At 35.3% G+C, this 232,127-nt stretch overlaps 1 protein-coding gene and 1 pseudogene across 7 annotated transcripts; one reads left to right on the top strand and one right to left on the bottom strand.

Moving 5' to 3' along the window:
- Positions 1 to 65,321: 65,321 nt before the first annotated feature.
- LOC111721128 lies at positions 65,322 to 65,422 on the bottom strand (annotated as a pseudogene).
- Positions 65,423 to 76,886: 11,464 nt separating this feature from the next.
- Positions 76,887 to 223,939, top strand: BRAF (B-Raf proto-oncogene, serine/threonine kinase). 7 transcript variants are annotated; one of them, XM_031939205.1, is made up of 20 exons: positions 76,887 to 77,033; positions 122,557 to 122,658; positions 131,336 to 131,599; positions 152,295 to 152,398; positions 153,518 to 153,620; positions 155,433 to 155,581; positions 156,625 to 156,744; positions 168,038 to 168,194; positions 170,886 to 170,922; positions 172,312 to 172,431; positions 175,270 to 175,406; positions 176,204 to 176,321; positions 177,367 to 177,451; positions 180,501 to 180,677; positions 188,233 to 188,279; positions 189,071 to 189,189; positions 198,438 to 198,569; positions 205,060 to 205,194; positions 208,603 to 208,756; positions 216,082 to 223,939. In XM_031939205.1, the coding sequence occupies exons 1-20, from the start codon at positions 76,896 to 76,898 to the stop codon at positions 216,102 to 216,104; spliced, it is 2,421 nt and encodes an 806-aa protein (XP_031795065.1). In that variant the 5' UTR covers positions 76,887 to 76,895; the 3' UTR covers positions 216,105 to 223,939. The 7 variants fall into 7 exon arrangements, 6 of the variants coding, with proteins under 6 accessions (XP_031795065.1, XP_031795068.1, XP_031795067.1 ...); XR_004229708.1 differs by lacking the exons at positions 205,060 to 205,194; positions 208,603 to 208,756; positions 216,082 to 223,939 and adding exons at positions 200,561 to 201,760; positions 203,155 to 203,597; XM_031939208.1 differs by lacking the exon at positions 156,625 to 156,744.
- The last annotated feature ends 8,188 nt before the right edge of the window (positions 223,940 to 232,127 follow it).

Raw genomic sequence — 232,127 nt, 5'->3', positions numbered from 1 at the left:
ACATACATACATTAGATATATAAATGTGTCTCAATCCACTCGGAGTCCATCACTTACTTAACTCTTTAAAATTGAGAAGCATGTTTCTTCATAAATCCTCTGTCACCGTGGTTGGCTAGTGTTTTGATCAGACTTCTTAAGTCTTTCACTGTTGTTGCCTTTGTAATATTGTAGTTAATGTATAAATTGTTCTCCAGGTTTGGTCCACTTCATTTTGCCTTGGTTCTTGGAAGTCTTCCTAGTTTTCTTTAAAACCATCCTTTGTGGGTATGAACAGACAGTTTTCAGATGAAGAAATTGAAACTATTTGTAGTCACATGAAAAGGTGCTCCAACTATGCTCAAAAAGTCATCAAGCGGTACATACCCTTTGGTCCAGCAGTGTTTCTACTGGGCTTATATCCCAAAGATCTTAAAGGAGGGAAAGGGACCTACGTGTGCAAAAATGTTTGTGGCAAAATAAAAAAATAAAAAAAATGTTTGTGGCAGCCCTCTTTGTAGTGGCAAGAAACTGGAAATTGAGTGGATGCCCATCAATTGGGGTATGGCTGAATAAGTTGTGGTCTATGATGAATGTTATGGAATATTATTGTTCCACAAAAAAGGATCAGCAAAATGATTTCAGAGAGGCCTAAAGAGACTTACATGAACTGACGCTGAGTGAAGTGAGTAGTACCAATAGAACAGTGTATACAGCAACAAGAAGATTATATGATGACCAATTCTTTCAAAAGTGACTCTTTTCAACAATGAGATGATTTAGGCCAGTTCCAATGATCTTGTGAGGAAAAGAGTCATCTGCACTAAGAGAGAAGACTGGGGGAACTGAGTGTGGATCACAACATAGCATCTTCACTCTTTTTGTTGTTGTTTGCTTGCATTTTCTTTTCTTAGTTTTTCTTTTTCTTCCTTTTTGATCTGATTTTTCTTATGCAGCTGTATAAATATGTATAAATATAACTGTATAAATATGTATACATATGTTGGATCTAATGTGTATTTCAACATGTTTAACATGTTTTGGACTACCTACCCAATAGGAGAGGAGGTGGGGGGAAGGTGGAGAAAATATGGAACAAAAATTGCAAGGTCAATATTGGAAAAATTATCCATGCATATATTTTGTAAATAAAAAGCCTTAATAAAAAAAATAAATAAAACCATCCCCTTTGTTTCTTACAGCACAATAGTATCCCCCATTTATATCCCATAAATTTTTCACATTCCCCTGGCAATGGAAATTTTCTTAATTTCTAATTCTTTGCCACCATGGAAAGCTCTGTTAGAAATATTTTTTACATAAGAAAAAAAATTCTAGTAGCTATCAACATACGTATAATCTCTAAACTATACGGAGAAAAACATTCAAAAAACAGAGTTAAAAAAATCAGAACCATGTGGGAATAGGATAACATGCACATCATTCTATCCTCTTCTGGAGATCTCTCAATGATACTTTCAGTGAACCTTCAGAAGATAAGCTTACATTCTAGTACTTCTCAGTTATAAAAAGCAATCATTTCATTCAATTGTTCAGTATCATCTTCATTGAAAAGAATGAAAAATAAGAGGAAAAAGAAGAAGGAAAGGAAGAGGAGGAAGAGGAGGAATGAAAATAAAGGAAAGAAGAGAACAATTATTATGGGATTTGTAGTGTTTTTTACTTCTTAAATCTGGTGTCTCCCACCATGTGATACTTTTGGTGAGTATACAAGTATTTGTTTTATACATAGCCTAATGTTTATATGAAAAGATCATTGAAGAGAGTTCCTGTTGTTAGATCTTCCAAAGATTCTTAAATAGTTTTTATATGGGAATGGCAGATTCACATTTGTTAAAAAAAAAAAAAAAAAAGCCCCAAAGCCCCAAAGAAAGCATTTTGTTCTATTAAATCAAAAGGTTTTTCATAATCAATAAACAATAAATCCAATGGGATCATGTAATCTCCATATCTTTTACATAATTGTGATATGATTATTAAATATTATTTTAAAGTCTGCTTGTTCCCTATTGAGGAGTAATTTTTTCATTGGTATACATAAAAATTATAATAATAATGTATAATAATAAAGAAAAATAATAATTAAAAATAATAATTAACATAATAAATAATTATTATTAAAATATAAATATATTATAATAATTAATATAAAAATAATAATAATTAATAATGATAAACAAAATAATAATGATTTTGTATAGATAGGAAAATAATTTTCTCTTTTTTCTGTATTAATAAGGCCTGAGATGTTGAATGTGAAGATGAGGACATCCTCCAGATGATCCTGTGTGTGAATGACACTGTGTCACTTGTAAAATGAATATTGCATAATATCCTGAAAAGAAGTTTAGTTCATACAATCACACAAGAAAGAACAAGTCAATAAAGAATGGCTATTGCCCAGATTTCAATATGCATTTGGTTGGACAGTCTTTAGAATTTATCTATAAATATGTATATTCAATACATTCTACTCCTTTTCTTCAACTGTGAACAAATTCATTGTATATCTGAATTGTCTGTGTTAATGTATTGAATTGCCTTCAAGAAACTGGAAAACTTACTAAACTAAGCTTTCTCACAAAAGCAAAAATCCATCTTTTTGATACTAATATTCTACTGGTGTTACTAGATGGCAAAAAGACATGGGATGCAACTGGGATGCTTCTGAAGAATTAAAATTTGAGAATCATGGAAGGCAAAGAAGAGACATGTAGTGGGATGCAACCCTAAAGAACTCCAAAAAATAGAAATAAAAAGCATCATCAAATAATTGTCCATTAAGAAGAGAAGATAGGCTGGTCATGCAGCAAGAATGAGGACTGACAGTCCTATCCACAGATGTTCTACTACCACCCTAGCAATGTCAACATATTGGGTAGAGGTCCTGTGACAAATTTAGGTGAGAACATAGACAAGAATCACTCAGGTTGGATAGGCATGGATGTGTTACAATCCAAATTATTGAGAGGAATTTCTGAATTGATGAAATCACAGATCCATTTCATTAAATGCTTTTCAATAGCTTATATCCCAATACTATTATTCAATTACAAAAAGCAGATTTTTATCTACTTGTGCAACGGTCTAAAGAATATTAAACATAAAATAATAGCAAAATAGACTTGTAATAGAGCACTTTCTATATGAATTCCATCAAAAGATGAAAATGAGCTAAGTTGATTTAGTATGTTTTTATAAGAAATTATTTCAGACAAATCTATCCTTGTATATTTAAACATCTAAAAGAAATAATTTTTTTAAAAATGCACAATATTGAAATTAACAAAACAAAATATTGATAACCTATGTAGATTAACCATAGAAGGAGAAGTCAAACAGGCCATTAAAGAGGAATCTTGCAAAATATACTATGCATAGACAAATTCAAAAGTGAATTCTATTAAATGTTTAAAGAACAAATAGTGCTGATATTATATATAGTTATCCCTTCCATAATGCAAAGGAAAATCTATATAAAAGTTTTGGCCCTCCCTTTGACCCAAAGAAGTCAGAATTTTTTTCTTTTTTCTTTTATGGATGTTTAAAGTACTGTATTATGAAATTTGGGTTAAGTATTTGGTCATAGTGCCATGTCATCTGCTGGCCTTTGTGTTTCATCTATGGCTTCCTCAAAACTCCCCAAAATTCCCATTTAATTTCTTATGTCAACTCACGATATAATATAACCTTGATAGGGAAAACCACTATATGGAAACCACAACTGTAATCTGCTTAAAAGAAAAGGCTACCCAATTCCAATAATGAAACAAATGTAATATTGATCCCTAAATCTGACAAAGGTAAAATTAAGAGAAAATTACAGTTAACTCTCATTGATGAGTATCCCTGTGAATATATTTAATAAAAAGCTTTCCAACAAAATGCAGCAAATAGTAGATGAAAAAAATCTTTCCATAGTAACCAAATAGGACAGGTAGTTTAACCAGGAATTTAATCAATATAATAAATCACAACAATAAGAAAAAATGAAGATCCTATTATATCAGCTGAATAGAAAAAGCTTTTAACAAAAAATAGTATTTCTAGATATTTAGAAGCATTTTATTATATAGGAATAGATTGATCCTTCTTAAAAGATATATAATCAAAAGAAAACTTCATGGTTCTCACAGGCCTTATTTTGAGGCTTAAATTAGATCACTTATATAAACTACTCTGCACATTTTCAAGTACTGTCCATTTGAATGTTGTTATTGTCCAAAATAGGTATAAAATAGGATTGTCTATTTTTGCCACTCCTATTTGACATAGCCTTAGATATTCTAACTAGAATAATAAAATGGGCATGAAAAAGCAATAAGAGTTAGGAATACTGGAAAAGTTGGGGGGGAAAAGAATACTGGAAAAGTAGTCAAAATATCTGTATATATAAATGTTTCAGCTGTATATCTAGAAAATCCAACTCAAGTCAACAACAAAAATATTTTGAGGTAATAAATACCTAGTGAAGTAGCAGGATATAGAATAAACTCACTAAAATAATTTGCATTTCTACATAGGAAAAATCAAGGGAAATATATAGAAAAATATTCTTTAACATAATGGTAAAATATATCAAATATTTGAGCACTGAATTTCAAGACATACAAGAAATACATATAAAGACAATTTCAAAATAATAACAAAAATTAAGAACCAAACAGATAATCCCCTGCTCATACTTAAATTGAGAAAATATAATAAAAATATATTCCCCAAACTTATTTACATATTTAATGTATACCATACCAGCCAAGATACTAATTGGCTAATCCATAGAAATGGATATAACAAAATTTATTTTAAAAATTCGATTGCCAAGAATATCAAGAAAAATAATGAAAAAAGAAAAGAAAGAAAACTGAAGAAGTAATACTTGCCCTGCCATAAGGCAATAAAAATTATCACCAGATGGAAAAATAAAGAATTGTATCAATGAAACAAAATAGAGAAGTCAGAAATTAAACTATATCTATTACACATACAGACATAGAGCTAATTTTTGGTGAACTTAAGTCTAAATAACACTAGATATTTGAATAATCTAATAAAAATTTTAAGGAAATTGAATAAATTGTTTTGGATTCATTCTTTACAATATATACTATAATAATCACTAATTTAACTTTATTAGTGATCTAACTTGTAAAGATAATTAAAGATGTAAAAAATAAGGATAGCATATTTGTCTCACCATAAACATTTTATGAATCAAACAAATGAAAAAATGATTAGAGTAGAAACCAAAGGATACTACGGGGGCAGAGGGGAGGAGAAGAAGCAGCATTTCTTTATTATTCTGAACCTCAAAAACATTTTTTTATTTTTTTAATTATAGCTTTTTATATACAAAACAATGCGTGGTAATTTTTCAGCATTGATCCTTGCAGAAACTTCCATTTCAACTTTTTCCCTCCTTCCCTCCACTCCCTCCCCTGGATGGCAGGTAGTCCCATACATGTTAAATATGTTAAGTATATATTAAATACAATATATGTATATATATTTGTATAGTTATCTTGTTGCACAAGAAAAATCAGATTTAGAAAGAAGATAAAAATAACCTGAGAAGAAAAATCAAAAATGCAAGCAACTTCAAAAATATTTTTAAAAAAAACAAACATTTCCATATAAATTGTAGAATAAGAGAGATTTGTACATGAAATAGCAAATTTCTTGTGTAGAAAAAAGTATTTGTAAAATGAAGTAAGAGGATTATGAAGGAATTTCACTAGTGAGGGAACATTAAGTGTGGGAACTCTTTCCATGAATGAAGATCTCAACTTATCTCTAATTATTCACTAAATATATCAAGCAGTTACTTGAAGCAGAGAGTTTAATTGGTGTGTCTGGGGTAACAGCAAATTTCAGAAATAGGATTCAGGTATTCCTAACTCCAGGCCCAGATTATACTATGTTATGTATCTCTTGGAAACAAATATTCACAGTAAATAGAAAAAAGTCTGAAATATGACACAGATTTATAAAACTAATACATACTTCCCAATGGAGAAATAGTCAAAATATATGGACAATTTTTGAAGGAAGCAAAAATATTGATACTTAATAACCATGTTAAAAAGATGTTGAAATTTCCTATTCCATAAATGCAAGTTGGACTTTTAAGTTTCCATTTCCAACAAATTATCATTTTAATTTGTTTGTTTGGTTGTTTGCCCAGACCTATGATCTTCTACATGGAAAGGATACTTGATGAGGAATCCAATCATTGCAGATCAGCTACTGCTCTGTAACTCGTTGATTGGAAAGGTGACTTACCTAGAGTTACATAGACATCATGAGAATCACAAGGAAGCACTCCATTCAGTATTCATTCATTATCTTCCATCCTTGACTTGTGACTAGACCATGTCTTTCAATCATATATGTTTGGTAACATCTTTGTAATATGTTACAGCCTGCTTATGGTCAATAAGCAGCTTTCCATTAATTAAACTTTAGATCTTCCTTGGCTTCAGTTCTTTTGAAAGGATGGTGTTCCATAATGTTTCACAATACTACATCATCATCAGAATATTAATATTAAAGGAAGGGGAATTTTGTTTCAGGGGAAAACTTGAATCATTAAAATAACTTTGCAGTTTTCCAAAATAATAAAACTCAGTTTTTCCTTCTTATTCAATTTTAGACTCCACTAATTTTCTATTTGCAGTCTTGGTACAGGATATTAATGTATAGGAATATTATGGTGCCATAAACAATGATAAATATGAAAGGTGCTGGGAAATATGCAAAGACCGGTACAAGGTAATGTAGAACAAAATTAGCAGACCTAGAATGGAAGGAAGGAAGAGAAGAAGGGAGGGAAGGAGGCAAGGAGGAAGGAAAGAAGGAAAAGAAGAAAGGAAGGAGGAAGGGAGGGGAAGAGGAGGGGAGGGAGGGAGGAAAGGAGGAAGGAGAAGAAGGAAGGGAGGGAAGAAAGAAAGAAGGAGAAGAAGGGAGGGAGAGAGGAAGGAAGAAAGGAAAGAAGGAAGGAAGGAGGGAGAGAAGAAGAGGGGAGGGAGGGAGGGAGAGAGGGAGGGAAGAAGAGAGAGAGGAAAGAAGGAAAGAAGAAGGAATATTGATTATTTTATATGTTTATATGATTATTTTTATTGGATATTATCAGATATAATAATTTTTAAAATAACATTAGAAATGGAATAGTAGCTTATAAGAGATAAAGTGTTATATAATTTAGAGACACATTTCCAGCACTGGCTGAAAGGGAGGCAGAAAGGAAGGAAAGGAGGAAGGTAATAAAAAAGGGAGGAAGACAATAAGAAAGAAAAAATGGGATCTCCTTTATAGAACACATGCTTGATGATCACTTGTTGTGCTGTAAGTTCTTTTTTTTCAAATATATAAAATGAGGAGGTAGAAGGTAGAATTTCAGCTACATGGCCTTTGAGTTTCCATCCAGCTCTGTGATATTTTATTAAATGTTAAGGGGTTCGTAAAAGATTTCACAGCTTATTTTATATGGTTATTCAATTTTTTGTGGGACATTATCAGATATAACAATTTTAAAATAACATATTAGAGATAGGATAGTAGGTTATAAGAGATAAAGTTATGTAATTTAGAAACAAATTTCCAGCCCTGGTTATCCCCAGTACTGAAAGTTTTCAAGGCACCAAAAGTTTTATATTGTACAGCTCTGTTTCCAAATTCAAAGACAAGAGAATCCACTACTGACCTCTTGGAGTTTTGCAGCAAAGGAAATCATTTGCAAAGAAATAAGAGTATTAATTCCTGTGATCTATGTAACTCCAGATTTCTAAGATATTCTTTCAGCTCAATAGCCTAAGATCATTAGGTAAAAGTCTTTGAGAAAGTAGTCCAAACAGTGGAGTAGGTAAGTACATAATATAGCTAGTAAATGGCCAAAGTAATCTAATGTTTGATAAACCCAAAGATCCACTTTTGAGACAAGAACTCACTATTCAACAAAAATTACTGAGAAAACTGGAAAAAAAAATTGGCAGAAACTAGGTACAAACCAATATCTCATACAATATGCTAAAAATAACCCAATTTAGTTATAAAAGGTGATACCATAAACAAATTAGGGTAGCATAGAATAGTTTGCCCATCAGATCTATGGAAGTATCTATGACCAAACAAAATGTAAGGGAATATTACAAAATATAAAGTGAATAATTTTGAATAAAATAATTGAATAAAATTTGAATAAAATAAAAGTGAATAAATTTGATTATATTAAATTAAATTTAAAAGTTATATACAAAGATTTTAAGGAAAGCAGAAAGGTGGGGAAAATTTTTTTGATCAAATGTTTCTGATAAAAACTCCATTTCTCAAATATATAGAAAACCGAGTCAAATTTATAAGAATACAAGTCATTCCCCAATTAATATGAAGGATGTCAAAGGAATTTGAATTAATACCAAAGAATATGAACAGGTAATTTTCAGATGAAGAAGTCAAAGCTATCTAGAATCATATAAAAATGCTCTAAGTCAATGATGTTTTCTTTTGATTTTGAAGAGGATCAGTGACATTATAGAGTTGTACAAAGTTGTTGACCTCAGTCTCTCTTACAGAGTCATTGAAATCCAGTAGCAAGACAAAATTCAAGATGACTAACAATAGCCTGGGATGCAGAAGATGACCTTGGTATCCTCACACCTCGTTCAGCCACCTTCCTATCTGATGATTCTGCTGTGGAAGATCTTCACTTGCTTGAGGTAGACACCCCCCCCCCCCATCTCATTGATGGTTTTATGGCTGGTTGTTTACCCTCAATCTGGTTTAGCCTACCTACTTAAGACAGCGTATTGGGATGTGGCTGCTATAGCTTCTTTGAAGCCACAGGTGAGAGACATCACAGGTGATAAATAGCCCTGAAAAGGGCTCAGCAAGTCCTCAGAGCAGAGGTGCTAGTCCTCCTTAAACACCTTATAATCCCTTCTAAATCACTGTTCATTAGAGAAATGCAAATTAAATTGGCTAATATGACAGAAAAGGAAAATGATAAATGTTGAAAGGGAGGGGGAAAATTGGGATACTAAATACACTGTTGGAGTTATGAACTGATCTAACCATTCTGGAGATCAATTTTGAATTATATCCAAAAGGCTATAAATGTGTACCCTTTGACCAAGCAATACACTTCTAGGGCTGTATCCCAAAGAGATAAAAGAGAAAAGGAATGATACAAAGATATTTATAGCAGCAATTTTTGTAATGGCAAAGAATTGGAAATTGAAGGGATGCCCATCAGTGGAGGAATTGTAGAACAAGTTGTGGTAGATGATTGTAATGGAAGACTACTATGCTATAAGCAGGATAATTTCAGATAAACCTAGAAAGAGTTACATGAACTGATGCAAAGTGAAATGAGCAGAACCAGAATAGCAATATTGTAGAATGATCAACAATGAATGATTTAATCATTCTTGGAAGTACAGTGATCTAAGACAGTCTCAGAGGACTTAAGATGAAAAATATTATCTACGTCCATAGAAAGAACTGATAAAGTTTGAATGTAGATTGAAGTATCTTATTATTCACTTTATTTTTTAAGGGTTTTTTTGGTCTGTTTTCTTTCATAACAGGACTAAGAGGGAAATATTTTGCATCACTGTACATGTATAGTCTGTATCTATATCAATTGTTTACCATTTTAGGAGAGAGGTTGGGGAGAGAGAGAAAGGGAGAATTTGGAACTCAAAAAAAAATTTTTAAATGAATGTTAAAGTATTTTTAAACTACCTATACCCTATGGGCTTAGATATGCCAATACTAAGTATATTTCCAAAAGTAATTTGGGGGAAAAAAAAGAATGTAAATGTTCTAAAATGTTCATAGCAACTTTTTGTGGTTAGTAAAGAACTGAAAATTTCAGGGATGCTCATCAATTGGGGAATGGCTGAACAAGTTGTTTATATGATGATGAAATACTATTTTACTATAAAAAATGATCAGCTCTATGATTTTGGACAAAATAATGAGGAATGAAATTATTAAAACCAAGAAAACAATGTATACAGTAACAGAAATATTGTTTTAAGAACAACTTTGAATGAATACATATTTTGACTATTAGAAATACTCAAATTAGTTATTAAGGACTTATGAACAAAGAGAAAGATTGTATCAAGTGGATATCAAACTTATGCACCCAGTGAAAGAATTGATAAATAGAAGTATATATAGAATAATGTTATATCTATATACCTAGTTGTGTTTAATGGTAGCCATCACTAGGGTGGGGAGTAAGAAGAAAAAAAGGGGGAAATTACATGATAATTTTGTACTAAATTTAAAAGAAATAGCAAGTTGTACATGATAGATTTGAAGTTTCATGTGCAATCAACTTTTTTTATTATACTATGTTATGGAAATGCTTGTTTTATTCCATAAATTAAAAATAAAACATTTTAAAGAGAATGTTAAATATTATTTTTACATATAAATGAGGGAAAACAAAATATTATTTTTAAAAAGTAATCCAAGAGATACTTCAAGTTAATGGCTATACATATAACACATATAGACATAAAAACTTGAAAATAATGATAGGAAACTTTGCTAAATCAATGCAGTACTCCAAACTCAGAACAAACATTGAGATGATCATACTAGTGCTCATTTTATGTTGTTATTGTTAAGTCATTTTTTAAAGTCATATCTGACTCTTTGTACTCCTTTTGGGGTTTTCTTGGCAAAGATACTGGAATGGTTTGCCATTTCCATAGCTCATTTGCAAATGAGGAAACTGAGGTAAATAGTGCAAAGGAACTTGCCCAGGGTTAGTAAGTGTTTGAACTCAGGAAGGTGTTTTCCTGTCTCTTTCCAATATATAACAATCTAACTTTCCCTACAAGGGCCAATTAATTTTTTTTTTAATATCTAATGTTGTGGAGGGGTTATATGAGTAATTTTCAAATATACTCCTCCCACGACCAATCAAAACCTTCATTGTAACAGAACAAAAAATTATCAAAACCAACCCATGTGTATGTAACCAGTAGGTGGTGGTGTTGGGCAAAGTGGGCATGACTGTCTTAAAAGATAATGTCTATCTCTGTCTCTGTCTCTGTCTCTGTCTCTCCCTCTCCCTTTCCCTCTCTGTGTGTGTCTGTGTCACTGTCTCTGTCTCTTTCTCTCTCTCTCTCTGTCTCTTTCTCTCCCTTTCTCTTCCTCTCCTTTTCTGTCTGTTTCTGTCTTTGTCTCTCTGTGTGTCTGTGGGTCTGTGTCTGTGTCTGTGTCTATCCCTCTTCCTTTCTCTTTTTCTCCTTCTCTCTCTGTCTATCTGTCTGTCTGTCTCGCTCTCTGTGTCTCTCTGTGTATCTGTGTCCCTGTCTTTATCTCTGTATCTCTCCCTTTCTCTTTCTCTTCTTCTCTCTCTGTCTCTTTCTCTGTCTCTGCCTTTGTCTCTCTCTGTCTCTCTCTTTCTCGCCTTCCCTTTACCGTCTCTCAACTAATCCACCACTGTGTCACTACTATTATACTTGCTGTCTTTCTGACATAAAAAATATAATTTTTACCCAAACTTTCCCACACTTAGACGCTCCTTCCCAAGAATTTACAATCCATTCCCTCTAGGTAAGAGGAACTTAGATCATCTATTGGAAATAAAATTTCTATCAGTCACAAAGCCAGATACCATATCCTTTCCCTGTCAACAAGGAAATTGGTCTAAATACCTGGTTACACATGAAAACATATACAACATTCTGTAACCATGGTCCTCTACAATGTTAATTTGTTTCATTCTCTGTTCTCTGGAGCCAAGACTTTTCATTACAGTTACTCTGAGTTCAACTGCCTTTTATTGTTGTTTGTATTTTTTATATTATTATAATAACTGCATGCTGTTTTCTTGGTTCTGCTTCTTTTACAGGCATTAGTTCATACTACTCTTCCCACGTTTCACTGAGTTCATGTATGTTGTTCCTACAGTACAATAATATTCCAGTACATTCAGCTACCATAATTTCTTTAGCCATGCTCCAATTGATGAGCCTCCACCTGGTGTCTAGTTTTTTTGTTCCCATGGATTCTAATCCAATATTTTCCTTGGCAACAGAATGATGTAAGCCGTCGCTAAACTCTGCTACCTGGGTACTACATTATCTAGTGATGCACAGAGAAACAGAAAACCAAATTATTAAGGTCATCATGTTCTCTGGAAGATAGTCAGAATTTCATACCAATGTGATATCAAGTTTCGAGATAAATTGATTCAACAGAATACTGGTCACTTGAAGCAAGGAAATGTGGAGCATATATTATAAACTAAGACGTGTTTATTTGTGATACTTGGCTTATAAAAGGCAGAGATCTTATTTCCTTTAGGTTCTGTACCTTACCTGAAACTAATATAAGCAGCAAACCCTATTTGTCTCAGTTTCCCTATGTGTAAAATGAGCTGGAGAAGGAAATGAAAACCACACCAGTATCTTTGCCTAGGAAACCCCAAACAGAGTCACAGAGTCAGAAACAAGTAAAAAAAAATTACTGAACAACTCACTGATCCTAAAGCTAACACATCTATTGGCTTATTCTCAAAGCCTAGACTGATTGATGGGTTAATATGAAAAAAGCACTGGCTCTGGACTCAGAAAATATGGGTTCAGACCCTAATTTTCTGATCCTTGATATATGTGGGGTCTTTTAGATCTGTTTTCTTTTCTGTATAAGAAAGATAGATGTTGAACTGGATGGGCTCAGATTCTTTCTAGCTCTTGATCTTATATTAGGGAATTAATTGAAGCAGTATCAAATGGGAATGAAAGGATAAAACAGCTGGGACCCAAAGAGAGGCAGCAGCAAGCAACAATTAATATGTACAGGGACCTTCTGATGGAAGCTGGAAGGCACTTTAAAAATCTAGCCCAGACACTTTCCAAAGCTTGAAAACTTTCTATAATATCCCCAAGAAGGGGTCATCCAGCCTCCATCCAAAGAATTCCAATGACTGAGAACTCACTTCTGCTAAAAAGCAACTCATTCTTTTTTGGAATAGCTCTATTGATTTAGGAAGTTTTGCCAAATGTTCAACTTAAGTCTTACTCCTTAAAGTTTTCACCCATTGGTCCTAGTTCTACCATTTGGGGCCAAGAACAACAACAAATCTAAACCTCTCTAACATAACAACTCTTCAAATACATGAAGACCAATATGTGTTTTATTTCACTTCTCTCTCTCTCTTACACACACATATACACTGAATGTACACGATTTCTTCAAATTTTTTTATATGATAGGAATACAATCAAGCTTGTAAATTCTCTTTCAAAATTGTGGTACCTAGAATTGCATGGAATAGTCCAGATAGGGATTTCTCCATAGACAATAGGAATATTGCTTCTGTCAATCTGGACATTTTGCCATGAATCCTAAAAATGCATTCCTCTGCTGAAGTCCTATTTGACATTGGACTTTCAAAGTCTATCTTAGCTGAGTGTAGACACTAGCAACTCTTATTAAGTTGGAAAGGATTTGAGTCTAAAAATAAGTTTAGCTAAGTAAAATCATAGATTTTAAGAAGATCTTATAGCTCATCCAGCCTACCACTCTCATTTTACAGTTTAGAAAACTGAGGTACACAGAGGTAAAACGATTTGTCCAAAGTCACACAGGAATTAGGTGACAATGACCCACTGGCTCCAAATACAACATTCTTTCTATTGTATCACACTACCTCTCATCATGTCTGGTCAGGAACTGGGCTGTGATTTCTTTTGGTTTTGGTTTTGGTTTTTTGGTAGGAAGGGTACAACTAAAGAAATTGTCTAGTAAGGGGCCATGATTTTCATTAGCCAAAGGAGTGCTCACACAAATGAAATCACAGGTATTTTTGAGGTTTTTAAATAAGATCACATTAGTTTTCTTGCTTAACACAATATTGCTAACTCATATTAAACTTGTACTCCACTAGAACCCCAGATGATTTTCACACAACTAATTTCTAGCTATGTCTCCCCTAAGCTATATTTGTATAGCAAATTGTTTTTAACCCAAGTGAAGGACTTTAGTTTTATTCATATTCATCTTTTGAAATTTATGAAATTTCATCTTGTTCCATTCAAGTATTACTCTGATGCGTAGTAGTATCATGAACATGACCATGGGCTTCCAAGGGCTAAAGCCAGTGGCGTAAAAGCTCTGTCATTTTCCATTAAAAAGCTTTAACTACCGTTCTGGGAACAGACTGTTTTTTTGTCCAAGGAACAGCCTAGCTAAATATGGAGAGGCTTGTCACCAGGAGATTAACTGTTAGGTGATGAGTTCTTTGGCCATAATGACCCATGAAACACATAGAAACATAAAATGTCTCTCAGTGCTGTACAGACCCCTTCCACTTTTGTAGTGTCAGTGGAGTAGCAGAAAAGGGAGCAGAATACTAAGGATTACACAGGTTTTAGACTATCTACAAATTGATTTGCTGACTCCAAATTTGAAATCATTGTCCAATGACCCAGCTGATATATTACTAAAGGAAATAAACTACATTTATATTGACATTTTAGGTATAAAGAAGATTTAAAGACATTTCAGATACATGGAAATGCGTTTCGCAGGATGTCTTCAGAGAGGCAAATATCTAGAGAGTAGATTTTAGTATTTGTCTCCAAGACTATAAGATGCATATCTTAATGGGTTTTTTAGTCATCTCATATTGTATTGTTTAATCAAGCAGATAATCATGAAAATAATTGCAATTTATATGCCAATATTTGCTGTAAACAATGAAAGAGTGGTAAAAGTCTATGAAGAAATTGACAAAAATCCTACACTCCATCATATATTTTTATACTTAGAGACTCTGATGCAAAACTGGGCAAGGAAAATGATAGAAAAAATGTTGAAAATTATGGTTTTGGATCAAGAAATGAAAGAACCCAAAGATTTATAGAAGCCTTTTGTCAGTATAGCAAGAATTTTCTTCAAAAAGAAAATGAGAAGGAAGTGGACATGGCAAGAATCAAATAGCATTAACAAATGAAATTTAATCTTTTTAAGAAACTTGCTTATCATTATAGCAGTTATTTCTGTGTCTGTATATAGTCAAATCATCTTCTGTTTAGAACAAAGGTCAAAATCCATCCCAAATGAGAAGGGTAAAGATAAGAAGGTCATATACATAATGACAAAAGGCCCATATCTATTCAGATAAGCTATTGACTCTGAAAAGTGAGTTGTAGATAAAAGTAAATTCCTTTGGCTAACGCAGATCATGACCTCTTACTAGACAATTTTATTAGTTCTGCCCTCTCTTCCAAAGAAAACATAGCCAAGTGCCAGACCAGATATGAAAAAGAATGCTACATTTGGAACCAGAAGATCTAGGGTCACTGCCACCTAATTCCTCTGTTGGATAAATCATTTCACCTCTGTGCATCTCAGTTTCCTAAACTGCAATGACTGCCATTTCTTAAAAAAAATTTAAACAACATAAAGCAGGTGCTAAAACTAGGAGGTCAAAAGATTCCAGAAATTACCACAAGTAGCAAAGACTTGACCTCTTTGGCAAGTGAAGAGAAAGGGCAATCAAAGGCGGCAAAGGTGTAGAATTCTGGCTCACTTTATAAAACAATAATAAGCTTTGTCAGTGATTGTCTAATTATCAACATGAATAAGGTATAGATTAGGAAGATATGCTCCCCAAAAGTTTCCCCCATTATCATAAGTAATATCCTACACAAAGTCCAAATAGAAGGGGAAATTCCTATATATAGTTCCTTCCTCCAGGTGCTGCTTTTACAGACAGCACTGTGCTGAAGAATTGTGTCAACTGTAGATTTCAGAGCCCAGGGAGATCTTGACCCTTACAACTTATGAGACCTTGGGAAAGTGGCTTAAACTCCTGGTACTTTTGCTTCTTTATCTGTAAACTAAGATAGATAGATTAGATGACCTCTAATGTCTCTTATAGCCCTAGAAATAGGATCATCACTTAATTTAATTTAAAAGAGATCCATGATCCCTCAAAAAGAAACTTGTAAATTCACATAGAAAAAATCTAATGGATGAAGAATGACAATTGCCCAGATGATGACATGTAATATATAGGAAAACTTAACTTCTATCTGCCTCAGTTTCCTAAATTGTAAAATGGGGATTGTGATAATAGCTGCTTTGTACGGTTGCTGTGAAGACAAAATAAGATATTTTTTAGCACACTGCCTGGAACTAGGTGGGCAATTATTAAATCCTCATTTCCTTCTTTCCTTCCTTCAAAGATGATGGTGTAATGACAAAGGTCACTTTTAATGGGGTAACCAGTTCCTCCATTTGTCCTATTTCGTATTCTGCCTTAGGGTTATGACCGTCCCCTCTTAATGGTTGAGATAAAGGTGTTATAGACATTCTTTAATGTCATTAGAATATCAGTAACCTCCATCTATGAGGCTATCCCCACCTAGGTCTCTGCATTATGTCATTGTTCTTGTTATATCATAAAAGGCTTGCTGTCCCAATACTCAGGGCTAGACTCTTTGAGATGATACTCTTGTCTAGCCCTGGGATCCATTGGTCCCAGTATTTCTCTCCATTTAATAAACTATTGAATTGGCCTCTAATCTCTGTCCTGCTCAGTTTCTTTTGACATTACAATGGTTCCCTTAACAATAATAGGGAACTTTGAGAGTGTTATATTTTGTGGATAAAAACATGAGTTCTGTTTCAGATATATCAAGTTTGAGATGTCTATAGAACATGCAATTTGGAATGTCCATTAGACAGTTGGTGATTGAGATTGGAACTCAAAAATAGACTAAAGAAATAGATAGAGATAGATAATGGATAGTTAGATATAGCTTTGGGAATCATATGTATGAAAATGATGCTTCTACCCACAGGAGTTGATGAGATCACTGAAAGAACACAGACAGAAAAGAGAAAAAGAGAAGAGGATCTAAGATAGACCCTTGAATACAGGGATGGATGAAGATTCTACAGAGGAGAGATTATTGATTCTATATGTTGGAGGAAAACTAAGGAGAGAGAATGTCATCAAAAACCAGAGGGATACTTCTGGACTTATACCCCAAAGAGATACTAAAGAAGAGAAAGGGACCTGTATGTGCCAAAATGTTTGTGGCAGCCCTTTTTGCAGTAGCTAGAAACTAGAAAATGAATGAATGTCCATCAATTGGAGAATGGTTGGGTAAATTGTGGTATATGAATGTTATGGAATATTATTGTTTTATAAGAAATGACCAGCAGGATGAATACAGAGAGGATTGCAAAGACTTACATAAACTGATGTTGAGTGAAATGAGCAGAACCAGGAGATCATTATACACTTCAACGAACAATATTGTATGAGGATGTATTCTGATGGAAGTGGATATCTTCGACAAAGAGAAGATCTAATTAAGTTCCAATTGATCAATAACGGACAGAATCAGCTACACCCAGAGAAAGAACACTGGGAAATGAATGTAAACTGTTTGCATTTTTGTTTTTCTTCCCGGGTTAAAAATAACCCTGAATTTTAACCCAGGTTAAAAATAACCCTAATAATAATTCTGAATCCAATTCTCCCTGTGCAACAAAAGAACTGTGCGGTTCTGCACACATATGATATACTTTAACATGTCTAATATGTATAAGACTGCCTTCCATCTAGGGGACGGGGTGGAGGGAGGGAAGGAAAAAGTCGGAACAGAAGTGAGTGCAAGGGATAATGTTGTAAAAAAATCACCCGTGCATATGTACTGTTAATAAAAAGTTATAATAAAAAAAAAAAAGAAGGGAAAAAAGGGCCCAAAATAAGAATTTGGTCAACATTTCAATTACTTAAGATAAAAAAGGCTTCTGGCCCTGGCAAAATTAAGATATATTTGAAAACTTTGGAATAGACAGTTTGAGTTGAGTGATGATGTCAAAAGCCAAACTGCAGCGGTTTTAAGAGAGAGTGAGTGGAAAAGAAATGGGAGCACCATGTTTTGCAAGGAATTTAGCTAAGGGATAATAGAGTGTAGTGAAGCAGGAAAAAACTGATAGGGAAAGAATCAAGATTAAAGATTAAGAATGATAGTGGAAGCAAAATGGTATAGAAAAAAAAAGTGTGGGGGGAATAGGATCAAGAATAGATATAGAAGAATTGGCATTGACAAAGAGAAGGACCACTTCATCAGAAATCATAATAAAAGGGAAGATAGTTAGAGGTGTGAGATGTGCGATGAAGAAAAGAGGAGAATAAGATCCTCAGCTGAGAGGGTGGAATATGGAGATATTGTGGGAAGCTTGAGAAGGAAAAAAAAAGGAACAGCCACTGTGGTGAATAGAATATAAAACCAATTAGAAAGGACCAGGAAAAAATGATCTTGATAACTCAAGATAACTCCCATAGGTTCAATGATCATCTCTATGCAAATAATTCTTAGATCCATACATCCATCCAGACCTAGTCTCTCTTCTGAACTCCAGACCTGCATCACCAGCTATCTCTCTCAATCCAATTAGATAGTCTATAGTTATCTCAAACTTAACATGTCTAAAATAGAACTAATTGTTTTCTGTGACATCTATATTCAGAGAGAGAACTATGGAGATTGAATGTGCATTGAAGCATAGTATTTTCACTTTTTACTTATTTCTCATTGTTTTCTCCTATTTGGTCTGATTTTTTCTAGAAAAACATGACAAATATGGAAATATATTTGAAAAGATTGCACATATTCAATTTATATCAGATTGCTTGCTGTATTGGAAAGGAGGGAGGTAAGGGAGGTGTGGAGAAAAATTTGGAATGTAAAGTTTTATAAAAATGAATGTTGAAAACAATCTTTCCATGTATTAGGAAAAATAAGATAATTTTGAGGGGAAAAAAGGAAGGAGCAAAAGGATTGTCATGTTACAGTAAGAGCCTAATTAAAGTTAGATAATGTAAGTTTATAGTGATCCAGTCAGCACAATTTTGTAACATCTGCTAATTCCATGAGCAGCACAAGTGTAAGGGCAAAAGAGGTGGATAATAGGGTGATTCAGGGTTGGAGTTTGGTAAAGCATGAGAGAACAAGGGAACAAGTGATTGAAGAGCAGAAGATTGTGTGGAGTTCATATGATTTATAAGGGGGTTGAGATTGAGAAAAGAAAAAAGTATAGCTAGAACAAGGATGGTTGCTTGGAAAAATGCTGAAGGCTTAAAAGACTGGAGGTCAGAGTGAGAATGATGAATGTGTTTGAACATGACTAATATGGAAATTTGTTTTAAAATGATTGTACATAAAAGTGACTGTTGAAAACTATCTTTACATGAAATTGGATAAAATAAAATGCTATTAAGTGAAAAAAAAAAAGAATGGGCTTTTAAAGATTATAATTAGATTATTAGACATTGGTTCAGGACTTCCCAATATGGCATGCCATGCCCTCATCAAAGATAATGCTTTGCTCTATGAGCAAAGCAGAATTGAAGTAGCACAAAAGAAATGCGAGATGCAGAATTTAGAGAATCCACCCCAAGTTTTCAAATGGACTGTTCGTGTCCAATCTGTGGTAGACCATTTCCAAGTTCATGTTGGTCTGATCGACCATACTGTAGTCTGACTCCAACAAGAACAAAGGACAACCACCAATGAAGGATCATAACTGTTAGACTAAGTTTTGGGAGTTCCTAAACTTGGGAGAAGAATGTCTGTAAGTGATGGCAAGATCAAATAGAAGACTATTACTATGGTCAGAGATGTAGATGAAGTAAAGTAGAAGAGTAGTTCCTGATAATTGTGGGGCTAGGAAGTTATCTGAGGAAACATCAGCACATATGATGAGCATAGTAGTCGGAGTGGAGAGGAACATGAAAAATCTGCACTGAACTCATTGGGAATGAGGAAAAAATATATTGCATGTAAATAAGGGAAATGTAAATTTTATTTATTTTTTTTAATCATATTATTTATTTATTTATTTTAAATAACTTTTTATTGACAGAACCCATGCCAGGGTAATTTTTTACAACATCATCCCTTGCACTCACTTCTGTTCCGATTTTTCCCCTCCTTCCCTCCACCCTTTCCCCCAGATGGCAAGCAGTCCTATACATGTTAAATAGATTACAGTAGATCTTGGATACAATATATGTGTGCAGAACTGAACAGTTTTCTTGTTGCTCAAGGAGAATTGGATTTAAAAGGTATAAATAACCTGGGAAGAAGAACAAAAATGCAAGCAGTTTACATTCATTTCCTAGTGTACTTTCTTTGGGTGTAGCTGCTTCTGTCCATCCTTGATCAATTGAAACTAAGTTAGATCTTGTCTTTGTTGAAGAAATCCACTTTCATCAGAATACATCCTCATACAGTATCGCTGTTGGGGTATATAATGATTTCCTGGTTCTGCTCATTTCGCTCAGCATCAGTTCATGTAAGTCTCGCCAATCCTCTCTGTATTCGTCCTGCTGGTCATTTCTTACAGAACAATAATATTCTATAACATTCATATACCACAATTTATTCAACCATTCTCCAATTGATGGGCATCCATTCAGTTTCCAGCTTCTGGCCCCTACAAACAGGGCTGCCACAAACATTTTGGCACATACAGGTCCCTTTCCCTTCTTTAGTATCTCTTTGGGGTATAAGCCCAGTAGAGACACTGCTGGATCAAAGGGTATGCACAGTTTGATAACTTTTTGAGCATAGTTCCAAATTGCCCTCCAGAATGGCTGGATGTGTTCACAATTCCACCAACAATGTATCAGTGTCCCTGTTTTCCCACATCGCCTCCAACATTCTGCATTATCTTCCCTGTCATTCTGGCCAATCTGACAGGTGTATAGTGGTATCTCAGAGTTGTCTTAATTTGCAGGAAATGTAAATTTTTAAAAATTGGATAAAACCCACTAGGATCAAGATTGTGTAATAAATTTGGATGGAATGAAACTCCAATAAGAAGAAGTTGATGATTAATGGTGGAGAAAAAGAATGTGAAAGTGATAATAAAGAGCAAGGATATTCTCATTCCACTGAGAATAGTAAGGGGGTAAGTTTTGAGAAAAAGTAAAAGCAATACTAGAAAGGCAATGTCTTCCAGGGAGAATGATGTTTTACTGAATTTCAAAAGATACAAGAACTATGAGAGGAAAAGTCTAAAATGAGAGTGAGTTTCTTAATTGTTGTGTAGGAATTCCAGAGAACACAGTAGAACAGAAGGGCAGATTTGTGGCAGAACATTGGTGACACAGGGTTAATGTGGATGGGAGAGAGGAGCAGATACGAATTGAGAAAGAGAGCTTGTTCTTTGGCAGTCAGAGGTTCAATATCATGTGTTTGGGGAAAGTAAGAAAAAATGGAAATAGGCCAACCCCTGGGCAATAAGTCCAGGGTTCATATCAGGTAGATGGTAGAAACTCTGCTCATGAAAGTAGATGGTCTGAACAGGATGATTTCAGAAAGGCCTGGAGAGACTTACATGAACTGATGCTGAATGAAGTGAGCAGGACCAAGAGATCATTGCACACGGCAACCGCAAGACTATGTGAGGATCAGTTCTGATGGACATGGCTCTCTTCAACAATGACATGATTCAAACCAGTTCCAATTATTCAGTAAAGAAGAGAGCTTTCTATACCCAGAGAGAGAACTGTGGGAACTGAGTGTGGATCACAACATAGCATTTTCACTCTGTTATTGTTTGCTTGTGTTTTTGTTTTCTTTCTAAGGTTTTTTTTTTCTTTCTTTCTAGATCCAATTTTTCTTCTGCAGCAAGATAACCATATAAATATGTATACATATATTGAATTTAACACATATGTTAACAAATTTAACATATATTGGATTACCTGCCATCTAGGAGAGGGAGTGGGGGGGAGGAGGGGAAAAGCTGGAATAGAAAGTTTTGCAAGGGTCAATGTTGAAAAATTACCCATGCATATGTTTTGTAAATAAAAAACTATAATAATAATAATAATAAAAAGAAAGAAAGTAGATGATCTGAAAGTCCAAGATCTTTTTATGGCCTTAGCCCTCAATATTTCATCAAAGATCTCTCAGAGATAGAAGCAGAAAGAGACAGAGACAGAGATAGAGATAGAGACAGAAAAAGAGAGAGAGAGAGAGAGTCAGAAACAGAGGGAAGGGAAGGACATAGATAGACAAAGACAGAGACAGAAACAAAGACAAATAAAGAGAGAAGAAAGCAGAGAGAAAGAAGAGACGAAAAAGAGGGAAAGAGAAGCCTAAAGAAGAGTCCAGAGAGAAACAAAAGATAAGACATAAACAGGGTAGAACAGTGGGAAAAGCACAAGTTTTGGAGTCAGAGGCCCCAAGTTTTAATTTGGCATCTGTCATTTTTTAGCTGTGATTCTGTGAAAAATGTTTTACCTTTTTATACTATAAAATCTATAAAATGAGAGGCTCAGAATAAATGATTTCTAAAATCCCTTTCAATTCTGTATCGATGAGCCTGTGATTTCAGTAGGTGGAGCTTTCTCCCATGATTGAAGGAGATGGTCCATTGCATACACTGACAAAAACATGAGCACTGCTGTGAAGGGAGTAACAATGTTTACTGAATTCTATTAGGTCACTAGAATGGGCCTTTTATGGAGGAATGGGGAGAATCATGGTTCACAAAGCACTGTAAGTACACAATTGCCCCAGAAACCTCTTCTGGATTCTATCTTGTTCCTCTATCATTTATTTGCTGTCTGGAAAACTCCTTTCCGTAAATTCTTTTATTACAATAGAATAATCCGTTGTTCCTGAAATACTAAGATTTTTGAGGCGGACACCTTCAACCAGTTCTATTCAATGAACATTTATTAAGCATTAACAATACATGACACTGTATAGGATCCTGGAGATATAAAGATAATTATCACCCAGACTTGCTCTTCATCTAATAGGGAGAATGTTATGTATATCAATAGCTAGGAAACGGACAACCCAAGGAAGTTGCATCATTATTGGTAGAAGGAACATTGGATTTTTAAGTCAGAAAATTTAAGTTTGATTCCTGGCTGGATCACTTGCTACTTGCAGGGCCTTAAGCAAATCTCTTGGGGACTCTTTTTTCTCGTTTGCAAAATGAGGGAGAGGGGGGCGAATTAAATTTTTTCCACTTGTGACTCCTTTTACTCCAAGAAATTTTTATGTGAATCCAGGTACCTAAAATAGGCATACAAATCAAACATTTACTGATAATAAATCATAAATTTATTTTAAAGCATATTTCTTCAGTATACATATAATTTTACCATTTATTAAAGACAAAAGCATTTGCATATTAATGAAATGGATGTGCTTGTTTATTTTTACAAAAAAAAAATTAAATCTTGGCAGAATATTTGATACAGCAGCACTCAGAGCATTCAGAAACCTTTTATTGTTTCAAAATTTTTTGTGACCCACAGTTTGAGAAATTTTGAAGTACATGATTTTTCACATCTCTTCAAGCTTTAAATCCTATGGTTAAGTGCAATGAAGAGACAAGGGAGTATACTACCACATATCTGAGGAGAGGATCATTTCAGGATAGTTTCAGGATCCTTGGGCTGCAATGATAGGAAAAGATTCATAGAAGAAATAATCTCAGAGTTGAGCCCTTACAGTTCTCCTACAGCTTTGCAATTCACAAAATATTTTCTTTGTTTATGGTTAGGTTGGATTCTCAATCCTTTGGAAAACTTCATCTTCAATTTTAAGGGAAGTTGGCTGCAGAAAAGACAATATGTAGGTATCCTAGTTACTAGAGGGGGAATATAAAATCAAAATCTTGTGAATTTTCAGGTTAAAAACATAATTCAACAAGTATTTATTAAACACTTACTATGTCCAGGCACAATGTTAGTTGCTAGGGACACAAAAGTGAAAGAGAGAGCTCCTGCTCAGAAGGAGCTTATATTTTACTGAAAAGGAGCAACACATTCACAGATAAGTAAATTAAAATGCACATATTTAATTTTATTTTATCTGGACTTTTGATTTCATCAATTCAGGGAAATCCTGGCAAAGAACTTTTACCTTCATTAAGAAGGTAAATTGGAAATTTCTATGCAATTTTCGGTCATAGAGTTCCCGGGTCACTAAGAGATATTCAACTTGCCCACTGCCATAATGAACATTTATCCAAATTTTTCCTGGCTCTAAGGCCAACTCAGTATCTACTTCACTAGCTAACCTTTCACACACTCAATGAAAAGTAATTGTATTTAAGGGGAAAACATTAAAACCTGGGTGGATCAAGAAAGGGCTACTATAGTAGATTACTACTAGAGGTAGAAAAACTTGAAAGTCTTCAGGCTGAGTTAAAGAAAAAGTGTCAACAATCAAGGGAAAAGATACAAATTAACCAAATAATTGTAATTTTCATCTATCCCTACCCCCACTTTCAAATCACATTCTTCACAGACAGTCTCTTAAAACTTCCTCCTACCTATGTTTGTACTGATGTGTTGGCTGACTTCAACATTCATGTGGGACAATGAAAACTCTCCTGTTGTGGCTAGGAGACTTCATAGAGTTCTCTGCAATAACATGTGTGATGATCTTTAGCAATCACTGCAATTAGGGGGTTGCCAAACTGGAAGTATCACCTTGCAAAAGAAAAAAAAAAAAAAAAATACCAGAAATTCAGAACCAACTACCCTCTGGAAGGAAAACAGTTGTAATTAGCTCTACTTTAGATGGCAAGATATTTCTTCAAGGAATTTTAAACAGGTTCTGTTTTGTTTTCATGCCAATCTTCAGTTTCCATCACAAGCTTTAAGAGAGTCAGGTGACACACCATGGCATCTTCTAGTGGAATCTTAAGTCTTTGTTGCTAACTTTTAGGACAAATAGCCAAGCTGGCAGTATATTAGGACATGGACCCCTTAATGGTGGAACAATTGACTTTTCAAGTAGGTAACTTCTCAAGTTTCACTGTGAGAACCAATTTTCTCAAGTGGAACTTAATTGCTACCCTTAAATTAGCAAAACATGCATGGTGAGGACTTAATATCTCCAATCACTTGTGAGGGCCACTGGGCTTTTTGAATGAGCCAAATTTTATTGACTGAGATTACCACCCAATGACCTAAATAAGGTGTATGGGACTATTGCCTCTCAGCTTCTGTGGCCAAAATGGAATTCATCTTCTGGTTCATAAGGTCAAATATTGTTCCAGTGCTTAGATAGGGCTCTCTGAGGTTTCTTTCACAAGAAAAAAGCCTGATGCATCAAGGTCAAATTGTGAGTACATTCATAAGGAGAAACAGAAAAATTGAAACATTTATCCAGATAGTTATTTTAAAACAACTCTACCACAGCCTCATTTTGATATTACCTCTAAAAATCTATAATGTTTTAATATGTCCACTTTTAACAAAGGGAAAATTAGCACAGGTGGGTAATAGCTGAACAACTTATATAATCTGAATGTAATAAAATATTATCATACAGTAAGAGATAAAGAGAAACCTGGGAAGACTTATACGAATCAAGAGAATGAAATGAGCAGAACCAGAAGAACCATTTGAATAATTATAACACGGTAAAGGAAAAAAATAGCTAACATTTATGTAGCACTTTAAGGTTTTCAAAGTTATGTTAGTCAATTTGATCCTCACAACAATTTTGGGAAGTAAAAAGTAGATGCTATTATTATTTCCATTTTTCAGATGAGGAAACTAAGTCACAAAGACTTGTGCCTAGGATCATGTAGCCAGTTAGTGTCTGAGGTATAATTAGAACTCAAATCTTCTTGACTTGGGAGTTCTATACTCTATCCATGGTGCCACCTAGCTGCCTTAAAAATAATCAAGAAAGAATTAAGAATGCTGATCAATACAATGACCAACCATAACTCCAGAAGAGGGATGATGAAGTAAACTATCCACCTCCTGATAGATGATGGAATAAATATGCAAATTGAGACACACATTATTAGACACTACCAATGTGTGGATTTATTTTACTTGATTGTGTTTATTTATTATAAAAATTTTGTTTGTTTTGTTTTGTTTTTCCAAAGTGTTTCACCATATTGTTTTACCCAAAATAAAAGTTAAAGAAAAAAAGATGGTCACTGAAGCACTAAAAAAGAACTGAGGGAACTTTAGAATGGGATATAAACAAGAAGGATGTGTTTGAAATAGCATGTTAAATTTATTATATTATTATTTCTATCCCTTTCATATAATTATACATAATTATTTATATTCTTTTAAAAATCAAACTGTAAATAATACATGTTTTTGGTTTCATATACAATCTACTTTTTCTGCTCTGTTTTGTATGTGGAAATACTCGAGTTTTTTTGATGTTTGTCAAGCATAGAATTTAAAAGAAAGGAAATTTTTAAAAAGGGAAAATAAATGATGAAAGGGACAAATTCAAAGAAACTTAGGAAGACTTGTATGAACTATTGCTGAGTAAAGTGAAAACAAGCAGGAGAATAATTTATACAATGACTATAACATTGTAAAGAAAAACAACTTTAAAAGACTTAAGAACTATGACTAATTGTGACTAATCATGACTCCAGATGATGAAGCACGCTAACACACCTCTTGACAGAGTGGTGTTGGTCTAGAGACGTAGAATGAAAAATACATTTTCTGACATGGCCAATTTGTGGAAGGAAGGAATTGTGGAAGGAAGGAAGGAAAGAAGGAAGGAAGGAAGGAAGGAAGGAAGGAAGGAAGGAAGGAAGGAAGGAAGGAAGAGAGGGAGGGAGGGAGGGAGGGAGGGAAGGAGGGAAGGAGGGAGGGAAGAAGGAAGGGACAAAGAGAAAAATAACTTATAGCACCCTATCTAAACTTTCCATCTCAAAATCTACTTATACTGGCAATAAGGTCCCAATAGGGCAGATAACTATTTCTCCCCTTAGAGCCCTTGAAAACATATGGATTCTAATACTTTCATTCCTAAACCCCAATCTAATATGATCCCCCAATATCAATTAATCAGTTATAGAATTACCTTTTTAAATTAAATTTTTTAAATTATCAAGCATTTTTTCTTCTTACTTACCTTAATGAGTATAGAAAAAGAAAACATGATAAATATGCATAATCAAGAGGCAAAAATATCTATATTGGCCATATCCAAAAATGTGTGTTAGAACAGTGTTTAGCACACAGATTCTTGACTTGACTTACTCATTCTACATACATAATACATCACCTCTCTATCAGCAAATTGGTAGTATTCATCAGCAGTCCTATGGAACCATAATTTGCTACTGCATTGATCAGTATTCTTATAACTTTCAAAATTGTCCATTTTTATAATGTTGCTATAGTATAATTTTTCTTGGTTTCTGCTCACTTTACTTTGCCTGAGTTCATACAAGTCTTTTTAATCATTTCTAATAAAAATTGTTCATTTTATCTTCTGTGATTTTCTTTATCACTTTATTTGATTATGGACTATTTTCCTATCTATAAATTCAAAAAGTAATTTCTTCATTACTCTTCTCATTTGTGTATGCAGTGACCTTTTATGTCTAGTTTGTATGCATTGGGAGTTTGTCTTGGCAAGCTATGGATCCAAACTTAATTTCTGCCAGCCTGCTTTCGAGATTTCAGGAGTGTTTCCTCAAATAATTAATTTTTATCATGTTATCCAGGTATTTGGGTTTGTTGAATCTAAGCTATTAAGATCATTTGCATTTGTATATTGTATACCTAATCTGTTCCATGGATTGATTCTATTTTTTAACTAATACCAAATTGTTTTGATGATTACTGCTTTGTAGTATAATTTGAGGTCTAGTTCTGCTAGGTTTCCTTCTTTCTCACTTTTTTCATTATTGCTCTTGAGATTCTTGACTTTTTGTTCCTTCGTATAAATCTAAATTTTCCTAGCTCTTTAGAGTAATCCTTTGGTAATTTGATTGGTGTGGAACTGATTAAATAAGAAATTTAGGTAGTGTTGTCATTTTTATTATATTGGTTCAGTTTACTTCTAAGAGATTAAAAGTCCTCCACTTATTTAAACCTGTTTTTATTTGCATAGTGTTTTGTAACTGTATTTATATAACTCCTAAGTGTACCTAAACTCCCAAGTATTTTATACATTCTCTAGTTTTTTTCAAATAGAATTTCTCTATCTCTTCTTCCTGAGTTCTGTTGGTAATATACATATAATTCATGTGGATTTATTTTATATCCTGTAATTTTGCCAAAGTTTTTGCTTCAATTAATTTCTAAGTATACCATCATACTATCTAGAAAAGATATTTTGTTTTTTGTTTGCCTATGCTTACTCCCTCAGTTTTTTGTTTTCCTTGCCTTATTTCTATGGCTAACATTTCTAGCATTGTATTAATTAGTAGTAATAATAATTGACATCTTTACTTTACCCTTCATCATATTTGAAAGATCACTAGTTTATTCTTTCTATAGATAATCTTGGCTTTTCATTTACAGTACATATTTTTTACCACGATAAGAGTGGTTTATATGTTTTTTAAAATAAAAATCAGTATTATATCTTATCAAAAGCTTATTCTGTCTACTTATGTAATCATATGATTTTTGTTGTTCTTGCAAGCAATATGGTCAATTATATTTATACTTTTTCTAATATTGAACCCAAACTTGTATTCCTTTTTTTTTTTTAATTTTGCTGTACAAAAAGAATCAGACTCTGTAATATTGTACAATTAGCTGTGAAGGAAATCAAAAATGCAGGTGGGCAAAAATATAGGGATTGGGAATTCAATGTAATGGTTCTTAGTCATCTCCCAGAGTTCTTTCACTGGGTGTAGTGGTTCAGTTCATTACTGCTCCATTGGAACTGATTTGGTTCATCTTGTTGCTGAACATGGCCAGGTCCATCAGAATTGGTCATCATACAGTATTGTTGTTGAAGTATATAATGATGGCCTGGCCCTGCTTGTTTCACTCAGCATCAGTTCATGTAAGTCTCTTCAGGCCTCTCTGAAATCATCCTGTTGGTCATTTCTTACAGAACAATAATATTCCATAATATTCATATACCACAATTTACCCAACCATTCTCCAACTGATGGGCATCCACTCAGTTTCCAGTTTCTAGCCACTACAAACAGGGCTCCCATAAACATTCTTGCACATACAGGTCCCTTTCCCTTCTTTGATCTCTTTGGGATATAAGCCCAGTAGTAACACTGCTGGATCAAAGGGTATGCACAGTTTGATAACTTTTTGAGCATACTTCCAAATTGCTCTCCAGAATGGCTGGATGTATTCACAATTCCACCAACAATGTATCAGTGTCCCTGTTTTCCCACATCCCCTCCAACATTCTGCATTATCTTTCCCTGTCATTCTAGCCAAGCTGACAGGTGTGTAGTGGTATCTCAAGAGTTGTCTTAATTTGCATTTCTCTGATTAATAATGACTTGGAGTATCTTTTCATATGGCTAGAAATAGTTTCAATTTCTTCATCTGAGAATTGTCTGTTCATATCCTTTGACCATTTATTAATTGGAGAATGGCTTGATTTCTTATAAATTAGAGTCAATTCTCTATATATTTTGGAAATGAATCCTTTATCAGAACCTTTGACTGTAAAAATATTTTCCCAGTTTATTGCTTTTCTTCTAATCTTGTCTGCATTAGTTTTGTTTGTATAAAAACTTTTCAGTTTGGAACCAAACTTGTCTTCCTGGCATAAATCCAGCTAGTCGTAGTGTATAATCTTTATGATATGTTGCTCTAGCCTTTCTACTAATATTTTGTTTAAAATTAGGCACACTATACCATAATTTTCTTTCTCTGTTTCATCTCTCCCTGGTTTAATTATATCATAGAAGGAATTTGCAAAAAGTTTATCTAATGTTGGAACTGATTCTCCTTTGAATGCCTGATAGTGTTTGCTTGTAATCAATCTGTTGTCAAGATTTATTTCCCCACCCCACTCCCATCCCCTCTGAGAATTTATGATGTGTTTCATTTCTTTTTCTAAGATGAAGATGTCTAAATTCTCTATGCCTTGTTCTGTTACTCTGAATATTTTATATTTTTCTAAAAGCTTATCAATTTCATTTAAGTTGTTAGTACAATAATGATGGCACATAATTGAGCAAAATGGTTTCTAACAATATCTTTCACTTTTCATTTTTAATAAATTCTTTTTCATTTTTGATATTAGTGATTTTGTCTTTTTTATTAAAAAATCAAATTAGCTAATGGTTTATGTATTTTATCATTTGTTTCATAAAAGTCAGTACCCAATTTTTATTAGTTCTATGCTTTTTGCTTTCAATTTTGTTAATCTTCATTTAACTTTCTTTTCACTCTCTTCTTAATTCCTTATACTCTGTCTTCTGACCTTATCATTTGAGCAAAACATTCTCTCTAAATGATCTCTCTACTAATGATCTCTTAGTTGACAAATCCAATGGCTTTTTTTCAATTTTCATTCTGTTTGATCCCTCTGCAGATTTTTAACAATATTGATCATCCTCCCCTCCTTTATACTCTCTTTTCTCTGTTTTCAGGACACCTCCATTTCCTGTTTCTCTTCCTTCTCAGTCTCCTTTGCTAGGTACTTTTCCAAATTGGAAGCTTTAATTTTAAGTGTCCCTCACAGTTCTGTCCTTAGCCCTCTTTCTCCACCTTTCTTCACTGGGTGATTTCATTAGCTCCCATGGATTTAATGATCATCTCTAGGCTGATGATCCTCAAATCTACTTATCCTGCCCTGACCTACAATCTTGAATCTATAATTGCCTTTCAGACATCTCAAAGTGGATGTATAATAGACATCTTAACCTAAATATGCCCTGAAACAGAACTTATAATCCCCCCCTCCACCTGCCCTTTACTGTAAAGGGCAACACCGTTTTCCCAGTCCCTCAGAGTTACAGTCATCCCCAACTCCTCACCATCTCTAGTCTCCCATGTCCAAGGCCTGTCAATATTTCCCAGATGCCTCTTTCTCTGACAGGCCCTCATCACTTTACACCTTGACTGGTGGTCTTTCTGCCTCTTCATTTCAATCCATCCTCCATTCAGTCCCCCAAAGTGACTTTCCCACAGTACAGGTCTGACCAACCATGTCCAGTAGCTCCCTAAAACTTCCAGGATCAAATATAAAATCTCTGGTCTTCAGTCCATCAACTGGCCTCCTGGTCACTTCAGAAGGAGATACTCTATCTTTCAGCTGCAAGCATTTTCTTTCCCCCATCAATGACACTTAATCACCTTCCTTCAAGTCCAAACTGAAATACTATCTTTTACAGAGAGACTTTTTAATCCCTCTTAATCCTAGTGACTTTTTCTCTATTAATCATTTCTTATGTGTCCTCTTTGTAGTTTGCTCTGTCTATATTTGTTTGCATGCTATCTTTCCCATTAGGATTGTACATTCCTTGAGAAAAGAGACCATCTTTTCCCTTGCTTTGTTTCTCCAGTACGTAACACAGTACCTGGCACACAGTAGGCACTTAAATGTTTACTAATTGACTGACCTTTGGTTTTCAGCCTGCCTCTTCTCTACATGGCATTTCACAGTATCCCCTTCACTGGAAAGCTGCCAGGGGAGAGAGCAAAAGATATAGAGGCTCTGGGAGCTTGCTTCTGGCCATGTTTAATGAAGAAATTTTCCCCCTTTTTGGAGCATGCATTAAGTATGTTCCAGCTGTTGCTCATTGGCAATGATGATGAATAACCCTTAAATTGAATGTTGACCTTCATTGGAACAAATTCTACTTGACCTTGGTTTCACCAGATGGCCAAAGGAGTCCGCAACAGAAAAAGAGTTAAGAGCTTCTAATGTTCCCTTTTGCCTAGGTCTGAGTGGGAAGACACAGGCATCATCACGATAAGGAGGCACCTTCTCAACTATTTTCAAATTAAGTGTTTTTGGAAGCTGCATTAAAACACTTTCAGGCCTGCAAGAAGTCATTTTAGATGACTGACACAGTTACTGGAGTATTTCCCCAGAGGCAAAATGATTTTTTCAGCTTCTAAAGCTACATCATTTATAATTGCTTAATAACTTGGGTACTGACAAAATCTGGTTCAATATCACAAATTTGTAGACATTTTAAAAACTTGACTTTTTTCCCCTTTTTCTCATATTAATTAATCACAACAATAACAATGTGGCAGCAGTTTTAATATAGTGTGGTCCAGAGGAACACATGCTGGCTCTGGAATTGAAGATCTGGTTTCAAATTCCAGCTCTGCTATTGACATCCTGTTTGATCCTGAGCAAGTCTTCCCGTCTCTTGAATATCATGGAAATCACAAGGATCTTGTTTTTTTCTCCTAAAACTGTTGCTTACCTAGCAAAACTTGCCTCAAGTTTACCTTTTACCTGAGAAGCAAAGATGCTTATTTTTATTTCTGTTATTTCCTGAATGAGATATGGTTTTAGAAAGAATTTGAGAAAAGAATTCTGGTATTTTGTATGTGTGTTAAAAGGAAATAATGGAAATAATGGTGACTAATGCTTAATCTTTATAAAATGCAGAAAAAATGTTCCTACATATAGTCAGAAGGACTGCTGTAATATAAATCCTAGGATGATAAAGACTAATATCTGTAAAATGCTTTGCAAACCTCAAAGTGCTACTAAATGTTAGTTATTATTTTTATTACTACTGCTCCTTTAGTTAAAGCTCCTAGATTTGAAAATGATTCATTTGGAATTTGTAATTGTTTGGTCAGAGCAGACTTGAAGTTCACCTTTTCATTGTATATAAAGAAAGAATTGCTAAGTAAATTAATAGTTTATTTAAGAATATTAAGAGTCAGCATGCCATAATGGATAAAAAGTTGGCCTTGAAGATAGATAAACATGGATGTAAGCCTTCCTCTGACAAAAACGCCAGGCAAATCATTTTGCCTCTTGATGTACCAACCAACTTTCTAAGATTATAAATTGAAAAACAATTGCTGAAATGCACGGAGGACTTTTCTACTTATAGTAATGAAATCAAAGCTCTATGTATACAAATTCCTTCCTGGAGGCATCAAAGTGCACACACAAACACATATATGTTAATTACAAACACTATTATTATTAGTTAAACCTGTTCTTATAGGAGTCCTTATCATGGAGCTTTTCATTAATCTAGTTCTAGTTGTTTTATATATTGGGAAGTAATAAAATTTTATTTTTAAACTGTCATTCAAAATTTTCACAAATGCAAACTGACAGTTGGGAGAAAATTATTAGATATTTGCTATGCTTTTTTTTTTTTACTTACCAAATTGTTCCTCCTAGTGCATGTATTATTGTGATCATGAAATGTTCTTGCTGTAATTGAACATTTTACAAAATGTGCTGTCTAATAATTTGTCAAGAAAAACAAGTCAACAATATAATATAGAAAAGAAGATCTCAAAAAGATGGCTATGTTTTTGAAAGTTATTCTGAAAGGAGAATAATGTTAATAATTATCTCGCAAAAAGACTTATTTTCCACTCTTAATAACCTCCATCAACTTGAATCTTGGAAAGTCATAATTGACACAAAAATGTGTTTGAGAAATCTAGGGACAATTAGCATACTGTTCAACAATCTGACAATGACCTTGACCTTAAGTGTATCTTGGCTTACTTTGTGAATGTTTTCTGAGGCTAGTGTTGACCCCATTCTCATATTATCCCTTTATTCACTTTGCTCCCACAAATTGTAACAAGATTAAGCTTTTGCTTATTTACCCAAGTGGCTATTGAAATACAGGTTTTGTCTTAGAGAAATAGAATCTTCAAGTAATCTTTGTTTTTTTTTTTCCCTACATTCAAATCCTTAGTTAGACTGTATTTGTTAATAAGAAGTTGCATAATAAATTCTTGCTGCTTATCAAACTTATCAAAATTATAGAGCAGAATTTTATAATCTGCAATACTTATGTAGGTCAGCAAAATCTTCAGTAAAGATACTATGCAACTGATTTTCATATATACCCTAGATAAACACTCCTGAAGGTTAGAAGAAGAAGGGAATAAAAACTTTGAAAGTTCCTTGACTATTTAATAGTGTAATAAAAAGTGCAGGTTTATTGCTCCTCCTGTAGAGAAGTTTGAAGTCATCTTTGATTAGGATGGCTACATCATGAGAGTTTCCTGGAGTTGTGAGTTCAAATTTAGCACCAGACACTTACTAGCTATATGATCCTACATAAGTCATTTATCCTCTGTCTCAGTTTCCTCAAATGTAAAATGGAGATGATAATACCAATTACTTTATAGTGTTGTGAGAACTGAATGAAATATTTGTAAAGCCTAGTACAAATGCTTATTCTCTTCTCTTGTTTCCTCTTCTATTTCTTCCCAGCATCGCTGGCAATATGCAATTCAAGCCAACATCCAGTATCTACTCTAATGAAAAAATAAGGCAGGAATCATAAATTAAATATCCAAGTATTTCATTGCCATCCTGGTGCACAGCACAGTACCTGGCACTCAGCAAAGGCTTAATAAATGCTTGGTGACTGTAGCTGCAAAATCTCTTAAAAGTGACATACTAGAGGGAAAGCTGGAAAAGGTTTAGAGCCTCTTCACTCAGCATTTTCGGAAATATCACCCTCAAAGGTGAGAGATGGTTTGGCTTCTGGGCCCTTGTCTTATGTTGTAATTTGAGTATTTCTGCCGGAGGCCTCATGTTTCCATCTTCTGTCAGCCAACTGTATCATGTTATTTCTTGGCTCTGCCTTCCAAAGCTCTTTGGTAGAGTCCAGAAATTCCCAAGCCCCCTGGCCATGCTATTCCATCTCTGCTCCTAATCCAGCTTGCCACCACAAGTTAAATCCCACTCACTGCTGCCATTCTTCACCTACAAAATTGCTCTTTGTGGAGGCTCTTGTCTCCCCCTTCTATTTTTTGACACTGCTCTTGGTATTTCATAGAAATGACATTGCATTTTGCCTTTGTTTGTTTGTTTTGCAAGGCAAAGGAGTTACTTGCCCAGGATCCTACAGCTAATAAGTATCTGAGGTCAAATTTGAATTCAGGTCTCCTGGCCAGCATTCTATCCACTGTACTACCCAGTTGCCTCCAAGGTTGGGGTTTTTGAAGAGTGAAAATACCTAAATTAACATATCTTAGGGCTAGTCAGTATTTGAGCTCTTAGCAGAATGATCTTTCCAGGAAGGCGTACAACGGGACTGCTCAGGAAACCAAGTCTTTTCCTGCCCTTACTTCCAGCTGGTTTCAGCTTCATCTCCAGCTGAAGGGAGCTTGCCTCCCACATGTTTAGCTCTTCTCAATGGACCTTCTGATGGCTAAAATAAACACTGACACCATATTCCATTTGCTATGCCAAATCCCACCATTCTAGTGCCAGGCCATGTTAATGACCTAGGAGCTCCAGTAAACCTCAGGAAAGCATGAGATGCAATCTTGGTGGGGTTGTGAAATCATCCATCATTCTGGAGAGCAATTGGAGCTATGCTCGAAAAGTTATCAAACTGTGACTACCCATTGACTCAGCAGCGTTACTACTGGGCTTATATCCCAAAGAGGTCTTTTTTTTCCCCCTAAAGCAATTGGGGTTAAGTGACTTGCCCAGGGTCACACAGCTAGGAAGTGTTAAGTGTCTGAAGTCACATTTGAACTCAGGTGTTCCTGACTTCAGGGCTGGTGCTCTATCCACTATGCCACTTAGCTGCCCCTCCCAAAGAGATCTTAAAGAAGGGAAAGGGACCAACATGTGCAAAAATGTTTATGACAGCCATTTTTGTAGTGGCAAAGAATTGGAAAATAAGTATATGCCCAACTGGGGAATGGCTGAATAAGTCATGGTATGTGAAAGTAATGGAATATTATTGTTCTTTAAAAAATGATGAAGAAGCTGATTTTAGAAAGGCCTGGACAAATTTACACGAATTGATGCTGAGTGAAGCAAACAGAACCAGGAAAACAATAGCAAGATTGTGAGATGATCAACTACGAAAGACTTGGTTTTTCTCAGCAGTTCAGTGATCCAAGGCAATCCCAATAAACTTTGGATGGAAAATGCCATTGGCATCCAGAGAAAGAACTATGGAGACTAAATGTAAATCAACACATGCTATGTTCACTTTTTTTTCCTTCTGTTTTTTTTCTTGAGGTTTCTTTCTTTTGTTCTGATTTTTCTCTCCCAACATAATTCATATGGAAATGTGTAAAAAAGGAATGTATGTATATAACTTGAAAAAATGTTTTACATGTAACTGGAGAAAATTTAAAAAGATCAAAAAATAAAAATATATTTAAAAGAAGTCATTAGAAACATTCATTGAAAGGGAAGAAATAAAAGTTGACAGTTTCTTTTGGCATTCTTACCATCAGGCTAACTTATTATCAAGTAGATTGATGGAGTACTATCACAACCATACGCAATATTAAAAATCATGTTGTTATTGTTCATCCTTCATTCTCAAAGAGGATTGGTGACAATGATGACCTTTCTTATTGACACACTAGAATGTTAGCAGTATAAAATAAAGCAAACTGGAATTACTGCAGTAGAAGTTTGTGTCTGCCTTTTCCTATCCTCTTCATTCTTTAAGGACTAGTTTCAAATTTTTAATTCTCCAAATACTCATTCATATTTTTATTCACTATTCTCTGAGCTTTTTCAGTACTTGCCTTTTGTACTCATGTTTAAAAATACAATTTTTAATTTTTGTTTAAAATCCTTGTTGAAAAAGACAAGTTCCCTCTCTAACATAAAGCATTTTATTTCTAAACCAAATCTATCAGCCAAAACTAATAAGAAGAGACTTCTAGGTTACATGACTAACAAGATGGAAGACTACATTTTCTCTAATCTTTATGACCTCTCCAAACTCTCCCAGAAAAGAATTATGCACAAGATGTAAAATAAATTTTAGCTGCTGTCCCAAGTTAAGATACCAATAATCTCATTGAAGTAACAACCTAAAGAATTAACAGCAGAGAAGGCCAATCCCTAAAATACTCAGTATCCCCTGTTCCTCTATACCCCATTTTCTGGTAGGGTAGCTTAATAGAACTCCCTGGCTTCTGCTCTGAGATCCACTCAGCAATTCTCATGCTGCTCTTGCAGTCTCAGCAAGAACTGTCCTCTGGTCCTGTCCTCACTCCATCATTCTGTGGCAACAAACAATAGAATTCAAGGTGTTCACTCTCCCCCAAACATACTTTTGTGGAGAACATGGAGGTATAAGAAGTCAGGAAGCTTCCTTTCCCTTGGATGACAGTTTCTGTATTGCTATAGTATTCATCCAGAAAACTAAAAAAGAAAAAATGAAGCAAGATGCTAATGAATACTTATCCAGTGGATCCATTAGGATGTCCAGCTAGTATTCAGCTGGGACTGGTTCTATCCCTTAAGAAATCACTTGAAATTGCATATATTTAACCTATATCAGATTACTTGCTGTCTTGGGGAGAGGGGAGATAAGACAAGGAGAGAGAAAAATTTGGAACACAAATTCTTACAAAAATGAATATTGAAAATTATCTTTACGTGTATTTAAAAAATAAAATGCTATTGAAAAAAATTTTTAAAGAAATCACTTGAGGCAAAGACCGAGAAACCCAGACATCTTTAAGGTTCAGTTCTCAAGGAACAACTATGAAAAAGGAAGAAATCAGAAAATAAACAAAATATTATAAAGAGAAAAAATAGAAATTATCAAAAATTTCAGGAGAAAAAAAGTTCATCTTAAAATTTTAAGCATAAGCAAATAGGTAACAAGGAAGATTTTAATACCAGAAGAGATATGGTCTCTAGGACTTCTAGATAAGTTCAAATGTATCTGAATAAATGTTGCCCAATAAAAGAGGAAATGATTCCATACAAGATGAAGTAGAAGATCCCGTGGCATCCCAAGAGATCAGGGAACTATAGCAAGATTTTCCTGAATAGTTTAAGAGGGAAATGAAAATTGTAAGACAAAATTTATGTAGAAATAATTGACAGAATAGGAAAACTTGACTCTATAGCAATGTCTCCTCAAAGAGAGGGTAACTGACTAGGAATGCAAATACATAGAAGTGAAATGCAATAAAAGTACAAGAGAAACAAGAAGTTATCATGTTAAAACGGTGTATAATCTCTATACAAACCAAACAGGCTGAGCTGAAAAGCAGAATGTACAGAGATACTTTAATGATCAAATTTCTCCCTGAAGAGCAAAACAAACAATAAATTCTGACCACCATAAAGCAATAAATAATATATCTGTCTAGATCTTGTAAACCCAGAAAACAAAGTACCAAGGGAAAGAATCCACAGATTGATGTTTTAGAATGCACAGGAAGGGAAGAGAATTAATTAAAGGGCTGAGAGAAAAAAAATCTTTTTTTACAAAAAGCACAAAAAAACTGAAAATAAAACAAGGCAATAAAGGGGAATTTTACTTAATGAGTTAATGAGAGAAAAGAAGAAGGGATGAATTAGATAAATAGATAAAAGAAATAAAGAGTTAAAAAGCAGGACTCTAAAATTAAGGGAAGGAGTGACCAAAAAAGGATAGGAATAAGATTTGGGGGTAAGGGGAAAAGAGAGAGTACATTTCACATATTTTCAGAATTTTTTTTTAAATTGATGTTTTCATTAATTTTTCCTTCTCTTCCTCTTATTTTTTATTTTAAAAAAATTATTTGTTTCATGCATATTCTTTGACCTAACAATGCCATTATTAGGCATAAATCCCAAAAGAGATTTTTTTTTTAAAGTTAAAGGACCTTTATAATCAAAAATATTTATAACAGCTCTCTTCTCAGGGCAAAAATTGGAAATTGAGGAGATGTCCATCAATCAGGGATTGACTAAATTGTGGCATGTGATTATGTCAGAATATTATTGCTCTGTGGGAAATGAGGAGCAGGACGCTCTCAGAAAAAAATCTGGAAAGTCCTCTATGAACTCAGAGTGAAATGTATTGTATACAAAGTAATAGAAATGTTCTGGGATGATCAACTGTAAATGACTTTGCTCTTCTCTGCAGTACAATGATCTATGATTACTCTGACGGACTTATAATAAAAAATCCTATCCGTACTCAGAGAAGGAACTAATTGTATCTGAATTCAGATTAAAGCCTTCTCTCTCTCTCTCTCCATATTATTTTTCTTGAAGGGTTTTTATTTTTTAGGGTGGGAGACCTATGTTTCCTTTTATAACATGACTTTTATGGAAATATTTTGCATAATTTCATATGTGGTTTTTTAATGGGGTTGGAGGTGGGGATAAAGGAGAGAATCTGGAACTCAAAAATTTTAAAAACAAATTTTAAAAAATATTATTTGTTATTTGACTAGTCTTCTAGGAAAGGAAAGTGGAGAAATTTTGTTGATACAAAAAAGTTATCAATAAAAATTTATATTAGAAGAGTAAAATTAATAAAGCAACTTTTGATAATTAAAACCTTCTCAAGGGAAGGAACCATTATTTATCTTAGTAATCCCCAGATAACTATCTTGCATATAGTGACATGCAAATTTTTTCTGAATTAATTAATGAAATGTAAAGCAAAATATCCAAGTACAAATGAGTTATCAAAAAGAAGAAACAGGCTAATATGTAAATAAGAACCTTCTGATTATGAAAAAGGCAGCCCCAGGGTCCTATACAAACTGTCAAAATTCTATTATATAATTCATTCAGCCATCCATAAAATATTTACCAATTGCTTAATTTTTAAGCATTAAAAAAAAAAAAGAAGACAGCAATAAGAAACCTTAGGAAAAAACTCCTTTTACTAATCCTCTTCCAATCGATCAATTAATAATTAGCAATTATTTACAGAATTACAAGTGTTGTAGTAGAGACCTGACTTGGGCCACTCTGATGTGATGATTTAAATTTGTGAATGGAATGAAATTAAACATTCCAAGACCATTTAAAATTTAACAAAAGATCGGATAGCATGGAAAAGACATTCAGCAAAAATACAGTATTGATTCTATTTAGCTGAGCTGCTCTGCCTCTATGTTGATATAACTGACTCCTCACTCCTCCTGTTCTGGCCTTTTATCGGAGGGCCTCCAAGAAGCAATGTCAACAATATTATCCTTAACCTCTTGGCCAGTTAAGGCTTCTGTGGCTATTTTAATACCTTTTAAAGAAAAATTACCCTGAGCCCCAGTAGAATAGGACTTTTATATATTGTTCCTAACACAGAGGACACAAAGAAAAAAGAGAAAATCCTTGCCTTTGAGGAGCTTACAATATGGTCAAAGAAATCAATATGTGTGTGTGAGGTAAAAAGATATTTATATATGTTAATATATTTACATATGTATATATTCATGTGTGTATATTTTGCATATAGATGTGTATGTATGTGTACACATTTTATATTTATGTATATATATGTATAATTCTATATTAATTACTATATGCATGCATATACATGCATGTATGCATATATATATGTGTGTATGTGTATATATATATATATATATATATATATACCCAAAATAGGTAAGATAATTTTGAGAAGAAAACATTTAGCAATTGGGAATGGGTAAGTCAGAAAAGCTTCATACTAAGGGTGGTACTCATATTGAGTCTAAGGGAAAAAAACAAGAGGTCTACTAGGTGGAGATGAGAGCTAGTGGATTTCTAGTACTGTGGAAAGTCAACACAAAGGCAAGAAGACTGGAGATAGAAGGCCCTGGATGATGGATAATAACAAGTAATGTTTGGCTGAGATAATAGAATTCTTGAAAGGAAGCAATATGTAATAAGGCTGGAAAGGTAGACTTAAGCCAAGTTGTAATGAGCTCTAAATTCTAGAGAAGTTTATATTTAATGCCAAAGGAAATAGAAAGCCAAAAGGGTTAATCTATTAGGGTTAGATTAGGGTTAGGGTATTTTAGGAAAATCACTTTGTCACCTAAGATGGCAAATGAATTGGGATTGGGGTTTGGGGGAACTAGGAACTAGGAAACCAAGCTACTAAAATAGTCTACTTGAGAGGGTAGGAAGACAGGAATTACAGCAGTAGCTGTGTGATAGAAAAGAAAACAGATGCGGAAGATGTTATGAAAGCATAAACAATAAAAACTGCCAAATGGCTTGATATACGGAATGAGTAAGGAGTCAGGAAAGAGTCGACAGTTGAATATACAGATCTGAAAATCATGAACACAGAGATGGTAATTAAATTTATGTGAGCTGATGAGGTTAGTAAGAGAGAGTGTATGAAGATGGCCTAGGACAGAACCTTAGAACACATCCTCAGTTAGAGAGCAAACATGAATGAAGATTCAGCAAGGGAGATAATAAAGTGGTCAGATGGAGAGCAACAACAGAGGAGAGAGTGGTTAACAGTGTCAAATGTTGCAGAGATCAAGAAGGATGAAGATTGAGAAAAGGCCAGTGGATTTAGCAATTAAAAGATTACTGCTAAATTAAGAAAGAGCAGTTTCAGCTGAGTGCTTAAAAAGGAAGCTAGATTACAAAGGGCTGAGAGGTGAGTGAAAGGAGACAAGGAGGAGATAAAGCACATAGACAACTTTTTCCAGTTCAGCAAAGAAAGAAAAAATAAAAGATGAGAATTTGTGTAAAGCATGTTATAAACCTCAAAGTTGTTGTTGTTGTTGTTAGAGAGAATAGTTGAGTCTGGGAAGAATTTTTTTTTTTTTGTTTTTGTTTTTTTAAGTGTGATGAGAGAGATGAAGATTAGGGAGAAAAAGAAATTATCATGGGGGTAATCTGCAGAGAAGGTGGTGGGGAATGAGATCAAGAGTATATAAAATTTCACCAAGGGTTAGCTTTGTTGAAGAAAGCAGATACCTCCTTATCACAGTCTTGAATAAAGAAGGAGAAAATAGAGAATCATGCCAAAAGATTGTGAGATAAGAAGGGAAGAAATCAAATACACAACAACAACATAAATAAGACACATTCTTTCCTATTCAGCATACTTTCCCACAGATGCCCATGCCACTGGTGGGAGAAGGAACACTTTGTGGGAAAGGTAATTAACAGATCAAACAATTTTTAGTAGTATTTTATTTTTTAACACTATGTATATAAAAAGTTTTCAATATTCATTTTTTTAAGATTTTGAGTTCAAATTTTTTCCCCTCCATTTCTCCAATTTCCTCTTCCCAAGAGGTGAACAATCTAAGTTATACATGCGCAATCATATAAACATATTTCTACATTAGTCATGTTGTGAAAGGAGAAACAAAACAAAGGGGAAGATAATTTAAAAAAACAAACAAAAAAAATAGTATCCTTGATCTGCATTTAGAATCCATAGTTCTTTCTCTGGATGTGGATAACATTTTCCAACATAAGTCTTTTGGAGTTCTCTTGGATCCTTATATTCCTGAGAAAAACCAAGTCAATCACAGTTGATTATTGCACAATGTTGTTACTGTGTACAGTGTTCAACTGGCTGTACTCACTTCACTCAGTATCACTTCATCTAATTTTTTCCAGGTTTTTTTGAAAGCTGTGGGCTGGTCATTTTTATAGCACAACAGTATTCTATTACATTTATACATCATAACTTATTCAGCCATTCTCCAACTGATTGGCATCCACTCGGTTTCCAGTTCTTTGCCACTACAAAAAGGGCTGCCACAAACATTTTGGCACATGTGGGTCTTTTCCCTTTTTTATGATCTCTTTGGGAAATAAGCCCAGTAGAAACACTGTTAGGTCAAAGGGTATGCACAGTGTGATAGCCCTTTGGGCATCATTCCAAATTGCTCTCCAGAATGGTTGAATCAATTCACAACTCTACCAACTGTTAAGGGACAGGTCAATTTTCTGAGAGCCTCCACAGCTGTGGATCATAGCATCTGAAGGATGCTGCAGGGCAGCCTTTGCTGTCACAGGTGTTACAGACTGGAAATGAGATAAATTGGAGGCAGAGGGAAGAGGAGGGAGGTCAGCCAACACAATGGCCTCTCAGTCGGAGAGATCAGAGAACAGCAACAGCCTCTCAGTCTCCTTGTATCATCCTCTCACAAGAGGAGATCCATTCTGAGTTGGATCTCCAGCAGCCACTATCAGGTAGCTCCTGTGTATTCCAATAACCAGCAAAGCATTGGTGTCCCAGATTTCCTACATCATCTCCAAAATTTATCATTTTCCCTTTAATGTCACTTTAGCCAATCTGGTAAGTGTAAGGTGGTGCCCCAGAGTTGTTTTAACTTGCATTTCTCTAACAGTGATTTAAGAGAATTTTTTCATATGATTATAAATAGCTTTAATTTCTTCATCTGAAAACTTCCTGTTTATATCCTGACCATTTATCAACTGGGGAATGACCTTTATTCTTATAAATTTGACTTAGATATCTCTACATTTGAGAAATGAAGACTTTATCAGAAATTCTGACTGTAAAAATGGTTTCCAATATTTCTACTTTCCTTTTAATCTTAGTTATATTGGTTTTAATAACCCAAACAATTTGTAATCCTAGGGTTATATCCCAAGTAGAATACCTCTCCACTACTTGTTGCTTTCCTGAAGAATTGTAGATTCTGAGTTGCTGTTGTCTGAGCTGCTAATGCTTGCTCCAACCTCTTGGCTGCTTTCTCCACTGTGCTACATTTATCTACAAGTTCTCCAGAAGAGAGTGCCCAGTTATAAAATAGCCTTGGGGCTTTTAATTTCTTTTGTGAGTATCCCCAGTAGCCTCTGGGATATTTTAGCTCTTTTGTGAATTAAATCTACAACTACACTGAACTAGAGTCTCTTAGTTAAAATCTACTTTTTGATTGCTTTTAACATTCCCTTTCAAAACCTCCCCCAGGCCTCCTGCTATTAAGGTTGAAGTGAATTAAAGTTATTTTACTTTGTATTATGCCGCAGGCAATCAACACTAGAGTCATGAAGATTAATCTGAAAGTTCACTTAGCAAGACCAAAAGTGACAATAGACAGAAATGGCAACTTTTGTATTAAGTTGTTTAAATTATGCTTGCATCACTGCTCTTCCTATACAAAAATCAAATATAATGAGAGCAAGGAAAGCTGTGTCATTTGAAGGATGGAGGAAGAGGCAATCATCCAGACTGATGAACATGTGGGGAAAGATTAGCAGATTTGGAGTGGAGATGACTTGATTTAGTAAAAAGACCTGCTCTAGAGATCAGGATAAGTAACGTTTGAAGTTATTCTGAGGTAACAAAGGTGCAAATAACTTATATTGCTGAACATGGTCTGCATCTGAAAGCCACCAATTCATGACAGGCTCATGCAGGTCAAAATCAGGAAGCATGAGGCACTGACAACCTGACAATTTTATAGAAATTCTTAAAAAGTCATGATATCAATAAAGGATGGCCTACCTTTCAGATCTGTGGAGAAGGAAGGAATTTGTGGCCAAAGAAGAACTAGAGCTTATTATGAAATACAAAGTGGATAATGTTGATTATGTTAAGTTTAAAAGTTTTTGTACAAACAAAACCAATGTGGGCATCCATAAAATTTCTAGAAGCCTAATTTCTAAATATATGGAGAATTGAATCAAATTTATAAAAAACACAAGCCATTCTTCAATTAATAAGTGATCAAAGGATATGAACAAACAATTTTCAGATGAAGAAATTAAAACCATTTCTAGTCATATAAAAAAATGCTTGAAATCACTATTGATCAGAGAAATGTAAATTAAGACAACTCTGAGATACCACTACACACTTCTCAGATTGGCTAAGATGACAGGAAAAGATAATAATAAATGTTGGAAGGAATGTGGGAAAACTGGGATACCAATACATTGTTGGTGGAATTGTGAATGCATCCAGCCATTCTGGGGAGCAATATGGAACTATGATCAAAGGGCTATCAAACTGTGCATACCCTTTAATCCAGTGTCTCTACTGGGTCTGTATCCCCAAAAAAATCAAAAGGGTAAAGGACCTATGTCTGCAAAAATGTTTGTAACAGCCCTTTTTGTAGTGGCAAGAAACTGGAAAGTAAATGAATGCTCATCAGTTAGAGAATGCCTGAATAAGTTATGGTATATGTATATTATGGAATATTATTATTCTATAGAAAATGATCAGCAAGATGATTTCACAGAGACCTGGAGAGAATGGCATGAACAGATGCTAAGTGAAATGAGCAGAAAACACTACTCATTATCATTATACATGGAGATCATTATACACAACAACAAGATTATGTGATAACCAATTCTGATGGACGTGGCTCTTTTTTAACAATGAGGTGATTCAGGCCAATTCCAATGGTCTTGTGATGGAGAGAGCCATTTGCATCCAGAGAGAAAACTGTGGGAACTGAGTGTGGATCACAACATAGTATTTCCACCTTTTTTGTTGTTCTTTGTTTGCTTTTTTTCCATTCTCATTTTTCTTTCTGATCTTATTTTTCTTGTGCAACATGATAATTGTGGAAATATGTATAGAAGAATTGCATGTTTAACATATTTTGGATTACTTACTGTATAAGGATGGGGATAGAGGAAGGGAGGGAGATAAAAATTGGAACAGGATTTTGTAAGGGTGATTGTTGAAAATTATCTTTACAAGGACAAAATAGTCAATAACTTTAATAATCTAGTGTTTGACAAACCCAAAGACCCCAGCTTTTGGAATAAGAACTTACTGTTTGACAAAAATTGCTGAAAAAATTGGAAATTAGTATGGCAGAAATTAGACATTGACCCACACACTGTACACCAAGATAAGGTCAAAATAGGTTCATGGCCTAGGCATAATGAGATTATAAATAAATGAGAATATTTTTCTAGGATAGTTTACCTCTCAGATCTGTGGAAGAGGAAGGAATTTATGACCAAAGAAGAACTAGAGATTGTGAAGACCACGTATTTTAAAATCAGCCAGAGTCAGGAATTCAGGTTAGGTGAAAATCGTCAGTCTTTATTCTCAGTGAAGAAAGATCGGAGGTGGAAGAGAATGGGCAATAGCAATGTGTGCAGTTGAGTCAAGAAGCTAGCTAGACCAGCAGCCACGTGACCAGCAGTTACAAGCATAGAACCCAGGCCAATCTCTCCCAGCCTCTCTTCCTGTCTCTCTGCTTCCACCCACCAAAATCATCATTTCCTATACAACACATCAGGACTTGCAGAGAGAATGGGCAGGGGCCATTCTTTATCCAAGCATATATATTAATAGAGCATAGTCCAATTACTATTTAGCCTCACGTACTTGGGACCTCAGTGCATCAACTCAAGCCTCAGCCCATTACAAGAGATCATTATTGATCACAAAATAGAAAATTTTGATTACACCAAATTGAAAAGTTTTTGTGCAAACAACTAATGCAGACAAGATTAGAAGGGAAGCAATAAACTGGGAAAACATTTTTACAATCAAAGGTTCTGATAAAGGCCTCATTTCCAAAATATATAGAAAACTGACTCTATAAGAAATCAAGCCATTCTTTAATTGATAAATGGTCAAAGAATATGAACAAACAATTCTCAGATGAAGAAACTGAAACTATTTCTAGCCATATGAAAAGATGCTCCAAGTCATTATTAATCAGAGAAATGCAAATTAAGACATTTCTGAGATACCACTACACACCTGTCAAATTGGCTAGAATGAGAGGGAAAGATAATGCGGAATGTTGGAGGGGATGTGGGAAAACTGGGACACTGATACATTGTTGGTGGAATTGTGAACACATCCAGCCATTCTGGAGAGCAATTTGGAACTATGCTCAAAAAGCTATCAAACTGTACATACCCTTTGACCCAGCAGTGTTACTACTGGGCTTATATCCCAAAAAGATCATAAAGAAGGGAAGGGGACCTGTATGTGCAAGAATGTTTGTGGCAGCCCTTCTTGTAGTGGCTAAAAACTGGAAACTGAGTGGATGTCCATCAATTGGAGAATGGCTGAATAAATTGTGGTATATAAATATTATGGAATATTACTGTTCTGTAAGAAATGACCAACAGGATGATTTCAGAAAGGCCTGAAGAGACTTACATGAACTGATGCTGAGTGAAATGAGCAGGACCAGGAGATCATTATATACTTCAACAACAATACTATATGATCATCTGATGGACCTGGCCATCCTCAGCAATGAGATGAACCAAATCAACTCCAATAGAGCAGTAATGAATTGAATCAGCTACACCCAACTCTGGGAAATGAGTATGAACCACTTCATAGAATTCCCAATCCCTCTATTTTTGTCCGCCTGCATTTTTGATTTTCTTCACAGATTAATTGTACACTATTTCAAAATCCGATTCTTTTTGTACAGCAAAATAACTGCATGGACATGTGTACATATATTGTATTTAACTTATACTTTAACATATTTAACATGTATTGGTCAATCTACCATCTGGGGGAGGGGATGGGGGGAAGGAGGAGAAAAGTTGGAACAAAAGGCTTTGCAATTGTCAATGCTGAAAAATTACCCATGCATATATCTTGTAAATAAAAAGCAAAAATTAAAAAATTAAATTAAAAATATAAAAAAAAGAAAAGAAAATTATCTTTGCATATACTTTGAAAATAAAAAAGTTATTTTAAAAAAAGAAAAGATAGATATGCATTAGACAATACATCAGATGGATTCAGGACTGGTTAAAAAAAAGTCATAGTATCAATGAGTATAACTGGCTGGCTGGTATAGGTACTTTTGGGAGCAGTTTAGTGATAGTTTTGAGGCCAGTGTGGGGTTAACTTCTTCCCTTAACTACACTGACTCTAATTTTATACTTCCTGTGGTGAGAAGGGAGCCCTGGTTTGGGCCATAGATGAATGGAAGTATATTTGTAATTATATCTACTATATCTAGGCAAAGCTTCTGGCAGTTCAGGAAGTGAGAAGTAATTTTTCTCTCCTCTTCTCTTTTCCTTTGCTTTCCCCTTTTCCTTTCTCATTCCCTTTTCTCCCTCTTTCCTTTTCTTCACTTTCCCTTTCTTTCCTCTTTTCTTTCCTTCTGTTCTCCTTCCTTTTTATGCTGATTCCTTTTCCCTTCCCTTCCATTTCCTCTTTCCTTTCCTTTCTTTCTACTTTTTAATCTTCTTTTCTTTCTCTTTCTTTCCCCTCAACTTTACAAAGCCAGCAAGGAAAAATGAGTGATATCCAGGACTGAAAAATTCACAATTACCTCTTCTGGCTTCCAGGGATTTAGTCTCATGTATCTGAGAAAAATGGACCCTGCCAGTTACTTTATCTAACATCTAGCATGCACAGGATTACAAGGTACCTATTCCCATTGAACAGGTCTATAAAATTCCCAAACTCACCAGAATAATTTTGGGACCTGAAATATTTGGGAGCTGGGAAGTTTAAACTTGAACATCAGGAACAAGTTAGGTTGATCATTGGGAAGTATTGAAAGATTTGGTAAGAACTAAAACTGAGGGTGGAAAGGGACTATATTTGTCCATGAAACCAGATGGGTGGTCTTCTACTTTAAGTAAATAAAAAGAATGAAAAGGAAGAGAGGGAAAAAGAAATCTCTTTGAGCTCCTAGAGAACTCTTCTATATCATTTAGTAGGGAACTGCATCCCCTTGTTGAGATAAGGAGTTCCCAAGGCCAGAGATATTCCTTCCCTTCCTCAACAACAAATTATAGTAGAAAGAGGGCTGGATTTGAGGCCAAAAGAACTGGGTTCAAATCCCATCCTATTACATGCCACATGTATGATTTTGGACAAGTCACAACCTATTTGAACCTCAGTTTCTTGCCTATAAAATTTGAAGATTGGACTATTCAAAGGTAGTATTTTGTTCTATCTCTGAATGAATGAATAAATGAATAAACATTTATTGGTTGTTGTCCTTTGTTCTAGAAGAAGACCAAAATGACATCGCTACAGTGAGTCAAATTACAGTGTGTCCCCCTATACCAAAATAAGGTTGAAGTGGTTCATGATTTATACATAAAAGGTAATACTATAAACAAATTAGTAGAGCAAGGGATAAATCTACCCGTCAAATCTGTGGAGAAGGGAGAAATATATGGCCAACGAAGAACTAGAGATCATTACAAAATGCAAAATGGACAACTTTGATTACATTCAATTAAAAAGGTTTTGCTTAAATAAAACCAATGCAGCCAAAATTAGAAGAGAAGCAAAAATCTGTGAAACAATTTTTACAACCAGTATTTCTGATAAAGGCCTCATTTTAAAAATATATATGCTTTGTAAATAAAAAGTTTTAATAAAAAAATAGGGAGAACTTAGTCAAGTTTACAAAAATACAAGTCATTCCCCAACTGGTAAATGGTCAAAGGATATGAATAGACAATTTTCAGATAAAATTAAAGCCATTCTAGTCATATGAAAAAATGCTTTAAATTACTATTGATTAAAGAAATGCAAATTAAGACAACTCTGAGGGACCACTTCATGCCTCTATAATTGGCTAAGATGACAGGAAAAGATAATGATAAATGCTGGAGAGGATATGGGGAACAGGGACACCAGGGCATTGTTGGTGGAATTATGAAATCATACAACTATTCTGGAGAGCAATTTGGAACTACACCCAAAGGATTATAAAACTGTGCATACTCTTTGATCCAGCAGTGGATCAAAGTGAATACTGGATCTGTATCCCAAACAAATCATAAAAGAGGGAAAAGGACTCACATGTACAAAAATGTTTGTGGTAACTTTTTTTGTAGTGGCAAAGAATTGAGTACTTGCCCCTCAGGTGGGGAATGGCTTAATAAATTATGGTATATGAATGGAATGGAATATTATTATTCTATAAGAAATGATGATCAGGCTGATTTCAGAAAAGTCTGGAAAGACTTACATGAACTAACACTAAGTAAAGTGAGCAGAATCAGGAGAACATTGTACACAATTAACAAGTTTATGTGATGATCAACTATGATGGACTTAATTCTTTTCATCAATGTGTGATACAAAACAATTCCAGGAGAGTTAAGATGGAAAATGCCATCTGCATCCAGAGAGAGATCTGAATGTGAGTTGAAGTTTAGTATTTTCACTTTTTTTGTTTATTTGTTTGCTTTTTCTTTCCCATGTTTTTTTCTCTTTTGATATGATTTCTTTTGTACAACATGACAAATCTGGAAATATATTTAAAAGGATTGCACATGCTTAACCTATATCAGGTTGCTGTTTGCTATCTTCGGAAGGGGGGAAGCAAAGAAGGGAAGGAGAAAAATTTGAAACACAAAGTCTTACAAAAATGAATGTTAATATATTGGATCACTTGCCAACTGGGGGAAGAGATAGGAGAAGGGAAGAAAAAAAAATAGAACACAAGGTTTTGTAGGGGTGAATGTCAAAAATTATCCACGTATATATTTTGAAAATAAAAAGATTTTATTAAAAAAGAAAGAAAAAGAAAAATGAAAAAAATGAATGTTGAAAACTATCTTTACATGTATTTGGAAAAATAAAATATTGAGGGGGAAAAAAACTCTACAAACCACAAAAAAAGCTACAGTATATCTGATTCTGACTGCTCAGATCAATGTGAGCTTGGAATCCTCTGTCACAGGTGAAGGACAAATAGTCCATATGAACATTTGGATGAATTCTCTAACTGCACATCCCACATTTCTTCTGAATTACTTCAATCTACTTTGCTCATAGAGCAAAACACTTTCTCTGATGAGGGCAAGCCATGCTGGGTGGTCCTGTGCCAGTATCTCCCATACCATGCAATCAGTTCTAAAGTTCTTAAGGGAGACCTTAAGAGTGTCCTTGTATTGTTTTTTAAGTGAGTATCTTGCCCTGTGTAAGTTCTCCATAAAATAGTCTTTTTGGCAAGCATACATTTGGGATTTGAACAATGTGGCTAACTCAACAGAGTAGCGTTCTCTGTAATGGAGTTTAAAGCTTGGTAGTTTAGTTTGAGAAAGGACCTCATGTCTTGTATCTTATCCTAGTGGGTGACCTTCAGAATCTTCCTAAGACAATTCTAATAGAAGTGGTTCAGTTCCTGGCATGGCGCTGGTACACTGTCCAGGATTCACAAGCACACAACAATTAGGTCAGCACAACAGCTCTCTGGACTTTAGTTTGGTCATCAGTCTAATACCTCTGCTCTCCTACACTTTCCTTTGGAGTCTCCTAAACTCTGAGATAGCTCTGACAATGTATGTGTCAATCTCCTTATCAATATGGACATCCCTGGACAGACTCCTACCAAAGAAAATGAACTTATCCACAAAACTTTTCCATTTGCTGTGACCAATGGCTCCACGGATGGATGATGTGGTGCTGGCTGATGGAGGATTTGTGTTTTTTCAGAGTTGTTAAACCAAAATCAACACAAGCAGCAGAGACTAGATCCACACTTTGTTGTATCTTGTCTTCAGAGGCTGCACTGAGTGCACAATCTGCAGACAGAAAATCATGCACCAAAGCTCCCTCCACTTTAGTTCTGGCTTACAGCCTTTTCAAGTCAAAGAGTTTATCATCAGTGCCATAGCCAAGTTCATCCTCATTGAAAGCGTCTTGCCAGCGATGAGAGAGACTGCTCTGTGATTATTGCAGGACATCAGTTCCCTTTACCTTTATAGAGATGGACAATGCGGGACAAAGGAGGCATCCTTGAACTCTTGGGGGTAACCTTCTCTTGCCACATAACCTGGAAAATCTTAGTCAATTTTTGTATGAACAATAAATACCCCCCCACCTTGCACCTTATAAATCTTAGCTGGAATAGAATCAGCACCAGGTACTCTATTACACAAAAGAATCTTATTAACATTCAAAACTTCTTCAGTTGGACTTTTAGCTACAGAGAGAGTGATTGAAGTAAATGGTCAATGGCTTCAGCATTGATTGAGAATGGTCTGTTGAGAACTCTATGGAGTTGTTCAGCCCATCACTCTAGGATCATATCCTTATCTCTAATCAATGTGGCTCCATATGAAAGGGCAGAGAAGCTTATCTTACTCTAGACAAAATCTGACTTTTCATTTTGGTGAATATAATTGAAATGAAGCATTAGAATAAGCAGAAACTACCGACAATGATAGTTGAGAAACTAAAATGGATTATATGGAGTTACACTGAGAATAGTTGTATTTACTGAACTATGTGGATTTGGAAGATTTTTGTGAAGAGAGAAGCAACTAAGTGGAACAGTAGATGGAAAGCTGGGTCTGGAATCAAGAAGACTTAAGTTAAAATCCAACCTCAGATATTTATTAGCTTTGTGATCCTACTGGATAGGTCATTTAATGTCTGTTTGCCTCAGTTTCCCCAACCATAAAATGGGGATGAAAAAATCAGCACAGTGTCTGGTACATAGTAGGTGCTATCAAAATGCTAATTATTATTATCATTTATTAGGATTATCTCCTATTTATTTCCCTCTCCTTTTTTGAGAAGTGTTTTCTCTATCTCCTATATCAAAACAAACTGTAACAATGTTGATGATGATTTTTAATGAAATAGTGAGTTTTCAAGCATTCCTGATGAAAAGACGAGTGTTATGTAGAAACTGTGAGGTTCAAACACAAAAATTAAGAGAAATATAAAAAGGTAACTACAAATAATCATAAGGGACTAAACAAGGATTTAACTTTGCTTGTCCCCTTTGAACCCTGCTAGAGATCACAAAAGTAGTTTATTGGGAGTGTTTCTATCATTTGTGATTTTAAAAGAAGAATGGAAAGAGAAGGGAGGAGGAATATACTAGTAGAGGAATAGAAAGGAAGGTAAATTAGTTCACATATCTATATATCTAAGGGCATGACTGAAGGATAATGGCAGAGGGGATCATCTGAACTAGTCAAAGGAGGAAAGAGAATATAGTCACATATAGCTGGGTACAGAAATAGATTTCACTTTGAGGGAAAGAGGAGAAGGGAGGAGTCCTTAAAGGTAGATGAAAGGAGGGATTAGTGCTAAGCAAAGCAAACTGAGGATGCAGAAAAATATTCATATTTCCTTTTGAGGTGGGAAAGAAGGAAATCTGAGAAGGGTGGCTATTAATTGAAAAATGGCTACACAAGTTATCATATAAGGGTGATATTAAACTACTGTGATGAATGAAAGAAATGATTTCACAGAATCCTGGGAAAACTTATGTAATAAGCTGATGCAGAATAAAGTGAAAAACAGGGAGAGGGAGAGGAGGGAAAAAGAAAGGGAGAGAAAGAGGGAGAGGAAGAGAGAAAAGAAAGCAATTTATGCAATAAAAACAATATTGTTAAAATAAACAACTTTGAAAGATTTAGGAACTCTGATCAATAAACACAATTCAAAAGGTTTTTTTTTTCTTTTGGATATGGCCAATGTAGAAATTTTTGCTTGACTATACATGTTTGTAAAGAAGTTTTGTCCTCTTTTCATTCTCAATGGAGACAGAAGATTTTTTTATTGATTTAAATTTTTTTAAATCAAAAAATAACAATATTGATAGTTTCATTTGTTCTCTTTTCATAAATTGTAAAAAATTAAGAAATGCTAAATTTTAGGGTTCAACAGCTTAAAATTCTATTGTTTTCCTTTTTCAAGAGTACTTTATTTTTCTAAATAAAGATAATTTTCAACATTCATTTTTGCAAGACTTTCCAAATTTTTTCTCTCTCTCCCTTACCTTCCCCAAGACAGTAAGCAATCTGATATAGGTTATACATGTACAATACTTTCAAACATTTCCATATTTGTCATGTTGTACAAGAAAAATCAGACCAAAAGGGAAAAAAACACAGGAAAGAAAAAGCAAACAACAACAACAAAACCACAAAAAAGTGAAAATACTATGCTTCAATTTACTCAGTCTCCATGGTTCTCTCTTTGGATGCAGATGGTATTTTCCATCCCAAATCTATTGGAACTGTCTTGGATCACCACATTGCTGAGAAGAATTTAGTCTATCATAGTTAATCATTGCATAATCTTGTTGTGAACTGTGTAAAGTTCTTCTGGTTCTGCTTCCTCCACTCAGTATCAGTTCATGTAAGTCTTTACAGGCTCTTTTGAAATCAGCCTGTTCATCATTTCTTATAGAACAATAATATTCCATTATATTCATATACCACAATTTATTCAGCCACTCCCTACATGATGGGCATTCACTCAATTTTCAATTCTTTGCAACTACAAAAAGAGATGCTACAAACATTTTTTTGTACACGTTGATCCTTTCTCCTCTTTTATACTCTGTTTGGGATACAGAATCTGTAGTAATACTACTGTATCAAAGGGTATGCACAGTTTAAAATTCCATTGTTAATAAAATCAGAAAAATATTTAATAAAGTTTTAATTATGGATTGAATAAACTAATTTTTTTTATTTTTATAAGGCAATTGGAGTTAAGTGACTTATCCAGGATCACACAGTTAGGAATAAACTATTCTTTAAAATAATACTCATAATATGATAATTTGAATATTAAGTTATATGTAGCATATTTCATGTTCCTAAATTAACAATATAAATGCACTCTCCCCAATTAAGTATTGCTTGTATATTGGTTCTCCCTTAAATTTCTGTTTTTCACCTTCATTCCACAGCTTTTTGAAAAACTCATTGCTTCAAAATTAACAACAAATTTACAATTCTGTCATTATGTTGAAAATAGTTGTGTTAATGAAAGGACAAACTGGAAATTTTATTATCATCAATATATTTTAGTCTGGATATACAAAGAATAGAAAACTACAAAATAATGACTTATTTTTCTTATGTAAAATGAATCTATTTATTTTAAGCAATTTTTCAGCAGGATATGTCCATTCCCAAATGATTATTCTAGAAGAGTTGATGGAGTTTGCCAGTGATGTGATATAGAAGCAGAGTTCTGAGAAATTGTAACCCTAATCCTTCACTTTCAACTTTAGCTGTAAGCTTTCATTATCTAAGGTAACAGTTTCAAAAATTATGCTGTGAGGCTTTGGAAGATTAAAAGTACATCAACTGTGATGTTTCTCCTTGAGAAATTATGAGAGACTAGGGAAATAATTTATGCAGTAACAACTTTGTCAAGGTGAAAGACAAAGCTGGTCAATGCAGAGGACAGATAATGAGTCATGCTATCCACCCTGTGACAGCAGGAAGATGGACCCATTGTGCAGAATATGACTAGTAGGAATGATGATTACCTAGTACAAAGCAAGTGTGAATCAAATGTTTGTTGATGTAAAATAAGCACTTTAAAAATTGACACATATATGGATTTGTTCTGCATATCTAAATATGTGTTCATATTTGTTATCAAAAATGAATAAATTTAATAAAAGAGCCTCTAAGGTGTTGCTGTTGTTTTAGAAGAGGAAGAAAAAGGTGAAAGAAAGTCTCCAGAGCTATTGAGTCATTTTTGTAGCCAATCCATTGTCCCTTTGATGCAAGTATACCACAACATCCAACTGCCAAAGTTTTGCAATATCTCTGGCTCGAGCATGAGAAAGAAAAAGCAGAAAAAATAGGGAAGGACTCGGAAGAAGAGAGTGTCAATACTGCCCACATCCTTTGGGGGTCCATTGCATGAGCTTCTCCCTAGGGTCACAAACCACACAGGGACAATCACTCAGAAATTCAGGTCTCATTTGGGTCTTTGGTGCTTTCTGACAACACAGCCAGTTCTGTCAACGTGAGGCCTTGGCCAGAAACATGAGCCCAGAATCCTCCATTGGGTTTGACTTACACAGGCTAGCTACATGAAGCCTGAGAGGGGAAGAGAAACTGGTACCCTTTTCAGAATTATTGGCAATGACTGCTACCCTTCCTGCCACAGAGATCAATTGTTCTGCCTTCCTGATTATTGTAACACCTATAAGAGGAACCATTTCCCTTTGACTTCTTTCCTCCCATTGTAATGGCCATCATTTATTTGGGCATTTTCAAATTGACCTTCCTAACTTTTAATACCTAGATGTTCTTCATAGTCCAACAATTGTTATTGATTTTTCTATCTGTACTAGCTGAAGATCCTATGATACTGATAGCCATTATCCTAAGTGAGTCCTGAATCAAATGAAAACATAATTGGCAAATATTTAACAAGCTAAATAAAAATACATACCACAGATTATATTAACATGCATTTTTTTAATCCAATATACAGTCTCCAGGCATCCTTTATGTACAGTTTGGTGGCATTCATTGCTATTTGAGTTTAACTCCACTGAAACTCAGCCAAGAGCACCAGCCTCCCTATACCTGTGAGGCTGAATGTAGCTAGCCTAAATAAGAATAAATTAGATGATTGTGAATACTTTACTGTTCTAAATTCTAGGATCCTGTACTTTTGCAATCTTCTTTAGTGATTAATGACAAGATATAATAACATATACACCTTTCATATTTTATTGAGAAAAATCCTAAATATTCATAAATAATATTAAGCAAAAAAGATCTAAGTTCTGAATCTTAGTTCAATAATAGAAAGCAAATGGGGATACTCTGTTTAATATATTTTGCCTATATTTTCCCTCTATGATTTGGTAACATTCTGCTATCTGTTTTCACTGCCTTGATATTTGTTCTGGGGAAATTCACATGACCTTCAACATTTAAAAAAAAAAAAAAAGAAACTTAAGGTTATCTTTCTACTTAAAGTACTTATTCATCTCAAACTGATCTAACCCCTTTAGCTTTCCTCTACTTTAGTTAGATACATATTCTTGAACTAAAAGAGGACAGATCTCTAAAGCCTAGTTATTATCCAAGCAGCACTAAAATATATGGGCCAGAGCATTGGGGGAATTCGACAAAAACAGAGTGTGAGGTCCTTTTCTATTAGAAGATTATATTTTGCAGTTAGCAAAAAAAGTAAAGTAGTCTTATTATAAATTTTTTGGAGTGTCCACAATTTAAACTTCGAAGATGACTCTAAATACTTGTTCTACTGTTCTAAATCCTAGGATCCCATAAATTATATCCCTATTATTGCAATCATTTCTAGTGATCAAAGACAAGATATGATTACACATATACCTTTCACATTTACTTATTTGTTGAGAAAAATTCTAAATATTCATAAACAATATTCATCAAAAAAAGGATCTGAGATCTGAATCTTAGTCCTTGGGCTTTGTGACTGCTGTATCATAGAAGATGGCTGCCTCTACAGGGAAAGGACCATGAGAAACACTTCTGAAGAGATTGTCTGCTTCTCTGTGAACACCAGACTGTATTTTATCACTGATTTCTAATAAACAAGCATCCAACTGAAAATAAAGGCTCTAGTTTCACCTACAACTTGGTTAATACAGCAATTCTAACAACTCTCCCTTATTTATAAATGATGCCAGTCTAGTCAGAGTGCCTTGATATTTTATGTCCTTTTGTTATTTAAGGTCTTCTTACCAATGGTAATTTATCTCAAGCACTAAATTCACTATTAGAGGTTTGCCTCTCAAAAGGTTTTTCTGGGAAATGCATTTTTCCTGGTAATAGGAAAGAATCCACTCATATTTGAAAGCAACAGAGTGAATGGAACAATGTAATATTTATCATATGACCTGGGTTTTATTTCTAATTCTGCCACAGATGTAGTGTGTGACCCTGGGTGATTATTTTGCTTTTCTAAATCTCATTTCACTCATTTATAAAATGAACATATATACTAGGTATCAAGTAATACACAATAAAAATAGTTTAAAATGACAAAAAGCTTCAAAATGGGAAGAGATGCAAGCATTACAATACTCAGGGTTCTAATTATAGTTATTGAGTTCCTTTCTTCTCAATTTACTAATATCAACCATAAAGAACTATATAATGTCAGTTGTTTTTGATACTATTGTTGTTGTTGTTACTTGGACTGGTGATTACCTAGTGCAAAGCAAGCATAAATGGGGTAGATACTGGTGTAAAATAAGTACTTTGTATGGCTTGTTGGAAAGCAACATTTAAAAAACCTCACAAATTCTGAATAATGTGAATAATGAAAGGCCAGTAAGTTTATTGATTGAACATTTGAAAAGAAATGCACATTTATCACTTTCTAATACAGAGCATATTCCAAATCAAAATATAAATGGATATCAATAATCTGAGATAAGCTAGTGAAAAAAATATTCAAAATAGTTCTCTATTACATAATTGTCACATATGCATCAAAAGTTCTCTCATGATATAAAGGAAAAGTTTAGGAGGGGGTGCAACTATGATGGTCCAGGAGATAGAGTATCTGCCTTGGAATCAAGAAGACCTGAATTTAAATCCAGCCTTAGACACATTTCTTAGCTGTGTGACCCTAGGCAAGTCACTTAACCCCAACTGCCTGACCAAAAAAAAAAAAAGGAAAACTTTAGGAAATGATACCACTATCTTCCTACATACCCTCCATCTAAGCAAATCAGGAAAATAGTAACATTCTATGATTCCCCTCTAGATTTTTATACATTAAAGCCAATTTCCCACTTGCAGACATACATTTATAAAATATATGAAAAAAATATTTATTGGAAAGAATGAAATAAAATATCCGTTACTGAATTATCATTAATCCCAAAGAGATTTTGAAAATCCCCAGACACACTTGCAATCTCAAATTCTTCCATGGTTCATCTGATTAAAGAGTTGGTATCTGAAGAGTAGTTAACTGGCACTATTTTCTGGAAGAGAACTAATTAGTGAGGAGTGATGAAACAAAGCTTAAGAGAGATACAGCTACACAGTAGAAACCATAATATCTGAATGGAACAAAGAATAACAAAAATAAAGCAATGGAGTTCTAATAAGAAGAGAGGTGCCTAAAAAACAGAAATGGAGCAAAGGACATTTAATATAGAAGACTGATCTCTGACCTTCCATCTTGCTGGATTTTCTACCAGGGCAGTCATGGAGAACATACAAGTCCTGGAGCAGGGGACTAGAGTCTCCCTGAACATATGGAGAAGACTGTTCTGACTCCATATTGGTTTGAAGACAGGTCTTTTACTTGAGGAATAAAAATGCTATTTGCGTTAAAGTTTTGTGAAGTTGAGTGATTGTAAGGGGAATGCTTGGAGAGTTTTCTGAAGTTTTTAGATTTTGTCTATGTGGGGGTCAATCAGATGGCTGGAAAGTCCTTCAGGAATTTCTGTATCCTTCATGTCAAATAATTCTATTTTTTTTTTTTATACATGACCAAAACATTATTTTGCTGTACAAAAAGAATCAGACTCTGAATTATTGTACAATTAGCTTGTGAAGGAAATCAAAAATGCATGTGTGCATAAATATAGGGGTTGGGAATTTAATGTAATGGTTTTTAGTCATCTCCCAGAGTTATTTTTCTGGGCATAGCTAGCTCAGTTCATTACTGCTCCATTAGAAATGATTTGGTTGATCTCGTTGCTGAGGATGGCCTGATCCATCAGAACTGGTCATCATCTAGTATTGTTGTTGAAGTATATAATGATCTCCTGGTCCTGCTCATTTCACTCAGCATCAGTTCGTGTAAGTCTCTCCAGGCCTTTCTGAAATCATCCTGTTGGTCATTTCTTACAGAACAGTTAATATTCCATAATTTTCATATACCACAATTTATTCAGCCATTCTCCAACTGATGGACATCCATTCAGTTTCCAGTTTCTAGCCACTACAAAAAGGGCTGCCACAAACATTCGTGCACATACAGGTCCCTTTCCCTTCTTTATAATCTCTTTGGGATATAATCCCAGTAGTAACACTGCTGGATCAAAGGGTATGCACAGTTTGATAACTTTTTGAGCATAGTTCCAAACTACTCTCCAAAATGGTTGGATTCGTTCACAACTCCACCAACAATGCATCAATGTCCCAGTTTTCCCGCATCCCCTCCAACAATCATCATTATTTTTTCCTGTCATCTTAGCCGATCTGACAGGTGTGTAGTGGTATCTTAGAGTTGTCTTAATTTGCATTTCTCTGATTAATAATGACTTGGAGCATCTTTTCATATGACTAGAAATAGTTTCAATTTCTTCATCTGAGAATTGTCTGTTCATATCCTTTGACCATTTTTCAATTGGAGAATGGCTTGATTTTTTATAAATTAGAGTTAATTCTCTATATATTTTGGAAATGAGGCCTTTATCAGAACCTTTGCATGTCAAATAATTCTAAATGGAAAAATCCATGAAAGGGAAAAAAAAAAAAAAAAACAGTGAGAAGGAGCTTTTGCAGGATATTAGAGAGAAAAAGCATTTCTAAATTAGTTACAAGGACAACTGAATTTTTCTTCAGCAGAAAGCAGTGATCCCAACAACTTGACTTCAGAAGTTGTAATAGTAGAAATACAGAAGCTAGACGATGCAGTAGATAGAAATGTCCTGCCCAGAATCATGAAAATTCTTCCTGAGTTCAAATCTGGCCTCACTAGCTGTGTGATCTTGGGCAAGATAGTTGACCTTGTTTGCCTCAGTTCCCTCATCTGTAAAATTGAGCTGGAAAAGGAAATGGCAAATCATTCCATTATTCTTACCAAGAAAACCACAAGAGGGGTCAAGAAGAGTCAGACATGACTAAACAACAACAAAATAACAATGGAAAGATGAACAAAATTAATTAACCAATACATACTTATTAAGCACTTATTGTGTGGTAGGCACATGCTAAGTAAAGTTGATATTCAATTGAAAAATTTCAGTAACCCAATTACTAAATGATCAATAGAAATTAGCTCAAAGCACTGTTCTATTTCTACCCTGTGCTACATGAAATTACTGGGTTAAGACTCCTTGAAAGAAAAAACTGAATAAAGAACGGAGAAGACTTGGCCACAAAAGGTAAAGATAATGATAATAAAAAATTTCCCATGTTTTCTTGGATTCAAAGAACAACAAAAAAAAAAGCAATAGTAAAGCTTCTAAATGGAAGAAAGATAAGTCCTATTGATAATATATGCATCTAGAATATATTTAGGGTTAGACATAAGACTCAGAGGCAAAAACAAGACACAGAACATCCTTGCAAAAGCTGAAGAAAAAACCCCAGGACTTCAAAATAAAGTCCCAGAGGCATAGAGATCTTAAGGAAAAGGCCAAAGATGATCCCAGATTTAAATCTGGATCATACCTTAGAGATTACTGAATCTGACCCCTCATTTTGCAGATGAGATAACCAAAAACAAGAGGATAATAATAACAATAATCAATTAATATAACAATAACTAATAAGAATAACAATTTAAAATAACTAATAACAAATAATAACTTTCACAGAAAATCCATGCAAGAACAGTATAGTATAGCATTACTACTCTCAATTGAAGAAGAATCAATGTAAATGTTAAGGTTTGCACAGAATTTTCCTATTGTCTCATTTGTTCCTCCTAACAACCCTGTTACAAAAAGTTTGGTTATGATTCTCATTTTACAGATGAGAAAACAGATTAGAAGGAGGTAGTAACTTGCCCAAGATGACAGATCTGATTCAAACCTTGGTATTAACTCCAGGTCCGATAATGTAACCACTATATTTACTGTTTCTCTGAAAGAAGTAACAGTATCTCTGTGGACAAAAAAATTAAGTATCCTTATAGCTCTTATTTCCCTCCATGCCACCATACAAAAGAAAAATTTTTATTGATAATGATGGCCCCCAGGTGCATACATCTAAAAAAAACTAAGGTTTTTAGCTTCATGGCATTTTGTTAGAATAGCTAGTTAGAGAACAATCCTGGCATAGTAATATTACATTAAATATACAGAAATTTGTCTAATTAGTTAATAATACTAGTGAATTATAAATGGGTTAGCAAGAAGTATTGCAAAACTAATGATTAAGAAAATTTCATTTAAAAAAAATTTCATTTGACATGTAAAAGCTAGAAATCAATTTGAAAAACTAGATCAAAGCAATTTGCATTAACAAATTGTTAGCAGTAATCTTAGTTTATGCCCTCAATACTCAAAAAAACCCATTTATATCTCAAGCATTTGAAATATTACAAAACCTTTGGGATGTTCACCTGAAAACTGGAAGAGACTTATTGTAATAAAGGTGGCTGAATTTACTACCAGTGGCTGTAAACCATAGAGATACATATTTGTAAATACTTGTGTTTGTTACAATCCTCCAGTGAGTAGCAAAGTTTGCCCTAGACCTCTATTTTTTACTCTTTTATATATAGCTTACTCAAGATTGAATTCTAATCTGATGTCATCAATTTAGGCTCAATTATGTTGAGATAGAAAAATCATTATTCTCAGACCATGCCAATGTTTTCTGCAAGCTTTTAAAAATTACAAGGATGATAAAGGAGTAGATTAGAGGTTTAACAGTTAAGTTTTGTTATAGGACATAATCTATATAATACAATTATAATTATAGGAGCAGCAATGTTTTCTGTCCAGCTCCTACCAGCTCCAAAAGACTCAGTGTTAAATGTTCACTATGAGTGTTTACACTTCAGAAATCAGCAAATCCTACAAACCAAGGCTTAATTTATTGCTTGAGCGTTAATAATGTAGATTAAATTTAAAATTGTGTGCATTCTCCCTTCATCTCCCAGACCAATTTTTAATCATTTACCAGTATATTGCTTATGAGACACAAGTTTGTCAAAAGACCCAATAAAAGCTGGAGTCAGGAGGACTTGAGTTCAGATCTGACTTTGTTCACTTACTAGCTGTGTGATCCTAAGCAAATCATTTAACCCTCTTTGCCTCAGTTTCCTCATCTTTAAAATGAACTAGAGAAGTATCTTTGCCAAGTATCTTTGCCAAGAAAATCCTAAAATGGGATACCAGAATCTTGACTAAACAACAATAAAGATCAAGAAAATGATAAGCCTGATGTCTCCAAAAAAACTTTGTTTCTGCTTAAATTGAACTTCTATTGTTCTCATGAAAAAAATAATACCCCTGCAAAGGAAAAGATATCCCAGAAGAGCTTACAAAACATATTACTCTACAGCCTCAGAGATAAGTTATCTAAAGTTCAAAATTCCCAAAATTTCAATTATAAAACTATCAGACTTTCCAAAACTTCTTGATCACAGAAAAAGCAAGCACTGACAGTCTTAAGAACAACAACAAAATAGAGTAAGGCAGATTAACTGTAAAATGTCCCTATTTCTGTTTTAGAAAGGCAACTATCACATGAAACACTATTTTGGTAGATAAGCAGTATGATGGAATGAACTAGAGCCTTGAAACTTGGTTTTATATCCTGGTTCTGATATCTGTGTGAATCTTGAATTCACTTCAGTTCTTGGTATTTCAGTTTCTTCATATGTGAAAGGGGGATAACAGTACCTACTTTTAAAAGTTGTTATGAGAAAAGTGCTTTGTAAACTTTATAGGTATGATGTGAGCTATTATTGGTTAAAGATAGGGCACTATAAATTTTCATTTTTTGTTGGATCATCAAGCCTAACATGCATGCATAACAATAACAAACCTATGAGTTTTGAGAAGCACACTAAGATCATGAAGTCTATCCAGAAGACAGTGACCAGGAAGGTGAGGAAGTCTCAAAAATCACATCATAAAATGATCAGCTGAAGGTACTAGGTATGTTTAGCATGAGGAAGGGAAGACCTACGAGGACATGATAACTATCTTCAAGTATTTGGAAAATTGTCTCATAAAAGAGGACTTAACCTACTTGTTTTACTTGACCCTAGAAGGCTAAGAAAATGACGGAAGTTAAAGAAAAATATTTTGGCTCCTCACAAGGAAAAATTCCCTAATAATTACAGCAGTCTAATAATTACAATTTCTTCAGAAAAGCTTAGATTCCTATGTCTTGAAGCCCAAGTTAAATGGCCACCTATCAGAATATTTTGTAGGTAAATCTTTTTTGAGGTAGAGTGTGGAGTGGAAGTGATGGGAATTCAACGTGGTAGTTAATAGAAAATCTAATGGGATATTCTGGCAGGGGAAGAGAATTTTAAAAGATCATTCAAATTCATTCCCAAATGTACTTGGGTCCTGTGGGGTCTTATTTGCTTTGTTTTTTAGCAGGTAGTTCCACCATGTCTACTCTGATTTCTTCTCAGATTTATCTAGTTATCTACTTCTTATATCATTAATTTTGCTATATTATATATTTATAAATAATCATCCATCTCATTTAGACTCTCTATTTACCATCATATCCATTCGTGAAGCACTCTGTTACTTGCAGCTATATAACCTCACTGTAAGTTTAATGATGTTAGAAAGATGGGCCTTTGCTTCAGGAAGAAGTTTGGGGTCATTAAAAAAATTGTGCGCTACGCCCAGAGAAAAAACTCTGGGAGATGACTAAAAATCATTACATTGAATTCCCAATCCCTATATTCATGCCCACCTGCATTTTTTATTTCCTTCACAAGCTAATTGTACAATATTTCAGAGTCTTGATTCTTTTTGTACAGCAAAACACCAGTTTGGTCATGTATACTTATTGTGTATCTGATTTATATATTAATATATTTAACATCTACTGGTCATCCTACCATCTGGGGGAGGGCGTGGGGGGTAAGAGGTGAAAAATTGGAACAAGAGGTTTGGCAATTGTTAATGCTGTAAAGTTACCCATACATATAACCTGTAAATAAAAAGTTATTAAATAAAAAAAAAATTGTACAATTTTTGTGAAGGTAATCCAGCCATTTTCCTCTTCCTTTTTGATCTGGGACCAAAATCACTGCCCATCTACTACGTCTATTGAAGATGTACAAAATGAAAGACCAGCTTATTGTCTACCCGAATGCATGTCACAATCTGGACAATAGCCAGTCATCATCTGCTTGATTTTTTCTATGTGTATACTTAGGCTTGAATCTTTTCAGAGATTACAAATGACATTTTAGAATCTGCAATGGGGCTTGATATATGATGTCATTCACAAGGGAGTATTTGAAGAGTTTTATAATCTCTAAGGAATTCCTCTTCTGTATTAGACATCCCCTATGACAGGAATAAACATTTTTGATGAACTAGTGTATGCTTTAAAATGTTTTTTACCTTAACTTAAATGAATAATCACAGGGTCATAAAACAAAGTTACCTCTCTTAGTATATCTTTCAAGGAATCTTACATAACTTCAACAAATACATGGAATGTATACATATACACACATGTTAAGAAACTTTAAGGAAGTATTTTGAGCTATGTTACAGTTTTAGGGATATTTTTATTTGTATATTGTTGGTTATGTGTGTGTGTGTGTGTGTGTGTGTGTGTGTGTGTATGCAGTGATAAGTCTAGAAAATTTCTACAAATGTTTTCCTGGAATGTAAAGTCTACATATTTCTATTTCTCTAAACTTTCTAAAATGTCAATAATACTCAAGTCACTCTAACTTGTCTGTCTTCTAGGTCTATTGCTTATATTCTTGTGTATTTTTTGAGTGTGGAAGAACAGATAGGCATCTCCTTTATCTCTTAAAATTTGTAATTTCTGTCAATAATCAGCTCAAATACTACTCCAAAATGAATCCTTTCCTGACCTATATTGCTATACTACTCCCTTCCATAATTTTGTATTTTGTATTTTTTGGTATCTGCCTCATACTTTCACATCACCACTCTTGCCCTCAATATTAATATTAACTTTCCCTCAAGAATCCAAGACTCTCAGTTCTTCAGCCTACTATAAACTCCCTTGACTAATTTCTCTGTCAATCTTCTCATTACACACCAATGTACCACTTTCACATCCAAAAATTTTGCTTCACAAATTTGCCTGTCATCCTTGTGCAGGGGCCATGCTAATCTTCTCTGTATCGTTCTAATTTAGTCTATACGCTGCTGAAGCAAGCACTACATCCAAGAATTTTGAATTCCCCTTCTCTGCCCATATTCCACTGGCTTTTCCCTCTCCCTCTGTCATTCCTTACCAAACCCTGCTCTTTATCCACAATTTGGATAAATCCCTTGAACTCTCACTTCTCAGATCATATCCCTTCTTTTTTCTATCTTGATCCCTCAGAAAGCTAATTGAATTCTATACTTCCATCCTGAGTTTCTAGATTCATTATTTCATGAATTGTACCTACCAAGCCTTAGACTTGAATCACTTCCATCTTCTGTTTGCCTTTATTCCTATATATATGCTACTTGAATGAAGGAGGAGAAAATCCCTCAAATGATTTGAGTCATTGCAAATGGCTTCAACTGGGCTCTCACTGCCATTAGGCAATCTTTCTGTACTTCTCTTATCAACTTACTTTTCCATTCTCCACAAAATTTTTCCAAATCTTTACTTTCTTCCCCAAACTTCCCATAATTTTTCTTTCCCTCAGTCTCTCAGCTAAGATTCTTGCTTCATATTTTACAGGAAAAAATTGAATCCAAATTGAGAAAGAGGGATCTTTCTCATCTCCTATCATTCTCTCCTCCTTCATCTCTGTTACATGATGAAGAAGCCTTATCAAATACTTACCAAGTACTCCTTACAAAAGCTAACCCCTTTATTTGTTTAAAAAATCCTATTCAAATCTGTTTCCTCCAACAGATTTTCCCCTCTGCACTCCCACTTTACTGGAGAAATAACTGTTGATATACCACTGGAGGGGCTGAACTATATCCAAACTGGTACTCAGTATAAATGAAACAGGAAGATCTGAAAAACTGCAATTAAAGGAAGTTAGACCCAGAATTTCTCCTTGAATAGGTAAATAAAACAGTTGAAAAATTAGTTATATCATACAAAAAGCAACAAGACATCCCACTTCATAGGACACTTAGTCACCTCTACTTGCCCTGTTATAATGAACATAAACAAATAATCACTCAGAAAGGCCTGGAGAGACTTACACGAACTGATGCTGAGTGAAATGAGCAGGAGCAGGAGATCATTATATAACTTCAACAGCAATACTATATGATGATCAATTATGATGGACCTGGCCATCTTCAGCAATAAGATGAACCAAATCAGTTCTAACGGAACAATAATGAACTGAACCAGCTACACCCAGTGAAAGAATTCTGGGAGATGACTAAGAGCCATTACATTGAATTCCCAATCCCTATATTTTTGCCCACCTGCATTTCTGATTTCCTTCATAGGATAACTGTACAATATTTCGGAGTCCAATTCTTTTTGTACAGCAAAATAATGGTTTGGACATGTATACTTATTTTGTATTTAATTTATACTCTAATATATTTAACATGTATTGGTCATCCTGCCATCTAGGGGAGGGGGTGGGGGAAAAGGGGAAAAAGTATAACAAAAGGTTTGGCAGTTTTCAATGCTGTAAAATTACCCATGCATATAACTTGAAAATAAAGAGCTATTTAAAAAAATAATCACAAAGATAAAAGTAGCTAATGTGTCAATTTCTGTTAAAAATCTTCCAGACTAAATTAAGATATACCTTATTTTTCATTAACTTCATTACACAAAGTTCTCCACAAAGAGAAAACTAGACTGGGAAATATGGCTTGAAATCAAGAATTAGGAAGCCAAATGTTTGTATATTAACCAGGAATCTGGGAGGGAAAGAGGGAGGGAGAAAAAGAAAGAAAAGAAATGACGGATGATTTCAGAGAGGCCTAGAGAGACTTACATGAACTGATGCTAAGTGAAGTGAGTAGAACCAGGAGAACATTGTACATGACAAGACGATTATACAATGATCAATTCTGATGGACATGACTCTTTTCAACAAAACGAGATGATTTAGGCCAGTTCCAATGGTCTTGTGATGGAGAGAGCCATCTATACCCAAAGAGAGGAATGTGGGGACTGAGTATGGGATCACAATATAGTATTTTTATCTTTTTTATTTGTTTTCTTTCTCATTTTTTCCTTTTTGATTTGATTTTTCTCATATGCCATGATAATTGTGGAAATATGTATTAAAGAATTGCAATGTTTAACTTGGCAATTAGTAATTGAATTACTTGCTGTCAAGGGGTGGGGGTAGGAAAAGGGAAGGGAAAAAATTGGAACACATGTTTTGCAAAGGTGAATGATGAAAATTTTCTATGGATATGTTTTGAAAATAAATAGTTCTAATTAAAAAAAGAATTGTAAGGTTTGGACTGAGACAATAAATATCACAAAAAATTAAATTAGGCTATCTTAACAGAATTGGATCTGGTGTAGCAGTCATTTCACAATCAAATATCTATGTAGCAAGATCATCAGTTAATAGATTAAAAGTCAGATTCTGCATCTAATTAGAAGGAAAGATAAAGATAAGATTATGATAGCCCCCACCTAACATATCTGATAAGGCTGTTGACTCTGCAAAAATAGAAAATACCAAAGGTTAGATACTTCTTCTGTCACCATTTCTTAAAAAGTATGTGATATAAAAATCACCCAATGGACAAGGGAAAAAAGCCCAGAAACCAAATTATCAGGAAGCATTTGCTCACTTTAGTATCCAATGCATTACTCAAATATTAAGGAGCCACAGTCAGGGTCATACAAGATTTAGCAGCCATTACTATGAAGAAAAAAAGAACGTGGAATATGATATTCCAGGAGGCAAAAAATCTAGGCTTACACTCAAGAATAATTTAGCCAGCAAAGCTGAATATAATCCTACAGAGGGAAAAATGGATCTTTTGAGAAATGGAGGTCTATCAAGCATTCCTGATTAAGACTAGAATTGAGAAGAAAATCTGAAATACAAATGTTAAGAGTCAAGAGAACAATAAAAAGCTAAACATGAGCCAACAATCATATTGGTCCAAATAAAGATAAACTATTTATATTCTAGTTGGTAGGTTGTTCTCAAAAAAAGCCTAAAAGTGACATCATCATTTTAGAACAAGTTAATGAGTCCAACCAATATGAGCTCAGAATGCTCTGCCACAGGTTAGACACAAATAGTTGTGGGGTAGATTGTCTAATTTTGTGCATCTCACAATTTTTTCTGAGCTAATTATTTATATTCTAACATGAGAAAAGAATACATGTATTCTCTTCAGAGCTCTATCATCAGAGATAATAGAGAAGATCCAATTAGACAGAGAACCAGGAAATAGCTTTATTATGTTTTTTTTATCTTAGAGAAAAATAAAAAGGGAAGGGAGGAGAAGGGGAATACATTAGGAAAAAGGGTAAGGCAAAGGAAGGACATGGAAGATTATATCACATAATTGAGGTGTACAAGTAAGAGTCTATACAAACAAGGAAGAAGGAGTAGAGGAGGAAGAACAATCAACAGTCTCATACAAACAGGTCAAAAGAGGAAAGAATACACACAGAGCTGGTTAAAGAAATACATTTCATTCACAGGAAACAGGAGGGAATCGGGAAAGGGAAAGTAATGAATAAGAGGGATGGTAGGTTATAGAAGGATTTATTTTTAAGCAAAACAAATTCTTAAAAAGGGTGATGGGAAACAAAGAGAAGGAAAAATATAAAAGAATAGGATGGAGAGAAATACAATTGTGAAAGTGAATGGGATAGAGTCACTCATAAAATGGAAGAGGATAACAGAATGAATTAGAAAACAAAATTCAACAATATGTTGTTTGCAAGAAACACACTTGAAACAGAAAGATACACATAAAGATAAAATAAAGAGTTGTAGAAAAGTCTATTATGCTTCAATTAAAATACAAAGGTAGGGGTAACAATTATGATCTCAGACAACACAAAAGTGAAAACAGACCCAATTAGAGGAGATAAATAGGGAAGCTGCATTTTGTTGAAAGGCACTGTATAAAATGAATTAATATCAATACTAATATACATGTACCAAATAGCACAACAGCTAAATTCTTAAAGGAAAAATTAAAAGAGCTATAGAGGAAAAAAACACAGTAAAATTATAATAGTGGAAAACTTCAATTTACTCCTCTCAGACCTAGATAAATCTAAAAAACAAAATAAAAATAATAAAAAAAAAAAAGGTCCTGACTAGAATTTTAAAACTTGAATTTGATTGATGTTTTGGAGATTGTTGAATGGGAATTAAAAAGGAATATACACACAAATCAACTAGGTACTGGGGTACAAAAATCTTACAGATAAAAAAGAAAAGCAGAAATATTAAACATACCTTTTACAAACCACAATGCAATAAAAATTATATGCCATAAAGGGACTCTGAAACAAAGATTAAAAGGTAATTGGAGACTAAATCACTTTTTTAAAAAAAAGAACAAATCACATAAACAATAATTTTATTAAAGCTGATAACAATGAGACACAAAAACTTTGGAGGTGGTCAGAGCAGTATTTAGGGTAAAAATTTATTATCTCAATTAATTATGTGAGAAAATGGCAGTAGTACTTAGAAAAATGAAGTTCAGAAAAGAAGCTTAACAAACAGACAGAGGAGAAAGCCATGTTGGAGATGATACAATTTTAAAAGCAATTGAAAATCAATTTGTAAAATAATTCAAATTAGAAAAGATTCTCCCCAAAAGGAAAACATTATACACAGTACCTTTACTCCAAAAAAGAGGACTGAGAAGATGTTATAAAATATCTATCTGTATGTCTTCCTAATCCTTTTGCAATTTTTATAGGAATTATCAACAAATAGCAAAGACATCCTTGATTATAATGTGAGAAAGAAAAAGAAATACTTTTGCATATGATTTTCTACACAGTTAGATAAATACCTCACTTTGAGGTTTAAAGAACATAAAATCATATTATCTATTGTTGACTTTAATGACATATTTGTAGAATAAAATGTTGTTTTAAAAACTGTTTTCAAAGATACCTCTCATATATATATATATATATCTAAATCACAAGAGATCTTATGTAAACTTGGAAAAAACTGTTCTGCCTTATATGAGGAATTTTACATAAAAATATAGTTTTAAGGTGTTCAATAATGTGATGAGGAATGTCTTATGCAAATTATGAACAAAAGAGGGAATCCTTGTTGATGACAAGATTATCTGAATAGTCGAATCTACAGATAATATTGTGTTAAGTACACTGAGCCCTATAAGGAACACTATAAGAATAAGACATACATAATCTTTTTCAAAAGATCAACCTATCATCTCTGGAAAAATCATTGGATTCCAATTAAGTAATTGGAAAAAAATGAATCAATAATTTAAATGACCCAAAAGATAACAGAAAAGATACAGAGCAGATATAATCAAAGCATATTATCAATGGTGGCTTACATTCAAGAAATGGTACAAAAGATATCTCATGGGAAACAATGACATCAAGAACAAGAAAAGAATGGATTGCTGATGTAGTGAGAGCAAGGAAAACAGATGGCCTTTTCAATTATTAAAATGGTGTGATGAGAGGTGAGGGGAGTGGAGGGGAGAAGGAGAGAAAGAGAGAAAATATGAGCATTTATAGTGCTATGTGTCAGGTACTGTGTACCAGGTGCTAGAGAGATACAAATACAAATAAGTAAAACAATTCTTGCCCTCTAGGAGGAGTTTACATTATAACACACACACACACACACACACACACACACACACACACACTATAAAAGTGGGATGAAGAGAAGTGTCAAAGCCTGGTTATGGCAATATAAGTCAAAAATTTATCTGTTAAAGACCATGGTCACCAACTATTTAAAAAAAAGCCTCTGCAATACCAGGTAGATTCTTTAAGGAGGGTTTAACAGAAAAAAAAAAAATGTTCTTTAATAATTGGTAAGGCTTCAACTATAAATTAATATGGTCCCAATGCCTTTTTATGGGACAGTTCATTCATTTTCTGCACAATTCCTTCTTCTGAGATTAGTAGGCTATTTCTTGTCTTTTCAATTTGAATGTTAAATACTTTGTAGGTTTTCATTCATTTCTTTAAAAAATTTCATTGGTCTGGAGAGCAATTTGGAACTATGCTCAAAAAGCTATCAAATTGTACATACCCTTTGACCCAGCAGTGTTACTACTGGGCTTATATCCCAAAGAGATTTTAAAGAAGGAAAAGGGACCTGTATGTCCAAGAATGTTTGTGGCTGTCTCTTTGTAGTGGTCAGAAACTGGAAACTGAGTGGATGCCCATCAATTGGAGAATGGCTGAATAAACTGTGGTATATGAATGTTATGGAATATTATTGTTCTGTAAGAAATGACCTTTCTAAGAAATGATGATTTTCAGAAAGGCCTGGAAAGACTTACATGAACTAATGCTGAGTGAAATGAGCAGGAACAGAAGATCATTATATACTTCAACAATACTATATGAGGATCAATTCTGATGGACGTGGCCCTCTGCAACAATGAGATGAACCAAATCAATTCCAATAGAGCAGTAATGAACTAAATCAGCTACATCCAGCAAAAGAACTCTGGGAGATGACTATGAACCACTACATAGAATTCCTAATCCCTATATTTTTGTCCACCTGCATTTTTGATTTCCTTCACAGGCTAATTCTATACTATTTCAAAGTCTGCTTCTTTTTGTACAGCAAAATAACTGTCTGGACATGTATACATATATTGTATTTAACTTAAACTTTAACATATTTAACATGTACTGGTCAACCTGCCATCTGGGGAAAGGGGAGGGGGGAAGGAGGGAAAAAGTTGGAACAAAAGGATTTGCAACTCTCAATGCTGAAAAATTACCTGTGTATATATCTTGTAAATAAAAAGCTATAATAATTTTAAAAAATTCATTGGCATGAAACTATAAAAAATAATTTTTAAGTTTTCTTAAATTATTTTTATAAATTATGATTTTCCTTTTCTTATTTCTAACATTAATAATTTGTTTTTGCCATCTTATTTTATGGATTAATTTCTCATTAACTAGAAATGTTATGATTGTTGGCTTTCAGCTGCTGTTGGTTCTATTCATAAACATAATAACTTTTTGACCTTGTATTTTAATAATTTCTGCTCTTATTCTAAAAATCATTTCCACTTTTTCTTTAAGTTATTATTCTATTCATACAAACACACTTCTTTAATTGATCTTTTTCTCTCATTATTATAGCAAGTCAGGGCTATATATATAATTTCCCTATAGCTACATAATTATGTTTTAAGTAGATATTGTTTCTATACTTGTTTAGTCATTTTTCAGTCCTGTCTGACTCTTCAAAACCCAATTTGTTGTTTTCTTGGCAAAAATACTGGAATGGTTTACCATTTCCTTTTCTAGTTCATTTTACAAATGAAGAAACTAAGGCAAATAAGTTTAAGTGATTTGTCCAGTGTCACACAGCTAGTGAATATCTGAGGCCATGTTTGAATTTTGGTCTTCTTGACTTCAGGCCCAGCACTCTAACTACTGCCCCAGCTAGCTCCCCCAGGTATTGAATAGCTAAACTTAACTAAAAACAATTAACAAAATTCGAATACTCTGTACTATTATACCTATAAGAACAACAGAGGTGAAGTAAAGGAAAGGACATACAAGTCCATCTTACTAGGAAATATACATTTTTATGTATCTAATGTATCTAAAATCTATAGAGTAATTACCTCTAACCCAGAGTTAGAAGGGACTACAGGAATATGAAACCTCTCTACAAAATCTTTGAACAGGAAAGATCACAGACTTGAAGACCTCCACTGACAGGGAACCCTTACCTCCAGGGCCAACCTACTCATTTCTGAATAGCTATAACTTTTAAGGACTTCTTCCTTATATTAAGCCAAAATTTGTCTCTTTGCTACTTTCAGGCATTGCTTCTAATTTTGGCCTCTTCACCAAGTAAAACAAATTTAATCTCTCTTACGCAAAATGGCCTTTCAAATGCCTGAAGTCAGTTCTCCTGTTTCTCAGGAATTTTCTTTTCTCTGTTAGAAGTAGCCCTAGCTTCTCAAATTGAGTCTCATATGACATGGACTCAAGACCCTTTACCGTTACAGCTGCCAGAGGTGCTTTTTCTCGAAATTATCAGTGTATTTCTTAAAGTGCTTAGAATGGAATATAATATTCTAAATGTGGATTAAATAGGGCAGAGTATAGCAGGGTCCTCAAACTTTTTAAATAAGGGGCCAGTTCACTGTCCCTCAGACTGTTGGAGGATGGGACCATAGTAAAAACAAAAACTTTTGTTTTGTGGGCCTTTAAATAAACTCCATAGCCCTAGCTGAGGGGGATAATCATCCTCAGCTCCTGCATCTGGCCCACAGGCGGTAGTTTGAGGACCCCTGATATAGTGAGACTATCACTTGTTTTCTATGATTGCTATGCTGGACCTGAAATCAGGAAGACCTGAGTTCAAATATGACCTCAGACACTTACTAGCTATGTGATCTTGAACAACTCACTTGTTTGCCTTAGTTTCCTCACATGTAAAATAGGGACAATAGCAACCACCTCCTAGGGTTTTGTAAGGATCAAATGGAACTGTAAAGCACTCAGCATAGTATAGGTCATATAGTAGGCAATATATAAATGTTAGCTATTAGTTAAATTATCTATTTATGCTATTATATCACACTTTATATTGAGCTTGCAATCTACTGAAACCCTCAGATCTTTTTCAGATTGCTCTCTATAGCTTTTCCAATTTGTAAATGTGAAGTTGATTTTCTGATCTCAAATATAAAACTTGGCATTTATCCTGATTAAATGTTATCTTATTTCATTTGATAAAGAATTCTGTAATTTTTTGGTTTGCCGTATAATGTGTTATCTTGTCAAGCTTTTTGATATCTGCAAATTTGATAAGCATATCTTTAATCAAGTTATTAATAAAAATGTTAATACAGCCAACCACAAATTCCTGTGGTGCTTCACTGCAGCCTATTCTTTGGGTCTGACCATTCCACTACTCTTGAGTTCACCTACCTGTACTATAATTTAGCCCACATGCTAACAGCTTGACCCTGGGCCTCCTTGTCCTTATGTGTAAAATGAATGAACTGGACTAGATGGACTTGGAAATATTTTGCTGCTCTATAATTCTGAGAGGTACCTACATCAGTATTATTGAGGGCTAAGCTTTGAAAGCTAAGTCAAGATATTTGTATCAAAAGTGTGGGAAGATGATTGCATTTTTCAATCATATTGTGACTACCTACACCTTCTAGTTGTGTGACCCTCGACAAGTCACTTAGTCTGTTTTTGGAAATGGAGATAATCTTTCTCCTATTTATCTTACAAGGGAAAGTGTTTTATAAATATTTTATTATTGTTATATAAATGACCAAGTTACTAATATTCAATAAATATTTATTGAGTATCTCTGAAGCATAAGGAGTTAGATGCCTAGGGACATTCAAATATCACATGATCCTTGCACTTAAAAACCTACCATTCTCCTTTCCTCTCCTTTCTTTCAAATTCCTGGATTTTAAGCACTGAAAAAGTTTTATTTCCTTAACTCAAACAAAGTCAAGTAATAAAATTCCATGTTAAATTACTTTTCAAATGGATTTTACCTTTTTTTTTCTGTATCTACATTTGGAGCACTCCCTCTCCCTCCTCTCCCTCCCCCCTCTCCCCCTCCGTCTGTCTCTCTCTTTCTCTATCTCAAGTCTTACATTGCCAATTGCTGAATATCCTGCCTTTGATACGCTGTGACCTTCATCAAGTAATTAAACTGCCTGGCCCTGAGTTTCTTCATCTGTAAAATAAACAAATTGGACTAGATGGCCTAAGCTTCCTTCCACTTCTACACCTGATCTCCCCCTGGATGTCATAAAGTTCTTTCAAAATTACCATGTCCAGAACATAATTCATTACCTTTTGTCCTCCTTCAAGCTGACCCCTCTTCATTGATCATATGACATTGGGCAAGTTGCTTAATTTCCCTCTACATCAGTTTCCTCAACTGTCAAATGGAGACAATAATAGCACCTACTTCTCACCAAAGAAATACTTAGGCAATATAAATGCTTATTACTGTCTGTAAATTCCTATATTTGGTGATTAAAACTCTTCACAATCTGATTCCAGCTTACCTTTTTAGACTTTCTTCACGTGACTTCCCCTTCACCTACTAGTATTCAGCCAAACTGGCGCATTTGCTGTTAATCAAATTCAGCATTCTATCTCCCAACCTGTCTGGGTAAATAGCCTATCTACATCTGGAATGCATTCCATCACCATGACTTCTAATAATCTCTAGCTAATTTCTTAGATTTTATTCATTTAGTCCAAAATTTTAACTTGTCCAGTTAGGGATCCGAACATCCTATTTCTAAGCACTACCTACCTCCTTAAACTATCTTATATTTATTTATTTGTTTAAGTAAGTTCTCTTCCAGAGAATTTATCTAAGCTCTTTAAAGACCAGGGACTACTACATTTTTGTCTCTACTTCGAGGGCCTAGCACAGTAAGTTGTACATAGTTATCAATAAATGCTTTCTAAATGGACTTTTTTGAATGTATTCTGACTCTAACAGTAGTTTTAAACTATAATGGCTTCTTCATATCTATACTCAATGAAGGAAAAGAAATGCCTAAGAAATTTCCATCAGAAATATTCTCAGTTTTTTGTAGCGTCAATTACAGTAAAACTCTCCAGTTTGGAACACGTCCTCCCTTCTAGCTGCTGGATAGGTGACCCTGGACTATGTAACAAAATCTCTGTGCGATAAAAGTCTTCTCAAACCAGGCTTGTGACCTACTTAACAGGTCAAATCTCTTTACGAAGAGCTACAAAATAACGCTCCACTTCTTTGGTGGGTCGAGGATTTGTTTGTATGCGATACTGCTTGATATAAACATACTTGTAACCTGGGGATGGGGCAAGTTTTTGATTTTTTTGGCAAACGTTTCGCATAGCCTCACTATGCCGGCTTCTAAATTCCAAGCGGATTATTAGCCCAGTGACCCCAGTAGACGTCCCTCCTCTTGCCCCTCTCTTCACCCCCCGAAACCCCATCCGCGCATCAGAACCGCATTCTCACACTCCCCAGGACGGGAGGCCACAGAAAAAGGGGAGCCGCCGAAAGGGGATGCGGAGCGGCAGGGATGCCGCAGCCTCCCACGGCAGGTCGACCCTTCGCTTGGGGGGGGGGAGGAGGGGGGGCAGCGCACGGGCAGAAGTGGGCGTGACCGAGGCCTCCCGTGACGACATTGGGAGGGGTTCCCGAGTGACGCCACGCAGCTCCCCGCCGGTGACGTCACGCCGGTGACGCCACGGCCGGCGCTCTCACCTCCTCCCCCGCCCCACTCCGGGCTCCCTTCCTTTTCACATTCCCTTCCCTTTGCCATCTCGGCTTCCCTCTCCCGCCTTTGAGGACGCGCGCGCGCCGGCGCGCGCTCCAACACACACTCACACACAGACACACACGAGTCACACGCATTCGCTCCCCCTCAGGCCACGCCCCCGCCCTCCTCCCCCTCCTCCTCCGTTACCCCTCCTCCTCCCCGCCCAGCCGCGGTCGCTCGGGCTCCAGCTCTTGGTTACAAGATGGCGGCGCTGAGCGGCGGCGGCGGCGGCGGCGGCGGCGGCGGCGCGGAGCAGGGCCCCGCTCTGTTCAACGGGGACATGGATCCCGAGACTGGCGCCGGCTCGGCATCCTCCGCCGAGCCGGCCATCCCCGAGGAGGTGAGTAAAAGAGACCTGCCGGGCTGCCGGGCGGGCGGGCGCCGGCCTCCCCCCGTTTCGACCGCAGATTTTTGGGGGAAGGGGCGCTAATGAAGGTGGCCCCTCATCTGCTCCCCCCCACCGGGGATGATGGGAGACCCCCCCCCTTAGACGCGCACGCGCAGCCCTCCAACACGTAAACACCCGGGGGCCCCCCCCCGGGGACAGCGCTCCTCTTGGCCCCGGCTCGGGAAAGGGGTATGTGGGGGGCAGCTGAAGTTGAGAAGGAAGAATAGAGCCCAGATTTGGCCCTAGAAGGTCACGACCCGTCGCGATCCCCAGACCTACGTTTTCCTTACCCTCCACCCGGGATGTGTTGGGTCGGGGATGTTGCAAAGGGGGAGACCCCCCCTCCCCGCCCGCTCGAGTGGCCTGTGTCTGCGAGGGCATGTGGACGTGGGTGGGGGTGGTGAGGAGGAGGATGGGGGCCTTCTCCAGCCCAGGCTGCCCTCTTCTCTCTTCCCCCTGCCTCCTAGAGTGTTTGGAGATTGTTTCCCAGCCAACGAAGACCGGGTTTTCTGTTTTCCCCTTTTGCTGACAGTCCCTGAAGCCCAAGGATCCTTCTGTCCTCCCATGTCGGACCCCCGCCTCTTATTTTTGTAAACACCCTGTCACTGACATCCTTACTCCACTCTCCCCCTCCTCCCCCAGGGTCATGACCTCTCCCCCCAGCCCCCTTCCACCTCTCTTCGGTTGTGCTCCGATGGCCACTCTGGGCTTTTTCTTCTGCCAAATCCCCACTGAGGCTTCATACTTCGTTCTTTGCCTCTCTCACATTCTAGGCTACCTCCTTATTTTCTCAAATTTCTTTGGACAGCTCTGACTATTGTCTCTAAAGTTATTGAGATCCCACAAAGTTTCCGTAGTACTAACCCTCTACGTCCCCATGTTAAACGATTTTCCACAATTGAATCCTGTCTATTATTTCACATCTCCCCATCCCATCCTTAATATTTCTTTCTTTTCTTTCTAAAGTTTTCATTTCAGTCTTCTCTCTCTCCTGAATTTCCCACTCTTGGCTTTTTTAATTAGAATTAATCTTGTCATATTCTCAAATTGTAATTATTATTTTGTTGTAATTTATTATATGTTATAAATAAGGTAATCCCTGATAGATAACTTGTTTTACAATGCTTAATTGGCAGTAAGTTTAGGCTATTGATTTTGTTCCTCTCCTTACTTTAATAACTTCTTGCTTTTCCTTCCTCAAAACTTCTTTTCAAGGCTGTTTTTAATGCTCTATTGCTTTACCTTGAAATTCATATGATCTATTTTCATCCATTATCTGATTGGTGACCGACCATTCTGTTTTCGAACTTTCCTATCTTGAAGTTGAAGTTGATATTGTTGTTGCCCAAAATATTACCATTCCTATCCTATCATCCAGTCTAAATCTCTCCTGGCAATATTACACCTATTTTCAGTAACCACTTCTATTGAGGTCCCCGTTTCTGTTCAACTTAATTTCTTATGATATTCCTTTTAATTTCTTCTACTTTCTTTTCATCTATAAAACTCTTACCCATTCCTCATTTCAGCTTCTACTTTCATGTTTCACTTGTCCCAGTTTTCATTCATTCTGTTTGGTTTCCTGCTTTTGCTCCTTGGTGAAGCTTCCTCTTATCTTCCTCACACCTCCACATTCCTTCTTATTTATAAACAGCTTTGTTCTGTTGACATGGAAATGTATTTTTAGGAGACATTGTTTTTAGTGGTTTAATACTAGGGGCTAGCAGTCTATTTTTTCCCTTAAGTTGGATGTCTTTGTCTGTTGGCACAGGTGCTTCCAGGTTAACATTCCTTGTGATTGTATGGTACCCTTACTTCAAAGTTATTAAGCTAGAAAGATAGATTATACAAATAAACAAAGACTTCTTATGAAATTAAGGAGCCCCAAACATTTGATCACAATATTGTTATTATCCGCAGTCTTTTTTAATGTTACTAATATCAGATCAATTAACTTGTTCAGGGTGTTACCTTAATAGACTATCTGATTTTAAGCCTAATTTTTATGATTGAGTTCATTCTCCAAATCCCTGAAAAATTTATGGTTTTTTTTTTCTTTTTCTATTGTAGAATCACTCATGGAGAAGTAGTTTTTCAGTGTTTTTGGACCTTGGGATTCAGTTGTTGTGGATTGGAAATGATGTGGAATTTGTTCCCTTTATTATAAATGTTCTGAATACTATAACTTTTGAATATACAGTAGTTGTCAGCATTGAAAAAGGTAATTTCCCCTAAAGTAAATGCCTTTTCTGTCAAAATTAATATTAGTAAATAATGAAAACTGAAATGCACTGGAGTCCAGTTGAGAACCTAGCTAGCCTATTATTTTATGAATTGTAATCAGAACAGATTCAGCAAAGAAAAATGTTCCTTGTATGTAATGAAGTTTTTTTATATTGAGGAGAAATAAAGAATAAACAAATTTCAAGTATTCTCTTTGTAAATATAATTTGACATATTGAGTTTTGAACAGAAAGTAATTCAGATTTATAGGCGGTATCCAAAGTATATCTTTTTTTAGAAGAACTACTGGACCAGTATGCTTTGTTAGCTTATGTTAGCAATCCAGTTGGCTCTTGATATGAGATATTTACTTTAGAACCTTCCTACTGTTTAGTCCCAAAGTTAATTTCACCCCACCTGCCTTGGTATTGAGATTACCAGTTGTGTAATATCAGCATATACATGTTATTTTTATTGTTCTCCTAAATCATCTTTCATCTTCAATAAATACTTATTAAAATAGTGCTTACTATGTGTTGGAGGATAAGAAGCCCAAAACAAAACAGACTCTACCCTAAAAAGCTTATGTTCTCTTGGGAGGGAGGGGGATATGTAAATAGTAAAGTCTGTTAAAAAATATATACACGTAAATACAAACTAATTTCAGGGAGGTGGAGCACTGACTTCTGGGAAAAATCAGGAAAGACCTCTTGTAGGAAGTGGCAGTTGAGCTGAGCCTGACCACAATGAGGGTTTCTAAGATATGGGGAGGGAGACGATGTTGTTTTCAGCAACAGAAATATGATTTTTGGCTAGAACATAGAGTATTCAAGAGGGAGTGATGTCAAATCAATGTGGAAAAAAAGAGTTCTTAGATCCAGCAGTGAAAGATTTTAAATGCCACACAGGTGAATTTGTGTTTTATCCTCACTGATGTGGAATCAAGTGAAGTTTTAAAATAGGCATGTGCAAAGTTGTCAGAGTTAGATGGTAGCTATGTAAAAGATGGGAAAGCCAGCAAGGAGGCAGTTGCTTGCAATGGTTTAGATGTGAGGTGATTAGAGTTTGAACTAGAATAGGGATTGTAGGAAAGAGTCATGCATAATTCCAAGATTGGAAATCTGGCCTATATGGGAAAAGGGTAAATTTAGGGTATAAGAAATGAATTCTGCTGTGGGCAGGTTGAGTTGAAGACACCAAAAGAGCAGATATTCTTAGGCAGTGAAGTAACTTAAGTTAATAAATTCTTTGGGTATGAATTCTTTTTGTAGGGGAAGAGGCTTCTATTAAAACAAATAAACATAAATCATAAATAAAATGACTGAATGGCAGTGTTCCTTTTATGCCTTGCATTTATACAAGGAAAAAAATTACTTTTTGACCAGATATTTGCATAAAGTTTTTGAATTTTGTATCCTAAAACTCCCCTTTTTATGTTCTTTCTCCCCTATTCTATATTAATCACCTCACTGTTCTCTACTTCCCTTTTCTGTATCACAATATCAAAGGAACTAACATCAAACTTACTACATTTGTTGTCTTCAGAGTTTTCAGAATTCTTTTTTATGACCATTCCCTCTATTCACTGGGAACAGTAGTTCCCTAAAGATTCTCAGTGCTGGCTCTATATTTATTTATTTTTATTTTGGTGATGAGTGCATATCAAAACATGAACATCTGAAAAGAACTTGTAAGGAAAGAATGGACCCTGAAATAAACATTCTACTTGTTTGGCCTCAAAGGGAGCTTACCTCTTTAAGATCTCAGGGGAAGAGAGAGCTGTTTTGGAGAGATGTGATTCTGTCTCCCTTTCCTAAAACCAGAAGGTGATAGCTAGATTCTTTTTCTTGCTTGACATCTATTGTTAGGATTTTCTGGATGTGGGAGGAACTTAGCCTTTTCTCTGTCTTGGAATGTAACTTATTACTTGAGTGCTAATTGAATCCTTTCCTACCTTTCCTAAACTTAATTAACTCTTCCTTCCTTGTCCTAAGTCTTTCAGATATGAATTTTTATCTTCTGAAACATTTAATGATGTTTAAGGTGACATTTAATGTTTTCATGTTCTATAAATTGTGATAATAGTAAAAATATAACATTTTATATAAATTGTTTTTTCCTAGCCTGTGGTAGAGTGGTTGTTGTTTTTCTTATTATGTATTACTGTTTGAGAAGTGAATTTCTATATTTTTGGTGTGAATGGACTCCTTCTCTGTTAGCCTAATATGTATTTAAAGACTTTATGTTGTCTTACCTTTGAGAAAAGTGATGACTTAAAAGTGAGTAGTTTGCTTATAACTTCTTTGATAGGATTATCATCATATAAATGCAGTCTATCTGAATGTCAATAGTTTTAAATGAGTTATTTCAACCTCTCTCCCTGTCTTGCCTACCATTGGTTTGTTTTGTTAAGTTAGAATCTGTTAGGGGGAAACTTCAGTTCAAAATAAATGAACCTCTTTTAGGAGTCTTAAATAAATCCCTGTGTACTAAAATCAAGTAGTTATTTACATAGTAATAATGTTTTAGATAGCTTAATATTAGTATAGAAACTAATAGTAGTCTCCTTTAGATTTTTGGTGGCTGGATTAATTTTTCTGGGAGGTAGCTTTATTTCCAAAGTCTTTTTGTTTTGTTTTGCTACCAACCTAATTTACTATCATACTTAATTAGCTTGGTCGCCAAAAGAAGCTGTAGTACAGTCTCCACCCTGAAATTAAACAATTATTTTTCTCCCCCTACCCTCTGAGATTATTTTTGGTCACCACCTCCTATTCTAAGATTTATCATTATTATTATTATTATTATTATTATTATTATTACTACTACTATAATTCCTCCCCCACATCAAGATTATGCCTACAGAGTGAAATTGATGCTTAGTTGGTTTCACATTCCATCTTGGTAGGCCCTGGGGATGCCCTGTATGTATACATAGTATGTAAACTACTTTGAACATAATTAGCTGTATATATTCTGGAAGCCTTACAAAAGTAGAGGTGAAACTGACCAAACTTGCATCAGTTTCATTCTTGTAATGTTCTGTCAAATCCTTACAGTACTTTGAGGAAAGATATTATTTTGGAAAAATATATTGGTCTAGAAAAAGCCTCCCTGGTATAACAAAAAAGCAAGAAAGAAGTATGGAAACATGGATATATCCCACATATAACTGAAATTCCTAAATTTGACAATTCTTTCTTTGATTTTCCAGAAGTATGTCTTTTTGAAAGTTTTTTTTTTTAATTTCCATAATAAGTTGTGTTACTGTCTACCTTTTTTATGTCAATCCACAAGTTGTCTTACTTTTAAAAATAGTTTAATGGTGTAAACATATTTGTTTTAAAGGAAACGTTTTAATGGAGATTTTTAAATCAGCTTTAAAGTAGTTAACTTTAAAATAAGGGTAGTGGTTATTGTTTTGAGTTCAAGAATTTATAAAATAGGCCTTCTCCTTATGTCCTAAATAAGCATAAATTCCTTTGGCAAATACTCATAATCTAAGCATTTATTTTTCTTTGAATGTATTTAGTATATTTCACTAGAAATGTTTTAATGCTATTAAAACTTTTATTTTCTATACTGCCAGATAATGAATTTTAACACTTGAATTCTTTGCTTTTAAAATCTATTGCATTTTGAAACCAATAGTGAAATCTGTTAGGTCCAGCTTGAAAACTAAATACAATGGTTAAAATGTCTTGGATAAGTGAGTATAATAAGAGTTTTTTTGAGAATTTGTTACTGTAATTTCTCTTAATTTGAAGTATAAAGGTAAGTTTATAGCCACTCATTATGAAAGCATCTTATAATTTTTTTTTTTTTTTTTTTTTTTGGCTAGTCAATGGGTATTATTCATGGATGTATTGACATTTAAAGGATAATATTTTCAAGTTCAGTTTGTTAATGATTCCACAAACATCTTTCAGTTCAATAAATATTTATTAAACATCTATTTACTAAATGCTAACCACTGTTTTAATCATTGAGGGTATAAAAAAGAAAAAGAGATGGTCCCTGCCCTTCCTAATGAGAGAAAAGAGCACATAAACAGAAGCTGAAAGGAGAGCAGGGAATTGTTGTGAGAAGGGAAAGGGAAAATGTCATTCTATGCAGTGAAAACTAAGCAGAATTGCTGATGGAGAAAGGAATAACTAGGAAAGTTGTGAGCCTTCTTTAGAGAAAAGTTTTGGGAGGAGTTTTGTACATCATCATCCAGCTTTCCTATCCAAAGGGAGATGTAAATGAGAAAAGTGTAGAATATCCAAACCTAATTCATTGTTCATGATGGCAAGATTTCAAATCAATTTATCCTAGGCTGGGTGAAGGCAAAAAACTTATTTTTATTTCCACATTGCTATGTAACTTAAATTTTGATAACTTTAACTTTGAATGGGGAAGAGAGCTGATCAGGAAGCCTTTGAGCACCTACTATGCGTCAGGCACAGTGTTAATCATTGGGACTGTTGTTTGTCCTTCATTCTGGAAGAGTATTGTGACACCAAAAAGGTGATTCCCTGACATCCAAATGAATTGGATTGAAGTGAGTGAGGGTCACCTGCCTCCCTTTCCCTTCCAAAGCCATCCAGTGGCTAGATAATAGATCAGGATGAATGGAGAGGGCCTTTGATGCAATAAGCGATCTTGGCCTTTTTAATAAATCTTCAACAGGTCTCAATTTGAGGCAGCATCCAGTGCTGCCTCAGTGAATTACGCAAAGTAGCAATGAAGGCAAAAAATCTGTTATTTTACCTAGTCCAAAAAAACTCCAAAACAAACCAAAAAAAAAAAAAAGTAAGACGGTCTCTTCTTTCAAGCAGCTTATAGTCTAAGAGGGGAGACAAAACAGACAACTGTGGACAAACAAGCTATATATGGTCTAAGTTGTAAATAAGAGTAGGGAAAGCATTCAGGAAAGTTAGGAAGGACTCCTTGTAGAAGATAGACTATTAGTTGAAACTTGATAGAAGCCAGAGAAAGGAAGGAGTATTCTAATCATAGGGAACAACCAGTGAAAATAGCTAGTCTGGAGTTGGAGTGTCCTGGAAATGTCAGCAAGGAAGCCAATGTCACTGGATCATAAAATATTTGGGAGTAAGCAAGATTTAAGAAAATTGGAAAGTAGGACCAGATTGTGAAAGGTTTGGAATGCCAGAGGATTTTGTATTTGGTCCTGGAAGTGATAGAAAGTCAATGCAATATGTGTGTGTTATGTGTATGAGAGAGAAAGAGACAATATGTGTGTGACACAGATAGACAGGCACATGGTCAGATCTCTGCTTTAGGAAGATTAACTTGACATCTGAGTGAAAGATTGGTTGGAGTATAGAAGGACCAACCCAGTAACTTGTGGCAGTAGTCCAGGTGTGAGGTGAGCAGGGTCTTCACAAGGGTGATGACGGTGTCGTAAGAGAGAAGGAGACATATTTGAGAGATACTGTAAGAGTATATATAGATTAGATATGAGAGTTGAGAAGTAGTAAAGGGCAAGAATAAGAATTAGATTGAGAGCCTGGGTAACAGGGAGAACAGTAATGTGGAAGTTAAGAAAAAGGGAGCTCAAAAAGGTTCAGGATTTTGAGGTAAAGTTAATGAGTTGAGTTTAGATATGGCATACCCAGTTTGAGAATCTGGAAAATTGGGGAACATGTTAGATCTGGAAAAGTAGATATGAGAATCAATAGCATAAACTCTCTTTGTAGTGGCAAGGAATTGGAAATTGAGTGTACGCCGCTCAGTTGGGAGAATGGCTGAATAAGTTATGAGTATATGAATGTGATGGAATATTATTATTCTTTAAGAAATGATGAGCAGGCTGATTTCAGAAAAGCCTAGAAGGACTTAAATGAATTTAGGCTGAGTGAATTGAGCAGAATGAGGAGAATATGGTACATGGTAACCACAAGGTTACTTTAGTAAAGTAATCACAAAATTATGTGATGATTAGCTGTGATGGACTTGGCTATTTTCAACAATGAGGTGATTCAAGATGATTCCAATAGACTTGGGGTGGAAAATGCCAATCACATCCAGAGAGAAAACTATGGAAACTGAATGTGGATAGAAGTATAGTATTTTCACCTTTTTTGTTGTTGTTTGTTTGTTTCTTGTGATTTTTTTTTCCCCTTTTGGTCTGATTTTTTTTCTTGCACAACATGACAAATAGGTAAATGTGTATATGATTATACATATTTAATCTATATCAGATTCTTTGATGTCTTGGGGAGAAGAGAGGTTAGGAAGGGAAGAAGAGAGAAAAATTTGGAATACAAAGACTTACAAAAATGAATGTTGAAAACTACTTTTACATGTATTTGGAAAAATAAAATACTATTGGGGGAAGAAAATATCAATAACATAGAGATGATTATTGAAACTATAGAAACTGATGAGGTTTCTGGTAGAAGAGAAGAGGGCTGAAAATGGATCCCTAAGAAATACCCAATAATGGAAATGACTGGGATGAGATCTAGTAAAGAAGAGTGAAGAGTGGTCAGACAGGTGGAAGAACCAGGATGGAGATCTGTCTTAGAAATCTACCTATAGAGAAAAAGGTAATTGACAGTGTTAAAGGCTGCAGAGCATTCAGGAAGGAAGAAGACTGGGGAAAAAAGGCCATTAGATTGGGCAATTAACAGATCATTAGTAACAGGAAAGATCAGTTTGGTTAAATGATGAAATTGGAAACCAGACTGTAGAAAGTTAAAAAGAGTGAGAAGAAAGGAAGTGGAGGCACCAATTATAGATGTCTTTCTCAAGGATTTTAGCCACAAATGAGAGAAAAAACATGAAGTGATGACTAGTGGAGATAGATAAGTCAAGTGAGAGTTTTTGAAAGGATAGGGGAGCTGTTTTAGGCACAGTGAAGATATTTGTTCTCATTCACCATGATTTCCTCAACTTCCCCTAGCCGCCATAAACCTAGACTCTACACATAAATAACATGTTTGTCTATAGTGAATGCATAGTAATCCAACCATGACCAGACTAGGTACTAGAATAGAGTCTTATGGATATCTTATTAAAGCATAGAGAAACACCGAGGGAGAGAGCATCATCATTAAGGGCAAAGGAGGAGAAAGTGTTTAGAAAGAAGGGGCAGTATACTGACAATGCATAAACTACTGAGAGCTACAAAGGAAAGAGTGCTAACTTAAAATCATTTAATCCAGCTTTTAAGAGATCCCCGATAACATTGGAAAGAATTATTTTAAACATGTTAGATTTGGAATTCAACTTTCAAGGAGATAATGAAATAAAGATCATGAATAAAGTCAACTTTTTTGGTTTTGAAAGGAAGAAATTAAAGGATGATAGTTTTAGAGGGTAACAACCATAAATGAAGTTGTTTGTTTGTTTTTTTAAATTTTGTTTTAAGATAGATATTACAATGTTTACAGTCTGGAACATTAGGTAAAGGGAGACTTGAAGGTGACAGGGTTCGTACTATAAAGAGATGAGTGAGGGATCAAGGGAAGGGCATGAGTAGAGAACTTGCCTTTGACAAGGAAAAAGATCATCCCTTCAATCAATCAAAGCAGATGTGAGCAAAAGAAAAGATCGGTTTTTAAGTGTGGAGTTGGGATTAAGAACAGTTCAGGATGGATTCTCTTGTTAAGTGAAAACCAAATCCTCTGTTGAGAAGAAGTATAGAGGATTCCTGTATTAGAACCCAAACTAATTATGCTCCTGATGCACTTTAAAAGCTTCAGTGACTCTCCTTTGTCTCTAGGATCAAATCTGAATTAATTCTGACATTTCAAAACCTTCTGTGGTCTTGCTTCCAGCCTGTTTTCCAGGCCAATTACCCAATAGTCACCCTCATACATTATACACTCTAGTCACACTGACCCAGTGGCTATTCCCCTATATGGCATTCATCTTCTTTCTCCATACCTTTACACAGGTTGACCACGAGGTCTTTCCCTCATTACTTCCTCTTAAAAGCATTTAAAAGCTCTCTTTGATTCCTCCCAGTTGTTAGTGCCTCCTAACACTTGAATCACTTCATTGTTTTGTGTAATATCTTACATTTATTTCTAAGTGATTATGTTGTATCCCCTCAGTAAGAATGGAAGGCAGGGACTGTTGCATTTTTGTATTTGTATCCCTAGCATGAATCACAGTGCTAAGCGTGTGTTAATAAATACTTATTGGTGATCTGCTTTAGGGTTAATTATTTATATTCCAGATGATACATAAATCTATTTGCTCTTAAACTTACCCTTTGTTTGGATGTAAAAACAACTAAATCTTGGAATCACAGTGTAACTCAAGATTTAATAGCAACGGGGCAGCTAGGTGGTGTGGTGGATAGAGTGCCAGACCTGAGTTCAGATACTTAGTACTCCCTACCTGTATGACCCTGGGCAAGTCCCTTAACCCCAATTGCCTCAGCAAAAATAAATAAATAAATAAAAGATTTAATCGCAAAATTCCACTGTTGAAACACTGAATGCTTTTCTCTGGTATCTCATAATCACTTTTTCTCCCATGTTACATTCATCAGGAAACCAGACTATTGTGGCATGTCATATACCTTATGTTTTTGAGAATAAAATTTTTAGCAATTCAGAAAACAAGCATTTATTTGTTTCTTTATACAAAACACTGTGCTATATGCTAAGTGATAAAAAAATTTAAGTCAGATATGGGCTCACTTATGAATAGAGAAATATGGCACATAGATATTCAGAATAATTTGTGTATATTGTGAATTAGAAAATTGCAAGTGTGGATCCTAGTTTAAGAATCCTGTTCTGTTTTATACTTGACAGATCCAATTTTTTAATACTTGAAACAACAGGAATCTTACTACCTCCTGACACAGCATAATTAATATTAAATGTTAGTTTTGTGAATTTTCTCCTTGTAATTTTCATGATCTGGATCAACATGGGAAATTTTTTTTCCCCTTTTGTTTGTAAAAGCACTTTAGCTATTTAAAGATATTTATCAGATAGTATTCCTTCAATTTTCTCTTCTTCAGGAAATAAACTACCTAGTTTTTAAAATAATACATCAGATGATGCTGATTTCCAGCCCATCACTATTTCAGTTTTTGGTGTCTGAATGTTCTGTCATTTGTCAGTGTCCCTTTTAAAATAAGATGTCTACAATTACCGGTTGTCATCTCATCAGCTCAGGGAATTGTAGGATTGTTATTTGACAAAAGCTTGGCACTATCTTTGTATTATTGTAGTCTAAGATTATATTCACTTTTTTTTTAACAGTCTACTAAAATTTTCTAGTTTGTATTAGTTGAATTTATTTTAATTGCATAAATATTTATTAAACAGCTACAACATGAAAAGTACTGTGCCAGGCTCTGGAGATAGTATAGAAACAAGAGTTCCTGCCCCCAAGGAGCTTGCACTTCACTGGTTAGTGCTTATATCTTAGCATATCTGTAAATATAAAATATATGTCAAATAAATACAAAGTAAGCAGGGAGGGAGAAAAACCATTGGAGAGGTTCAGGAAGGGGCTCCTATATGAGGTGAACCCTCATTAGAACTTCAAAGGAAGCTGAGAGATTTTTAGAAGTTGTAGTGAGGAGGGAAGGGACTACTTCCAGACATCTCCTGTTAGGACATTTAGTGTGATTCTAAATTTATCTCTTTGAAAATATTAGAGAAGGTAGATACATGCAGTGTTATAGGGAATAACAAGTAAGCCTGTTTATCTGGACCCTCGTATGTGAATGGCAGTGATCAGGCTGGAAAAATAAGTTGGGTCCAGGTTACGGTGCCTTTTCAATTCCAGGTTGAATACTAAAGTTTCTTGAACAGGAAAATGATATGCTCATACTTAATTGGCTTTGGCACCTGTGTAGAGGACGGATTAGAGAAGAGAGAGATTCTAAGCAGGGAGACTTAACTTTCTAATAGAAAAGTTGACAGGCCCATAGATTGTGCTATTGCATAACATGAGTGGAAGAAGACCTTCAAGGCTGTCTAGTTTAATCTATTCCTAGAAATGAATCCCTGAGCTAATTTGGAGCAGAGTCAAAATGGTGGAATAAAGGCCAGGACTTATCTGAGTTCTCCCAATTCCCCCTCCACACAATGTTAAAATGCCTCAGAATGGTATGAAACAGTTTTGTAGTCCAAAACCATTTAGAAGTTGGTAGGAAAGGTCTGTTTCATTAGGGTGAAAATGGAGCAGAGTGCACAGTGACTTCTAGAGCTCTCAGCCCACGGATAGTAAAGGGGTCAAGACAATTGGTCAAAAGGAGATAATTTTGCTGACAATGGGATCAGCACTTTTGCATTGCCCATAAACAGTTCTGGGTCATAGTATCAGAGTGTGGAGAATTATTACTAGCAGGAGCAGGGACTGCAGATATAGTGCTAGGATAGAAAAGAGTACTTGTGATCAGATAGAGGATAGAGCACAGGCCAGAAGAGCATTGACTATACCTCTCCTTAGATTGTACTACCTTAGAAGAACTGAAAACTTATAAACTTCTGTTCATCGCTCCCCCCCCCCCCAAACTAACTCTGAAAACAGCAGCTCAAAAAATCTGAATTCCTCTACCCTAGAAGCAGACAGAGCCCAACTTTAACATAAAGTTTAAAAGTCAGAAAGCTGGAAAAAGTTAGCAAATGAAAAAAGAACTGATGGAAAATTACTGTGAATGACAGGGAAGATCAAAACAGACTCAAAAGGACCACATTCAAAGCCTCAAAGAAAAATGTGAATAAATCTCAGTGCCTCTTCCCCTCCCCCCTGAAAAACCGCAGTTCTTAGAAGAGCTCAGAAAGGATTTTAAAAGTCAAATAAGAGAGGTAGAGGAAAAAATGGGGAAAGAATGAGATTGATGTAAAAAAATAACAAACCCATTCAAAAAGAGTCAACAGTTTAGTAAAGGATACTGAAGAAAATATCACCTTAAAAAAGAGAATAGGCCAAATGATAAAAGAGGAACAAAAATATGCTGAAGAGAGAATTCCTTAGTAGAACAGAAATGGGAAAAGATTCCCAAAAAGTCACTGAAGAAAAGAACTCTTTAAAAAATAGTAGAATTTACCAAATGGAAAAGAAAATACAAATATTCCTTAAAAATTAGAATTAGGCAGGTGGAAGTTAATAACTACATGAGACATTGAGAAATAGAAGAAATATTTCATTGGAAAAACACCTGACCTGTGAAATAGATCAAGGAGAGAGAATTTAAGAATTAATGAACTACCTGAAACACATCAATAGGAAAAAAACCACTAGCTGTCATTTTTTCAAAAAATTATCAAGGAAAACTGCCTTGATATCCTCAAACCAGAGGATATAATAGAAATTGAAAGAATCCACTGATCACTTCTTGAAAGACGTCCTAAAACAAAACCACCTAGCAATACTATAGACAAATTCTGGAGCTCTCAGTTCAGGAGAAAATACTGCAAACAATCAGAAAAAAAATTCAGATATGGGGGAGTCATTGTCAGGATAACATAAGACTTAGCAACTTTTACATCAAAGAATTAGAGAGCTTGAGAGTATGATATTCTGCAGGGCAAAGGAGCTAGAATTCGCAGCTATTATTTACCCAACAAAACCAAGTACAATCTTTTGGGGGAGGGGGGATAGATATTTAATGAAACAGAAGACTTTCAAGCATCCTTGATGAAAAGATCAGAGCTAAGTAGAAAATTTGATATTCAAACAGAAGACTCAAGAGAAGAATAAAAGGTGTAAACAGGAAAGAGAAATCATAAGGGATTCAATAAAGCTAAACTGTTTACCTTTTCATATCAACAGGTAATACTTGTTTCTCCTAAGAATTTTCTTTTTATTAAGGCAGTTAGTAGGAATGTCCTCGACAGAACAAATTATGCTGGAATGATAACCAAAAAAAAAAAAATTAAGAAGACAGATGCACTGGAAGAAAAGAGGTGGAATGGGGCATACTGTTACAGTAGAGGGAAGATGGAAGGGGTTGTGGGCAGTGCTAGAACTTTACTCTCATCAAAATTGGCTCAGAGGAAATAACATACAAAAATCAGCTGATGCAAAATTTATCTTACTTTAAGAGAAATAGTGAGGAAAGGGAATAATGAGGAAGGAAGGAGAGAGGAAACACTGATAGATGGGATGGTGGATTGGGGGAAGCAGTAATCAATGAGAAGCAAAACACTCTTAAGGCAAGAGCAAAAGAAGAGAGAAGAATAAGTGGGGAAAAAAGTAGGATGGAAGGAAATACAAGAGTAATCATAACTGTGAATGTGAATGGGTTGAACTCGTGCATAAAATAGAAGTGTATAGAGAATGAATTACATGATTTAGATATAAACAGTGATACCATAAGCAATTTAGGGGAGCTTAGAGTAGTTTACTGGTCAGATCTAAAGATAAGGGGAAATTTATGACCCCCAAAAAGAGATAAACAGCTTCCAAGGTAAATAATGGCTAATTTTGATTATGTTAACTTTTTTCCCAATCAAAAACAATGTGGTCAAGATTTAAAACAGAAAACTAGGGGTGGATTTTACAGTAACTTTTTTATGTTAAAGGCCTCATTTATGAAATATATAGGGAACCAAGTCAAATTTATAAAAATACAGATCATTCCTCAATTGATAGGTGGTCAAAGGATATGGACAGACAGTTTTCAGTTGAAGAAATCAAATCTTATCTGTAGTCACGGAAAAATGCTCTAAATCATTATTGATGAAAGAAATACAGATTAAAAACAGCTCTGAAGTACCATCTCATAATGTCAGATTGGCTAATAGACAGAAAATAACAAATGTTGGAGGGAACATGGGAAAATTGAGATATTAATTCATTGTTGGCAGAGCTATGAACTGATCCAGTCTTTCTGGAGAACAGTTTGGAACTCTGCCCAAAGATATCCTTTGATCTAGCTATACAACTACGAGGTCTATTTCCCCAAAGAGATTTTATAAGGTAGGGGAGGGGAATGAACTATTTGTAGAAAAATATCTATAACAGCTCTTTTGGGGCTTGTAAAGAATTTGAAGGCGAGGGGATGCCTATCAGTTGGAGAATGACTTGTTATTTGTAGTGTATGGTTGTGATGGAATACTGTTGTGCTATAAGAGATGATAAAGGGGGGAAAATGTGCATAAGATCTCTTCAGAAAAACCTGGAAAGACTTCATGAACTGATGTTGTGAGGTGCATAGAACAAGAGAACATAGTGTCAATAATACAGTATAATGATGTATGACTTGGCTATTCTCAGCAATACAATGATCTAGACACTTCCAAAGAAAAATGCTCTCTCTCTCTCCAGAAAAGGAACTAATGGAGGCTGAATGGAGATCAAAGAATACAGTTTTCCCCTGTTTGTGTGTGTGTGTGTGTGTGTGTTTGGGGGGGCACTCTTCACAACATGACTTAATAAGGAAATGTGTTTTGCATGATGGCACATGTATAACATATCAAATTGCTTACTGTCTAAAGGAAAGTATAGGAATAAAAAGAATTTGAAACTCAAAAAAATTTTTTTGATTCAACAAACATTTATTAAGCGATTAATATAAATAGACTGATCTAACAAAGTTTAGATAAGCCACACTCCTTTTTATATTTTCTAGTCAAATGTTTTTTTAAATGTTAAAAAATTGTTTTGTTTGCTAATTGGGAAAAGTAAAAAAATATTTTAAAAATGTAATTTGAAAAATATACTAAATTTTGGGGAAAAAAATTAATCCCCTTTGCAACATACCTATTTAGTGATCATTTAGCTTTTATTTAATGTCTTCATGTGAGGGAGAACCAACTGTCTTTTGAAGGAGCCTGTTGCACTTTTGAATATCTTTTAAATATCAGGAAGTTTAAAAACAATGCAAAACATATCAAGTTTAAATTTGTGTCTTTGCAGCTCCTACTCATTCTGCTTTTTAGGGCCAGCAAGGTGACTACTTTCTATTCTCCATGGCAGCCTTTTAAATACTGAAGATCACTATTATATTCCTTCTTAATTTTCCTCTTTTTTCTTCTGAATCACTTTTGATCAGTTCAGATTTTCTTCCCTAGACTAGCCATTTATGAAATGTGAAAAGGTCAGAAAACAATTGTCCTGATGATTTTCATTGTTTCAATAGATATTTGTTGTTTATTTCCTGTGCACTAAGAGAAGGCCAGGAATCAAGAGTAGAGTCAGAACTGTATATGAAGGTTAAAACTGGGATTGTGGAAGGATAGATACTTCAGGTACTGACAGAATGAAAATGCAGTAATGATTCCAAAAAATGGATACTGAATTGAAGAGATAAATTAATCCGTGGAGAAATGGACAGGTTATAGTAAATGCTGTTAGCTTTAGTCTAAACAGTCTATGAACTAGGGTTTCAAAACTAAACAAGGGTGGGTCCAGTGATCCTTGAAAACCTAAATTGCTGGTAGTGATAGAGATTTAAACAGTTGTGCAATTCATATAGCTGGTGTTGGTATTTCGTAAACTAAGTGATTTGAGATCTAGAAGTAAGGAACCTAAGTAGACATTGTAGAACTAGAGTCAAGATGGCTTCTCTCTTAATCTAGGAAATTCAGAGAGAGTTGCTTATATTTCTGCTGCTTAAAACTAGGGTTTTGTTGCAGAATTTAGGGTGTGGCATAGCTTTATAAGTGAGAAATTAAGTTGGACCAGATTTCAGAGAAATTTGAAAGTAGAGTACTTGGCGCATACTATACCACATAGCACTGTGCTGTGGCAGAATTTTCAATATGGTGAAGTAGTTGTGAAAATATGTGATATCTTAAGGTAGTTTATGATTAAGTACCAAATAAGTGGTATAGGTGACAAATTCACACTGGGGAGAAATTAGTGAAAGCTGAAGTGTTTAGGCAAGGCTTTATGGAAGAAATGAATCTTACTTAATCTGGGCCTTAAGAAGATTTGGATGGATGGAGTAGACTTTGAAAACCAGGGGTAAGAGTGTGAATACAGATTAATGTAGTTGCCAATATGTTCAGTTTGGGTAGCAAAAAGTAGTTTCCTTTGACTAGAGGAAGTAAGTTCTTTAGAATAATAGTGGAAAATAAAGTTGAAAATATAGGTTGAAGCCAAATTTTCTGGGGTTCTTTTTAACATCTGAAACTCATGGTGAATTGTATATGCTATTCTGCATAAGCAGCACATGCAAAACTAAAAGTTTAATATATGCAGGTAATTTTTTTTTATTATTTAATAGCCTTTTATTTACAGGATATATGCATGGGTAACTTTACAGCATTAACAATTGCCAAACCTCTTGTTCCAATTTTTTACCTCTTACCCCCCCACCCCCTCCCCTAGATGGCAGGATGACCAGTAGATGTTAAATATATTAAAATATAAATTAGATACACAATAAGTATACATGACCAAAACGTTATTTTGCTGTACAAAAAGAATCAGACACTGAAATATTGTACAATTAGCTTGTGAAGGAGATCAAAAATGCAGGTGTGCATAAATATAGGGATTGGGAATTCAATGTAATGGTTTTTAGTCATCTCCCAGAGTTCTTTTTCTGGGCATAGCTGGTTCAGTTCATTACTGCTCCATTGGAAATGATTTGGTTGATCTCGTTGCTGAGGATGGCCTGGTCCATCAGAACTGGTCATCATATAGTATTGTTGTTGAAGTATATAATGATGATCTGGTTATGCAGGTAATTTTAAAAATCCATTTTCAAATTTATAGAAAGATGATGAACATTACTGAAGTTTTACTTATATATATGTGTGTGTACATCCACATCCATAGACAGACAGACATATTCAGAGATGCACTTTGGTGTTCTGGTTTTAACTGTCCAGTCCTTCCACAGATGCAGTCAACCCTCTAAATGCAACCTTTTTTCTTCTAGAATACTATACTACACTACAGGCAGTCTAGTAAGACCTAATTCTAATATGGTTATCCTACATTCGTCATCAGAAGGAACACTAAATTTCAATTAGAAGTTAGAAAATATAAACATGTAAATTTTTCCCCATCCAGTTTCTTAAAGTTCTTGAAATCTAGCCTCAGATTCTTTTCAGGGGACCCCAAGTTAAATATCCATGGTGTAGTGAAAATTAACAGAGCAAGTTATCATACATTGACTTCAGAGGACTGAAATTAGCTGATGGGTGAGAGTATGTGTGTAATTGTCAGGATCTGCCCTTCTTACTTTTGCTAGGTTACTTTGTAGTTTTTCTATTGTGGCTTATTTTTTTCTCCTGAATGCTAGCCATAAAGTTTCTTGCTGATTGAATCCCAGCATTGGCAAAAATATTTCAACAGAAAATGATTAGAAATTTATGCAAGTGATGCCAGTGAATGTCATAATTCTATAAGAATGTCAGGAAGACTAATATCCAAAATAATCTGAGACTTACATGTTGGAGGCAAGAACGACAGAAAAACATCGTGCTATGGGCAGTTATTAGATTACTGTACAAAAGCAAAACTCCAAACTACTTTGTTTCTATTTTCTTCTTAGTCATTTTTATTTAATTTCTGAATTTAGGCACCCAAATAGTGCACTTCTATATACACGGAACACAAAAAGAGGATTGTATGAAATGGCTCTCAATTTATGTTATTTAAAAAGTAGATGATTTCTACATTTACTTTGAAAATTGGCTTTATGTGTATTTTTCTTCTGCACTTCTTTTTTTCTGCATTAAAAATTTTTTTTTCAATGGCTTTTGGGAGCACTGGTGGTGGAGAGGGCAAACCTGGGTCTCTGAATCTTGCACAGGTTGAAAGTGACTTGGACCCAACATGGAAGCTTTAACTTGTTCTTGTTTCCAACTTTGGGTCGCCTTACCCTCCTTAGGCAGCCTCCCTTTCCTCCCTCAACCCATACACTCCTGAGGGCTCCTTATATTGGTGATTTCGTATGGAGCCTTAGTTAGCCCTACTGCATTTCAGAACTCCCAAGCTCAAGTGTTTGAACATCTTTGATCATCTTGATATATCTGGGATTACAAGCATCTTCCACCATACTTGGAAACTCTCAATGGGGTAGGATGGGGGAGTGGGGGGAGGGGTTAGTTAACTCCCTACTCCTGTCTAACCTTCCAATGAAAAAACAAAGAGGACAACAAACCAAAAAAAAAAAAAAAAAAAACCTCAAACAAAATGAATCCACAAAGTAATCAAATTCAAAAATGGTGTCTTTCTGCACCTTGAATTTATCTCTCTCTCTTTTTCTCTCTCTCTCAGGAGGTGTAACATTCTTCATAGATATTCTGCAATGTGAATGTAAATTGCTTTTATCGGTTTTAAGGATTTTTCTTTACAATGCTGTTGACTTCATAAATAATATTCTATTGATTCTGCTCATTTTACTTTGCAACAGTTGCTACTTCCCAAGATTGTCTAAAAGCTTTTCTTTTGCCATTTCTTGGCACAATAATATTCTATTACATTTATATATCAGTTTATTGAGCCATTCGCCTTCTGAGATTCCATTGTTCCTCCCCTCTTTTTTTAAAAATTATTTTCCATGAGTATTTAATATTTTTTTTTGCATTCAGAAATTCTAGGCAGTTCTTTTCTATTTTCTGCTTTGTGTTTTATTTTTCTATATTATGTATTTAATTTTCTGTATTATGATTTCAGGGTTTTTAAAAGCCTTGTAATATGCTTTTAGTTAATCTTTTGGCATCCTTAAGTTGTCTCTATACATCCTGTCTTTAAGATTATTTTGTTTTGCTTGCATAGTGTTTTTATCCTCTTTTCATGAAAAGCTATCCCTTCCATATTGTGGAGGGGTAAGAGTACCCTGCTTCACCCAGATCTGGAAAATCTGCATAGAATTTTTTGGCCCTCTTTAACTGTAAAGTTTGAATTGTAGTTTTAAAAGATATATTAACATGTGATAATAAAATATAAAACATGGTATTATATAATACTATTTTTAATGAATTTTATGAATTTCTGAGTTTCTAAATTTTGTGTTTTCTGCTGGCTTTTGTGTGTCATCTGAAGCTTCCATAAAACTTCCCAATAATTCCTGTTTAATTTCTTATGCTCACCCCCAGTATATCAAAAGCATGCTGGGAAAAACTGCAATATGGAAAGGATAACTATTTGTTTTGGATAAGAAAGATAGTATCTTATACCTGTATCTCGATTTCTTTCTGAATTTTATATATCTTGTTTGATGCCAAACTGTCTGTTTATTCCTTTTTTTAACTTTTTTTTCAAGTTGTGATCCTCCTATATTCTAAATACAATACATAAACACATTTTTTCAGTTTATCTTTTTGAAGTGATTCTTCCCCCCCAATTTTCTTCTTTTTATCCCTTGATTTTCCCCTCCCTCTTTCCATTTGTTACTTCTTTCCTTTTGGGATTTTATCAGTGCCTTTTTTTCCTCTTGCTTTTATCTGATTATTTAATTTTTTCCACCTTTGTTTCCTTTCAGTGTAATTAAGCAAGTAAAGTTGTCTCTTTCCTTCTCTTCAACTAGTCCTGGTTTGGGGTTTTTTTAGATTTCATTTTTGTGTCCCTTTCAAGAAAAGATTTCTTTCACTTTCTTCATTATCTGTCTTCTCTTTCTGTTTACTTAGATCTTCATTCTCTGGTTCATGACCTCTTTAATTATCTGGTCTTTATTCTTTAATTTCTTGTGGAATCAAAACTTAGATATTCTTAATTATCTCCTCTATAAAACTTTTACCATTGTCTTATAAAGCTTGTCCTACAATTCCCATTTTCCATTGCATTTTGCTCTTAGAACAGTGCCAATTATTGCAGGTGTCACATGTCACCCCATCCTTGATTGTGCAGCCTGCCACTGGTTATCTTTCATTTGCCTTGAAAAATCTCTTCCTTAGGTCCAAGCCCTCCCGTCCCCCCAGGGTTCAGTTGCCTTTCCTGAAGTCCCAAATAAGGGCCAAGCACCAAATCCCCTGTACCACACCCCCCACCAACCTCCCACCTCCTCCCACAGAACATCTCTTTTTACCTCTAGGAGCATTTATCAGTGGAACTCCCTTCCACCTCCAAGCAAGTCTGCCTCCTTCCCCCTTCTTGTTCACCTGCTCTCTTTTAGGCTTTTAAGTTCCAGAGCTCCTGACACAGGAGTCACCTTCCTCTTATTAGTGTCTCTCAGACAAGCTTATTATTTACTCTTTCCTATCATCCTGCTGCCCTACCCCCCTGTCCTGTACCTTTCCATTTTTCAAAGTAGTCCTCCAAAACATAGGCAGGGTGTTGACAATAATGCCCCAGTCCCATATCTTTATGGTTACCACCACCTGACTTTTATCTCATTCCTGTCTCTTTGTATACATTTAGAATGAAATACATGGATTCACCTCTTCTGCATTTCTGGTGTCTTGAAAATAATATTCTCTTGGTTTTCTTTCTAACTACTTTCAAACTTTTTTTATTGTTAAATATTCATATTTTTTCATTTATGATTAAGTTCAGATTTCCAAGGTAGGTTGCTGCATCCTGGACTCCATTGTGCATTATTTCATTTCCTCCTGCATTTTGTAGTGGGTGCAGAATAGTTTTGGGCTATTTGAATTTCCTTTTCTTTTGTATTTAAAGTCCTTTTTACAGATCTCTTGGGAAATTTATTTCTGAATTGAATTGTTAGATTTAGCCAGTATGTATCTTGGAAATTGAAGCCTTAATTTTTGGGGGGAGGAGGGAGGTGTTTGTTTGTTTTTGTTTGTTTCTGGAGGTGATTTAAAAATTCTTTTCTATGAGTATTTAATTTTTTTTTTTTTTTGCATTCAGAAGTTCTAGGCAATTCTTTTCTATTATTTTCTGCTTTGTGTTTTATTTTTCTGTATTATGTATTTTATTCTCTGTCTTTAAGATTGTTTTGTTTTGTTTGCATAGTATGCTTATTTTCTTTTAATGTTAAGGAGGATGTTGTTTCTCTTCTAGATTGTCCTTTACTTCTATGTACTTGCATACCCAATAGCTTGTTCTCTCTGTCTCTGTCTCTCTCTTTCTCTGATGAGACTTCCTATCAGACATTCAAGTGTTTCTGTTCTACCCATCATTTTGATTGTACAATCCATAAATTCTGCTCTCATTTTCATTTCTTTTTTAAAGCATTTGGGAACAGTGTGGTCCAGTTTCATGTCCTCAGTCTCATCAAATATGAATTGTTTTTCTTTATTTTTTTTTTTATCATAGATGCCTGAATTAGTTTATTAAATAGAAAGTCTAAATTTCTTTTGAGTTTTTTTCTTTCTGGAATCTTTAGTAATTTCTGATCCATACCCTATCTTCCCCCCACTTATTTATCCCTATTGTTCATTTTCTGACTCCCTCCCCTCTTATAGTGGTTTCCTTGGGGCACAGATCTTAAAGCATCTCTGTCTCCTTCCATGCTTGGGCAGTTCATATTCACCAGTCTTAAGCCTGCCCCTAAGTTATTTTGGGGGAGTAAAACTGACCTTAGCTGACTGCCATGTTTTTTTCCTCAGGTTTAATGGAGTTGCCACATAGCTCCTTCCAACCATTCCCCACAATGGTAGTTTTTCACTGTAACCTGTCCCACTTGCTCTATTCCTCAGTTCTCTTCCTTGCATTGGCAGCTTAGAGAATTACTGTGCTACCAGATAGATTTCTGTAGTTTGAATCTTTTTGGCTCTGGGAGGAGAGAATGGTTGGGTTGTGGGATTAAGATCTTGTTTCAAGCCAGGACATGTGTCTTGCATCTTTTCCTTTGTTTTTCTACTTCCTGTAAAGATCTTTTGTGGTACAGAACACTGCTGATGAGGTGCTGGGACCCAAACTTCTGCAACCTGGAGTCTAACTCTCCACAGCCAGAAGTTTGGGGTGGAATTGATTGCAGGCACCCTGTCGAGGGTGGGGGGAGATGTCACATCCTTGGCTCTTTAGTGCAGCCTCACTATTGGTGGTATGGTAGGGGATGGGGAGAGAATGCTGAGCGAGCTCTGCTTGTGGGATTATGGTCCCAGACCATAGAGACAGCTGAAGCTGTTTTATCTCTGGTGGATAATTTGTTTTGGAAAGTCACGGGGATAATAGAAAGTGTCTAGCCTTCTATCTTGTTGATCACTTGAGTTAGAACCTCCTTTTTAAAAGATAAGAATGAGTTTCATCTCATTTCTGTTTCATCATCCCTTCTTTCATGTTTGTGTATTTTTCTTGTCACCCAGTTGTGAGGAATAGCAGGTTCTCCCTTTCTTTTTCCTACACAGGTGTATCTATCTTCAGGTTATCTATTCTCCTTAATGTCTGAAATACCTTTTGAATACAGTGAAGTTCTGAAGGGATTCTTTTTCTTTTTCTCTCTATTCCTTACTGCATCATCAGATAGCCATTTGCCATGCTCCAATAAATTTACTTTTTAATAGTTTTTGATGTTAGGGTTTTTGTTTGAGTCTTGCGTTTATATTTTAGAGTTCCTACCCAACTCTAGCCTTTTGATCAGGAGTATTTAAAAGTCTTCCTTTTCATTTAAGATTCATTTCCCCTCTCCCCCTTCTTTCTTTCCCCAAAGATCATTCTTAGCTTTGCCAAGGAAATTAATCTTGATTGTAACTTTCTCTTTTTTGCCTTCCAGAATATTGTTTTCTTAGATCTCTCATTTTTAGTACAAGTTACAAGATCTTATGATGTTATTCCCTTCTTTGGTTCCTTAACCAAACATGGTTAATTTTAAACATTATCTTTTAATAATGATTATTAAATTTATTTTAATTAATACATGTTTATTTAACATTGATCTTTAAACATGATCTTTCTGGATGCTTAAGATATTTTTTCTTTGAGATAGGAGTTCTAAATTGGCTATCATATTTTGTCTGTCTTCACTTTGCTTTCTGGCTCTAATAGATGTGATGATAATACTGTTCAGGTCTTTCTTAAAAATTATAATTTTCAAGGAGTACAATGATTCTTAAGTTATCTGATTTGTTTTCTAGGTCAGATTGGACATCTGATAAACTTAAATTTTCTTCTATTTTTTTCCAGTCTTTTGATTTCTAATATTGCTGACTCATGAAATTACTGGTTGTGGTTTAATTTCTTTTATGTTTCACAGTCTATTACTTGGGTAAGATTTACCATTTTCCCTTTAGAAGCGATTTATTCTATTTCTAGTTTTTTCTCCTGTAGCCTGCCTTCCTTCCTTCCTTTCTTTCTTTGTTTCTTTCTTTCTTTCTTTCTTTCTTTCTTTCTTTCTTTCTTTCTTTCTTTTCTTTTCTTTTCTTTTCTTTTCTTTTCTTTTCTTCTTTTCTTCTTTTTTTAATGTTCTTTATTTAGGTGGTTTATGTTCTACATGTGGAAAAAATGCATTTACTAGCTTGGTGATCTTGGTCAATCCATTTAACCTTCAGCTTTAGTTTCCTCATCTGTAAAATAGGGAGTAATAATAGCATTAATATCACAGGGTTTTGTGAAGATTCAGTGAGATAATATATGTAAAGTTCTTTTTAAATCCATAAGATATAAAGTGCTATATAAATGCAAAATATTTTGTATATTATATGCATACATGCCACTTTATTCAGACATATTGCAATCCAAAACTCATATAAGTTGCAGTTTAAGTGCTTCCAGTGATTTTTTTTTTTTTGGAGGAATTTTAGAGAACAATTAAAAGTACTTTTCAGAATTGAAAATGAGTAAAGTTCCAATTTTTAAAAGAGGGGGAGGGATGAAAGTAGATTCTATAAATTCTTGGTTGGTTTTATATTCTACAAAATTCTAGATTATTAAATGGATGATTTTTTTTTAATAATTAGAAATGAAAGTGGTGATTTTTCTGAACTCTCATGAATTAATTGATAGCTAGGTATCAGAAGATTAGAGAATAGTGCCTTCATGTATGGGGGCTCCACCTGAAAGAAATGGAAGAAAAAAAATTCTGAGCATAGTAAACCTGGTAATAATGAAAAGAATCCACAGATTATCTCCAGGAAAAACCAAATACAATGCCCTATGCTGTAAATGCCAAGACAAAGTAGTAAAAAGTGGTCAATTCCAATGACAAAAAATTCTGCAAGTGATCAGGAGAAACATCTTCAAATATAAAAGAAAATAATTTCTCTAATTTATTTTTTTTATAGTTGCCAAAATCTTCAGTATTTAATTGCTTGAAACTTTTCAGTGACTCACCATTACTTCTAGAAAAGGGTAAAGATTCTTTTGCTTATTATTTAAGACCTCCATTAATTGTCGTCAATGTACGCCATTTTTCTTGCTATCAATTCAGACACACTTGACTGAAAAAGTATAATGTTTAATAGTTCTATGACCTGGACAAATTATTTAGCTTTTTATATCTTCAGTTTCCTGTTCTGTAAAATGGGAATAATATCTGACATATTTACAGGATTGTGAGGATCAAATGAGATAGTGTATATAAAGCAATTGACAAACCTAAAAGCACTATGTAAAACTTAAGTGTTACATGACAAAAATTAATATTTTCTTGTATTCCTAGTACAGAGCCATGCATATTGAAAATGTGTGTTAAATCTAATATGTGTATATTAGTATAATGATAAATATATTAATACCAATGACATCATTCATTAATGGCATTATTTACTGAATCCTCTGTGTTTGCACATGCTGTAGGCATTCCTCCTTACTTCTAGACTTATTTTATATTATTCTTCTTTAAATAACACTACATTCTAGCCAAACTGGCTTACTTAAGAGTCCCTTGATTTTATATCATGATTATCTTGTCTTTGCACAGGCTGCCCCAAGTGCTTGGACTACACTTTTTCCTCTCTGCCTCTTTGAAGCTTTAGCTTCCTTTAAGGCTCAACCCAGTTGTCATGAAACCTTCCTACCTTGTTCCTCTCACTCTAAGTTGCAGGTTGTTGAGTTCTCTCCCTCTTCAAATTATCTTTTATCTTCCAGCTCTATACAGAGCTAGGAGAACATAAACTCCTAAGACATTTTGGTCAAGAGTTATCTTATTTGTATCTGCAGAGACTAGCTCATTTCCTTATATACAGTAGGCAATTGCTTGTTGAAATGAACTGAATTTCTCCTTTTGTCTTCTCTTTGTATTCTCTTTCTTCTCTGATTGTATTAGAGCACTTTTCTTTGTTTTACCCAGGTTACTCCTCTCTTATTATATTGTATGTTAAATATTAAAAAATTAGCTCAGAACACGGTATTGAAAGCAACAAGATGAACTTGAATAAGGTTACTTATAACATCCTGCATTTTTATTAATAAGTAAACTGCACAAGTAAAAGATGGGTAGATCTATCTTGACAGTAGTTAATGTGAAATTTATCTGAAGGTTTTAGGTGACCACAAGTTTATTTTGAGGCAGTAGTGTCATGTGGTTACCAAAATAGCCAGTGTCATATTAAGCTACATTAACAATAGTAGAACACCTAGATTGTAAGAAATAATAGAACTTAAATTCTCTGTTGATCTTGACCATATCTTGGAATATTGTGAGTACCACATTTTAAATGAGATAAACTGGCCATCTTTAAAATATTTGAACATCTGTCTTGTGAAAGAGAATAAACTTTGTATATGTTACTCTACAAGACAACTGGAGGGGTTCTTTGAAAGTTCTATGTAGATGATTTAGTTAAAGGAAAGGAAACACTTTATGAAAACTAGAGATCTTTTATAGTGAAACTGAATGCCTCCTCATGGGTGAGTTGTCACTTTCTAGAGAGTGCTCAAACAAAAGCTTGTTAGACACTTGTCTGAAATGTTGGGTGGTCTATCATAGTAAATTATTTATTTACTAGTTAATGCTAGATATACTAAGTATATATTATACTTTATTATTAAAATGTTCTGATTAGAGATAATGAATGCAATGAAAGACCTGAAAGGTATGGGTAGCACTTTTTCTGTTTTTTTTCCTTTCTGTCTTTATAATGCATCAGCTTTAGTAGGCCAGTGTATGCATTTAGTTTGCTTTGTAGTTTCTCATAGTTCTATATTTAGTTGATACTTTTACAAAATAATCTTTTGTATTTTACCTTTGTTTTCTACTTGCCCCCATAGGGCAGAATGAGAAGTATTAATGCTGGGGGTGTGAAACTGTGTTCCCTTTTGATCTGTAAGATTAACACTCTGAAATTTTGTTCCCTTTGATTCCTGACACCCCCTTCCCCCAGACTCCAAAGAGTCTATGAGAGCATATCCTCCTGGCTGGGGTATTTCTAAGGCGAATCACCTCCATTGATAGCCAGATCTCCATTCAAATTTAGTCTGAAAAAACCTTCAAAGCAATTTCATTTGGGAGATCTTGGTATGATCAGCTCAAACTGCCCCAGGGTGGCCCTCCGCATGCCACCCGCCCCCACCGCCTAGATGTGCTCATATAATAGAATTCTGTTTACTTATTTCTTTACAGAAAGTCAAAAGTAGCATGCTCTTCTTCTTTGGTATAGCTGCAAGGACCTTTCCAGCGGAGAAGGCATTCTCTTATCAGTGCCAGGCTCCATTTCTCTAATAGGACTTTGTCACTGAAGAAGTCAGTTTTTCCAGCAAAGTTGACTTCTCATCCAACAATAAACTTCCATTTTTGCTACCTAAAACTCTTTGGATTCGTGAATTCTTTCATGAAGAACCTGTGCTGACTAAAAGGGGATTTCCACAACTCTCTGCCACTAGAACCCTATCAATAATGGTTGAAAGGGAAATAGTTCTCATGAGAATAAAGAAGAAAATTTTCTGAAGGGACCTGACTTTTAAAAAATGAATATATGGGGAACTTATCTTAGAGAGATTTAAAAAAAAAAAAGTTCAGAATCAGAAGATGGAAGCAAAGGTAGTCATGATCTGTAAAAAAAAAAAAAAAAATGTGTATATATATATATATGGAGAGAGAGAGAGTGCGTGTGAGAGTGAGTCAAGCTTAGAATAAACTGAGACAGGTGATGAAAGTTAAAGATAACAAAAAAGTTTAGTGATTTTTGATTTTTTTTTTTCTTAATAGTAATGGAGAAAAGAGAATTAAAGAAAAGATACTACTTCTACTTGGCTTGAATAGGATGATAAGTGACAACTGAGAAAAACATAGATATGTCAAATTTTTGTTTTGTCCCACTTTTCCTTGCCAAGGAGAATGATTTTTGACTAAAGAAAGATGAAACAAATGTGATAAGTAAATCATAGATTTAGAGTTTTAAGGGCATTGAATCCAACCACCACATTTTACAGATGATAAAACTGAGCTATGAAATAATTAAGTGATCTTCTATGCTCAAAAGTGTTGGAGGTAAAATTTGAGCCAAACACTGAGTCCAGTACCTAATCCCACGATGGCATGCTCGGCTCTGATACTTAGTATAAGTAAGGAGAAGATAAAGAGAGCTGCTAGTTGTCCTTAGTAAGTTTTTCATTTATCCTAAATGAACTATAGCCTCAGGTACTGAAGTGATTGTTGACCCACCCTCCATGAGCAGAATTCTAAAAAGCTATGCAGACCTGAAAAAGAGCAAATGTTTTCATGAATAAAACATTTCTCCTCCTTCTCTATCTTTTTAATGGAATCTGGCTATTGAATTTGATTTCATTTCCTGTGAAAATTTTATAAATGTGTTATTTATAATGGTTAGTGAATATCTACAAAAAGAAGTGTGGTCACAAAGATCCAACATTGCTTCTGTCAAACATAGGTAAGCCTATGATAAACATTGTCCTCAGAAGGGGTCTCTAGGATTCAATAGCTTGCCAAAGGATTCATGACCCACCCATGTTAAGAACCATTGGTTTAAGGCATACAGCTTCTGCAAAGAAGTCTTACCCAAGGGAGCCAAAAGAAGTAGAAATAACTTCAATCATAAAAATTGTTAATCTCTTTGCCATTAGAAGTGAGATAACAGATAACCCTGACTTAAAATAAAAATTTATTTGTAAAATCTTATGGAAAAGTATGGTGAAGTATTTTGATCAGTATCAAAATGGTCAGCTAGATAACAGAGTGCTTGTCCTGGGATTTGGAAGAATTGTCTTCCCGAGTTCAAATCTGGCCTCAAATCAGCAGTGTGCTTTGAGCACATCACTTAACCCTCTTTGCATCAGTTTGCTCAGTTGTAAAATGAGCTGGAGAGGGAAATGGCAAACTAACCCTGTATCTTTGACAAGAAAACCCTAAATGGGGTGTTGAAAAATGGGACACAGTTGAAAAATGACTGAACAACCAGAAAATCATCTGATAAAGCAATGAGAAGGCAGGATTGAATATCATTGGAAAGATATATGACTGGAGAAGAAAGTAGGGCTATTCATGTCAGGAGGGTTAAGAGGGAATTGATAGCCTTTGTAATTGGTTCATTTAGAAGGGTCTAAAGAAATGACCTCTGAGAAGCTATTGAGATCCCAAAAGAAGAGAGGCAGTCCATGCTAGATATAAGTGGGTTTTATTGGAGGGGGTTTGCTCACAAGATCAGTGGGGCAGAGACAGGACAGTGACAGATCTCCATAGAACCTCAGGCAAAACCAGATATTGTATAGAAACAAAAAAAGGCTTTCCAAGAGATGATCCATGGTTTCCTGGGAAGTTATTTTTAAATATTTTCTTGGGAGGTATTTTACTGTTTACAATAACTTTGGTGCTGTACATGTCATGTTCTCTGGCTCTTATTCCTACTATATATAGATACCTTGTGGAAAATTTATAGAAAGATATGGACTGAAAGTTTTGGTCGCATAAGATGGGGTGTCAGAGGTTTATATAATCTGTACCATTATATGAAATGAGATTATATGTATATCAAAGTAAATTTTAGAATGAAAAAACTACTTCATAAAATTTAAAATAATATATACAATCGAGTTGTTCCTTCCAAGTTACTGTTATTTGTCCTTTTACAAAGACCACTGACATCGTGGGGTGCAGTCTTTTGACTGGGGTGTGAATTAGATTTAAATGAGTCAGAGTGGCATCAAATTGTTAGCCTGTTTTTCTTCGAGTCATTGAAATCAGTAGCAAGGCAGAAGCTGGGATGCAGGGGTTACTTTGGCATCTTTGATGTTTTGACCAAGCTCTTTGCACTCCACAGTACCTGCTTTAGCCACCTTCAGAGCTATTGGAACAAATCGTTCTTATCCACCTGTCGATGTGCTTGGGGCAGGCACATCCCCCTACCTCACTGATGGGTTTGAGGGCCATCATTTACTCTCAACCTGGTTTAACCTGTCTGTCCAGACAAGAAACTGCAGGCTGCAGCTTCTTGGAGACACAGGTGAAAGTTAGGTGAACCAGGGCAATACCAAAGTAGATGATGGGCTACAAAAAGAGCTATTTCTTCAGAGTAATCTTGGGAAGTAAATGAGGGCAAGTACTTGATCTTGGTTTGATTTGCCCAGAGTCGCAGCTATGAAGAAATGCTTAGAGCTTGGTCAGGGACAGGGTTGTCCTCTGCATCCCAAGCCACACCCAGGCATCTCAGCTGTCACTGGATAGGGAGAACTTGGATAAATCCAATTTACTCAGGAATCCAGAGATATCGCCCACATTGTTTGACTTTTGACTTATCACCATCCTGTGGTGATGGACCAGTGATGAATTAGCAGCTGCTTCTACTACTTCTGCACTGGGAACCATGGCACAATCCTGCAGATTGGCAGCCCAGGGTGACCCAGCCCCCTGAATGTCCCAGCGGGGGGGAGGGGGGAGGATTTAAAAAGCAGGGATCCCAGCTTTTTAAGGATGGCACTGCCTACTTTGGGTGTAAGGAAGAGGCTCTTATATTTGTCTAGAGTAACATCTAAGTTTCTCAGGAGAAATTTGAAACTCCCGTCTCCTGACTAATTTCATTGTCTTTTTCATTATGGAACACTGCCTCTCCTGAACGGCTCGGTTTAGTTGGAATAGATTATTGATAGAAAGGAATAAAGGAAACTAACTTGAAAGATGGCTTGATAAGAGAGATTGACTTCAGATTTTTGGCAATGCAAAGTGATTGAAACTTTTGAAGCCTCAGAATTGCAGCTTTGGATTTCACTTTTCATGGCTTCATTTTCTTCCTCTGTGAAAAATGGGATAGAGAATGATTAGAAAGTTCATTTTTAAGATTCTTGGCTCTAGATCATATGTAATATCATCAAAGTGGGATTTTTAGAAGATTAATTTTAGTGTGAATAGAGAGGGTATGTAAAGCCTAAAGGTAGAAATAACAAAGTATTCTGCTGAGAGTTGATAAAGTTAATAGCAAGTAGCAGTGGAAATGGAAATGGAGAATTTGGTATAAGGAAAATAGTTGTTGAAATCTATAAAAGAGAAGACTGGGGAAAGTAAACAGCATAGATTTTAACTTAAGCATTTATTTGAGTACCTAATATATGCAAAGCAATAGATTAGGCAGAAGACTGTCTTTCTGTGTAACTTTAGAGAATGGAACGTGTATCAGTAAGTGGTAATTACAAGGAGACAGATTTTGACTCAGTATAAGGAATTCCTCTGTAATTATAATAACTTTACAGTTCGAATTGTTTAAAAAAAAAGTTAATATGCTTCATGATTTAATCAGTTTACCATTTAGTAGAGGTTTTCAACCATGGCCAGAAAGCTACTTTTCTGGAAATTAAACGTGACTTTGAGTCTTAGGATTCACTTCATACTTCTCAGATTGGCTAAGATGACAGGAAAAAATAATGATAAATGTTGGAAGGAACTGGGACACCAATGCATTGTTGGTAGAGTTGTGATCTGATCCAACCATTCTGGAGTTCATTTTGGAACTATGCCTAAAGGGCTATAAAAGGGTGCATACCCTTTGACCCAGCAGTGTTTACTGGGCTTGTATTTCAAAAAGATCTTAAAGGAGGGAAAGGGATTCAGAAGAATTGCACATATTTAACTTATAGTGGATTGCTTACTATCTAGGGGAGAGGGGAAGGAGGGAGAAAAATTTGGAACACAAAGTTTTGCATGTATTTGGAAAAATAAAAATGCTTTTAAGATTCCATGTCTTTAACATAAAGAAAGAATCAATAGAACTTGATGAACAAGGTCAAATTCAGAGAAATGAATTGTGTCTGTGACTGACAATTTGAAGTGAGTAAAGAAATTTTTGGAATAATGATTTTGAGAAGCTGATTAGAGAGTCGACAAAAGTATTAATACAAATATTGTTAGGCAAAAAGAAGGAAGGGACTCTGAAATTTACATGAATTCACCTGGTATATCTATGTGATGATGGAGTGATAAACTTAGACTACATGAAGATATTTTGATATTTTGCACATAAAACCTAGCATATTTTGATACTTCAACAGATTTAGGGGTCTCGTTGATGGGGGGATGCTATCCCTAAGAATCATTCTATGATTCTTTTTTCCATGTACTTCTTTAAAACCTCCATATGAGAATTAGCAGATTAAGTTTATTGTTTTTAACCAATGGAGCAGCCTCTGCACCATGTTTTTGGCCCTCCCTTTCTTTTTGGATTTTGCATTTTTCTAATCATAACCTTTATGCTATTTCTGGGCAGTCCTTCTTTAGTGATATGTTGCAATTTACTCATGTCCACTATATATTCCCCTTTAGGAGACCCTCAACTTTAATTCTTTGGACACTATGTTCCTTGACTTAGTTATGGAGCATCACCAAGATTTACTATTTAATTTAGGGGGAATCTTGAGGTTTCCTTAAAAAACTCAGGGCAGTTGTAGACTAAGCTCATTGTCCATCTGAACTGTGTAGGGTCTATGTCCTGACGGACCAACTCTGGATTGCCACCAGACTGCATATCATGATCTTGAAATAGATATCCTTTATCTATTTATCCTTTTTATTCTGTGTGTATAGTCAAAACCAAATTCTTTTGAGTGATGATGGATCTTTTTTTTTTTTTTTTTTTTTTTTTTTTTTTTTTTTTTTTTTTTTTTTTTTTTAAGGCTTTGCAGTGTCATGTGGCTGAATGGAATTGGCATAGTAACCAAAAATTAGTTCATCTGGACTATTTTACTGTCCGTAGGAAATTCCCTTTCTATTTGGACATTGCCCTAGATATTTTCTGTGACAATGACAAATAACCTTTGCCCAAGCATGTGTCTTTCTGCTTTATGCCTTGCCTGATATTAGTCAGATAATTGTTGAACATAATTGCCTTTTATATTTTTCAAGGAATCTTTTATGATTTTGAGGTACACAAGAAGCACCCTCTTGGAGAAAACATTTAAGGTGATTTTTTTTTTTAATAGTTAATATTAGGCCAGCAGAATTGCTGAATTTCAGTAGCCTTTAGTTGTCATAAGATAAAATAATATTGGAGATATAACAGCTTTCACAAAAGTTTTCCAATTTCCTTTTCATATCCTTATGAAGGCTGCCTTTGATATCTAACTACATTACTCTCATTGATTTTACAAAAAAGACAAAGTAACATACATAGGCAGGTACTTATATTTTTCTCAGTCACTTTTCTTTTTTTGTAAAGAGTTTTTTCCAAGCCTTTTCATTCTGTATTTAATTAATTTGTATGTGTCTGCATTTATTAATTTTATGCTATATATCTATAACATATATATGTAGATATAATTAAATGTATTTGTCTCCCTCATTAGTGTATAAATTCCTTATGATTAGAAATTTTCATTCTTTGTATTTCTCTCTTCATCATCCAGCAAATGATTGATGACAGAGAAGGAACTTAGTAAACACTTATTGATTGATTGATTTGATTATCTTGGATTTCCTTGTCATTTTCAGTATAGATCTCTTCTGTGTATTTTTTCTAGTCCAGTCTTCTTTAGTGCCATTTCCAGTTCCTCGTGCATCTAGGAGTGGGATGTTAAAGATTCAGATGTAGTACATTATTCTTGATGATGAATAATTTGTAATAAAAATCATTCCAAATATTTTCCATTTTTAGTCTTAATTCTTGCCCCTCTTTAAATGCTTTTGGGAGGAGTTGGATGACTTGGGTCTCTTGCCAAGCTGTCTTAAACTTTGTTTCTTTCCACTGCTTCTGTTTTACGTAGTGATATTGCTTATATAATCAGTACAAAGACTGAAGTGAAATAGTCACTGGCTTCAAGAAGTTTACACTCTAGACTAGGGAGACAACTTCTGTGTATGTAAATATGCATAAAATTAAGACAAGACTATTGGGAAAGTACTAGCTTCTGTGTGGCGTCAATGCAAAAAGTGTTATTGGAGCTGTGAATCATGAAAGAGACTAGGGTTTTAAGTAGTAGAACTGAAAAGAGACTCTGACTGTCCCAAACAAAACATCATTTTCTCCTGAAAACCATTCTCTCTTCCTAACTTCTTAGTACTGTCAAGATTACCACTCTCTTCCCCATTCAGTCACCAAGGCTTGAAACCCAGATGTTATCCTGATTCTTTTACTTCTATGTCTATTCTGTAGCCAAGGCTTATCAATTTTTACTTTGTAACATCTCTTGTTTTCAGCCCTTTCTTTTAACACCGACAGCACCTTGGTATAGGTCCTTATTGCCACTTACTTGGATTATTCCAGTAGCCTGCAGGTTTGCTCCCTAGTGCTAGGAGAATGACCTTAGGTTGTTCATTTGAGGGAAATCAAAGGCTTCATAGAGATTTTTTTTTTCCCCTCTGAGATTCTACCTGTGAAATGCTAGAAAAATAAATTTTCAAATTTTTTAAATAAATGCCCTAACTAGTATATAAATATCTTATTTATTATCTATATATAAATGTGTACATACATAATTATTTTCTTTAGCAAGCAATATTGATTCATGAACAAATGACATTGTTCAAAGTCAGGATAAATTCTAAGAAGCAAAATTATATTCTTATACATTCTATTATAAAGTTATATAAAATTGCAAGGTCTATTTAGTTTGGGTACAGAGAAAAGAATACTGACTCAGAGGGTCAGAAGGTTCAAATCCCACCTCTGAGATCTGCCCGAGTGACTTTCAGCAAATCACTTGACTTCCCTGGGTCTCAGACTGCAAGGGCAGCATTCTCACTTTATCATAGATCAAAATATTTGGACAGACTAAAAGTTTGTAGATTCCCAGCCTCAGCTAATCCTGAGATCCTTGAATATCACAGCATTCAGTATCCTTAACAAAACAGCATCAGTAACTATGAAGGCACAAAGCAAACCAAGAAAGGTTCGCTAGTTGTTTCTAGAAGTGTGTAGAATGTGGTCCATTATTAATACCCAAAGTCAGGATGTAGGTTGGAAGAATGAACAAATAAAAAATCCCACCATAAAGAGCTATCACTCTAACAGGGATATCCAACACAAATTCAGAAGAGTGATAGAATGACTCCAAAACATTTACCCACAAAAGTCTCAAAGGAATATATAACTTGGACAATACGTTCAAATAAAATTTTTAGAAGAGAAGACATTATTGACTCCAGAAAACAAGAAATGTCAAAACAACACTAGATAAAAAAATTGAAGAAAATGGAAATTATCTATAACAACAACTAACATTTAGGTGGAACTTATTAATGCTAAGTGCTTTACAATCATTATCTCATACAGAAAATAGCTGACTTGGAAAACAGATCAAGAAGGATTATTTAAAAATCATGGGACTCTCTGAAAACCATGATGTCTCCAAAAAGCCTAGACACCATATTTCAAAAAGTTATGAAAGAAAACTTCCCAGATCTCTTGTAAAATGCTTAGGAGCATAGTGCCTGACTTATAGTAAAGTGTTATATAAATGTTTTTATCATCTTCATTATCTCTTAGAACAGAAGGCAGAATAAGAATAGAAAGTATCCACTGATCACAACCAGAAAGAAATTTCAAAATAAAATGTTTGAGGAACATTATAAGTCAGAATCCAAAATTTTCATGTCATAGGAAAAAAATATTTCTGAGTAGCCAGAAAGAAGAAAGAATTCAGGAACTAAGGAACCATGTTCAGGATCACATACTATCTAGCAGCTACTACTCTAAAAGAGCAGAAAGGTGAAGATATGGCATTCTAAAAGGTGAAAGAATAAGTTGATCAGTAAAACAGTTTCGTTTTTGGGGCAACTAGATGATTCTAGGGGGGAGAGAGCACTGAACTAAAAGTCTGGAGGACCTGAATTCAAATTCAGCCTCAGACATCTGAAAGTTATTAGCTGGTACTTGGGCAAGTTACTTAAAACCCTGTTTGCAATCCCCCAACTCTCCAAAATGAATATAGTCTTACAGAGGGGAGAAAACGGATTTTTAATCAAATAGAGAACTTCTAAACATTCCTAATGGAAAAACAAAAAACAATGCTTCATTGACACTTTGAAACATAAAAAAATAAAATATGAGCAAGGAATCAAAAGGGACCTAAAAAATAAGTTGTTTACTTTCTAACCTGGGTGGGGGGAGAGTATACTTGTTTTGCCTTTGACACATCATCAGAAGTCTTAGCTGAAAAGATAGAACCCTGTAAAGTGTTGTTTTGTTGTTTTAGTTTTTAATGATTTGATGATCTAGAAGAAAGAATTTAGAAAGAGGGGGAAGCAGTACATTCACTAGGAGAGAAAAAAGAGTGGGAGAAATTATCTTCTGTAATTGCAATAGTCAGGAGGAAGGTGGCTTTTAAGTCACTTTCATCTGAACTGGTTAAAGAGGGTTACCTGTACAGGCTGACACTCATTAGAGTGGAGATGTTTTACTCAGAAGGCATAAATAGATTAAAGGAGAGATTAATCCAGTGCAAAACAAGCAACCCATTGAGGGGGGCTATCTAAGAAAATTACTTGAAAGAAAAAACGGATTAAAAATTTACCATTTGTTGTGAGGAAGGGAAGGGGCAGAAGAGTAGAGATAGATTGCATCTGTGGTGAGTTTGCTTTTTCTCTCACCATTCTCTTCTTAAGTTGTTCAATTGTTTTTTAATCATGTCTGATTCTTTGTGACCCCATTTGGAGTTCCTTCTCCATTTCATTTTAAAGGTGAGGAAACTGAAGCAAACAGGGTTAAGTGACTTGCCTAGGGTCACACACCCAGTAATAGCGGAGTCCCCATTTGAATCCCAGAAGAATCCTGAGTCCAGGCCTGATGCTCTAATTCAGCTGTTTTCAAAGTATGGGACAATGTAATAATACAAAGATGTCTTAATTTCTAGGACCATAAATACACAGTGTTTCTCCTTTAAAAGATTCATTTTCTGGATACATAAGGAAGTAATAAAAATTTATAAGAACATTAGCCATTCCCCAATTGATAAACGGTCAGAGAATTTGAATAGGCAGTTTTCAAAGCTATCAATAACCAAATGAAAAGATATTCCAAATCAATAATAGAGAAATACATTTTAAAGTAACTGAGTTATAACTTCTGCCTCTCAGATTGGGAAAGTTTATAGATAAGTAAAATGATAAGTGTCAAAGGAACTGAGACACTTTAATTCATTTTTGTTAGAATTGATCCAGCCATTCTGGAAAGCTGTTTGGAACTATATCCTAAAATTTCAAATTTTAATGCTATAGCATTTTATATATATATATATATATATATATGTTATTAAGGGGAGCTAAATCTGAGGAGATGCAAAATAATGTGAAGAGCATGAGATGGAAAAGTCTAAAACTTAAGGAGGTTCATTAAATGTGGAGTAGGAATTCTCGAAGACAAATTAAAATGGGAAGGGCAAGTTTGAATTAGGACATTGGAGTAGAGTTGAGACGTATGGAAATAAGAAAGCGGACAGCAAGAATAAAAGGACGACTTGTTCTTTAGTGGATGGGGTGTACTCCACCACAGGAATAGGAGAGTACACTAACCATTGATAGCTCTTAATCTTAACTATTAATTTTTCTTCATTGATGATAGTTATATTTATGTTTAAATGTGTGACAACTTCAATCTTAGGTCTATTATGATAAGACACCATCTGATCTTACTCAAAAATTAGCATAGGAATGTTGAGAAACCTGAGGCATAATATAACCAAATATTTTATAAATAGTTTTCATAAATTTTTGGCTATAAAATTTGTAGATGATAATAGAAAAAATAGAATGCCTGTTTGAGAAGCAGAATAGCACTCATCACAAAACAAATGATGACAATCATCAAGAAGGCAAAGTCAGATTTGTAGAAGATGGAATTTTTTTTTTTTTTTAGATAAAATACATACTATTGTCCAGATTAGTTGCTCTTTGTTATTTTTATCAAGACCTCAGTTTCTTAATCCATGGAGGTTTTGTAGCTGAATGTATATCACGAAATTATGATTTATTAGTAGTATACCTATTTTATATTCCCAAGGTCATGTACAAATTTCTCAGGCAAAAAAAAAGAAGGCACAAGTGGAAAAAGTTTAAGAAGCCTTTCTCCAGAACAAGGTTTTACATACAAATCTTGAAGTGTTTTAATTTAAAAACTGGGATTTTCTTAATTTCACGCACTGTTGCCATCTAGTGAGCAAAAATAGTAACTGCAGAAAATGAGGCAGGTGTTGGAGGTAGGGAAAGAGGGAACTACTTGTTACTGTTGATTTTCCATTTAGTTATAGATTTAGATAGTGTGTTCCTATATTTATTATAGTTCTTAGTTTGCCATAATCTTACTTCAAATTTATGAAATGGTAGATTTTATAGGGACGAGAAAGAAATAAAGTGCCAAAGATTTTTGTTTAAACTCTTGGTATCTTGTTCTGAATTTTAAAAATCTAATGCCCTAGTGCATTGTCATTCAATTAAATAAACACTTATTATGCATATACTGTTGCTTCATTTTAGGCTCGGACTACAAAAACAAAAAAATCAACTCACAAAGGACTACAAAAACAAAAAAGTTGACCAATAAAGTACATGTATACACATAAGTAAATATGCAAATATATTCAAAATATCAAGTGATTTTGCTGGGAGATTGAATTGGGGAGAAAAGGGGAGAGTAAATGAATAGCGGTGGAGAGAATGTTAACAATTTGAAGAGATGGGAAAAGACCCATTGGGGAAAAAAATGAACTTTAAATTGAACCTTGAAGTTACAGAGGAATTACAAAAAGCTAAAAATAAGAAAAAAGGGCCTTGCAGGAAAAGAAGATGTCTATATATAAAGGCATTTATGGATGGAGTGAATAGGAATAGCCCTTGACCCAGAATGGCTGTATCATAGCATATATGTGGGCAATGATGTGAAATCAGTCTGGAAATATAGCTAAGACAAAATTATAAAGTGTTGTAAATGCCAAACAGAGGAATATATATTTTATCCTAGTGGTAATAGGGAGCTACTCTGTTCCCCTGTTTTAGAAGCTTTGTGGTTAGTTAGATCTGTGTTTTGGTGATAGAAATGTTACTGATGGAACGAGATTAAATAAATCTAGAAATTATAAAAAAAAATTTTGCAAGTACAAAACTTTACTGTGCTACCTTTAATCATAAAAGATGTAAAACAATGCATTGTAAAACTTGGAAGTTACTTTATACAAATTCCAATTTTTTAAAAATATAATTGAATGTGGAACACAGAAGTTAGGTAACTGAAAGAAGTTCAATTAGTAGAAGAGATGGTCCCTTTCTCAAATGTTTAAGATACACTCAGAACCATCTATGCATAAATCACAAGAGCTAGCTAAAATAGTAAATGCCAGAAAAATCTTCAAAGATACAGATGTGCTTGGATATATCATATTTTAAGAGATTATAATTATTAGAGTCTGAATCTACCATTTCAACTTCTTTGTATATGCTGGAAGATTTTTTATCATTTTAACTGAATTCTATGTTCAGCAAAAAAAAAATTGAGGAGAATAGAGACAGTAAAAGTGAAGAATTTAGGACAAAGTGAAAAGAATGATTGAAATGATCTAGAGATATGAAATATAATAAAGACAAAAAAAATTTAGGTAAAATAGTAGTTTTTCCAGTCCTTTTCTGAAGACCAGGAAAGTATTAGGCTAGAAAATAGTTTGATCAAAAGGACTGTCTTTATTGAATTGTAACCTTTACATTGCAAATACTTCTTTTTCTTTTCTTTTTTTTTTTTTAATTATAGCTTTTTATTTGCAAGTTATATGCATGGGTAATTTTATAGCATTGACAATTGCCAAACCTTTTGTTCCAATTTTTCCCCTCCTTCCCCCCACCCTTTTCCCCAGATGGCAAATTGACCAATACATGTTGAATATGTTAAAGTATAAATTAAATACAAGTATACATGTCCTAACAGTTATTTTGCTGCACAAAAAGAATCGGACTTTGAAACGGTACACGATTATTAGCCTGTGAAGGAAATCAAAAATGCAAGACGACAAAAATAGAGGTATTGGGAATTCTATATAATGGTTCATAATCATCTCCCAGAGTTCTTTCACTGGGTGTACCTGGTTTAATTCATTACTGCTCTATTGGAACTGATTTGGTTCATCTCATTGCTGGAGAGGGCCATGTCCATCAGAATTGATCATCATAGAGTATTGTTGTTGAAGTATATAATGATCTCCTAGTCCTGCTCATTTCACTCAGCATCAGTTCATGTAAGTCTCTCCAGGCCTTTCTGAAATCATCCTATTGGGTCATTTCTTACCGAACAATAATATTCCATAATTATTCATATATCATAATTTCTTTAGCCATTCTCCAATTGATGGGTATACACTCAGTTTCCAGTTTCTGGCTATTACAAAGAGGGCTGCCACAAACATTCTATTGCAAATACTTCTTTACAAATTTCCTTTCCAATGTGATACTCTCTTGTAATGAGGAAAAGATAAATGCAATATAATTCAAATATGATTATTTTATTAATAACATTGCTCATGTTTTTCAAGTTTTTTTAACTATATTGTTGTGGTTATCATATTGAATTGTTCCCTGCTTATTTCAGTCTACATCAGTTTGTAGAAATAGTCCTGAATGTGTTTTTCCTGTCATTTTGATACATTAATAATGGTGCACAAAATTTTTGTCTCTGCAAAAAATCCTATAATAAAAATTTTCTTATGTCTGGCACCTTTTCCTCTGGTTTTTAATTTCCTTGGGATTTATGCCTGGTAGTGCTATTGTTTTTTCAGAGGCTATAATTTATTGACTTTTCTGGTATAGAGTCACATTGTTTTCCAGAATAGTTGTACTTATTCCCAATTTTACCAATAGTGTATGTGTTACAGTATGACCATTTTCCCATAGTTTCTCCAATACTTTCTCTTATCAGTTGTTCCTAGTCTTGTTTTTGAGGTGAAATCTCAAAGTTGTAATATATATTTCTCTCATTATGAAGTGATCTGGAACATTTTTTTCAGATGGTTGTTGGTATATCTTTTTTTCCCAACCTTTTCTCCTTTCCTCCTTCCATCTCTCCCTTTCTCTCTCCTTTCAGAAATTGCATACAGAAACCTAATCGCTCTCTTTCTTTGATTTTTTGTGACTTATTTTTCAGTATTTGCCATGTCCACAGCTTTATGAATCTCTTTTTAAAGAGTGTAATTATGAAGTAATCTATAAGCTTTAAATCTCTTTCATTTACTAATCTCAAGTCATGTTTCCATGTTTTATTTGTTTTGAAGTCACAAACTCAAATACCAAAGTATCTGATGACTTGGTTTGTAGCATCTTGTCAAATTCTTCTTAGAATGTTTCTATTATTTCATACTTAGCAAGAAGGTGTCCCAGGAAATGCTTCTAGTTGCTTTTTTGAATATAATAATTCCAAATCCACCAACTACTTTACATTCCTCCTAGAGGAACCTTTGGGGTTGCTGTTAGACTTAACTGTATGTTTGTCTTCTAGGTTTGGATTTGGGTTTGGGTTTGGTTTTTTTTTTTTTTTGTTGTTTTTTTTTTTGTTTTTACACAGTGAGAATATCAATATAAATGTTTTGAATTCCTCAAGTATAGCATATCTACTCTTTGTTCCCAGTTCAAACATCTCATGTTATGAGAATCAATAGTTTAATATTTATAATTGAGAACTATGAATCTCAGCCTTTTCCCCTTCTATTTTACAAAGTATGGGATGACCAAATAGGAATAAAAAGTTTTTTATTTACTTTATGCATCACAGTAGCCATTAGCCAAACCATATTTGGTAATTAGGTTCTTTGTATGTAGCTAAATTGAACTTTTGTTTCACCTAAACTGATCAAGAGAAGGAACAATATGCACACACATGCACAAAATTGAGTACAGAAATCCTTTTACTCAACAGGGGAATAAAGAAGAAAAGGGGAAAATAGAGAGGGGGGTAGAGGGAATATTAAGGGAAGAGTTAATTCTCAGCAAAAATTAAGAATATACAAAAATACTTAAACTTTTTTTTTGAGATAATAAAGAATGGAAATCTGAGAGAATATTTATTCATAATTTGGGGAATGGGTGAATTAGTTTTGGTATATTGATGTGTTGGAATACTGATATACTAAACCCTTATCAGCACAGTAACTAATATTACAGAGAACTAATCTTGGACTTCCTCATGACAAAGAGATGACTCAATTCAGAATGAGACAAATTTGGGGGGGAGGAGTGGTCAGTTTGGAAATTTGTTTTATCTATAAGTATGATACTGTTTTTCTCTTCATTTCAAATTGCTGTGGGGTGGGGACAGCTAGGGAAAAAAGGTGAGAAGGTATATCTTGACTATAATTTAAAAAAAATAATTCTTCCTCTAAGAAAAAAGCATCTGATATGAAAACTTTTTCATGACTTCTTTAAATCCTAGTTATATTTTTGTTATACAGGATTTTTTAAAATATATAAACAGATTTATCAGTGAGTACTAATTTCTCCTCTCTAACATTCCATTTTCTTTACATCTCACTAATAATTATAATTGTGAGCAGCTATTTTTTTCTTTCACAACATGACTAATATGGAAATGTTTTGCATGACTGTCACATATATAACCTATATCAAATTGCTTACTTTTTCAGTGAGAGAGAGTGGGGAGGGACAAAGGGAGAGAATTTGGAACTCAAACATTCTAAAAACTGTTAAAAATTGATTTTTACATGTAACCGGGAAAAATAAAATATGAAATAAATTTTTCAAAATGACTCAACCGCTTCACTGCTTCACCAACACTGCATTGGTATGGCTGTTTTTCCTTAGCTCCTTCAGTGATTGTCTTTTGTCTTTCCTGTCATCTTTGTCAAACTTCTGGGTGAGTTGGCTTTAATATCTATTTTTCCAGTTGTTAGAGATTCAAAACAATTTTTTTTGGTGGTTAGCTGCTTGCATTTTTTTCCTTTGAAAATTGACTTTTGCATTTATTAATATAGAGAACCAGCCTATCTATTTATTTAAACACATGTATGTAGGTGTGGGAATATATATATATTTATGCATATGTATGTACATCTCTTAATTTTAAAATTAAATTTTAAATTCAAATGAATTCAACAACAAAATTGTCTGACCCGGGGAAAGTTATCTAAGCTCCCTGATCCTGTTTCTTCATCTTTAAAATAGCAATCATATACATTAGAGACCTACTTTAGAGGATTTTATGACAATCAAACAAGAAAATATATATAAAGCACTTAGCAAACCTTGAAGGTATCCATGAATATCAGTTGTCATGTGTAATTTATTTATTGAGCTGAAATTTACACAGTTGTTATATACCCTCTCAAAGCATTTATAATTTCCTTTAATACTAGCCAATCTGATAGGTGTGAAATGGTATTTCAGAGTTATTTTCATTTGCATTCCTCTGATAGTGATTTGAAGCATTTTTATATCACTATTGGTAGTTTTGATATCTTCTGAAAACTGCCTAGTCATGTCCTTTGATCATTTAATAATTAGGACTTAATTTATTAGTTGCCATGTTTTGCTTTTGTTTTTGTTTTTTTGCTCAGTTCTGCATATATTTGAAAAATGAAGTCTTTAATCTAAGAATCTGAATGTAAAACTTTTCCATTAACTGTTTTTCTTCTAGCTTTGGCTATATTAGTTTTGTTTAATGCAAATTTTTTAATTTCATGTAGTCAATTATCCATTTTTTTCCTATAACAATCTTATCTAGATTTGGTCATAAAGTCTTCCATTATCTATAGATGTCAGTAACAAATACGTTTTTCCATGCTCTCCTAATTTACTTATAATAATCATCCTTTCTGTCTAAATCATTTTCCAGTTTGATCTTATCTTTGTATAAGATGTTAGCACTCTTGTGCTAAACTCTGAAGATATAGAGTGTCTGCTCTCAAGAATGTAATCCTACATTCGTGTAGGATTAATCAACATACTTGAAAGGTGTGCTGCAAGTTAGATGGAATGGTCACATGGACCTTAGATAAAACTGGTCGTTAACTGTTTGGCAGTGCCAAAGACTTTGGTGAAAAGAACTTTCTTGGTTTTCAGTAGCCTTGAATTGCAGCTGTTCTTGTAGCACCAAGAAGAGCAGCTGCCAGGCTACATCTCTTACAAGCGTGATAGCTGTAAGCCCTGGGCTGGAAGTCTTGCTCTTCCAAAGATTCTTGGATTGAAGGGTCGGAGTTTTCTCCAGTGGGGTCTGAGGAAGGATTGTGGTCAGGGTGATGACAATGGTTTGACCTACTTGGTGCATGCTGCCTTTTGTCTCTCTGGATGCCTCGCTCTGTCAACGGGGCTGGCCTTTCTGCCCTATGGAGCAGCGGCTACTTTGCCGTTGATGTGGTGGCTGGCCCTTGTCCATAGGTATTGCTTTCCCAGGTAACTGCTGGGGAGACGTTGTGATGGTCTTTGCCACTCCAATGGTTCTTGTTCTTAGTTGTCTGTTGGCATTTGGTCTGCGGTTGTTACTAGTAGCTGTGAGTTGGCGGACAATGATTTCTGTCCCCATTGATGACTCCTGGTCTTGGACTGGGTACTTGTCGTTGTTTCCAAGGTTCCTGGGTGTATCGCCATTGAGATCTGGGGGCCGTTGTGGTTTGACTTGCTTGGCACTCGTTTCCTTCTCTTTGTGAAAATGCATTGTGGCTTTTTAGCTAGGGTAGTTGGTCTGTAGGTGTTTGTCAGCCAGTAAACCCTCTGCTTGGGATCAGGACTAGGTATGTAAAATACAGTTCCATTACTCAAGTTCACAGTTTAATAGCTGAATCTTTAATATTTAGGCCAAGTTTGGATGAGCATGTGTACAAATGAAAAGGGAGTTCTTCATTTGTGGGTTAGCTTCGGGGTATCTTAAGTATTTTTTAAATTCTGAAATAGGTTAAATGATTGTGTAGGATGAAAGTACAGATAAGGTAGCTGGGCTAGCATTTTTTTTCCCTGTCAACCATTAATTCTAAATGATAAGGATTTGTTTTGTCTTAATATTCCCAGTTTCTGGCACAGTGTGTTGCCTCATAGAGCATTTAGTAAATAGGTGTTTTAATAAAAGAAAAAAGGAATGCTAGGAGATGGAAGTTTGTTAATTTTTTTTTATTATTATTAAGTGATTAGTTCATATACTAAAGGAATTTTATATGTTATTTTGTGTGGTTTTAGGTATGGAATATCAAGCAAATGATAAAATTGACACAGGAACACATAGAAGCCCTATTGGACAAATTTGGAGGAGAACATAACCCACCATCAATCTATCTCGAGGTAAGGTGTTACATATCATTTTGGGAATTTGGGAGAGTCATGAGCAGAAAATATTTATTTTTAAAATAAGCTAAAAAAACTAAAAATACTATAATAATAAATAAAATAAAATACTATTTTTAAAAAAAGCAAAGAAAAGGCCTTTGGAAAGTTCATAGAACCATGGAGAAGACTAAGACCTCTAGATTGGGGGGGGGGGGGGGGGGGGGAAGGGGAAAAGGGATAGAGTAAATAAGGTGGAGTTGAGAGAAAAAAGAAGCTACCATTCAGTTCAGGGAACTACATAGTAAGCAGCCCTGAAGAGCTAAGGCTCAACCCTAAGACATGTAGGTGAGCAGGTCTTCTGTCAAGGATTTATGGAAAAACATGTACAAGAATCACAGATTCTTAGTTGAAAGAGATTTCAGTGACTCTAGTTCAGTCTTTGTCTAAGTAAGAATCCTCTGTACTAATTACAATTCCCCAAAATGGTCATCCTTTTTTTCCTTTCTTCCTCCCTTCCCCTTCCTCTTTCTTCCTTTCTTTCTTTTTACTATTTCTTGAAGTAGTCTATTTTTCTTTTTGAATATCTTAAGAAACTATTTCTTTAGATAGACCCAAATTTGCATTACTCAATTTTTTACCCAGGAATTCTTAAACTGGGACCCATTTACTTAAAAAAAAAAAAAAAAAAACACCTTTCTGGAGTAATATTCCAATATAATAAGTTTCCTTTATCATATAATATATTTTATTTTATACACTTGCTTCATCAAAGACTGTTTAATATTTAGGGTCTAGGACACAAAAAAGTTTAATAACCTCTGTTCAAGTTAAGAACCCAGTTATTCATTCTGCTATCTGAGGGGAAGAATAGCACAGCTCTTTAGCTCTTCTCTCTCATAACTTGTCTCCCTACTCCACCCCTACCCCCAACCCTCCCCAAGCCTTCTGTTCTTCATGCCAAACATTAGCGTTTCATTAAATTTTGCTGTTTGTTGGCATCTTGAGTCTCTTCACCAACAAGTTTATCTTTGTTAGATACTTTGTAATATGTGACATCCCAAACTTAGAAAAATAATTTAGGTGAAGTCTAACCAGTAATGAATATAATAAATATCATTTCTCTCATAATGCTCTTGTGCTTCTGCCTCTCTCAGTGAAGCCTGCAATTTTATTAGCTCTTTTGGCTGCTGTATTATAGTATTGATTTAAACCAATTTTACAGTTCACTAAAAAGCTCCAGATACCAAAAAATACTTATTTTATAGGTCTTTTCGACAGCTGGAATTCTTTTAGTGATTCTGAGATTCAGTACTTTGTTATAGGTATCCTTCTCTTGATAAAATGTAATTGGTTGGGAGAGGGGGGAATTTCAGAAGAAAAATCTCTTCTATATAAGAGTTTTTTGGAGTGTCTACCATGCTGAACTGTTCAAAAAGGAAAGAAAGGGATTAGAAAATGATTAGGAATTTGGGAATCACAGACTATGCAGGTTCAAATGCTCCACATGAAAGTTGACAAGGGGAACATGATTGGTAAACTGACCCAATGATTGAAGTTCAGAGGCCAATGGGAGTGGCCGTCAGGAGATGAATGTTCCCACCTCAGCTCTCTCACTAAGCTAGTTGTGGGATCTTTGTAGACAAGACAACTTAATTTCTGTGCATCAGTTTCTTTGTCTATGAAATGAATCAAGTTCTATTATATGACCTCTGTGGTCTCTTCCATCTCTAATATTCTACTATTGCACTTAATAGTTTTAGGGAGAGGATGAGCTTCTAGAGCAGAAGGTGAGAAAACATTTCCAGAACAAATAACTCTTTAGGGGATTCTGAGAAAAGGTCTCAGCATCATTAAATATCAGCATCAATAGAAATAGCATATTTGAAGATGCCTGCTCCTATCTTATGGGGCACAAACTTTCAAGAATCTGAATGGGGATATGAAGGAATGAATGGGGTTGTTGTCCCATATCCATTCAATGTTTTACCCATAATATAGATCCACCCATAGATGAAGTACAACTCCCAGCTCTTTCCATAATTCAGTGCTCAGCTTTGTCTAACCCTCAGCAAAAAACATAAGTTTACTATACTGATTTCAAGGCTAGCATGAATCTTAGGTGTCATTGTTGTATATTTTAGGAAATTAATTATTAGAGAGCTTCAATGAGTTGCTCAAGGTCATTGAGATAATACTTGGTAGATTTAAGAAATTGTATTGTTTTGGCAGTCAGATTATAAAACTGAACATGGTTTTTTTTTTTTAACTGTTGTAGCTGTCCTATTCAAAGAGGCCAATGAGAAAACAAAGTTACTTAAATTGTTGCTAATTTTTATTGATGTTACTTGTTATTGATACTTTTGTTTTTCTATCCCATTAATTTCTGAATATATCTTTTACAGTAAAACTTCCTTTGTAACAAAGATTTAAAAAGAAGAAAAAATAATTCCAAACCGTTTTTTTAAAATTTTCCAGTGTATACAACTTTCACTTTTATCATAGTAAGATTTTGTTAAATTGACTTTTATTGAGGAAAAAATTGCAAATTTTAAAAAATGCAAGCTTTACATAGTATTGAGGCAGAACATTAAAAAAACCCCCAAACATGGCAATGTGAAGGTCATATATATGGAGGTTCATATAATAAACTGACAGATTTATTATTGTTCAGTTGTTTTGTGTCATGTTTGACACTTTATGAACCTATTTTGACTTTCCATAGCAAAGATACTAGTGTGGTTTGTGACTGCCTTCTCTATTTTAGTTTACAGATGAGGAAATTGAGGCAAACAAAATGAAGTGACTTATTCAGGGTCATACAGTTAGTAAGTGTCTGAGATTAATTTGAACTCAGATCTTCCATATTCTATCCAGTGTATCACCTTGCTGCCCAGAAATTGACAAATAGCTTGTCAGTTATTGTTTTGGTATGAGAGGCAGGAGGAAAGGAAATCAAGAGCTAGGATTTAATCAATATGGGAGATCCAATGTTGGGAAACCTTGTACTGACTGATAAGACATTGGTAATTCATTTATAATATTAGATTCTTGTCCATGGAGATTTAATAAATATTTTGTTTGCATTAAGTAGTTATTTGAGGCACTGAAGTTAGGTGACATACCCTTGGTCACAAAGCTGGTTTGTGTTCCATGTGAACTTGGTCTTTTCTGACTTCAAGATCAGCTCTCTATTCACTATATCATGGTGCTGTTTATTACACATAATGTTTATTGCATCATGATCTGAAACGGATTCAATATGTCTGCCTTTCTGATTTGATTGTAAGGTTTTTATTCCATAATTTGTTTTGGTACCATGTACCATGAGAAAAGTTTATATTCCTTTATGTCCCCATTCACTTTTCTCCAGAGGTACCATAATCTAATTTCTTAAAAATTCACCTTCTTAATGTCTTGTTTATTTTGTGGCTAGATTTATTTAGTTCTGAGAGGGAGGTTGAGGTCCCCCAATAGAAAATTTGGATGCTATTTTACTTGGTGTGTATATATATGTGTGTGTGTGTGTGTGTGTGTGTGTGTGTGTGTGTGTATATATGTTTAGTCTTATTACTTCATTGTCTCTTTTAGCAAATGTAGTTTACTTCCTTATCTCTTTTAATTAGATCAATTTTTGTTTCTGCTTTGTCTGAGATTGGAATTGCCACCTCTGCTTTTTTTTTACTTCAGGTAAAACATAATGTAATTCTGCTCCAGCATTTTACTTTTCCTTTGTATGTATCTCTCTGTTTTAAATGTATATGTTGTAACAACATATTGTAGGATTTTGTTTTTTAATTCACTCTGCTATCCACTTCCATTTTATGGGAGAGTTCATCTCATTCATATACAGTTATGATTACTAATTGTATATTTTCTTTCATTCCATTTCCCCCCATTTATACTTTTCTCTCTCCTTTCACTCTGTTCCTCTTCACCAATGTTTTGCTTCTGACCTCCACCTCCCTCAGTCTGCCCTCCTATCAGGATTTCCTTTCCCTTTTCTTTCCTCCTCCTCCTTTCCCCTCCTAATTCCTTAAAGGGTAATATAAATTTTTATACTCAACTGAATGTGTATGTTATTTCATTTTTGAGCCAAATCTGGTAAGAATAAGGTTCAAACAGTGCTCACCCCCCCCCCCCCCTTCTTTCCTTGTATATAAATTGGTTTGTGTACCTTTTCTTGTGATGTAATTTATCTTCTTCTGCCTCCCCCTTTCCTCTTCTCCCCATACAATCCTTTGTTTTTTCACTCCTTAACTTTGTTTTATGTCATCACATCAAAGTCATCTTATGACCATACCCTCTGCCTGTGTTCAGCTCTGGTTTTTTTAATCAGGAAAGTTTGAAAGTCGCCTATTTTATTGAATGTCTAACTTTTCCCCTGGAAGGTTATGCTCAGTTTTGCTTGGTAGTTGATTTTTGGTTATAATCCAAGCTACTTTTCCTTCCAGAATATCATATTCCAATTCTTCCAATCCTTTAATGGAGAAACTGCTAAATCCTGTGGAATCCTGCCACTCCTCCATATTTGAATTGTTTCTTTCTGAACTGCTTGTGGAATTTTCTCCTTGACCTACTAATTCTGGAATTTGGCTATACTATTCTTTGAAGTTTACATTTTGGGATCTTTTCAAGAGGTGATCAGTGGCTTCTTCCCCCTCTCCCCCATAGTATTTTTTTTTCCCCAAATACATGTAAATAATTTTCAACATTCATTTTTGTAAAACTATGTTCTAAATTTTTCTTCCTCTCTCTCTTACCTCTGCCCCATCCAAGATAGCAAGCAATCTGAAATAGGTTAAATATGTGCACTCTTTTAAATATATTTCTATATTTGTCATGTTGTACAAGAAAAAATCAGACCAAAAGGGGAAGAAAGAAATGCAAGAAAGAAAAACAAACAAAAAAGGTGACAATACTGTGTTTTGCCCCACATTCAGTCTCCATAGTTCTTTCTCTCCAAAATATAATTGGCATTTTCCATCCCAAGTCTATTGAAATTACCTTGAATCACTGTATTGTTGATAAGAGCCAAGTCTATCACACTTGATCACATAATATTGCTTTCTTTGTACAATGTTCTCTTGGTTCTGCTCACTTTACTCAGCATCAGTTTATATAGGTTGTAATGGGCAGAAGCTGAGCAGATGCACTGAGGTCCAGTCCGAGCACTTATGGCTAATTACCAATTGGAAAATATTCTATTAATATATGCTTGGAGAAAGAATGGCCACACCCATTCTCTGTGCAAGTTTGATGTGTTGTTGTATAGGAGATTGGGTGGAGTGTGAGAGCCAGAGCACAGCTGGCCAGATTCCTGTGGCAATTGCTCTCACTTCCTATTGCCATTCCCCTTCACCTCCACAAAAAAGAAAGATCAAGGACTTTCACTTATCCTGACTCGGGCTGATTTTAAAATACCCTGGGTGCTAAATGTGGTCATCACAATAGGTCTTTCTAGGCTTTTCTGAAATCAGCCTGCTTATCATTTCTTATAGAACAATAATATTTCATTACCTTCATATACCATAACTCAGGGATCCTCAAACTACAGCCCACGGGCCAGATGCGACAGCTGAGGACGATTATCCCCCTCATCCAGGGCTATGAAGTTTCTTTATTTAAAGGCCCACAAAACAAAGTTTTTGTTTTTACTATAGTCCGGCCCTCCAACAGTCTGAGAGACAGTGAACTGGCCCCCTATTTAAAAAGTTTGAGGACCCCTGGCATAACTTATTCAGCCATTCAATTTCAGGTTCCTTGCCATTACAGAAAGAATTGCTACAAACCTTTCTGCACATATGCGTCCTTTTCCCTTTTTTTGTGATTTCTTTGGGATGCAGACCCATGAGATTGCTGGATGAAAGAGTATGTACAGTTTGATAGCCCTTTGGTCATAGTTCCAAATATACTCTAAAATGATTAGATCATTTTATAACTCTACCAACAACGTATTATTGTTCCAGTTTTCCCACATCCCCTCTAATATTTATCATTATCTCTTTTTAATATCTTAGTCAATCTGAGAAGCATGAAGAGTGGTACCTCAGAGTAGTCTTAATTTGCATTTCTCTAGTTAATAGTAATTTATTTAATTTCCTTATCTGAAAATTGTCTGTTTATATCCTTTGACCATTTATTAATTGAGGAATTATTTATATTATTATAAATTTGAGTCAGTTCTTTATAAATTTTCTTAGAAATGAGGTCTTTATCAGAAACACTGGATTTAAATTTTTCTCCCCAGTTTTCTGCTTCCCTTCTAATCTTGACTGCATTGGCTTTGTTTTGCAAAAACTTTTTAATGTAATCAAAATTAATCATTTTGCCTTTCATGATATTCTCTTGTTCTTCTTTGGCCATAAATTCCTCCTTTCTCCACAAATCTGAGAGGTAGACTATCCTTATTCTACTAATTTGCATATGCTTTATGTCTAAATTGTGAACCCATTTTGACCTTATCTTGATTTAGGCTGTTAGCTGTTGATCAGTGTGTAGTTTCTACCATACTATTTTCTAATTTTCCCAGTAATTTTTGTCAAATAGTCAATTTTTATTTCAGAAGTTTATCAGACACTAGATTACTATATCATTGACTATTGTGTTTTGTGTAACTAAGCTATTCCTCAATTGATTCTTTCAGTGACTATTTTACCTTCTGGTTCTATTGGAGCAGTTTTCCTTGATAATTTCTTGAAAGATGTTGTTGAGATTCATTTTAAATCACAGCTTTAAAGTAGTCCAGTAATTCTTAAATTGTCTCTCCTGGATCTATTTTTCAGGCATTTGTTTTTCCAATGAGGTATTTTATATTTTCTTCTTTTTTTTTTGTTCTTTTGATTTTGTTTTGATTGATTCTTGATGTCTCTTCACTAGTTTCCACTTGCTCAATTCTAATTTTTAAGGAATTCTTTTCTTCAGTTAACTTTTGTACCTCCTTTTCCATCTGGCCAATTCTCTTTTTTAAATCATTGTTTTCTTCAATTTTTTGTTCTTCCTTTTCCAAGAGATTGATTCTTTTTTCATAATTCTGCTGTATCATTCTCATTTCTTTCACCAATTTTTCTTTTACCTCTCTTATTTGATGTTTTAAAACATTTTTGAGCTCTTCAAAGAGGACTTTTGGGGCTCAGTATCAATTCATATTTTCCTTTGAGGCTTCACATGTAAACATTTAGAGATTGTTGTCCTCTTCTGAGTCCTCTTCTGTTTTGATATTCACTGTCACTACAGTAGCTTTCTGTGGTCAGGATTCTTTTTGTTTTTTTTGTTTATTTCTTTTAAAGTTGAGCTCTGCTCCTGAAGCACACTTGGACACTGCCCCAAGCTTCTTGCATTGAAGATCAGGGGTCTGGTCACTGGTTTTCTGTGCCAGGGTCTCAGGTGCTTGTAGCTTGCCCACCATCCTGGGATGGCAGGGCCTAGTTGCGCCTATTATATTGAACTTCTAGGGCTGACAATTTGCACTGGGGCTGGGAACCTCACAGTTGTCCTGCTGAACTGGGGTTGATGGACCTTGGCTGTTCATCAGTGCTGTGCCGCCTGGCTTGCCTGGACACCATCTGCTCTGCATTCCCCTTTTACCAAATTGAGACAGACATTTTCTGAAGTCTTTCTGAATTATCTTAAACTGGACATTTGTTTCACTGTCTTTTTGTGTTGTTCCAGAATCTGTTCAGAGGCTTGATTTTAATGTTATTTCCAAGGGAAACTGGGGAGAACTCAGGCTTCTCTTCACCATTTTAGCTTCACCTCTAAACTTGAAGGTTTTAACTGTAATTGATTAGAAGGAAAGTCTTGTTCACAACACAAAAAAGAAATTCAGAAGAAGGTTGAGGCGGGGTATGAATGCTGAGGGGTTCTTTAGACATGTTTAAAATCTGTAGAATATCTAGATGGAAATGTCTGCAGACTGTTGATGATTGTTGAACTCAAGAAAATTCAGAGAAAGATAAGAGAACCCACCATAAAGCCCTGTGTACATAGGACTTTCCATACATAGAAAGGAATGATCTGGCTTGGGGAGCCAGCAAAAATAACTGAGTGACTCAACAGGTGGGAAGATAACCAGGAAGGAAATAGCAGTATCAAGAAAAACTGACAAGAAAAGTGTTGTACAGTAGTGTAAACAGATCAAGGAGAAGGCCTGAGAAGAAGCTATCAGTTTAGCAGTTAATAGACTATTGGTGTCTTTGAAAATAATTGTTTCAGTTGGCCTAACTAACCTGAGTGGAAAAAGTAAATTCATGAAGAATGCCTGTTATTAACTGAAACAGACAAGCAATCGTTAGAGACTATCAATCTTAGACAACAGTACAAATGGACAATGACCTGGACTCAGGGTACAACAGGAGGATCAGGTCAGATCTTTGAGAAGAGAATTGCATTTTTTGGGGAGGTTAATATCCACAGACTGACTTCAGAGGTTATGTAAAAGATGTGGCTTTTCATGATCAGTGTATACCTTGTAAAAAAAAAGATTATTGATTTAAAGTAAAAATCTATCAGGAACCTACTTCCTAACTCTTCATATTCTGAGGATTATTGTGATATTTTTTCATTCTAATTACTAATCTAATTTTATTGACCTAATTCCATTAAAATTACTGTTATCAGAACCTTAACTTTGAGACCTCCTTTGAACTCAGATTGCAAACTCAGATTAAATATTTAATTCTACTTTTCTTTATAGGCCTATGAAGAATACACCAGCAAGCTAGATGCACTTCAACAACGGGAACAACAATTATTAGAGTCCATGGGGAATGGAACTGATTTTTCTGTTTCTAGCTCAGCTTCAACAGACACAGTTACATCTTCTTCCTCTTCTAGCCTGTCAGTGGCACCTTCATCTCTTGCAGTTTTTCAGAATCCCACAGACATGTCAAGAAGCAATCCCAAGTCACCACAAAAACCAATTGTTAGAGTCTTCCTGCCCAACAAACAGAGGACTGTGGTAAGTAACTTTTGCAAGTCTTCATCTTCCCTGCTCTATTTTCTTTGTATTTTTTATACAGAAAAGATATAGAATACTATATTACATTGTATTAATCTGAATGTAAACTATATTTTTCCCAATCCAGTCTTGTATAAAACCTAAATGCAGCCAAATAATCAGTGTTATTTTCCAGTGTAAACCTGTTTTTCCTTTTAAAAATGACTCATTTTAAGTGTGATTTTGATCTATATTTGAACCAGGATGATAATTTTCAAAAAGATTGTACCAATATAATATAATATAATATAATATAATATAATATAATATAATATAATATAAATATAATTCTTTGGTGTTTTATTAAATACAACATTTTTTAAAAATGCATTTGTGTTGTCATCTTCAGTATTACCTCTGATGACTTGATACTATTAATCTAATTACAGTAAAGGTGATATCAAAGCCTTTTATTTGATGTCCTTTTTATAACTCAGTCTAAAGCCAAATTCTACACCAAGAATTACTAGTTGAATTTGAAAGTTATAATGTGCCTTAAGATATAGTATATGAAGATTGTGAAATACTGTCATTCTGTTAAGAAATGATGAAGGGAATTTCACAAAAACCTGGGAGAACTTTAATGAAATAATGCAGAGTGAAGTGAGCAAAATCAGGAGAAAATTTTATGCAAAAACAATATTATAAAGATAAATGATTTTGGAAGACTTAGGAATTCTGATTAACATAATTATCAACTTTAATTCCAAAGGACTCATGATAAAAGATACTGTCTACTTCCACATAGATAGCTGATGTACTCAGAATGCAGATTTAAACATCTTTTCTTTTGATTTCTTCTGACTTTTAGGACATAGCTAATATGGGAATTTGTTTTACTTAACTATACATAATTGTTACAAGTTTTGTTTTTCTTGCCTTCACAATAATTGGAGGAGTTGGGTGGGAATGAATTTGGAATTGAAAATGAAATTTAATTTAATTTTTTTATTATTATTATTATAGCTTTTTATTTACAAAACATATGCATGGGTAATTTTTCAACATTGACCCTTGCAAAACCTGTTCCAAATTTTCCCTTCCTTTCCCCTACCACCTCTCCTAGATGGCAGATAGTCCAATACATGTTAAATCCAATAAATGTATACATTTTTATATAGTTATCTTACTGCTCCAAAAAAATCGGATCTAAAAAGAAAGAAAAAAACCTGAGAAGGAAAACAAAAATGCAAGCAAACATTAACAGAAAGAGTACAAATGCTATGTCATGGTCAGTTGCCCATCGTTTTCTCTTTGGGTGTAGGTGGTTTTCTTCATTACTGGACAATTAGAACTGGTTTGAATTTTCTCATTGTTGAAGAGAGCCACATACATCAGAACTGATCATTGTATAATCTTGTTGCCATGTATAATGATCTCCTGGTTCTGCTCGTTTCACTTAGCATCAGTTCATGCAAGTCTCTCCAAGCCTCTATTCATCCTGCTGGTCATTTCTTACAGAACAATAATATTTCATAACATTCATATACCACAATTTATTCAGCCATTCTCCAATTTATGGGCATCCACTCAGTTTTGTTTCTAGCCACTATGAAAAGGGCTGCCACAAACATTTTTGCACATGTGGGTCCCTTTTCCTCCTTAAACATCTCATTAGGATATAATCACAGTAGAAACACTACTGTGTATCCACAAAGGGTATCCACAGTCTGATAACTTTTTTGAGCATAGTTCCAAATAGCTTTCCAGAATGACTGGATATATTCACAATTCCACCAACAATGTATCATTGTTCCAGTTTTCCCACTTTCCCTCTCATTCTAACCAATCTGAGAGGTATGTAGTGGTATCTCAGAGTTGTATTTGCATTTCTCTGATCAATAGTGATTTGGAGCACCTTTTCATATAACTAGAAATCATTTCAATTTCTTCATCTGAAAACTGTTCATATCTTTTAACCATTTATCAATTGGAGAATGGCTTGATTTCCTATAAATTTGAGTCAATTCTCTGTATATTTTGGGAATGAGGCCTTTATCAGAACCTTTGAATGTAAAAATGTTTCCCGGTTTATTGCTTTTCTTCTAATCTTATCTGCATTAATTTTATTTGTATAAAAACATTTTAACTTAATATAATCAAAATTATCTATTTTGTGATCAATAATTATCTTTAGTTCTTCTTTGGTCACAAATTCCTTCCTCCTCCACGGGTCTGAGAGATCACTATCCTATGTTCCTCTAATTTATTTATAATCTCATTCTTTATGCTTAGATCATGAATCCATTTTGACCTTATCTTGGTATATGGTGTTAAGCGTGGGTCAGTGCCTAGTTTCTGCCATACTAGCTTCCAATTTTCCCAGCAGTTTTTGTCAACTAGTGAATTCTTATCCTAAAAACTGGGTTCTTTGGGTTTGTCAAATACTAGATTGCTAGTTATTGACTATTTTTTCCTGTGAACCTAACCTATTCCACTGATCAACTAATCTATTTCTTAGCCAATACCAAATGGTTTTGGTGACCACTGCTGTATAATATAGTTTTAGATCTGGTACAGCTAGGCCACCTTCATTTGATTTTTTTTTTTTCTGTTAGTTCCCTTGAAATTCTTGACCTTTTGTTCTTCTAGATCAGTGTTTCCCAAAGTGTGATATGCATACCCCCTCCCCCCCAGGGGTATGGGAAGAGTTTGGTGAGGGGGTACTCATTACATCATGCTTAGCTGTGCCTAATTCTACATTCTCATGAGTCAAGTCAAGACAGTCTTGTGAAGTGTGAGATGGTCTAGTGTGACCCGGCATGAATATACCACACTTTGTTACAGAGACAACTTACTTCATTAATAGTTAGTGGCTTCTCCAGGAGCCTGTGTATTTTTAGCTTTTGTGCGATTTTCCTTATAGAAGGATGAAATTGTTTGTTCTGAGATAACAGATCGTCATAATTTGGTTCCCTGGTTGTTCATTTTAATCTGAGATGCAGCTCCATGTCCAATAGTCTGTTCCTTTTTTTCGACTTAATGTCTACAAATGCTAAAAAAGTAACTTCATATAAATATGAAGTTGGAAAAGGCAAGATGTATTTCAGAACTTTTTCTGTTAAAATAGGATACACATGTTACATTTGTAACCAGAATGATGTTAAAGTACACTCCTTATGTTTATTTTCCAAGAATCCAATTCCAATAATTGCTCTTCCGCAAGCAACAAACTTTCTGGCATGGATTTATATTTTATTATGAATAATTTTATTTTTCATTTATTATTTTATTTTTTTTATTTATTTTTTATTTGCTCGATCTATCCAAGAGCACTTGATATTTTTCCAATTGTTTAGATCTGACTTTATTTGTGTGGAAAATGTTTTGTAGTTTTGCTCATATAATTCCTGACTTTCCCTTGGCAGATAGAGTCCCAAATATAAACACCGTGAATTAAAAAAAAATCACAAGTCATTGAAAGCAAAAATGTGTATAATACTAGGCAAAATGGTAATGATCCAAAGATGAAGTTAGGCATAGATAGACAGATCCCTCTGGGACCTCAGAATCCAAAGGCAAGGAATACTCAAATAACTAATACAAGGCAGACTGGTTGAAGCAGTATGCAGTGGGAAATTTGAGAATGGAAAAATCATTTTTAGTTGTCAGGCATTGAGAAGTTAATTTGGGGGGAGGGAACAAAGAAGCTTCAAATTTTAAAAGGGCCAAGGACATCTTTTGCAGATGGAAATAACAGTTCAGTTCAGGGAACACATAGTTAGCAGTCCTCAAGAGCTAAAGCCTGGCACTGGTATGCAGTTGTTGATGAGTAGATCTTTTATCAAGGACTTATGGAAAAATATGAACAAGAATCACAGAACCTGAGTTGAAAGAGACTTCAGACTCTCTAAGAGTCTGAGTAGAACTATATCCCCAAAATGTCATTAAAGATTTCCACTATTTGTTGAAGTAATTTTTGGATATCTTATTAGGAAATATTTCTTTGTATAGAACCAAAGTCTGCCTTCTCCAGTTTCTAATCCAGTAATTCTTAAATTTGGGTGCATTTACTTTCAATTGAAGTAATACTCCAATAAAAAATTCCCCCAAAAAATAAGTTTGCATTGTAATCTAATATATTTTATTTTATACATTTGAGAACTTTATTCTGAGATGGGATTCATAGGCTTTAACACTTGATTCTTGGCATTCTCTATGGGTATCTCCGTTGCTTGGATTGCTCTCTTTCTTCACTCTGATACTGATATTCCTGGCTTCCTTTTAAATTCCAGACTCTTAAAAATATTCTCACTACTTTAACTTTCTTACCACCCACTCACTCCTACCCCCCCTTCCAATGTAGCTTAATTTGGGGCATATTTTTAGATGCCTGAGACCTCTATTTTGAAATACCTGTTAGGCAATCTCACACTCAGTGTACTTCAGACCAAACACTCTATCCTGTCTCCACTTATATCTATTCTTTTTCCAAACTTGCCTACTCTGTTGTTGGTACCACCATCCTAATAACCCAGATTAAAACATTAGTACTGACTTTTCCCTCTGCTTCAACTGATTGTATCTCGTCAGTTGTCAAGTCCCATGAATTGTTCCTCTGTAGCATCTAACTCATCATTTACTCATTCTGTCTTATAGTACCTCTCAGTTGCTTAATTGATCCTTCTGATCAAAATAACTATCAAAATAATGTGGCACAAATTTAATAATGTCAGCCTGCTTCTTAAAAATCTTTTGTGCCTTCTTTTTATTTCTAGGATAAAAAAACCCAAGTTCTTAGTCAGGCCAAGAATTAAGTAACTCATACTCAGTGTTCTAAGCACTGTGTTAAGTGTTTAGACTCGCAGGGGTCCTCAAACTTTTTAAATAGGGGGCCAGTTCACTGTCCCTCAGACTTGAAGGGCCGGACTAAAGTAAAAACAAAAACTTTGTTTTGTGGGCCTTTAAATAAAGAAACTTCATAGCCCTGAGTGAGGGGGATAAACGTCCTCAACTGCCCCATCTGGCCCGCGGGCCATAGTTTGAGGACCCCTGGTTTAGAGTATAAACACTGGCAAAAAGAAAGGCAATCCCTATCCTCAAGGAGTTTACTTTATAATGAGAGAATATCACAAATTAAAGGGAGTCAGGAACCTGGAGGGAGTTGTAGAGAAAAGCAGAACTGGCAAAGTGAGCCTGTTTTTCTAGCTTTGGTTCATATTTATTCCCCTTCTCACCCTCTGCATTCCTATTGTTCATGGCTTTCTTATAACCTCTTCATTTTTTTCAAGGGATCAGCTTGCTATTTTCCTTTATGATTATGATATATATTTCCATCCTGATTGCTCCAGCTGTTGAGTTCTTTCCTTTCTTCAAATACTCCTAAAGCATTGCCTCATCCTTTTTTATAAGGATTTTTTTAAAGGATTTAAAAAGAAATCCTTTATTTCTTTTTTTTTTCTGATCCCAGTCAACTCCAACTTTGTTATATTCTAAAAATAGATATATTGTATATATCATATCCATCTGGTAGAGTATGAGTACCTTAGGAGGAACTGTTGATTCTTGTATTCTTAGCACTTAGTACAATGTCTTGCACATAAAAAAACTTAAATACTTGTTGAAGTAATTATTTACCTATTAAATTTAGCCTTATGTTTCCTTAAATTTCTTTTCATATTAAAAACATCTTCTCTGCCACCTACTACAGAAATTGAGGATCCTCAAAAAGTGACCATTCATGGCATTAAAATTTTTTGTGAATTTAGACCATTAAATGCCATCAAATGCCATCCTTCCATACAAGGCTACCTTCTGTTTTGTTCTACTTGCTTAGAGTATGATATAAACTTTGAAATTTTGGATAAATAACTTTCTGTACTGTTGTCTTTATTGCCTTATAAATGAAACAGGATGTAGTACCTAATCTAGAAAGGAAAAGCTCTCCATCAAAGACTTCATTCACTTTTAATTGTTGTATCTTTCCCTTCCTGCTCTTCCAGCTTTCTCACTGTGCTCACTTTAGCTTAGCATACAGAGATTGTTCAGTTGCATAAATAAACTTTAATATAAAGTTAGGTATATTTCAAATACAAATTAGATATAATTGAAATGAAAAAAGTCAACAATACAATTTCATGTTACTCAGCTTAGCACATGTTTAGTATAACAGGCAATCTAATTCCAAATTATTCCCATTTTTTACAACCCTTTTTCTACAAGCCCTGAATCTAGGAGGTTTGGTTATTTTAACTAATTTCCATTCCTCCACCATGTTGTTGATATTAATCCTCTGGTCCCTAAAGGAACAAGTTCCTTTTTTATTTTAAGATTCCTTTTGCTTTCTGTTCAAAATTCTCTATACTCATCTCCCTTGTTATCTTGGCTAGTTTTTCCCTGGTACCAGGGATATAACTGCAACTAAAATCTTTATATGTAGAAAACTTTAATAGAGTGAACTTCAGAGGAGACTTTTCTCAGTAATGGTAGTAAATGAAGGGGAAGTAGGAAATAGTCATATATCTAAAATTGGTGGGGTGACATAATGTGAGGAGATTTTAGTAAATGTATGGCCTATACTAAAGAGCATGGGGTTTGAGGGAGGAATGGGTACCAAGGTAGAGTCCAGTAGTGAGAGCAAAGTAGTTGGAAGAAGTATAAGAAAAAGAGGTCCAGAATAGAGGGAAGTTTGTCCATTATTCTGAAATAGGAATTACAGAGGACACAGTGAAAGGAGATGGATGGAGTTGTAATGAGACATGAATTAAAGAAAATGGAGATGAAAAGAACAGGAGATAGACACACAACAGCAATGAAGGTCCCCAGGCCAGTGTTGCACCCTAGCCTGAAAGGCTAAGAAGGAGTTAGCACCCTACTGGCAGGGGCCCCAGAATGACATCAAGAAAAGCTGGAGAGAAAATGCTAGAAGCCAAGTTCTCATCCTTGGAGTGGGAAAAAGTAAGGAAGAAAACTAGAGTGAGAGAAGGACACAGACAATTTCACTCTTCTTTCTCCAGAGTGTTTTCAGGGGTCCTGTGGAAAGTAGCTTCAGGTCCTCTATGGGTTCACAGGAATATTCTGAAATATCTGAAGAAGTAACAGAAGCAGCATTTTTAATCCTAGAAATAGGAGTCCAGCTGGGGATTTCCCCCACATATTTAATAGGAGAATTCTTTGCTGTCGAAAGTCCCCTTTCTTTCCATGTAGCCCTGTGAGCATGCAAAATTTGAAAAGGATATTTGGAGTCAGTATAGATGTTCACTCTCCTTCCTTTCCCCAGTTCCACAGCTCTACTTAGGGCAATGAGTTCAGCTTTCTGGGCAGAAGTCCCCGGGGCAATGATTTAGCCTCCAGAATGCTGTTGAGGGTCACCACAGAATATCCTGCCTTTCTTTCCCCATTTTCAAGAAAACTGGACCATCTGTAAACCATCTAGATTGTCAAGAGGAATGTCCCTCAAATCACGTAGGCTGGAGTAGGCAGGATCTAAAGCTTGCTCACAATTATGAATGATGTCTCCTGACTGAGTGTTTTCAGGGAACAGGATGACAAAGTTAAGAGTGTGACACACCTGGAGAGTCAAGAAGGGGGTGTCTAGCAGGAGAGCCTGATATCTGGTGAGCCGCCCACCAGTGAGCCACTGAAGCCCTTTGGCTTCTAAAATGTTCTGAACCCAGTGGGGGTTTAAAAGCCCTAGAGTGAGTTTTGAGGCTTCTTTAATTAGAAGGGCTGTAACAGCCATTGCTCTAAGGCATGAGGGTCATCCTAGAGAAACCCAGGTCAGTTTGTTTGAGAAGTAGGCGTCCACCTAGAGAGACTTACATGAACTGATGTTGAGTGAAATGAGCAGGACCAGGAGATCATTATATACTTCAACAACAATACTGTATGATCAGTTCTGATGGACATGGCCCTCTTCAATAATCAGATGAACCAAATCAGTTCCAATAGAGCAGTAATGAATTGAACCAGGGAAAGAACTCTGGGAAATGAGTATGAACCACTACATAGAATTCCCAATCCCTCTATTTTTGTCCACCTGCATTTTTGATTTCCTTCACAGGTTAATTGTATAGTATTTCAAAGTCCTATTCTTTTTGTACAGCAAAATAACTGTGTGGACATGTATACATATATTGTATTTAACTTAAGTTACTTAAGCATATTTAACATGTACTGGTCAACCTGCCATCTGGGGGAGGGGGTGGGGGGAAGGAGGGGGAAAATTGAAACAAAGGGTTTTGCAGTTGTCAAGGCTGAAAAATTACCCATGCATATAACTTGTAAATAAACAGCTATAAAAAAAAAAAGAAGAAGAAGAAGAAGAAGAAGAAGTAGGCATCCAGGCTGGGATCAGTTCCAAGAACCTGAGTTAAGACCCTCAGGGTATGCGCCCCCCCCCCCCAATCCCCCTGCTTTTCATCTACATACAGAGTGAAAGGCTTTTCTAAATTAGGTAGAGCCAGGGCAGGGGTGGAGGTCAGTTTGGCTTTCAGGGTCTTGAAAGCCTTGGCCTGATCAGGACCTTGAATGGGGGTTGCATTATGGCCCAAATATTTGACAGAAATTGCCTGCCAGTATCCAAAACCAGGGCTTTGGATAAGGAGACCCTGTAGCCCCTAGAGGCCAGAAAATTAAGAGTTTTTAATGGCTATGTCTAAGGAAGCCTCTGGGTTGGGGCTGCAGATGAAGATACCATCCTTATACTGAATGAGACTGCTATTGAGCAGCTCCAAATCCTTTAAATCGGAGGTCCTCAAACTTTTTAAATAGGGGGCCAGTTCACTGTCCCTCAGACTGTAGGAGGGCCGGACTATAGTAAAAACAAAAACTATGAACAAATTCCTATGCACGCTGCATATATCTTATTTTGAAGTGAAGAAACAAAACGGGAAGAAATACAATGTTTAACATGAAGTAAAGTTAATTCAACAAACTTACCAGTATTTCAATGGTAACTATGGGCCTTCTTTTGGCTAATGAGATGGTCAATGTCTGGTTCCATATTTGTCACTGCTAGTGGTAACAAGAGATGCAAGTGGGCATCCGTTAATCTTGATCTGGTTGGAGATTTCAAATGTTTGATTCTAGAAAAAGTCTGTTCACAGACATAAGTGCTGCCAAAGATGGTTGCCATTTTGAGTGCATGGTTCCTGAGATGAGGATATGTCTCAGAGGGGAAAGATGCATAGAAATTATGAAGTTTGCTTGACTTGAACGCACCTTTCAGAGAGTCACAATTCTGCAGTTCAGGCCAGTTCCATTTGGTAAATTGTATCCACATTTTCAGTGTCAATAGAAAATAGGTTACAGCAAAGTTTTATGTCCTTTTCATGGAGATGAAGCTCTTTAAATCTAAATTGGAACTCCTTTTGCAATTTTTCCAGTGAATCCACACGTTTTGTTTGGGAATGCAATCGGCGGTTTTTCCGCTAACAGATTTTGAGTTGTGGGGAGATGGCAGAAGTTTTCCTCCTTCACATGTTTGATGAGGAGGCCTAATTTTACTTCAAATGCTTTGACATGTGATTGCATATCACAGATGAGCTTCCCCTTTCCTTGAAGTTGCATATTAAAATTGTTGAGTAGCTCTGTTACATCTGTCAGAAAGGCAAGGTGCCATTTCCATTCTGCATCATTGAGCTCTGGTACTTTGTTTTTTGAAAGCAGAAAAGTTGTAATCTGTGGAAGTAAGTCATAGAAATGTTTCAAAACTCTCCCTCGACTCAGCCAATGGACTTCTGTGTGATATAGAACATCTTCATACTCAACATTTAGCTCAGACAGAAATTCTTGAAATTGTCTGTGATTTAGTGCATAGCTCTAATGAAGTTAACACAAGATACCACAATTTTCATAACAGAGTCCCACGTCAGTGATTTACTACACAGCGCTTGTTGGTGGATGAGGCCATGTATGGCTATTGGCTGAGAATGGTTATGTTTGTCCATCTCTTGGTTAATGAGGGCAATTACTCTTTTCTTAGACCCCACCATGCTAGGAGCACCATCAGTTGTCACGCTGGCTAGTTTAGCCCACTCCAGCTCCATATCCTCTCCTGTAGTTGTTCCTTTGATGTTTTACAGTGCAGCAAGCTCTTCTATGACTTAGATATCCTCTCCTGTAGTTGTTCCTTTGATGCTTTGTAGTGCAGCAAGCTCTTCTATGACTTCAAAATAATCATTTGTCCCACAAATAAAAATTAGAAGTTGTGCAGAATCACGAACATCATTGCTTTTGTCGAATGCCAAGGAAAAATATGAAATTTTTTTAATGGAGTTTTGTAAATGCTGATGCAGATTGTCTCCCATTTCTTCAATCCTCTGTGTAATTAGGTCCCGAAAGACTCACTGTACTAAATAAATTGGCCTTCTCTGGACACATCTCTTTGGCAACAGAAGACATTCTTTAACAAATTCTCCCTCCATGAATGATCTGCCAGTGCATGCTATTAGCTTGGCAACTTGAAAACTTGCTTGCAGTGATGAAATATTAGCTGCTTCTGCTTCACAAAAGTATTTTGCTGAGTTGTCAATGTATTTTTCAGTTTTAATATTTTATCTTTTTTCATTTCTCCAACCAAACAATCATATTTATCTTTATGTTGAGTTTCATAGTGTCGATGCAAATTATATTCTTTGAACACAGACACTATATTCTGACATATTAGACATACAGCTCTTTCCTTGTACTGCATGAAAAAGTAATCATAAGTCCACTGTTCTTTGAATATCCTACACTCCAAGCCAATTTTTCTTTTTCTTGACATTATTTCCTAGGGATTCCAAATTGAGGAATCAATGTAAAATGGCTGAGGATAAGCATTGAACTGTAAATTCAAAGACAGAGATAGAATCTCTTTTTACCAGAGTGATAAATTGAAGCCAAATGTTGAGGCGCTTAGCTGTTAACTAAGAAGTAGGGGGATAAATACCCTCCAGTTTAGAGGTATTAGTAAAATACCAATATATATATACAGCGCTACAAAAACAATATACCAGCAATAACTTTGCCCACACAAAGACATACAGACTGCAATGCCCAACTTCCTCCAAGCTGCCTCTGCGTTGTGATGCCTCCATTTCCCTCACTCTCTCTCCTGCTCTTTGCGCTCCTGCCCTTCACTGCTGCAGTGAATTTCCCCTGCAGTGGCCGTGACATGCACAGCATGCACTGTGCATCCTCTGGGCCTGTCTGTTGTGGTGGCTGCCATTACTGTACAAGGCGTGGGCCCTCAGTTCTCTGTCTTCTGCATCTCTCCCCCTTCCCCACACCACATACCCCGGCCTAGGAACTCACCTCACCTCGGTATTGCTTCACACTCTGTCTCTGCCGCCTCAGCCCAGTGCCAGAAGTGGGACATCACTTCCGGTCTGATTTTGCCATAACCTGGCGGCCACATAAACATCCTCAGCAGCCGCATGTGGCCCTGGGCCTTAGTTTGAGGACCCCTGCCTTAAATCTTTATCCAGTGCTAAAAGCTTGTGCTTAAGAAATTTCTCAGTCAGTGGTTGCAATCCCTCCCTAGCTTCTGGCTTTATTAGGTATTGGCTTTTATGGCGGAATACACTGGGATCCTGCAGCCTGACTTTGAGGTGGCCTGAGTGGCTCGCCCAGGGATTCCTTGGTCTGAGATAGAGAGGAATCTATTTTCTTCCAGATTTCAAGGGGAATATGGGAGAACTTTGAAAACAACACAAAAAGATCACCTGGAGGTCTGAGAAAATTAGAAAAATTAGTTCCCCAATTTCACTATTAAAACATGCCCCATAAAGAAGCAGGATAGGAGGGAAAGGAGTGTTTAAACAAGTCACCAAACTGTCAGGGCAAAGGGAAAGTCTCCAAACAGTTAAGTTTCCCTTCAATCTCTGTTATCCTATGGGGAGGGGCAGCTGAGAACAGAATATTAAAGGGAGACAGAAAGGGTCCATAGCCACAAGAAATTCAATGCAAATTGGCCACATCTTACTGGCTACATCTGAGGATACCTGTGGTTTGGTTGTCCTGGTGGAGTGAGGGGGGGCAGCTTGTCACCTGTGAGTAGTCTTTTTTCCAGTGCCCCTTCTGGTTGTGCTCAGGGCAAGGACCAAGGAGTTTCTCCCAAGAACAGTTTTCAGTCCTGATGGCCCCATCCCTTACACCTGAATCACAAACTTCTATGGTTCCCAGATATGGCAACAGCTAAAATGTGGCACTATTCTCCATTTCTCTCTTTAATTCTGCAGTCTTCCTCCTTTGCTGCTATTCAGTCCCTATTTGACTCTGAAAGCTGTTTCTAACAGCTGGGTCTGGGGAGTTTGAGGGCTCAAGGCGGCTGACTTCTGCAGCTTCCTCCTTATATCTGGGGCAGATTGTTTAATATTAACATCTCCCCAGGAAAGCTCAAATTGGAAGGCATTGGCCTTAAACTCAAAAAACTTGGTGGGGTTCTCAGAGTAATAGCCAAATTTTTAATCTGGGAAAGGTCTGACATTGAAAAGGGCACCTTTCCCCTTAGTGTGTCTCCTTGAGAGTCTGCTGCTTCTCTCAGGTGGCAGAGATTAGAAGAGGTGGCTGAATCAGGATCCTGAGGAGGAGGAAAAGGGTCCCACTCCTTGTATCAGAGGGAATAAGGAGTGGTGTTAAGTCTGGACTTAACTCTCTGGAGGACCTCGGGATCAGCCCAAATCCTTAGTCTTAGTGGAGTAGTAAAGGAGGAAAGCCACGAGGATAGAATCTAGAATCTGGCATCTTCTCTTGTGTCTATGGCCAAGAGAGCATTCCCAAATGTCCCAGCCCTTAAATACTTCAGTATTATTACATAGCTACACCACACTGAGCACATGCCAGCTATAGAACATTACATCACATTAAGTATGTGCTTAGCTAGAGAATCATTATCTCATCAATCATACTGAGTCTTAAGTATACCTCTTCAGAGTTCTGCCCTCTTCAGAGTGGGGCTGGGAAGTCTCAGGATCTGGTTCAGGGGGTGAAGGGGGTATAGTTGAAATATTGTCAGACATGAGATCCTGACTTTGATCCTGACCACCTGAGGAGTGGTTCTGGAACGGATTCACAGGCTTCCTGATAAGGACTCCATGGGGGTGCAGAGAAGGGATCCTGTTTCCCTAAAAGAGTGGAAAATAGGGGGTTATTTAAAAGATGAGTATTTTCCAATTCTCCTCCAGTAAATTTTATCAGCAGCATCCTGCAGTACTGTCTTAATTTAGGATCTTGAGACAAGGCCATGAAGGCTTGAACGTAGAGAACTTCAGTCCACTTGCCTTGCTTTCAGCAAAACAAATCAAGCTGCTTATAGTTAATTGAGTCATTGATGGGCCATTTTTCCTGGTTCCCCAAAATATATTGAGGCCAAGCAGTATTGCAAAAGAAAATTAGTTTTTTAGTATTGAGATCTTTCAGGCCAAATTTGTCTGTCTTTTTAAAGAGACAGCCTTAGGGATAGAGACAGAGGTGGATTGTCCCATTTTGCCACAAGTCTTAGATTTTTGGGATTCTATAATCCTCATCCTCTCGGGCATTCCCAGAAAGGGAGACAGGTGACAGCAGTCCCCTAGTTAAGGGTACTTCTGCTAAAAGATACAGGAATTACAAGTCTGGCGTCATTATTCAAGGAAGTCTGCTGAACGTACTGCTCCTGACAACCCAAACCTTCCCAGGTATTTGGGTGTCCCAGCTATAGAATAGACACAATAGAGGCAAGAGGAGGCTTACATTGGCGAGGAAGATGAAAATTTTGGGGATCCCCATATGGGCCACCCAGTGTTTGGGGTGAGGATACCCTAAAAGCGATGGGGTCCCCAGGCTCATATTGCAGGTTTTGTGAAAGAATTCACAGTCCCGATTTCCAAGCAAGGTTTTTGGCAAAATGGGTTTATTTTCACTGAGAAGTCTCAGAGGGCTAGCTCCTAGTTAGGGAATTAGCAAAGATTTGGAATACAGTCTTGATTTTATTTTTAGCCTTCTATGGCTTGGGACTAAGGGCTAATTTTCAAATCAATAAGGGTGGTGATTCCCAGATCAATTGGAGATGGGAGTTTCCCCAGGGGAACCAGATAGTTTCCTCAGAGCCAGAAGGGGTTGAGATTAAGGGTTTTTCTAATCCAGGTCTACCCCCCGCCCCCCCCAAAAAAAAAAAAGATCAGGAGGACACAGAGTCCTATTAGATCAATGGGAATTTATTAGCCATTAGGTAGTGTTGTGGGTGGCATCTGAATTAGAGCCCAAGGAATGTTGCAGGGGAAAAACCACAGGGACACTGGGCCTTGTTCTTCAAAAGAAAATCTATTATCCCTCTTTTCAGTTAGTTTCAACTTCATTGTGAGTTCCAGTTTTAGTTGGTTCTTTTTTTTTTTTTTTCCTACCTCACATTTATAATATCTGGGGCCATATTTGGCTATAAGTACCATGCTATATGCACTATTTTAAAATCAGGGGTAACTATGGTAGCAAACCCAAGCAGATTAGCCATTAGACAAGGTGCTAATGATAATGACTGAGTAAATCTACAGGTTCTATTATAACGATAGTTTAAATATATCAAAACATGTTCAAAATTACTTATATTCAGTATTTAACCTTTATCAGACTTGCATGCTGTCTTGGAAAGGGAAGAGGGAGGAGGTGCAGGAGAAAAAATTTGCAAAGGTGAATATTGAAAACTCTTTGCATATATTTGGAAAATAAAATAGTATTTTTAAAAATGAGTACAAAGAACAAAATAAGGAAATGTAGTTTTAATGAAACTGTCCAAAAGTAATATAATTTTTTTAAAATTATAATCCATCCACCTGATTCTATACCAGATGTAACAAGAAGAAAATGTTCACAGCAGAAAATCTAACATCATTTTACATATTCAGTTTTTTTTAAGTATAATTACTTTCAACTCTCCAGCTTCTAGTGCTGTGTTAAATAAATTTCTTATGAAAGATGATTCTATCAAAAATGGAGTTAATGATAAAGGAAGCTATAATTGTGTGTGGTGGTGTGCTATGCTTTAGGATTATGCTCTTAAACCAATTTTTACTTTAGGTAAACTCAAATTTGCATCACAAGTAAAAAGAGAAACAATTCTGAGAAGCATTCTTATACCAGAAGCTCAAGATACTTTGCAACAAAAATTAGATTTGATTTCATATGTCACTATTATTATAGAGTTAATAGAACTTAAAAGTTGTTCTCAGTAGATATTTTTATGAAAATACTATGATTAATGTAAAAGTTACTTTCTAGTTGTCAAGACCCATAACAAATTGGTAGATTTAGGGCAGGTTGTGGAGAGTAGAAAAGGTTACTTTACTATTTTGGCTCCACTTTCATCCCCTTTAATTTACAACACAATTCAGTCTCAGTATTTTAAGCATACTGGTAGATTGAGACTCTTTGATAATCACTGTCCCCTCTTCTATACCTTCTCCTTCTCCCCGCATATTGTGGGAAACTTCTAAGAAAATAGATATTTGTCACATGACTAGAGTAAAGAAAAAGATTGAGGAATGACTACTTTCCTTCATTTGCTATAATTATTAACAATTACTGATATCCATATACCATTTTATATTTTAATGGATTTAAAGTAGTCTGAGTATGATGTGGGAAAGATTCCTCTCTTTGTGACTCCCAACCCCCCCCAGTTAATATAATTACCCTTAACTCACAAATCCTGGTCCCTTTGTATTCCAGTAGAAGATCCGGACTCCCACCAGGATCTGAGCCAACTTTGGGGCTACACCCAAAAGCCCCTCTAGCTAAATAAATCTCCCATTATAAAAGGGACAGGCTTTGCAGAAGTCTCCAAACATTCCAGCCATGTGAGGACCCTCTGTCCACTGGACCCTCTGTCCAGTGCCCTCCTTGTCTCTACCTTCACCTATCTCCTACTTCTAAACTCAGTAATAAACCTCTTTTATCAATCTAGCTCTCAGGCCAATAAATGCCTTTATTGGGGACTCATGCTGCTACTAGACCTCATTTACTGCCGTATCCTTGCGCTGAATCCAAGGGATTGCAGGGAAGCTCTGTTTGACTCCCTGTACCCCAAACCTGGCACAAGACCTCAACTAAACCCTAATTTTATTTAGGTACCCCCATATCTAGACCTCAACAAGTACATTCCTTTACGTTTTCTTATCCATATCTTTCCAAATGTCTTCTATTTAAGGTCCACCCCATATGCTAGAGTAGTCAGAAAGAAATAATTTGAGTACTGAGGAGCCAGGGTCAGGCTCACACATGATTTAGCAGCCACCACTATAACGCAGCAGAGAGCTTGGGACAAGATAATCTAGAAGGAAGCCAAGAATAACTCACCCAGCAAAGTTGAGTATAATTCTACTGGGGGAAAATGGATCTCTAATAAAATGGAGGGCTTCCAGGCTTTTTTAATGAAAAGACCAGCTTAGAAACTGTGAAATTCAAACATAGGAGTCAAGAAAACTCATACATAAGAAATGTAAACAAATGTGAACCATTGGAAAAGACTTTTTACAGATGAAGTATTTGCATTCTAAAGGGGATGGGTGGCAGTGGGATACTGTTGAGGTTTAGACCAAATGTTGAGGTCTAGATTTGGGGTACCTAAATGAGATTAGGGTTTAGTTCAGGTCTAGTGGCAGGTTTGGGGTACAGGGAGTCAAACAGAGCTCCCCTGCAACCCCCTTGGATTCGGCGCAAGGATACGGCGGTATATGAGGTCTAGTAGCGGCGCGAGTCCCCAATAAAAGCATTTATTAGCCCGAGAGGTAGATTGATAAAAGAGGTTTATTATTGAGTTTAGAAGTAGGAGATAGGTGAAGGTAGAGACAAGTAGGGCATTGGATAGAGGGTCCAGTGGACAGAGGGTCCTCACATGGCTGGCATGTTTGGAATCTCTGCCAAGAGGGGTTCCCAGCGTGGCCCTTTTATAGTAGGAGACTTAGCTCGAGGGGCTTTTGGGTGTAGCCCCAAAGTTGGCTCAGATCCGGGTGGGGCTGGGACAGGTCCGGACCTTCTATTGGAATTCAAAGGGACCAGGATTTGTGAGTCAAAGGGTAATTTACATTAACTAGGGGGGGTTGGGAATCAAAGATTGGAATCTTTCCGCATCATTTTGAGTTTTCTAGTCATTAACAAGAGTAGTTCTGATGAGGTGCAAGAATTGAGGGCAAGAGAGTCCCTCTGTTTGATGAGGCAGATTCCTTGCAAACTCCAATAAATACAGACACAAGGTCGTGGCAAAAATGGGATTTATTTACACTAAGAAGAAAGCTTTCTTAAAGGGCAAAGAATCCTGGCAGGATAGTTTTTTGAAGGTGGATTTACACTGAGAAGAAAATATCTTCATCAGTGGACTAATTCCAGAAGGGCAAATAGTTCCTGATTAGGAATTAGCCAAGGTGGGTTAACACTGAGAAAAAATCCTCACCAGTGGGCAAAATCCTTTTAGGACTTCTGCAAACATTTGAGGTTCAACCTCCTTTTACTAGCCTTCTAAACCTTGGGGCTTCAATTCAATTCTAAACTGAATAAGATTACTTAACTGGGAGTTTGAGCAACTCAAAAAGGATGTTGACTATGCCCCTAGCAGAGATTTCTAATTGAATGAGATTACTTATCTGTAATCTCTGAGAGGGGCCAGAGGCTGGAATTTGACATTCAGAATTCTCCCCTCCTCCCCATAAAAGGGGGATGAAGTTTCAGGGCCCTCCCAAAGGTTAAAGGGGGATACAATTTATCTCAGTTCTGTTTGACTGGGGGGGAGGGAAAGGTAGAGGGAGAAGGTGATCACAGCTCTATACCCATTCCCCTAATTTTACAAAGGCCCAGGAAGGATCAGTTACTTGCATATAGAAAGAAGCAAAAAGTGATGCCCTAACCCTGGACAAAATCTAGTTCTCGCAGGTCCTAGGACTTATAAAGTAGAGCCACATAGGGTCTGATAGTTCTGAGCAAAATCCAGTGAAATACAATGTATTTTTGGCTTATTGGTAAGGGAGGGCTTAATGGTAATAAAGTTAGGTGGTAGATCTGATGAAATGAGGCAAAACAAAGTAGAAATAGACCAAAAAGACAATAGGTTAAAAAGATTGAAGGGAAATCTCCTTACCTAGTAACTTCTAATGTAATGTCAAAAGAAACTGAGCAGGACAGAGATTAGAGACCAATTCAATAATTTATTAAATGGAGAGAAATACTGGGACCAATGGATCCCAGGGCTAGACGATACTATCATCTCAAAGAGCCTAGCCCAGAGTATTGGGAGAGCAAGCCTTTTATGGAATAATAAGAACAATGACATAATGCAGAGACCTAGGTGGGGATAGCCTCATAGATGGAGGTTACTGATATTCTAATGACATTAAGGAATGTCTATAACACCTTTATCTTCAACCATTAAGAGGGGACGGGTCATAATCTTAAGGCAGAATACGAAATAGGACAAATGGAGGAACTGGTCACCCTATTAAAAGTGACCTTTGTCATTACGCTAACTAAGACAGATCTGGGGCCAATATTGAAGAGTTAAATTGCTTCCATATGTTCAGGACTTATACAGTTAACTACAGAAGTAAAAGAATACTTAGAGAAATATTCTTTGTTAATGTTTTGGTTACACCAACACAATAAAAATTAGAATACCAACTAGTTTATAAATTTAATATTTATATAGATAATTACTAAATAGAACTAGATAAAAATAATGAATATTATATACAGTTCATGAAATAAAAGATCAAGAATCTCAAGAAAAATTGTAAAAAATATAAGAGGACTTAATACTAATAGATCTTTTTTTAAATTATTGTTATAGCTTTTTATTTACAAGTTATATGCATGGGTAATTTTACAACATTGACAATTCCCAAACCTTTTATTCCAATTTTTCCCCCCTCCTCCCTCCCAACCCCTCCCCCAGATGGCAGGTTGACCAATACATGGACTATGTAAGAAATACTGAGAATTGATTGAGCACAGGCAACTGCCTAATGTTGGACAAACTTGAGGACATAAACTATTTAAGGAAATAACTTCAGGTTCAATAAGAACTGGAAATTCATTTAACAGAAAATAAGTTTTAGAAGACCATTTTCAGTCATGTAACCTAAGAATGAGAATTAAACCTGTGATTTTACAAGGACCCTCTAGGTGAGGAAACTCCTACAATCTATATTAGAAATCTCACTATAGCTAATAATCTTGGAGATTGTCTAGAGTACGGAGAGATTAGCCCAGAGTCACATTGTCTCTAGTTCTCAGGTTATGGATTTTTGGACCAAGGTCATGGTAGCTCTGGAGCCAATTTTTTATTCATTGTGTCCTACTGCCTCTCTTGTATAATCTGATAAGCAATTTGAACACAAAGGCTTGCATCAAAAACAATTAGAGGATAATAGAAGGAAGTACATTTTATAAAAATGGTTAGGACTCAAGAGCTACAAGTGATCATAAAGGAAAACGATTTTGATTTCATCAAATTAAGCTTTTGCTGGAACAAAATATTTAACTAAATAAAAAGAGAAGCTGCCAAATTAAAAAAAAAACTTAATATCAAATATCAGCACATAACTATATGTAAAATACATAGAATTGATATCACCATATAAGATCGAGAACCATTAATACACTTCAACATATAATAGAAATGGAAGTTTTCAAAAGATAAATGCAGAACATCAGATCAATTTTTATATGAAAGTATTGCAAGTCATTAATAGTAAGAGAAATGTCAATTAAAACAACTCTCAAGTTTCACTTCATACCCAATTATATTGGTAAATGTGAAAAAAGACAAAAGTAATAAGTGGCAGAAGACCTAAGTAAGGAAAGACAGTTACACTAATTAATATACACTTTGGGTTCATCAGTTTCAGAAAGCTACGAGAACTATATGGGAAATCTGTAAATTCTATATACTCTGACTCAGCTGTACCTCTATTGAACATAAACCTTCAAGGAGGTAAAAAATAGATGCCACATAGATTCCAAGATGTTTGTATTAGCTTTTTTTTGTGGTAGCAAGAAACTAGAGAAATGATGTCTATCATTTGGGGAAATTGCAGAAGAAATTGTACTCTTCCCCCACCACAGACTCTCTTATCCTAGAAGGAAAAATTAAGCAATACCAGTTGACATAGTAACCATATCTAAAATCCTTCCCCAGTAAGAAGAAGGTAGTATATTGTATATTTTACTATCTGTATCACCAGTCTTGGTCGCTGCCATTATTTTGAGTCAGCTATAACTTAGTGTTGTTAACATTTGGCATAAAACAAAAGACATCAAAAATTATTTTTAAAAAATTGTTTGTATTGTAACACAGTCTTTTGTTGTTGACATCTGATCTGTCTTATCACCTAAATCATAATTCTGGTCTAGCTATACAGATGATTTTGTTTTGATTATTTTCTTCCTATTTTTTGTTCCTGTTTTACCACTACTAGCAATTTTCTTGAATATATTTAGGCTTTTTCTTTAAGTTTGTAAAGGATTTTTCCACCCTGCTATTTAGTTCGCTAGTTAATTTTGGGTTCTTGAAATTAACTTTCATTGATGATTGTAATTTTAAGTATGTGCCATCCAAATAAAAATGCACAGAGTAGTTATGGTTATAGAATATATGTTGTAAAAGCAAACTGCTTTCTTTTAAATGCCATGTGGAAATAAAGAAATTTCTTTTTGTATTTGTGAAAATAAATATTATCTGATCCCTGCCATATAATTTCTGCTCTTTCAGGTACCAGCAAGATGTGGAGTAACTGTCCGAGATAGTCTAAAGAAGGCATTGATGATGAGAGGCTTGATCCCAGAATGCTGTGCAGTGTACAGAAGACAGGATGGGTATGACTTGTACAGAGTGCTATAGATCTTTGTGAAACTTAGTTTCTCTTAAGGAATAAACTCATTTTTAGAAGAAATTATATATTTTTTTCTAAAATGGCTTCAAAGAAATCTTGCTGAACTAGAAAAATATAATTTTTTTACTCTATAAACATAGAAGTATAATTATAGCTGGAGTTTCTAATAATGATTTCACGGCTTCTTATTAGATTAATTGGAAGTGTAGAACTTTTAATTCCAAACTTGTTCCTTTAAAAGTTTGACTATAGTACCTCATTATGGTGTAAAGGAGACTTTGGGTTCTACAAGGCTGTGCCATGTATCACAGGCACCGACAAATCCTCCCTCCTATGCTAGAAAAAGTCTGAATGTAGATCCACCGGTAGAATGTGAATCTTTGGTTCATGGGATTCTAAATTCAGAGAGGTTGGTTACCAGAAGGCTGGCCACTAGGTGGTGACCTTTTTTTGGCCACAGCAACTCATGAAGACTGCTGAGGTAAAGAGGGGTAGTGGGTAATATGAATGTTATCTCTGTTGGTGAAGGACCACCAGCATTGAGGAAGTCAGAGATCCTAGAATATGAAAGTGAGTACTTATTGAGCTTTAAAAAAAATAATAATAAGGCCTCAGTTCTACACAAATTATCAGTCATTTTACCCAGTATTTAAATTATTTTTTTTTTATTTGAGCATCGTTTCTTCTAAAAGGCTTGTACTTATCATTTTGTAAAGGCCTTACATTAGTAAATCCTCTAATATTCTCCTTTTGAGGACATCTTATCACATGAGTATCCTTTTCTGTGAATGGATAGAAAATTCCATATGTCTGGTTTTTGGATCCCAGGAACAAGCCATTCTCTGCTGTTGTAGGTCTTGACTGGAGCTGACTGGAAGAACAGAATGCATCTCTCTACCCTGCTGTTTGTTCAAGAGTGATGCATGTATTTGGGGTAAACTTAAAAATCAATTTATTGCCATTCAAATTTCTAACAGTGGAAGACTAGACTCAATTATACCACTCTGCCCTCAGTAACCACTTTTCATATCTTCATCATGAGGTGTATTAAAAGGATTTTCAGGTACGATAACCAAGAAAGACTCATGTCTGCATTTTCCAGAGAGAAGAAGCCTATTGGCTGGGACACTGATATTTCCTGGCTTACTGGAGAAGAACTGCATGTAGAAGTTTTGGAGAATGTTCCCCTAACAACACACAATTTTGTATGTACCCTCTGATTTTTGAAATGGTTCAGATGTTCACAAACATATATTTCAAGTTCCTGTGAATGAACTTTTAGGAGAGAGAAGGGAGAAAATAAGAAAGAAATGATGTAGAGGATAGCATTTTGTTTCAGGAGAAAAGCTTCAATTTCAACCATGTGATCATTTTTAAAAATTTGATAGAAAAGACTGGGTCACTTCCCCAGAACATGGCCCACAATTCTTCACCATATAGGGCTCACAATTGAGGCTTGATGGAAACTCCATTATGATAGCATAAGTTATGATATAAAATTCTGAATCACCTTTGGTGTAAGCCACTCATCTAAAGTCTGGTTTTGGTTCTATAGCTATTTCTTTTTTACTGCTACCTTAGAATTCCTTTATATTTCTCCTTTATGGATTTTACTCTATCCTATTGACTTGTTGAAGTAACCATTACGTCCCAAAATGATCAAAATGTTGCTAAGGGAAGAAAAAAGAAAGCATGCTGCTTTTGTGAAAGATACTGGTATTTGAAGCGAAGCTCAGTTGAGGTGGACATCTTTAATGCATAATTTATTACATTTGCATTTTGTGCTCATTATGTCTTTAATAACGTTTTTGCTACTTGTTGCTTCATAAACTAAGGATTGTGAAATGCTAGCTGGTAGTTTTGTTTCTTGCAGTAATTTTTTTTCCCTCAGTTTTATGTACATAAATATTCATATTCCGACATATAGTAATATGTCTTCCCAACTTCCCCTTTGAGTCTCTGGGCACTTTTCTTTTTCAGTGCCTTTTTCTCTTGGTAGATAATGGCATATAATATCAAAGTCTGTTCAATAAACATAAATTAGATTATCCTTCCTCATGTTAATGGTGAAACATCTCCAATCAGAAATATCAAAGGCAAAGCAGAAATCTGTACTAGAGCATTCAGTAAGCTTTAAGGCACATATCTTCCTTTTGTGAATATCTTTCCCACAAAAATCTTATGGTTGGGATTAATGTTCTTTCTGATAGAGCTGTTTTGCTTTTCTTAGTTATTCTATCATTAATCTGATGAGGTAACCTCACTGTGCTTTTAGACTTCATTAAAAGTATGTTATAATGCTGTCAATTCTACTGTACTATGTTATGGATGTAAATATTACCTTATAACTTTCTTTTGACCTTTTAGTCTCTAATCACAACTTTCTAGATGTCATCTAAAATGGGTTCATCTATTAAATTCCACAAAATACTCTGTTATGGAAAAATGCCAAAATTTATGTAGTTCATATTCCATACATATCCTCAAAAAGGTGATTTGTTAAAAATAATTTGGGGAGAAAACATTTTAAAGAATATTAAGGTGTAACCCTCTTAAATTTATGAATGAAATTTTATGCCTAAGTATAAATTTGTTGAAGAAGCAAATTCTCCTTGATATTTAAAATATGGAGGAATAGTTGAGTTAATTGTCCTGAAGATTCTTTTTCTCTAATTTGCCTATGTAGTCATGTGCTGTTTGTCATTGTTCTCCTTATTACTTTATATAAATAATATATTCCTGTCTTTTATCTTGACTTCTAAATGTTAGCAGTTTTAATTTTTCACTTTAAAAGTGAATATTCTTTAAAAAAGTGTTTGTAGATTGATGTTAAATATCTGTTTCAATGTCAATATGATCCTTCTTTATGTAAAAATTTTCATAGAATTTTTTTTGATTAAAGATTTGCTTTTGAAAATGACAAAGAAAGCGAGAAGAAATATATTTAATTATTTGTAAATTATCTGTCAATTTTTCCAAAATCTTGTTTTTAATAGTGCTGGTATCTTATTTTTTAGGTACGGAAGACATTTTTCACTTTAGCATTCTGTGACTTTTGTCGAAAGCTGCTTTTCCAAGGTTTCCGCTGTCAGACATGTGGTTATAAATTTCACCAACGCTGTAGTACAGAGGTGCCACTGATGTGTGTTAATTATGACCAACTTGAGTAAGTAATCCAAAGTGTCTTCTGTTTTTAGTTTTAGATTCCTGCTACATTCTACAGGTTTTCTTCATTTCAGATTATATGCATACATGTTGAAAGTTAAACAAATGAATTTTCATCCTTGAAAAAGTACCATTGGAATAATATTGTATATCCAGACACACTTGTCACATCTTAATTCTAGTCCAACTATCCAGTTAACACTTTTTATTCAATATTTTTTTTTTCCTAGAGGATAAGAGTTTTAAGATTTGCTCTTTTCTAAAAATATGTTAACACATTGAGCTACTATTTTTTACTAGTTTCAATGGTAAGCTTTTTGATATATGTTTCTCTGGTTCTGTTATCTCCTTTTGATATTACTTTTTCCCCCTCCAAATGGACTTGGAAGCTAAATTCATTGGTCATTTATTTTGCTTACAGAAATTTGTAAAAGCCTATTCTTTGCTTCATAGTATATCTCATGAAAATTCCACTAATTACATTTTCCATTTGCCTAGTTTCCTTTCCTAAGATAATCTATGCACATTTATATTTCCCATTATGGCTTCATTTCCTCCTCCTAAGTTATGTCATTTGAACTAATAAAGTTAGACCTTTTTACTTTGACTAAATTATAATATTTCTAACTTTAAAAATAATAATTTCATATTTTTGTGAGGTTTCTCACTGGGTTAAAGTTTCAATTAAAATGTATTTGATAGCTAACATTTTACCTTTGAAGTAATTATTAAGGGTTTCCTTATTTCTTTTTATTCTAATTCTTTAATTGCCATGAATATTTTTTTCAGAATATGCAGAAATTTTTTTTCTAAATTGGCAGAAGGTTTTTGAGCTTTATTTTTAGATTATTCTGTAAATCAAAAAGTTAACTTCATTAATTAAGCAAAATGACAAGCAGTTGAATTTCTTTCAACATTTGTTTTTAAATGTGGAATTTGGCCCGTGATTTTCCTATTAATGCATTTATATATTCTGGTGTTTAAAACTTCTGGGTTTTGCACAAGTTAGGTTTGCTTTGTTTTATTTTTGTTTTTGCCTCACAGTTTGCTGTTTGTCTCCAAGTTCTTTGAACATCACCCAATACCGCAGGAGGAGGCCTCCTTAGGAGAGACCACCCTTACGTCGGGATCATCCCCTTCAGCACCCCCCTCAGATTCCATTGGGTATGATTCGACTACTGCTGTTCAGTGACATGCTATTTCAGAATTGGTCTTTGTCCAGATTTTAGATGATTCTTTAAAATTTAACTTTGAACTGTTAACAAAATGAATTTTTTAAGCCAATTTCTTATTTTTATAATAAAGTAGGTATTTATGTGCATCAGTTTGAATGAGATTAAAACCGACATAGTATAATGTTTCAAGACCCTTTTCTCATCGATATGTTCATTAGAAAATATGTACTAAGTACTTACTATGTGCTTTGTAACAGGGTAGTTTCTATGAGGAGTACATACAAAGTTTAATATGGTCCTTGCCCTTGGGAAGGTTATAGTTGTTAGGGTAGATTCACTTAGAAGGAAAGATTTGAGTTGGGTCTACAAGGCTGTGTAGGATCTAGATAGAACATGGGTTTGTTAGATCATTTCAGATAAGAGAAACATTGTAAGCACAGAGACAAGTCAAGTATGCTACTTTCTTGGGATGATGTTAAGGCTAGCTCTCTTAGGTCATATTCCTAAATTTAACTGCATGCTAAAGGCATTGGTTTTTTTGTCTTCTCATTTGACCAAGCCTTTTACCTGACCAATTATTGATTTACATTAATTCAGCCTATAATTTTTTTTAATGGCATCTTTTTTTTTTTTTTTTTTAATAATAACTTTTTATTGGCAGAACCCATGCCAGGGTAATTTTTTTACAACATTATCCCTTGCACTCACTTCTGTTCCGATTTTTCCCTCCCACCCTTCACCCCCTCCCCTAGATGGCAAGCAGTCCATACATGTTGAATATGTCGTAGTATATCCTAGATACAGGATATGTGTGCAGAACCATATTTTCTTGTTGCACAGGATGAATTCGATTCAGAAGGTAAAAATAACCCAGGAAGAAAAACAAAAAATGCAAACAGTTTACATTCATTTCCCAGTGTTTTTTCTTTGGGTGTAGCTGCTTCTGTCCATCATTGATCAATTGAAATTGAATTAGGTCTCTTTGTCAAAGAAATCCATTTCTATCAGATTACATCCTCATACAGTATCGTTGTTGAAGTATATAATGATCTCTTGGTTCTGCTCATTTCACTTAGCATCAGTTCATGTAAGTCTCCCCAAGCCTCTCTGTATTCATCCTGATGGTCATTTTTTAGAGAACAATAATATTCCATAACATTCATATACCACAATTTACCCAACCATTCTCCAATTGATAGACATCCATTCATTTTCCAGTTTCTAGCCACTACAAACAGGGCTGCCACAAACATTTTGGCACATACAGGTCCCTTTCCCTTCTTTAGTATCTCCTTGGGATATAGGCCCAGTAGTAACACTACTGGATAAAAGAGTATGCACAGTTTGATAATTTTTGGGGCATAATTCCAGATTGCTCTCCAGAATGGTTGGATTCGTTCACAGCTCCACCAACAATGCATCAGTGTCCCAGTTTTCCCGCATCCCTTCCAACATTCATCGTTATTTTTTCCTGTCATCTTAGCCAATCTGACAGGTGTGTAGTGGTGTCTCAGAGTTCTTTCAATTTGCATTTCTCTGATTAATAATGATTTGGAACACTTTTTCATATGAGTAGTAATGATTTCAATTTCATCATCTGAAAATTGTCTGTTCATATCCTTTGACCATTTGTCAATTGGAGAATGGCTTGGTTTCTTATAAATTAGAGTCAGTTCTCTATATATTTTGGAAATGAGGCCTTTATCAGAACCTTTAACTGTGAAGATGTTTTCCCAGTTTGTTGCTTCCCTTCTAATCTTGTTTGCATTAGTTTTGTTTGTACAGAAGCTTTTTAATTTGATGTAATCAAAAATTTCTATTTTGTGATCAATAATGGTCTCTATTTCGTCTTTGGTCACAAATTTCTTCCTCCTTCACAAGTCTGAGAGATAAACTATCTTATGTTCCTCCAATTTATTTATAATCTCATTCTTTATGTCTAAATCATGGACCCATTTTGATCTTATCTTGGTATACAGTGTTAAGTGTGGGTCCATGCCTAATTTCTGCCATACTAATTTCCAGTTATCCCAGCAGTTTTTGTCAAATAATGAATTCTTATCCCAAAAGTTAGGATCTTTGTATTTGTCAAACACTAGATTGCTATAGTTAGCCTATAATTTTTGAAGTTAACTGTATCGTGAGGTATCAGGTTACCCCTCACTAGAGATCTTCAAAAAAAGGCTAGTTCATAATTTTTCTCATATATTTGGGGGATAGGGGGAGTCTTGTTCAAGTCCCCAAAGAGTGGTCTTTGAGGTTCCTTGCGATTCTGAGAGTCTGTGATATGGACAGACCTATTAGAGTAGTCTAGGCAAGGAGAAAAGAGAGTTAGGGTTCAAAAGTAGAAATACAAAGTTATAAACAGACTTTGGTATTTAGATGCTACATGTGAAGGAAAAGATTATCATAATTCTGTGGACATATGTATAGGAGTTTCAACAGTGGATCTCAGAAGTCAGAAAGAAAAGCAAATTTGGGTGAAAAGATGATAATTTTTTCAGTGACTTCCCACATTAACTCAATGTATGCAAGCTTTATTATACATTTTCATTCATTCTCTACCTTTTGCTTTGTCTTTTCTGGTTGCATAAATTAGGTTAAAAAATAAGCAGGTATTAATTTTAAATATTTATTAAGTAGCTAATACAATTGAATTTTACACTTGTTGTTTCCACTACTGTTTGGATTAGAGCAGCAAGTAACAATTGCTTTCTGGATTGGTAATGTAATCCTCAGCCTTTTCCTTACTGCTACTTTTCTATAATTTATATTTTTGACATAACAATACTTTTTATGCTTACTCTTGGAGGAATATTCACAATTTTTAGCATTCTTCTCAGTTGACTATTTAATACACAGTAATATGCCAGAAAGTGAGATTGAAGTAATATGCATCAATGTGTTTAAACTTTTCTTTGACATTTACGAAATATACCATACTAGAAATGAACTGTCAGATCTGATTCTTCTGAAACAAATCCGACTCGTGCTGTGATCTTTTATTTTTGTAGTTGTTTTCTGGTCACCTTTGCACAGTTTAAGAAATCACAGTCTTTTGCCAATAATTATCTTGACTGATTATATCATACATTGTAAATAAAATCAAGGGGATTTGAATAATCAAAGGGAATAAATGTAATTTCTTCAGTGTCCAATTGAAGAAGTAGTTAAGCCAATATACATTATTTGCACTTCCAATATTTATTATATTAATTTTATGTTCCTCTATTGGGAGATATACTTTTAATTATTTTCCCAATCTGCATTGTCTTATAGAATAATATGTGTCACATCCCTCAGATTCAAATAACTTAATTATTAAAAATACTTTCCATGTGCTAGTGGCCAAAAATTATGCCTCCCTAGATAATATGTGGCTGGGGATTGATCACAAGATCTTAGCACAAAGGTTCATGGCAATCAGTCATTGTTGAGTGTAACTTCTGCCTATATAAAATATGTATCTTGTGACTTGAGAACCCAAAAGGGAAGTCCAGGCAACTGACATAGTTTCCCCTTTGATGTAATCTTTTGTTGTAAGGAACTTCAGTTTTAAAATAGCCTTGAACATTTTAATTGTCCTATTAAATGACATGAATTAAATAATAGTGGCACTTAGTAGTAAATTAAGAAACAATATTGGCAGTGAGCAGTGCAATATAAATACAGTGATGCACTCTTTGTACCATCAATTATATCTGTTCCATTTGCTAATATTACCACTGATACCTTGTTTCACACCATTAACTTTTAGGAACATTTACATTTACATCCCATAACACACCTGTGTGTTCCCATGGAGGTTCATTTTTGTGTTTCCATATGCATTCCCCCAGTTATTTTCTTTCTGATGGCTATAGATGATAATATTTCTTTCTGAACTTTCTTCAGTTCTCTTCTGTATATTTAAGAAATGCTTAATTGATTGTTTTTTATATGCTATTATTCTTTCCTGAATCTTCTCCCTCATACTAAAAAGAAAAATACAGATAATAACTATCAAGTAAAGTAAGTCCACTAGTATCAGTGTCTAAAAACATCTTATTTTGCACTTTGAGTCCATCATTTTACTGTCAGAAGGTGGGCAATATGCTTAATTATCATTATAGTTCCTTTAGAGACATGGTTAGGGATCTGCATTAATTGGAGATTTTAATTTTTTTCCAAGCTGTTTTTCTTTACATTGTTATCACTGTGTAAATTGTTCATCTAGTTCTGCTACCTTTTCTCTTCATCATTTCAAGTTCCTAATGTCTTTCATCATTTCTTTCTTAAGTTATCCTTTTTGGGGGCTGACTTCTAAAACAGCCATAAAGGCATTCTTACACCTCATGTGGTTCAACAAATTTGTGTTCAGTTTCCTCGTACAACTAAACCATTGTAATATCAGTTACAAATATCCTTTCACTGTAAACAGAACTTATTACAGAATTGAAATAGACCCTTCTGGCCAGCTAAGTCCAGCTGATGCCTAAAAGAGAACACACACACACACACACACACACACACACACACACACACACACACACAGAATTACTCTTATCTGAAGGGGAACCCATTACCTCCAGAAGTAATCCTTGCTACTTTTAAATACCTGTAATTGTTAGGAAGTTTTCTTGACATCTATATCCTTTGAAGAAATCAAACTTCTGAAGAGATGCTTGTTTCTTCTTCCCCTGTTAAAAATGTTTACAATACTTCATTATACAGCTTCTTCTAGTTCCTCATTTAAACTTACTTTTTTTATCTTTCTCTGGACTTAGACCTCTTTTCATCCAAAATGCCTTAAAATCCTCCAGAATTAAAAGTCCAGGAAAACTACCTGAGACTAGCAGTCTGAGACTTTCCTAATGCCCACCAGCTTCTGGCTAGCCTCTTGTACTGTTCTGGGATGGAAGAAGTCACTTATAGTTTTTCATCATATTTCTTAATCACTATTTGGTCAAGTACAAAATTCAGGGTTTTGCTAGATTGAACGATTTACCTCTTGTTCAAGTTCATCTTGGCTGGAAGTCACAAGATGAGGCAATTGATACCCAAAGTTAGTGGGTAACTTTCTCAGGGTCACACAAATAGTAAGCGGAGTTCGCTGCCTCTTCTGTCATATTTCTCCCTGTTTTATAGAAGGCAACAGAATTTATTTTGATACCCCCACCCTCAAGAGAAGTGTAATAGCCATGCTTTAGAATATTTCTTCTGTAGAGTTAAGGATCTTGAGATATGGAGCTTTGTCGGTTTTAATCCCAGTTTTTTCATCCTACAGCATCCAGTGTTCAAAACTCTTATTTTATATCATTAGGTCGAGTGGCCTTCTGAAAGAGAAGAAAAAAATAGTACATTTACATAGACTTACTATGTGTTACAATAAATTCTGTATTTATAGTGCTAGGTTACTAGGAATTTTAGTAAAAAGTTTGTATAACAATTTCTTTGGCTAATTAAGAGTAACTATACGCTCTAGGGAGTCCTTTATCTTAGTTGCCTCTCTCTTTAATGATGCATGGCATCATTGGCCTAGAATAATTGTATACCACTTCTCAGAAGATCATTGTTAAAATGAGGACTTAATAATTCTTTGACTATGGCATGCCCTGCTCACAATTCTAACAAGCTATGGATGCCTTTCTAACGGTAAGTCTTGCTTGCTCTACTAGCACAATTTGTGAACTACAAGGAAAATTCACTCTTGACTTCTCTCATTGTTCATTGTGATATATATTTGTCTTCCATTCAGTTATACCTAAGGATGAGAAACTGTTATCTTAAATCATGGATATTTTATTTGCAACTTAGCTAACTTGTCCTGAGCAATTGAGGACAGCAAATAAGATGGCTAACCTCTCATCCAAAAAGAATCCTTATTGAGTTCAGGCTTTATAATGCAGGTCTGTACTTAGAGTAAAAAAACTAAGCTCATATTGAATATAATCAAGGTTTGTCTGAGAAACAAAGTAATACCTTTCTTTTGGATAAAATAGAGATCAATGCTTTTTTTTCCCCAAGAAGTAAAAGAGATGCCCCTTGTTAAAAAGGTCAACATTGTTTTGTTTTGTTTTTTCTTTTTGCATATCACTGAACAGCAGGAGCAGCCACTTTGTTTCAAAAAATTTTTATAAATGTTTGAGACTAAAAATTAGTGACATCAAAATTAGCTTTTACAACAATTTTCTAAAGACGGTAGAGGTTAATAATAGCCTTTTTACTTTTGATTTGGTACTAGTGACTTGGATTATATTAATAGAATATTTCATTGATAAATCTAGTATTTAGTTGAAGTTAGTTGTTTAGGATATTTTCCCCCTATATTGCAAGAGTTCTTTCCTAAAAGCATACTTTTCCCCCCCCTCAGAATTCTGTATATCAACATGTTGTTAAAAGTCAGTGGGCCTGTTTTCTGCTAATTTATTAATATGATTATTCTTGCCCCACCTATTCATTTGGCTAACAGCATATGATTGTCCTCAAGAGTTCTCCTAGAAATGAAATTTCCATGACAACCTCAAGTGGAATAAAGGCTGATTTTAGACTAACTTTAATTTGAATTGACTTTTCTAATGATTCTCACTAGGGCTGTAGTCATTTGTTTTAAGCATTGTTGTCTATTAGATATTTTAATGGCAGCTTTAAAAGAATTCATTATCTATTATAAGATATTAATTTTTATCCTCATAAGCTGCAGTACCTTTTTGCCCTCAAGTAGTATGGTCTGAAGAAGCAACACCGCCTGGCTAGTCTGCCTTTAGAATATCAAAGTATGGTTTATTTGGGAGTTGTTTACCACTTTTTGCTTCTTCTTTCTCCCTCAATGTGTGTTAAGTTCTGCTAAAACCTTCCCTCCTTCCAAACCCTCCCCCTTTTTAACTCGTCTTCAAGACACTTGGATTGCCTTTACAGCATTCATGAAATGAAAGAATTTTCTTTAGCTTGAACAAATCTTGTACAAAGATCACATATTTTTAAGATTACCTTTACATTTCTAATCCTGAAGTTGTCAATCAATATATTAATGCATTATCTACTACCATATCTTAGTACTTAGAAAGATGATTTTCTGTTATCATTTTGCATATTGGAAATCTGAAGTATGAGAAATTTAAGGGACATACATGTTTATTCCATTTTCTATCCTATTTTACCTTGAATGTTGGCTTAAGAAATGTTTCAGGTGATTCCTTTCCCCTCAGCTCTAACATTCCAGATTTCCCTTTACTTTCTGTGTATGAAATACACAGAAATATAAGGAAGTTGAACATATCTCTAGTCTCATTCTAAATGAGTTTGTAGCTCTTCTATAGAGAATACAGACTAAATCTAAATTTTCTCTCCTTAATAATCTATTTTACTTCCTTTGATGACTTTCTTCCATTTTGTGCATCCCTTCAGGCGTCTGTATAATTTCCATACAGATCCATGTTATCTGCCTAACTTTTATGACTACTCCCTTTTTACCTCAATTCTTAATTCTTTGTTAAGCTCTCTTTTCATTTCCAAGACACATTCAATTTCATTCTCTTAGTTTCAGTCTATCTCTGGCTTTTGGGCCGAATTTTTCACTTTAATGAAAAACAATCAACATTAATTTTCTGCTCTTTACCTTCACTTACTCTTTCTGCCTGTCATTTAATATTTTTGGCAGCCTCTTTTTAGGCTGCTGAGAAAGTATCCATCAGTGGGGAAAAAACTGTTGATGAATTCAGCTGAGACATTTGGTGGTCCTAAAGGTTATTTAAGGACAATGCTCATTTTTTTTTTATTTTAAAAAAATAAATAAAAGAAAAACAGAAAAGGAAAACAAAACAGAATTGTCATATACTCAACAGAACATCAGGGAAGATTTAATATATATAACAATAAATTACCAGTTAAAAAAAAGAAGAAGAAATTATATTCAGAAATGTCCATCTTTACTTTCTTGTAGGTTGTTCTCTGTCACATACTTTTTTACTGTATTCTCTTTTCCCCTTTCATCCCCTCATCTCTCCCAAGAAGGCTATAATTAAGCAAGGATATATTTATATATAGATATATGCATACATGCACACACACCTCCTTGCCTTCCCCTCCACCCCACTATATATACACACACACACACCTCTTTCCTATCCCTGCTGACTTTGCTTCAATTCTGCTCCTTAATTTGCCTTGTTATTAATTTCCCCCCACCTATGGATCCCTCCCTTGTCTTCTCCCACCCTTTGCTTCTCCCTCTGCTCATCCCTCCCCACTTTTTTCATTATAGATTTTGGAGGGTGCTATCTCCTTCCTGGTATATATGTTGTGTTGTCTATTTAGCCCAATTCCAATGTGAGTAGGTTTTCAGAACTATGAACCCTCCTCCCTGTAATGCCATTGTATATATTTTACTCTGTACCTCATTTGTATAACATAATTACTACTTTTACCTTCTATCCAATTGATGATATATCAGTCTTAAGCATATGGTATACATTTCCATGTAAAAAACAATTTATCCATGTTAAGTTCCTTGAAACTGATCTTTGAAATTAGTTCTTATATGTTAAATGTTCTATTGAGTTAGGGTTTGGTTGAAAGAAAATGCTGAAAATCTGCAAATTAGTTGAATGTCTTTTGTTTTTCCATATATATATTTTGGCCGCAGGCCTAATTCTTTTGATTGCATATGATTCCAGGACCTGTAATCTTTTATTGTGGCTGCTGATAAGCTCTGTACAATTCTAATTGCAGCTCCAGCATATTTAAATTGTTTTTTTTTTTTTTTCTTGTTGTGGTGGGTTTTTTTGTTTATTTTTTTTTTTTGCAAAATTTTCTCTCTAATCTGGGGATTTTGAAATGTGGCAATAATATTCCTATGTGTTTTTCATAAAGGATCTCTTTGAGATCATGACTGGTGAATTTTTTCTATCTACTTTCCCTTCATGTTCTATCATTCCAAGACAATTTTCTTCGATTATTTCTTACATTATTATGTGAAGGTTCTTTTTTTGGACACAACTTTCAAGTAGTCCCATTATTCTTATATTTTCTCTTCTTGATTCATTCTCCAGACCTGTTGTTTTTCACATACTGTTCTTTTTTCATTCTTTTTATTCTGTTTTGTTATTTCTTGGTCTCTTATAACTTCATTGGATTTCCTTTTCCCAATTCTAATTTTCAGAGTTATTTTCATCTTTCGAGTTGGTTATTATTTTTTTTTCATAATCTTATTTTTCTTTGATGGCCTTTATTTATTTTTAATTTTTCCTCAATGTCTCTCATTTGATTTTTAAATTCTTTTTAGAGTTCTTCTATAAATTCTTTCTGGGCAGAGAGCTATTTTATGTTACTCTTTGGGGTAGAAGAAGCTTTTTTTCACTTGAGTCTCCTCTGATGATGAACCCTGATCTACCCTATTCCCATTGTAAGTTTCTGTGGTTGAGTTCCTTCTTTTTTGCCCGTTCATTTTTTTAAGGAGAAGTATTAGTATAAGCCCCTCTAATTGTGGGGTGAAGGATAATGTCTTTGCCTTCATTTAAGCTCTCGCCTCTGACCAGGAAACCCAAACCAAGTGTGTCCCCCTGCTTCAAGTGTTCTCAGCATTCCTGCCCCCTTGCCTCTATACTTACTCAGTGGGCTGGTTCCTTTTCACCCAAGGTTGAATCTTAGCAGCACAGTGGGGCCTGGCATTCTTAATCAGCCAAGGCTCCTTCCATCTTCCCAGACCCAAACCCTAATTCCACACAGTCCAGAAGGTGACATCTCTGTAGTTCCTGCTGAGGCTCTCCACTGGGTGTTTCTGTGGAACTAGCCCAGAGATGTTTTCACTTCACACTGCTTAATCACCAACTTGGGGTCTGTCTTTAGTTCTTCTTTGATTGTACCAGGAGAACTCCTGGTCTGCCCCAAGACTTCTGAATTTTTCACCAGTGTGTGTGTTCACCCTGAGGCACAAATTTGTTCTGTTTGTGGGGGAAATCTGGAGAGCTTGAAATTTAACAGCCTATTCCATCATCTTCCCAAAATCCTCCCCGACAATCCTCATTTCATATCAGCAGTTGAGCACAATATCCATGTATTGATCTTGCTGTGTCATTGTTGAGACTGTAGACTTCCCACAACTTTCTTCTCTGTCTCCTAAGTATAGCATAGTCTGCCTTGTTTCACGTGCTTCAGCATGGTTCTTAAGGACTTATGGGTTGTAAGGAAGACTCAGGTACTTTCCTCTCTCCAGACCTTGTGTCCTCTTTCTCTCAGAGAAGAGGAAGCAAAGCGGGGGAGAAGACAACAAGGGAGGGATCTATGGGTGGAGGGAGGGTAAGTAATAGCAAGGCAAGTTAGAAAAAGAATTAAATTAGAGGAATTCCTCACTTATTCCTTTAAAGCTTTACACAATGTCAGAGTAAGGAAGTAAGGAAAGAGCAAGTGTTTATTAAGTACCAGTTATGTCCCAGGCACTCTGCTGAATGCTTTACAAATATCTCATTTATTACAAACATATGTGATATCATCAGGAAGAAACTATTATATTCCTGTTTTCATTTTGCCATATGAAGAGTGAATTATTCTGTGCCTTCTAGAATAGGGAGTACATCCTGGTGTCAGGGATGTCAAAAAGCTCAGAACATCATGCTTGCAAGCCCAAGATTTATATTTCTCTACAGCAGAGGTCCTCAAACTTTTTAATTAGGGGGCCAGTTCACTGTCCCTTTGACTGTTGGAGGGCCAGACTATAGTAAAAATAAAAACTTTGTTTTGTGGGCCTTTAAACAAAGAAAACTTCATAGCCCTGGGTGAGGGGGATAAACATCTTCAGCTGCCGCATCTGGCCGGTGGGCCATAGTTTGAGGACCGCTGCTCTACAGGATGCGGTCAAAGTTCTTTTTTTAAAAATTCCTATTAGCCCTCTATTTTCCTACTTCCCATAATATAACATTTCCTGACATTAGTGATTTCTAGCATTATAAAAATTATGTAGATAACTAGATGGTAGATGTATTTAGCTATTTTCTCTGAGTATAGAATTAAAAATAGCAACTGGTGACCATAGATGATTTCTTACTAGCCTAGGAATCTACTAATGTAATCAGGCAGAGTCCTGAAGGCTTCTCCTTAAGGTACTGAGCAAAGCTTCCTTCTCAAGATTAATTGTGGTTGTGAAAAATTTCATTAAACTGTTACTTACTGCTAATGATTTAAAAATGCTCTGAACTTTGATTATATTTGAGAATATAAAGACAAAGAAGTGTCCACTGTTCTATTTTAGAATCTGAGTTAGCATGCATAGTAGCTTTGACTCTTATTTTCCAAACTTGATTTTCCAGGCCCCCACTTCTTACTCCATCGCCTTCAAAATCCATTCCAATCCCACAGCCCTTTCGACCAGCAGATGAGGATCATCGGAACCAGTTTGGGCAACGTGACAGGTCCTCATCAGCTCCCAATGTGCATATAAACACAATAGAGCCTGTCAATATTGATGTAAGTATTCAGTATTTTTAGGATAATTGAATTATCCTTTTTAATGTATTATATTAATTATAGAGGGAAAGAATATTTTTCAATAATCAAAGATCAGAAAAATTTTGACATAATTCATAAATGTATGTCCATTACTGATTAATGCTTTAAACTAATTATAATGCTCTTTATTCTTACAAGCCATTCTCTACTTGTAGAGTAGAGAATGTCTCTACTCAAGAAGCTCTTTTTATTTTGTGGTCATTATGAAACAATCACTATAACTAATATGCTTTAAAAAGTAATTTTAAATTGTTTCATTTAATTGTATTTATCTTTCATCTTTTACATGAGCACACCCTTGTGGTAGTGTACTCAAAGTACATTTTTGTACAGATAACTATTCCCCAGGAGGTAATTATTGATTTAACTCCTATATAGCCATGGATACTTTCTTTCTTCAATAATTCATCTTAATCCATTCAAACAAATATCTTCTCTTTATGACATGCTTCACCAAATTATAATGCCATGAGCCAAGCTTCTAGAGAAGAAAGATCCAGGGGAGATCCTGTCTACCACCTGGTCTGGGATCCACTTATAACAACTAGCCTCGGATCTGGTGTGCTCAAGCCTGATATTTTTTCTCATTTCTGTCACTTGCCATCTTTTTCGTAGGTTCCCTAGCATTTGTCTCCTTTGTCAGAAAAGAATGTAGTTTCCTTACTTTGTCTCATTCCTTCCAGCTCCCCACTTTTCTTTCCTCACTAGCTGTCCCTGTATTTACCTCCCTCCCAAACAAACAAACCCAGAACAGCTCACTGCTACCATAGGTAATTTATTTAAAAGGAATTTAATTCAAGACATTACAGAAAAAACATACAGGGTGAGGCCAGAAATAGGAAATGTGGACAGAAGTATGTGAGTTATGAGGCTTCTTCTGCTGTATTAATTTTGGGCCTTTTTACTATTGGAAATTCAACCTTGCCCTTTTCTTAGATGTCCTGTCTGGTCTTCTTATTTTCAACTTCTAGCTACTAGGATTAAAAAGATAGATCAATATCTCACCTAAGAAGCCAACTCCACCATGAAGCATGGATTTTTTTCTGCACTGTCCCTGTCGATTCATCCAGCTTTTACTTAATCATATCCAAGGTTGAAAAACCCATTATTCCCCAGTACATCTTTGTTCCACTCTAGGTTTTAGACTTCTCCTATTTCAAAGACTTTTTCCTTATGTTCACCCAAAATTTGCTCATTTCTGCTGAAACCAATGAAAATAAATCTAATTCTTATGCAAAATTATTAATCCTTTAAATATTGAAAAGCTGCTTTTTACCTTCTCCCCCAAGTCATCTCTTTTTCAAGTTAAATATCCCAATTTTCTTCCAAGATCTTCATTTGATGAGATTTCTAGTCCTCTTCCTATCTTGGTAATCATATTTTTCATTAGTTCTGATTCAGTGCCCTTCTATATCATGAAACTCAGAAGTTAGCACAGTACTCCAAATGTACTCCAGATCAGGGTCACATGCAGCAGAATTATTGAGTCTCTTGCTATAGACACTATATTTCTATTAACACAGCTAAAAATTGAATTAAAATTGTGGTTTATTAATTGAACTTGTTGTCCACTAAAATCCATATTTTTCAGGTGAACTACTTTATAGCTGTGCTTCATTCTCTTCTTCCCCTAGTCTGCTTACTTGTGTGATTGATTTGTTGAACCCAAGAGTAAGACTAAAGTTATCTCTCTTAAATTTACTCTTGCTAATATCAGTCTACCATTCAGATTTCTCAAGATATTTTTTAGATCTGAATTCTATTATCGAATGAATCAGTTGCTTTATCCAACCTTTTGCCATCCACATAACTTGATGAGCATACCATCCATGTGATTTCATTTTTTTTTTTCTAAAAAACATCCTCTCATTCCAAGTTGTATAATGTAAAACACATTTGCCAAGTGTTTTGAGTTTAGAACCTGTAGTGGATGTCTCTATCTTCCATTCTCTCCCTCCCCATTTCTTTACTCCAAGACTGCTCTTGAGTCTCCTGAATGAACAGTAAGCTCTCTTCTTTCCAACTGTACTTAATCACCTATTTAGTCACAACATTTTTCTTTCATCAAACCTGGGATTTCATTGGTTCTATGGGTACATGAGGAGGAGTTTCCTGGACCCATCCCTGTGGGTGCCTTGTCTGCAAGTAGATAGTGCAGAGAGTGGCCAGTGGCCTGAAGCCATTATGCGTTAAAGGGAAAACTTGAATTTTTTCACTGTGCTGAACTTTCTCTTTCCCAGAATCAGTTTAATGTTGTTTGTTATCTGCAGGATATGATTTAAGCTCTGTAGCTTGACTTTCAGTGCATCCTGTATCCTAGCCTCAACATAACTTTTAGTTATATCTCATATTACAAGATCCTTTTATCTAAAGCAAATTAATACTTTCAATTGATTTTGAACACCTGAAATAGTAAATCTATATTAACCTGATCTCTTATCAGTAGGTTTATGTTAGGGATTGTTTTTTCTATTGGGTGACATCTTCTAAGAGGTCAGTCAGCCTTTGGTTTTTAAGTTTATGAAATCAAACTGGTCTAATTTTAGTAAGTCCAGCTACTAGTGATATTTAGAGGGAAATGTATTTTTTATAATTTTTTTATCTTTAACAGTACAATCAAAGTAAATACACATTATTATTTATTTATAGGACTTGATTAGAGACCAAGGGTTACGGGGTGATGGAGGTAAGTAGTCATTTTAATTTTGCAAGAGAATTTGGAAAAAAAAAAATGCGATTGCTTTGCTGCCTCTATCCTTTTTTACTGGCTCGTTTCATGAAACACAGACACAGAGAGAAATGTGTAGAGAAAACCAAATTTGTCAGCTTTACTTTTGTATAATATTTAGCATTTGTTCTGATAAAATAGGTATTAATTCATCTGGGTAAAGTAAGCACGTGAAAGAAATTTAAATCTCCCATCAGTTATTTTGAAATATTTTCACATGGAGAATTCTGCTTTTATTGATCTGTAATCATACTCAAAGTGTAATTATTAAACTTCCCTTTGGAATATTTCTTTTTCTGATAATCAGAATTTCTCCTGATAACTGCTATCTTCATATTAATATGTCCTGGAAATTTTCTAACCTCCCTCAATATTTCAGCCAGTTTGTAGAATACCAGGTGACTAGAAGAGATAGAACAGTATTTATTACTTCCTCTTGTCTTCCTGAAAAAAACATAAAGTCTATATGTGTTATAGCATAGGTAACTGGGCAGATGTTCAGGTATCCCTTGGAGTAATTCACTTCTGCCTAAAAATCAAGCAGACAAGTTGAATTCAAACCCATTGCAATCTGGCACTGATTACAGTATCCACTTACAAATTTGGAGGCTAATGAAAATATTCATTATAATAATATTTCTCATAAAATATTGCCCAAAAGATCATCTTGTTACCTATCAAAATATGTTTTTAGTCTTCTAAATGTGCATAGTTAATTGAATGCTTTTAAAGCTATACACAAATATCTCTTAACATGGCCTCTGTATTTTGATTTGCTATATACTTTCAGCAGAATATCTAAAGTCTTTTCTATCCAAATCCACTGTATAATTGTGTTTTGTTGTACTGCCTCTTCACCTTTAAAACTTTTAAAGTGCTGGGTCCCCTTGCCTTGTAGAGTTTAAAGTGGCTAAGATAGAGGATTTTTTTTTTTTGTTTGTTTTTCTGTGAACCCACCAGATAATGTTGTTGCCAGTTTGACTTTCATATGTCTTGATAACTGTGGCTTTTGAGAATTTTCCCCAATACATCCAGCATTTAAATGTTGCGATCATGTTGGCATCACAAAGCTATTAACCTAGTCATTAAAAAGTGCCTGCTTAGTACCTAAAATTAAATAGTAATTTTTACCCTTCATATTAAGTTGCTTTGGGTTTGGGGAGGATTTTTTGGTTTATTTGTTTTAGTTATTGGGATTTTATAAAAATAAATATATATATATATTTTTTAATGACCAAAATTATTGTTAAGCAGGCTTCAAGTCATTTATTCCCCATGACTTCTTTCATTTCTTCTGTGTGTCTGTCTTCCTGTCTCTGCCTGCTCCTTTCTTTCTCTCTCTAACAGCCCCCTTGAACCAACTGATGCGCTGTCTTCGGAAATACCAATCCCGGACTCCCAGTCCCCTCCTACATTCTGTCCCCAGTGAAATAGTGTTTGATTTTGAGCCTGGCCCAGTGTTCAGAGGTAGTTGGGCTCTTCTTTCTTGTTTTCACACCACCCTAAATCCCCCCAAATAAATAAATAAAAACCACAAATGCTGTTTGTGCCTCACCCTCACAGCGTGTGTTTGTAAGTGTGAGAGTTTTCAGAGAAATAAAAAAAATTCAATTTTCTGCTTGGCCTGGCTGGAATGCTCTGAATGTGCTTCTTATACATATTCACTACCACTAGCTTTCTGTATGTTGTCTGACATAAACTTTTAAAAGCAAGGAAATTCTGAGCTGAAGTTTCCATGTTGTTTTTACCTTGTAACTATTGGTTACATTTATTGCAAATTTATCTGCACAAGGAACTAAGATTCCTGTATGGTAGAGGCCTTCAGTCTGAATTCCTTTGATTTTAATTCATTTAAGTGACATCTCTGTGGTGATTAATGTTTTCATTTGTATTTTAGCAGTCATATTCTATGAAAATGTAAATGAAATAAATTATTAAGGAATACATTATTAGGACTTTGATTTTTTTTTTTTTTTTGAGTGATTCTCTGATCAACAATATTAATGCTCTGTGCTATGGGAAATAGACTTTTATAAACAAGGTACTGAGCAGAAATAAAAGTTTTTGTACCTGATTATTCTTAATGTACTTAAGAAAACTTAAGTTTCTGTTCTTTGGTTATATACTATGTAATGTTAGATTCAGAATTTACTCTTGAGAGAGAGAGGAGCAGCATGTTTTTACACTGCAAAAAGTGAGGTGACATTTCATGTCATTCCTCCATATTTCAAGCACTGTGGTTACATTTATTTTAATACATCTAATTGTACAAAATTGGTATAGATATATTACTGTACTTAATCTAAAAGACAAAATAGTGAGGCTTAATATAGCATAGTAGATAGAGAGAACACTTCTATAAAATCTAGGAAGATCTGGTTTCCCGTTCCACCTCAAACATATGTTGACTATTTGGCCCGGGGCAAGTTACTAAATTTATTGCCCCAAGCAACTCTTAGACTTTAAGAAACAGAACTTTTGCTCATGTATATTGATAGAGGGAGTTTCCTTACTGGGAGTGCTCTATACCAGTGATTTCTTGGGAGGACATATAGCTTATCACAGTAAGAATCAAAAGAGCAATTGAGTTCTATAATCTTGGCAATTCACTTAATCCTGCTTCTCCAATCTATAAAATGGATATAATACTTGTTCTGCCTTTGTCAGAGTTGTTCCCAGGAAAGCTCTCTTAAATGTAAAATACTATGTTGTTTTCAAAGATTTTGTTAAAAGGTATTGCTTACTTGGGACTATTAATTTGTGCTTCAACATTAAGTTTAAGCTTTTAGACTTTATAATCATTTTCCTACTTCTTGGAAAGTATGCAGAATTTACTGAGAAAAATTAGTTAATTAATGTAGTTGCTTAGAGGAGTTTAAGTCAGCTGAACATCCTCAAGCAATTGAGCCTGTTTGTTGCAGAAGTTATATTTAGATAGACTGGACCAGTCAATTTCAATCATTGTTTTGTTCTTTCAGAGAATTGAATATAAGAGATGAGATGACCAAATTCTTACATAGACTTAATCTTTGACTAATGTTACTGTTATTTTTGCCTTTTGTACTAGATTGAAGTATAACTTTTCTACTAATGACAGTAAACATCTTAAGAAGCAGTATCTCCCTCTAGCCTTTTTTTTTTTTTTTTTTTTTTGGATGGGGGGAGATCTATAAAGAGGGATTAACTTGAGCTGTGTTACCAAGTAATTATCCATATGACTACCTCAGGAAAACCTTTTAAAATGTTTAATCTCCAACTTTAAGGAGAATGTTGTGAGAAAATATCAGTACTACTCCACTTTTAAAATAGGGGACTAGAGCATGCTGAGCCAGATTCAAAAAGACTAGATTAGGCTTATTGGCATAACCTCAGAACCACTTTCCTACTTCTTTTTCCCATAGCTTCCCATATCCCTTTAAAAGGGGGGGGGGGGGCAGTTATTTTAATGGTTTCCTCTTGAATAAACTTGACAGGCTCTTGGATATGTTCCAAAGGTGCTGCTGCCAGAATCTAGTGGATCTTTGATCTTCACTAGTGAGTCCAAACTTTCTCTCCAGTTCTTGCATATGAATCATTTTTTCAGAAAGAGTGTGTAGCTAGGATTCCCTTCACCTTGAAACAATTTGCATTAGCAATAATTTAACAACAAAGGCATGGAATTGGTATTATTAAGTTTTAATCATTTATAAAGGAATTTTGTTTTGTTTGAGTTTTTTTGACCAACAAAACCTACTTGACTTTGTGTATACCATTAACTTTACAAATACATAAAGAATCCCTCTCAGTGTTTAACAAACCCCAGGGAGCCAGTAAAATTCATAGTGGCTTAGCTTATTAGAGTATAGTGTATTTCTTTGGATTAAATATTGTATATTTCTAGATAACATAAAGAAACAAATTATTTTTTTAAAAAATTAAAGCTATTACAAGCACATTGTCCAGTCTTTTGTGTGATCTGTGCCTTTTAAATTAGATTGGATAGCCCAAATATTTGGAACATGACAGATTTTTTTTTTTTTATTGCAACTAGTTTTCTCCTGCCCAGAGAAATAGACATATAATTTGTCATTTTCATTAGTATTAGTTGCTATTTTTTTTTTTTTAATTTAAAGAAAAATTTTACCCAGACTCATCATGGAGCTTATTTGGTAAGAATTATATAAATACATTAAAACATGAATATTCCTCTAAAACATGGAGATACTGCATCTTTAAACAGGTCTTAAATTTCTTAATATTTTTTAAAAACAATATGTTTGATTTGACTTTAATGGATGCATTTTTTTTTTTAAAAAAATGATTCAGGATCTACTACAGGGTTGTCTGCCACTCCTCCTGCTTCCTTGCCTGGATCTCTAACTAATGTGAAAGCATTACAAAAATCTCCAGGACCTCAGCGTGAAAGAAAATCTTCATCATCTTCTGAAGACAGGAATAGAATGGTAGGACAAATAGTCATCTTTCAACTTTTCTCCCAAGTTTTTCTTTTTTTGGAAGCCATGTAGTGACAGCTTAAAAGAAGGATAGACATTTGCTATTAATCTTGTTGCATTATTCGTATCCAAGAAACATCTGACAGAAATTAGTTTCTGTAGATGGCACTGGTTTTGCTTCAGGCAATAACCAAAATAATTTAAATTAATTGTAGTCATTTAATACGTTATCCAAATGTTCTGATTTGGTCTTCTGTGATACCCAATTTCTATTGTACCAAAAATTGTCTTTGAACTGATGATCTTTTGGCAAAGAAATTATTTCTGAATGTCATATTGCTGTTCCTACCTCTGTCGTGGCTGAGGCAAAGGTGTTGGTAGCTGAGGAAGGAGAACTGTTGCTTCTGATAATTTAATAGTAAGAAGAGGGAAAAGGGAATAACATTGGGAAAGGATGGATCAGACAAGGTAGATTAAAAAAAAAAAACTCCTTAAGACACATTGTAATGGGGAGGGAGAGTATAGGATTATGGGGGTAAAATTGATCTTGATATGTTAGATTTAATTATTTAGGTTTAAAAAATTAGTATTAAAGTAACAGTTCATTTTGTATATCCCAACGTTGATTTGATTAATGTTTTTTGAGTGTTCTAATATGAAATTATAAATATATGATGGTAAAAAAAAAATTATAATTTAAATCCCTTTACATATCATATCATTACCAGACTTAGGCGGGTCTGAAGATTCATTTCCTTTATAATGAATGAATCTGATTTTATATTATTTTTATTGAATTTATTTAGAAAACCCTTGGTCGACGAGACTCAAGTGATGATTGGGAAATTCCAGATGGGCAGATTACAGTTGGACAAAGGATAGGATCTGGATCATTTGGAACAGTCTATAAGGGGAAATGGCATGGTATGTAAGCATTAGAATAAAATTTAGCTTTCAAGTTTTTAACGTTGCATGGTTTTGAAATCTTTTGTGAAAAGTGATAATGTGAGGATTATTTATTTTAACCTTTGGCATATCATTCAGTGGAATTCTCCAAAGATTTGTTTGTTAGTTTTTAAACTACAAGGAATAAAAATAAATTATAGATTCATGATATGAATACACTTTCCTACCTTTTTATTAAAGCATGATTCAAAGTGATTTTCAAAAGTGGATTCATATATGAAAAACCTCAAGCTGGTCTCAAATACAAATTCATAACAAATTGTTTTGTTTTCAGTGTACACGGTCACTCTAGTGGAGATGTTAAGCTACATTAAAAACCAGAATTGAACATCTAAATCTATATATAAATGATTCCTTTCTTAGGTAAAATCAATTTCCTAGGTAAAAATTTATATAAAAGTAACAGATGAGATATATTGTTACTTGAACTTAAAGTAATCCATAAATTGCAAAAGCCTTAAAAATTGCAAAGCTAAAAGGTTGGTTTCAATTTCCTTGTTTTTCAGGCAACATGGATAAATCTGACATTTTTGCTTCAGCATAATCCAATGTTAACTGCATTGCTTTTTATCTGTAGAAGTTAACCACTCTTGAAAATTGATTGGAATGCAACTGACAAAACTGAATTCCCAATAACTTAACACAATTTAAAATTGTCTGGCATGCATATCTCTCATTGGTCGGGTTTCTCTCCCCTCCTTCCCACCTCCCCCAGGAAATAAGAAAATTTAAGCTATTAGGTGCAGAGCAGCTAGGTGGCACAGTGGACACAGTGGATAGTGACACACTGGTCTCAGATGCTTCCTAGCTGTGTGACCCTGGGCAAGTCACTTAACCTCGATTACCTCCTAAAAAACAACCAACGGAACAAAAAGAAAGTGTAATTCACAAACACATTTCCTAGTGATGTGAATTTTAGCAGGTCTATGGTGACTGGTGAATATTTCCAACCATACTTCTCTTTTTAAAAATACTTTTCTCTTGGGATGACAATTATTTCTAGGTGATGTAGCTGTGAAAATGTTGAATGTGACAGCACCCACACCTCAGCAGTTACAGGCCTTCAAAAATGAAGTAGGAGTGCTCAGGTGAGCATTATGTAAATTATTTTCCAGGGAATTAAGATGCTTGCCATGATGTGTTTCCTATTGATTTATTGGCTTTGCAGTTTTTCCTCCCTCCTTCCTAAGCATAGGAGTCCCCTCTCTACTAAGCCTTCTTCTCTTTTTTTCAGTGTCCTTTCTTCTTTGGCTCTTATCCATTCGCTTAAGAATCACTTCTCATCTTGACATGAATGACTCCTCCCAATCCTGTATATTCAATCCTAATAAGTTCTCTTTTGCACCCCAGTCTTCCAGAGCCCTCCATCTGTTTTCTGGGTGTTTTCACCTAGCTGGATGTTCTACAGGCATCTCAGACGCAGGGTGTCCCCAACTCAATGCATCCTTCTTCTCCCCTACTTCCTCTAACCCTACTGATCCTTCTTCCACCTTTAACTAGTCCTCTTGAAAACAGCACCATCATTTCAGTCACTGACATGCAAGACTCCTTTGCCCCTCCTATATTCATTCTATTCAGTTGGTCTTGTCAAGTCTGCTCCATAGCACTTCACATTCATCCCTGTTTCCACTCAGGTAATTCTTCATTCTTATCCAGGTGTCTTTCATCCTCCTCTGTCTTCTTTCATTGTTCACCTTGCCACCAGTCTTTCCATTCTGCAGTCCATTCTTCAACACCAAAATAATCTTTTTGAAGCCAGGTCTGACTATGCAAATTCACTTCACTTCATTTTTTTCACTTCATTTCATTTTACTTTTAAAAGTACTTATCAAATGTCTAGTGTATGCCAAGCATCAGGCTTAAATACACTGAGAATGAGACAGTTGTTCTCACGAAACTGTTTACCACAGGGGTACAACATGCATACAGAGAAGTAATCACAAGATATTGGGAAAAATTACCAAAAAACTGCAATGGGAGCAGGGGAAAACTAACAACTTAGAGAATTAGGAAAGACCTATTGAAATCAGGGTCATTTGAACCAAGCCATAAAAGGAGTTAGGGACTCAAGAAGTGGAGATGATAAAGGAGAGATCATTCCAGTTTGTAGAATAGTGCTGAGGTCTTAGAAGGTGGAAAGCAACAGCAGATGGACCAATTTAGCCAGAATATAGAATGTATGAGACAAAGTCATGTTTGATCAGCATGAAAAAAACTGATTGAAGCAAGATAGTAAAAGGCCTTTAAGTACCAGAGATGTTTGTGTTTTATCCTAGAGGCAGTATTAAGTAGTTAAAGCTCTTGAGCAAGTTGATACTGTTGTCAGATCTGCAAGTTCCGGGTGTGAGAGAAGTTTGAGTAAAGAAATTCAATGGTCACTGCCCTAAAGAAGTTTGCATCCTAATGAAGAAACAATATTTATGGAGTGAGGTGAAAAACCAGATATGTACAGAGGAGAAGTTATCACCAGAGAGGCAGCCCAGCACCTGAGAGACCTAGGAAGAGCCTTTATATAGAAGATGGATTTGAGCAGAGTCTTGGCAGAAAACAAGAAGGGCAGCAGTCCAGGTGTGGAGGACAACCAAGGAAAATTGATAACTGGGAGGTAGAGTGTCTTTTTTAAGGAGCTACAAGGAAAATAGTGTCCCTAGATAGGGAAGGGCCTGGATTATGAAAGTCTTTAAAAAGTCAAATCAAGAATAAATAATAATATTTTCTAGGAATTTGGTTGTGAAAAAATGAACGAGATAGAAGATGGTAGATTGAAGAACAATATGGATAAGTTAAGGTTGTTTATAGACATGGTTGATCTGAGCATGTTTGTAGATGCTGGAAATAACCCATTGTAGACAGAGAACTTGAAAATTGGAGAGGTGGAGAAGCTATCCAAGGAGTGGATTCCTAGAGGAAGGGAAAGGGATGTGATGACAGGGGAGGAGTAGAGGGACTTCAGCTTTCCCAGGCTGCTGGGCGGTGCATGTGTGGAGCACCGGGCCTGGAACCAGGTTGATAGTGAATACAGCTGGCCTTGGGAAAGGCCCTGAGCTTTGCCCCCATGTCCTTCTCTCATAAAATGGGGGTACAAAGAGACTCTTGTCAGGGTTGTGGAGAGAATCAAATGAGATTTGTAAAAGACTTTGCAAATCTTAAATTGCCATGTAACTGTTTGCTCTCATTGTTAGAATAAAATGTAAGCTTAGTTTACTGTCTGAAGCCCAGGGGAAGAGGATAGGTTTCTGAGTCCACAAATCTAGGTTTGAATCTTCTCCTCTTACCATGTAGGTGGCCTTGAGCAAGTCACTTAACTTGGTAGAGTCTGAAGGGCAGGAACTCCCGGATCCTGGAGTTCATGAGCTCCTATTCTTCTAGCCAGACTGGGTGTTTGTCTCAGACCATCATGTCTGAGAGCTTGGCATCTGCCTTCCTGCATTTAGCAGAGCTGTCACCGAGTTTGGGGGAAAATTCATTCCCCCATACGGCCTTCAGCATCCTCATTTTCAGGGCATGGCTTTTTTGAAGCCATCCTTTATTACCTTCAGTTTTGTAAATACTTTCTCCCTCCTCCCCTATTAGCAGAGATTTTGGATCTTTTCTTTGCCTTTGCCGTGGTTACACTTCTCATTGCTGATGTTGTATCCTCATCTTACCACCTCCCTTACAATATAATGTCACTTTCATGAAGACAAGAACCTTGTAACATCGCCTTTGTGTCCTCAGTACCACCTAGAAAAGGATGCTGCTGTTGAAAGTGTTCAATCAGGAAAAGCAAGGAGTGCTAAGCCCTGCAAAAAGAAGCAAAGGTGTAACGGTTTCTTGAACTAGCTAAAAAACAAGTCTTCTGATGCTGTTTATACCCCAAAAGTTCAGGTTGGAGCTGTGAAGCACTGGTCTTTCTTCATATCCACAGCTGTTAGTGCTCTTCACCTCAGAACCATTATTTTGTATTTGCTTTGTGTGTTTTGTATTTCTTTCTTTCTCTGTTGTTTTCCCCTTATGCCCATCCTTTACCCTGCCCCCTGATGAATGTAAGCTCTTTTCATTTTTCTCTTGATAGTACTAGCAAAGAGCCTGACATATAGTAGAGGTTCAGTAAATATTCATTGAATTGAATTAATTTTTTTTTTTTTGGGGGGGCAGGAAAACACGACATGTGAATATCCTACTCTTTATGGGCTATTCAACAAAACCACAGTTGGCCATTGTTACACAGTGGTGTGAAGGCTCCAGTTTATATCACCATCTACATATCATTGAGACCAAATTTGAGATGATCAAGCTAATAGATATTGCACGGCAAACAGCACAAGGCATGGAGTAAGTATTTCTTTGTTAAAACTCTTTGAGTGAACTTGGAAAGAATATTTTAAGCGCACTTTAGATATTTGGGCTAAAAGCATTCTTTTAGCCAAGTGATTTGACCAGCACTTTGAGTTATTGAGTCCATGTATTATAATATTTTATCTCATATGCTCTTAAAGTATTAACAATAGTTCCCTATTAATATTTATCTTACTTTTTATAATCTCTTACAATAACAGAATTTAAACTGTTACTGAAAACATAGCTGTGGATTATATTTAATATATTTTTATTATGTTTTTAACTCTAAAGCTAAGAATTCAAAAAAAATAAGATCAGATTTCTTTGAAAGTATAAAATACTTAAAATTCTTAAGTATTCTAAATTGTTTTGTTAATGTTATTTTTTCAAATAAGTTCTTCTTTATTTTTATTGATGCCAAACTTTGGCTTTTACATAGTATTTATTTCCAGGAGTGCCTTAACCTTAACAAAGATTTTAAAAGGGGAGAAAGAAAAAAGTTGAGCAAAATCAACCAACATATCAGTTGTGTCTGATATTACATACAACATTCATGCCTGTAGTCCCCCACCTCCACAATGAAGAGAGGGAAGTACATTTTTTCCACTCTGCTCCAGAGTCAAACTTCGTCATTTTGATTTGTTATTCTTCACGTAAATATCCATTGTTTTTTTTTTTTTTAATAATTTTTATTTTATACTTAGCAGCTAATTGGAAAGGATAATGAGTTCTTTTAAGAAACTATTGGGAGAATAAAATAGGAAGCTGTCATAATCTGAAAGATTATTTATAATTTTTAAATTAAACAAAGAATGGCAATTTAAAATCAAAGAGTTGAGTTAAATGGAAATTTTAAAACCAAGAGCTTAAATAAGAATCTTTAATTTATGTACACCAAATTATAAAGCCTTAGAAGCTACAAATAGGTGATTGGAAAAAGTATACTAGTATGTTTTTAAATTAGGATAACAATATATTTATACTAGTCTCATCAAGGTCTGACTTGGATATGGGTTAATCATCACTGAATCCTCATGTACTGTCTTTTACTGAATTGACACTTCAGTGTAGAACAGTTTCCAGTTGGCTTAAAATATATTAGCTATACAATGGTATTTGTGAATTATGAATTATAAAGAATTTACTTAAGCTTTTTTTTAATGAGATTTAAGTGTGAGATAACTTGTCTTGACTTTTGCTAAGGTAGAATTTTATGTTTTCAGCATAGCACCTTCATTTTACTAGATCTAGTTATATGGTTATATATAGTTACATTAGTCACCAGAGCAATTTCTTTGCATTATGTCCCTGTCACCTCTACTAGATTTTTTTTTTTTGTAATTCAAGACCTGCTATTAAAAAAGATAAGGTCTCAGATGTGTTTTATTATCTGCACTAGAACTTTGTTTCTCAAATCTGTTTGTCTTTTAAGTTGATTCTTCTATTCAACTTCTCTTTTACAATTCTTACCCTCATACTCAGGAACTTCAGTCTACACATTAATGTTCCTGCAACAGATCACCAACCCCTTCATCTTTATCTCAGAAATCCATGGCCCTGAGATTTAAATCTTACTAATATCTCCTCTATGTGACATCTCCACGATCTTCAATTCTGAAATACACCTCTCTAATCCTAATCTTCTGCCTTACTTTTGCTGAAAATTATTTGTCCTCTTCACTTGTAGTCCTTTCATTCCTCCCTGATCTCATGATCTAGCACCCCCTTTTCCAACTTCACTTTCTAACCTATCTTTTCAATCTTACTCTATATTATTCCCAAATAATCCTAGTTGAACTGTTCCTTATTTATTTGTTCTCTTTTTCATTAATCTTCACATCTATACAATATTAGTCTGCATGTACCATTATTCCCTTCCCTCCTCTTAAAGCCCCTTCTGCCTTGGAAGGCTTTCTGTCTTCCTCCCAGTTTTTTAAAATCTCATTCTTTATAAAAAATTCTGATCTCTACTATGACTGATCACAGCTTCATAGTGCTCATAAAGAATCTTGCCATATATATATATATATATCTTGCTAGGAGTTGTGGTTTCAAAGAATAGAATTAAACATATATTTTGGGTCATAGAAAATATATAGATTTGTTTTTCTTATTCTGCTTTATTTGTTAAAAGAATGGTGTTATTATTTTGGGTAAAGAAAGGAGAGATAATCGAAGAACTGCCAATAGCATTGACAAAAGCAAGAATTATAAGAGGATCTTTGAAGCATTTTTTAAATGCATAGAGGAGAATTGTAGGAAATTCAGAAGTAACCCACAAATAGGCTAGCTTTGATTTCATTTTATACTATTAAAAAATGTCTTTTCACATATGAACCTCTTTTTCTTTTTTGTATGTGGAAAGTCAGAGTTGACCAAAAGTATAGAGAGAATGGGATATAGACTCAGGAGGATATTTAAGAAGTCTCCTTGCCTTCAAATGAATAACAAAGGTTAATGCTTTGTAACTATAGAGATTCAAAGCCACTCTGACTTAACCTGATAAATTTTAGACTATAATGATAGAGGCCAATTCAGAGAAGAAGATTTTACAGATGGACCCTAAAAAAAAAAAAAAAAAAAAAGGAATATTAAAGCCAGGATGGAAAGGAGCAAGGAACTTAACAAAAGGTGAAACAAGGAACATGTCTTCTGTCATGTATTCCAATGCTGTTTGTCAGCCAAACATAAATCTCAGAAAGCAAGTAAAAATGACTTTTAAGTTTGCCAGGTTTGTTCTTGATTTAGATTTATAAATAAGTTACCCACTTAACAGAACCGAGGCCTGAAGGAATAGGTGACCATTTTTGAGAAAATGGAGAACACAAGTAGAGTATCCCACATTCATGTGAGAGAAAGCAACATCATTGAAAGTTTAGGAAGAAATAGCTGTTGGCAGGGGTAAAAGCTGCAGAGAGGGGAGAAAAATGGGGACTCAGAAAAGATTTAGCAAATTGGAAGTTACTAACCTTGAGGAGAACAGTTACAATCAAGTGACAATTTAGAAGTCAAATTTCAAAAGGGTGAAGGAGATAAGGATGTGGAGGCAATGAGCTCTTTCTAGGAGCTTGCTATTAAAAGGAGGGAAAATATAGCACAATAGCTTGAGAGGGATGTCAAGATCAAGTGAAAACTTTTGAAGAGAGATTTGGCCATGTTCATACATAGCAAGGAAAGAACTAGTAAATAAGGAGAGATTGAAAATTGGAGCAGGAATGATTGAAGGGGTAAGCTACCAGAGATGCTCAGACATTGATGTCAATTGGAATAGCAGAGCAGTTAGTTGGCCTTGGCAAAAAGAGCTATCTTCAAATACTAGATTCAAGGTAGGTCTTAAGAGAGAGCTTACAACTAACATGTCCTTTTCTCAGTAAAGCCAGAGAAAAGGACCTCTTGTGAGAAGGGCGAGAATGAGGGACTGTGAAGGAAGCTTGAGGAATAACAACAAATTTTGGAATAGCTGTTGAAAGGAGTTCTTTAGGACATGAATCTGAGAATAACAAAAAGATTACTGTGCAGCAGTGACACCTAGTTAAATTGAAGTCATTTTTGTGACTTCTTCTGTTGGCATGTAACAGCATATAAGAATAAGAGTCGAGAAGACAGGTGGTGGGGATAATAACCTAGTGTTTGAATCTAGTGATACATGAGTGACAGTAGAACAAAGGAGCAATTCAAAGGTCAGTTACGAATACAACATTGTTTGGCTCAGTGGTGGACAACTTTGGAGGGTAGAGTTAGAAGGGAGGACACTGAGGGCAGTTCAGCGCTATTAGAAGGGGTAGTAGCATCATGGGAGGCTCTCTGTGAAGGTAAAGCATAGAATTAGCTGGAATAAAGCGGTGGAAGACAAAAGGATGGATAGTTGTGATCCAAGAGAGGAATTTCATAGTCCTGGGTAATGGAAATAGATCCCTTAGAGGTATTCCTGTATATGACCAAAGATAGAAAAAAGGAACCTGTGGAGTAGAGGATCATAGGAGTTGAAAAAGCTAATAAATTAAGAAGCCCAGTTGTTTGATGGATATCAAATGTATATATTGAAATCTTCAGGTGGGAACAAAACTTGGAAAAAAAAGGATTACAAACCAAATACCAAACTCTTTGAGAAAATGGGGAAAATAAAGAGATTAAAAAAGAGAGAGAGAGAAAAGGATCTATATGTTAAAAAAACATATTTGTAGCAGCTTTTTTAGTGGTGACAAAGAATTGTAAATTGAGGGGATGTCCATCACTTGGGAAATGACAGAACAAGTTGTTGCACGATGTATTATAAGATATGAACAGCAGGATGCTCTCAGGGAAAAAAAAAACATACGCTGGAAAGACTTACATGAACTGATGCAAAGTGAAATGAGCAAAAACAGGAAAACATTGCTCACACTTAACAGTGATATAGTATAGTATCATGTAAATTGTGAATATTGTGAATAATTTGCCATTCTCAATAATACAGTGATCCAAGAAAGTTCTGAAGGACTTAGGATGAAAGGTGGAACCTGAATACTAATAGAAGATTCTTTATTTTTCTTGACTTTTTTTTTTTTTTTTTTTTGGATTTATGTTTTCTTTCACACCATGACTTATGTGGAAATAGTTTTGCATGATAACACATGTATAACCTATGTCAAATTGCTTGCCTTCTCAATGTCGGGGAGGGGATTAGAATCGAAAATTTGATAAAAAGAATATCAAAATTATTTTTACATGTAATTAGAGAAAATAAAATGTTGAATTGTTTTTTGTATGGAAAAGAAAACAGGGAGCATGGCTTGGGGGCCAGTAGATGACTATAACTAGGACCTGGATGGGGTACATATACATGGATGGAACAAATCTCTGTGGAAGAGACATTGCTGAGAGAGAGAACAGCTGAGGAAACTACTTTAGGTATGGAGAGAACACTGGGGACCAAAGAGTATGCCTGTTGTTCCTTTAGCCTAATGTGTCAGGAGGCTTGAAAGAAATACTGAAAATAGCAGAATAATGGAAGTCGGGCTTCTATGAATGAAAGAAGAGGAACAGAGAAATAGAGAACTGAAATAAAGAGAAATTTGTTGATAACAACATAGAAGATCAGAATAGGGACTCAGGAGGAGTAAGGCTGAGGCAAATGAAAGAGAAGGAAGCAGGAAATATTGAGGGTCTGAATTTTCATCTAGGTATCTGGCAATTTTGAATCAGAGGTTATGAGAAGAGAGTGTAGGTATTTAGCAGTCATATGATAAAGATGTGTTATACCTTTTGATAACCATTAAGATGGCTATGTCAGTTTACTCCTAAGCATTTGGATATATAAATACCTAATGAACAGGTCTCCAAGGGCTAGACTCACAATTCATATTTAGTGTTGGTATATTAACATGATCATCCTCAATACAAGTGACATCAATTTGTAGCAATTCTGAGTTACCAGATATTAGAAATAGGCATACTTCCTATCCTAGTTCCCAACATGACTAGTGACTAAATAAAGGGCTTAAAATAGAAACACCATTTTTTTGGAATGAAATAATAAAATCTGGTTACAGTGCTACAGCTTTGGAACCAGCTAAGAAGACACTATAGGGTGGAACTAAAAACTAGTGACCTACCTTGGATTCCAAAAGCTTCCTGGCACTCCACTAAGTGCTTTTATTTGTTATATCCAAGTTTTATGTATTCAGTGATTCTTAAGTCATTGTACTATATGAACAGCATTATACTAGGAGCTGAGAAATATTATATAATCCTTACCCACAATCAGCACCTGAAGTTTCTTCCTCACCTCTTCCTTCTCGTTTCCTTAAAATGTTTATTTGAGGAATGACTACTAGGATTTTGACTGGAATTATGAGCTTTGTGTCCTTCTATTGATAATATGCATAAACAAATAGTGATATATGGTAGCTGGAAGTCAGAGTGGATAGAAAGTGAGCCTCATCCTCAGAAAGACTTGGGGCCAGATTCTGCATCTTTGATACATCCAGCTGTGCTGTCCTTGGTAAGTCACTTCCTAGTATCCAAGGCAACGCCAAAACTAATCTGCCAAGCAGAGTCTGTTGGTTTCGAGAGAAGAGAGCCTGGCCTTGGAGTCAGGAAGGCCTGGATGGAGGTATGGCCTCAGACACTTGCTTAGCTGTGTGGTCCTGACCAATCACTAGGCAGGAAGTGAACTGCCATCTGCCTCGGTTTCCTCAACTGTAAAATGGAGATAACAACATCTCCCTCCCACATTGTTGTGAGGGTCAAATGAAAGTGCTTGATGCCATACCAGGCACAGAGTAAATGTTTTTTACCTCTTAGCATCAGTTTCCTCTTCTGTAACATGAACATTTATAACATCTTCCTCATAAGATTGTGGTGCAGATCAGATGAGATAATATATGTAAAACTTTGTAAACCTTAAAATGCTGGAGTTTCTTATTGTTAACATGATACAGTTACATTTTCTTTTAAACAGTATATAAAATGTTAAGAAACATCTCTCAGTTAAGAATCCTAATATGTTTGACTGAGTAGTTAAATGTTGAATTTTAAGCTTTCTATTCTTGAAACAATGTCTGCTGAAGAATATTGTAATATATAGAAAGGGTTAAGGGGTATGGGGGTGTACCTGTGGTGTTTGTGTAATTTCACTGGTTTTCTAGGCCTTCCAAATGAAGAAATTCCTTCTACCTCCAGTGCACATCACCTGTTTAAAAAGACTTGAAGAGTTACCCAAGACCCTAGAGTTTAATTGTTTTGCCCCGGGATCACAGACTCAAATCCAGACCTTTCTGGCTCTTGTGCCAACTTTTTCCAATCTGGAGCACTTCTTCCAATTAAAGTTAGGGATTAAACTTCTTTTCTGCAAAGCTGAAATTGGATTATGATAGCATTAAAACTTACATTCTATCATTTGACTTTAAAATAGACACTGTGACTATTTGTATGTGAAATCTGATCCTTGCAGTTATAGAAGTTATGTGAGAACATTCAGTGCTATCCTTTTGAAACTTGTAATCTAATTAAGGAAACAAAATAAATGTGCTGAAAAAATAACTTATTGTCCTTTGCCATTGGTTATAAGTAAAAAATAAATGATTTAACATAAGCTTATTAGGAGTTTAAAAGAAAGAAAGATCCCTCCCAACTGGTGTGGTCATGGAAAGTCTTAACCGAGAAGCCAATTTGAGAGATTTTTAAGAATGGGTTATTTGGTTAGGTAGAGAAAGGGACCAAGAAGAACAGTCTTAGAAAAGGGACTAAATAGTAAAGAAAAAATTAAAAAAAAAAAACAAAACCAACCTCAAAGTATATTCAGTAAGCAAGGAGTAGACTTAAGTGACCAAATTGGAGGATTCATATATGACAAGAGTTTATTTTTATAGAAAACCATATGAGGTTCTACTGTAAAATTGCAGTGTTCTCTAATCTAAAATTTAATTTTCATTGGTGTAACTTTCCATCTATAATCATTTATTGTTGTTTTCATGATCTAAGTGTATAACTTCAAATTTTGAAGTTGTGATTTTAGTCATGCTTCTCAAGCTAAAATAATTTTGGTTTGTTGTTTTTTCCCCCACAGTTATTTACATGCCAAGTCCATCATCCATAGAGACCTCAAGAGTAATAGTATCCTTTCAGAAATGTGACTACATTTTCTATCACAGAACTTCCTCCTGTTGTGTTAAAGTTTGCAAGTTAAATTCCATAATACTAATGTGAAAGGTATTGATTGGAAATTATTCATGACTTTGATTTTGAGGAACATTGCCAGATTTTGGTTTTTCTAATGACTAAGCCTAAAGGTAGCATCTGCCAAGGTTCTCTTAATAGCAGTTTTTTATTTTTGTTTTGCTAGCAAATTACATGAAGATTAAGTCAGAATTTATAGGATTTTTAAGGTTCTTTTTTGCCTGCTCAATGATAGCCTGCAGTTATAAAATTACATAATAATATGAAGTTTTAAAAAAGGAAGCAAAGATATTTACTCTATCTTCCCTTAGCACTAACCCTTGTGAGTGGCCTTAACTACTTGTGTTGCTCTGAGATGCTTCCTGAGGAACAGATGTTTCTGACCAAAGTGGTCCAAGTTTTCATCCTGCTAAATTTGGTAGCTGTTCTGGGCTGGTTATAGGTCTTCCAGAAAGAAAATGAGAAAGGCTTCTCACCCACTCAAAGTTCATTCCTAATGTTGAGAATATAGAAGTTAGGAAGTGGGTTGTGTAGTTTTAAAAAGGATTCATGATTTTTTAAAGCAAATGGGGTAACAAGGAAAGTCATAAGAAGTGATGCTTGTTTAAAAACTACACCAGTGTGTTCACAGAGTTATAGAAGTTAGACTTCTTCCATCTATAACTTCTTGTGATATTTTTGCTGTTAAAAATTTAGATGTTGTTCTTCTTTTACTTAATACACCTTAGATATATTTCTTCATGAAGACCTCACAGTAAAAATAGGAGATTTTGGTCTGGCTACAGTAAAGTCACGATGGAGTGGTTCCCATCAGTTTGAACAGTTATCTGGATCCATCTTGTGGATGGTAAGAAGCGAGACTTTCTTCATTATAAAATATTATTCTTTTGCTCTTTGAGAAGATCATTGCCTTACTAAAAAGTGTTGTTTTTATAGTTTTCAATGATGACACAGAGGGTAATGAAGAGAATAATGGTAGATCTAAGCAGACAGCTATGAAATGCTGCCCTGTTGTGATTAATGTATGTGGCAACATAGTCCAATTTACATTGGGGTTGTGGTTTGGTATGAATGGATAGGTCGAAATCTGCATAACTGAGGGAGTAACTATACTGATGAGATCACAGACTCAATCAGGTATTTTAAGTTTTACTCTTTTGACACATTTTATAAAAGATAAGAAAAAAATTCATCAATTGTTAGCTGGATCTCAGACGAGAAGTACATTTTTGTATATGTTCAAATATTAGCACATATATCTAAAATGAGATCTTTGACAGGGAAGAAGAATAGGTATACAATGGAAAATCATTAATTAAAATTACCATATATCTACCATAAAAAGTTTTGGGATTTTTTTGGCTTTGTTTATTTGTTTATTTTGCATATTTTTTTGTTAGAGGATTGGGCATAGTAAAGTCAGCACTTGTATCTGCTAATATTACCAAGTCATCCCTAACTTAAGAGTATAAGAGAGCTCTCTCAGGGGAACTCACTGAAAGGTTCAATCACTTGCCCATGGTCACAGTGTATGTAAAAATGTCTCATTACTTTTCATTGTCATTCTTTTGCTTTTGGGCAGCTAGGTAGTGAAAGTAGATTGAGCACTGGCTCTAGAATATGGAGGACCTGAATTCAAATTCAGCCTCAGATATTTGCCATTTAACTAGTTATGTGACCCTAGGAAAGTCACTTAATCTCTGATTGTCTCAAAAATAAAAGAGTGCCATGTTACACTTGGACAATTATGAGAGTTTGGTTCATCATCAAAGAGAGATCCAATAGTAAATTTTTTATACCCAGAACTATTCTGTCGACACAGCTTTCAGTATTAGATATTCTAAAGAAGTCACAATCTAGAAAGGGATTTTGGCCAGAATTAGGGTACTGCAGATTTTTGTATTCCTCAGCTTTGATCTTATAAGAAAATTTTTTAAATTATAATTTCTTCCTCTGGAGGAAAAAAAATCGCCTGAATTAAAATGTCCTTATATTTTATTTCTTGTTAATATATGAAATTAGTTCCAATGAAAGGCCCTTTCCTGCCATAGTACAGATCCAAATCATACTCAGAATAGAATTATTCTTTCTCTTAAAAATCAGCATTTCTTTATTCCAACTTCTCTCGAAACAGGACACTTCATTTCAGATGAGATACTCTGTGATAATCTTTCTCCAACCTCTAGGTTAGCCAACTTTCCTTAGGATTTTCTTATCAAGTAAAACAATTTTTATTTCATTTAGGGCAGAGTTCTTAATCTGATCTACCATTCTTTCCATCAAAAAACTAAAATTAATGATCAGCAAGTATTGAAAAGTTCAGGATTAGAGGCTACAACCCAGCTGAACTCTCTCAACATTTTTCTTCAAACAATTTTAAAGTAATGCCTCAAATCAAATTTTGGAGTGGTAGAGCTAAAAAAAGGTCAAGGTGTGAGACATTTTTCCAGCCTGAAAATACTTAGAAGGGTGACAGAAGTCTATGACAACAGAGTAGAGGCCAGTGTGGAATGCATGTAGGGGCAACACCAGTAGCAGGTCTTGAATGTATCTGTAACAGTGGTAACAGCAGCAGTTTCAGGAGCTCTTGGCTCAGAGATGTTCTGAGTTGCAGTTCCAGGGCAGAAAGGAGAGTTTTTAATTACCCAAAAGGGAAAAGGGCCTGGTTGTAGTTCCAAGACAGAAAAAAGTATTAACATTTGTGGCAGCAGAAGAACAGGAGACCCAGTATGGTTCCTTGGCCAAGAAAAGCTCTAGCCTTTGTGGTTGCAAACAAGCAGGGACCCTACCTGGAGAAAAACAAGAGCAATAACTACCCCTCTCTGGATAACAAAACCAAAAACTTGCAGATACCAGAACTACCTCTGAAAAACAGCAACACAAATAGCCTGAAGCTTGACTCCCTACCTCCAGGGTAGGAGAGGTCAGTTTTAATATAAAGTTCAAAGCCAAGAAATTACTTGAAAAAATGAACAAATAATGACAACAACTAAAAAGAACTTAACCATAAAAAATTGCTAAGGTGACAGAGAAGACCAAGATATAAACTTAGAAGCTAACAAAGAATAGCTACAAGTAAAGCCTCAAAGAAAACTATTTATTGGACCAAAGGGCAGCAAGAATTTCTGGAAGAGCTAAGAGTAGAAGAAAAAAAATTAAAAAAGAAATGAGAATGATGCAGGAAATTTATTGGGGGGAGGGGGGGACAGAATATATGGGTAAATAAAAGAGGCATTGAAAAATATTGAAGAAAATAACATCTTAAGAACTAGAATTGGCCTAATGGTAAAAGAGGCATAAAAATTCACTAAAGGAAAGAATTCCTTAATTAGCCAGATATAAAGAGGTACAAAATCTCACCAAAGAAAATAATTTTTTAAATTAAAATTGGGCAAGTGGAAGCTAGTGATTCCACAAAGCATCAAGAAACAGAGTCAAAAAAATGAAAAAGAGAAGAAAATGTGAACTAATTCATCAGAAAAACAACTGAACTAGAAAATAGAACAAAGCAGGATAATTAAGGATTTTTGGATTACCTGAAAGCTATAATCCAAGAAAAAGCCTAGACATCATATTTCAAGAATTTATTTAAAAAAAAAAAAAAAAAAAAAAAAAAAGCTACCCCAGGTATCTTAGATCTAGAAATCTAGAGAATAAAATAAAAAAAAAAATCCACCAGCCACTTCCTGAAAGAGTTCTAAAAGGAAAGTCCTAGGAATAACCAAATTTCAGAGTTCCCAGGTCAAGGAGAAAATATGATAAGAATCCAGGAAAAAACCATTCAGACATCATGGAGCCATAGCATCACACAAAATTTAAAACCAGAGGGGAAATATTTTCAGGGGGAAGTGGGGAGGGGATGGATATTTAATAAAATAGAGGACTTTCAAGCATTTCTGATGAAAAGACCAAAACTAATAGAAAATGTGACATTGAAACACAAGACTCAAAAGAAGAATTAAAAGGTAAACTTTTTTTAAAAAGAATTCTAAGGGATTAATTAAGGCTAAACTGCTTAAATTCCTATGTGTAAAACTAAACTTTTAATTTCTAATAATTTTTATTGTTATTAGGGCAATTAGGAATCTACATGGACAGAGGGCATGGATGTGAGTCAGTTGTTGGGATGATCTCCAAAGAAAATGGAGTAAGAAAAAGGAATGCCCTGGGAAAAGGGGAACGAAAAGAGAATGGGGAAAATTTTTGAATATAAAAGAGGAATTCAAAGAAGCATCTTTTTTTTTTAATTTACTGTAGAGGGGAAAAATAAGGGGGAGAATTGGCATCAGAATTGGCTCAAAGTACGAAGAATGTGTCTGTGTCTTTGTGTGTGCATACATGTATACATACATCCATACATACAAACAATTGTGTATAGAAATCTATCTTACCTAATGGGTTAACAGAAGGAGAAGGGAATAATAGAAAAGGAGAGGGGGAAATGATAAAAGGAAAGGTAAATCAAGGAAAGCAGTGGTCAGAAGCAAAACTGATTTTTGAGGACGGATAAGATAAAAAGAGAGAGAAAAATAAATAGAAAATGTGATGGGGAAAAATACACAATTAGTGATCATAACTGTGAAAATGAATGCGATGAGTTCATCCATAAAGTAGAAGCAGATTGCAAAATGGATTAGAACTTAGAATCCAACAATATGTTGTTTACAAAAAACACTCTTTTTTTTCATTTCTTCTTGTTCAAGTTCACTGACCCTATCAGAACCATCTGTTAAACAGTCAGGTAATACACCATTTCTCTCCTGAATTATTCGAATTGCTTGTAGCTGCATTTCTATATTTTTCTGGACCATCATTGCTTTAAATATACTGAAATCTTCAGCTGCCAAGACAGGTTGACATAACAGAAAGACACGCACACGGAGTTTAAAAAAAAAAAAAAAGTGGGGTTAGCACTCACAATCTCAGACAAAGCAAAATCAAAAATAGACCTAATTCAAAGAGGTAATCAGGGAAACTACATGTTGATAAAATACAGTGAAGTAATTAAAAATTTTTTACAGCAAGTTTCTCTGATAAAGACCTCATTTCTCCAAAGAACTAAGTCAAATATATAAAAATAAGAGCCATTCCCCAGTTGGGAAGTATATGAATAGGCAGTGTTCAGAAGAAAAAATCAAAGTTGCTCTAAAAAACTATTGATTGGAGAAAAGTACTTTAAAACTCTGAGGTCCCACCTCAAACCTATCACAAATGACAAATCCTGGAGGGAATGGAGAAAAATAGAGACACTAATGCACTCTTGGTAGAGTTATGAACAGGTCTAATCATTCTGCAAAACGATTTGGAATTAGGCCCAAAGGGCTATCAACTTGCATCCCTTTTACTGAATGATGCCAATGCCAGATCTGTAACTCGGAAGAGATAAAAGGAATAGGACCAATGTAAAATAAATTATTTATAGTAGCTCTTTTTGACAAAGAATTGGAAATTGAGGAAACACTTATTTCATCCATTTGGTTGAACAAGTTGTGGTGCATGATTGTGATGAAGTAGTATTCTGCTATAAGAAATGACTAGCAGAGGGGTTTCAGAAATACATGTGAGATCTACATGAAATAGTCAACTGTGTGAAAGACTTAGCTGTTCTCAAAACCATGTATGATCCAAGATAGTTCTAAAGGATTCATGACGAAAAAATGCTTTCTACCTCAGAGAGAAATGATGAAATATAATTGAAAGTGCAAATTGAAGTATAACTTTCGCACTTTTAAAATTGTTTTCTTGCTTCTTTGCAATATGCCAAATATGAAAATATGTTTTATGTGACTTCACATGTATAATTGATATAATTGCAAATCAGGGCAAAGAGCTTTATGAAACTTCAGACAAATTGCTAAACAAAATGATTGCCTTTTCAGCGGATGGAATAGAGATAGGAGGGGAGAGATTTTGGAATTCAAAATTTTAAAAAGAAAAATTGGCTAAAAAAATAAATATTTATTAAAAAAGAAAAATATGCATTTATGTCACAGTTAGCTATTGAATATTCTTCTTGCTGTTGAATCAGAAATACATTGGATTATGTTATTCTATGCTTGGATCTTGATTAATAAAAAAAAAAAATACTGTTCAGCAAAAAAGGGATTTTTCTCTTTTTTTACCTCTTACTTAAAAGGTCAGTAGGTCTCCCTAGCTACAAGAGCATAGGTTGTTTTTTTTTTGTTTTTTTGTTTTTTTAATTTAATAGCCTTTTATTTACAGGTTATATGTATGGGTAACTTTACAGCATTGACAATTGCCAAACCTCTTGTTCCAATTTTTCCCCTCTTACCCCCCACTCCCTCCCCCAGATGTCAGGATGACCAGTAGATGTTAAATATATTAAAATATAAATTAGATACACAATAAGTATACATGACCAAACCGTTATTTTGCTGTACAAATAGAATCAGACTCTGAAATATTGTACAATTAGCTTGTAAAGGAAATCAAAAATGTAGGTGGGCAAAAATATAGGGATTGGGAATTCAATGTAATGGTTTTTAGTCATCTCCCAGAGTTCTTTCGCTGGGCGTAACTGGTTCAATTCATTACTGCTCCATTGGAAATGATTTGGTTGATCTTGTTGCTGAGGATGGCCAGGTTCATCAGAACTGGTCATCATATAGTATTATTGTTGAAGTATATAATGATCTCTTGGCCCTGCTCGTTTCACTCAGCATCAGTTCGTGTAAGTCTCTCCAGGCCTTTCTGAAATTATCCTGTTGGTCATTTCTAACAGAACAATAATATTCCATAATATTCATATACCACAGTTTATTCAGCCATTCTCCAACTGATGGGCATCCACTCAGTTTCTGGTTTCTAGCCACTACAAAGAGGGCTGCCACAAACATTCGTGCATATACAGGTCCCTTTCCCTTCTTTATGATCTCTTTGGGATATAAGCCCAGTAGTAACACTGCTGGATCAAAGGGTATGCACAGTTTGATAACTTTTTGAGCATAGTTCCAAATTGAAGAGCATAAGTTAATAGCATATGCAGTTATTCATTTCTCTTTATTTTCACCATCTGTGTCATCAACTTTGGGCCATTTCTTCATTTCTCAGTAACTCACAAAGTTAGTGAGTAGTGAAATAAGGCCTAGATCTCTGAGAAAATAAAAGGTATATTTTCATAGTCTAGTTACTTCCTTGACCAAAAACTTTCTGAATTGAGTGATTGATACCTACTTTGTTTCTGTTCCTTAGAAAACCTGAAATAGCAAAGATACCTTGTAATCCAAGGCAGATCCACACCATACATGTTTTAAACTATGCATACAGTTTTAAGAATTGTTGTTCTGAATTTTATAATACTTTCTGACCTTCTGGGGGAAAGAATATATATGCATACATATAATTTTGTGTGCATGCATATATATACTATATATATATATATATTATATATAATAAAAATAGATGAATGAATAGATGAATATGCAAAAACAAAGCAGATATATTTTCTTCTCTTGCCCCTAGCCTTTAACATTTCTTTTAAGTTACAACATGAATAATTCTTTTTTTTTTTTTTTAAATTAAAGCTTTTTATTCACAAAGCATATGCATGGGTAATTTTTCCAACATTGACCCCTGCATAACTCCCTGCCGCAAATTTTCCCCTTCTTCCCCCCATCCCCTCCCCTATCTGGCAGGCAGTCCAATACATGCCAAATATGTCGAAATACATGTCAGTTCCAATATGTGTATACATATGATTATTTCTTTAAACTTCCATTTGAAAAAATCCAAACGGAAAATCTAGTATTCCTTTAACAACAACCTCTCCCAAATCAGTCTGCCCTACTTTGCCACCATGCCTTTTTGCAAATCTCTTTACCCTGGCTGCTACAGAGTCTATACAGCTTTTCATTGTCACTTGAACATCTTCAAAATGAGCCATTAAAATCTAGCTTCTTCACCAAGCCCTTTTAATTAGAGCTAAATAAAGCATGACTTCCATAAAGTCATATGCTCATTCAGTTCATGAATTACATGAAGCTTGTAGGGCTAATCAACACATTGTTTGACAAGTTCAGATCCAAAAAGATCTTAACAGGCCCAGATGATAAGCCAAATTTTAAAAGATTAGATATGATGGGGACAAATGTAAAATTCTGTTTCCAAGGCCAAATTTACAAGTACAAGGTGAGGCATAGCTACAATATTATCTCTGTTGGAAAGATGTTGGTTTTCATGGCTAGCTTACAAGCTCAATGAGTCAGCAGTGTGATGATATGCAGAAAAGTGAAATGAACCCTTGGGCTACCCTGGCACAAGCATCATCTCTGAGGGATGGTCCTGGTATCTTACCCTGCCTAGACCATATCCAAGACATTGCGCACTGTATTCTAGGGAAGACGCAAATGGCAGCATAGAACCTGGAGAAGAGATGACTCGGGAAACATAACAATCATCTTCAAGTAGAGATCCAAAACCTGGAGTGAACTTTTAAAATATTTTTAGAACTATTTCAGTAGTTATCATCTTTTGACAGGGAATGATAATGCAGAATGTTGGAGGGGATGTGGGAAAACTGGGACACTGATACATTATTGGTGGAGTTGTGAATATATCCAGCCATTCTGGAGAGCGATTTGGAACTATGCCCAAAAAGTTATCAAACTGTGCATACCCTTTGATCCAGCAGTGTCTCTACTGGGCTTATTATACCCCAAAGAGATATTAAAGAAGGGAAAGGGACCTACCTGTATGTGCCAAAATGTTTGTGGTAGCAAAAAACTGGAAATAGAATGGATGAAGAAGTTGTGGTTTATGCAGGTAATGGAATATTAATTATTGTTCTATAAAAAATGATGAACAAGCTGACTTTAGAAAGATCTGGAAAGCTTTACAAAAACTGATGCCAAGTGAAACAAGCAGAACTAGGAATACATTGAATATAGTAACAGCAAGAATGTGTGATGATCAAGTATGAAAGACTTAGTTCTTCTCAGTGGTTCGGTGATCCAAAGCAGTCCCAAAAGGCTTTGGACAGAAAATGCCATCTGCATCCAGAAAGAGAACTGAGAAGACTGAATGTAAATCAAGCCATGCTTTGTTCACTTCTTTTTTCTGTTTTTATACCTCTCCCATGGTTTTTCCCTTTTGCTCTGATTTTTCTCTCCCCACACAATTTATAAAGTAATATGTATTAAAAATAAACTTACTACAATAAAAAAAATTTTAATGTTATGATTGTATGCATTTAAAAGATTGTTCTGGAAAGATCTGTAGGCTTTACCAGACTGCAGAGGAGACAGGTCCATGCATAAGCATAATAAGGTAAAGAATCCTTAATTTAAAGGGGTGCTTTGTGGAAGAAGGATTATCCTTATTTTAGTTGATCCTAAAAGACAAAATTAGGAACAATGAAAGAAAGTAACAGAAAGCCAGAATCAGGTTTGATACAAGGAAAACTTTACTAATAATTAAAACTTTGCCAAAGTGAAATTGATTACCTTGGAAGTATGAGTTCTTCAAGCAAAGGTTGAATTATACTGCACATTGACGATTTTGTAGGAGGAGCCTTTGATCACTTATGTATTAAATTTTGTGATTTCAGTGCTTTCCCAGCTCTTCACTTGGGTGAGTGTTGAACACAAGTCATAAACCAGCACTGATTGAAGCCTACTCTTATGTCTCTCCTTTGCTCTCTACTAGATCACATAGAATTTTGATCCTTTGGAGAGGGTGGTGGTGTAGGATTCATAGTAGGACAGTGTTACCAGGACAAGAGAGACTTTTAAAAGAAAGGTTTTGTTTTTGGAAGCAGTTTAAGATTGGGGGAAGAGTTATATAATTTCCCAAAAATAAAGTGTAAATTTGCCATATTTTAAAAATAAGCCACTAAACTCTGAGTCAAGTTTTGAGCAGCCCTTCCCAGTATTTCTTAATTCTCTTTCTTCTTTTCCAACTCATTTTTCTCATTGCTTAGGACACTAAGGATTATTATAAGGAATTTGAATAGTTTTGCGATATGGATTTTTATATATTGGAATTCAAATACTGTTTGTTTTTACAAGCTTTAATCTTGCTTGTAAGAAGGAGACAAAGTAAAAAATAAACTTTTTTTTTCTCTTTATGTTTTAACAGGCACCAGAGGTCATTAGAATGCAAGATAAAAACCCATATAGTTTTCAATCAGATGTATATGCATTTGGGATTGTTCTGTATGAGTTGATGACAGGACAGTTACCTTACTCAAACATCAACAACAGGGACCAGGTAAATAGTTGGTGTAATTTGGGGGTTGTCTTACTGTTTCTATAAAGATTCACATAGATTATGTATTGAAAAGTTTCTGCATGAAATGATCTAGCACTTTTTCCATCTGTTTTGGGAGGTTATATGGAGTCTGAACATTAGTATCACTGCTCATTATCTTTCATTGAACAAAATTGAAATACTGGATAAATTAACAAATAATTGATTAATTTAAATTGATATTCAAAATCACCCGTTATTGCCCTCGTGAAATACTAAAGTGAGACAGAATCCAAAAATACATTTGACATTCTTGAGATCTCATGTCCATTGAGATGTTGAAAATAAAATCAGTTCTGTTTAATCTTCCATCTAGGTTTTAATACCTTTCCCTCTGGTGCATATCTTATATAATGAATAAATACATTGATTGTTATGTAGTAATTCCTTAAAGCACAATTTTCTTGAATGACTTGATGTTTCTTCTTAGAATTTTTTTTTCATCTTTTGAAGTTAAGAACAAAAAAAAAGTTGAGAATATAGGGAAAAAACATGTCATTCTTCCCCAATTAGAAATGGGCAAATGCCAGATTTCCCTATACCACAATTTCTGTCTTTTACTCCTCCCTCTCCTGTTTATCATCATCTTATCCTAATTTTTCCCTTCCCCCTCCTTAAAAAAGTTCAGAAAAACTAATTTATTAATAGATCTGTTCTTCAGGAGCTTGAAATAGAATTAAACTTACAGGATATTCCAGAGAAAATAAATTAACATTAATAAAAACTGCCTCACATTCAGTACAGCACCATAACTCAAGATTTCAGCAATTTTCCCTTACTTATTTAATTACAAAGAAAAATCATTAGATACATAAACCTACCACAGGGGAATAATCCCTCATCTTCATCTTATACTCAGAATAGAAAAGCATGTGTTTTGACCTTTTAAGTTTGTGTTCATCTAACATCTTAGACTTGTTCATTGAGTTTTCTGTTATAGCTTGTTATATAAATATCTGTCAAGGCATTTTAATGGTAGCTATTTAAGTCATATGTGATGTTGGCTCTTTTTTAAACTGTTCATGTTTCTGTTTCTCAGTATTTTAATTTGTAATATCTGAGAAACTGTGACGTATAACCCCTGTGCCATATATGACAGAAATGGATTATTACTGAGTTTTCACTCCTGTATTTATTGATTTGCTTCCCATTAAGTTTCCTACTGAATCAGCAATTAGTTTGATGAGCATTTTCAGTCAGTAATTTAAATTTTAAAATGGGTTTATTCCTATCTAGTTTAATATAGTATTAATTTTAGACTGTTAGCCTATTTTACTATATTCAAAGCTCTTAGACACCTATCTTGATTTTGGGTTTTAATTCAGATGACATGGATACTGACTTAATGTTTTAAGTGAGGTATATCCAAAAAAAAAAACAAAAACGAAGAAGTTGTCATTTATTGCATATTTAATACAGATTTTAGGCCATTGTAAGCATGCTGTCATTTTGTTAGCTGTGAATTTAAATAAAGAGAAAGGCTAAGTAACAAAGTTCCTGGTATGCATCCTTAAATGTACCCTGTGCCACAATCTCTTTTCATCTTCCTGTTGCATATCTGGAGAAATTGCTGGGACTTCCAGTGTAAAGTTTATTGATTCATGTTCATAATGAAAATTAGCATAAACTCATGGGTTTAAGCCCTTTTAAAAAAATCCGGTTATCACTTGAGGAGGACTATAGTATGGATCTGAGTAATCTTGCTGTAAGTGGTGTTCTCACACTATTTTGGAATTTGGGGAAAAATTTTATCCCCATGAGTATATGAAATTTAATATGAAGGGCTATTAGGTTTCAACCCAGAGGCCATGTTTTCATTTGAAGCTGAGGTTAATAGATGGGAATGAGAGGAGATATCTCTGCCTTATTGCCCACCTTAAATTCTGTAAGGAGAAAGCCATAATGAGCCTTTACAGCCCCATTCTAATTGGTCATTCTTCTCTTGCTCTTAGGACTAACCCTCTTCCTCCTGGCAAGATCGCAAATGAGTCTCCCCAAGGGAAGTCAGCATTCATTTTGTTTTCCTTCCCCACATCCAAGTTATAGTTTCTCCATTAATTATAAAAAGGAAACCATCTTTTCTAAAACAGGTTTCATATTTCCCTGAATCTCATCCCTTCCAAGTCTACTTTAGGGGTTTTCTCTTCCTTTATTGTGTGCACATGCCCTCTTCTCATTTTCTCTTAAGTAAGTAGTACTGCAATCTATTAGAATGGGACATGACATGACAGTATATTTTATTTACAATCCAGATACACTGACTATATGCCCCCCTCATTGTTTATCTCTTTTTTCCTATACTCCCCTCTTCTTAATTAGTTTTTAAATTTCTATTTCAAATGAAAATGTCACAGATGCTAAAGTATCCCATCTACTTGGAAAGTGATTTCCTGCAAGGAAATCTGCAGCTGCCATATAACAAGACTTATTCTCTGGTTTTTACTTTTGGTGGTAAAGTATCTTTTTAACCAGATGATTACTTAAGAGATAAAGATTAGTTTGGTGAATGATACTTCCCAGATATTCTAACCCTGCAGTTTTTGTTTCAAAGAATTCATTTGACAATTTCACAGTTACGCACTCCTAAAACCCCCTGAAAACTTCCGCTGTCCATATTATGTTGACCTCTCCCCTTTCTCATTTGTCTGTATTCAGGTGGCCACTGTGTGCAATTCATTGTGCCCATGGGCTTTAAACCTAGCTCTTTCTCCCCTTTTCTCTCTCTATCCTCACATATCTTAGGGAGGTCTTGGAGCAGTTCTTTTTAGGGAGCTACTTCTCCCAGGGCTGCGAGGCAACTCAGCTGCTCAAAGTCAGGTGGCCCAGAGTTCAGTGCCAGCCGCATGACCCCGAGCAAGTCATTTTACCTTTTTCTGCCTCAGTTTCCTTCATTGCAGAGTGGAGATCATGACATCTGCTGCACAGGGTTGTTGTGAAGCTCAAATGAGATGATCTTTGTGAAGCTTTAGCTCAGTGCCTGGCACATAGTCAGTGCTTAATAAATACTTGTTTTACTTCCTTCTTTTCCTGAGATTTGAGTCAAGATGGTGGAGGAAGAGGAAGCGGTTGAGTCTTACTTCCTCACTATCTCTTCTCCACAACAATGTAGGAAATACACTAGACCAACTCTGGATCAGAAAAGCCAAGAAAAGGTCAGTGAATCATTGTTCCAACTTAAAAAGAGAGAAATGAAAAAGAAAGAAAGAAGTTTATAGACACTAAGGACAGGCACAGAGTATTCCAGCTCTTGGGATATAGAGGAGAGGGCCAAGATCGCACTGGGGCAGAAAAAGATCCTGGGCAATCCCTGAACTCGCACCCCAGAATGAGAGCTCTCTGGCAGCTCAGGCCACCCACTTCCTAGTTCTGAGTCACCTAGTTCCAGACCAGAGGGCCCTCGCGGATTAAGTTCTAGGAAAGTCATTGTGCGGGCCTGTTCCCCGAGCAGCAGTAGCTCGGCTCTAGCTTTGAAGCCGAGACATCAGTGCACATAGGAACATCTGAGCCGGGCATCCTGTACCCAGGGGAGTCAGTTCAGTCACCCAGAACTCTGCAGAGCCTTGCAGTAAGCTGTCCATCACACATAAAACCAAAAGGCGGCAAACCTGATTAAGGAATTTGTAAGACAAGGAAGGCAGTGAACAGGCCTCCCCTCTTACACATTTGGAGTACATTAAATACTTAAAGGCCCCTGGATTGAGCTGTGAAAGCTGTAGAATGACATAAAAGGACCAAAGTTCAGGCCAAACATTTCTCCCAGAAGTGGGTAGAGCCCAGTATTAACATATCAAGAAGTAGGCAGGATAAATGGGTAAATAACAACAACAAAAACACCTGACTATAAAGAGCTACTATGGTGACAGGGAAGTTCAAAAAATAAACACAAAAGAGGAGAATGACTCAAAAACATTTATAAGCAAAGCCTTAATAAAAAAATACAGCCCGGGCAGAAGTTCAACCAGAATTCTTAGAAGAGTTAAAAGCAAGTTGTGTTTTTTTTTTTAAGTTAATTTTTAACAAATGAGAGTGGAACAGAAAAATAAATGGGGGGAACAAACAAGTTACAGAAGAAAAATGAAAAGAAAAATAGCTTCTTGAGAGAAAAAAAAGATACAAAACCTTACCAAAAAGAAAAATTCCTGAAAAATTGTCAAATGTAAACTAATAGGTCCATTAGATATCCAGATATAATAAAGGCAGAAGCTTTCCTTCTTCTTCTGCTCTGTTCTATTACCAGTTAACCAGACAGGAAACAGGTATTTCCTAATAGTTTCAGCCATTTATATGTGTTTATAATTATAAAGCTTTTCACATCTATTATCTTATTTAGTCCGCACAACCCTTTGATGTTTGTTAGTACATGAACCGTCTTAGACAGTTTATATTTGAAAAGATGGAGTTTTAGAAAAATGAATACACAGTTCTGAGGATTATGTTTACAGTCTGCTGATTTATAGTGGAGACATAAGTTAGGCTCCCAAGGTGATCATTTTCCCAGAGAGTCATAAATAGAGAGCTCTCTGTGGATGACTCTCTCCTCCATTAGGAGGCACCTTCCAACCAGGAAAGAAGTTGGCCTTTTTAATCTGGGCAGCTGTGGAGAAGTGACTGAATGTGTGATCTTGGGTAAGTCACCTAACTTCTGCCTGTCTCAGTTTACACAACTGTACAAACTGGATAATAGCACCTTCCAGGGTTCCTGTGAGGATCAAATGTGATAATGTTTATAAAAAAGCTCTCAGCACCATGCCTGGCAGGCACATCTTGGCACTATAGACAAATACTTATTCCCTTTCTTTTCTTCCCCTTTTTAATCTAGTAACCCTCAGTCCCATATTAAAGACTAGCTGAATGGCCCTGGCAAATCAAGGGCTAGAAGGTAACTAAAAAGGAAGGTACCATTTCTTTTCCCTCTTAATAGAGGCTTTCAAGATCTAGCTATGCATCTGAGAGATGTAGCAGAAGTTTTTAATGTAATGAGCCATATATCATACCTGAATGAAAAAATAGAAAATGGCACCAACAAAGGCAGGGCAGCTAAAGGGCAAGCCACTTTCCCCCTGAATTGAACTTTACATACACTGTTTTTAAGCCCATTGGAATAGATGATTGTCCAGGATCTAATCATATTTCAAGGTATTCAAATATTTCTCTCTCCTCCTTTGATAATGTTTATATGTAGTGCTCTGTAGACTTGCAAAACTCGGGTCTAAATTTAAGGTTCATTCTATCAAAGTGAGTGTCATTGCCATTCTATCATTCCTTATTGGAAAAGGAAGCCACTGATTGATTATGGTTAATTTCTCCCTTATGTAAAAATTTTCCCAAATGAAACGTTCTAGCAGTCTTATATTTGATTTTAATTCCATTAAGAATTTTGGAAACAAAGATTTCCTCAATCCCTACCTTTAAGTTCCTCTTCAAATTGATATCTAACTTTTAGATCAATTGTAGCATAATCTTTTTTTTTGTCATCCTGAATATCCTTTCCTTGATCCTGAAAGTTTAATTTCCACGCTATAGAGGTAAGGTGGTCCATACTTGCACATATACATACACATATACATATGGGGAGGTTGTAGAAAGGCAAACATTAATCCAATAGATTTTTGTCTTTGACATAATCTCTTGGGCTGTCCACCATTTAAAGAAATTGTTCTTTTTAATTAATAGATTATATTGCTTCTTTTTTGAAAATACTGGCCTTTTTAAACCTGTTTTCCAAAATTCAATAGCGAAACTATGGTAACAATTTTTAGAGCTGTTCCCCTATTTAAACATGTAGAGTTATCTCCTAGTACTTATATAAACCAATATTGCTTGGCCCTTGCCTCTCCCTGAGAATCTCAGTTCTCATAGTTCTCCACTGGCTATTTTTCTCTTGACCTTAGGAAACCTTTTATTAGTCTCTTAATCATTGTAGCAGCTGTTAGGGACTATATCTCCAGTCTTTAAAGAACTATAGATTACTTGCCCAATAGTTTCTCTTAAGAAGATCCATCCTAGGAATGGCTGCAAATTCCCTTCCTTTGTCCTATTAGAAGAGAGTATCCAAGATCCTTTTGACGTCTTGATCTTCAAATAAGATCTAGAGCTCAGGAACCAGAAAAGAGACTCGTCCCATATGTACCTCAAATCAAATATAATGGTAACTCACAGGGCAGCTACATTATAAACCCTTTGAGGTTAAAAACTACAGGTTACACTGAATGCGATAAAGCCCCTTAAGTGCCTTTGGTACTCAGATAATTGTTTGATTAAAAAGTCTTTTTTAAAAGCTTCAAGATCTTGAAACAGCATCACCTACTATAATAGCTGCCAGAGATAATGCACATCTTTGGAGAAATAAAACTGGTAGGTAACTGGACTTTACTTACCTGTCAGTATTCGAGTTTGCTTAAACTTTTATTGACAAGCATTATGATTTTGTGAATTTCCCCTCCTATCCCAGATAATTTTTATGGTGGGGCGAGGATACTTGTCGCCAGATCTTAGTAAGGTGCGGAGTAATTGTCCAAAAGCCATGAAGAGGTTAATGGCAGAGTGCCTGAAGAAGAAGAGAGATGAGAGGCCACTTTTTCCCCAGGTAAGAAAGATTTTGTGTTGACTGAAGCAACCATTTGGGGTTCTCATACAAAATTGTCTGAAAGGTTCAGTTTTATCTTTGTGTGTGTGTGTGTGTGTGTGTGTGTGTGTGTGTGTGTAGGTGTGTAGACACACATAACATATATGTGTATTTTTATTACATAAAGGCTGATTTATTTATTTAAATCAACTTTTCTGTAATTGAGTCCATTTTCTTAAATGACATTTCCATCTATGGAGGGAAAAAAAGGAAGCAGTTGTCCAAGAAGAGCCTCCTTTTTTAAAAATTCTAAATTGCTTTCCCTTGCTTTTTGTAACCAGTTAGTTGGTTGAGCAATATTTATTTAGCACTTAATCCTGGCCAAGCACTGTGCTAAATTCTAGGGATACCTCAAATCAAATCTAATGAGACAAAAACACAGTCCCTGACTTCAAAGAACTCAGCATTTTAATGAAGGAGACAGGATGCAAATAACTATGGACATGATTACTTTACATATACAGTGTAAATGAAGGGTAATCTCAAAGGGAAGACACTGGTAATTGAAGGCACCAAGAAAGTCCTCCTGCAAAAGATCAACTATGAGCAAGGCAAGTAATTAAGGGGGTAAAGATCAAGAAGAAGGAACATTGCATACATAAGGGGCAGCCAATAGAAATGCAGGCAGATGGCCAACAAAAACATAAAATACTTAAGTGTGAAGTGGAGTAACAGCAAGAAATTTGTGAAGAGGAGAAAACTAAGGAGACTGGAAAGATGTAAAAGGCAATTATGGGATTTTATATTTTATGCTGGAAGTGATAGGAAGTCACTGAAGTTGTGCAAAGTGGCTCAGGGAAGGGTGATCAGATCTGCATAGGGGAAAGAAAATCTGTAGTGAGGAGAGATGACAACTAGAAAACTCTTTCTGTAGTCACTCAAGCAAGTGTGGATTTAGTGCCTGCTGTGCTGCAGGCACCACACTAAGCCCTGGGGATCCAAGAAAAAGGTAAACAAAGGGCCAATCTTGAAGGAGCTCAGTTTAATGGGAGAGACAACTGGCAAACACCTCTACAAAGTGTGAGGTGATGAGGGAGTGCCTTAGGGGCAGCTGCATGAGTGGAGACTACAAGAGATGTTGTGAAGGTAGAAACAAGAAGACATGACCACTGATTGGACATTGGGGCAAGCTCAGGTGAGGCATGAGATGGCCCATTTCAGAGCCCTGGGTGCCTGCCCCCAACAATAATAGAGAAAATGGGAAGATAACTGGGTTTCAGGAAGGGGAGCGGGTTAATGAATTTTGTTTTAGACATGTTTAGTTTGAAATGATTATGGGACTTCTAGTTCAAGACATCTAGAAGGCGGGTGATATTAGAGTTTGTATATTTGTGTGTAATGTATGTGTATGTGATGGATGGATGGGCTTGATTTATATGTGTGTGTCTGTGTGTATCTATGTATGTGTATAGATTCATTAAGTTTATAATAGCCAAAGTGAAAGATCACTGCTAAACAATTTGACTGGCATTCTCTGCTATATGCTCCTTTGTGTACTAAAGCATATAATTTGTTTGTGATTTTCATTCAGTGAGCAAGCATTTATTAAAAGCTTACTATATGTGAGGTGTTTATTTGAGCCCCAGTAATAGACAAAGTCATGAATTAACCGATTCCTGGGCCCATTTTTTAATGTGACTTAATATCTGGTAATATCTAATGACATGTTAATGGATCTGAAATAACTACCTGAGGACATTTTTCATCTAAGTGAAACTTTCTCCTTCACTTTGTTGAACTTCTTAAAAACCTTCTTAGGAAACTTTCATAAAATGCATCACGCAAATAAGAGCATCAATGAAACATTAAGAAATACACAGAAGAAAACCAAAAGTTTAGAAGGGAACACAAACAGGATGTTTTGTTACTACATTGTTCAATTTAATATGAACTTAAGAGAGAAACTAAGCTCAGGAGTTCAGATACTGTCATTCTTGATATTTTAAAATATGTGGCAATCAAATTTGCCGTGAAAAAGAAAAGTATATTACATACTCATTTTCTGAAACAGATTTTATTATAAATATCATTTAATTAACTGTCAGGAAGCTGGAGTTAGGAAGACTTGGGTTCCAGTTTTCCTTCAGACATGTAGTAGCAGGTTGACTATGGGTGTCTGCTTCCGTTTCTTCACTTGTAAAATGGGAACAATGATGTCTATCACACAGAGCTCTTATGAGAATCAAATGAGATAACATTTGTAAAACAGTGGGCACAGAACCTGGCATAGAGTAGGCCCTATATAAATGCTTGTCTCATTTCCTTTGTTGTAAACAATCTGCTACTATACTGTGCTATGGTAATGTAACAGGCTAATTGAAGCTTTTGTGCTGGATTTGGGGGCAGGCTTCTGTATCTGTCTTCTTTTCTGTTATTATTAATTGTTGCTTATGTCTCATTGCTCTTATTTTGCTTCCTTTAGTAGTTTCCTCCCTCCTTCCCCTTTTCCTCTCCTAAATGGCTTCCTCATTGTCAGCTCAGAGCTAGGAGACCCTTGGGACACTTCTTATTTAACGGCTTAGAGAGGTTACTGACTTCAGGGTTCCTCTTCTATTGAAAGTTTGGCCATTTGAAAAGTGTAGGGCATGAAGAGGATGCTGGATTGGACTGAGGACAACCTAGGCTTATTTCTAACTGCAGACACTTAAAAGCTGTGTGACTGGACAAATCACTTAACCTCTCTGAGACTCAATGATCAGCAAAAATGGTTTGGGGACACTGGATACAGTACTGATTCCACAGTGTCTGCATCCCAGGATGGTTTTGTGTTCCCCCCCCCCCCCCCGAGGCAGTTGGGGTTAAGTGACTTGCCCAGGGTGACACAGCTAGGACGTGTTAAGTGTCTGAGGTCAGATTTGAACTCAGGTCCTCCTCACTTCAGGGCTCTGGTGCATCTCATGATTGTTAAGATGATCATCTGAAAGTTATATATTTAAAATGCTATGTAAATTTCAATTCTTATTACTTATAATTGTGTACAAAATCCATCATTACTAAATTTCTTTATCATGTAATTTCCTTATGGTTCTGTGCTAAAGATACATTTCTAATTTCTGCTAATCCCTTTCGGCAGACTTGTAGAAGTCAGCTGAAAATAGCTTTGTTGAACAGTTCTAGATTCAGTTTATATAGTTACAGGTTGGGAGGCAGGGAGGCGGGAAGATAAGGAAAAATGGCACTTTCTCAAATTATTTTAAAGAAATTAAGGAAGTACTGGGAAAAGTAAAGGGCAAAATATTGCAGCAAATTTTAGAAATTGCTAGTTAAATTGATTCACTTATTCCTAGAAGAATTCTATATTCTCTGTTAAATGTTGTTTCTTGACAGTATCTTTAGAGGTTTTTAGTCCTTAATTGCTTGTTGTTTCAGATTCTTGCCTCCATTGAACTTCTGGCCCGCTCATTGCCAAAAATTCACCGCAGTGCATCTGAACCCTCATTGAATCGGGCTGGCTTCCAAACGGAGGATTTTAGTCTGTATGCTTGTGCTTCTCCAAAAACACCCATCCAGGCAGGGGGATATGGTGCGTTTCCTGTTCACTGAAAAAAATTGAGTGGGAAAGGGAAGTACAGGGCAGGACACACAAAAAAGTAAGATGAACTTATATAGTTTGAGTTCTTTGAACTCAATGGAATCTTTTTTAGAAGGTGCACCAAAGAACAGATTCTTTTTTTTTTTTTTTTTAAAGAATGGGAATCAGTTTCCTGGTGTAAAAAACCATTGCTACCATTGAATTTGTCAACATGAAAAATATTTTTAACACACATAGGACAAAAGATTGTGATGAAATAACTTAATAATGTATATCCAGTTTTCCAAAGACTTTATCTTGTCCTATGTTTGCATAGTTTACAAATTTGCTCAATCTGAATGTTTTTATAGAGTAAATGTTTCTCATACAACTTTTATTAGCCATAACATGTCCATTATGGACTAAAGTTAATAGTACATCTGTTTGAAACTAAAAGACATTCCCATAGTTACTTTGTTGTAATTGAACCAAACTGATCTTGTGCAAATTGACACTGGAATTGAATAGTCCTATTTTTATACTCCATGTCAAATTTCTATAAAAGCTTCTTTTTATTATAACATGGAAAGTTCTGGATTGCCTTTAGTTCCCAAAGCAGTAGACTTAACTGTTTTCTGCAAATAATAGGGATGATGAAGGGATTCCTATAATGTATGTATAGGGGAATGTTGATCATTATATTGGGAAAGGAAATTTTTTATTTCATTAGTAAAACGTTTTCATTTTGGTTTCCCGTGGAATATACGTGGGGGGAAGGAGGGTGTGGGACAGGAAAAGGACACACAGCGGTCCTCTTTTTTTTTGATGAAATATATGTTTATATTATTAAATTTCTTTGTATAGAGAGAATGTCTTTGTTATATGAAGTTCAATTCAGTTGCAAATTCAACCTCAAAAGAAGTCCTCACAAATTATGTGAAGACTTTTAGAATTTTTTTTTTGAAGAAATTACATACACTTTATTTTTTCAAATTACACTTAACCTCTAACAACACGTTTCAAGAAGGACTTTGTCATTGTGTCCAATGTAATTTCTTTCCTTGTTCATGTATCTTCTCATATGCTTTGTAGGAGTTTAAAATTAAATTCTTTACCCCAAAAGAATCTTCGTACTATGAGGGCTATTCTATTTATGATGTTCCAGGGTTAGGAGTATTTCCTACTTGGTAATAAAGTTTGGTGATGCTCCTTTTCTAATATGGAAAATGCCTTTAGCAATCAGTATATTTTTACTGGTAGTCAGAGAGAACCAAAGGTGGAAAAGATAGTTCTGAGATAGTCTTAGCAAAATAAATTATCATAATTACTTCAGTGCTAGCCCAAGAACTAGAACCAATCTGTTATCTTAACTACATTGTCCTCCTTCAATTTGAATCTAGTGATTTTGAAATCTAACGATGGCTAAAAATTAAGAAGACAATCTCAACATAAGTGCCATTTTCTATCCTTTACAGTTCAGTATAAGAGCTGAAAAAAACTTCAGAATAATGCCATTTCTTTTAGTTTTTGGTTGCATAAGAAAACATTAAAGCACTTTCTAAGTCATTCTTAGCTGCCTTTATATGAATGTTAGATTCCATTCATATAACTTACTCATTGAAAATTAGTGTTTACCTTTGTCTACCTTCTGTTGTAGAGTCTTATATTAAAAAAAAAAAAAATTTTTTTTTTAAGAAATCTGTCTGTAGTAACTAATGTAGGAACTAAAAAGGACAAAAAAAGGCAGAAAACTACTTTCTATTAAGCAATAAAATATTAAAGAATTTCTAAACTCTCCAGTAAAATTAAAGATATTCCAAATTTTTCCCAGTATTTGTTAAGTATGGTTTTATTAGTTTGTATAGGCTGTTATAATAGTAGATGCTTAAATAATGTTTTTTACAAAGTGGCATCAGTCTATCAGTCAAAAGCAAGAGGGAGAACATTTGGTGACAACAGTTGTCATCAAATTGTGTCTCTCTATCGAGGGGTTTATTCTTCACAACTTCCTTCTTTCACTCTTTCTTAGCCTATTCCATTTTCTTTTCTTCCTCCCTTTTTTGTATCAGTGAATGCAGTTTAGTTCTTAGTGTTCCAAGCTAAGGGGCTGCTGACTTCTCTATAGCCTGCTGGGCCATCAAACAGAACTTTCTGGTGGACTTGTGAAGTCCCAGGGGCACTTCACATTTATCTTTTCTCTGGCAGGCTGAAAACTTAATTAGTTGGAGTCATCTTGGCTTGTTAAAATTGAAATGTGACAGTATGTTTAGATGCTTTGGAGAAGGGACAGTGAAGATAACAAAAGGAAAGTCATTCTGTGGATCTGATTTCCTGGTTGAGACAGTTGCATTCTTCAAACTTTGGGACTAATATGTTCCTTTCTTCAAAACAAAAGCTTTTATTACATATATATTTAATATATATGTATTTTGCTGTGGTGTATCTTAATACACATTTAGAGATCTCATATATGTATGTTAAATACATATGAAATATCTCATTTTTGTTATTGTTCACTTCTTCGTTGACATTTTTTTCATTCTACTCTGCTGTTTCCCCCAATATCTTAGATACCTTGGTTTCTTCCATTATAGAGAATTAATTTCACTTCACATTCATTTAAAAAAAATTTTCTTCTGAAATTCACATTTTTAAAAGTTTTTTCCAATTAATAGTGTGTAATTAATTTTTCAGTGATTTATAACTAGTAGAATTTTTTAAATTTAATTGAGGAAATATGTTAAATTTTCTTTTCAGGGGATAATGTCAAAATAAAAATACCATTTAAAAACTAGTAGTGTTTAAAGGTACTCATTTAAAACAGTGCCTATTTAATGACAGTGGGATTTTACATTGCATGCCTAAAAACAAAATATATATGAAGTCTTTGAATAGCATATGTTTTGAACTTCCACATGTATAGAGACCATCTTATTGAATTATTTTATCAATTATAGTCTTAGAATTGTAGAACTAACTGGTAAAATTTTATTCCAGTTATTCAGCATTTTAATGATATTTCTCATTTTGAAAAATTTCATTATTTTTTTATGGCCCTTTCTCAGAGACCCTTTTAAAAAAAAAAAGGAGGTAACTATGGCCAAAATTCCCCTAAGCACTTCTGAAATCACTTGAAGAATTATTTTCCTCATAATCCAAAATGTAATGTATAAAATGAAACCATTATATTTAGAATCATTGGTTCCAAAAGTAGGTTCTATTTGTGAACAGTTGAATATTTCCTAACACAATTTTTTGGAACTTTTAAACAAAACTGTGTGTGTGTGTGTATATATATATATATATATATATATATATATGACTTATAATTGTCTCTGAGATTCATCCCTGAAATGAAATGTTCCTTAATATTTGAGTTGAATTGAATTGTAATGGAGAATAGTTGTTAGTACACAGGAAACAGACATGGATCAATTAAAAAGCTTATAAGGTCTTTGTATGTATTTTTGAACAACATGGACTTTCCCTTCTTGACCAGAAAAAAAGAATTTGGTTTAAAAATGTCTTTTTCCCTAATACTAAATAAAATTAAATGAGAGAGACACAGATATTTTCAGTGGTGTTAGGAGTCGGGAGAAGTTGAATTTTCTCTTCCTGTTATTGGAAACATAAGATCAGTGTCATACTGATTTTATCTAAGATCAATTCAAAATGAAACATTGATTTAAATTCCTGATGTTTTGATTTTTCAAAAATACCAGAGTCTGCATAAGCCCTACAGAGATTGTCTGGAATTCACTAGGAATATGTAGATTTTTTTAATTAAGCTAAGTTAGTTTAGCCCAGACATTCTTGGTTCTTTTCCTACTTGAAATGGACATTGTTACATTGAAAAGCTATACAATAAGCATCCCAAGTATATGGATTAGAAGGAAGGAATAATATTTTAAATAAACAATAAATATTTATTGAATTAAATTGGTTTTAATAGCTGATCTTTGGTTTATCATCTATATCAATTTTCATGGAGCCTGTAACATAAAAAGAAGCGAGTCTGGTTCTATTCTTCCTATCCCTTGACCAATGATTTACTTCCTAGCTCTGATTTGTTGAGGGGGAAGTTTGGATATAAAATTTGATCCTGTAAAATTATTAGAAATTCTGGATTTACTTTAAAATATATATGTGTGTGTGTATGTGTGTATATATATTATATATCTTAATAGCAATTAAGATACATACAAATTTATGATTATTTTCTATTTATTTGATTTCATGTAAGTGTTACCCCAAAACAGAACTACAAGTTCTCTTACCTAGTGGTCATATGACAAAACTTTTTTAAATCTTTATTTAAAAAAAATTAGAAATTGTGTTTGTTCAGGTTTAGAATTTGAATTGTTTTTCAGCAAAATTCAAAGTGTAAGAAATATTCATTATAATAGTACTTATTTACTTTTCTAAATAAGGTAATGAAGTGAGGGCTAGCTTAGAAATAATCATTTTACATATATCAGTCACTTAATGGAATAAATGTAACTACCAGAATATTATGTTTGAAAAAATGTTGGGCACTGAACAAAGTTGCATTTGACAATATAGCCAATCTTTTAAAATTACACATTTGGAAGAATAGAGTAAAATGCTCAAAATAATAGTAATACTGAAATCCAGAATTATTTTCGAAGTAAAAATATTGGAAGTAAAATGTGGTAACACTGTCTTTGTCAATGTGTAATGGATGCCTTCACCCTGTCTCCTGTGATGTTTCTGCTCTATAGGTAGCAGTTGTTGAAGACTTGGCAGATTTCCAGATTTTTTGTACCCCCAGATTGCCGTTTTGCTTTTAATTTTTGTACTTTTACCATAATTTCAACTTGCCTCACTTCAGTTACATTTTCCTGATCTAATGATAGATTAAATGTATTCTTCTGTGGGATGAGATAGTAACATATAATGTGAAGCAATGAAATAGCCTGCCCTAGAGCACTGTGATGTCTTCTGGGCAGACGGTTAGTAACCAGACATCAGCTGGTCTCCATAAACATGTGGAAATCAATAGGTCATATTTACTAATTATTAACACCTGGTAGCTTTTTCTCTTTTCATCCTTCTTGAGTTTTCTGTACCTTGTGACATTTGGCCACCCCCTTCCGTCAAACTTTCTTCCTTCCATTTCTCTGACATTGGACTCATCTGATTTTCCTTCTCCTTATCTGATTGTTTCTTCTTTGTCTCCTTTGATGGGTCATGTGGTACAGTAGACTAGATAGAATATTGGACTTGAGGTCAGGAAGGTTTATTTCAAATCCTGCTTCAAATGCCTGCTAGCTGTGCCCTCAACCTGTTTCAGCCTCAGTTTCCTCATCTGTAGAATGGGGGGTATTAATATCTATCTCCCAGAGTTGTTGTCAGGATCAAATGAGATAACATCTGTAATGTGTTTTGCAAACCGTAAAAAAGTGCCATAAAAATGTTTGTTTTCATTCCTTCTACCATCTGTAGACTTGTGTCCCTCATGGCTTTGTCCTCAGCCCTTCTCTCTCAGTAACTCTTATCTACTCCCTTGACTTTGATCATAACCTCTGTGAACATGAATCCCAATTCTGTATATCCAGTTTCCATCTATTCCCTGAGCTGTAGTTTTGCTTTTCCAGTTGCCGATTAGACGTTTCTATCCAGATGCTCCAGTGGCAATTCAAATTTCTATTCAAAACTGAAATCATTTCTACCCTAAATTTGTACTCCCGCCAACCCCCAATTTTGCTGCCTTCCTAGTCACTGAGTGAAACATCTGAGGTATCTTTTCTCTTCCCTTTTCCTTAACCCTCACCCCCCCCCCAGTTGGCCCTATCCCTGTCATTGTGCCTCTGTCATATCTCCCCTCTGTCTTTCACGGCTCCTGTGATCTGCCCCTTATGCACCCAAGAAAATCCTCTTCCCAAGATTTGGTTCTGAGCATGTCTTCCCCCTGCCCTTTGCCTATAAGATAAAGTACAAGACTGCTCCTGTTCTAGTTCTAGCCTAACCTTCCCATCTTTCCTCCTCTTCTCCTATGTTCGCCATTCTAATGAGATTCTTAATTGTTTCCCGATATTTCTTTTTTTTGCCTCTGCACGTATTCAGGCCACCCTTCATGCCTAGAAATAGACTTCCTCCTCACTTATGACTGTTCACATCATTTTCTTTCTTCAGTACAAAGGGGTTCAGATGCCGCTTCCTCTAAGAAGCCTTTCTTTCCAAAAAGTGTGGCTTTCCTCAAATTTTTCTAATGTGCCTTACTTGCTTTTGTCATATTATGCATTGATTAGTGTGCCTCTTATTAAACAGTAAATAGCTCTAGGGGAAATTGTTTTTCATCTTTATGTCCCAGTTAATTAATACAGTGACTTGCACATACTAAGAACTTAATAAATGTTTAGAAGATTGAGTTATTGATTTATGACTGTTGATGGTTCTGTCCCAAGCTATGTAAGAGTGTTCATATAATTGTTGATTGCTGTCTTCACTATGGACCCTAATACAACAAAGTTATTTTTGTTCAACTGAGCAGAGTGTTACTAATTGTCAGATATTAACAATTCCCAGAGTTTGCTATAATCTATGGGATAGGAGAAGCTAATTCTGTCTAGCTCTAGAGGAGCAAATGACAAGATAATGAATATAATTTATATATTAATATAATCACTATGTAATGAATATAATATGATAGCCTGTGCAAAATCCAATGAGCTCAGAGTTTCGTCCCTTAGACTAAATTTATATGTGATTTAATTAATTTAATTAATTAATTCATCAAGCAATTAATTGATTCCTAGCTGAAAATTAGAAGATCTGAGTTGAGATCCTATGGTTGCCAGTGTGGCCACAGTGTGGCCATGGGTTCATCATTTAAGCTTCTACCTATACTTGAATTCTTTTACACAGTGATAACTCCTGTCCTATGTCGTAAGATTATGATAATAAAATGAAATAAGTGAAAGTACATTTGAGTTCTTAGAAAGAGTTGTTTTATTAACCTAATTGTTATTCTAAAATCATATCATTTACACTTTTAGCTATTCCATTACTGTAGGCATTCATCAACAAAATGAGTGTAGCTGAGCAAATTTACTTCTCGTTTTCAATTATTTATACTTATTTTCTCCCTTCCTCAGTGTGGATTATTGAAAGTGGGTTTTACCATATTATATATTTGTAGTATACATTGTGTAACTTATCATAATGGATGTGATCTGCTTTTAGTTTTAAATGCATCATGCTACTGCTTCATACCTACATAGTACAACCCTATCTTATTTTCAAGTTAGATTCTCTGTGTCTCCTGGCTATTTCAGAACACTTTTGTAAAATTAGCTCTTGTCCTCCCTCTACAGGAGAATTTGCCGCCTTCAAGTAGCCACACCATCATGGCAGCATCTACTCTTATTATTTCTTAAGTCTTGTGTTCCTACAGTTTCTTAACATCAAAACTCAGTTCTGTTCCTCAAAACCTTTTTTAAAGATACAGAAATTTCAGTGCATAAGCTAGAGTGGAACAGAATGAAATTTCCCCTCCAACAAAAGAGGGAAGACTATTTTAGGAACCAGAACTCTGTGCTGCCAATGTTTCTTCTTCAACACAGACACCATGTGCACTAACCACGCCTGCCCACTCCCTGGAGGAGAGAGGAGAGACCGAGCATTCTGACCTTTGGGGGTTCAGGCAGGATGGGAAGGAACTGCTGCTACGGCTTGGGAGATTGGCTGTGGAAAGTCTGCAGATCAACTTTTCTCCTTCTAACCACCCGGCCAGCAAATGGCAGATCATCTGATGGGGCAATTCCAATCACAAGAATCATTCCTCTTTCTGTTCTGGGATTTTGTTATGGGTTTTTTTCCCTCTCCTTTCCTGATGTACCTTCTACGAGCTGGAACAAAAATGCAGTATAGCCCTTTCAATGTTATGTGTGTCCAATATTCATCCAGATTTTCAGATTTATCCTCCAAAAAAGATCATTTTAGTTGGGAAGGGGTACAGGAACACTGTGCAGCTGGGATGGGAGAAAAAGGGAATACAGCGTATTTTTTCCAGGTCTACTCTGGTATCTTTTCTTTCATTTCCTTTCCAAGCTACAGTGTGTGATTCATTGAGGGTGTCTTTGAAGCAGGCTGGGATGTGTTCACACACATTAGATTTTTCTCATTGGTCCAGCAATCTACAAATGCTTGTTTGTTGTTTAATATACTAGGTCCTCAGTGTACTCCCATTGAGATAATACAACAAATTTATTTTTAAAATCAGGCAATTAACAAATATTTATTGAGTGCCTATTGTGTGCAAGGCACAAGGGTATATCTGACTATAATTGATAAAAATTTTTTAGTAAAGGACTTGATTGGTAAATTATTTTATAAATTGAAAATTAAGGTACATATTTAACACTGAGTACCTTCCCAATATGGATTGTTAAATAATGGGAAATGAATCTCAGGTTAGATTGAGTCACAATAAAATATAACACCCTCCTCTGAATTTGACATTCTGAAAGTGGTATTTGAAGTACGGAATGACTTTTTTTAAGAAGGAAAAAAGGGTGAGGATTTTTATCACTTTATATGTCCTCTAAAATGTTTGTATACATATGGGGGAAACTTGTCATAATGACAAGTAAAATTTATATCATGTTTATTAATGATTCTGGCTGGATCTGCACTAATACCTTGTTTCATTTCTTCCCACTAGACTTTCTTTTACTCTGCCCAGTTTTCTCCTTTATCTAGTTTGCAACCTAAAATAAAAATGGTGGTGTGTGCATTAATTTTCCTTCTTCCTTTCTTCTCAAGCCTGGTCTTCAAAAGGTTGGTAACTTTGGAACTAAGTTTCTCAGGGAGCGTATAAAGTCACAAATGAAGATGAGAGGAATTGTAGGAGGATGTTTTGATGTGCTCAGTTTGCAGAATTTTGATGCTAGACCTCAGTGATTTGTTAGGGTTAGATGCTAATTAGCTTAGAGAGATCATTACTCTCAGCATAAAGCAGAAATGTTATCCGCTCAGAGCATCTTTCATTCTTTTACTGAAAGTGAACATAAATCATAATAGTAGTAAAGAAAGTGAATGTGTATTGCTGGTCAGGTTAAATTTCTCCCTAATGATGAGAATAGAATCATTCACTTGGGTGGAGAAGAGAAAATTGCTTGTGCAGTAGGTTTAACCAGCAAAACACAAGAGGCTAAGAACCTGCATGAAATTGGGCAAAGCCTAAAATAAATCAGGGAACAAGAAAACAATACTTTTATTTCAAAGTATGGCTTATTGCACTGCTTCTATACTTCTAGCTACTTACAACTCACTGCCATCTGATACATTTTTCTTTAAATATTTATAAATATAAGATAGCAGCTGGAAGTTAATGTGGAGTGGTCAAATTTGCCACTAATAAGTATGTGAAACTCCAAATGTTCAGGAATGAATAATCCATTTGAAATGAAATATGTTTGTAATTATTCTTACACGTATGGACAAAGATATGTGATATAGAAATGGCTGAGTCTGAGAATGATTCTAACTGGCATGTTTCCTGTGTGTGTGGTGTAGCCTCTTCAAAAGATGTATTTGCTTTGTTTTTTATTTTTAATATATAAGCTTTGTCCCTACAGATATTGTATATGTTTATTTTCCTCTTAGATTATCATACAGTCTCTTTCCCAGGATGAAAGTGAGCAACAGTAAGTTTATTCAGTGCTCCTTTGAAATAAATAGAATCTGCTGGAGTGATGCTGAATCAAGGACTACCTCAGCAAATCCATCTAGGGAAAGGAACTGCCTATGGAAGAAGCTTAGAAGGTCCTGTCTGAGATTTTACACACTTCAGAGATGCTGCTTTTTACCTCCCTTCCATTGGGTTGCCATCTTATTTGAAAAGAAAAAGAAAAAAGCAAACTTGACTTGTATAGGCTGGCTTTAAAATGAAGATTAGTCCAGAGTCCAAGCTCAGGGTATTGTTGAGTGATTTCAGGTCACTTTTTTTTAAATCCCTTTTTCACTTCCATTTTTTTTTTTTTTTTTAATACAAATGATCTTTTTCAAATTCTTTCACTTTACAACCTTACAAAGGGTTTCCTTTGCTTTTCTTTTATTATTTGGTGTTTCGGACTCTAAATAGACTAGAACCTATAAGTTCCTAAGAAAAATACAAGGAAACAGTCCTTGTTTGTGCAAAGCACTTTATAAATAATGCAATGTAATATGCACATTATGTAGCTGCTTTATTAATGATCTCTTAAGGTTGTGATTCTGCTGCCTTATTAGTTTGCTTTTCTTATGGTGGCTGCAGTGCCTTCATTTTATTTTTGGTAATGATAGGTGAAAAAAGTTAAAACCTTTTGAAAAACTGGGAACAACTGCAAAGGATTCAGTTTTAGATTTGATGTTCTGACTCATTGATTCTTTAGTTTCCTGAACATTTACCATGGAAATAAAATTGATCAGAATATTCATGTCATAAGGTTTTGTATGGAAAAAAGAGAGAAGAAAAAAAAAAAAAAGCCCAAGGTGATCATCTGTACTGCATCCCTTTATGTATAGAGTCTCTAAGTGTGGAACTGGTAGGCAAATTAGCTGTCAAATACCATTTCCTAAAAGTTCTATTACTGCTTCTATCAGGAACCTATCAGCAAATGTTAGAGTGACTTAGAGCACAGGAACTCACAGCAATGATTTTTTTTTAAAACATTTACATTGAGATTTTGGAAGAAAATCATAGTGCCATGTACCTTTAAAAATAATACAAAAATATTCCCCCCAACTCAATCTGAGCACCCACGAGTAGGACACAGCACTTTATTTTGAACACATTTCAAAAAAGTACTGTTGTGGGTTCCTCTACAGATCTCATCCTTTTTTCATATGTATATTTTCATATCAGTGCTTGATGCTGACAGGATATTCTACAAATGGCGAAGATGAATAAAAGATAGTGTCTCTTGTTTGGAATATGTTGATATTCTCAATTCATTGATGTGTGCATTCATGATCTCCCTTTTGAAGTAGGATAAAGTAACTATATCAGTCTAGGACTTAAATGAATAAAGTGAAGATGTAAATTTATGTGAAGGTGTAAATCTCAAAGGACAGACAGTACAGTTTAGCACTAACTGTTGAAAAGATTTAGAAATATCATATCCATTCTAAAAGGTACAAGTATGGCCCCAAGAAAGCCTGATCTGTTTGGGTGCTGCATTTTGATACTCTTCATAAATATAAGATAGCAGCTGGAAGTTAATGTCTGTTCACTGTTCGCAGCTGTTCAGTCTGTTGACTGAAGGAAAAGGAAAAAGGGAAGGGAAGAAACATTTTTTATGTGACAGGCACTGTACTAATAATGAGCTTTTTAACAGATATAAAATAAATGAAGTGGATTCTTCACTTAACTGCTCTGATTTCAGGAAGATGGCTTGCTAAAAGCACATATTCTAAGCTAGTTTCAGGTTTCTCTAAACTGTCAGAAATGCAGAAAAAACAAATTTAAATAAATTTTTATCACATATTTCACTTTTTACCTACGCAAGCCCACTGAGCCAGGAGCATGGATTTTGTAGATATTTTTTTAAAACATCCTGATTTTTCTAAGTTGCCATTTTAGCAACTATCAAGTCAGCACTTGAGAATGACAAATGGGCATAAATGTAATACAGTGGAAGACTTTGTAAAAAACTAAATAAAGATGCTTAAAAGGACAATGGCAGACTAGCCAATGATAAACAATGTGCTCCTTGATGTTTAATGAAAACTTCCATTCAAGGCCCTAAGATGACACTGTGCATGTGAGACTCCAGTAGTTACCTTTACAGTTTGCCAAATGATCTCACTGTGCCTTTGTGATGCAATAAAAGCTAAAATATAGCAATGTAGACATGAGAGCAGTGACTGGTATTAATCGCTGTTGTTTGTTATTTGGGTAAAGCAGCATAGACATCATCCCCCAGTCCCCTCAAAAAAAAGAAAGCATCTTCTTTAAATTTTGTAACCTAAACCAGAGAATAAAATGAGAGAGCCCACTAATGGATCTTTGCATACAAAAAAAAAAGTTGGTTTTTTTTTTTCTTTTTAATGAAGCCATTAGATTAAAAGTAGAATTGCAGCATTTTTGGAGAAATTATTTCTATTCCCTTTCAGCCACTAAAGCATGAATGTTTTGCACAGTAGAAATGATGTTGGGCGGATGTTCGAGAAGTGAAATTAAGATTCTCTATACTTGCTGACCATATTGTGAACTTTCTGCAGATAGTCAGAAAGGAAAAAATATACCATGGGACAGCATTTTAATACCAACTTTCTAAACTACTACTGCAGTTGGTAGAATTATTCCACCCAATGCCTAAATTTTGTAAAGCCACCTTGTCTACACCACCAAATGAGGAACTCCCTCTTGGGATTCAGCTTCCTTTGCATTTTGCAAACTAGATAGGATTATACTACTAACACTGTTTGTGTGATCTGAGCGAGCCAGATGGGGAGGGACTGTCCCATTGTGGACAAGATCCTGATTTCCCATAAGAATGTTGACAGTGTATGGAAAAGGCAAAGGTTGTCTTTGACAGGTAAATAAGATTGGGCAACATGGTTTAGTTTCTTAGATCTTTCTTCCTCCTCTGTGCCCAAACTCTTTGTCCTTTGTCCTACCCCCCAGAAAGTCCACAAGCATACTCTTTAGTTATTGGGTTCTTCATTAGAAACCCCTCTTAACACATGTTATATATAAGGTAGCCTATCTGACTTTGCCAGCAATGGTGGTATGTCTTGACTAGAGTATAATGGCATGTCCATTGTGTTCATTTTTCTCATTTCGAGCTTCAGTAGAATTTTAAATACTGATATAGTTTGTGATGTATCAGCACCGAAGAAGGTAATCTTTATTAAACTTTCCCTCTTCAGATGTGTGTTCCTACCAGATTCCAGGCCATGTGTGTACAGATGTGTACACTCACACAATTTTGACAAAGACAAATTTAGGCTTGAATGATATGGTAAAAAGCAATAACAGTTCCCAAAAAGAATATTGAAGAAGGTAAGCAGGATAGAGATTTAGCTTTGAGTTCTTAAATCAGAATTGCAGTATTTTGTTGGGGTTTTTTTTGTAAGTCATGAGTAAGTCATGTCTTTGAGTTAGTCCCCACCTCAGAAAAGACATGATTAAAGCAGAGCCTCCTTCTGTTAACAATGATCAGTTCAGGTCTGCGTTTTGTATTGTTTTTAATTGTTGGTTAAACTTAATGGTTTGTGGGGTGGTTTTTTTTTGTTTTTTTTTAACTCTCTTTGACTATCATAATGGTCAAACCAGTTGTGCCTGTAGATGCATCCAAGTGTTTCCTTCCCTCCCCACACCTTTGTGTGTGTGTGTGTGTGTGTGTGTGTGTTGGATGCGATCTTTTTTGGTTTATATGTGTTTTATTTCTTTTAAAGAAATAACTTTTTGTAGTAGAAGTACTCTTTGCCAATAAAGAATAAAATATTTGTATTACTGTCAAGAGAGATTTGTTCCAACCATCTGATCATCTTAGCAAGCGATATACACCTTGTCTAGTCCCCATTGCCTACCTACCCTGTTTCAACCATAGTTTTAAGAGAATCAGGCATGAAATTTACATCTGAAATAGAGGAAAGCAGAGGAATGAGCGACTTTTTTGAGGGAGGGGTCAAGTCAGGAGTTGGGGGTATTTTGACTAATATTCTATGTTGCATTTGTATCTGTTAAACCCTGGTTGAATACTGTGTGTGTGTGTGTGTGTGTGTGTGTGTGTGTGTACGCGTGTACGCGCGAGCGCAAGAATTAGGAGGAAATTTCAGGATAGCTTAAGCATTGAAATTCAATCTGGGCACAAATGGATAGAAAATGGACCAAACTTGGGTGGTGAGTATTTAGGGGGGATGGGGAGGGAATAGTTACAAGAATAGGGGAGATGGTGATGAGGGCGGGAAATAAATTATAATTATCTGAAAATAAAATGTAAGAGTGCAATAAATGTGCTTTTTATTCAAAGCTGTGAAGTTTAAAAAAAAAAAAAAATCCTACAAAACACATCATTCCTTCCTAATCCTTTTGTGTACTCCTTACCTGATTGAAACCAGCTATTTAAACTTAAGCCTTTTTGTTCTTGTTCATTCTAACAAAAATGTCTTTTGTTTTCATGTTCTATCATTAGTTTATATACTTGTACATATATAAACTGTGTTTTTACATCATTTGAAAAATTATTAGGTCCTCATTGTATTCCTTTGTTCTACCATATAACATATGAACTGATGGTCAGATTTGGTCTCCTTTAATGCCATCTAGATTTGAAGGATTAAATCTCAGTGATGTGTGTATGTGGTGATCTCATGTGTTGGTTTGCACTTTGTCCTTCCTCTCTTTGCTTCCCCCTCCCCACTGTCCCTCCTTCCAACTGAGCTGATTCTCCTAGAAGGGTACAACTGATCTTTTTCCCCATATGGGGCAATTCAGTTTCACTGTTGTGTTGACATATTTCCCTGGGTGTGTCACATTCAGTAGTTTAGCTAAAAAGATAGTTGTCATTACTATTTGGTTTGAACAGCGTGCAAGAGAACTCTTCCTTTGTCCTTCCTTTGTCATATCCTGGATTGAGGGATCTCCCAGGGAGAAGGGAAAAGTTTTCATTTAAATGACCCTCCCACCCTATCACTCTAAATTATGTAGTACAACATGCAAGCCTTCCTCTCTACTATGTTACTGCCAAAGTTTGGAGAGGATCCCATAGAGTTTGTGGTATATAGGCAGTGAAAAGTTTGGGTCTTTTCATAATTATTTATAGGTTTCTATATCTGCTTTTGCATAAATGATGAGTAATTTTATTTAACTTTTCAAGTCATAAAAAATTCAGATCGGTGACATTTCCCCCTCCTGTCTTCTCATCCATGGAGTGACTGCTTGTTCAAATTATTTTTCTTTGATTCTTACGCCTTTTTTTTATATCTAGGTCCTTTCCTACTCAGGTCCCTTCATTTGTACTTTGGAGTTTTTTCTCATGTTAATCTAAACAATGGGAAATACTGTTCAGTTGGCTAGAGAGCATGGAGATTTAAAACAACAAAATTGAAATTCAGATTGAGGAAAATTATTTCTGTGTAAAGTTATTTAAAGAACTCTGTATTATATAAAAGGCAAAAAGTTCTATGTACTTGATGTGAATATGAGAATACTGCTATAATAAAGATTGACTGCATGGAGAAGTCTTTGTCAAGGCCATTATTATGAGTGTTGTCATTCAGTAACAGCATATTGTCCTGTGTGTTTTTAAACAGTTTTAATGAGCGAGATGCTAAACCTGACAACCAAGAAATTTTGATCATTATGTCATACATATTAACTGCTGCCTGATTTATATTATTTTTTTCTAAAATAAATTTTCTGGGCTAATCACTGATATGTTGTGCACGGAATGATAATGTTATTGGTGATGTAATATTTTGTAAGAGGCAATGCTGTATTTTGAACCAGTTGTAATTTTGCAACTTAGATGTACCCTTCATGTAAAGTGGCTGCTCTTAAAATTATATACGTTTTGTCTCCAAAAGTACACACTGTGATTGTTTCTAAATAATGATAATAATAATAGATGACATATAGCACATTCTATGTGCTGGGCACGCTGCTAAATGTTTTCCATATATTATCTCCTTTGTGGAAAACGGTTTTGTTGTGGAAATTGGTTCATTCATTGCCAGATTGTTGAAATTTATTGAGAGAATATTTTCAATTCAGTGTATTAATGTGTTATGCAGAATTTCAGGAAGAAAGGCAGAGAAGTGGTAATGAAACTTTAATCCAAGTCTAACTGACTTTCTAAGAGAACAGCCATTTTAACCAAACACACCAAGCCACACAAATAATCAGTTTAGTATTGCCTGTCAAATATGCGTAATTAAATATGATATTTTCAGAGGTGATTAGAGAAATGCATGATCCACAAGTAAAATTATCTCTTTTTTTTGAATAGTTATTTGTTAAGTAGCAATATGCTGCTGGAAGTGCCATCTTTTGCAGGAGGCAGCATATTATACAAATTCATGAAATTAATCTTTTTTCCTTAAGAATGGCCAGTGCCAGGGCAGCTAGGTGGTGCAATGGACAGAGCACCAGTCCTGAAGTCAGGAGGTCCTAAGTCACTTAACATTTCCTAACTGTATGACCCTGGGCAAGTCATTTAACCCCAGTTGCCTCAGCCAAAAAACAAAAAAAAAAAGAATGGTCAGTGCCAAAATGATGAATCACCTTTGTTTTAAATGCTACCCTGAGAGGTAAACCATGATGAAAATAGGGGCACTCTTAAGTAAAACTCTGAACTTTCTGGGTGTTCCTCAGATGAGGTTTCTTTGGTTCTTTGGAAGTTTGAATGACTTTCTTGTAGACAACCCAATGGTATCAAGTCTTCTGACTACAAATCTGGCACTGTTTTTGTAATTGTCTTTACACATACAGATATCTGGATAGGCCAGAAATAACGCACATCGTCAAGTCCTCTCCCAGAGCTGGCTGTCTTGTCTTGGCCAGGCCTTCCCCCAAGACCTTTCTCATTTTTAGGATTCTCCCCAGAATCTTAAGGGAGTAAAAGACACATGAATCTCAGAGAGAGCCAGCCGTATCTCAAAATCAAAGGCAATCGGCCACAAAGGGGCCTGGCTTCCTACTTCTGCTGGTGCCTTTGTGGGTGGCCAGACATGTTCCCCAACTTAGAGCAGCTCCAGAGCCCAGTGGGTTTATGACATCCTGTGCTGTTTGCCCTGGGGCTCGCCTCAGTAGGTGCCCCCTGCATTTTTCTGTTCCTGCATTGTTCTGGTTCCTGAGTCAGCGTTCTTGATAGCAGTAGATCATTACAGTATGGTGGCCACGAGGCACCATGGGTTGTCGGGAACACCCTGAGCAAGTCATTTAACCTCAAATATAAAACAGGGCCCCTTACAGGCTGCTGCCTCACAGAGTGCTTGTGAGTATCAAATAAGGGTCAGTTCTATGTAAATGCAAACTAATTAATAGCAGGAGGAAGATTTTTCAAGGATCCAATCCAGTCTTACTATTAATACAAGGAGGAGTCTATCATGAGACCTCAATTTGGGGCTTCAGAAGTAACCTAGTACATCCCTATTGCTTTTTGTGTGTTTTTAGGTGAGAAAAATGAGAGCCACAGAGGTTAAGTAGTTTTCTCAGTCACTGAATAAATGAATATTTCTTAAAAAGAGTATGAGCCAGAGTGGATCAGACCCTAGCCCAAGTTTCAGGAAAACGTGATCCTCATTCTCAAAGTGCTGTAGGACAGGAAGGGTCAAACCCCAGGGCTGAGCTTCAGGGAGTCCCGTGCCCCACTGGAGCAGATGGCATCGCTGACCACTGGTCAATAACTGCTTCCCTTCCAGTTCATTCAGTGAATTTAAAGCCAACAGGAAGGGGGGAGTGTACTTCCATCTTGGTACCCGTCTACATAGGTACCCATCTGCCCTCCACATGGCCCACTTTGTTCTGAACTGCTCAGGCCCTTTTCTTGCAAGAACTGAATGAAAACTTTCTATTGTACCTAGCAACACTTCCAAGTACTCAAATTGGTTGAGGGGTTTACTATAACCCCATCCCACAGAGTCACCCAGAAGTAGCAGAGCATCTAAACACAGACTAACTATCTCCCAATCTGCTGCTTCGACAGTCTGTTCTTAGATGTTTGCTCAGGGATACCCCTCCCTAAAGGTTTCAGGTGGTATATAATATGTCCCAAAAGTCTGGGTGCCATTTTAAGCTTTAATAACTTAGAACTATGATAGTTCATTAATATGAAGTCACTAAAGCTTTAAACCTGCACTGAGATTTTCAAGAAATCCTTATATTTCTCCCACCCCATTTCATTAATACGTTGTTAGTATTCTTTCATAGATACATAAAATTTTTGCTGCTGTTCCTTCCATGGTTTATGTTCCAACTTCACTATCCAAGTAGAAAACTATAAAAATTAATATTGTTTGTTAGTAATATACCTTGACTAACCCACTTTTATTAAACATTTGAGTGAGTTTCCTGTTTCTATGTATTCTTACTCTAGAAACAAAGGTACTCATCGCCACCATGAAGCTATATCTTGCTCTACATTCCCAGTGACATTGTGGACACTTCTGCCTAATCTCTGTTCGCCTATTAATGGCTTCTATCAAACCCCACCCTCTGCACCTCTTCATTTGTAGTTTTAAGTTCCATAATTCTATAAATGTAGATGGAACTGTAGAGGAATAGAAAAGGAAGCTGCTTGGCTGGCCTTCCCTTTGGGTGTATCATCAGTGTTCCCAAGCCTCCCTCCCTAATTAATGTTTCTTCACGCTAAGGTTAACTCTACCACTGTTCTCGATCTCATCACTTTCCTGAGTTTGCTTCACTGATGTTTGCTCTCTCATCTTCGATATCTGTGTTTATACTAGCTTGCTTGTATACAGAATGCTCAGGAATAACCCATTCTGAAGACTTAAGGAGATCCTGTTATTCCCTCAAGCTATCTTCCTATAACTAACTTATTTTTGTGTACTCCTTCTATATATTGGTTGCCTGGAAACCCCTGCCAATCTGGTTTCCAGCTCACCATTCCCTCTCAGCTCACTGAAGTTAGTTACCAGTAATCCTGTGGCTTTATTCTCCTTGACCTTTGGTAACTTTCGATGCTGTTAATTCCTCCTCCCTTCTCCTAGATCAGGGCTTTTATTAACCTGAGACTTGTGAACTTAAAAATATATATATTTCAATAATATTATAATAATTACTCTATTATTTTTATATTATATAAAATAGCTCAATATAGAATTGGTTTCTTGTGTAATGCTGTGCATTTTATTTGCGACATTTAAAAACATGATGCTCACAAAGCAGTCCAGAGACTTCGCCAGCCTGCTAGAGAGGTATGTAACCCAAAAAATGGTAAGGACCTCTATTGTGGACACTTCCCTTGGCTTCAGAGACTGCTGAGTTTGGACTTTCTCAGTGTCCTCTTAAATCATCCATCCTTCTTGACGCCGAAGTTCCCCAGGACCTAGACGTGGCCTTTTTTTTCCTCCTGTACATACTCAGTATTTCCCATGGCTTCGTCTCTGCAGGTAACTCTCAGATCTACATCAAGCCCAAGTACAAGAGAAAACTGCTACCTGTCCAAAACAAAACTCAGTCCTGCTCCAAGCTTTTGAGAGCACCATTATCTCATCTCCCTGCCCACAGCCTTGACTTTCTCTTTTGCCCTCTCTGTCAGTCAGCTGCAAAGTTGTGTGGTTCTTCCTCCTCATCTTTCACCTTAGGTCCCTTTATCTCCACTTCACCTTAGTTCAGGGACCCTTTATCTCTTCACCAATACTGCCAGAACAACCTCCTAACTGGTTTTCCTGCCGTCAGTGTCTCCCCACTTTAAGGCAACCATATATCTGAAGATAATTGTAATAATTTTATATTACTTCTGACTCTTATATGTTAAGTGGTTTTCTGACGCTTCCAACAAAACAGAATAGAAACTCCTTACCTGGCTTTCAAGGCTTTCCACAATCTGACTTCATTTTTCCCAACTCTGGCCCCGGGAGAGAGCTTCCTCTTAGCGGTTAGTACCTCACCCTCACAGCCAGGGAGCCAGATAGTGCCAGGAGGGGGTGCCGGATTTAGATCAACCAATGAGGTATTGATTTTACAGCTGAGAAAACAGAGCAGGTGAGCACCGGGCCGTGACCAGCAAAGGCTGCTTGATGTTCACAGAAGGCCCAGTTCCGCATCTAGAGCCAGACTAGACCCTCCTTTAGATTAGGGGTACCTCTGGAGGATCCCTAGCTTACAGCTGGGATGTGGAAGCCCAGGGGAAGAACCTTTAGTCACAAGCTCTCTGGAAATGTCGGCACCTCCTTTCTAAAACCAGCTCCAGCTTAGCCTTGGACCTAACAAACAGTGGCAGGGATGGTTCAAACCCGAGGCTCCTTCCCTCCACCACCCCATCCCTGAAATGGCAGTCACAGTATTTTAAGATCTGTAAAGCAATTTACATGTGTCATCTCCTCGGGATCTCACAAAACTGTGGTTATTATCCCTATTTTATAGTAGAAGAAACTGAGGATCAGAGAGGTTTGCTATTGACAGACACAGTGGGAGGCACGGAAGATCTGACAGGTTCAAATGTGAACCTAAGACACACACTTGGTGAGGGACCCGGGACAGTCCCACAACTGGGTTGCCTCAGTTTGCCCACCTGTAAAATGTGTTTGCAGGCCCTCCCTCAGCCTTGTTGTGAGGCCCTGTAAGGCACAGGGCCTGCACACAGGCTCCTAATCAGCCCTTCCTGCCTTTTCTCCTCCCCCACTCCTTCCCAGTAGGCCCTCAGTCTCTTGCCACCTCTTCTCGGGCACTGCACCCTTCCTGCACCTCACCTACCCTGGCATTGGGGGGGGGGAGGGCTCTTCTACTTTGGGGGACATAGAAAAGTTAAAAATAAAACCCCCCATTTGGTTTGTTTTATTATTGTTAAAAACTGCTAGTCTGATAGTTAGCACACCTGTTGGACACTGAAGTCTCATACCTAAATCAAACTGGGAGTGAAGTCTGTGCATTATTTCTACAAAACCACTAAATTGCTGAATCTATCACGATAATCCAAGACTCCAAGAAGATGAGGAGCCCGATGTACTCACTGAACATAAACCAGGTGAGCCAAGGTTTGGTCACCATACCCAAAGGAAAAAAGTAGACCATCATTCATGTGAACATGATGTTAATTAGCACCCTCCCATCTGTAATGACTTCTGAAGATCCCGGCTGGCCCCCTTCGGGTACATTAAGTGAGGGGTATTTAAAATATTTATTTAATCAAATCCAGTCATCAAAACCCATGCCTCTTTAGAGACTTGTAGAAGTGAATTGTTTGCCAAGGGAGGGGAGGGGGGAGTTCTTTTCTAAACTGAGATTGAGTAATGTAAAGAAAAACAACTTTCAAAAACTTTTAGAACTCTAATAAATGCGGCGAGTAACCATGACTCCACAAAACTGAAGATAAAACAGGCTTCCTAGGTCTTGGCAGAGAAACTACAGGTGACAGGCCCAGAATGAGACATTGCAGATACAGTCATGTAGGACTTGGCTTTGCTCTACTCTTTTTTATTCCAAGAGGCGGGTTTTTATAGGTGGCAAGAAAAGTGGAGCGAGGGAAATGTGTTAGCCAGTGAGATGCCTCCCTAAAAAAAAGTGAAAATAAAACAGCAAAAAATATACAGAAGGCAGTTCAGAAGGGAAGACAAGTAACACAGTTGGTACTACTCCACTGGGAAAAGGAATGGACTTATGTTATTGGTATAGAGAATTCCTAACAACTGCAGGTTGGTATCTTTTCTGCAATTTATAATCTTAGAAAACTGCCCAGAGTGCTAAGAGGTAAATAAATTGCCCAGAGTTACACAGCAAGTATCCATCAGAAATGAGACTTGAACCAAGATCCTCAAGGCTGAGGCTAGCTCTACCGGCATACCAACCTGCCTCCCAATATAATGTATTTAAACTAAAAATCAAGCTGCATAGAATAGATTCATGGTTTCAAATATAATTCTCTTTATTTTTAACAATATGAACATATTTATAGGTATTTAAGTTCATAATTTTAAAAAAAATTCACTGAGCTCACAATTTGGATGAAAAGGTTTGTATACATGTAAAGAAAAAGACAATTTAAGAGAATATGATCAAGTTCCAAAATGGCAAGTATAGAAACATAAGAACTAATTGAAAGTCAGGGAGGGGAGAATTAGTTGTGACCACAGATATCCTAATATAAGGTGACCAAAACATCAAAGAGATCTGGAAGAGTCTTCTTATTGACTGCCCCTGATTTTCAACACACTGACTTATGTGCAATTACTTTGAGAATACACATACAAGCTGTTGCTATGGCAACCTTGTATCTTCTCCCTAGAGGCTGTAAAAAGTAGCTGACTTTTGAAACCAGCCTCTTCCCTGTCCTTTCATCAAAAATGGCCTGGTAGAAATGAAATTTGCCCCAATCCCACCTTGATATGAATTTTTATAAAGATGTCTGCACCATAGATTTTGAATCATATTCATGCTGCCTTGAGACTGTCGCTACCCAAAGGGCTCAAGAGTTCAACTGCCCCAAATTCCTCAAAGGCCCATTTTGCCGCAATGTCTTGCTCAAAGGTGATATTATTACTCACTCCAAACCCCTTCATTCAACTGGAAAGCTAGAAAAATTGTAATATTTTTCGTTGAGTGAATACTATGCCTCCTAAGGATTCCTACATTCACCAAAAATGAAAGAAAATAGTTTGATGATCATTTGAGCACACCCAGTTTTTAACCATAAAGTTTATTTTAATTTCTTGTGTAAAAAACAAGTTTACAACCTAAAAAAATATATAAATATTACAGTTCTGGAGAATTCTAGAAGCAGATCCCCTTAGCACAAAAGCTTAGGCTAGCTTAAACCTAAGAACACTGAAAATGGGTTTTAAAAGCCTTTCTGGAGGAATAGTTCTGAAATATTATAAAGAAATATAGCTATTTATGACACATAGCACTAGTGAGCATCTATCTTGCATCCTCTATGAGGCAAGTTGTGAAAGAAGCTCAGCATTTGAGATGGTACCTCAAGGGAACCAGAGAAACTTGCACTTCAGGCCCCCCTCAAAAAGCAATTGCTTCCATATAAATGGTCCATTTAATGCAGTGAAAACAACCCCTCTGTGCCCAAAGATAGAAGCACTGGACTTGGAATGAGGAAAGTTTGACTTCAGATCCTGCCTCACACATTTATTAGTTGTGTGACTCTGTGCAAGCCCCTTGTCTATCTCAGCCTCAGTTTCCTCATCTGTGAAACAGGGATAATGGCATCTATCTCACTGGCTTGCGAGGATCAAAAGAAGCAACACGTCTAGTGCTATGCAAACTCAAAGCACTATATGAATTTTAGCTATTTCTTCCCTCAAAATCCTGAAGAGGCAAACACCTAATTTACTAAATCACTGCCTTTGAAATATTTTGGTTTGGGACATCAAAATTTTTAACAAATTTAAATTTTTAATAGTAATTAGCTACTATAAAGCAAATGTTCCATAAGTTTTGAATAAGATTTCTCAGTTAAATCCAATAAATACAGTTTGAGATTGTTGTTGTTTTGGGGGCAGGGGTAAAGGGCAGAACCTTTTCAGTAGCCTTATTTTTAAAAGGAGGGAAAAAAATTTGATTTTTTGCACTCTTAAGTGAAGCAGGACCTAATAAGTTGCTTCCATTCTGAAGACTTAAGAAGACCCTGTTATTCCCTCAAGCTACCTTCCTATAACTTATTTTTGTGTACTCCTTCTGTATATTGGGTTGAGTTTTTGTCAGCAAAGACAGATGGCAGAACACTGGAGATCTGCA

This window comes from Sarcophilus harrisii, chromosome 5 (genome assembly GCF_902635505.1).
Source record: "Sarcophilus harrisii chromosome 5, mSarHar1.11, whole genome shotgun sequence".
Lineage (NCBI taxonomy): Eukaryota > Metazoa > Chordata > Mammalia > Dasyuromorphia > Dasyuridae > Sarcophilus > Sarcophilus harrisii.
The sequence above is the reverse complement of the archived record's forward strand: the minus strand, read 5'-3'. Positions and strand labels throughout refer to the sequence as shown.

Coding starts and splice junctions, on each gene's coding strand:
- BRAF (XM_031939205.1), top strand. CDS start 76,896: ATGGCGGCGCTGAGCGGCGGCGGCGGCGGCGGCGGCGGCGGCGGCGCG. Junction 176,322..177,366: donor CTATAAGGGGAAATGGCATG/GTATGTAAGCAT, acceptor AATTATTTCTAG/GTGATGTAGCTGTGAAAATG. Junction 180,678..188,232: donor CAAACAGCACAAGGCATGGA/GTAAGTATTTCT, acceptor TTTCCCCCACAG/TTATTTACATGCCAAGTCCA.